The sequence below is a fragment of the Saimiri boliviensis genome, chromosome 12, assembly GCF_048565385.1.
Source record: "Saimiri boliviensis isolate mSaiBol1 chromosome 12, mSaiBol1.pri, whole genome shotgun sequence".
NCBI lineage: Eukaryota > Metazoa > Chordata > Mammalia > Primates > Cebidae > Saimiri > Saimiri boliviensis.
The window spans coordinates 93,868,632-94,156,989 of NC_133460.1; the positions used below are offsets into that span (position 1 = coordinate 93,868,632).

The following is a 288,358-nucleotide window of genomic DNA, read 5'->3' on the forward strand; positions in this document are numbered from 1 at the left end:
ACATACATTGTCTGGTATTTTTGGTCATTTCAGGTTGGACAGCAAGAAGATTCCAGTCATTCTATCTTAACAGGAAATGGAAGTCAGGACCTAGTTTTCAAATTGATTTTTCCCACTTGATACTGGCTTTATAAACTTGGGCATTATCGTTATTTCCCTGTTGCAAATTTATAAACTGAAATTTAGGAGAGTTAAGAAATTTGCCCAATGCATAGAGTTGCAGTGATTGAATGAGATAAGCTTGCAAAACCTACAGCATAGCATATGACAATTACATAACAGATTGTAAGAGATTAAATTCATGTATGATTATTTATTCATTTAACTCAACTATCATAACAACTGTCCCTTTTTAATATATTCAACATTTATCAATTTCCCTGGATAACTCCCTACTTTTATTTTCTTACCCAACACAGTCTGAAGAGTGTTCTCTCAGCACGATCAGAGGGACCTATTCACACTCCCAGCATCAGCTGCAGATCTTCTGCACCTCTCAGAAACCTATGAGCTTCATTCTTTAGATGCTAAATTACTGCTCCTGGGAAGTGACAGGTGGCTGCAACATTTTACGAACATAAACCTCACTCAGTAAAAATAAAAGAAGGCTTAGAGAAGAAGGTTTAAAGAAATCATAAATAAATATACATTTCAAGTAGGCTGTGTTTGGCCTATTGTCCCAGATAAGTGAGTAAATGCAAAAAAAAAAAAAAAAAAAAAAAAAAAAAAAAAAAAAAAAAAAAGTAGCTTCAGTTAATGAAACAGAGTATTAGCAAAATAGAACTGTTCTCATCATTTGTCATATAAAGGAGTGAATCTGCTACTTTTGAACAGTTTCATTTCCCAAAACTGTTGTTTTGTTTATAAAAAATAAAGCTCTTACATGGGTTATGAAATGTTATCTTCTCATCTCTGAAACTTTTCAAACAGCAGCTTGATTGCATTACATAAGAATACTGGGGGCTTACTTCATGAGATGATTTATATAAGATTTCACTGGCATTTTAGATCAGTGCTCTCAGCGAAGCCCCCAAGATGTCTATGTAACAAACTGAATTTGAATTCTGTGTGTTTTAGTGAAGCAGGGTATATAGCAGTAGAAACCCAGAATTTTAAGCTTTGGAAACAAGAATATTGGGCGTCAGGGTTGTTTTTTATTTGTTTTTGAGACAGAGTCTCACTCTACCACCCAGGCTGGAAGTTCAGTGATACAATCTCGGTTTACCGCAACCTCTGCCTCCTGGATTCAGCCCATCCTTGTGCCTCAGCATCCTGAGTAGACGGGATCACAGGCGTGCATGACCACACCTGGCTAATGGAAACAAGAATATTTGTTATAGTAGAAAGCTTATCCAGCTGTCTTCCTCTCTCACCCCATCTCTTCACAGACAAACTTGGAAAAGGAGTTTTCTCCCCTGCTCAGTCTTCATCTCTTCCCCGACCACTCACTACCACCCCTTGCTGACTCGTTCTGTAAGATTGTCAGGGCTCTCCATATCATTAAACAAATGTATATATTTTAGTCATCATCTAACCTGACTTATCAAAAGAATATTCCACTGTGACCAGTTCTACTTAGAACATTTGGTCCCTTGGTTTCTATGACCCACATTGCACTAACTTTCTTTTCTTTTTTCCTCTCTTGTCTTTCTTTATCAAATTTCTTTTTAGATTCATCTTCCTGTAACCTCAATCATTAAATGCTGCTGGGGGTCAGCCTTGGTTCTATTTTCTTGTCACACTTTGCACTCCTCCTGAAGGATCCCTGACACCCTGGGCTTCCCCAGCCTTCCGTGTGCAGGTGACTCACCCTCCTTCCCCATGAGCAGTGGCCTCCCTTAACCAGCTGTACCCATTGGCATCTCCACGTAACATCTCAAGGGAATCCCATACCCATCACATCCAGGTACACACTGAAACAAAAGAGCTCCTAAAAGAATAAAGCAAATCTGATGTGTTATTTCCATTTCTGCAGCCTGAAGCCAACACTTAATGGTTTCTCACTGCTCCTAAGAGAAAAATTAACGTGATTCCCAGAAGCCTGTGTAATTGAGCTACTGCTGTCTCTCCAGCCTCATTGAACACCACACTCCCCTGTCTCTCTTTGCTTCAGATGCAGCAACCACACCTCTGTGTTCTATGCCCCTCACATTTGCCCTCACTACTACCTGCCATGGGTCCTTCTGCCTGACCCACTTTCCTCCTCCCTCCCCGGTCACCTCTGAGTTAGCTGGTGCTCTCGCTCCAAATCATGACTCATGTGCCAACCTTCAGGGACATGTACCACAACTTCAAGAAAAGGTTAATATATCCTGTCTTTTGATCACATGATCCACTATATTCTGAATGTTATCATCTAATTTGTATGTGCAACTATTTGATTAACATGAGTCTCCTCTCAGGGTGAAAGCTCTGTGATGGCAGAGGCAAATCCTGCCACCCTCTCCCGTGTATCCTCAGAATTGACACAGTGAATGATCCGTAAAATGTGTTGGATGTATTGGAGAACCGTAGACCAGGAGCCTTGGGTGCCAGGCCCAGTTCTGCATTTGTTGAACTTCATGACTTTGAGTGTAAAGAACTGCCACTTAAATGCAAGAGATATCTGTCTTTGTTAAGGATATATACTAATATACTGTACCAATCCTACTCTCTGGAAAAACCCAATCCATTTGCTGATAAATCCTTTAAGCATGCTTTCACTTTCAAGAAGCCTAGATAGGGAAAAATTGATGGCACTTTCATGTTTCTTCTAACTCCCAAATCTCCTCAATTAGAGTCTGCAAATGCCACAATATTCAGTTTCCTGTAACTGGGCTTTATGGCTGTTTTGATGGAGCATCTGCCTGAATCTTTCTGGGGATTCAAAAAGTATAGAAAGTACACCATTGGTTCTTATTTGGGGATACTCAGTGCTTACCCCAGATGCTCTATGGATTGGAAAACTTAAAGGAAAGGCTTTAATTTGAACAAAGGTAGGAAAACAGTTGTTGACATTCAACTATAAGAGAGAGAGAGAGAAAATGCATCCCTGGTTAATACCTACGTGAATTTCAAGGCTTCACTGGCAATTATTCTGCCTTCCTCTACTAAATATATTGCTCTTACAGCACTTGTTTTTAGAACCAGTTGGCATATAATTTTTCTATTTTTTGTTATAATTGAGAATTACTGAGAATTACAGAGTCCCAAGTGCATGCTCCATTGCCACATCAGATTTTACTTATAAAACATATAGTCAAAAATAAATTTACTGAGAATTCTGTGACAGTAATTGCACATCATTCAACCTCAAGGGTGGGGACCCCTTCTATGTGTGGGAATTGGTCCAGCTGTGCACACCAGGAGCCAGCCCTGTCCTGGGCTTACAGGTGTCAGTGCAGCTAGGACAAGGTCACAGTTCCCGGACCACCAGGAGATTATGGTCTGCATCCTGCATAAAATCAGCACTTGGCAACCCTAAATAAAAAATGGCATTGGATTGAATTGGAGAGATTGCCAATAAAACAGGAAAAGTTAAGATCTGCTTTTTAGATCCCAGTATTAATTGAAGCCAGACTTCCCTTTGAAATTCAAAAGGAAGAATTTTTGGTTCTTCTTTCACATTAATAGAAATAAGAAGATGAAGTATCAGATGTGCAGGTTTTAACATCAAATGTAATCCTTTTAAGCAGCAGCAGGCCAGACTGTAAGCACACCTCCCATACCCCCAAACTCCTCCTCCTTCACATTGGCTCCCACAGCAGGAAAACTCCATCTTTGCCCCACCTGAAAGCTGCACAACATTTGATGATCAGCATCCTTCATCATTTTCAGGGAATGACAGCAAAACAAAGAAAATGAAGTACTAAAAGCCTCAAACAACACATTCTCATTGATGTGGGACAGTCCCAGACCCCAGAACGACCCTTGATTTTCTTTGTTGTGATAATTCCACCACTTTCCAGAGCTATGACAGGTCTAACAGTAGCCATAAAAGGTGGACATCAGAGAAGCGACTGGACGAGAAACCTTTCTGGGCTATCCCTTAGCCTTGGATCAGAAAAACCTATGGATAAAACTGTGCTTACAATTTATGGGACTTCTCTTTGGGAAGAGGCCATATTCAGCCACACGGGAAATATAATCCACCCAACTCTCACAGTGTGAGGATCACTTCACACAAGAGTTACCAGTCACATTCCTGCAAAGTCAAGGGAGGTTTAGTTTTTATAAGCTGAAGTTCATTTTTAATGCAAAACAATTCAGAATTTCAGGGAAGCCTAGGATAAATTCTCTGCAAACCCAGACTTTCCTATTCTGGGACGAGCCACAGCTCTCTGAAAGAAGCTGAGTAATGAGACTATGTTTGGATTTTTATATTGAATTGGGGATGCCTATGGTTTTTCCTCAGAATAGTTCTGCTCATTCTTATGGATGTGCTTCTTCTTTTTATATGGTCAGCATTCATTTTGTTTTGTGGTCAACATGTTTCTTTCCTGAAATGCAGTCTTTTAGGTTGGCATCTCTAATAATATCATACTAAATATTCAATGTAGCAAATATTCTATTCTAGATGATGGCCAGAGCAAATGGAGGGATAAACAGATACAATTACCACAAGATGTATCATATGCTAAGAGAAAAACAAAATGGGTCCTATCATCAGAAAGTTCCTGTCCACCATGTGCAGAAAGGAGGTTGTTTGCACCCTGGAAACACAGCAGAGATGTTAGCGCAAAATTACAGATGAGGGAAAGTGGGCTCTTAAATGCAGTTCCCTTGTCTATTAGAGTTAGTCTGAAATTTTATTTGTTTCTTATGGGATGTATTCATTTTCTATGGCTGCCATAACAAAGTATCACAGTCTGGGAAATTTAAACAACAGAAATTATTTTTCTCACAGTTCTGGGACTAGAAGTTTGAGATCGAAGTGTCAGTAGGGTTATTTCTTCTGAGGCCTCTCTTCTTGACTTGTAGATGGCGTCTCCCTGTGTCTTCATATGGCCTTCCCTTTGTAACGGTGTCTCCAAATTTCCGTTTCTTATAAACACTAGCCATACTGAATTAAGATCCACCTAATGACCTCATTTTACCTCAATTACCTCTTTAAGAACCTTGTCTCCATACACATTCTGAAGTGCTTAGAGTTAGGACTTCAACATACAAATTTTTGAGGAGACGCAATTCAGTTTGTAGCATGGAAGAATAATAAACATAAGAGAAAAACCACTTTCAGGGAAACTGTTCTGATTTATTGTACATATGCCAAAATTCAACTGTATTTGTAAAGAAAATTTTAAAACAGATAAAAAAACTTGTTTTCTTTCTGTAATTTCTATTTTAGAACATTGCTGCCATACAGTTAGGATTTGAACTAAAATGGGCCTCATTTTCTGCAGCTCACTCTGAGAGAAATGAAGAGTCTATTATGAAAGATGTCAAATAACCTTAATAGTAAGAGAGTTTCTTTATTCAACTCCTGCAATATGATTTTTCTTAGGTTTTTGCTTTGAGGAAATGTTCCCATTAGTCAGTGGAGTCTAAGCAAAGCAAAAAATATTGCCCTTTTCCAAAAACTGATATATGAACTGGTATATTTTCTGCCTTAAAGATATAATAAATTCCTACCAATGCTGCACACAAAGGAGAAAGCTAAGCAGTTGGCAGTTGGCATCAGAATTGGTTACAAATGAGCCCCTCATAACGTGTTTTCCTCTCCTCATGCATGGCTGACATCATCAGCTGCAAGAGAAGCTTGAAAAAGTCTTTGAGGCTCAGGTTGTTAATGAGTTGGCTCCATTGAAGCTGCTCTTGCTTCTTGGAGTGATTGTGAGCCTTTCTGACCCTCTCTCCTGGGTGAAATCTCCACTTTACAAGCTCTTGTAATGCCCTGAACTTCTCCTTTGTAATACACGTAACAGTTAAGAATATGCATTCGTTGCCATGGGTAATTGATTAATTCCAGCCCAATTACTGAACTGTAAGCTCCAGGACTTCAGGGACCATGCATGATGCACTTACCTTTGTGACTCTTGTCAACCAGGCTAGGAGATATATAAACTCTGGAAACCAGTAGTGGCAACCAGGCTCTGGACAGTTATTGCTCTTGCTAAGTAAGAATAGAGTTTCAGATTTCAGCAAAGAGTTTCTTAATAATCCCTGGTTATAGAAACTTTAAAAGGCATTTCTTCTCTTCATGGACCACACCAAACCTAGGCCAATAAATATGTACTACAAAAATATTTATGTATGTAATAATGCACAAAAACTATGTGCTTAAAAATGCACACATATTTTAAAATCCTGAAAATGTCTCACATTTTATTTTCTTGTGTTTTTTTCCCCCTTTGAACAAAATGTTAAACTCCTGATGCAGCTTTAATACTGAAGAAGCATGGCTTTATTTCTTTTTTCTTTTCTTTTTTTTTTTTTTTTTTTTTGAGATGGACTTTCGCTCTTGTTACCCAGGCTGAAGTGCAATGGCACTATCTCGGCTCACTACAACCTCCATCTCCTGGGTTCAAGCAATTCTCCTGCCTCAGCCTCCTGAGTATCTGAGATTACAGGCATGAGCCACCATACCCAGCTAATTTTTTGTATTTTCAGTAGAGACGGGGTTTCACCATGATGACCAGGATGGTCTCGATCTCTTGACCTCATGATCCACCCGCCTCGGCCTCCCAAAGTGCTGGGATTACAGGCGTGAGCCACCGTGCACAGCCACATGGGTTTCTTTCTTATTCATTATCATCATTGTAATGTAGAATAATAATAAGATCCATTAACCCAACACAGTATCAAGCGTTTAAAACATGCACAGGAAATATTTAAGTCATCTTATCTGACTATCCAACTGGTGATAAAAATCCACAACAAGAAAATATGGCTAAAGTTAAAGACTTCACTACCTTCCGGAAACTCCATTCCCTCTCACTTGAATCTCAGATCCACATTTCTGCTAGGCCTCTCCATTTGTTGGCCAGCCAAATTTGGTCCACTGTCTGTTTTTATAAGCAAAGCTTTATTTGAATCAGCCGCACTCAGTCATTTACTTATTGTCCTATGGCTGCTTTCGAGCTACAATGGCAGAAATTAGTAATTGCCACTGAGGCCACATGACCCCAAAAGCCAAAAGTATGTGTCATCTGGTGCTTCACAGAGAAAATTTTGCCAGTATTTGGTCTAGAGGCTCTTCCAACTTTACACTCCCCATATCTGCTCTTTTCCTTCTTATATTCCAAAGCTCAATGAGTGATACATTTATCCAGATGCACAATATTGAAATTTTAGAATCATCCCAGATTCCTTATCTCTAGTTATCTGTTTTTTATTGTGGTAAAAATATAGAGCATGAAATCCACCCTCTTAACAAAAATTTAAGTGTGCCATACAATGTTTGTTAATCATATGCACATTGTTCTACAGCGCATCTCTAGAACTTGTTAACCTTGCATGACTAAAATTCTATTCTCTTCTCTCACTCACTCCGTGTACCCAGCAGATCACCAAGCACAATGAAATCTACCTCCTATTCACTTCTAACTCATATTCTATTTCATGCCACTGCCTTTGCTCAGGTCCTCTTCCATCTCATCCAGATTATCACAGCAGCCTCTTGACTTGTCCACCTGATTGTATTCTCACCCGCCACCAATCGACAATACTTTGGCCAATCTTATTCCCCTGTTATGCTCCCAACATAAATTGGGGATACCTTTATTTTAGCTTTTACTTCATTACACAATTTTCTGTCTACACTCAGAAGACTGTGAATATCTTCAGGGTAAGAACTGTACCTCATTTTTCTCTGAATCCACAGTTATTGTGTCTTGTTCACTGCTGACTTTGAAGGCACATGAGCTCTTCATGGGAAGTTACAGAATATAAGTGTCCAGCTTAAGCAGCCATATGACATATGTCATATGTCTATGTAATCATAGGCACGGAGGTGGTCAGAGCATTGGCATTTTCTTTTTTTGAGACAGCATTTCACTCTTATTGCCCAGGCTGGAGTGCAATGGCGTGATCTCGGCTCACTGCAACCTCCGCCTCCCAGGTTCAAGCAATTCTCTTGCCTCAGCCTCTGAGTAGCTGGGATTACAGGTTCCCATCATAATGCCCAGCTAATTTTTTACATTTTTAGTAGAGACAGGATTTCACTATGTTGGCCAGGCTGGTCTCAAACTCCTATGTTGGCCAGGCTGGTCTCAAACTCCAAACTCAGGCGATCCACCACCTCGGCCTCCCAAAGAGCTGGGATTACAGGCATGAGACACCTTGCTTGGCGCAGTAGTTGCATTTTTTGACTTAATAGTGGTTACTCACTCAATTTGTTTTCACATCAGTAGTTGGAGTTATACTTTGGCAGATGAGCACTGATAAACATGAGAGCTCATAAAGTCAGCTCCCACTGAAGACAGGATCCAAATGACTGCTTTGTAGCCAAGCTTCAAATCGTACCAACAGTAGCTGACTTTGATTCTTGCCTTTCATGTGGTTCCACATTTAGCCTTTCATAAGGTATCCTGCATGAACAGAAAAGTACCAAATACTGATTAGTGAAAAAAAAACCACCTTGCCCTTTGAAAGCTAGAAGTTACCAAAATCAAGGTGAAAATGGAAAGGACTCTTCCTTTTCTAGTTTGAGTCTACCAGTTTCTCCACCTCTCCAAGAATGACAGACACAAAACTGAGGCCTCTTTCCCATCTTTCCATCTAGAATTTTAGAACAGCTTCTCACTGTTTTGACAACATTGCTCTTTCTAGAAAAATCACTACCTCTAAGATTCAGAGCAAATGCTATTTTCCTGCAGTTTTAAAGCTCAGTTTCTCTTAGAAAAGGTTACTTTCTTCTCTCTTGTTTCCTATCAGGATTTCCTGAACTTCGTGATCATCAGAGAATTCTCTTGAGGAGCTAAATTTTGAAAAATACGCAAGGCCTTCAAATGTTCCAGGAAAATTTTTCAATCTAAAATCATTTGCAAAATGTTTTACTTTTATACACAGACAACTTCAATGACCATCTCTCCTGATTGTTCAGAATTACTTGGCAATAATCAGTGCAATTATTTATCAACACAACAGCTTGAGCAAAATTCAGAATTTGTCCTGTCAGCCTAGATTTTTCTCACTTTTGCTCCCATTTACCTACCTTAAATCATAATGAGCATGATTTTCTTTTCTTTTCTTTTCATTTTTTTTTTTTTTTTTTTTTTTTTTTTAGACAGAGCCTCCCTCCATCGCCAGGCACCAGGCTGGAGTGCAGTGGTGCAATCTCAGCTCACTGCAACCTCTATCTCCTGGGTTCAAGCAATTATCCTGCCTCAGCCTCCTGAGTAGCTGGGACTACAGGCTCAGGCCACCATGCCAAGTTAATTTTTGTAATTTTAGTAGAGACGGGGTTTCACCATGTTGGCCAGGATGGTCTCGATCTCCTGACCTTGTGATCCGCCTGCTTTGGCCTCCCAAAGTGCTGGGATTACAGGTGTGAGCCACCGCGCCCGGCGAGCATTACCCTTTTCTAACATTTCCTTGGTCCCAAAGACATTTGTGATATACTTAATACAATACTTACCACAAACCAGATGCCTCTGTTTCCTTTCACTCTCTGTATAGGCAGAATGAAACCACTGTTTATGCAAAAAGGTTTTACCATTACCAGGATATTTTTTAAGATCCTGTATTCTAAAAGCAAAAACATATCAAGTTAGACATTTCAAATGGTACTCCTTTTTTATTCTTTCAAAGACAGATCAAATGGCTTATTACAATTGATATCTAATACACAGTTTTATTATAAATGATAAATCCACCTAGAAAAAAGAATAACTATCATTGAGGTTTCTCAATGAGCTCTCATTACCTCATAGTTTTATGTTTATGTTGGATCTGATATCTTTTTTTATGATAATCTGCTGGATACAGTATATTACACTTACTAAAAGCTGTTTTCAAAAATTTAAGTATATAAGTTATTTAAGGTAAATATAAGTTGAACTCTCTATTTAGACTCAAGTCCTAATTACTGGAAGAGGTGAGAACCTAGACACACACAAAAACACATACACAGACACACACACACATACACACACAGAGATTTCTTTACTAGGTTCATAGAATATTAAAAAAAATTTTCTACATAACTTTTACCTTCATATTATTTTTTTAACATAAATTATTTGTATTTATTAATTTTTTTACTGCATTTTAGGTTTTGGGGTACATGCGAAGAACATGCAAGATTGTTGCATAGGTACACACATGGCAGTGTGGTTTGCTGCCTTCCTTCCTCTCACCTGTATCTGTCATTTCTCCCCATGCTCTCTCTTCCCACCTCCCCACCCCCCCGCCCCTCCCCCATTTCCCCCCAACGGACCCCAGTGTGTAGTGCTCCCCTCCCTGTGTCCATGTGTTCTCATTGTTCAACACCCGCCTATGAGTGAGAACATGTGGTGTTTGATTTTCTGCTCTTGTGTCAGTTTGCCAAGAATGATGGTTTCCAGGTTCATCCATGTCCCTACAAAGGACGCAAACTCATCGTTTCTGATGGCTGCGTAATATTCCATGATGTATTAGCATATCAATATTTTACGATAATTATCTTTTCTCCACAGCCAAATTTCATTCATTCCTTATACATTTTTCTGAGCTTGAGTTGACTGGTTTCCCTTCAATTTATATACAAATATTATTTTAAAGTTACGTTACTTTTTTTAAGTTATCATCACTCATCTCTAAATCAACCCATCTGTTCTTTGCTTTATGATAAATTAAAATTATATTTCTCATCATTTCGCATGACTTTCTGTCAAGTCTCACCAACCTGGGGTGCTCGAATAAAACTACAGGCAAGAAAAGTGAAGAGAAAACATTACTTCCTGTTTATCTGCTTTCCCTGTCAGCATCACTCCCATCGCACTCCAGCAATGACCATTTACCAAAGAGTGGCACTTAGTCCCACTCTCTCATAATTTTGGCCCTCCAAGAACCAACATCACTTTGTTCCTTCAGAGGTACTGGCATTTATTGGGAGATGACCTATCTCAGAGGTCTGGACCCAAATTCTCCAGTGTCCCACCTCTAAGCTCCTGAGATAACAAAAGTAGCCATCCAGTGCCTCCTCTTCAAAGTCTGGAGCTTAGATCTACAAAGCCTCTCCTCTAAGCTACTATGCCGTTAGCTACTATGCCACTAGGCATGGTGGTGAGTGGCATCACCTTCTTAGAGGGAATCTCTCTTCTTCAGAGCACCTTCTCTAAATTTCTCTAAAACTCTAACCCTTTCCCTTGTGCCTCAAGCCTTAATGACTAACTTTGCTCTACCTTATTGTTCTATTTTGATCCTTCAGTTCGCTAATACCTCTGTATCCAATTTTATTATACTAAATTCTTTCTGTTGCCACTTTTGCTTTGATTTCCCTATTCCTAACCAGACCCTGAGCCTGATATTATATTTTTGCCCAACATAGTCCCAAGGAAAAAAACCTCAAAAATGAGATTCATGGATGAGTCTACTTGTATCCTTGCCTTGAACAATCTTCTGAGTTTCTCACCAAAGGGAAATAAAAAACTGATTAATGCTTGGCGTGCTGTATATCATGATTAATTAAATTGTCACCCGTGGGTAATTGTGATAAAGTGTCTAAAGACATTTGTAAAACCAAGTGTGTGCTCTTGATGCAAATGGAGTAGAATGTTTTTCCCTTACTATACTAGAAAGCATATAAAAACAAAGTGATAAACTTAGGACTTTAAACTCCTAGAACAATTGAAAGAAAAAGAGCAAGAGATCTTCTATAGGTTCTAAAGGAATCTGTTGTTTTCCTGAAAGTCACACCCAAAATTTAGTTGTATATGTCCAGGGTGGACATTTGACCCAAGCTAGGCAATGAGCCTCATGCAGGCTGGCACACATGCTTCGTTCATTGCGAAACTGAGGCTCTTTTTAGTTGCAGATGTTTCAAATTCTTTGTATTTAAGCCTAGACTTTCCAAGGACCATTTTGCCACTGGAGGAAATGAGCCTGTTTGAAAATTAAGTCAACACAGAGAAAAAGAGAGCTAAGAGACAGAAGGAGAGTGATTACTAAGGGCATGACTACTAGCTGTGTCTGAACTCCAAATACCAAGTAACTTTTCAGAGATGTAAGGCAATGATTAGTTTTTGGTGTGGATATTTTTGGTCTGTTTTTTGATTTTCGTTGTTGTTGTCATTGTTTTCATCCTACCTCATTTTATTTCCTACTACATAAAACCAAAAACTTATGACTAATCCTCTCTTAAACATATAATATACAGTTTCCTCTTCAGAGTTATCTTCATTCTGCCTCACAACACAGAAGCCAGCTTCCTCTCTACCTTTCTTTCCTCTCAAAGAGTCCCCTTCTCCAAGAAATCTCCTCCCATAGTTTAGCCTTTTCACGACTACCTTTTACTCTGACTGCCCAGAACACTAATGGTCTGGGTCTCAGCCCTTTAGCCTGTGTCACATGTCACTATTGTTAACAGGAAAGGGTCATAACTGCAAGCTGTGCAGGTTCCTGGCATTTTGAGCAAAGAATTGACAAAACACACATTAAAGCAAAGAAAGAATGAAACAAAAAAAGAACAAAAGCAGGGATTTATCGAAAATGAGCATACACTCCACAGTGTGGGAGCAGGCCTGAGCAGCAGCTGAAGGGCCCTAATACAGAATCTTCTTGGGTTCAGATACCCACTAGAAGTTTCCCGTTGGCCGCTTTACGCTCACTTCATGGAACTGAAGCGGCAGCCTGCCATCAGTCCGGTTGGTTGCAGACAGCAACCATTTAGAGACTGAAGTTATAAAGTTGCAAATGAAGACTCAAACTGCACTCAGTATGATTTGTTGCAAACAGCCAATTTCCCATCTGCCAAGCAGAAACGGTCAAAGCGGGAAGCCTCTGGTCCTTTTGTTACTTAGGCATGGAAAGTTAGGGTTTTCCTTTCAATTTCATTCTAGGAAGTTGGTGTGAAACAGCCTTAAGTCCCCTGCCTCCAGACCCTGCTCTCCTGCCTCTTCTTCCCCCTGAGAGATGTGACCCACATAAATCTTTATGAGAGGCAGAGGGACTGAAAGTCTTTCTTCTGTAACTACTTCATGCTGACTTGGTGTGTAGTCCCTACCTGTTGGAGATCACAGAACTCTCACTCACTCTGTTCTATCTCATGGAGGCAGGGTTTTTTTTTTTTGTTTTTTTTTTTTTTGTTTTTGATGGCCAGCGGTAGTGTCTTCAACTGGAACTGACTGAAACCTTTGTTGCATGATCATCTGAAGCTTGATAGTCTCTAGACTATAGAGGAAATAAATTTGGTTGAAAGACTTAATGGGAACTTCAGGGGGTTGATATCCATGCTGTTAGAAATGTTTGTTAAAGAGATTTGTAGGAGAAAAACAAAACCTGGTCTGTTCTAGAATCTGTGTGTTTCCTTAAAGTTTGAGCACAAGTGACTCCATTTTGGTTTGGTTTGGTTAGTTGGGGTCCAGTGCATGAGCTCAGTCCAAAACAACAGCCTCCCAGAGTTTTGTTTAAAAAAATTCTTTCTTTTTGTTCAGGTTCTCACTTAGCTGACAGTGTGACCAAAACTTAGGGCTTTAACGCCACTCTCAGTTACCATCATTTTGGGTTTCCAGTATCATCGCATCGTTTATAGGTTATGGTGTCCTCATGGTTGCATATTTCTTTCAGCTCCTATTATTCCAGTTGAAGAGAGACCCTATGACATTTTAGAGATGGCTGCGTACAAGCATTTAAAACCTTTGAGAGACTATATCACACAGGGAGGCTATTATTATGACTATTGGGAGGACAATACTAGGGGTTTGGAGTAAGCCCCTAACCCAAGGTCCCCATAAACCAAAATGAAGAAGACCCAGGCTCCTTAAACCAGGTAGTGGTGGTCAGGTTTTTCCACATGGAAACCCCTCAGTTTCACGGCCACGGCTAGAAACCTGCAGTTGCTTCCATGTTTAGGCACTGCCCACCAAAGGTCCGGGGTTGGAAAGGAAAAGACAGTCCCTGTATGGAGCGGAAAGGAAAAGGAGAAGAATAAATCCCAAACTTTGGACTTAGCTTTTCCTCCTTGCTGGCTCTCCAAGATTATGAGCTGTTCTTCTGAAACTCACATGCCCCTCAGAGCTGCGTAAACAGTGTTGGAACTCCCAGTAACACAGCCACTGAAATTCTCTTTGTAGCTTCATCTCATGATTTGAAAAAATCAGGGATTATGTCCTCTCAGCCTCTGTCTCAATGCTCCTACACAATGTTCACAGTTATCTCCCTTTTAACTCAGAATTGATATTATAAGGGTAAATACAAATTGAAAAGAAAAAAAAAATAATTCTCCCTGTTGAAATTAAGGAAAAAGACCTCTACTTCCCTTTGTTAGAGTGCTTACTTTAGAAGATTTGTAATTTTAAGGTCTTTTTCTGCCTCTTTGACATGTATACAAATCCTTTTGAAAACTAGATAGGCTACTTGTCAGCTTTATGACCCAAGAATGTCTTTTTCAAAGATGTGGGAAGCATATCTCTGAGAAGTAATCAACAAGAAAGATAGTGTCCTTATCTCCTTATTTCCATGGGAAGGTAGGAATCCAAAGGGCAGGAGCCTAGTTCCAAAACTATCTTTTATCACAAAGATATAAGAAGTTCATTTTTCCTTTAGATAGTCAATAAACTAACACAGTCACCCCAATTACCAAGTGAATTTATGATGAACTATGTGTGACAAATGATACTGTCAAGTCATCTTACTTGAGACAAATTATTATTTATTTTGACACCATGTATCTAATGGGTTGTATCTGCTTGGCTATTTAAAGGAGTGAGATATATTTCTTTTTTTGCAATATCTTAGTGGATTGCCTGGGAAATGCATCATATTTTCATTTAAAGCTTACTCAATAACCTATTAAAAATCAAAATAACTTATTCAAAAATGTCACTGTATTTTATGAAAAAAATCATCAGGCCAAGCATTTCATCATTCAGAAACTTAATATCATCAAAGTGAGTGTATATATCACATGGTATAATTCATCATTTTATTGGCTTTCCAACTTCATTTTTTTCTCCCATATCTTCCCTATCTATATTTCTCTCTTCTACTTCCATAACCATTTCCACTTTATAGAAGGAGCATACTTCAACATTCATGACCATTCATGACAAACCCACAATGTATATCATACTAATAGGGGAAAGATGAAATTGTTCCTCTAAGGACTGGAGCAAAAAAGAACACCCACTTTACCCTCTTCTGTTCAACATAGTACTAGAAGTTTTAGCCAGAGCAATCAGGCAAAAGAAAGAAATACAAAGTATCCAAATTGAAAAGGAAAAAGTCAAATTGTCCCTTTTTATAGATGACATGACCTTATATCTAGAAAAACCAAAAACTCCATCAAAAAATCTCTAGATCTAATAAAAATGTAATAAAATTGTAGGATACAAGATTGACATACAAATATAAATAGCATTTCTATATATTAATGAAAAACTATCAGAGAAAAACATCAAGAAGGCAATACTATTTATTATAGCTAAAAAATAAAGTAAAATAACAAAGAACATATTTAACCTAGGAAGTTAAAGTTCTCAATAAAGAAAACTATAAAACAATGATGAGAGAAATTGAAGAAAACCCAAATGGAAAGACATCCCATGCTCTTGAATCAGAACAATTAATATTGTTGAAATGACCATACTACCCAAAGAAATCTGGAGACTAATGGGACAGAATAGAGAACACGGAAATAAATCCATGTATTTAGAGACAGCTAATTTTCAACAAAAGTACCAAGCATGTACATTGAATAAAGGACATTGTCTTCAATAAATGGTGATAGAAAAACTGGATACCCATACACAGATAAATGAAACTGGACCCCTATCTCTCACCATAATTAGAAATCAACTTAAAATAAATTAAAGATTTACATCTAAGACCAAAAACTATAAAACCACTAGAAGAAAATGTAGGGGAACATTTCAGGATGAAACCACCATTGCAAAGATTTGAAGCAAGGATGATAATAGTTCCTCCTTAAAGCTGATCCCCTCCTTGTTCAGAGGCTGAAAACACCTTTATAAGATTAATAAAAGGCCACAAGATTGGGATTATGGGAGGGGTCTGAATTCTGCTACAATGTAGGCATAGTTTCTATAATCTCTTAATGCTCTGGAAGTATGTGGCCTGTTATCACAAGATTTGTGACTTCCTCAATTGCTTCTAAAAATAACATCACTATTGTAAAACCTAAAATAGTCTTTTGAGATGTTTTTCAGAGTGACCTCACCTGGACTCATAACTAGTTACTCAACCAGTTCTGTGACCTCCACACAACCAGAAGCCATACAACTCAGCACACAAGGACTGTTTTCCATACCCCTATGATCGTATTCCCAACTAATTAGCAGTACCTACTCCCTAGTACCCTGTCCACTAAAGTATCCTTGAAAAACTCTAACCTCAAAGCCTTCAGGGAAATTAATTTGAATAACAATTATGTTTCCTACATAGCTAGCCCAGCATCAGTTAAACTCGATTTACTGCAATACCATGGTCTCAGTGAATTGGTTTTCTTTGTATAGCAGTCCAGAGGAAGCCACTGATGATTACAAAGACACTGGTCTGGGAAAAGTTTTTTTGGATAAGACCCCAAAAGCACAGACAACTAAAACAAAAACAGACAATTGGACTATCTATGTTAAACTTAACAGCTTCGGCACACCAAGGGAAATAATCAACAGAGTGAAAAGAAACCTGTTGAAAGAAAAAATATTTGCCAACTATTCATGCAACAAGGAACTAACAGTCAAAATTTACAAGGAACTCAAACAACTCAATAGCAAAAAATAAAAAAAATAATAATCCCATTAATAACTGGGCAAAGGACATGAATAAACATTTCTCAAAAGGAAACATACAAATGGTCAGATAACAGGTATGTAAAAAAAATGCTCAACATCACTAATTGGGGAAATGCAAATCAAAACTACAATGAGATATCATCTTACACCAGTTAGACGGTTATTATTAAAAAGTCAGGAATGACCAACATAGACAAGGATGCATAGGAAAGGGAACTCATACATTTTCATTGGGAATTTAAATTAATACAGCCACTCTAATGAGCAACAGTTACAAGTATATTTTTAAAGGGGAAAAGAAACGCAATTCCTGAGTTGTTTACCAAGAATTTACATTAAAATAACATAAGCTATTAATTGGCTATACATTGTTTTTTGTATCACAGATTCCAGGAACATGAAGGTAATGAGTGAGACAGCTAGTCAAGAGCAAAATGTCTTTAACAATTATCCCCAGGCATGGATGTGGGGAGCAAGTTTGTGGGACATGACCTATGTCTACATACTACACATAGCTCAGACTGCTCGGAGCTATTTTTCTTTCCTAAATCCAAAGGAAAGGAAATCAATATCAAAAGGGTTCCTGCATCTCTCTGTTTATTACAGCACTGTTCACACTAACAAAGTTACAGAATCAACGTTAATTGTCCATCATGGATAAATGGATAAAGAAAATATGGCATATACACGTAATGGGATACTATTTGGCCATAAAAAAGAATAAAATCTGTCATTTGCAGCAACCTGGTTGGAACTGAAAATCATTATTTAAGTAAAATAAGCCAGGCACAGAAATCCAAATATTGCATTGTTTTCACTTATATTTGGGAGCTAAAAAATGCTGATCTCATGGCGTTAGAGAGTAGAATAATAGCTATGTTTACAAAAATAGTCAAACTCTAAAATATTTGAAGGGATTTATTCTGAGCCAAATATGAGTGACTATGGCCCATGACACAGCCCTCAGGAGGTCCTGAGAACATGTGTCCAAGGTAGTCGGGGTACAGCTTGGTTTTACGTATTTTAGAGACATATGAGACACCAATTAAATACATTTAAAAGATACATTGGTTTGTTTCAGAAAGGCAGGACAACTCAAAGTGGGGGCTTTCAGGTTATAGGTAAATTTAAACATTTTCTGGTTGACAATTGGTTGAGTTTATCTGAAGATCTGGGATCAAAGGAAAGGAATGTTTAGGTTAAGGCAAAGGGTTATGGAGACCAAGTTTTATTGTGCAGAAGAATCTCTCAGAAAGCAGGTTTCAGAGAGAGAGAGAGCAGGTTGTAAAATGTTTTTATCAGACCTGAAAGGTTGCCTAACTCTTAGTCGATTATCTACTGGATCTTCAAAGAAAGGACGAAAAACAAAGGGGAAAGGGGATTTTCTATACAATGTGGATTTTTCCCACAAAGACTTTGCAGGGCAATTTCAAGGTATGGCAAGGAGATACATTTTGGGTTTAAATATTTTTTCCTTCTCTCATAACATTATGCCACAGTCAGATTGAAAAGTAATTCATGATATATAGGGTCAAATAAAATCCATCTGATGAGAATTTATGGTTTGTAGGGCATGACTCCCCACATCCCTTAGGTAAGAATTTGGGCAAGACAAAAATTCAGAGCTTAGTCCTCAGATACCAGAGGCTGTAAAGAGTAGTGAGGGAAGGAGGATAAGTAAAGTTGGTTAATCAGTACTGTAGGATACAGTAAATTTCTCCTCAAAGTTTAGCCTGTTAACTTCCTTTAAAATTCAAGAGGAAGAAAAACTGCTAAGTACAATGAGCTCTGAGTTTCTCTTCAAAGAACCAATGTGTCAGTATGTTCATCTTCGCTGTTCTTTGTTCTCCATTTAAAGTTTAACTTCCTCGTTCTTTATAACTCTTTGCCCCTAGTTTCAGTAAACAACCACCTCCTACCCTCTATCATCTGATCTGTCCTTAGGCATCCTCAGTCACCTGCTCTGTAACCATCCTTCTTGCTGAAACTGCTCACCCCTTCACTCCGGCTCATACCCCTACTCTCTTCAAAAGAGCCAATCGGTATTAGCTTAGACTGTGTGGTCCAACCCTAGCCAACAGGGGAATGACAAAGCAGTAAGGACTAGCTGCATTAGGATAAAAACCCCTGCGCTTCCTTTGTCCAGTGTGCTGTCCATCTGTGAGACGCACCCGTCCATAGAAGGAAATTGCCTTGCTGAAAATTTATGTTTGAGTGCTATTTCTTTTGCAGTACCAAAATTTGTTTCCAACAGTACAAACATACAGTTAGCAAGAAGGAATAAGTTCTAATGTTTGATACAGTCATGAGTAGAATGACTATAGTTAAAGAAAAATGTATTGTGTATTTCAAAATAGGGAGAAGACAGGATTTGAAATATTACTAACACAGAGAAATAATAAATACCCAAGGTAATAGATACCTTAAATACTCTTACTTGATTATTATACATTCTATATATATAACAAAATATCACATATACCCCATAAATATGTATAAATATTAAGTATTAATCATTTTAGCTTAAACTTTTAAAATGGAGTAAAATATGTCCTTTATTTTTTCATGCTTCTTGATTTAATGAACATTTTTGTTGCTTGGTCACACACCAATGAACTTAACAAAATGTTTTTTCTAAATTAATACAGTGCTCTGTGTAAGAGAAATTCTCACGGATGTAATTATCTATACCATTACACAATTATGTATATGTAATATTTTCCTAGCTATTATAGATCAGGAGAACTTTAAAAACCCACATGGCTAAGTACAGAGGAAACCAGTTTGGTGAATAAAAAGGTCTGGGTTTGTATGCGGGCTCTCATGTGTATAAAGTGTCCAGTACCTAATACTGTAGGAGCTTTGTGTTTGCTAATCTGCTAAATCTTTCTTTCATTGCATTTGGCACTTACTGAACTGCCTTGCCACTGCAGAGATATAAAAATTCCTGACAGAAAAATTGTTATACTCCATGAGTCACAGCAAATTTCTCTACTCTAGTTAAAAAAAACAAAATCAGTCTCTTCTTTATGCTGTAACTCTAACTGGACCCTGTATAGTTTCCTATTCTTTTAGCCCCTGTTAGGTCTTTCTTCCTGGAATGGACAATATTTATATGCCTTTTTGGCCAGGCATAGTGGTTCATGCCTGTAATCCCAGCACTTTGGGAGGCTGAGGCATGTGGATCACAAGTTCAGGAGTTTGAGACCAGCCTGGCCAATATGGTGAAATCCTGTCTCTAATAAAAATACAAAAATTAGCTGGGCTTGGCAGCAGATGCCTGTATTCCCAGGTAATCAAGAGGCTGAGGCAGAAGAATCACTTGAAAACGGAAGTCAGAGGCTGCAGTGAGCTGAGATCACGCCACTGCACTCCAGCCTGGGTAACAGAGCAAGACTATGTCTCAAAAAAAAAAGTTGATCTGCCTTTTTTTCAATATAATATATATTTGACCTTCACTAAAAGCTATGATTCATAGATCTAAATGAGAACATAAAATGAAAAATGGTATGAGAATTTTTGAGGGAAAAAAATAGAAGCAGTAACAGAGAGAACAACTTGGTGGAGAAGATAGCTTTTTAAATTAAAAAAAAATCATAAGGATACCCTCAAGTATTACTATCCTATCTCAGCCTCTATAAGAAGATTATGATGCCAGTCTCTGCAGGGGTAGCCATCTCTGATTTTGTTCCAAGACATGGAATATGCCAGATTTAATGTTGTTTTAAAATCAAAATTGTCAGTATATAGTCATTGTCTTTATCTAACGAAAATGGTAAAAGCAACTCTCAGAGGCAAAGCCAACAGCTAAAGTAGTAAAATCATACTGTAAACATGGAACTGATAATATCACCTGTATTGCTTCAGCAGCACACCACAACCAAATGCTAATTTTATTTCACTTCCGTGAAAAGGGCAATGTCAATGATGTATAACCACATACCCTAACTGAGGCTTGGTATTCCAAAAGAAAGTGTGAACTCCAAAAATCAGAGAGAGGTCTCAGTTAATTTAGAAAGTTTATTGTGCCAAGGTCAAGTGTTAGATATAGTGAACTCCAAGTTTCTCTTCAAAGAATTAGTATGTCATTATGTTCAGCTCTCTTATTCTTTAATTCTCCACTTTAATTTCCTTGTAGTTTCAGTAAACAACCTTTTCCACCGGTCCTAATCAATAGTTCACATCTATTCCTCTGGTCCCCTGCTCCATTCTGACTTATCCCAGTCACCTGATCCAATCACCTGCTCCGTTCACCTGCCCTGGTCACCTGCTTTGACCTGAGTCACCCCTAGTCACCTGCTCTGACCTGTCCCAGCGTTCCCACCAAACTACCCACCCCACCACTCTGGCTCATTCCCCTGCTCCCTTTAAAATAGCCAGTCAGAATTAGCTTAGACTGTGCGGTCTAACCCTAGCCAATAGGGGAACGACACAGTAGTAGCGGCTATCTGCATCAGAAATAAGAATCCCTTTCCCTCCCTTGTTCAGGTATGCACTTGCCATTGCTCCATAAGATGCACTCTTCTATAGAAGTAAATTGCCTTGCTGAGGAAATTTATATTCAAGTGCTACTTCATATGCAGCACCAAAAATTTACATATAACATGAGAATGTGCCCATGCCACAGCCCCAGAAAGCTCTAACTTCATGTGCCCAAGGTGATCAGGGCACAGCTTGGTTTTACACACTTTAGGGAGACATAAGACATCAATCAATATGTAAGAAGTACAATAGTTCCATCCAGAAAGGCAGAGATAGCTCAAAGCTAGCATCCCCACATTGGGGCTTTCAGGTTACAGGTAGGTAAGAGACAGATGCTTGCATTCTTTTGAGTTTTTGATAAGTCTTTCTAAAGGAGGAAATCAGAATATGCATCTTTCTCTGTGAGCAAAAGGGATTTGAATAGGAGGCAGACTTGCCCTGAGCCATTCCCAGCTTGAAGAGGCCCAAGATATTTTCTTTTCACAAAAGAAAGAATTTTAAAAAAAGAAACTCTGAAAGCATACAACTATTTTTGAGTAAACATAGTTGAATAAATACAAAGATTTGAACATTCCTTGAAATGTTAAAAACCCAAATTAAATTTTTTTGTAAGTGAGCAATGTGCACATAGTCATTAAATGGGCCTACTTAACTAAATTTTTTATATAGCAATATTGGGATAATAATATTGAAAAAAGTGCAAAATCTTCATGTATTAACAGATAATGTCTAACTTGATATACCAAGATAGTCAAGCATAGAATTATAAGCATGTAATTTAGAGATAGGTACATAAATAACAAAACAGCCTGGGAAATTAAAAAATTCATTTTCTCTGGAAAGCAGAACCTGAAAGTAAGAAGTAGAAGTTTCTTTATTTTTAAAAATTCTAATGAGAAAATGAGAAATATGAAGTTGATGATCATGGAACTCTCTCCCGAAATAAATGAGTCCTAGTGTAGTACTGGATCAAATTATCTCTTCCAGTGTATTGCTCTGCTTGAGGGTTTAAAAGGTCTATAAAATAGTTGAAAATATTATAAGATAGAAAATAGTTAGTTTTGATCATACTTGTCTCCAGGCGGCTTAATTTTTGGGGTTGCCCAGGAAAAGGCATTTCAGGAAGGAAACCCAGTTGAAATCTTTACTGGTGCCAATTCAGACTAAGAGTGAAGATAGTTCAGACAAACACAGTAAAGAATGTTCCTTTAAATAATACTAACAAGGTGTATCTATGGCCCTTTCTATTACATTTCAAATGTTTGCCTTGTACCCCCAGGTCCACCACTCCAGGGAGCAGATGTTGTCTGCTAGATGCTCCAGAGACAACCTTACAAGCTCTATATCCTTTACGCCTGGCCACCAAAGAAATCATTCTCTTTGATGATTGTTGTGATCCTTGATTGAATATTCCTAGAGACGAGGAGCTTACTACTATTCAAGTCTTCCTATCCCATTTGTGGCCACATCTAATGATTAGAAAGTAATTCTTTTTTTTTTTTTTTTTTTTTTTTTGAGACGGAGTTTCGCTCTTGTTACCCAGGCTGGAGTGCAATGGCGCGATCTCGGCTCACCGCAACCTCCGCCTCCTGGGTTCAAGCAATTCTCCTGCCTCAGCCTCCTGAGTAGCTGGGATTACAGGCAAGCGCCACTATGCCCAGCTACTTTTTTGTGTTTTTAGTAGAGACGGGGTTTCACCATGTTGACCAGGATGGTCTCGATCTCTCGACCTCGTGATCCACCCGCTTCGGCCTCCCAAAGTGCTGGGATTACAGGCTTGAGCCACCGCGCCCGGCCCTGAAAGTAATTCTTTATACTAAGTCAAGAGCGGTCTCCATCAGCTTTAACATGGACTTCCAATATATCACAAAAGAAGTACAAAAATAGGATGAAGGAACGTAATGGAGCCCAGAAACTGACACATACATGTTTCCCCCTGATTTATGACGGAGAAGACAGTGCAGTGCCATAGGGAAAAGATAGTCTTGTCAATAAAGGGTGCTAGGTCAACTGGCTATCCATTTGGAAAATAATGAATTTCACCCCTTCTCACAGCTTACACAGACATTAATTTCAATCAGATTGTAATTTTAAATATGAAATATAAAACAATAAAGCTTTTAAAACATAGGATAATAACTTAATTTTTAATTAAGCAAAGATAAAAGGGATATAAGATGCACTAACACAAAAGAAAAAAATTTTTTTAAGTATGTTTTAAAGCCTCAAAATTAAAAAGTATTATTTATTAAAATAAACCATAAATGTAGTGAAAAGGTAAATTACAAAATAGAGTATATTTGGAATACATGTATCTAACGAAGTAATCATACATAGCATATGTGAAAAATTAAAAAAACAAATAGATAAGATTATAACCAAATAGTTTTATAAAAGTAAAAGACTTGTATAGACATTCACAAGATGTCCAAATGGTGAATAAACATCATTATTCATCTGGGAATTGCAAATTAAAATTTCAACCTCAGTAAAATATTACTATATGCTCATTAGAATATCTAAAATTTGTAAAAAACAACTCAGAAAATAAGAGTTGGCAAGGAATTGTAACAATGAAAACTATTATATGCTGTTAATAAGAGCATAAATTATTATAACCATGTTAGAAAACTACTTGCAAATACAAAGCTCAATATATGTGTACAGCAACATCAAGAAATATCATGCTGACATCTGTACCCAATAGAAATGTATACATATGTTCACAAAAGACATAAACAGAAAGTTTTAGAGCATACACGGAGAATATTCAGAGTATTCATAGTTGCCTAAACTAAAGACAATTGAAAAGCGTGTATTAGAACGTTGTACGCCAATGAGAATGAAAGAACCGCACTGCATGTAACTACATGGAATAATCTCATAAGCCCAAAATCAAGTGAAAAAAACAGCCATAACAGCAAACTGACACAAGAGCAGAAAATCAAACACCGCATATTCTCACTCATAGGCGGGTGTTGAACAATGAGAACACGTGGACACAGGGGGGCGAGCACTACACACTGGGGTCTGTTGGGGGGAAATGGGGGAGGGACGGGGGGTGGGGAGGTGGAGAGAGATAGCATGGGGAGAAAGGTCAGAAATCAGTGAAGGGGAGGAAGGCAGCAAATCACACTGCCATGTGTGTACCTATGCAACAATCTTGCATGTTTTTCATATGTACCCCAAAACATAAAATGCAATAAAAAATACTTAAAAAGAATAATAATAATAATAGATGCTGTATGATTTCAATCATATGAAATTCAAGAACAGGCCAAATAGATCTATATAGCTAGAAGTTACAATAGCAGAGTATCCTCTGCACATGCAAATTACTAAAAAGAGGTGTATTAAGGATAGAACTTTATATATATATATATATATATATATATAAAATATCTCATATATATATCATCAATATCATATAAATCCTCAGTATACATCTCATATATATGAGAGATATATTAGGAATATATATATATATATATATATATATATATATATGGGTTTATTAAGTATTAACTTACATGGTCACATACTTACATGATCATAAGGTCCCACAATAGACTATCTGCAAGCTTGAGGAGCAAAGACAGTCAGTCCAAGTCTCAAAACTGAACAACTTGGAGTTTGATGTCTGAGGACAGGAAGCATCCAGCATAAGAGAAAGATACAGGCTGGGAGTCTAGGCCAGTCTTGCCTTTTTACATTTTTGTGCCTTCTTTATATTTATTGGCAGCTGATGAGATGGTGCCCACCAGATTAAGGGTGGGTCTGCCTTCCCCAGCCCACTGACTCAAATGTTAATCTCCTCTGGCAACACCCTCACAGACACACCCAGGATCAATACTTTGCATCCTTGAATCCAGTCAAGTTGACACTCAGCATTATCCATCACAAGTCTACCTCTTGTCAATTTGAACCCATACACATCTCCTAAGATCATATATAATCAAATAAAGACAATAAGGTCAGAATTATTCCTAACATAATGCAAGTATCCTTCCTATAACCAGAAGTGCATCAATCCTCAACCTAAATACTATTACATAAAGTTAGCAATACTTAAATCCTGATATAAAGTCAATAAATCTTATGTTACATGATAAAAGAAAAGGAAATAAAATGAAGGTATTTTCTTAGTACAAGTGTATACATGAATAAACATATTTTTGTCAAAAGAAGGAGGAAATACTCATGAGAGTTACAGTCCTTGTTTCTACAGCTGGTCACGTGGTTGTAGCTGGCATCTTCTACTAACCATTCTGTTTTCCCTTTTCCGTCAGCAAGCACCTCAGCAGGTTGTGATTTTTTTTCCTGGTGGAGTGCCCCAAATCTTCATTCCTGAGGGATCTGGACCATTTATAGTCTAGCCTGAATTGGGCTGTTGTAGTTTCCCATTGACCTTAATCACAGGACTTGGTATTACTAAGAGACACCCAAAACATCCACTGTATTCTATGCACACTCTTCCTTACCACCATTATGGAGTAGTAGACTGATTTCTTCTTGATAGTCCAGTTCAATCACCCCAGCCCACACTGTAACTCTCTTCTTAGCCTGTTAACTTAAAGGTAAGAGGAGCCCAGGCAGCAACCTTAACTTCCAGTTTAATGGAATCATTGTTGTGTCTCCTGTGGCAGCTTTCCACCCTCTAGGCCAGCAGACCGTAATGTCACGGGAACAGGAAGCAAAAATTTTGCTAGTGGATCACTGGGGGTGATGGTGAGTGGCACCACTTCCACTTCCATCCCTTGATTCCTGGACCCGAGAATCCTGGCTATGAGAGAAACAGTACCATATATTGGACTCTGATTCAGAGCATACACAGCCTTCTGAAGAAATTTACCCTAGTCCTTCAAAGTACTGTCACCTAGTTGGCATTGCAATTGTGACTTCAAAAGGGCATTCCACCGTTCTATCAATACAGCTGCTTGGGATGATGGGGAACATGGTAAGACCAGTGAATTCCACTGAGCATGAGCCCACTGCTGCATTTCTTTAGCCATAAAGTGAGTGCCTTGGTCAGAGGCAGTGCTGTGTGGAATACCATGATGGTGGATAAGGCATTCCGTGGGTCCACAGATGGTGGTTTTGGCAGAAACATTGTGTACAGGATAGGTCTGGAGTAAGTATCTGTTCCAGTGAGGACAAACCTCTGCCCATTCCATAATAAAAGAGATCTAATATAATCCACCTGCCACCAGGCAGCTGGCTGATCATCCTGAGGAATGCTGCCATATTGATGGCTCAGTGTTGGTTTCTGCTGCTGGCAAATTGAGCATTCAGCAGTGGCCATAGCCAGGTAGAAGTCCATGAGTGGAAGTCCATGTTGCTGAGCCCATGCATAACCTCCATCCCTGCCACTGTGGCCGCTTTGTTCATGGGCCTATTGAGCAGTGACGGGGTAGCTGAAGAAAGAGGCTGGGTAGTGTCCACAGAACTGGTCAACATATCCATTTGATTATTAAACTCCTCTGCTGAGGTCACCTGTTGGTGAGTACTCACATGGGATACAAATACCCTCAGTTTTTGACGACTCAGAGAGGTCCATCTGTACAGCTTTTCCCCAAATTTCTTTGTCACCACTTTTTCAATCATGCCTTTTTTAAGTCCCTGACTATCCAGGCCAACCATTGGCTAGAGCCCACAAATCAGCATATAATCACACATCTGGTCATTTCTCCTTCCAGACAAAGTGGACAACCAGGTGTGCTGCTCGAAGTTCTGCCCACTGGGAAGATTCCCTTCACCTCTGTCCTTCAGGGATGTCCTAGAAAGGGGCTGAAGTGCCTCAGCACTCTACTTTCTGGTGATGCCTGCGTATTGTGCAGAACCATCTGCGAACCAGGCCCTAGTCTTCACTTCCTCTGTCAACTGATCATTGGAGACTTCCCATGAGGCCATCAGTGCAGGCTGGGGAAGAGAAGGCAGGGCGGCAGGAGTGGAGACCATGGGCATTTGAGCCACTTCTTCGTGTAACTTACTTGTGCCATCAGGACCTGCTCAAGCCTGATCACATATATACCACTTCCGTTAATGATGGAATGCTGCTGAGCATGCTCACTTTATGGCTAATAGGTCAGAAAGTGCCCAGTTTATAATAGGCAATTCAGGTTGCATGGTGACTTGATGACTCATAGTCAAACTTTCAGTTTCCACCAAAGCCCAGTAACAGGCCAAGAGCTGTCTCTCAGAAGGAGAGTAGTTACTTGAAGAAGATGGTTGGGTCTTGCTCCAAAATCCTAAAGGCAAAGAATAAAAATTTGCATATCAAGGGATAGTATTGTGTGTAACTCATTTTTATGCCTTTCACATTGCTTAAAATGGTACATTCTTTGTGGTAGGTGCTCAATCAATGTCTATTGGAAATAAGAACTTATGCTGCTAAGTCATTCCAGTGGGAGGTGAAGAGTGGTACATGCTGCGTTCCATCCAGCTGATGAATTTTCAGGTAGATTTGTGTCCTTCTTCACTGAATCTGCATAATTCTACTTAAATTTCTTTTTAACCCAAAGCTTGAGGCAAAGTATGAATAAAGCATGTGGGCCTTGGGATTAAAGCTGAAGCCTGTTATTTACTGAAAGTGGGGTCACTGGCAAGTTTTGCACATGCTGAGCCTCAATCTTCTCATCTGTAAAGCAAAGAGTCTCCGTATGCGGGCATCCCTTCAGTCAACTTTTATTGAGTCCTATTCTATGTCATAGTTTAGCTCACATGATTCTCACATCACTCCTATCAGTTTGGCGCCTATTACCCCCAGGTAGTGCAGTCAATGAATGACACAACTACTCTGTAACCAACAAAGCACATGAAATAATCTGTACAACAGTCATCATCCAACTGTTTATCACAAATCGTCTTCTCTGACAAGCCATCCCAAGCCCCCTAGGAGAGGTAACAGACCTTCTCACATACTCTATGGTGTGTCCTCTGTTTCTCTCTCTCATAGCATCTATCTCATTGCTACAGGTGTTCATTTTCCATTTCTTTCCACTGAGAACGAGTGGCTCGCAGACAAGATATGACTTATCTTTGAATTGCCAGTACTAATATAAATTCTTAATCAAGTTTTAGTAAGTGAATAAATAGGTAAATGCAAATAAATAGGTAAATGCATATGAATGAATGCGTACTTTTTGTTTCATAGATTTGATTTTCTTTAAAGCAGGGTATCATCAGCATGAAGCCACAGCAGATGTGGCAGACATAGCCAGTTGCCAATATAATATCTATTTTTTCTTTCTTTCCTACTAAGAGGACTCTGTTTTCTTTATAGGCAGAACAAATAAAAGGATCCTATCCTGCAGTAAAACACTGGTTATTCTCTGGCTATAGCTATCCCCAGAGCAGTTTCAAATCTATACTAATAGATTAGTGACAGTTCCCTCCAGTGAACACCACACTGCTGAAAGTCAGACAACAAGCATGGTCTCAAGTGATCAGCCATCCAAGATAAAGGTTATCCATTTTCTGAGCACTCCTGCTCCTAAAATTCTTCTAATCCTCAATTCCTTGCATATAATCACATCATTCCTGTGTTTAGAGAAACTGTGTATAACAGATACCCAAAGGAAAATTACATTCCCCAATATCTTTTGCTGCAAATACATCATGTGACACAGGGTTGACCAATTAAATAAGGAGGTCCACTGTGGATTTCTGTGAAAATTTCACTTTCCTAATCTTGTCATGCTCCCACATCCTTGTTGCCTTCTTTTTTCTTAGAAGTCTCCCCTGAGGCAGAGAAACAATGACCCTGTAAATTGAAATTTGCAGATACATGCCAGGATGAAATAGTATAGAAAGGTCAAAGGAACTTATTTCCTTCTGGAACAACCCTGGATTACATACTCCTAGCTTTTTTTCACTTACTGGGATCTTCAAAGGAACCCTCACAACTGACAACCACCTCTCACCAGTCCTGCTTTGGCAACTGTTCTAAGGGGAGCAGTGTGCCTATTCTGAGCAAGAATCAAGGCAGGGATGGACTAACTAACTCATCTCCATGGTGAGCTCAGAGCCCAGAGTGTGTGCAGGCCATCCTTCCTAGAATCTGGAAGTTGAGTGACAGTTCTCCCTGCATATCACTTGGCAGGAGACAGATATCATCTGTGCATGACATAGTGTCAGGCCATTCATGCATTGATATAAAGAAAGATCTGAGGCTAGGTTAATAAAGAAAGAGATTTAATTCACTCACTGTTCTGCAGGCTGTACTAGAAACATGGGACTAGCATCTGCTTGGCTTCTGAGGGGCTTCAGAAAGCTTCCACTCATGGCAGAAGATGAAGGCAGAGCAGGGGTCTCACATAGTGGGAGCAGGAGCAAGAGAGACAGTTATAGGGAGGTGCCATATAATTTTAAACAACCAGATCTTACATAAATTCACTATCACGAGGATAGCACCAAGCCATGAGAGATCCGCCCACATGACCCAATCACCTTCTAACAGGCCCTGCCTCCGGCATTATGGATTACATTTCAAAATGAAAGCCTCAGGTTTCAAGATCTTAGCAAAATGGTTTGTGACGGAGCATACTGTCCTCAACACACCACACATGCACATAACTCCAGGGCTCGTGAGAGTCCACAGCCCTCCTCAGTATTTCTGAGAATAAATAGGCAGCCATTGTTCTTGTGGCCTCCTCTGCCTTTTGGGCTCCAGATGCCTCATTCAGGGTCTCTATTATTCTCCACATGGACCTAGACTTGAAGCCCAGTTCCTTCACTGATTTCTCATCAACCTCCCACCCGCACTCCAAACTCACATGAAACATGTGTGACTTTATAGAGTGGGTGTCCCATCACACACCACCGAGCCAACAAAGTGGCCAATTTCCCCTCTCCAAATCACTTTTTTGCAAACTCATCATTCAAGACCCAGCCCCAAATCCACTCTCCAGCTCATCTCCCCCATTTCGTCTCTTGTTAGCCTTCTCCCTCCTAGAGCCACTGAGTTCTCTCCATGTCCCTGCAGAGGCACTCGTGCGTTTCTCTGAAGCCCTTGGGTTCCACCCACTGCATCAAACACTTGATTTTCCACATAGGATTTCTCTCCCTAAATGGAATCCTAGTACCTATCATTAGAATAATACCAAGTTCCCAAGTTTTTACACCAGCACTGCTGAGAGAAGGTTAGCAGATATCTCACAATCCCTGTGATAATTCCACATTTCCTTCTTTCTGATTGAAGGAAGGACAGAATTCACCATGGTGGAGGCACAGCACGTCTCCAGTTGTGCTATTGCCTGGTCACACCACAGCAGAGACCTGGTCTTTTCTGTCTCATTAGCCCCAGATGAATCACAACTTCAGTGTCACGTGAATCAGTGGGAGCAACTCTCTTCTATTCAAAGAGCCACCAGCACCATTTGTAGTAAATGGCCACACACTGCTGTAATTGGCTGCTTTTTTCAAACACAGAGAGACAGCAGGGAAGTGTGAAAACAGGTCATGCACAGTGGGAGGAGCATGAAGCAGAGATTTCCTGGAGCAGACACAAATAAGTGGAAAGTGATGTTCAAACCATGGAACATTCAAATATCTAAACCTGAAATTTTGGAGTCAGCCAGGTCTGGGTTCAATTTTCAATTATTCACTTATTAGCTAAATATCCTTAAATAAATGGCTGAATTCTCCCTTCTTATTAATATAATCAAGCTAATGTTTCTCATCCCATGGGTCTGAAAGGGGAAAATACATTAAGTGTTCAATAAATGACAGTTTCACAAAGACAAGTCACACAGAAACTGAGCCAGTGCATAAGCTGAACTTTTTGAACAGCATTGCTCTCACATACAGTTACCCACTTGCAAGCAAAGCAATTTTATTTTATTTTTTATTTTGTTATTATCATTTTGAGACACAGTCTCACTCTGTTGCCCAGGCTGGAGTGCAGTGGCTCAATCTCAGCTCATTGCAACCTACGTCTCCTGGGTTCAAGTGATTCTCCTGCCTCAGACTCCTGAGTAGCTGAAATGACAGGCACGCGCCACCACGCTTGGCTAATTTTTGTTATTTTAGTAGAGACAGGGTTTCATCATGTTGGCCAGGTTAATCTCAAATCCCTGACCTCAGGTAACCTGCCCACCTCGGCCTCCCAAAGCACTGGGATTACATGCATGAGCCACCATGCCCAGCTGCAAAGCAATTTTAAACCCAGCCTCCAAAAACCGATCACTTGACTAAACTGAATTTTTTTTTCTTGAGTTCTTCTTTGAAACACTTTCAAAACAAAATACAGAAAGCACAAATGTTAAATTTATATCTTGTTAGATGTGGCCAATGACATTTCTTTCTCTTCTATTTTGTTTGGAAAGAGCATCCTCTTCCTTCTGGATTCTCTGCCAGTGTCATACAGCTGACAAGCTGGGATTTCAATCCACGTCTGTCTGATTCCAGAGTCCAAGCTCTTCATGGTGACTAAAATTCAGACGTCAGTGGCTCCAGTGATGCAATCGGTTAGCACGTGGTACTTATAAACTTCAGACTTCTCTGGCCTTTTCAAGCCATGATTATTGAATAAAATAGATCCTCAGTAAAGAGAGTAAAATATATCATAGCCTGGGCAATTAATAATAGGCAGAGTAGCTCTTTGTGATTCAAGAATAAATTTAATGTTCAAATAAGGTCCAGTGTGTTTTCCACAGAGTACTGATATCTCCATGAATTTCCATCAGTGTGAGAAACAGAAGTAGAGTTTCTAACTCACAGCTGGGGAGAATAGTTGGTATCTAATAAATACATGCTGATTGATTCTGTGATTGATCAGATCTGTATTTATCACTGTCTTCACTGATGAGGATGCCGATATAAAACAGAGCAGCTGTTCAGTTGGAAATAAAGACCATTCTTCTCTCATATAAAGACTGGAGCTTTTAAATCTGCAATTACAGCACCAGTGGTTCACTAGAATCTCCCCCTCAGCCTCTATAGCACTGTGAGCTGCAGAGTGTCTAAAGTTGGGGGCAACACACTTTATTATGCATCTGCAATCTGGATGGTAGTTAGTTTGCTGTACACACTTGTTGCTGGGAAACAACCACACATTTCTGAATAGCTTTATAACTAGAAGGATTCAGGGAACAAACAAACAAACCAGAACCTTTGCCGTCATTGTTAACCCATGATTACAAGGCAATACGTTGTTCTTTGCTGTGACCCCTTCATGCACCCTTCATCCCCGACCCCACAAGGCCTAATCTTCAGCTTCTTTGGATTTAATAAATCTTCTTATTGGATTCATTTGGGGAGTACAGGTTGCAAGTGAGTGTGATTATCATTTTGCTATTGTTAAAAAACTGCTGCCCTCATGAGATAGTATATGCATTTATTAAAACAAACCATAAAAAGTAGACTGCATACAGATTTCTCTACTCAAAGTGTCAGTCTTAATTGAGAAATAAATTAACTGGCCCATCTGCTTTCCATGATCTATTTCTTTATTTTCTTGTATAACCATGGTATTCGAGAACAGTCAGCATTACTTTTACTAATTACTCACTAACAAAACTCCATAGAAATTGATTGGCCTTGTAATACAATTTTGCCAACACTTAACATACTGTGTCTCTTCCAGTACATTCAAACCTAGTGACTATAAAGAACTATTTCTACTTGTTAACATTTTTCTTCTATCATGTCAGTATTAATAAGATTTTCTCTGTATTAGGGCCCTACAGGCAATGATGGAAGTAAGACATTATATAACAAGGGAAAAAAATCATCTAATTTATGCTCCAAGTGGAAATTCCTAGCTGTGTGTGAGTCAGGGAGGAGGAATTATTTCATGTAGCTTGTACCAAAAGATTAGTTCTTCCTGCTAATATCATGTAGATGTAAAGACTGCTGAGTAACCAACAGACATTGGAATCATTTAAACATAATTATACCAATTTATTTTTCACCAACACATGTTAAAGTAATCCTAAAATGACACAGCACATGTCACCACAGTGAAAAGCCACAAAAATTTCATTTACGTTTTTCAAATATTTAATTTTATGTCTTTCTTGTTCTGGAGGCTTCAGTTTTTTTGTTTTTTTTTTTCTTTTTTAACTTCCTGGCCTGTGAGGCAAAATAAAAAATATGTATAAAAATATTTGAGGGCAGGTAGGGACTATGATTTTTTATTTAAACATCTTTATTGACAAAATTTAACTTGTTACATTTACACAAGTAATTTACCATCACTGTAATACACAGAAAATTGAATGTAAAATAGGCAAAAAGAAAAGAAAATATCTACACTCTCACCAACCAAAAATAATTCCTGTGAATACTCTCTTTTGTATAATTTACTCCTCTCTCTTTCCACTTTCAATGTTTGCCAACATTTGCACACCGTCTTCATTGCTAGGATTTGTTCTTGAGCATTCTGTTCACACAGATGACCCAGGCAAAGGTGGTGCAAGAATTAATAAGGCTTTCCTTCATCATTTACATCTTTTTTTTCTCTCTATATGACAGCACAGGCAGTTCAATAGTATTTCTTTTGTTTTATGTTATTTCACTGTTTGAAAAAAAAAACTTACAAAGGGTTTACTTTCCCTCCCAAGACTCTGAGGAGAGAAAGCCATACTATCAAACATGTAGATACCTTATTCAGCTCATCATTTTTCCTCTTTTTTAAAGCACTCTTACCAATAAATAAAAATCCATAAAATCTACTCTTCCCACAGTGAATGGTCATATTGCATGCAGGAGGTCAAGGAACATTTACATGCTCCAAAACTCCCTATAATGTGACCCATTGAGAACCTCCCCTCCACTTACCTGTAATAACCTGTTGGGTCAATTTTGAGATCCAAGATGGCTGAATAGGAACAGCTCCAGAATGCAGTTCCCAGCAAGAACAGCACAGAGGGTAAGTGTTCACTGTATTTCCAAACAAGTTTTCATTTCCCACAGACCAGGAAATTCCCAGGCCAAAAAGTGCCACAAGTTTTCAGTGTGGCAGTTTCAGCCAGTGCCAGCTCAGCTTCACAGAAATTCACACAAGTCTGGGCAGCTGTTTTGACTGGTGCCTGGAATGCCTGGGAGACAGAGCTGCCCATTGAACTGAAAGGGACGAGGCTGAGACAGGGAGCCAGGCGATCTGGCTCGGCATGTACACCCCCACAAAACAAGAAACCTGAAATGCTTGGGATTGAGGGTTTTGCAGAAAGTGCAGCTGGACACAGGACAGTCCAGCTCAGTAGGGGGAAGGGCATTCCCCACTACTGAGGAAGTCTGCCACTACCAAGGCAGTTCACACAGCATCTGGGCAGAGCCTGCAGCAGCTCAGCAACACCTCTGCTGGCAGACCGTGGCTACACTACTCTGTGCAGGGCAGGGCATCTATGAAAACAGGTAGCAGCATCACAGGAACTCATAAATAAAGCCAACCTTCCTAGGACAGAGCACCTGGGAAAGGAGGCAGTTATGAGTTCAGCTGCAGCAGACTTAAAGGTACCTTCCCAGCAGCTCAGCACAGAAAAACAGAGCTCCTAGCACAGCACCTGAGCTCCTATAAGGGACAGACTGTCTCCTCAAGCAACTCCCCAATCCCCGTATACACAAAAAGACACCTCATTAAGAAGAGCTCAGGCTGACATCTGGCAGGTACCCTTCTGGGACAAGTATAGCAGAGGAAGAAACTGGAAGCAACCCTTGCTGTTCTGCAGCCCCCGTGGGTGATCCCTAGCCAACGGGGTCTGGAGTGGACTTCCAGTGGCCCTGTAGCAGAGGGGCCTGACTGTTAGAAGGAAAACTAAGAAGCAGAAAGAAATAGCCTCAACATCAACAAAAAAGACATCCTCTCAGAGACTCCATCCAAAAGTCACCAGCTACAAAGACAACAGGTAGATAAAGCCACTAACATGGGAAGAAACCAGTGCAAAAGGGATGAAAACATCAAAAACCAGAATGCCTCTCCTCTCTTAAGAGATCACAACTCCGCACCAGCTAGGGATCAAATATGGATGGATAATGAATCTGATGAATTGACAGAAACAGGCTTCAGAAGGTGGGTAATAACAAACTTCTCAGAGCTAAAAGAACATGTGCTAACCCAATCAAAGAAACTAAGAACCTAGAAAAAAGGTTAGATCAGATGCTAACTAGAGTAAACAGACTAGAGAAGAATATAAAAAAACTTGATGGAGCTGAAAAACACAGCATCAGAACTTTGTGAAGCACACACAAGTTTCAATAGCCAAATTGACCAAGCAGAAGAAAAGATATCAGAGATTGAAGATCTTATCAATGAAATAAAATGAGAAGGCAAGAAAGAAGAAAAAAAAAAACAGGGAAAAGAAATAAACAAAGCCTCCAAGAAATATGGGATTATGTGAAAAGACCTAATCTACATTTGATAGATGTACCTGAATGTGAAAGAGAAAATTAATCCAAAGCTGGAAAACATTCTTCAGGATATTATCCAGGAGAACTTCCCCAACCAAGCAAGACAGGCCAACATTCAAGTCCAGGAAATACAGAGAATACCATAAAGATATTCCTCAAGAAGAGCAACCCCAAGGCATATAATCGTCAGATTCACCAGGGTTGAAATGAAGAAAAAAAGGCTAAGGGCAGCAAGAGAGAAACGTCGGGTTATCCACAAAGGGAAGCCCATCAGACTCACAGCGAATCTCTTGGCAGAAACCCTACAAGCCAGAAGAGAGTGAGGGCCAACTTTCAACATCCTTAAAGAAAGGAACTTTCAACCTAGAATTTCATATCCAGCCAAACTAAGCTTCATAAGTGAAGGAGAAAGAAAATCCTTTATGGACAAGCAATTGCTGAGAGATTTCATCACCACGAGGCCTGCCTTACAAGAGCTCCTGAAAGAAGCACTAAACAAGGAAAGGAACAACCAGTACCAAATGCACCAAATGGTAAAGACCATCAATACAATGAAGAAAATTTATCAACTAACAGGCAAAACATCCAGCTAACATCAAAATGGCAGGATCAAATTCACACATAACAATATTAACCTTAAATGTAAATGGACTAAATGTCCCAAGCAAAAGACACAGACTGGCAAATTAGATTAAAAGTCAAAACCCATTGGTGTACTGTATTTAGGAAATCAATCTCACATATAGGCTAAAAATAAATGGATGGAGGAAGACTTATCAAGAAATGGAGAGCAAAAAAAAAGAAGGAGTTGCAATCCTAGTCTCTGATAAAATGGACGTTAAACCAACAAAGATCAAAAGAGATGAAAAAGGGCATTACAAAATGGTAAAGGTATCAATGCATCAAGAAGAACTAATGATCCTAAATATATATGCACCCAATACAGGAGCACCCAGGTACATAAAGCAAGTTCTTAACAACCTACAAAGAGACTTATACTCCCACACAATAATAGTGGGAGACTTTAACACTCCACTGTCAATATTAGACAGATCAATGAGACAGAAAATTAACAAGCATATCCAGGACTTGAACTCAGATCTAGACCAAGCGGACCTAATAGACATCTACAGAAATCTCCACCCCAAATCCCCAGAATAAACATTCTTGTCAGCACCACATGGCACCTACTCTAAAATTAGCCACATTATTGGAAGTAAATCACTCCTCAGCAAATGCAAAAGAATGGAAATCATAACAGATAGTCAGTCTCTCAGACCATAGTGCAATCAAATTAGAATGCAGAATTAAGAAACTAACTCAGAACCACACAACTTCATGGATGTCAACTGGATAAACAATGAAATGAAGGCAGAAATAAAACGTTCTTTGAAACCAATGAGAACCAAGACACAACATACCAGAATCTCTGGGACATATTGAAAGCAGTGTCTAGAGGGAAATTTATAGCAATAAATGTCCACCAGAGAAGTGAGGAAAAATCTAAAATCAACACCCTATTATCAAAATTGAAAGAGCTAGAGGAGCAAGATCAAAAAAATACAAAAGCTAGCAGAAGACAAGAAATAACAAAGATCAGAGCTGAACTGAAGGAGATAGAGATACAAAAAAAATCTTCAAAAAATCAGTGAATCCAGGAGCTGGTTTTTTGAAAAGATCAACAAAATAGACAGACCGATAGCCAGATTAATAAAAAAGAAAAGGGAGAAGAATCAAATTGATGCAATAAAAATCAATAAAGGGGATATCATCACTGACTCCACAGAAATACAAACTGCAATATCAGAAATTTCTACAAACAACTCTATGCACATACACCAGTAAATCTGGAAGAAATGGATAAATTCCTGGACACTTGCACCCTCCCAAGCCTAAACCAGAAAGAAGTTGAAACCTTGAACAGACCAATAACAAGGGTTGAAGTTAAGCAGCAATTAATAGCCTACCAACCAAAAAACATCCAGGTCCAGATGGGTTCACAGCTGAATCCTACCAGATATACAAAGAGGAGCTGGTACCATTCCTTCTAAAACTATTCCAAACAGTACAGAAAGAGAGAATCCTTCCCAAACTATTTTATGAGACCAACGTTATCCTGATACCAAAACCCAGCAGAGACTCAACAAAAAAAGAAAACTTCAGGCCAATATCCATGATGAACACAGATGTAAAAATCTTCAATAAAATACTTGCAAACCGACTGTAACAGCACATCAAAAAGCTTATCCATCACGATCAAGTAGGCTTCATTCCAGGAATGCAAGGCGGGTCAACATATGCAAGTCTATAAATGTAATCCGCCACATAAACAGAAACAAAGACAAAAATCATATGATTATCTCAATAGATGCAGAGAAGGCCTTTGACAAAATTCAGTAGCCTTTTATGCTAAAAACTCTCAATAAACTAGGTATCGAAGGAACATATCAAAAAATAATAAAAGCTATTTATGACAAACCTACAGCCAATATCATACTGAATGGGCAAAAACTGGAAGTATTCCTTTGGAAATCTGGTACTAGACAAGGATGCCTTCTCTCACCACTCCTATTCAATATAGTATTGGAAGTTCTATCAAGAGCAATTAGGCAAGAAAAAAAATAAAGGGTATTCAGTTAGGAAAAGAGGAAGTCAAATTGTCTCTATTTGCAGACGACATGACTGTATATTTAGAAGACCCTATCATCTCAGCCCAAAATCTCCTTAAACTGATAAGCAACTTCAGCAAAGTCTCAGGATACAAAATCAATGTGCAGAAATCACAAGCATTCCTATACACCAATAACAGACTTCAAGTGAGCCAAATCAAGAACAAACTACCAGCCGGGAGCGGTGACTCAAGCCTGTAATCCCAGCACTTTGGGAGGCCAAGGCGGGTGGATCACGAGATCAAGAGATCAAGACCATCCTGGCCAACATGGTGAAACCCTGTCTCTACTAAAAATACAAAAAATTAGCTGGGCATGGTGGCGCGTGCCTGTGATCCCAGCTACTCAGGAGGCTGAGGCAGGAGAATTGCTTGAACCCAGGAGGCGGAGGTTGCGGTGAGCCGAGATCGCGCCATTGCATTCCAGCCTGGGTAACAAGAGCAAAACTCCGTCTCAAAAAAAAAAAAAAAAAAAAAAAAAAAAAAAGAACAAACTACCATTCCCAATGGCTACAAAGAGAATAAAATACCTAGGAATACAACTAATAAAGGATGTAAAGGACCTCTTCAAGGAGAACTACAAATCACTGCTCAAGGATACAAGAGAGGACACAAACAAATGGAGAAACATTACATGCTCATGTTAGGAAGAATCAATATCATGAAACTGGCCATACTGATCAAAGTAATTTATAGATTCAATGCTATCCCTATCAAGCTATCAATGACGTTCTTCACAGAACTAGAAAAAAATCACCTTAAACTTCATATGGAACCAAAAGAGAGCCCGCATAGCCAAGACAATCCTAAGCAAAAAGAACAAAACCGAAGGCATCATGCTACCCAATTTCAAACTATACTACAAGGCTACAGTAATCAAAACAGCATGGTACTGGTGCCAAAACAGAGATATAGATGAATGGAACAGAACAGAGGCCTCAGAGGCAACACCACACATCTACAACTATCTGATCTTTGACAAACGTGGCAAAACAAGCAATGGGGAAAGGATTCCCTGTTTAATAAATGGTGTTGGGAAAACTGGCTAGCCATGTGCAGAAAGCAGAAACTGGACCCCTTCTTGACACCTTATGCTAAAATTCACTCCAGATGGATTAAAGACTTAAACATGAAACCTAACACCATAAAAACCCTAGAAGAAAACCTAGGCAAAACCATTCAGGACATAGGCATAGGCAAGGACTTCATGACTAAAACATCAAAAGCATTGGCAACAAAAGCCAAAATATACAAATGGGACCTAATTAAACTTCAGAGCTTCTGCACAGCAAAAGAAACAATCATTAGAGTGAACCGGCAACCAACAGAATGGGAAAATTTTTTTGCAATCTACCTATCTGACAAAGGGCTGATATCCAGAATCCACAAAGAATTAAAACAGTTTTACAAGAAAAAAACTAACAAACCCATTCAAAACTGGGCAAAGGACATGAACAGACACTTTTCAAAAGAAGACATATATGAGGCCAACAAACATATGAAAAAATGCTCATCATCACTGATTATTAGAGAAATGCAAATCAAAACCACATTGAGATACCACCTCACGCCAGTTAGAATGGCGATCATTAAAAAATCTGGAGACAACAGATGCTGGAGAGGATGTGGAGAAATAGGAACACTTTTACACTGTTGGTGGGAGTGTAAGCTAGTTCAACCATTGTGGAAGACAGTGTGGCACTTCCTCACAGACCTAGAAATAGAAATTCCATTTGACCCAGCAATCCCATTACTGCGTACATTCCCAAAGGATTATAAATAATTCTATTATAAAGACACATGCACACGTATGTTCATAGCAGCACTGTTTACAATAGCAAAGACCTGGAACCAATCCAAATGCCCATTGATGATAGACTGGACAAGGAAAATGTGGCACATATACACTATGGAGTACTACGCATCCATAAAAAACGATGAGTTTGTGTCCTTTGTAGGGACTTGCATGAATCTGGAAACCATCATTCTCAGCAAACTGACACAAGAACAGAAAATCAAACACCACATGTTCTCACTCATAAGCAGTTGTTGAATAATGAGAATACACGGACAAAGGGAAGGGAGCATCACACACGGGGGTCTCTTGGTGGGGGCCAAGGGAGGGACAGCAGGGTGGGTGGAGACATCGGGGAGGGATAATATGGGAGAAATGCCAGACGTAGGTGACGGGGGAATGGAGGCAGCAAACCACATTGCCATGTGTGTACCTATGCAACAATCCTGCATGAGCTGCACTTGTACCCCAGAACCTAAAGTACAATATTAAAAATTAAAAAGAAGCTGTTGGGTCCCAGTAAGTCCTCCAGTCCTCAGCTACAAATACATGACTGGACTTCCACTGCAGATTTAGCCAGACTCCTGGACCATTTCTGACTCCCACAGATGGAATTTAAAAGACTGAAGCTCCACAGCCATTTGCTGAAAATGTTTGCTTTCTTCCCAAACAAAGGAAAAAAAGACATTTCTGACAAAATGATAGCATCAACATTTTCAGTTTCTGGAAAGAAACTTTTCCTTTGCTTCATCAATAGGCAAACACATTTTCCTCATAGATGTCAGTGATGTAATTTTGTGTTTGCCATTATCAGTAACATTGCAAAATCAATATTTATTCCTTCTTTCACTTACTCATCCCTTTGGAGAACTTGCTATAGGTCTGCTCTTTGTTTGTTAAGATATAGAGGAGCATTAAACCTGTCTTTGCCTTTGCAAGTCTCATATTCCATGAAAAAAACAGACATAGAAACCAAAAATGCCAATATAAGGAGACACTTTAAAATCAATGCCTCCGTCAGCTGCAGTCAAGGATGATCGAGGCACGGTAAAAAAGGACTCATTGGCAGCAGTGAGAAGAAACGCGGGACTGCAATTCCGAACACCTGGGGTAGAGAGTCCAGGGGCTAAAACTGGAGGGAAGAGCGAGGATCACATCGCGAAAGCTGAACATCAAAGGTATGGACATTTACCAGCAGTCAGTGGGAAATCTTGGGAGGACATTAACCTCTGTTGCTTGCTTTAGAGTCTCGTAATTAGCAGCCAAATAAAATAGCCATCTTTAGACACAATGTGTAAAGGAAAGTCATACTCTGACAACTGGGTGGGGCAAAGGATGATTTACTAGAGACATAGGGGTTTGATGATCATGTTTTCAGAGCAATTTTGCATTTGTGTCTGACCACAGAACAGAATTTTTTTGTGGGGGGCGGGGTAGGCAGAGTCTCACTCTATCCCCCAGCTTGTAGTGCGGTGGCACGATCTCGGCTCACTACAACCTCTGCCTCCCGGGTTCAAGCAATTCTCCTGCCTCAGTCTCCCAAGAAACTGGGACTACAGGTGTATGCCACCACACCTGGATAATTTTTTATATTTTTAGTACAGACAGGGTTTCACTGTGTTCGCCAGGATGGTCTCGATCTCCTGATCTTGTGATCTGCTCACCTCAGCCTCCCAAAGTTCTGGGATTACAGGCATGAGCCACTGTACCCAGCCAATGGCTAACAAATTTTAACTCTCACCCATCCCTCCTCTTCTGCCCCACATCAGGGCAAACTAATAAGAAAGCCCGGGTACACCCTCTTTGGCAAAAAGAAATGAAAATATCTACACTCTCACCACCACCTAGGTGATTTTAACCATGCAAGCCCCTGCCCGTTCATAGGAATCCTTTCCCTGGCCCTACTTTCTAACCACAGGCCAACTTTCTTACATTGTTGGCAGGAATATAAAAGATAAAATCACTTTGGAAAATAATCTGGCAGTTTATTTAAACGACTTGTGCATGAATATTTATAGCGTCTTTATTCATAACAACCAAAAAACAAATTCCCATCAAGAAGAAAACAGATAAACCAACTGTGGTCTATTTATATAATGGAAAGTAGAGGGGAGACCTCTTTAGTGCTACAGGAGGACAAATCATGGCTCAGTTTTTAAGCACTTATTTTTATCTGTGCTACTCTGATGTTCCTTCTTCTAACAGGATGGGCCAGTTGAGTTTGGAGAGGGTGTGGTGGGAAGGCTGAAGGAGGCTGGTTTAGAACCAGAATCCCTGTGTATCATTCCCAACTCTGCCATTTGTAAACTTCATGACTGGGATATTTATTTACCTATTCTAAGCCACAAATGGCTTAATTTAAAAAGAAATAGGGAGGAGGAGTTATAAGTACTGCCTTACCATGTTATCCTAGGGACTCAAAAAGGAGGTATCACCCGTCTGTGCTCAGCACATAGCCTATTACAGAGTAGATGTTCCTTAAATACTAGCCTGAATCAGAGGACAGAGGAGTGTCCTGTGCATCATGTCTGGCTGATGCCTTTGTATCTAACACCTTTTTAACATTCACAACTCTTCACCTTCTTTATGAGGTTTAAAACCCTGCTTGAATGATTCTGTAGTTTATTAGCGATGTTAGTGGTTCACCATGTCTCTCTTTCCTATAATTAGTAGGATGATCAGGGAAAGTGTACCTATTGTGAAGAAGTTAGGTTTTCATAATGTAATCCACCTAAGGCCAGTGAGTTGAGAGATAGTTGGATATCTCCATTAAGAGAGTGCTGAGGCTGGGACACGACATTTTTTTGGCACTGAAAAGCTAAATGGAAGCCAGAAGGTGTTTCAGGGGAATTCTGTGTTGTGGGCTAGTGACTCTTTAATCAGATAAGCTGAAACCTGCCAACAAGCCTATGAACTCTAAATAAGAATTGCACAAATTTATCTATTCTAGCCTGTCTCACAGAGTGTTCCCTGAAAATCACATCCCCTGAAAAGAATCTCAAAAAAAGGAGTGAGGGCTAGGATCATGTAACTTTGGAAAAGCATGAATATACTACCTACCTTCACCTTAGAAAGCCACAGTACAGTTTAGCTAATAAAAATTCCAAAGACTTCTGCTATGAACCATATTTACTTAAATTTAGGAGAATATGGATTCAACAAACTTATTGAAAGATGAAACTATTTTTAATAAACTTCATTAATGTGTATATCATTTATATAGAGTAGATGGGAAATGAAAAAATCAAATAACATATCTGCGTACTCAAAAAACAATTTGATTTAAATTGGAGAAACCACATGCTGAAGGAAAGGAGAAAGTTACTTGGTTTTCTATCCAATTCCCTGGGAGAATCAAATTCCCTTCTCCCTCTTACTATACGTGAGCTCTGTCACCTATAAAATAGATGTTAAATGGACAGCTGAAAAAAGAATCTTTCCCTACACCTGCCTATTATATGTTTCCCCTGTGGTAATAATTCCTACTTTCTATCTCTACTGACCTTAAGATCCTGTTTCTAAGAGCTACCAGGAAAGGGGCTGAGTAATAAGGGTTTTTGCGAATTGCAATAAATATTTTGAAATTTAAGTCATTTTGTGTAGAAACAAATAATAGTGTTTACTAAACAGATTCCCCCAATGTATGCCCTCTGTCGGTATATTAAATAGATAAAATAGAAATTTGCTATTTCCTTTTCTACACACATATACATATTCGAATCATTTACCTGTGCCTGGTAAATTATTCGTTTAGGTCATCCTGGAAGCTAAATTTCTGCAGAGAAGAGTTGTAGCGGGGAGAACAGTGCCCACTCAGTGGCGACTTTTCACTGGCTAGTGCAGAGGCTGTTTCCTTATCTAGCGGTTCCTGGGGAAAGCTTAGTGCCAAGGGAAGACAAAGAGCCTGAAAGAACAACTTTATGCTAAAAGTGTTTGGTAATTAATTTTGCTCATTATTCACGCATAAAATTCGGATGTTTACTCCATCCCATGAACTGCACCAAATGCTAAGGATGAAGCTGACAGCCAAACAGACAAGATCACTGTTCTCATAAAGCTGCCGTTCCAGTGGGAGAGGCAGAAAATTGACACTGCATGAACTAAATCTAAAGTCCAATGCAGTCACAACTGCCTGTTCCTGTCCCTCCAACTGCCTGTAGGCGAAGAAGGTATCTCTCTGGATTTCTTTTCTAATGACCAGATAACGTTTTATGGTCTCCTCTTTGTTCTTCTCTCATTCTCATCACCCCATTCTTTTATTATTTTTGCACACTAAACTAATGACTCTTACACAGACTTAAAGACAGCAAAACTTAAAATAAAATTCACAACAATTTAGGATATCTACCTAGGATTTCCAAACAATTCTGCTATCGAAAAAATATATATATGTTCTTTTACAATACATAACTGTATAATTAGACACTTTAATTTACCAGCTACTCTTCACAGAGGACTTAATATATTCCAGATACTTTTCTAACTGCTTTTTAAATACATTAACTTATTTTATCAGCACATTGGCCTTAAAGAAGGTACAGTTATCATTCCCATTTTACAGGTAAGCTATCTAAAAGTAGATGAAGCCATAGTAATACTTTGTTCAATACAGCCATTTAATAAGTGATAGAGTCACACTAGGATTCTGGCATTTTTGACCCTGCATTGCCTTCCAACATGGCCATGTTATTAAAAGGAATTTCTATTTATTATTCAAAAAAAGAAAGAAAAACAGTGGAAGGATATAATTTCAGAGTACAGGTAGACCCTAAAATTATTTATATAAAAAATTCACTTGTCCTAATTTTTCTCAATTCACAGTAGCCTGGTAAATGCTTTATCAAAAGCTATTGCTGGGCCACTACCCCATATTCAGGAGCCAGAGCATCAAGACATTTGCAACATGGAGATTTTCAATTCCTATCTCAAGTGACAGCTCCAGACATTGCAGAGCAAGGGCATAACCATGTTAGTCTTTGTTAGAATAACATTCATAATCCATTTCATAAATACTCTTAAACATCTATAAAAATACCTGCATTTAATCCCCATTTATATTTGAATTTTAATAGAACATCGCAGCAGCACAGGGGCTGAAACTACCACCCCTTGAAGCTTCATAGGAAGTCAAAAGTTTGGAAAATAATTGTCATATGAGGAAGGGTTCTTCCCTCAGTCCAATGTCTTCAGGGGGTTGAGAGTCCTCAGAAATGAATACAAAATGTTTCCAGTTTCTGCAATGGCCCCATCACCATTCAGGAAGATTTATAGCTTTGAAATGATTTTAATACTATATTTATTCTATAAAAGCTTAAAAACCACAGCTCCTGGCTCCGTCGCTAAGTTACTAATTGGGACAAGTCATTTGTTCTCTCACTACACTCGGTTTTCCTAGATATCAAATTGGAATAACATGGTTTCTGCCTGACATTGCCTCAAAAGGATAAAAATTAAATGAAGGTATATAATCATAAGCTGTTATTATTTCTCTGTTCCCCATATCCCCTCTGAGAGAGCTTGTGAAATTTAGCCTTCAGTGTTATGAGGGTACTTCTGGGTATAGTATAAGTGGACCATACCATTTGCTCTATTTCTTTTAGATATTTTATTTCAATATTATATATATACCACTTCCCTGTAGATATTTTAGCATTCTGTACTTACTGCTTCCTGAAAATTGTTGTTTCCATTTGTTCCCAAAAACTAATAAAAATTTTAAATTGAGAATAAGTGTAAACTGGAAATATTTCACTCTGTTCATCAACGTGTGGATGGGATTTGCAGTGGGAACAGGCCAACACTCAAACGACAAATGATAACTTCCAAAAAGATCAAAATACCCTAATAAGCATTATCTTAAATCAGAACAGCACTTGTGTAGAAATAAATAGGTAACACTGAGTGGCTGCAAAGGAGATATCTTCTAATATTATTATTATTTTTAATATAACAAAAGACATTTTTGAAATGATGTGCTTTTCTTCTTTTCTACTTTTCTTAGAAAAATAACTACAAAAAAAAAAATCTCTTCTGGAACCCAGCAAACTCTGAGTATTTTGTCATTGTCATTCACTTCTAGCTCCAACTATATGTCTATGAAAAACTGCACTTACATAAAGCATAATTTTTAAATCCTACTTCAAGTGTTTTTGAAAAGCACCATTAAAATTGCATCATTTTCATTATGACGAAAACACTTAAAAACATCTTTGCGAATTATTGTGATATGTAAAATACGTGATTGTTAACTCTAGGTCTTCTACTATGCAATAGACCACCAGAACAAACATATTCCTCCTGGCTAACTGTAGCTTTGTACCAGTTGAGCAGTCTTTTACCATCCCCTCATCTCCATCCTCTGGCATCCACTATTCTATTCTCTACTGCTGTGAGAATGAATAAATAAATGTTAAAGGTCATGGTATGCTAATTTCCCTGATTTGACCATTACACAATTCATACAAATATCCAAACATCACATTGGCACCTCATAAATATGTACAATTATTATGTCAGTCATAAATACTTTTTAAAATTGCATTATTTTCACACCAACTGAAGTTCAAGTAATGTGTATTTCGATTTTTTTTTTTTTTTTTTGAGACGGAGTTTCGCTCTTTGTTACCCAGGCTGGAGTGCAATGGCGTGATCTCGGCTCACCGCAACCTCCGCCTCCTGGGTTCAGGCAATTCTCCTGCCTCAGCCTCCTGAGTAGCTGGGATTACAGGCACGCGCCACCATGCCCCGCTATTTTTTTTGTATTTTTTTTAGTAGAGACGGGGTTTCACCATATTGACCAGGATGGTCTAGATCTCTTGACCTCGTGATCCACCCACCTCGGCCTTCCAAAGTGCTGGGATTACAGGCGTGAGCCACCGCGCCCGGCCCAAAACCCCATCTTTGTGTATTTCGATTTTAAAGCTTACCCTTACAGAGCCTGATTTCATCACCTCTCTCTACACAAAAATAACCAGCAATTATGACAGGCCGTTTTAGCAAATGAAAAAGTGTAATGCTCATTTAAATTTGAATTTCAAATAAATAGCAAATGTTCTTGGTATAACTATGTACTACCTATTGCATGAGACATGGTTATACTAACAGTTTACATGTAGTTTATATCAAATTCAAATTTACCTGCAAGACTGTTTTTTATCTGGCAACCTTACTAATAATGTGTTAAACATCAGGGATCTGTGTTGTGACATTACCACAATTAGATAAAACTAAACCATTAAGGACAGAAACAGGACTGTATTGAAATTCATGGATAATTAGGAGAACATATATAACATGAAAGGAAGATGTTTTCCTCCTGACTTTTGAAAGTTAAATAAAACTATGTTCTTACAGCAAAGGGGGAGAAGTCACATTTTGCATAAGCTTCTCATCTTCCAAAATTGGATTGGAAGAGTCAGCTGTACCACACATCCCACAACTATTTAGACATTAGTGATACATTAGCAATACTATTCATAACCTTGAGCAGAATTAAATACTGTGAAGAAGGATTTGTTTTTTGTTTTTTTGTTTTCTTTATTTCATTTTTTTTTTATTGGTACCATCATTTATTGAATTCGCTTTTGAAAAAACATGTTTGTGGGGTAAAGATCCTTTTCCCTTGTAATGTGGGAACTGAAAACTTGTACTGTTGTCTGATGGTTCAGAAATGCTTCTCTGTGCCAGTTATTGATACTTGTTGTTTGATGACTGAAAGTTGAATTCCTGTGGTCCCAGCTACTCAGGAGGCTCAGGTGGGAGGATGGCTTGAACCTGAGAGGGTGAAGCTACAGTTAGCTGTGGCCTGTCACTGAGTTCCAGCTTGTACAACAGGGCGAGATCAGTTCAGCATGGCTGGGGAGGCCACAAGAAACTTATAATCATCGTGGAAGGAGAAGCAAACATATCCTTCTTCACTAAAAAGAATCAAATACTATTGATTCTTTTTTTTTTTTTTTTTTCGCCAGTGCAAGTTTTATTCCAGGCAACTGCAAATCATCTAAGGGGATGTTCACAAATGACCCCAGAGCCGACTCCCATCCTCCCAGACAGCAGCAGGGCACACATTCAACACTCCTGAGACAAGCATCTGTGTGCTTTTTCTCTACCTTCTCTGGAATAGTCAATCCCAAAATGAATTTGGAAACTATAATCTCAACCACCTCAAGTAAGGATTAGTGTAATAGGAACACACTCAACCACTGGTACAGGTGAACAATCTTAAGTAACAAAACACAAAACAAAGAGGGCTGAACAAATTAAATGGATCTCTTCTTTCACTGTACAATAAATTTCAGTTTTGCTCCAAGGTGATCATATATTTCATTATTATTAAACATGTCAGCAACATTTTACCTGTGAAGAGCACAATTTTTTTTCCCTACTTCTTCCCCATATTACCCCAAGCCCCTTAATCCATACTTTATGAGTCACAGGTCTTAATTGCTGCTCTTCAGTGTTACAAACTCTGAAACCCAAGGTGGCATTTTGCCAAATGGATTTTACATATGGAGCATTGTTGAACATTTGCAAAAAAAAATAATAATAACGCACAATAAGAAAAACATTCTTAGAATTTTTCTCTTATGTGTAACCTTTAGAAGTAGAAATAATAGGCCTTTATCAGGGGAGCAAGATAAGTTCCTGTTCCTATTAACCTCACACTATTTTATTTCCCCTTGTGTGGCATAGCCTACAAGCTACATTATCATTCTCTCTCCTCTCTCTCTCACCCATCCCCCAATTCTGAGAAACGTATTAATTATTGTAATCTAGAGAAATATTATGAGGTGTGAGCTACGTGAGTGTCTTGATGCTCTCTGCTTCCCCCTTTGCCTTGTCCACTGGGGTATTTGTGTGTTAATCAATTTTCTCTGCATTATCAGTGTGTTAAAGCTGCCAGAAGAGGGAAAAAAAAATGATTCCCCTTGAATTTAGGAAGAATTGAGGGTCTGTTTTGAGAAAATAGAATAAAACTGTTGTGGGGAATAGTTGAATATGGTAACTGAGGGGGAGTTGAAAATTATTTATAAAGCTGGGTTTTGCATAAAACATTTTCAGAATGATTTGATAAGGTGATTTTGATAATTATTGTGAAAACTTGTGTGAAGTATGAAGCACAGGACCTGGCACCTGGAAATTGCATAATAAATACTATTGATTATTAAAGGTCAGGTCTGTTCCTCTTGTGTGTAAAGCATTATAAATCCTGCAAGGGAGTTAAGATACAAGTTTTTTATGAGACCTTAATGTCAACAGTAAATTTGCAGGGAAGACCATCTTCTCCAGCCTCATGGGGTCCATAATAATGTCGAAGAATAGAAAATGGTGGCCTAGATGACACTTTGTGCAGAAAAAAGGGAATGTGAATTTGAGGGGAATTTCACCACTTTCTGAATGGTGTATCTTGAAACAGCCTTGCTCAAAGGGTGCTTTATCACGGGTGGGGCCAGTAATCTTGGCCTTTCTGAACGATTTTGGCTTTGGACTTCTATAAACCAAAGGAGATCCACAACCAAGGGGCATGAGGCATCTCTACGTGTGTCAGGCTGATTGACCTGTAGGATCAAGAGCAGTGACAGCCACAACTCAATCCCTTGAGTTTCTGTATCTTCTCTTTCCCTCACCCTTAGGACCACATCCCAGCAATGCCATAGCCAAAGGAAGTTGGCTCTCTGTGCTGAAAAACAAACCATTGTATTTATCCAGATGCATCAACCAGCTTCAGAACTTACCAAAAGTAATATGAGATCATTTTTTGTTTTAGAATCCACCCTCATGCCTTCCATGATCATTTTTGTTCCCCTGGAGCCACTTCCTAGGATTTCTGAATCTGTCCCATCATGTTGTCTGGGATCTAGCACTGGAGAGCACTACTGGGTCTCCTCCCTTCCCATCTCTGCACTTTGCCTTTCCTCTTCCCTAATCACTATCCAGCAATCATATATCCTATTCCTTTTGACCCACAGCCAAGAAAGTGTTACTTCAAATTCTGAAATAGAAGGTGATTTTATGTAACACATGTATACAGTAACAAGAATTAAAGAGACTATTTATTGGATATGACATATCTGTCTTATATAGTCCTAGTGCTTTATAATTCACCAACAACTCCACGAGTTGGTACTGATTTTATACTCATTTCATAGACAATAAAAACTGAGGCTTGCAGGGATGAAACAACTTGCCCAAGGTCAGTAGTTAAGAAGGTAATGGAAGAAGGATTTAGACCTAGCGTGCTTGAGTCCAAAGCATGTCCTGTTAGCTACTAAGCTAGCACATCTTCATCCCAGATGCCCTTTGAATTGCATTGACATTTAAAAAGAAATTAATATGATGCTATGATTTCCTACCCTTGAGATCAATCACTAAGAATATCTAAATAAATTTTGGTTATGATTAGAGGTTAGCAAATCAACAATATTTCTTAAGCCAAATGTAGTCCTAATTTAAGCACACTAACAGTAGGGAGAAGAAAGACCCTAAAAACTGATTCTCCCACATTTAACTATAAACGGGAGTCAGGGAAGTAAATATTAAAAATGTCTTTCAAAGAGGAAGAAAATTTTTGTTTTTGTTACAATTTTTCAGTCTTTAGTCATAAATTCTTTTCCAAGGCTGATGTCCAGAATGGTGTTTTCTTCTAGGTTTTTTACGGTTTGAAGTCTTACATCTCGAGTTAATTTTTGTATATGCTGAAAGAGAGGGGTCCAGTTTTACTCTTCTGTATGTGGCTAGCAAGCTATCCCAGGACCATTTATTGAAATGGAGTCCTTTCCTATTAATTGTTTTTGTTGATTTTGTCAATGATCAGATGATTATAAGAGTCCAGATTTATTTCTGGGTTCTCTATTCCAGCTGTCCCCAAAATTTTTGGCACCAGGGACCATTTTTGTGGAAGACAATTTGTCCACAGATGGGGTGAAGGGAATGGGGGAGTATGGTTTTGGGATCAAACTGTTTTACCTCAGATCATCAGGCATTAGTTAGAATCTCATAAGGAACACATGACCTAGATTCCTCACATGCACAGTTCACAAGAGGGTTCATGCTCCCATGAGAATCTGATGGCCCTTCTGATCTGACAAGAGGTGGAACCCAGACAGTAATGCCCACTTGCCTGCTCACCTCCTCCTGTGAAGTCTGGTTCCTAACAACCCACAGACTGGTATCAGTCTGTGGCCCAGGGGACCCCTGCTGTATTGTATTCCACTGGACTATGTGTCTGTTTTTATACCAGTATCACTCTGTTTTGATTACTGTAATCTTATAGCCTAGTTTGAAGTCAGGTAATGTGATACCTCTGGCTTTGTTCTTTCTGTTTAGGATTGCTCTAGTTATTCAGGCTCTTTTTTGGTTCCATATAAATTTTAGAACAGTATTTTTCCAATTAAACTAGGTTCCATTAATAGGAACCTAGTTTAATCTACAGATCCAGGGCTATTTCTACCAAACTACCAATGTCATATTTCACAGATAACATTGGTGAAATATGACATTGGTAGTTTGGTAGAAATGGTCTTGGATCTGTAGATTAAACTAGGTTCCTATCAAAGGTGGCTTGGATAAAGAAAATTTGGTATATACACATCATGGACTACTTTACAGCCATACAAAAGAATGAAATTATGCCCTCTACAGAAACATAGATGCAGCTGGAGGATATTATTCTAAGTGAATTAATGTAGGATCAGAAAAACAAATATCACATGTTCTCACTTATAAGTAGGAGCTAAACATTGGCTATTCACGGATATAAAGATGGCAATAACAGATGCTGAGAACTACCAAGGGGGAAGGGAGGTAGAAGGGCAGAGGTTGAAAAACTAACTCTTGAGTACTGTACTTACTAGCTAGGTGATGAAATAATTTGTACTCTAAACCTCAGCATCATGAAATATGCTTATGTAGAAAACCCGTAAATGTACCCTGTGAATCTAAAATAAAAATTGAAATTACTTAAGAAAGGAAAGAAAAATAAAAATTTTCTTAGATAAGCAAAGACTGTGGGAATTACTTTCAACAGATGTACTCTTTAAGAATTGTTTATAAATTCTTAAAGAGTAAAAGCAGAAAGAATATGATCAAACAGAGCTCTATATTAGTCCATTTTTATACTGCTATGAGGAAATATCTGAGATTGGGTAATTTATAAAGAAAAAGAGATATCATTGACTCACAGATCCACATGGCTGGGGAAGCTTCATAATCATGATGGAAGAAAAAGGAGAAGCAAAGGCACATCTTACATGGCTGCAGGCATGTGAGCGATTCCAGGGAAACTGCCCTTTACAAAACCATCAGCTCTCATGAGACTTATTCACTATCATCAGAACAACACAGGAAAATCCAACTCCATAATTCAATTACCTCCTGCCAGACCCCTCCCATGGCATGTGGGGATTACAGAAGCTACAATACAAGATGAGACTGGGGATTATGGAGGCTACAATACAAGATGAGATTTGGGTGGGGGCACAGCCAAACCATATCATTCTTTCCCTAGCCCCTCCTAAATCTCATGTCCTCACGTTTCAAAATCAATTGTGCCTTCCCAACACTCCCCCAAAGTCTTAACTCATTTCACCATTAACTCAAAAGTCCACAATCCAAAGTCTTAACTAAACAAACAAACGAAAAACAAGTTTCTTCTGCCTATGAGCCTGTAAAATCTAAAACAACTCAGTTACTTTCTAGATACAATGGGGCTAGAGGCATTAGGTAAATATAGCCATTCCAAATGGGAGAAATTGGCCAAAACAAAGGGGCTACAGGCCCCATGCAAATCCAAAATCCAGTAGGGGAGTAAAATCTTAAAGCTCCAAAATAAGACAATAATGACTTACTGTCTCACATCTAGGTCATGCTGACACAAGAGATGGGTACCCACTGTCTTGGGCAGCTCCACCCCTGTGGCTTTTCAGCGTATAGGCTCCCTCCTGGCTGCTTTCACGGACTAACTTTGAGTGTCTGTGGCTTTTCCAGATGCACAGTGCAAGCCGCCTGTGGATCTACCATTCTGGGGTCTGGAGGATGGTGAACCTCTTCTCACGGCTCCACTAGGCAGTGTCCCAGTGGGGACTCAGTGTGGGGGCTCCCCCTCCACATTTCCCTTCCACACTGCCTAGCAGAGGTTCTCCATGAGGGCTGCATCCTTCCAGTGCACCTCTGCCTGAATTACAGGTATTTCCATAAATCCTTTGAAACCTAGGGAGTGGGTTTCAAACCTCAGTTCTTGGCTTCTATGCACCTGCAGGCCCAACACCATGTGTGCCCTTCAGAGGGCACACACCCTTTGAAGCAATGGCCTGAGCTGTACATTGGCCCCTTTTGGCCATGGCTGGGAGGCAGGGCACCAAGTCCCAAGACTGCACAAAGCATCAAGGCCCTGGGCCTGGCTCAGAAAAGCATTTTGGCCTCCTAGGCCTACAGGCCTGTGATGGGAGAGGCTACAGTGAAGACCTCTGACTTGCCCTGGAGACATTTTTCCTATTGTCTTCCTGATGAACATTTGACTTCTCATTACTTATGCAACTGTCTGCAACTCAATTGAATTTCTCCTCAAAAAAATGAGTTTTTCTTTTCTATAATATCATCAGGCTGTAATTTTTTTGAATTTTTATGGTCTGCTTTCCTTTTAAACATAAGTTCCAAATCCAAACCATATCTTTATGAATGAATAAAAATGAATACTTTTAAGAGCACCTCAGTCACCTCTTTAACACTTTGTTGCTTAGAGATTTCTTCCACCAGATACCCTAAATTATCTCTCTCAAGTTCAAAGTTCCACAGATCTCTAGAGCAGAGGCAAAATACCACCAATCTCTTTGCTAAAGGATAGCAAGAATCACTTTTGCTCCAGTTACCAGTAACTTCTTCATCTCCATCTGAGACCACCTCAAACTGGACTTCATTATTCATGTCACTATCAGAATTTTGGTCAAAGCTATTCAACAAGTCTCTAGGAAGCTCCAAACTTTCCCACATCTTCCTGTCTTCTTCTGAGCTCTCCACACTGCTCCAACCAATGCCTATTACCCAGTTCCAAAGTCACTTCCACATTTTCAGATATCTTAATAGCAGTACCAAACTCTAATGGTACCAATTTACTGTATTAGTCAGCTCTCATGCTGCTAATAAAGACATATCCATGATTGGGTAATTTATAAAGGAAAGAGGTTTAACTGACTCACAATTCAGCATGACTGCGGAGGCCTCAGGAAACTTACAATCATGGCAGAAGGGGAAGCAAACACTTCTTTCTTCACATGTCAGCAAGAAGAAGAAGTGCCTAGTGAAGCCCTTATAAACCAGCAGATCTCATGAGAACTAACTCACTATTATAAGAACAGGATGGGGGAAAACACCTCCATGATTCAATTAGCTCCACCTGGTCCCTCCTATGACACATGGGGATTATGGGAACTACAATTCAAGATGAGATTTGTGTGGGAACATAGCCAAACCAGATAAGCTCCTACAGACAAAATTTGGAATAATTTTTTCAAGATAAATAATGATATTATAGAATTATAATTTAAAGAAGAAAATAAATTTCCATGGGTAACTAAATGATGGAATAAGTAAATAAATACAAGTGAGGTGATACCACCTCCTTAGAGAATTTCAATTAATAAATGTAAAAGGAATGAAAAAAAAAATAGAAAATCAGCATTAGAACACCACAGTAATACTAATTGTGGGTAAGATACACTAGTGAAAGCTAAAGCTTATGAGAAAAATTTTAAGAAGAAATAGTATAACCGCATAGACTAAAAGCATCTCCCCTTGAACTATTGATTAAAACAGAAAAGCAGAATTTGCAGTGGAGAAATGTGGAGATACCATTTAACCAAGTGATCAGGGCCAACATCAGTGAAGTCATACAGATCTCTTCTATATGTCTAAGGTTATATCAAAATAACTTTAAAAAATAAAAATAAAAGGGGGAAAGGAAAAAGCTATAAACAGGCAATTGACAGAAGAACAAGTTTTCCAATTACATAAGAAAATATGCCTAGCACTCCTACTAATCAGAAAAATACAGATTTTAATATTTATAAGGCATCATTTTGGATCCACTAGGCTAGTAAAAAGTTAAGGTGGATTTAACTTTTAAAAATAGCTTTAAGCACAGCAACTTAGTATCAGAATGTTGAAATGAGGCTCCCTAAAATATTCCCTAAATAGAAATGTAAATAGCAATTATTTTAGAGATCAACTTTGCTGTATCTTTTATAGTAAAATATATAAATAATCATTTACCCATCAGTATCCCTCCTTGGCATCTATCTCATAGACATGGAAGTAATCATCTGTGGGAAGGTACTGATCATATATTCAATGATATTCATGGCAGAGTTGTTTCAAGCAGCCAACCCAAAGCACAATAAAAATCCGAACAGGTAACCAAAAATTACAACAAATTCCTAGGGTCTAAACTACGAAAACAAAGAATTAAATTAGTATCAAGGAGCTACAACAGATTTCTAGAATATATTTTTTCATAAAGAAAATGACAATATTTATTTGTTTTCTTCTTTACATGTTTAATTATTTATTCTTATTTCCCTGTCCTTCAGCCCAGAGCCTGATACAGAAGGTCTTTGTTATGGGTAACCTGGAATGCAAGAAAGGGTTGATGCAGGTGAAAGACCATGCAGAAGAGAAGTAGTGATGTATAATAAAAAAAAAAAAAAACTAAATTTTTAAAAACATATCCCAAAAGAAATATAGCATGCCTATAACAATCTCATAAATGAGAAAGGAGATATGTGTATGGATATGTACATAAAGAAGATGCAAAAATGCCAACAAATGGTTAATGGGATCATTTAACAGTGGTAGAATTTCAAGTGAGTTTTTAGACTCTTTCTTATATTTCCATGCATTTGTATTCTATGTCTATATTTCTTATATTTCTATGCATTTCTACTCAAATTATTCTAGTTATCATGAGATAATCATATACTCATAAACAACAAACAGCCTGTTTTTCCTAGTGAGAATAAAAATGCACTAGTGAAGGAGAATGAATTTCAGGTGTTTGATTCTTAGATGGCCAAGTTTGCTTCCATCATCTCAAATCCCAAAACAGATTATGTTTTTCTGATAGGACAGTAATCCACGAGGCTATTATTTACAGCAGAAAAACGCTGAAACCAGAAGTAGGTCCTCTGATCCTATTCGTTTACCTCAAGGAAGTACTTAGGTTTTTGTCCATTGTTCCTCAGAGGGGAGAGATAATCTGAACTCTTACAAATCTTTCAGAAATAAAGTTCTTTAAATTAATGGGAGAGATGAATTGCTGAATAAACATGTAAAAATAAGAAATGAAAACAAGAAATCTTTGACCATTTAATAACACTTTATGAAAATAGATTGTCTTTGTTTTTCACTCATTAATTTATTTACTCACGTAATAAACATATTTTATCAGTGCCTCTATACCAGACACCAAGCTAGTTCTTAAAAAGAAAAACGGAAAGATTGTTTCTTTCATCAGTAATCTGAGTCCTGTGGAAATAACAAGAAAATTCAACATTACAAAATTGTTTGGTATAGAGCAACACATAAGATACAAAGAGTAGTTAACTCATTTGGATGGAGAGAGTAAGAAAGAAAAGGAAAAGAGAATAGTTGTGAAGAAGAATTTCAAAAAGAAGGTGACGTTCGACCCGTCTTAAAGTCTCAGTATAGATGTGCTGGGTAAAGAAGTGAGAAACATTCCAGGCAGAAGGGACAAAACACTCAAGGCCACAGAGTTTGGTAAAACATAATGCTTTGAGAAAGCATAAGAGGCTCAATGTGGTGATGTCAAAATTATACACGAGAGTGACGCTGACAATATGAAGCCAGAAAGTAGCTAGGGTTGGAGCATGATGAGCATTGGATGCCCATCTAGGAGTTTAAACTCTATCCTGTGAGCCTCAAAATCACTCCCAAAGGATTGTTACAAGGAAAGGACATAATTACATGTGAATTTTAGTAAAAGTGTGAAGGATAGATTGGAAACGGACAAGGCTGGAAGCAGGGAAACCAGCTAGCAAGCTGCTAATCCTGACTAGAGAAATAAAAGGTTGAAACATAGGCAGTAGGTGGAGGATAGAGTGTGTGATGACAGAGGGAGCATCACAAGAATCAAAGTTATATGACTTGATAAACAATCAGATGCAGGAGTTGAGAAAAGGAGTAGGACTGGAAAGAAAGCCTCTGGCATAGATGGCTAAGGAGAAAGTGTCATTCTCTGTGACGACAAATACAGAAGAAGCAGCAATTTTGAGAGAGAAGAGAAGGAGCTCCATGGTCCATGTTGAGTCAGGGGAGCCCTTCAGGAGCTTCCCTGGAGGTGAGCAGTGGCAGTGAGAAATGCTACACAGAGTTTCCACTTAGAACCCAAACCAGCCATTGCTCCCTGGAAAGCAACACCTATTCAAAGCAATTCAAATCAGTAATGAGGAATAAAATGAGTCTTCCAGGTAAAGTAATACGAGGAAGGGTCACAGAAAGACAAATTAGGGGGAGAAAAATTGGAGGGGAAGGGGGTAAATGAATGGCAAATGAAGCAATTAAACTTTCACCAGCCTATGTCTGAACTATCAGATGTAAAATTTTCAAAGAACTATTTGTAAGTGCTCTGTTCTTTGGAAGCTGAATGCGTTATTAATCTTTTCTGACTGGAATATGATTTTCTATAAAATTCTTCTTTTCGGACTAACAGGATTTTATAAGAGTATAATGACTCTAGGGTGACTGTTTGCATGCTATCTGGGTCATTTCTTTAGTCTCAATCCTGCCCCTCCATCTCTACCTATTTCCCAGAGCAGAATCCAGCTTTTAGGTCCCCGCAAATGCCCATAAAGGCTTTCTAGGTAAACAATGTTGTTAAGGACTAAATGTTTGTGTCCTTCCAACATTAATACGTTGGAGCCCTAATTCTCAATATGATGGTTATTTGGAGATAGGGCACTTGAGATGTGATTAAAATTAGGTAAAATTATAAACATGGGACCTTCCGGATGGAATTAGTGCCATTATAAGAAGAAACACCAGAGGGTTTTCTCTTTTTCTTGCCCCACACTCTTACAAAGAAAAGGTCATGGCATCTCACAAAGAGACTGCACTTGCCTACAAGCTGAGCAGAGAGGCCCTAGAATAAAACCTTCTTTGCTGGTACCTTGATCTTGGACATACCAGTCTCCAGAATTGTGAGAAATAAATTCCTGCTGTTTATGCTTCCCAGTCTGTGGGACTTTGTTATGGCAGTTTAACAAGATTAAGACAAATGGGCACCACAAACACCAGGAATGCCACACAGAGGATTTATGTCTCAGTCAGAAACATGTCTGTGATCAACATCAACCCAAATATAAAAATTCAGGCGCCTCATATACACCATGGAATACTAGGCAGCCACAAAAAATAATGAGTTCATGTCCTTTGTAGGGACATGGATGAACCTGGAAACCATCATTCTCAGCAAACTGACACAAGAAAAGAAAATCAAACGCCGCATGTTCTCACTCACAGGCGGGTGTTGAACAGTGAGAACACATGGACACAGGGAGGGGAGCATCACACACTGGGGTCTGTCGAGGGGAAATAGGGGAGGGACAGTCAGGGGTGGGGAGTTGGGGAGAGATAACATGGGGAGAAATGCCAGATATAGGTGATGGGGAGGAAGGCAGCAAACTTTTTTTGTGTCGCATTTTAGGTTTTGGGGTACATGTGAAGAACATGTAAGATTGTTCCATAGGTACACACATGGCAGTGTGGTTTGCTGTCTTCCTCCCCATCACCTATATCTTAAGGTATTGGTAGGAAAGCCAGATGACAGGCCAGAGGACAAAGATATTATCAGGAAAAAAAAAATTAAAAAAACAGGCCCTCAGGGAAGACGAGCTGTTCTTAAAGCCAAAGAAAATGATAGGGGAAAAAAAGGCTCTTCTAGTTGTGTTAATCCCTTTACCATTATGTAATGCTCTTCTTTGTCTTTTTTGATCTTTGTTGATTTAAAGACTTTTATCAGAGACTAGCATTGCAACCCATGATTTCTTTTTTCTCTCCATTTGCTTGGTAACTCTTCCTCCATCCCTTTATTTGGACTCTGTGTGTGTCTTTGCACATGAGATGGGTTTCCTGAATACAGCACACTGACGGGTCTTGACTATTTACACAATTTGCTAGTCTGTGTCTTTTTATTGGGGCATTTAGCCCAGTTACATTTAAGGTTAATATTGTCATGTGTGAATTTGATCCTGCCATTTTGATGCTAGCTGGTAATTTTACCCATTAGTTGATGTAGTTTCTTTGTAGTGTCAATGGTCTTTACAGTTCAGTACATTTTTACAGTGGCTGGTACTGGTTGTTCCTTTCTATGTTTAGTGTTTCCTTCAGGAGCTCTTGTAGGGCAGGCCTGGTGGTGACAAAAATATCTCAGCTGTTGCTTGTCCATAAAGGATTTTATTTTTCCTTCTCTTATGAATCTTAGTTTGACTGGATATGAAATAAATACATATTCACCCAATACAGGAGCACCCGGATACATAAAGCAAGTTCTTAACGACCTGCAAAGAAACTTGGACTCCCACATAATAATACTGGGAGACTTTAACACCCCACTGTCAATACTAGACAGATCAATAAGACAGAAATTTAACAAGGATATCCAGGACTTGAACTCAGATCTGGACCAACTGGACCTAATAGACATCTACAAAACTCTCCACCCCAAATTCATAGAATATACATTCTTCTCAGCACCACATCACACTTATTTTAAAATTGACAACATAATTGGAGGTAAAATACCCCTCAGGAAATGCACAAGAATGGAAATTATAACAAACAGTCTCTCAGACCACAGGGCAATCAAATTATAACTCAGGACTTAAAAAATCACTCAAACCCGCACAACTACATGGAAACTAAACAACCTGCTCCCAAATGACTACTGGATAAGTAATGAAATGAAGGCAGAAGTAAAGATGTTCTTTGAAACCAATAAGAACAAAGATGCAATGTACCAGAATCTCTGGGACACATTTAAAGCAGTGTCTAGAGGAAAATTTATAGCACTAAATGCCCACCAGAGAAGCAAGGAAAGATAGAAACTTGACGCCCTAACATCACAATTAAAAGAACTAGAGAAGCAAGATCCAACAAACTCAAAAGCCAGCAGAAGGCAATAAATAACTAAGATCAAAGCAGAACTGAAGGAGACAGAGACACAAAAAAAAACCTTCAAAAAAATTAGTAAATCAAGGAGCAGGTTTTTAAAAAGACTAAAAAATAGATAGACCACTAGCCAGATTAATGAAAAAGAAAAGAGAGAAGATTAAAATAGATGCAATAAAAAGTGATAAAGGGAATAACACCACCAATTCCACAGAAATACAAATTGCCATCAGAGATTACTACAAACAACTCTATGCACATAAACCAGTAAATCTGGAAGAAGTGGATAAATTCCTGGACAATTGCACCCTCCCAAAACTAAACCATGAAGAAGTTGAAACCCTGAATAGACCAATAACAAGGTCTGAAGTTGAGGCAGCAATTAATAGCCTATCAACCAAAAGAAGTCCAGGTCAGACAAGTTCACCACCAAATTCTACCAGATGTACAAAGAGGAGCTGGTACCACTCCTTCTGAAACTATTCCAAACAATCCAAAAAGAGGGAATCCTTCCCAAATCATTTTATGAGACCAACATCATCCTGCTACCAAAATCGAGCAGAATTGCAACTAAAAAAGAAAACTTCAGGCCAATATCCATGATGAACACAGATGCAAAAATATTCAATAAAATACTGGCAAACCAAATGCAACAGCACATCAAAAAGCTTATCCATCGCAATCAAGTAGGTTTCATGCTGGGGATGCGGATGCAAGGCTGGTTCAACATATGCAAGTTTATAAACATAATCTATAACATAAACAGAACCAAAGACAAAAACCACATGATTACCTCAATGCATGAAGAGATGGCCTTCAACAAAATTCAACATCCCTTTATGCTAAAAACTGTCAATAAACTAGGTATAGATGGATTGCATCTCAAAATTATAAGAGCTATTTATGATAAACCCACAGCCAATATCATATTGAAAGGACAAAAACTAGAAGCATTCCTTTTGAAAACTGGCACAAGACAAGGATGCCCTCTCTCACCACTCCTATTCAACATAGTATTAAAAGCTCTGGCTAGGGCCATCAGACAAGAGAAAGAAATAAAGCATATTTGAATAGGAAGAGAGGACTTCAAATTGTCCCTGTTTACAGATGACATGATTGTATATTTAGAAAAACCCATCATCTCAGCCCAAAAGCTCATTAAGCTGATAAGTAACTTCAGCAACGTCTCAGGACACAAAATCAACATGCAAAAATCACAAGCATTCCTATACACCAGTAATAGACAAACAGAGAATAAAATCATGAGTGAATTCCCATTCACAATTGCTACAAAGAGAACAAAAAACCTAGGAATATAACTAACAAGTGGAGAACCTCTTCAAGGAGAACTACAAACCGCTGCTCAAGGAAATGAGAGAGGACACAGACAGGAAAAACATTCCATGCTTATGATTACAAAGAATCAATATAATGAAAATGGCTGTACTGTCTAAAATAATTTATAGATTCAATGCTATCCCCGTCAAGCTACCAATGACTTTCTTCAGAAAATTGAAAAAAAAATACACCTCAAACTTCACATGGAACCAAAAAAGAGCCCACGTAGCCAAGAAAATCCTAAGCAAAAAAAAAAAAGCTGGAGGCATCATGCTACCTGACTTTAAACTATATTACAAGACTACTGTAATCAAAACAGCATGGTACTGGTACCAAAATAGAGATATAGACCAATGGATCAGAACACAGGCCTCAGAAAGAACACCACACAACTACAACCATCTGATCTTTGACAAACCTGACAAAAACAAGCAATGGGGAAAAGATTCCCTATTTAATGAATGGTGTTGGGAAAACTGGCTAGCCATACTTTGATAGCTGAAACTGGATCTCTTCTTTACACCTTATACCAAAATTAACTCTAGATGGATTAAAGATTTAAACATTAGGCCTATTACCATAAAAACTCTAGAAGAAAACCTAGGCAACACCATCCAGGACATAGGTATGGGCAAGGATTTCATGACTAAAACACCAAAAGCAATGGCAACAAAAGCCAAAATAGACAAATGGAATCTAGTTAAACTTAAGAAGCTCTGCACAGAAAAAGAAACTATCAAAAGAGTGAACTGGCAACCAACAGAGTGGGGAAAAAAATTTGCAGTCTACTAATCTGACAAAGGGCTAGAACAAATTTACAAAAAAAAAAAAAACCCCATCAAAAAGTGGGCAAAGGATATGAACAGACACTTTTCAAAAGAAGACATTTATGCAGCCAACAGACATGAAAGAAAGCTCATCACCAATGGTCATTAGAGAAATGCAAATCAAAACCACATTGAGATACCACCTCATGCCAGTTAGAATGGCAATCATGAAAAATCAGAAGACCACAGATGCTGGAGAGGATGCGAAGAAATAGGAACACTTTTACACTGTTGGTGGGAGTATAAATTAACTCAGTCATTGTAGAAGACAGTGTTGCAATTCCTCAAGGATCTAGAAATAGAAATACCATTTGACCCAGCAATCCCATTACTGGGTATATACCCAAAGGATTATAAATCATTCTATTATAAAGACATGTGCACGGGTGTGTTCATCATGGCACTGTTCACAATAGCAAAGACTTGTAACCAACCCAAATATCCATCAATGATGGACTGGATAAAGAAAATGTGACAAATATACACCATGGAATACTATGCAGCCATAAAGAAGGAGGAGTTCATGTCCTTTGCAGGGACATAGATGAAACTGGAAACCATCTTTCTCAGCAAACTGACAAAACAGAAAACCAAACACTGCATGTGTTCACTCATAAGTTTGTGTTGAACAATGAGAACACAGGGAGGGGAACATCACACACCAGGGCCTGGGGCGGGGGTGATAGGGGAGGAATAGCAGGGGGTATGGGGATTCAGGAGGGATAACAGAAATACATACTGTAGATGACAGGGCAGTGGATGCATGCACGGCACATGTATACCTATGTAACAAACCTGCACAATTTGTACATGTACCCCACAACTTAAAGTATAATAAATTGAAAAAAAAAAGAAAATCTAACAGACACAATTTTAAATAAAATTTATATACTTAAATAAAATAAAATAAAGTACAAACGATTTCTTCCCATGGGGGAAAAAAAAAAGAAAAAAAAACTCATCACACAAAATGTTGGGGAGCAGAATAAAGAAACGTTGGATCACCAGTCCTTAGCCATAGCTGGGAGCTATCAACCACCTTTTAGATTTTCAAAAAGACTGTAGGGTATCTATAGCACCTAGGTAGGTATGTCACCACCAAATAGTGTGTGACAAAATTTCAAGCCTAAAAAATGTGGCATATATACACCATGTGCTATGTAGCCATAAAAAAGAATGAGTTCATGTCCTTTGCAGGGACATGGATGAAGCTGGAAACCATCATTCTCAGCAAACTAACACAGGAACAGAAAACCAATCATCACATGTTCTCACTCATAAGTGGAAGCTGAGCAATGAGAACACAGGGACACAGGGAGGGGAGCATCACACACTGGAGCCTGTCAGGGGTTGTGGGAAAGGGGAGGGAGAGCATCAGGACAAATTCCTAATGCATGCAGGGCCTAACACCTAAATGATGGATTGATTGGTATAGTAAATCACCATGGCATATGTTTACCTATGTAACAAACCTGCACATTCTGCACATGTATTTCAGAACTTAAAGTAAAATAAAAAATAAAAATAAAAAATAGAAAAAATTTCAAGCTTAAGGTAGAAGATTTTTCTAACATAAACGAGTCCCATTGTGAGATCTACATTTGTCCTGTTGACTGCCTACCATGTCAAGGTGATGAGCATTGAGCTATGCAATGAGTTGTGAAATGACTGAAAGGGGTAAAATATAAAGATATAGCTCATGGGACCACACAACTTCTTTACTCCAGCCTGGGTAACAAGGGCGAAACTCCATCTTAAAAAAAAAAAGAAAGAAAAAAGAAAAAAAAAAAGATATCTTGATGACAGATACCTATGTAGAATCAGAAGGAAAGACAGGTGTAGGAGTACACAGCAATGAACTGGCCAAAGTAATGTGAAAATAAGATGTTTGAAGCTATTGAGTCTGAATAATCACAAGTGTCAATCAAGAATGCAAGTGTTTATGCCATGCAGTATAAACAAAGGCCCTAAAACAGCATCTTTGACTACAGAAAAGGGTAGTCACATGATGATATGGAAAGAACATGTCAACACCCACCTGCAAGGTCACACACTTCCACATCTCAACAGCATCATCCTCAAACACAAAGGCTGGTACCAAATGTCTAATGCATGTGTGTTACAGTAAGAGTCCTATGACTTGCTCAAGTGTGGAGTAGAGAAAAGTATAAGCAAATGCACTCATCACAGTACAATCAATCAAAGCCAGACTTCAACATAGTTGGCATTAATTAAATCTTAAGTGTGCAATGATGCTAAGTTAAAAAAGGACAATTTTCTCCATCAGTACTGTAGCTTTATACATTTTATCATTTCACAGCAGGAGTCCACTTAGGGTATGTTTCTATAATTAATCCAAATCAAAGATGAATTAATTAACTTTGACAACATAATTCAGAATGGAATCTAATTAATTTAATAAATTTTTATTTCCCTCAATTAATTAATTTAGTGAATGTTGTTTCCTTCTGTAGATGTTAACCAGAGTTTCATCTTTAACATTTTGTAAGCACCAGGCCAGCACAAAACAAGATAGTCTGATCTTGAGTCAAACTTTTCCTAAAAAGACCAATTATCCAGCATCTAGAAAATATTTTTGAAAAGAAAATCTGATAGAGATGCCTGGATCTATTCTATATTTTTTACTAATTAGCATTATAATTGTTTCAAACAATCACTATACCCAAGTACAGCTGATGCCTCTCTTTGCCTATTGCAAGACTCCTGTCACATTGCTGGCTGCATCTCCTTCAAAGAGTAGTCAGTGCATTCTCCATTTCTTATATAGTTAATCTGACCTCCACTCTTTCTGGAGATGTATTTCTTTCTAGATAAGAGAAAAGTAAATCCTAGTTGAGTCAAAATGCATTGAGAGAGAGAGACTCCTGGAAAGATAAAAGTCTTCCAGGTTACCTTTAAGACTTTCATTTATCCTGCCACCTGATATTTTATTTTATTTTATTTTATTTTATTTTATTTTATTTTATTTTTTTGAGACAGAGTCTCACTGTGTCACCCAGTCTGGAGCTCAGTGACATGCTCTCGACTCACTGCAGACTCGGCCTCCCAGGTTCAAGCAATTCTCCTGCCTCAGCCTCCAGAGTAGCTGGGATTACAGGCACCTGCCACCACATGCAACTAATGTTTGAATTTTTAGTAGAGACAAGGTTTCATGATGTTGGTCAGGCTGCTCCCGAACTCCTAACCCCAGGTGATCCACCTGCTTCAGCCTCCCAAAGTGCTGAGATTACAGGCATAAGCCACCGCACCCAGCCCACCTGCTTCAACACTAGTTTCTAGTTTAGAAAGAAATATGTTCAACTAAAAAAAAAAATCTCAGCATAGACCACAAACAATTTACCTAAAATCACAACCTGGAGCAAAAGCCAATGAAATGTACCATCAGAGATCCAAGCTAAATGAAAGAAATAATTTATCACACATCCCACCAATATCCAGGTCTTGGTAACCAAGGTAAATAATTGAATCAAACATCTAGGGCAATGTGAGAAAGGAGAGAGACTTAGGAGTGGGGAGAGGAATCGACAGCAGGAAAGTACCAACTAGGTACTTGCTAGGCACTTGCTAAATAGTTTAAATATATTGTTCCATTTAATACATAAAACGAGCCTATGGCAAGTTCACTAATATTATTCCCTTTTAATATATGAGTAAATTGAGGCTTTGAGGTTAAGTAGATCAATGAGGTGAAAAGCAAGGACTAAACTCAAATGCAATCAGTGTGACTAATCCTCATTTTCAAACCATGCTCACTTGAGGAATTGGGTGTGGTGTGAAGGAGAGACCCAGGTGACTACTAAAACAGTGAGAGCACTGCTCCCTGGCAATGGGCTCAGTGGCCATGTGCCCCGGAGGGAGCAAAGGACAGGAGTGGTGGTGCTGTCCGCTTCCCCACAGCAGGGGCACCAAGCATGCCACTCTGAGTGTTGTCTCAGTATTCAAGGTTTTAGTTTTTCATACAACATGGTCCCTAAAATCAAGCCAACAAACAAACAAATGAAATGATCATTCACTCCAGCTATGCCGGAGTGATCAGAGAAGGCATGTTGGTACCCACTGTGCTATCTTCCTAAAATTGCTTACCCCAGAGCAATTTTAACTCTCCTCTCATGCACCTCTTGGAGAACTTAACATCCTAGTGAGAAGCAGCTCCCTGCCGCTTCCAGTCTCACACACTATCTTCTATATTGGAAGCCACAGGCACATCACAGGTGCTGTCTCAGCTTGTGTTGCCCAGACACAGACCCTGAGAAGAGACTTCTAGTAAACATAGTTTGTTTGGAAGATGGTCCCAGAAAACACAAAGATGGAGAGTAGAGAAAATGAAACAAGGAAGGGAAGGTTGGTAAAGGGTGACTTGTCAAGCAAGCTCCCACTGTAGGAAATTTGTGACTAATGCCACAGAAAAGATCTGGAGCCAAAGTAAAAAATATTCCTCAAGCGTTATGACCCACAAAGATGCAGGGACTTCAGAGCCCACTTGTACATGAACACTTCATTGGTTGTGGCATAGAGGCATTCCTTAATGCCCAGCCTGCATAGACAGCATGAAGCAGAGATGCACCTATCAGTGGCTGGAAGCCCAGAGAGCTTTCACCTCAATGGTAGGATAAGGGGTTTCAGCAAGCCATGGACAGGGACTGCCTCGAGTGACTCTTTTTTTTTTTTTCAATCATATATACTATAGTATTGATGATAACTTTATAATAATGATAATATTGCATTGATAATAACTTCAAGAAATCAAGGTTTTGAGAACTATGATTTAATCAGTTCTGAAAGACAAAAAGTTATTCTTTACATCAAAAGAATTTTTTCTCCAAAACCATTCTCATTGTTTTTATAATACTTTTTTGGTTTTTAATTTTTTTAAATTTTGTGAGTATGTAGTAGGTATATATATATATTTATGGGGTACATGAGATGTTTTGATACAGGCATGCAAAAAATAAGCACATCATGGACAGTAGGATATCCATCCCCTCCAGCATTTACCTTTTTAGTTACAAACAATCCAATTATACTCTTTCAGTTATTTTAAAATGTACAATTGAGTTATTATTGCCTATAATTACCCTATTGTGCTATCAAATAGTAGGTGATATCCCATTAATGATTCCCATATCCACCTCTTTACCAGGCCCCAGCACCCTTTCTAGAATCTGATAACCATGTCATTCTACCCTCTATGTCCATGAGTTCAATTATTCTCATTTTTGGATCCCACAAATAAATGAGAACATGTGACATTTGTTTTTGTGTGCTTGGCTTTGAATGACTCAAAATTCTTCTTCGTATTTGGTTGCAGTCCATATGTCCATTTGCAGAAAGGCAAGTAGATGAATAGATTTCCATATAGGAGAGAGAGAAAAATAGATGTCAAGACAGAGGAGGTGCAACAGGGAACAGGCCGAGAGGCAAGACACAGGTATAGACACACACAGATAGTGCCGTATTTCCTTCCATTTTTCAACTGCATTCCATTCTCTAACTTGGTACAGTAGTGATGGCATGATCTTTAGAAAAACAACTGAGTTGAATACCTTCTTGGGCAAATACTAGTTGACGATAAGTTATCAAACTTCTTCGAGCCTCTCACTATTTATGTAGGCAAGACAATAATAGCCATCTCATAGAGTTATTGTCAGAATAAATATACAGTGCCTACAACATTGGAGCTACCCATTCAATTCATCAAACCCGCATGGGGTGCCCCAAGGCACAGGTTCTCCTCCAGCTCTCCCTGGGTGCATTTTGGTAGTGGTAGTGGTGATGCTGATGACAACAGTGACTTCTCACTAACGTGTACTAGCTATGACATCACTTTCACACCATCTGTCTTCACTTCCAGGTCTTACATGGCCGATCTTTGCTCTGGCTTTTCAGCGATGCTTTTGTTTTATTGCTAGTGTAACAATATTATGATGAGAAACAGAGAATTTGTTGAAAAATAATACCTTCCATCGGCAACTGCCTTCTTGGAGTCTGAATATAAAGAAGTGTACAGTGGGCTGTCTGGAGTAAGATTCACAGATTTGGAACATCAGTCTTGCCAATATCACGACTACTTCTCACTTTCCTAAAACGATAAGATTCCATAGTTTCAGACTGACTGACATTTTATTTGCTTGTAAAATGGATTTCTGATGGGTGCTTTCTTTTCTCTTTTTTACTGCATATTACTTTGTCTTTGGAAGTATAAAGAATGTTTTTATTAATCAGTTTTTTGACATATAGTATATATCAAGTAAAAATTACTCATTTTAAATGTACAGTTTGATGGGTTTGGGCAAATGCACATAGTCATGTAACCTCCACCACAATAAAAACATAGAACATTTTCTTTACCCCTAAAAATTCTCCCCTGTGGTCAGTAACTTTCTCCACACCAGTTCCAATCACAGATCCATGCTCTTCATTTCATAGAAAAATAATCTGCAGTCTTTTGTGTCTGTATTCTCACCCTTGGTATACTTTTGAGATTCTTCCATGTTACTGCATATATTATTGCATTGTATGGATATACCAAAATTTGTTTATCCATGTACCAGTTGATGGAGAGTCTCTCCCAATATTTAGCTATAATTAATAAAGCTGTTAGGAGCAGTTACATACAAATATATATATATATATATATACTTGTATGCACATATCAGTGGTTGGAAGCCCAGAGAGCTTCCACCCTAATGGTAAGACGAGAGGTTTCAGCAAGCCATGGACATGGCCTGCCTCAAGTGCCTTTTTTTCCAATTATATATACATATTATTGATAATAACTGAGAGAGACACTTTCATTTCTATTGGGAAAATACACTGACGTGGATTAGAGACTCATGCAGTAAGTTTATATAAACATTTAGAAAGACTTTCAAACCATTTTCTGGCTGTGCCATTTTGTACTCCTACAAGGTTGATATAGTCACGTTTTTAATTTTTATCCTTTCTAGTGGATGTGTAGTAATATCACATTGTGGCTTTCATTTGCATTTCCCTAATTACTAGCAATGGTGAGAGTCTCTAACGTGCTTATTTGCCATTTTTCTTCCTTCTGTAGAGAAGTGTCTTTTTACATTGTTTGCCCATTTTCATTGGGTTATATGGTTTCTTCCTTTTTGTGTGTAGGGGTACATTTCTTATTATTTAGTTTAAAATGTTCTCTATATATTCAGAACAAGTCCTTTGTCAGATATACATTTAATGGAATTTCATTTTTCTACTTCATTTTTCTAAGTCTGAATCAAAGGGCAAAAGTATTTACTTTTGATACAGTCTAATTTATCATTTTATGACTCATTTTTTCCACCCTATTTAAGAAATCTTCACCTATCCCAAAAATGTTCACCAAGATTTTGTCTTAGGTATTTTAAATATTTTAGAGTTTTGGCCTCTATATTAGCTCTGTGCTCTATTTTCACTTATTTTTGTGTATACCGTGAGCAAAAGAGCTAAGTTTTATATTTTTGCATGTGGCTATCCACTCAAATTTTTTCAGCACAATTTGCCAAAAGTAATTACCTGGACAAGTTTGCTAAAACAAACAAACAAAAGACATATGTAAGGATCTACTTCTGGACTCTCTATTGTTTCATGGATTTATATATTTATGTCTAGGGCAATAACATATTCTTGATGACTGTAGCTTTATAGTGAGGCTATAAATCAAATAGCTAAGTTCCTCCAATTTTCTTTTTTACTTTTCTTTCCATTTTTTATTACTTAGATGCAGTTGCTTTTACTAACATTTTGGTTTAATTTTGTGATTATATCTTTAAAAAGATACTGTAAAACATTCTTTTCACTTAACAGTATATATCCTCCCAAGTTTCTTTTCTCAATTTTTATTTTCAATTAAGTGGGTACATGTATAGGTTTGTTACCTGGGTATATTGTGATATACTGAGTTTTGGGGTATGAATGATCCCATCACCCAGGTACTCAGCATAGTACCCAATAGTTTTTCAACACTTGTCCCCCTTCCTCTCACTCACCTCTAGTAGTACCCAGTTAATATTATAACCATTTTTATGTCTATGAGTAGCAGTTGTTTAGCTCCCACTTACAAGTGAGAACATACGGTATTAGAGTTTCTGATACTGCATTATGTATGACTTACTTCATTTAACACAATTTCCTCCAGGTTCATCCATTTTACCATGAATTCTATAATTTCTTTCTTTCTTTTTTTTTTTGTCAACTTTTAATTTAGGTTCAGCAGGTAGATGCACAGGTTATAAGATTAAATTACATGTCACTAGAGTTTGGTGTACAAATGATCTTATCACCCAAGTACCCTGCGTAGAACCTGATAAGTAGTTTTTTGATCTTCACCCTCTTCCAACCCTCCTCCCTCAAATAAACCTCGGTGTCTGTTGTTCCCATCTTTGTGTTCATGTGTACTTGTTTAGCTTGCACTTGTAATTCAGAACATGCAGTATTTGTTTTTCTGACACTGCATTAATTCACTTGGGCTAATAGCTTCTAGATACATTCATGTTGTTACAGAGGACATGATTTTGTTTTGTTTTTTCAATGCATGCATGTAATTCTGCTGTGTACATGTATCACATTTTGTTTATCCGCTCCACCACTGATGGGCATCTAGACTGATTCCATGTCATCGCTATTATGAATCATGCTGCAATGAACATACCAGGGCATGAGTCTTTTTGGCAGAAGAATTTACATTCCTTTGGGTATATACCAAGTAATGGGATTTCTGGGTCTAATAGTAATTCTGTTTTAAGTTCTTTGAGAAATCTCTAAACTGCTTTCCACAGTGACTGAACTAAGTTACATTCCCACCAGCAGTCTATAAGAATTCCCTTTTCTCTGCAGCTTCACCAGCATTTATGTTAGCTGACTTTTGAATAATGGCCATTCTGACTGTTCTGAGATGGCATCTAATTGTGATTTTGATTAATGTTTCTCCGATGATTATTCATGATGAGTATATTTTCATATGTTTTGGGCCATGTGTATGTCTTCTTTTATAATGTGTAGGTACCTGTCCTCTGTCCATTTTTTAATGGGCTTGTTTGCTTTTTTTTTTTTTTTTTGCTTGTTGATATGTATAAGTTCTCTATAGAATTGGCATATTAGGCCTTTGCTGGGTGCAGAGTCTGCAGATATTTTCTCCCATTCTGTAAGCTGTCTGTTTGCTCTGTTGATTGTTTCTTTTGCTGTGCAGAAGCTCTCTAGTTTTATTAGGTTCCACTTGTCTATTTTTGTTTTTGTTGCAATTGCTTAAAAGTAAGTCCCTAAAGGGACTTCATCATGAAATCTTTGCCAGCACTTATGTCCTGAAGGGTATTTCCTAGGTTTTCTTTAAGAGCTTTTATAGTTTTTGGTCTTACATTTAAGTATTTAATCCACCTTGAGTTGATTTTTGTATATGGTGAATAAGAGGTATCCAATTTCAGTCTTTTGCATACAGCTAGCCAGTTATCCCAGCACCATTTGTTGAATAGGTAGTTCTTTCCTTGTTGCTTGTTATTGTCGACTTTATCAAAGATCAGATGGATGTAGGTATGTGGCTTTATTTCTGGGTTCTAGTTCCTGTTGCATTAGTTTATGTGTTTGTTTTGCACCAGTAACGTTGTTTTGGTTACTGCAGCATTTTAGTCTAGTTTAAAGTCAGGTAATGTGATGGTTCCAACTTTGTTCTTTTTGCTTAGGTTTGCTTTGACTCTTTAGGCTCTTTTTACTTTCATATGAATCTTAGAATAGCTTTTTCTAATTCTGTGAAAAATTACATTGGTAGTTAAATAGGAATACAATGAATCTGTAAATTGCTTTGGCCAGCATGGCCGTTTTCGCCATATTAATTCTTCCAATACACAAGCGTGGAATTTTTTTTTTCATTTGTTTGTGTCATCTATGATTTCTGTCAGCAGTGTTTTACAATTCTCATAGCTATTTTTTCTTCTTCAGTTACTTGCATTCCTAGATATTGTATTCTTTTAGTGCTTATTTTGAATGGAACTGGGTTCTTGATTTTACTCTCAGTGTGGACGTCATTTGTGTATCTAATAGTAATACTATCGATTTTTGTACATTGATTTTGTATCCTGAAACTTTAAAGTTAATTATCAGTTCTTGGATCCTTTCAAATGAGTCTGTGGGTCCCTTTTTAGGTGTAGAATTATATCATCCATAATGAGAGATAACATGACTTCCTCTCTTCCTATTTGGATGTCTTTTATTTCTTTCTTTTTCCTGATTGCTCTGGATAGGACTGTGTTGAATAGGAGTGGTGAAAGTGGGCATCCTTGTTCCGGTTCTCAAGGGAAATGCATCCAGCATTTTCCGGTTCAGTATATTAATGGCTGTGAGCCTGTCATAAATGGCTCTTCTTATTTTGTGGTATGTTCCTTCAATGTCTAGTTTGTTAAGGGTTTTTGACATGAAGTGATGTTGAATTATATCAAAAGCCTTTCCTGAATCTACTGAGAAGATAAAATTGTATTTTTGTTTTGTTTTAATTCTGTTAATTTGATCAATCACATTAAATGGTTTGTGCACATTGAATCAACCGTGCAACCCAGGAATAAAGCCTTTGTTCATGGTGGATTACCATTTGATGTGCTGCTGGATTCCGTTTGCTAGTATTTTGTTGAGAATTTTTGTGTCTACGGTCATCATGGATATTAGACTGAAGTTTTCTTTTCTCATTTTACATTTGCTAGATTTTGGCATCAGACTAATGTTGACTTCAAAGAATATGTTAGGAAGGAGACCTTCCTCCTCTATTGTTTGATATAATTTCAGGAGGATTTGTATTAGCTCATTCTTGAATATTGGTAGAATTTGGCTGTAAATTTATCTGATCCAGGGCTTTTTTTTTTTTTGGTAGGTAAGGTTTTTATTACTGATTTAAAATTTTGTCACTTGGGATTGGTCTTTTTGGGAATCACAATTTCTTCCTGGTTCAGTCTCAGGAGATTGTATATTTCCAGGAATTTATTCATTTCTTCTAAGTTTTCCAGATTTTGTGCATAGAGGTGTTCATAACAGTGTCTGAGAGTTTTTGTATTTCTGTGGGGCAGGTGATATTTTCCCCTTTGTCATTTCTGATTGTGCTTATTTGGATCTTCTCCATTTTTTTTCTCTATTGATCTGGCTAGCAGTCTATCAATCTTGTTTATTCTTTCAAACAACAAACTTTTGGTTTCATTGATCTTTTGTATAGATTTTTTTGCAGCTTACTTTTATTCTGCTCGGCTCTGATTTTGGCTATTTACTATCTTCTGGTAGCTTTGGGGTTGTTTTGTTTTTGTTTTTGTAGTCCCTGTAGGTGTGATGGTAGATTGTTAATTTGAGATATTTCTAACTTCTTTAGTTAGGCATTTAGTGCTATAAACTTTCCTCTTAACACTGCTTTATCTGTGTCCCAGAGATTTTGGTATGTTGTATCTTTGTTTTTGTTAGTTTAATTTTTTTTTTTGCCTTAATTTCATTCTTTACCCAGTAGTTAGTCAGGAGCAGGTTAATTTTCATGTAATTTTCATGTAATTGAATGGTTTTAGGCAAGGTTCTTGGTATTTATTTCACTTTGTATTGCACAGTCAACCAAGAATGTAGTTGGTATAATTTCAATTTCTTTTGAATTTGTTGAGAATTATTTTTATCACGCAGCAGGTGGTCAATCTTAGACTATGTGCTTTGTGCAGATAAGAAGTATGTATATTCCATTGTTGATGGGTAGGGTATTCTGCAGATCTCTTTTTCTGATTTTAAAAATGACTCTGTATGAATTTGTTCATTGTTTTTATTTAAGATATTGTGTTTTCATCATTCAAGGCTCTACTTTGTCTTTTTTTGTCTCTATTCATTATGTTCATGTTTTCCTTTACATTCTTGAGGCAATTTGTCATATTTATAAGTGCTTTAAGTTTGTTGTCAGCTAATTCTATTTTATCTGTCATTTCTGGACATATTTATATTGTTTTATTGTTTTCCTGGTAATGGATTCTCTTTTCTCACTTCTTTGCCTTCATGGTAATGTTTTCTTGAATAGCAGATATTGTTAATTTCATAAAATTGAGTATCAGATTTTTGTATGTGGCTTTTAAATACATTGGAAATTGAGGCTGGGAATGGTGGCTCATGTTGGTCATTCCAGCACTTTGGGAGGCCGAGACAGTAGGACTACTTGAGCCCAAGAGTTTGACATCAGCCTGGGCAATACAGGGAGATTCCTTTTTTCAAAAAACAATAATAAGCCAGGCACACTGGCATGCACCTGTGGTCTCAGCTACCCAGGAGGCTGAGAAGGGAGAATCACTTGAGCCTAGGAGGTTGAGGCTGCAGTAAGCCATGATTGCTCCACTGCACTCCAGTCTGGGCAACAGAGTGAGATCCTGTCTCTACATACATACATACATATATCTATACCTACATATATGTATTATATACACAAATATTTTATATTAATTTATATTATTATATTAATATATTACTCATATTAATTTATATTATTAGATTTTATATATTAGATAATATATGTTCAATTTTGTTGTAGCATGCAACTAAGTTATTTAGAATAATTTTGGCAGTTTTATGGTTTGCTTTTACACTGTCTACTGAAGTCTTAAATTTTTAATCACCATGTTTATATAATACATATCACATTTTGTAATTTCAAATAATAACTCTAGCTTATAGAACTCAAGAAGTGGGAAGAACACCAGGGAGAGAGTTCAGGAACCTGTGTGATACACAGGATAAGAGACAATAGCAACCTATAATGGCAACGTGAGAGATTGCTATTATACTGTGAGAGATTATACACAATCTGAGGGTAGGAGACGTGACTTAAAGTACACTTGCTCCTTCCTGGAGCATAAATATTGCTTGATTGAGTTATTGATTTTATAAATCACAAGCCACCGATCTCATCTATCTCCATTTTTTTTCTTGTATCTTTAAAATTAATAAAGAGAGCTAGAAAACTCCGAGGCTAAAGAATTTCTGTGCTCCAAGGAAGCCTGCTTTCTGCTTCTTAGCTTTGTATGACTTTGTTAGACTTGCTAACCATGTATCTGCTCCACAGATAAAATGTATTCTTTTTTCCTCATAAATACCAATAACCTAAGCTATGTTTTACTTAATGGAAAAAATGTATAAATAAAATTACAGATACTAAGTACTTTTACAATACCTAGTATCTGTAATGTTGAGAAAACTGTCTGACCTTTTCCCAGACTTCAGAGCAGAGCATCTCGTTGCTTTGGCTGGATTTTCTGGCTATGTCTGGTGCCTGTTCACAGAGTAGTTAATGTACAGAGCTTGACACGTGACCAATCTAGATATGCATAACTTTCCTCATTGTTACATTCTGTTTGCATTATGAATTAACTTGCTTCCACAACATAAGGTATAGATATTAATTTGCAATATCCCTGGGAATATTATTTTGTATCCCAGTTTAGTTTCACTACTAGTATTTATGATTGAGTGACTGACTTTTCTTTTCTTGCTCAAAAAAATTTAAATTACAAGGAAGAAGGTAAACCAGTCACTTACAATTCTTGGCACGTATTGTTTTATTCCTATAAACAATTTCCATTCCCATTCATTGATCTCCATGCCTCACAGGAGTTTTAATGTATGTGGATTATTACAGAAGCCACTATGAACAAAAGTGACCAGAACCATTTCCTGAGGTTGGTTATTATACAGATAACCAACCTATGACCATGGAGTGATAGGAAAGGGTGAACATTTTAGGATGCTTTGTATGACTATAAAGCCACAGCAAAGAGTTGGGGAAATGGAGGGGGAATTCTAAACCAAAATGGGTTCACAGCAAAGGCTGAGGACCCATGGCCTGTGTAGGGTTGCCACACAGGCCTCCGCATATTTGCTGTTTAAGAGCTCATTGCTGAGTTTGCAATAGGGGCTGGAATCTACTCCTACTCGCTTCAACAATCCCTGAACTCATAAGACTGAGTCAGGCTGGAGGAAGAGCCTTTTTCTAATTTACATAAAGGCAATTCCTAATTTAATTGTGAATTTGTTAAAGTATAAGAAAGACTTTTTAAGGGAGAGAGGAAAAACAAAACACTTTAACTTTCTTAAGCAGAAAAGAAAATTCACTGAAGAATAACAGAAATATATCATGAAACCAAGGGAAGGATAATGATCAGATCTCAGAAACCTGGTACCTAGCAGGATGCTCTTCTCTGTCTCTCTCACTCTGTTTCTCTCTGTGAGTCAGCCTCCTTCTTTCTCTTACTGTAGAGTAGATTGTTCTATCTGGCCAAGAATGACTGCCGAGAGCCCACAAGGTTTATATCTTTTTTTTTTTTTTTTTTTGAGACGGAGTTTCGCTCTTGTTACCCAGGCTGGAGTGCAATGGCGCGATCTCGGCTCACCGCAACCTCCGCCTCCTGGGTTCAGGCAATTCTCCTGCCTCAGCCTCCTGAGTTACAGGCACGTGCCACCATGCCCAGCTAATTTTTTGTATTTTTAGTAGAGACGGGGTTTCACCATGTTGACCAGGATGGTCTCGATCTCTCGACCTCGTGATCCACCTGCCTCGGCCTCCCAAAGTGCCGGGATTACAAGCTTGAGCCACCGAAGGTTTATATCTTACAGTTTCAGTACCAGAGGAAGACTGGCTAACATTCTTCCTGTTTCCAAGTCCAAATTCCTGGGCAAGAGAATTATTGATCCAGTGTGGTACCCACTCTTGGACCAATCAATTGTGGCTCTGGTTGGAGGCAGGGTTATATATTTGAAAGATCATTATTTAGAAACCATCTATAGGAAGCAGTTAGCTAGGGGTGTAAGGAAAGCCTTCCAGAAGAACAGATTCCTTTTCTTCTAATAGATAAAACAATAAGTGTTCATTAAAACTACATACAAAGGGACAGCTCCAATCAATTATATAATAAAATGTGCCTTCTGAAAAAGCAAAGCCAAAAAGAAGTGTCATCCTATAAACATTTGACTCAAAGTAGCAACTTTATTCCTATGGTCCCATATCTCAAACTTCAATCTGAGCAACTTTTCTTCCACATTTAATCCTATTAAATCCTTACTAATCCCATGAAGTTTACTGAATGTCCTCTTTCTTCCAAAATGCCATCCCCAAATATTATATGCTTCAGTGATTTATTTCTTGCCTCCATTGACAATTTGATTTATATGTGTATCTCTTGGCAAGCTCCTGCATTTATTTGTTAATTATTGTATGCATACAGCTTGTCTCCTCTTCTGGATTTTAAGCTTCTTAAAATTTTTATAACAATTATGGCCCATAGCACTAATAATTAAAGATTGCCTTTCTTCTATTCCATGCACCTTGCAGCATGAGGCTGAATGCAGTCTTAATAATCATGTTTGAGTACAGACCTTGGGAAGACGGGATTTAGCATTATTTATTCAAAGCATACCCAGAGCCCCACAGCAAGCAGATCAAATAAGGGGGAGGGTCACTGATTGTTTCCAGACACATACACTGAATAATACACTAAGAAAAAAATCTCCAGACACCAAATATGTGAAAAAAAAAGACTTCAAATGTTTATAAAATATGCTACAGCACTTGATGCCCCATAAAATGCTATACTGATGATGAACTAGAAATGAGGACATAATTTCACCATTTGGGTTTTCTTTTTTTTTCCTGCCTAAAGAAGTGCCAAAGAGAAAAAGAAGTTTAGAAGATTTACAGAAAGGAACATTCTTTCCATAAGACAATAGAAATTTGTGATTCAATCCAGATTTGCCAATCTGAGACTTGTCAACTAAGGTGTGGAAAACAAAAAGCAGAAGACATGAATGTGCATTAACTAAATGACCGTCATTTTGACTTTGTGAAAAGGAGAAAAAGTATGAGACACATTTAAAAGGTACAATAACTCAAATCTGATTAAATGTTATAGGAAAATGCTCCACTGAGAGCACCTTGTTTAGTAAACTCATTATGAAGACTTTAGCGTATTTACTGTTTGGATGTAAAAAAAAAAAAAAAAAAAAAAAAAAGTTGCCCTCAGTGTGACTAATATAGAAAAAGTTGCCCTCAGTGTGACTAATATAGACCTTAAAAAATAAGATATATTTCCTGTGTAATATTTGCTTAAATTTAAAAAATTTTATTCTCATGCTGTTTTCTCATATTCATGCAGTGTAACACAGTTTAACAGTACATTCTCATGTAGACATTATGTGTGACTTTTCACCCCTTTCACAGGGGAAAAAAAGTGAGACTTAAAAAGATTTCCTGACTTGCCAAAGGCAGAGCAGATAACTCATCTGAATTGTACAGATTCCAAGTCACTGAGGTCTGAATAAATATAATTTACCTTGTTTTTTTTTTCTTTTTTACTTTCTTTTTTCCTGAAGGATATATATACCCACAGGGCAAACATTTTTTTTAATATAAAGAAAAAAAACATTCTCACCTCTGTGTTAATTCCCTAAACTCTTAAAGACAATATTTTTAAAAGATTTGGATGAAGGAGGATGAGAAAGAGGGGAAGTCCATCTCTGCTGATTCTGGCTGAATTCAAGTGCAGTATAAAATTTATTATTTATTTTATTGTTTTTGCTCTTTCAATGTGAAAGAAATTATGTATGTGTGTATGTATGCATGTGTGTGTGTATATATATATATATATATATTTTTTTTTTTTTTTTCATTTCAATAACGTGGTAATATTTTTTTGATGCCTATCTGGCAAAGGCAGATAATTGAAACCAAATTGATCTTTTTAAGTTGCACTCAGGATCATTTCTCCTTCCTATCTTGTTTTACTGTTCCTGCAAAAAGATGTTTTAGAGAAAATTAGATTCACTGTTTGCATAAGCCAATGATTTAGCTGGTGGCTCTGCAGGTCCAATTAACTGTTCTAATAGTATGGATGAAATAAGGTTGTAGTTATGTTTGTAGCCAATTAGATGTGTTTTGATTGAATACTTCATTTTGTAATTTTATTTAAAGTTAAGAAAACATAGCACTAAAAACATATTTCATAGGATGGGAGAGGATACTTGGGGGGGAGAAGAGAAGAAAATATCTAGGTTATAATAAAATAATAAATAATAGAAATAATAATATAATAGATAAATAATATAATAAAATTCATCTCTCATTTACATATAAGCATAAAGAAAAGACTTGCACAAATTTTAAAAGCTGCATAGAATACACTTTGAAGACATCTTTATTATGACTATCAATATTATCACTACTTCATTATTAAAAAAAAACAATATTATTGATGTCAGAAAAAATGGCAAAAGTCAAAGGAATACAGAGCTAAGAATCAATAGATTGCTAGTCTAGCTCTGGGCTTAGTGAGTCACACCTATCCCAACTTATTTTTCTTTACTGCTCTCAAATAGCTTACAATATATTTGGCAAAACAAAATAATTCACATAAAAGAAAAAAAATATTTGCTAGGTACTAACTGGCTGATTGTCATAACAACTCAGAGGTAGGAACTATTATTTCAATTTTACACACAAAAAAACTAAGGCAAAGAGGGATTTGGAAACTTTCCAAGGGGCTCTCTGTCGATTAATTATCAGAGCCAGATTTCAAGCCTAGTCAGCTTCAGATCGTGTGCACTTAACTACTACTGCATGATATGATGTCAGAAACGCAATGAGTTCAAAGGGAAGGGTAGGATAATTACACACCCAGAATAGTTGAGCATTGGATCAACAAGAGAGGATTCCACATTCTAAGACTGTGAGGCAAATCTTGAAGGATGAAGAGTGTTGGATGGACAGTGGAATGGATGATAGCAGTAGAAAGAGGAAATTCACCATGAAGGTGGCAGCAGGTATGGGTGGCAGGAGAGAAACCCCAAGGGAACTGCAGTGACAGATGAGGATGGACAAGTTAATTGTGGAGAACTTTGGCAACCAAGTTAGCAGCCTTCCAAGCTCCCCAAATGGACAGCTCTGTTTACCTGACCCTCTATAGGTTAGTCTCTATCATTGAGCTTGGCTACTTCCATAAAGTGGCGCTTGCAGAGCAAGCAAGGATTCATATTGCAACTGCCTTATCCTGAAAACCCCAATCAGGGCCCGAGCTGGTCCATAGGAAGCCTTTGTACCAATTAAACAGAAGTGCTCTCTTTCAGTGAGCACAGGGCTTAGAGAGCAGAGCATGCCTTTGTGTGATGTAGAGGAGGGCCCAGGCACACGCAGCAGCTCGGTGTGTAGAGCTTGATGATTCAACACAGGCTGCTCTCAGCCCTAAGGGCACTCTCAAGCAGGAGCAAACAAATTGCTCAAAACTATATAAATCAGCCCCAACTTCAACCAATGCTCACGTCCTCTAAAATCATCCTTAAAATTTGCAAAAGTTTATGTAATTACAAATATTGGTTACACTCGAAAGTGGAAATAATCACTCTTAATGCTTATTTGGGAAAAGGAAATTGTAAATATTTGAAAAACAATTACCTATGTAATATGGCAAAATTCAGTGATTCTAGTTATGATAATCAATATTAAAGATTTTGTTTTACTTCAGAAATGTATATGTAAAGATTTTTTTCTCTAATATATTTGTAGTTTATATTGGAATAAAATTAGAAGGTAATTTGGGCACATCACTTGTAGATTATAAAGCAGTGATTCCAATGTTTACATTTTATGTTCCTAATTCCATGGGGAAAATATTCATATTAGGATTTTTTCTTCTTCGAAAAGTGAAATTCTATGTATATCATTATAATATGATTTAAATGGGTAGAAAGAAAATTTTTCAGATGATCAGATGATTGTTGCACAAAAAAATAAATTTAAGAAAATGCATTGAACTCTACACATATTATATTTATGGTATGCAATTTGTACCTTGTAAAGCTGTTTCTTAAAAAAAAATTAAAACTGATGGCTTTTGGTGAATATATTACAAATTCTTTGAATTTACTTATACTTTTCAAGATCCTCCTAGTTTAACAAAAATATGTATAGCCTACATAATTTAAAAAAGTGATTTCAACTCTATTCAATTCAACATATGCTTTTATCTAGCACACATTCTTTGCTTAGCATTGTGACAGAATCTAGAGTTGTACAAAATAAAAACATAACATCTGACCTTTCCTTAAGGAGTTTACAGTGGAGTAAGAGTATCAAAAGTGTAAACAGCAATTTATTCTAGACATAGAATCATTTCATCTGCAAGCAGCAATAGTTTGACCTTTTCGGATGCACTCTATTTACTTTTCTTGCCTGATTGCTCTGGCCAGGACTCCCAATACTACATTTAATAGGAACAGTGAGAGACAGCATCCTTGTCTTGCCCCAGTTTTTATGGGAAATGCTTCCAGTTTTTGACCATTCAGTGTGATGCTGGCTGTGGGTTTGTCATAGACGGCTCGCATTATTTTGAGATATGTTCCTTCAAAACATAATTTTTTAAGTTTTGCTTCTGTTTTTAGACAGGGTCTCATTCTGTCATGCAGGCTGGAGTACAGTGGCATAATCATGGCTCACTGCAGCCTTGACTTCCCAGGCCCAATGAATGATTCTGCCTCAGCCTCCTGAGTAGCTGAAAATACAGGTGCACACTGCTACACCTGGCTAGTTTTTGTATTGTTGTGTACAGATGGATTTTTTTCATGCTGCCCAGCTGGTCTAAAGCTCCTGTGGCTTAAGCAATCTACCCACCTTGGCCTTGCAAAGTGTTGGGATTATAGGTGTGAGCCACCATGCCCAGCAGAGAGTTTTTACCATGAAGCAATGTTGAATTTATTGAAAGCCTTTTCTACATCTATTAAGATATAATCATTTGATTTTTGTCTTTAGTTCTGTTTATGTGTTGAATCACACTTGTTGAATTGTGTATGTTGAACCAACCTTGCATCCCAGGGATAAAGCTAACTTGATCATGGTGTATTAGCTTTTTGATGTGTTGCTGAATTCAGTTTGCAAGTGTTTTGTGAGGATTTTTGCATCAATGTTCATTAAGGATATTGGCTTGATGTTTTTAGTTGCTGTTGTGTCTCTGCCAGGTTTTGGTATCAGAACAATGCTGACCTCCTAGAATGAGTTAAGGAGGAGTCCCTCTTTCTCAATATTTTTGGAATAGTTTCTGTAAGAATGGTACCAACTCTTCTTTGTACATCTGGTAGAATTCTGCTGTGAATCTGCCTGGTCCTGGGCATGCATTTATGTATGTATGTATGTATGTATGTATGTATGTATGTATTTTTGGTTAGTAGGGTATTTATTACTGATTAAATTTTGGAGCTCAATTATTGATCTATTCAGGGAATCAGTTTCTTCCTGGTTCAGTCTTAGGAGGGTGTATGTGTCCAGAAATTTTCCTTCTCTTCTAGGTTTTCTATTTTCTTTTCTACTTCTAGAAAACCCTATAGGATTGGTCTAAAAGCTCCTTCCATTGATTAACAACTTTAATAAAGTTTCAGGATACAAAAATCAATGCATAACTATTACTAGCATTTCTATACACCAACAACAGCTAAGCCAAGAGCCAACCAAGAACACAACTCTATTGCCACAAAAAGAATAAAATACTTAGGAATACAGCTAGCCAGGGAGGTGAAACAGTTCCACAATGAGAATTACAAAACACTGTTCAGCAAAATCAGAGATGAAACAAGCAAATGGAAAAACATTTCATGCTCATGGATAGAAAGAGTCAATATCATTAAAATAGCCATGCTGGCCACACGATTTACAGATTCAATGTTATTCTTATATAATATATAGTCTAATATCCAGAATCTATGAGGAACTTAAGTTTACAAGGAAAAAATCCCATTAAAAAGTGGGCAAAGGACATGAACAGACACTTTTGAGAAGACATACATGTCAGAGGCTGACAAGCATATGAAATAAAGTTCAATATCACTGATTATTAAAGAAACGCAAATCAAAACCATACTGTGAGACCATTCACACCAGTCAGAATTGCTATTATAAAAACGTCAAAAAATAACAGATACTGTTGAGGTTGCAGAAAAGAGGCAACACTTATATACTGTTGGTAGAAGTGTAAATTAGTTCAACTACTGTGGAAAGCATGTGGTCATTCCTCAAAGAGCTAAAAACAGAGCTACAATTTGATCCAACAATCCCATTACCAGATATATACCGGAAGTTATATAAATTATTGTATCATAGAGACACATACTTGTATGTGTTCATTGCATCATTATTCAAAATAACAAAGATGTGGAATCAGCCTAAATGTCCATCAATAGCAGATTGGACAAATATAATGTGGTATACATATACATAATAGAATACTATGTAGTCATAAAAAAGAATGAGGTCACATCCTTTGCAGGAACACAGATGGAGCTGGAGGCCATTATTCTTAGCAAACTAACACAGAAACAGAAAAAAAAATACTGCATGTTCTCATTTATAAGTAGAAACTGAATGATGATAACACATGGACACAAAGAGGGGAACAATAGGCACTGGGGTTTACTTGAGGGTGGAGGTTGGGAGCAGGGAGAAGATCAGGAAAAACAACTATTGGATAGTAGGCTTAGTACCTCAGTGATGAAATAATCTGTACACCATCCACCCCCGACATGATTTTACCTGTATAACAAACCTGCACATGTACCCATGAACCTAAAAGTTTTTATTAAAAACAACTACTTATTTATTGCAGAATAAAATTTTTTCAATCTGGTTGCAATGGACAAGTGTTTACAGCTGGATTTTTTTTAAAAAAAGAAAACCATTAATGATTGGCCAAAAGGAACGCAAAGTAAAGGATTGCATGGCTGGCCTAAGAGTTTTAGCGAGTTACCTAGAAGGTGAAGCATATGTCCACATCCTTAATTGGAATGAAAGAATGAATATTTGTTTTGCTAAGGGTTAATAGCAAAAGTAAGCATTCTCCATATTGAACCATATATTTGTGTCTGCTAGAAAAAAGTACTAATAGAATATCTTTTTAAATTACTATTATGGCCCATATTTCCAAAGAGTTTTAAAATTTTCAAAGGTATCTATAACAACAACTTTTTTCTTGCACCCACACAGTCTGTAGGAATATAGGGCAGTCATTTTTCAGTATAAGACAAAGAGTTTTAGAGAAAGTAGACAACTTGATGAACACACTAAGGGTAAGTGGGCGGAAACAGGAACTGATGTTCCACTTAACCATTAATATTCCTTGATGATTCCATAGAATGGCATCCTATTGATATTAGAAGTCACACACGCTAGCCATTCATTACACAGGCCTATGGAATGTGCAATATGTTCCACACAACACCACTAATATATGGCAGAGTTAGGTATCCAAAAATGAACCATAACAAAGGGCCCAAATCATTCATGATGCTGAACTGCCAGGATGAAATTGCTCCATAACATTACAACTGGTTTTAAAAACTACGCTCACAGCTTATATTGCCTGAAAAATCTGGCTTTTGTCTATGCATAGATTCTACCTCTGAGACAGCAAACCAATCCCCCTTCTTCTCCTCTTCAGCCCTCTCAAATTGAAAACAATAAGGTTAAAGACTTTTATGATGATTCACTTCCACTTAATAAGTAGTAAATACATGTTCTCTTCCTTATTTTCCTAATAAAATTTTCTTTTCTCTAACTCACTTTATTATAAGTACACACTGGGGTCTGTTGGGGGGAATGGGGGAGGGATGAGGGGTGGGGAGTTGGGGAGAGGTAATATGGGGAGAAACACCAGATACAGGTGAAGGGGAGGAAGGCAGCAAATCACACTGCCATGTGTGTACCTATGCAACAATCTTGCATGTTCTTCATATGTACCCCAAAACCCAAAATGCAATTTTAAAAAAAAAGTCAAAAAAAAATATAGTAAGCAACACATTTAACATATAAAATGTCTTTGTTGGCTGTTTATGTTATTGGTAAGTCAACAGTAGGCTCTTGATAGTTAAGTTTTGGGGTGAAGTTATATGAGCATATTTTACCGTGCAAGAGGTTGGCACCCCAAACACCCACATTGTTCAAGAATCAAATGTAAATAACCTTGAAAAGACAGCAAAATTTTGTAGAGTTAGAGGAAAGAGGGAGAGTTGACAGAAGAAAGAAAATTTACCATTCAATAGGAAAATAAGAAACATGTCAGTTTTTACTTTGTTATTGAAAAAGAAAAGAAAACAAAAAAGCACATTTTAAAACATAGTTGTTTCTCCGACCAGAGTGAATGGGGGTTTGGGGTTAGTTGCCTCCACGTACTGATTCCTTTTTGTTTGTTTGTTTGGTTTTGATTTTTGAGAAATAGTCTCGCTCTCTTGCCAGGCTGGAGTACAGTGGCACAATCTTGGCTCACTGAAACCTCTTCCTTCTGGGTTCAAGCAATCCTCCTGCCTCAGCCTCCTGAGTAGCTGGGACTACAGGTGCATGCCACCACACCCAGCTAATTCTTGTACTTTTAGTAGAGACAAGGTTTCTCCATGTTAGTCAGGCTGGTCTTGAACTCCCGACCTTAGATGATCTGCCTGCCTCAACCTCCCAAAGCGCTGGGATTACAGGTGTGAGCACCACACCCGGGCCACATACTGATCTTCTTTCTGAAGGCAGTTACCTCTTTAGGATAATGGGTAATGAAGTTAACTCAAGCATGCCCTGATTATTCTTTGCCCAAAATTACAATCAGGCATATTATTCCACATTTCGTGGGCTGGAGTCAGCAAAAAGGTGTAGAAAAGCCAAGAGCTGCACTCAGGGAGCTCTCTTCACAGGAAAAGAATAATCAGAAACACTTAATTACAAGTGATACAGAAGAATCACCAGTAACGCTAGAGGACAATGGAGGCTCCCAGTCCAAAATCCACGGATATTGTATCTCAGTAGATTCCCAGAAAGGCTCATGATGTGCATTTTAAGCATTCTTGCATGACCAAAACCAGCAGAATCCATTGCAGTACATCTGTCCACCACATTATTAGAAACACTACACCAACTCAGATTCCCTTGTGGGCAGCTAACAAAGTCATGAATGTGGATATATAAAATCTCATTTAAATATTTGTTATCAGTATTATCTTTTACTGGACTGAGATTCTAGTTACATACTAGCCCCAAAAGTAATAATATATTTATGAAGGAAATTTTCTTCTTTTGATTTGATTTGAAGAAAAATCTAAGCAAGATCTTGACTATACCAGGTACTTAATAACTTCTAATGGTTTCGAAGGCTGTTTCTTTAAGTGATTTCCAAAATTGTATTTGTCAGGGAAATTTGCTGTTTCATCGAGATGGTGTATAAGGCTTTACAATCTCAGCTATATTCCAGGTTTCTTAAATAAATATCACTGGAAGAACAAAATAACATTTTGCCTCTCCTTAGGTCTTTCAACTGTGGGTACACAAACTTCGCCCTTCCCTATTCATTTTTAACCAGACATTTAGTCTGAAGAGGTTAGAAGAATATGGGCAAACAAAGAGCCACAAGCTTTGAAGCTGCCCATACCTCTCAAGATGGGAATCTTTATTTGACAGGTTAGCACTGGAAATGTCTGGCTGTTTTCATTCATTGTGGCACCATGCTTAGATTGAACCAGGTAGGGAAGGACATTCATCTTATTCTAAGACTAGCCTTTCATGTTCAGAGGAAATTAGCTCGCCACCAATGAAAGGCCTTGACATCATTAGTCAGTTCAGGTACCACCTGTTACTTTATTAAATGAAAAGTGGCAGATTTTAGAGGTGTTCTTTAATTTTATCAGTTCTAATAAGCTGTTGTTTGAAGAGAAAAGAAAAAAGAAAAAAAAGCCCTGAGGTCCTTTGTTGGAAGAGCTCAGCCAGGATGCATCTCTGCAAAGACAGACTTTCTTAGCTGTATGATCAGATTTGCCCTTGCTCAGCCAGGTTCCTGTCTAATGCAGTCACAATCCTCTGTGCTCATCCTGACTCACTGAAGGGGAAGCTTCTCCTGGGGAAGTCTTGTCTGGACTTTGATGACCTCATTTAATTCCAGAAACAAGGAAGAAACTAACATAGGAGAAAAAGGCATGAGGTGCTGCTGAAAGATTAGTGTTACCTGGGTGTCCTAAACATAGATTTTTTTGTAACAATTTCAGTTTGAAAATGTTACTCATGATAGTAGTAAAGGTCTTATAGTACCCATGGTTTGGGGTATATACTACAGTATGTGCCAAGTTCAGTGTTAAGTGCTGTGTCTTTTTTAATTCTCATCATAGCTGTGTAAGGTGGATATAACCATTCTACCACCATCCTTTTACAGGTGAAGAAACTGATATTTATAGTGATAAAATTATTTGTCCAAAGCCCTATGGCAGTAGTGCTAAGAATTGAGTCTGTCTGAATCCAATGCCCATGTTGTTACTCAGTGAGAGTTTGCATGATTACATAAATCTACCATCATGAGTTTAATGGAGCACAGGGAACTTGTGCCATAATATCTGAACTCTTTGTCAAATGACAATTTCAACATATACCCAAGAGTGCTAAGAGCTTACTCGTCCTTAAATGTCCCCATATACTTGACATGGATTCTTTTGAGTTAGTGCTGAAAGGTAGAGTTGTTATGATCCCATTTATGCTACAAAGAAACAGGTTAAAATGAAAAGAAGGTGAAGTAAAAAGTTAATTAGCAAAGTCAGCTTTGATACCAGCAACTTTCGTTCCAAAATTTTTTTTTTTATTTTTCTGCTGTAGGATGAAGGTGATATGCTGGAGAAACCTGAGAGTGTTGACCTCTTTCTGCCAGAGCCATTTCCTTTTTCTATCCAGATGACAAGAAGGACGTATTAGGAATTTTTAGGAACACACATATCTCTGCGTGTATGCACACGGTTCTGTGAGCATGCCTACACGCATAGATACGAGTGTTTCCCAGGTGAGAGATATAGATGATCCTCATGCTCCCTCCCATGACCCAGGTCATGCATGCTACATAGGTCTAGGGACAGAGAAACTGCAGGCATTTAGAATGTGACTCAGCCATCTTTATTTTCTCTGTGTCATCTACCTCGGCTTCAATGGGACAAAGTGACCTGACATGCAGGGAGACACAAGCAAATGAAGAAGGGGACCTCATTTGATTCAATCAGGCAAGATAATAAAAAGTTGTTTTTGAGGGGTTTTTTCCCATTAAAAAAACTTTAAGAGGTAGGTTTGGTAATTGGCAAGTAAAAAATGCCATATTTTCTCATCCCCAGCTTCGACTAGGGGTGGCGGAATATATGTATAGATATCAGCCAAGTCAATTATAGGTTCCATTCTTATCAAATTCCCTCAAGCAAACTGATTGCCAGACAAGACCAGTGAGCCATATAATTGCATTTGCCTCTTCTGATAGGGCCAGTTTATTCGGAATTTGTGTTAGGCGCGTGATGTTGCCCATTATTGTCAGCTGAAATTTAGGGGTCTAGAGTTCAGAAGAAAAACATGAAACAACTCCTTCTTGAAAGCCAATCTGGAGCTGAGTGGGAAAAAATAACAGAATTACAGCTTGTGTTTGATGTGCCTGAGATCTAAACTACAAAGGAATTCTGGGCAGGGAACAGTATCCAAGAACTGCCTTTGTGCTTCCAACTAGGCTCAAGTCTGAAACTCAGGAGATGGATACTCTGAGGTAGCTGAAGTGGGGAGACCAACCTTAAATGTATGTCACAGCTGGAAAAATGGGAACACGATACACGAAGAGTACCAGGCTCTTTGCTGCTGACAAGTATATTGCAAGGCCAAAATTTATAGGCTCATATATTCGGACATAAAAGGTTTGAATTCTATCTTGGCCACTTAATAGTTGTGCTAGCTTTGGCAAGTTATTTAATTTTCTTAAACTTTATTTCATTATCTGTAAAGTAGGGAGAATGCTTCATGGGTATTAAATAAGTTTATGCAGAAAGAGAGCTTACCATAATGTCTGACACGTAATAAGTCCTCAGTAAATGTTAGCCATTACTAACAGTCAAAAATAGGAAGCAAAATGTCAAGACTGGGTGTGATCAGGTAGGACTTAAGGATGCTTATAAAATTAACAACTTAAGGGACTTCCAGGTCAAGAAGAGCATCTGAGACTTGACTGCAACCCAAACAGGGCCAGTGCAGGGAGGAGAGATGTCCAAGGAGGCTTCAACCAAAGGAAACAGATGAGGAAAGAGGTCTAAGGCAAAGAGTGGAAATAGGGCCTAGAGTAGTTTCAGAGCTGCTCACAATTATGGGGGCCCCTTCAGTCTAGGTCCCCTACACACAGCAGGGGCCCTAAAATTCTTAAATGAGCAGCAGTCAAGGGACACCAAAGGATGCAAAACCGTAGCAGCCACTCTAGTCTCTTCCTCCTTGCTGAAAGATTTTTTTTTTCTCTTATCAAAGTTATCACTATAATGGGAATGTGGTTACAGCAACCCTAGTTGCTTTTTGGTTCTATTGAGATCCAGTCATCTGCATTAGGGAACTCCCCACCAGCAATCCCTACAGAGTGTGTAGTTTAATATGTGATTCATTTATCCCACTCACCCCCTCGGACTAATGTCAGCTTACTGAACAATGAGGAAACAACTAAGTAAAGGTGGGCCATCCATGGACTGGATGCTTCTTGGCATTAAAAAAGTGAATAAAATTAATGACACTCTTTGCACTGGGAATTTCAACCAAGAAACACAAAAGGAAGTTTCAGATAGTACAGTTAAACTTCTGAAAGTCTCCTAGTACCTCTTATGTACAACACTCCTGGGAAGGGCAGAGTTCCAGAAGAAGCAGATCATGGTGAATCAGAGCAGAGCAGCAGACAGACTCCAAGATGCCATGAAAAGGAAGATGGCAAAATCCATCGCGTCACGGAACAATTTAACAGAAGATTTGCTTCCTGATCTTTCCAGGGCCTAATGTTCAGCTCTTTCTTGAAACCTTGCTTTAGCCTTAGCGAACACCTCCCTCCAATGATTTTATTTGAACTTGGGTTTGTTTGTTTAGAATCTTCTTCCTCCTCCTCCTCCTCCACTGTTTCTCATAATTATTATTTCTCTTCTTCTTCCCCTTCCTCCTCCTCCTTCTCTTCCTTCTTCTTCTTCTTCTTGTTGTTATTGTTGTTGTTGTTCTTCTTCTCTTCCCCCTCCTCCTACTTCCTTCTTCTTCTCCTCCTTCTCCTTCCTCTTCCTATTCCTCTTATTCCTCCTCCTCCTCTTCTTTCCTCTTATTCTTGTTGTTGTTCTTCTTCTTTCTTTTCTTCTTCTCCTCCTCCTTCTTCTTCCTTCTTCTTCTCCTCCTCCCCTCCCCCTTCCTCCTCCTTTCCTCCTCCTCCTCCTTCTGCTTCTTCTTCCTTCTTTCTTCCTCTTTCTCTTCATCTTCCTCTTCTTCCTCTTATTCCTTTTCTTCTTCTTTCTCCTCCCCCTTTTTCTCCTCTTCCTCCTTCTTCCTCTTCTCACAATCATATTTCTGATGAAAACAGAATCCATGTGTCAACTCTAAAAGCAAAGGTGCAGAAGAGTCGATTGAATACCAGGTTTATTTTCCTAAAGGATGTCTTCACTCTGGCTAATGCTTTGGAGATAACCTCAAAAAATTATATGCCAAGTATCAATGACTGGAGAGGATAGTCATGGGAAAGTCCATCTTGAATCCAGTCCCACTAAGTGAAGATACCACACTTTCCCTAGGAAGTCACCTTTCTGTTACAATAGAGATGTCCCATGACTCAAGAAAAAACAGAAGTTCTACAAGAACACAGCTGGTAGTTTGAAATCTGACTGTGTAGCTTTGGACCAATTGTTGTTTTGTTTCAGTAATGAAGCTCTTTATATTATTTATTTACTTGTTTGTTTGTTTTTATCATTGTGGTCTCATGGGTTTTTGTTTTGTTCAATAAATAACTTTCCATTTTATTGTTAATGTGGCCAGTGGGCCCCTCTAGCTGAATTCAGTGTGCTTTGGGAATTTCCCCATCATTCCTTCAGCACTTTTCACTTCCTGGCAAACTAGTATGTTTTAGGCTCATTTTGCACCTTCTTTGCCCCAGCCCCAACATAGATATTTACCTTAAGGAAACCTGGTTTCTAGAGTGAAAATCATATTTAGAAACAATGATCTAGATGCTGAATATATTTATTGCTAGTAGCATGTCATTGCTGTTAGCTTACATTTGTTTCTGTATCTACTTGTTAAAAACCATGAGTTCATACTAATATCTATAATTTCAATTCAACACTATTGGATATATTCCAGTCTTCCTCCTTTTCCATACCCTCTCCACTTCTCTATACCATGAAAACTTGCATCAGTAATTCGACTCCTCCAAGTCAATTTCTCCCTCTGTAAAGTGAGGATGATAATAGCTCTGTTGCTCATCTTTTATGTGGGTTAAACACAGTGGTGTTTATAAACTTCTTTGATGTGCTTGCACTGGAACAGGCCTGCTGTGAGCCCAGGTGAGTCCTCATGAATTAGACAACACGGACTCACTCCAGGTGGACAGCCTGGCATCTACAGTGTGGCTGGCTCTTTGCCCCAGTTTGCAAGCTGAATAAAAGTAACCCATAGCAGCCCTGCATCATAGGCAATCAGTAAGTGGTTGTTGTTATAAGAGATAAATGTACATATTTTTCTTGCAAATTGTGTCATAAGCGGGAGAACAGGTAGGGTCAATTAAGAGCGCCATCAAGGTTTCAGTCAGAAAGGAAACGCGATACAGCCCAGAGTACTGTCAACAGCACCAAGGACATCTCCCTGGTCATTATGGCAACTGGTCTTCACTCCCCTTGTACAGAATATTTTTTTTTAAACTGATGTCTGATTGGATCACCTCTTCAACTCTAAATCAGAAGCAGGTTGACATGAAAATAAAGCCCATTCCATCACCCAAATGCTTAGTTACCAGCTTAGAATCAATCATTTGTATAATGCAGAGTTGCATTACTAAAAAGGAAGAAAAAACCCAAAGGAGGAGAGTTCCCTGATGTCTTCTATGTATGTGGAGGGTAGAGTTTGCAGTGGTTTTTGACCATGTGAAGGCCTCACTGCCAAAACATTCCACACACGTTCTTTGGAGACAGGAAAATGAGCTCATCTTCAGGCTTCTCTGGTGATCTTTCCACAGGGCTTGATGGACTTTCAGTCTGTAGGAAGAAGCCTAAGAAATGTAACTCAGTGCTCCGCATTGCATTGAGAGCACTAAGGTGACACAGACCTCCACAGCTGCATTTTTCTATGGAAGATGGTAAGGCTGTTATAATCATAGCTGCATTAGGATGGGGTGGAGGCCTTGTGAGCATTCCCCTTTTTTCTTGAAGGACTCCATTCCATACAGCATCAGAGTGACACAAATTTCCCGGTCATTTCAGCAACTGCTCAGCCACAGTATGTTTCTTTTTTGCCTTTCAGTGGGCAGTAGAAATGAAAGGACTCAGAACCATGTGGTTTCTTACCTTCGGAGCCAGGTGTCAGTAACACCTAAAGAGTCCCTTGAGGGAATGCTGAGAAGTGAAAGATGTCATTCAGGAGGAAGCAGGGGCAACATTGTTCCCAGAAGTACCATTTCCCATCTGAGTGCATTTTCAAGAGTTTCAGAAATCTTCTGGTTCATGGAGGCTTTGATCTAATACCTTATGTTGTGGATGAAGGCCAGATAATAGCCAAGCTTAGTGGGCTCTCTAAGATATATTTCCAGTAATATGTTCCCTGCAAACAAAAACAAAAGTAAAAGAAAAAGCAAAAAAAAAAAAAAAAAAAAAAGTACTTAGGCACAAACCCTTATCAAGAAAAAGAGGAAAGAGCTAAGACTGAAAGAGCCTAGCACAGAGTGTACATCCAGTAGATGCTCAATATTCAGATCCTTCCTCCCTTCTGGTGTAGGACCCATTGACCTACTGAGCATGGAAGTATGGTTAATTCTGTCTGAAGAAGAGCTGGGTCTTAGGATTCCCTGGATCACTGAAAGAAATCTGCTTCCTAGTCGGGGTCAACTATCCACCTCACTCTCTGTCCACCTCAAGCAGCTTGGAAAATTCTCATCCCAAGTGGGAGGGGGGAAATGAGAGAGGAATCCTCAGTCTCTTTAGGACCAGCTATGTGAATTGGTGCCTCTGGCTGACCATCCTTGAGAAGCTGCTCCCAACCATACCTGTGGTCCCATCCCAGGTCCACCACAAGGCAAGACAGGCTTTCAGAAGAGAACAGCAACCTTTGAACCCGCTGCCCCATTGACCAGTTCTATCTCATGAGGCAAACCGCTTTCCATTTCTTTATTAGTAAAATGAGAATTAATATCCATTTCACATGCCTAAGGAGAGGATTAAGTGTGAGTATTCAGGAAGTACACGTAACAGATGTTAACTCTTATTCTTACTACTTTTACTTGAAACTCAACCACTTAAGGTGCATTCCTCCAAGTTAATAATGTCCTCTTCTTTGCACACAAGTGAAGACATATCTTTTTCCTGACATGTTTCATATTAAGGTACCAACCCCTCGGTGTAAATCAGTATCCCCTCTGCTCACTGAGATAAATGCATATCTGATTGCCTCCTTTGGAGTGTCTAATCAGAAACTCAAAAGAATGCAACCATTTGTTTCTTCTCTACCTATGACCTGGAAGCCCCCTCTCTGCTTTGAGTTGTCCTGCCTTTTGCTTCAATTTGTCCCACTTGTCTGGACTGAACCAACATACATTGTATACATATTGATTGATGTCTCATGGCTCTCCGAAATGTATAAAACCAAGCTGTACCCCTACCCCCTTGGGCACATGTCAGGACCTCCTGGGGCTGTATCACAGGTGCACATCCTCAACCTTGGCAAAATAAACTTTCTAAATTAACTGAGACCTGTCTCCGATTTTGGGAGTTCACACATAGGAAGGAAAATAAGCGGATGACAGATGTTACTTCATTAACACAAAAGGGTGGTAAAGAGCAATACTTTCAAAGCCCCCTGTAATTCATGGGACTCGCTACAAAATGAAGAAAACTCAAAATTTAAACTAAACAGGAAAATGAAAATTGGAGGTGAGGTCATCATTCTAGAAGGAAAAAAAATAAGATATGTAAACCAAAAATACAGTTCCAAGGTTCCTCACCATCTGAAGGGACTTCCTCCTCAGCCAGGGTACTCTTAACCTGAGAGACTGGTTCAGGCCATGATGGGAAGTCAGGGGGTCAGACATGCCTCATTATACCTCTTGGGGATTAAGGTCAACACAAACTTTAAGTCTGATGAGAAACATTTTACAGCCTATTCTCTCTGAAGCCTGCTACCTGAAGGGTTCCTCTGCAAATTAGTCTCCGCAATCCTTTTTCTTAATCCAGAAATTCCTTTCTATTGATCCCAGGTATTTAGATAAACTCAACTTACTGTCAACTAGAAAATTTTTCAATCTACCTATAAGCTAGAAGTTTCCTGCTGCTTCGAGTTCTCTCACCTTTCTGGGCCAAACCAATGTATTTCTTAAATGTATTTGATTGAAGTCTCATGTCTCCCTAAAATATATAAAACCAAACTGCACCCCAGCCACCATGGGCACATGTTCTCCAGACCTCCTCAGAGCTGTGTCACTAAATATGAGTGGCTATGGTCACTCATATTTAGCTCAGAATAAATCTCTTCAAATATTTCACAGAGTTTGACTCTTTTCATCGACAGAAAAAGCAGAGCTAAGACCAAAAAAAAAGGCCAGCACTGAGGACATTTTCTGACTTTTAGCTCAGTGCATCAAGGAGTGAGAGAAGGTCCTTTAAAAACCCGTAAATTAAACTAAACTATGGTTAATTGTTTTCTAAAACTAGCACAAAACTCCTAAGTTATGAGATTCAATAGATTTAAGGTGCAGTTTAGCTACAAGTAACAGCAGACAACTGGGTTGGAATATTAGATAAAGGGCTGGCTGGAGACGTCATTTAATTAAGTCTCAGCTCTGTCTTTGTAAAATGGAGATAATAATTGAATCTAATTTATAGCACTACTGTGATGGATAAATGTGATCATGAATTTAAGGTACTTAGCTGAGTGTTTGACACTTAAAACTCAATACGTGTCCATTGTTGTTGTTATCATCATCCTCTCACTTGTTAAGCAGGAAATAGAGGTCTTAGAAATGACATCGCAATGGAAAATGTGGGAGACACCTTCCATGGCAAACCAGTGTCTACCCTGTATTATGTCAAATAGACTCCGCTTTGATGGTTAATTAGGGAAGAAGGAGAATGAAGAGAAGTTGATTAATGGATGCAAAAATACAGTTAGATAGAAATAGTAAGTTCTAGTATTCGACAGTACAGAAGAAAAATATAGTTAATAATAATTTATTGTTATTTCAAAATAGAAGAGAAGAATTATGATATTTCCAACCAAAGAAGAGAGAAATGATTGAGGTGATGGTTATCCTAATTACCCTGCTTTGATCATTACACATTGTATACAGGTATCAAAATATCATACGTGCCCCCAAAATCTATACAACTATGACATATTAATAAATAAATAAGGTAAATATTTAAACTCTGATAAAAATAAAAATCTAATAACTCAAAAATGCCTAAGCCTAATTTAATGCATTAAAAGGCTATAAAAATAAAACAAGAATTTAAAAATTTATAACTTAAAAACAAAGATCACCACCAACTCTGCCACTCCCCTACCACTCAATGGGGAAATGTCACACATAGAAGACCCATTAATAATCTATAAAAACACATAATTTAATTCTCTACCAAGAAGAGACAACTAAATTTAAGATCCCTGAGCCTAAACTCCCTACAGAGGCCTTTAGAAGTGGGGACTCTTGGGTCAGGATTGCCAGCAGGAAAGCAAGTATTCTGTGACCACACAGGACAGGCAGCTGCAGACTTTTATGGACATCATTTGTCCTTAGTAATATAATTTTTTAATGTTGAAAATATATACAAACATGACAAATGGGGGAACACAAAATGACCATTAAGATTATAATATATGTGTGAATAAGCCATCAGAATAGTCTTTGAAAATAAAGGGCCATATAAATGCTAATATTCCCACCTCTTACTGGTAATAATAACATGTTATCTGGCTGAAACAGTTCCTTAAGTACTTCATGTTCTCTGCTGGAATCAAGTCATTAATCCCATTTATATAGTTAATGGGGGAGCCCTGAGTCCAAATTAAGGTCCTAAAGAAAAGTACTGGAATTAATGATAAAGGGGAATCATTTTTTTTTTCTCTACAGCTATAATATTGCTTTGCTAAATAGTACTTTTTGACCCTGAACTTTACCTTGAATACTGAATAGTCCACTCAGGAAATAAATGCTTAATAACCTACATCAGTAGTTTTGGAGTTGGTCAACCCACACATGACATAGTCACTCTGGTCGCCTAGTGACCAGTCACTGGCCTCTTTCCTCAAGCATCCATAGTCCAATTAGCCCATGAAGGCTGAGATGGCTTTTTCAGCCTGCCGGTGAACTAGGACAGCCACCTGCCATGCCATGCCATACTCCCCCAAAGCTCTATGTGGTGATGTATTGTCAGTCTGTGGCCTCTTCTGCATGAGACACAGTAGCAAATAGTAGTCATACGTTTTCTTGAGCTCCAGGGTCAGACAGACATCCCTTCTCTAACAGGATCTGATGTTTCTGGGTCAGTTACCATCTCTCAGGCTGGTTTCCCTTGTTTTTAAAGTGGATGAAGAAGTACAAGATATTCTTGGGATGATGTGCGTAATTATTTATTAGAATTAATAAATAAGTGATCGGAAGGAAAGAAGGAAGATGAGGGAAGGAGGGAGGGAAGGAAGGAAGGAAGGAAGGAAGGAAGGAAGGAAGGAAGGAAGGAAGGAGAATGAGGAAGGAAGGAAAGAAGTAGGGAGGGAGGGAGGGAGGAAAGAAGAAGAGAGGGAGGGAAAGAAGGAGGAAGGGAGGGAAGGCAGGAAGGAAGGCAGGAAGGAAAGGGAGGACTCCCTGAAGAGTCACTGCTTTTTTAAAACACCAATGACGGGACAGGCTGCAGAAACTCTTACCAGAGTCCAAAGTCTCTCATGCTAGAGTCTGTCCTTGTTCTCTGTCACTGAGAGTTTCAGGAGCAAAGCCTGTCAACCAGAAAGGAGCAGCAGCCTCCTTCTTGAAGTCAGACCCGCAGCCCTTTGAGCATCAGGGGCAGCATTAGGTTTTTCATGGGATAATGGGGTATATACTGTGAGTACATTTAAAGATGACAAGGAAAGTGAGATGGTAACTCTGTGTGCGGCAGTTCTTCCAACACAGAACAGGTCTAACCACTTCATTCCTGCTCTACAAGGACAAGCCTATTTAGATTGGGGATTACAGCAAAGGAGCCTAATGCTACTGAAATGACTTGCTAGCCATTCTTCCCACAGGCATCCTCTAGGGGAAGCCCTTGGGCACCAGCAGCCTGGGACCTGTGGAATTTTATTTTCTCAGTGTCAAGAGGCAGCCACATTTAAAGGCAGCTTCTCTCCCTATTTTGTGCCCAGCGTGTAGCGGAAGGGGAGAACCAAATGTTATCCCCAGAGATTCTCAGGCCCCAGGCTCACTGTGCCCATAAATATAAAACAGGTGGCCTGGGTCCCTGCTCTAAGGCCCTGTGCTGAGGTGAAAGTAGACCATCCAGGCACATTATTGTCCAGGACCAGTACAGGCATGCGCAGGGCAAGAGAGGGCTCTCCCCAACCCACAAGGAATGCCAGGTGATGGTTCAGCAATTATCACGTTGCCTCTCTCAAAGCACCAGGGAGAGACCATTTCCTGATGGCCCGTACCTGTTGCACTAAAGTGTTCATTGAATGCAGATGCCAGGGAGAAGCGACTTCCCAAGCCTGTGCAGAGACAAAATGGCAGAGTAGGACCTTCCAGGGACACTCCACTAGAAAAGGGCAGAAAGCCTCAGAAGGGCATGTGCACAACTTCCTAAACACACTGCATGTGCTCACTTTCCAAGGGTAAGGAGGGCACGGTACACGTGGGCAGCCCACACTAAGGCAAGAATCATGGGAAAGCTGGCTGCAAGTGGACCAGCCTATAAAGTCCTAGGATCACAGTTAAACACCACACTTGTTCTTCAAGTCGCCCACATGGATCTCTTCCAAGTCTACTTTCCTTTCTTTCCTGCTCTAAAGCTTTTTAATAAATGTCCACTCCTGCTCTGAAACTTGCTTCGGTTTTTTTTTCTGCCTTATGCCCCTTAATCAAATTCTTTCTTCGGAGGAAGCAAGAATTGAGGTTGCACCTGTAATCCCAGCAATTTGGGAGGCCGAGGTGGGCGGATCACAAGGTCAAGAGATCGAGACCATCCTGGCCACGATGAAACCCCGTCTCTACTAAAAATACGAAAATTAGCCGGGTGTGGTGGCACGTGCCTGTAGTCTCAGTTACTCGGGAGGCTGAGGCGGAAGAATCGCTTGAACCTAGGAGGCGGAGGTTGCAGTGAGCCAAGATTGTGCCACTGCACTCCAGCCTGGTGACAGAGCAAGACTCCGTCTCAAAAAAAAAAAAAAAAAAAAAAAAAAAAAAAAAAAAAAGAATTGAGGTTGCTGCAGACCTGTACAGATTCACCACCAGTAACAGTTATCTCCCACCAGTAACAAGACAATATCTGCAGAATGAAAGAAAGCACTGGTAATAATATACCGAGACCATAGCCATAGAATGTGACTATCCTAAGCAAACACCCGCAGCCGGTCATCCCAAGCAGAAGACAGGCTGCTGAAGCAGGGAGTGATTTCAGAGGGGCTACAAACTGGGGAACCCTCATGAGGAGCAGGTGCTGGCTACCGTCACCATTTAAACTATCTTGACTGTTTTTCAAAAGAAAGAAGAAAAGTAGGCAGGATGAAAGGAAGGAGGAATGAAAGAAGAGAGAGTAGGACAGTAGTAAGAAAAGGAAAGAAATGCTTTTAAAATAAAATATATCAAAACTATTAAAAGTAAAAAATGCAGAAACGTACAAAAATCTACTGAAAATATTACCAGTGTGTGGCAGAGGAGACAGTGTCATCTTTTGCTGAAAATCATTTTTTCCACATTTCCATACATGAAGAATAAATAGATAAATGAAAGGATGGGTAGAAAAACAAAATAATCTGATGAAAGAGAAATCTTACATTATGTACTTTTAATAAAAGGAGTTGACTTTAATTTTGCATAGTATACACAAAAAGGAAGCAAATGGAACGAAGGGGAATGTTAAACTTCACGTGAATGCTTCTTCATTACAAAATACGGAGAGCTCCTATTCCTAAACTCCCCAGGTGTCCACAATACTGCACACCCTAATCCCCTGTCTGACCTGATTCCAGTCCTCTGTTGGCCTAACGTGGTTTAAAGAAAAGCCCGTTTTCAGATCAACAGGGCAGGCAGCTTTGGCAATGAGTCTGGGGAGTATAAAGACAGTACCTCTCCCGCTGAGAACTCTCCTATGATCCTGCTATGGGATTTTCCATTTCCGCCTTCAGTCACTTGCCTGGCAGAAAGTGCCTCTTACGTTACTTGGGGAGGTATCGGGACTTCAGGTATAGCTGTGCATCCGCCTTTCCTGAGGGGAGTACAGTCAGGAAACACAGGACTCAGAGCTGTAAGGGAAGAAGCCAGTCCCCACTCCTGCCATTTCTTTTCTGCAAAAACAGTGAAGATAGCATCTCACACAAGCCTTTCTTAAGCTACTTTTTTTTTTTTTCATTTCTGCTTCAAGACACAGAACAATGATATTTGAGTTTCCTCCAGCCCTATTTTTGAGTGATGGTAAGCAAACATTTTAACTGTAAAATGCTTCTAATAACCCGGTCAGACTAAAAAACAAACTCAAAAAAGCAAACGCTCACAAAAATATTGCAATCTATACTAACTTATAAGCAGAACCAAATAGCTTACATTTTACAGATTCAACTGAGACAGAGTTTAATCTTAAATGTGAGCATACAATTCTATTTTCATTTTAAGGACATTTATGCTAATAAAAGCCTTTCTGACATACAGTCAGATGAATATCTACCCTTCTTCCTTGATTTTGGAAAGCCACTCCCTCAAGAAAGGGTTCCACAGCCCAAGTCAACCTGGGGGATTTCAGCATCATCATACTCTTCCTCACCCAATGAGAAACTCCCTTTGAAGCAGCACCAGCATTCTCTTGCTTTTCATTACCAAGACCTAGAAGATTCCTTGATTGCCAGGAGTACCTCCTTGAGGAGGAAGCAGGTCTTTGAGGCCCAAGCTGGACTTGGCCCTGGGTAAGCACCATCCTTCTGAGAGCCGGGGCTGGGATCACTAAGGGCAACAGAAGAGGTTATCGCCGAAGGCTATGGCTGAACATGATATTATTGTTGATGTGGATACCAAGAAAGGTATCCAAAAACCTCTGATCAACAAGATGGACTTAAAATTAAAAAAGAATTGCCTGCTAATAACAAAGGTTAAGTAGCAGGGTGCACTGTGCAGCTGTTGTCATCTCTAATGAGACAGTTTATCCTCGCAGTTGCAGAGAGGAGTCTTTGGGGTCAGGCAAGACCCGAGGAAAGGAAAAGCAGTGCCCTGAAAGGAGAGATGGAAAAGAGAATCCATATTCCCCATGCACCCACCCTGGTCAACGAGGTCAGATACTGCTTCACAGATGATATTTTTAGTATTAAAATTGCCCCATGAGTTATATATTATTCTCCTTATTTCACAGATGAGAAAACCATAGCTCAGAAAGGTTAAGCCACTTATCCAAGGTCACACAGCCAGATGCAGAATGCAGAGCCAGGTATCCCAGAGTTCTTTCCACTGCACAAGGTACCTCAAGAGATGCCATATCGGCCTCAGCTCTCTCTTACCGGACACAAGTATACTGGTTTTGTGCCTAACAGACCGATGGAAATAAATCAAGGCCAGCCTGCACAGGGGACAGAGTGACTGACTACTTTCAAGGAGAGAAACTCAGTTGCCCTGGGGCCTCAGGGAAGCCTGTCTCAAATTTGGACTGATTCAGATTTGGCTGGAGACGGTCAGAGAACAGGGTGGTCACTTGCAAAGGAACATCTCTGGAGAGCACCTGAGTGTAAGGCCTTTTCCCAAGGAGCCTTAGACGTGACACTCTCCTTCAGCTGGCCTGTTTTAGATGCCCCAATAGCAGGAGAAGATTCCAGGTTGCTTTCAAAGGTCTCTATCCATCATAGACAAATCTGATCAAGCATGCAGGCAGACAGTGCCTCAAGTCAAATCAGAAATATCTCTGGAATGAGAACTGAGGTTGACAGCTCTGACTGTAGGTCACTTAGACAAGTTACGTAGCATCTGTGCCTCAGTGTCCTCAGCTGAAGTGGGTTCTCCTCATTCATATCTCATGAGGATCCAGTGATAAAAATAGAATGGTGATTTAGGCCATTCTTGCATTGCTATAAAGAAATACTTGACACTTAGTAATTTATAAGAAAAGAGGTTTAATTGGCTCATGGTTATGCAGGCTGTACAGGAAGCATAGCACTGGCATCTGCCTCTGTGGAGGCCTCAGGAAGCTTCCAGTCATGGTGGAAGGTGATGGAGGGATAGATGGCTCACGTGACACAAGCAGGAGCAGGGGATAGGAGGTACCACACACTTTTAAATGACCAGATTTCATGTGAACTCAGAGTAAGAGCTCACTTATCACCAAAGGGATGGCCCAAGCCATTCGTGAGGAACCCTTCTCCATAATCCAAACACCCACCACCAGGCCCCACCCCCAACATTGGGGATTACATTTCAACATGAGTTTTGGACAGGGACGAATATCTAACTGCATCAGATGGAAATATGCTTTAAAAAAAACCAAAATAACAAAATAATCTCAACATGCAAGAGATATACAACTGCAAGGAGAAAATGTAGTCATAGACTAAAACTAAAGGTAAAATATAATCAAATAAAATATTTTTTTAAAAAACAAAATAATTAGATGCCTATGAAATTTGATGATTTATATACCACAATATATTCTTTCTGTATATTTTTAAAATGTAAATATTTATGAAAAGGTCAGAGGTCTATGGGTGAGTTTGTAAGTTAACATCTTATTTAGTGAGTATCTACATAAATATCAGGACTCACCCCAGAAAAGCAGAATCAAAATCTCTGTGGGTGAAGCCCAGGAATCTGTACCTTAATGCATTCTTCTAATGAAGCTTATCCAGGTAGTGAACAGAACCAACTCTGAGAAACCCTGCAGCACGATCTTCTAATCACGTTTTTATCCCCGGATAAAGCATGGCACCTCAAGGAATGAATGAGTTAAAGAAGGATGGATCAGACAGCTGGTAGGCAGGTAGTGCTGTTTAGCTGAAGCTATAGAAAAGCTTGTTATGGCAGGATAAGGATGCTGGTGCTGGTACTGTGATACACACAGTTTATAAAAACTTGAGGAGAGGGATGGCAGATAGAAAACTAATCCTGCACGAGTTCACTTTTTCAGCTCTCGGTAAGCCAAAGCTATTTCACCTGAGGATGAAAGGGCCCACACAAAAGACATGTCTTTTGAAAACCTCCTCTTTTCTTTATGCCCTTCTCTATGCCCACATCAACTTCTACTTAATAAAATGACAAAACGTTCCCTCCCATCTCCAGGGATTCCTAATATAGAAAGTAACCAGAATGCTTTCAATAATCAGGTTGGAAATGAATTTTTAGTGCAGAAATTTATTAAAATTGAAAGACATTGTGTAATCTTCTATACCATGAGAATTCATCAAGCTGCCTGCCACAAAGACCACTTTTAGATTGGGTGCAGTGGCTTATGCCTGTAATCCCAACCCTTTGGGAGGCTGAGGCGGAGAATACCTTGAGCCCAGCAGTTTGAGGCTACAGTGTGCTCTGACTGCACCACTGCACAACCTGGGCAACTGAGTGAAACCCTTTCGAGGAGTAAGCTGTAGGCTCACTGTGGTCATTAAAAGCGCTAAAAGCTGGTAGGATAATAAGTCTGCCTACACTTCTCCAAGCGTAAGTATTTTTGTTTTGTTTTGTTCGAGATGGAGTTTTGCTCTTGTTACCCAGGCTGGAGTGCAATGGCGCGATCTCGGCTCACCGCAACCTCCGCCTCCTGGGTTCAGGCAATTCTCCTGCCTCAGCCTCCTGAGTAGCTGGGATTATAGGCACGCACCACCATGCCCAGCTAATTTTTTGTATTTTTAGTAGAGACGGGGTTTCACCATGTTGACCAGGATGGTCTCGATCTCTTGATCTTGTGATCCACCCGCCTCGGCCTCCCAAAGTGCTGGGATTACAGGTGTGAGCCACCGCGCCCGGCCCCCAAGCATAAGTTTTTAGTCCTTTACTTAAAGCTTGCTCCATGCATTGTAGTCAAGCTGACTCTTCATACCTTTAAAAAGTCTCCAAAAGCTGCACCCGACCAAGTCATTCACAGATAAAAACGTGTAACCAGTAGTAAAATGATATAGCTGGTCCAGGCAAGAACTCCAGCATTTCAACGTCCATCCTGTTCTGTGCCTGTATGCTAGAGTTAGGCTTGCTTTTTAAAACCTCAGCAGCTATTCTCATTCCTGCTTTGGAACACAACTGTCCATAAGATGCCACTGGGGGTACAGCCAAAATGACCGACTAGAAACAGTGGCATTTTGGTGGCTCCCATTAAAAAAAAAAAAAAAAAAAAAAAGTAAGCCTGTATGTGAATTCTTCACCAGCAATCAACGTATCCAAGTTCTCTCATCAAAATTGAGTAGAAGGCTGGCATGATCCACAGAGAGAAGGAAGAGCAGTGTGGTACAGCCGCACACCTTAGAGCCACGGAGAAAGGCAACCCCCTCCCGCCAACCGTGGGAGGCAGTAAGTGAGCGGGCTACACCAGGCGGGGAAACTGTGCTTTTCCCACGGAACTGTGCAATTCACAGATCGGAAGATCCCACTTGCTAACCCACACCACTGGGGCCTAGTATCCCAACCCCAGAACATGCAGATTCTTATAGCCTCTCAGCTGGAATCTGCTTAAGCCTGCTGAATGCCCAGGGGAAAGGAAACCAGCACCGCCTGCTGTGTAAGCCATCTGAGCTCCTTGGGGGAGGGGTAGTAGCCTACACTGGGACTCCCAACTGCCTAACACACTTAGCTCCCTTGGTTAGGGAAGGGTAGTACCCAATTCTATATCTCCAGGCTGCACTTTTTTCCCTGCTGGAGCCAGAGAAACTGGATGGCTTGGTCCCAAGACTTCTCCCTACAGTCAACACACTTGCTGTGGCAGTTTGTGGCCAGAGTACCCCTTCAGGCCTAATCCTGATCCATCTGTCCTCAGTGGGCGGAGCTTCCCTGCAGGATCTCCAATAACTCCAGCCAGAGGCTCAGGGACAGAATTTGGATCTCTCTGGACCTGAGCGCCTACATGAAGGGTGGCCGCGGTCTCTGCAGACCAGCAGACCTAGCCTCTCCTTGAAGTAGTTCTGAGGAATACAGGCAGCCCAAATGAGTGGGTTTTCCCCCAGCAAAACACACCCTAGCCACCAAGGGACAAAGTGCTTTGTTAAACTGGTCCTGCTCCCTGTGCCAGCCAACTGGGTGAGACCCTCCGACAGGGGTTGTCAGACACCCTGTACAGGAACGAACCTACTAGCATCAGGCTGGTGCCTCTCAAGGTCAGAGGTCCCAGAAGAAGGAGTAGGCATCCATCTGTGCTGCTCTCCGGCCTCCCTGATTGACATCTCAAGGCATGGGAGCAAAAAGCAGATGAATCTCAAGGCATGGGAGCAAAAACCAGGGCCTAAAGTGAACTCCCAGCAAAATGAAGCAGCCCTACAGAAGAAGGAGCTGACTATTGAAAGAAAAGTAAGCAGAAGGTGACAATAACATCATCAACAACAATAACAACAAAAGGGCTCCCACAAAAACCCCATCCAAAGGTCAGCAGCCTCAAAGACTGAAACTAGACAAACCACAAAGATGAGAAAGAAACAACAAAGAAATGCAGAAACCCAAAATATCATAGTGCTGCTTCTCCTTCAAAGGATTACAATGTCTCTCCATTAAGGGCACAGAACTGCACGAAGGATCAGATGGATGAATTGACAGAAGTAGCCTTCAGAAGATGGGCAACAAAAAACTACAATGAACCAAAGGGACATGTTCTAATCCAATGCAAAGAAGCAAAGAACCTTGATAAGAGGTTAGAGGGATTGCTAACTAGAATAACCAGTTTAGAGAGGAACATAAATGACTTGGTGGAGCTGAAAAACACAGCACGAGAACTTCGTGGAGCATACGCAAGTATTAACACTGAATGGACCAAGTGGAAGAAAGGAAATGAGAGTTTGAAGACCACCTTACTGAAATAAGACATGCAGAGAATAGAGAAAAAAGAATGAAAAGGAATGAACAAAGCCTCCAAGAAATATGGGACTTCACAAAAAGACCAAACCTACAATTGATTGGAGTACCAGAAGGAGACAGGGAGAATGGAAACAAGCTGGAAGACACACTTCAGGATGTTATCCAAGAGAACTTCCCCAATCTAGCAAGACAGGCCAACATGCAAATTCAGGAAATATGGAGAACACCATTAAGATGCTCCACTAGAAGAACAACCCTAAGACATATAATCACCAGATTCTCCAAGGTCAAAATGAAGAAAAAACTGTTAAGGGTAGCCAAAGAGAAAGGACAGGTCACCTTCAAAGGGAAGCCTATTAGACTAATAGCAGACCTCTCAGCAAAAACTAGAAGCTAGAAGAGAGTAGGGGCTAATATTCATCATTCTTAAAGAAAAGAATTTTCACCTCAGAATTTCATATCCAGCCAAGCTAAGCTTCATAAATGAAGGAGAAATAAAATCCTTTCCAGACAAGCAAATGCTGAGGTATTTTGTTACCACCAGGCCTGCCCTGCCACCACTCCTGAAAGAAGACCTAAATATGGAAAGGAAAAGCTGGTGCCACCCATTGCAAAACACACCAAAATATCAAGACCAATGACACTATGAAGAAACCGCATCACTGCAAAAACACACCAAAATATAAAGACCAATGACACTATGAAGAAACTGCATCAGTGCAAAAACACACCAAAATATAAAGACCAATGACACTATGAAGAAACTGCATCAACTACTGTGCAAAATAACCTAACAGCATCATAGTGACAGGATAAAATTCACACATAGCAATACTACCCTTAAATGTAAAGAGGCTAAATACCACAATTAAAAAGACACAGATTGGCAGATTGGATAAGGAGTCAAGACTCATCAGGGTGTTGTATTCAGGAGACCCATCTTACATACAAAGTTACACACAGGCTCAAAATAAAGAGATTGAGACAAATTTATCAAGCAAATGGAAGGCAAAAAATAAAAATAAAAAAGCACAGGGCTTTCAATCCTAGTCTCTAACAAAACAGACTTTAAACAAAGATCAAAAAAAGACAAAGAAGGGCATTGCCTAATGGTTAACAAGAATTGTTGACAAGAATAGCAAACTATTCTAAATATATGTGTACCCAATACAGATGCACTCAGGTTCATATGACAAGTTCTTAGAATCCTCCAAAGAGACTTAGACTCCCAGATAATAATTGTGGGAGACTTTACCACCCCACTGTCAGTATTAGATCAATGATTCTGAAAATTAACAAGAATATTCAGGACTTGAACTCAGTGGACCTAGCAGACATCTAAAGAACTTTCTACCCCAAATCAACAGAACATACATTCTTCTCACTGCCGCATGTATATTCTAAAATCAACCACATAACAGGAGGTTAAAACACTCCTCAGCAAATGCAAAAGAACAGAAATCATAACAGACAGTCTCTCAGGTCACAGTGCAATCAAATTAGAACTCAGGATTAAGAAACTCACTAAAAACCGCACACTTTCATGAAAATTGAACAACCTGCTCCTGAATGACTCCTAGGTAAATAGTGAAATTAAGGCAGAAATCAAGAAGTTCTTTGAAACCAAAGAGACAATGTACCAGAACCTCTGTGACACACTAAAGCAGTGTAAAGACAGAAATTTATAGCACTAAACTCCCTCATCAGAAAGCTAGAAATATCTCAAATCAACACTTTAACATTACAATTAAAAGAGTTAGAGAAGCAAGAGCAAACTAACCCAAAAGCTAACAGAAGACAAGAAATAACTAAGATCAGAGACGAATTGAAGGAGATAAAGACACAAAAAACCCTTCAAAATATCAGTGAATTCAGGAGGTGTTGTTTTGAAAAAGTTAACAAAATAGATAGATCACTAGCTAGACGAAGAAGAAGAGAGAGAAGAATCAAATAGACTCAATAAAAAATGATAAAGGGGATATCACCACTGACCCCACAGATATACAAACTACCATCAGAGAATACTATAAACACCTCTACACAAATAAACTAGAAAATTCAGAAGAAATGTATAAATTACTGAACATATATACCTGACCAATACTAAACAGGGAAGAAGATAAATCCCTAAATACACCAAAACAAGCTCTGAAATTGAAGCAGTAATTAATAGGCTACCAACCAAAAGAAGCCCAGGACCAGATGGATTCACAACTGAATTCTACCAGAAATGCAAAGATAGTAGCATTCCTTCTAAAATTACTCCAAACAATTGAAAAGGAAGAACTCCTAACTAACTAATTTTATGAAGGCAGCATCATCCTGATACCAAAACCAGGAAGAGACACAACAAAAAGGAAAACTTCAGGCCAATATCCCTGATGAACATTGATGAGAAAATCCTCAAAAAACTACTGATAAACTGACTCCAGCAGCACATCAAAAAGCTTATCCACCATGATCAAGTCAGCTTCATCCCTGGAATTCAAGGCTGGTTCAGCATATGCAAATCAACAAACATAATCCATCACATAAACAAAACCAATGACAAAAACCACATAATTTTCTCAACAGATGCAGAAAAGGCGTTTGATAAAATTCAACATCCCTTCATATTTAAAAAAAAAAACTCTCAATAATAGGTATTAATTAAACACATCTTAAAATAATAAGAGCTATTTATGAAAATTCCACAGCCAATATCACACTGAATGGGCAAAAACCGGAAGCATTGCTTTTGGAAACTGGTACAGGACAAGCATGCCCTCTCACACAACTCCAATTCAACACAGTATTGGTAGTTCTGGCCAGGGCAATCAGTCAAGAAAAATAAATAAAGGGCATTCAAATAGGAAAAGAAGAAGCCAAGTTGTCTCTGTTTGCAGATGAAATGCTTTTATATTTAGAAAACCCCATCATCTCAGCCCCAAAACTTCTTGAACTGATAAGCAACTTCAGTACAGTTTCAGGATACAAAATCAATGTGCCAAAATCACAAGCATTCCTTTACACCAATAATAGACTAGCAAAGAGCCAAATCATGAATGAACTCCCATTCACATACTACAAAGAGAATAAAATACCTAGGAATACAGATAACAAGGGAAGTGAAGGATATCTTCAAGTAGAATTACAAACCACTACTCAAGGAAATAATAGAGGACACAAACATATGGAAAAACATTACATCTTCATGGATAGGGAGAATCAATATCATGAAAATGGCCATACTGCCCAAAGTAATTTATAGATTGAATGCTATTCCCATCAAACTACCATTGACATCCTTCACACAGTCAGAGAAAACTACTTTAAATTTCATATGAAATCAAAGAAGACACCATGTAGCCAAGACAATCCTAAGCAAAAATAACAAAGCTGGAGGCATTGTGCTACCTGACTTCAAACTATGCTACAAGGCTATAGTAACCAAAACAGCATGGTACTGGTACTAAAACAGATATATAGATCAATGGAGCAGAACAGAGACCTCAGAAGTGACACCACACATCTACAAACATCTGATCTTCAACAAATTTTATAAAAACAAGCAATAGGGAAAGAATCTCCTATTCATTAAATGGTGCTGGGAAAACTGGGTAGCCATATGCAGAAAACTGAAACTGGACCCCTTCCTTACACCTTATACAAAAATTAACTGAAGATGGATTAAAGACTTAAATGTAAAACCCAAAACCACAAAACCCTAGAAGAAAACCTATGCACTACCATTCAGGACATAGGCATGGGCAAAGACATCATGACAAAAATGCCAAAAGCAATTGGAACAAAAGCCAGAGTTCACAAATTGGATCTAACTAAACTAAAGAGATTCTGAACAGCAGAAGAAACTATCATCAGAGTGAACAGACAACCTACAGAATGGTAGAAAATTTTTCAATCTACCCATCTGACAAAGGTCTACTACTCAGAATTTGCAAGAAGTTAAACATATTTACAAGAAAAATCAAACAACCCCATCAAAAAGTGGGCAAATGATATGAACAGACACTTTTCAAAAGAAGATATTTATGTGGTCAACAAAAATGAGAAAAAGCTTAACATCACTGATCATCAGAGAAATGCAAATCAAAACCATAATGAGATACTATCTCACAGCAGTCAGAATGGCAGTTATTAAAAAGTCAGGAAACAACAGATGCTTGTGAGGCTGTGGAGAAATAGGAATGCTTTTACACACTGGTGGGAATGTAAATTAGTTCAACCATTATGGAAGACAGTATGGCAATTCCTCAAGGACCAGAAATACCATTTGATTCAGTAATCCCATTATAGCATATATACCCAAGGGATTATAAATCATTGTACTATAAAGACACATGCATGCATATGTTTATTGCAGCACCATTTAAATTAGCAAAGGCATGGAACCAACCCAAATGCCCATCAATAATAGACTGGATAAAGAAAATGTGGTACATATACACCATGGAATATTAGGCAGCCATAAAAAGGAATGAAATCATATCCTTTGCAGGGATATGTATGAAGCTAGAAACCATCATCCTCAGCAAACTAACACAGGAACAGAAAACCAAGCATTCCATGTCCTCACTCATTACTGACATTGAGAACACCTGGACTCAGAGAGGTGAACAACACACACCAGGGTCTGTTAGTGGGTAGGATGAGGCAAAGGAACTTAGCAGACAGGTCAATAGGTGCAGCAAACCACCATCCCACATGTATATCTATGTAACAAACCTGCATGTTTTGCACATGTGTCTCATCTTTTTTTTTTTAGAAGAAGAAATAAAGAAAAAAAAAAGAGGCCATCAAAAGCCACATCTCATCTGTGCCTAGCCCCATTCTTCCCATGAATTGACTGGCCTCAAAGTCAGCTGAATTCTCAATATATTCTTCTAGACTTAACTAATCAGGCAACTGTGGGCATGTGAGTATGTTTATGTGAGACTTCCAGGTGTTTCAGGTGGGAAGAGTCAAGCTTAATAAATAAATCAGAGCCCAACAGTTGCCCTGGCCAAAGTATCCCAGTTACTATCTGTAGAACCAAGTAAGAGTTGACCTCTTGATACAGAATCTGTGTCCTAGAGACTCCAGATGCTCCCACCATGGAAGTAACCTAAAGTCCTGGATTATAGCGCTCAGTCCTCTCAGTTATCTGCTCAGTGAACATGGACAAGTAGCTTCTCTGATTTTTACTTTCCTCCTCTGTAAAACAGTAACAATAATAGGGCAAACCTAGCATTTCTGTGACTGATAAGTGAAATGATTTGTGTAAACTTGCCTAATACAGTACCTGGCACAGAGTGAGACCTCAATTAATGCGAATTTAATGTAAGAAAATGCAACTGTCATGCTTTTGTTTATAAATGCAGCACTGTCAAGTGAGTAACTATAATTTATTGAAGAAATGTTTTAAATATATATAAAGGGTTGAGCATGGTGGCACACACCTGTAATCCTAGCACTTTGGGGGGCCAAGGTGGGCAGATCACTTGAGCCCAGGAATTTGAAAGCAGCTTGGTCAACATGAAAAAAAATCTGTCTCTACAAAAAATATAAAAATTAGTCAGGTGTGGTGGCATGAGCCTGTAATCCTAGCTACTTAGGAGGCTAAGGCAGAAGAATCACCTGAAACCCAGAGGCAGAAATTGTAGTGAGCCAAGATTGTGCCACTGCACTCCACTCTGGGTGACAGACTGGTCTCAAAAACAACCTAACAACATATAAACAATACACATTCATGTATTTCCATGTATGCTGAAATTTGGAACATACATGGAAATACATGAAAGAGCCACCAAATAGTTATTGAGCCTGTCCAAAGCTGGGCTCCTCCAGTGAGAGCCCACTAGTGTTCCTTATGGGGTTGCAAGCGGCCTTTGAAAACTCTGGCTCTATGTCCCCTGTCAACTTTTTTCTCCTGTGCCTCAACACAGCGACAGAGGACCTTGTCTCTACTTTGGTTTGGTTGAGCTCACAAACCAAAAAAGATCCATTATTCTACTTTTAAGGCTGCAGAGAATTCTCCCACAGAGTTTCACAGTTTCCAAACTCAAAGAACAGACTCCATGACAGTTCTAAATTCCTTTTCACAAGTCCCTGTGTGAAGAAAAGTGACACCTCTTCCTATTACAGACCAGAAGCTATTTTGTTGAGCCTTGAGTTTTCTTAGCAGATAAGCAAATTAAATCCTAACTATAGCTCTGAGGTTATGGAGAGAGAGGAAGATCAAAATAATGTGATTTGATTTCAATGTCTTTGAAATGCAGTTCAAAGACCACCATATCAGAATCACCTGCAGGATGTTGAGACTCCCTGATCTAACTATCGGAGGTGATTAATAATGAGAATCTCAGGAAATAGAAAGATAATAGAAACTGTGATCCATAAATCCTTTCCAGTCACCCAAAGACATACACAATTATCTTTGAAGAAGATATCTCTGTCAGCTCAATTGTGAGCTGGATAAACCCAGCCCCAAAACTCTTACTGCCTTGCAAATGTGCATCCAGGAGAGAGGCTTCCTTCCAGGACCATCTCTTCCTTTGGACCTTCCTGCTTCCTAGATGGATTCATGTGGTGGAACTTATGTTTCTGACAGATTTCCTTGTCCTTAACTATAAATCAACGCCTCTAGGCCAAATTTACTTTGATGATATTATGTACGGAAAAGAAAGGAAAAAAAATCTCTAGACCCTAAACTTTATTGCACTATCTCTTTTCTAAAATTTGTTCTATTTTAATTTGGCAGGTAGTGTGACTCTCAATAGCTTATCCATTTGTTTAAGACCATTAAAAGAAAAACAATGGTGAATATTAAATCCTGGGCACACACATGACAAAATAATAGATGAATGCTGACATTCATTTGCAATACTACTGTAGCATTCTGTATAATATAAGTTTTTCAACCTTAAGCAAGAGACATTTGGTGACTCTAATAGTGTTCTCCTTATACCTTTTTCTCCCTTTCTGTTTCAAAACTGTTGATTTTTTTAAATACCAGCTTTCTTATAGTTGCATTGCAAAACAACTCTCTAAGTTTCGAAGTCAGGATCCACTTGGGTGACACTTGGTTCATTGTAAGGGCAGTCACAGCTGGTGGTAAGCAGAGCTGTCAAAGACTGGGGGAAGAACAGCACTGGACTGCTGCTCCCTGCTCCCTGCAGAAAGCCTCCAACAGAGATATGCAATAGGTAGTGCTTTGGCTCCAAGTCTCTAAGAATTTATCTTAATGATAATAATCTCTTACATATCACAGCATAAAAATTAAGACATTTCTAGTCACGTACGACCAAATCTCACTCCCATCACTCCATAGCTGTGAGATCTGGGGCACTTACTTGACTTCTATGAGCTTCAGTTTCTTCATCTGTAGAATGTAAGTGGCACCAGTACCCACCTCACAGAGTCCTGGTGAATATAAAACAGCAGAAGGCTTGTGTTTAGCAGAAAGCCTGGCACAGACCATGCGCTCTGTAAATGGTGGTGACTGCCACGCGGATTTCATGTGTGTTCTCATTCTTCTCCTTCTCACTGCTTCTTGACATTGGGTAAACAAAGAAGTGCCTTTGACTCCACAGGTAACCCAGACCAAAGGCAGAGGGAAGCCTGCTGTTTGGCAGTTGGAAATCCACCTGAGACTCTGCCTGTGGTCCATACCTAGCTTCCTGACACTCCAGGGCCTCCTCTTCTCACCCCTCCACCCAGTGGACACCTGCATTGGTTTTTAATTCATCTTTATTTCTATAACTTAGTGATCCCCATGCTAAAAGTCCATTTAGAAAATAATAGTGTAGGCTGGGCGCAGTGGCTCGAGCCTGTAATCCCAGCACTTTGGGAGGCCGAGGCAGGCAGATCAAGGATCGAGACCATCCTGGCCAACATGGTGAAACCCATCTCTACTGAAAATACAAAAATTAGCTGGGTGTGGTGGCGCGCACCTGTAGTCCCAGCTACGCAGGAGGCTGAGGCAGGAGAATTGCTTGAACCCAGGAAGCATAGGTTGCAGTGAGCCGAGATTGTGCCACTGCACTCCAGCCTGGCACCTGGTGACAGAGTGAGACTGTCTCAAAGAAAGAAAGAAAGAAAGAAAATAATAGTGTTTAAAAATTATTTACACACATAATGTATAAAGACTGAAGTATAAAGTTTCATGAAGAAACTTTGAAGTCACCAGCTTAGAAGTAATGATCTGTTTAACAACACTGAAGAAAAATTTAAGTATTTTTCAAAGGGCCAAGGGAGAAAAAAATGATAATATGAGGGAAAGATATAAGGGACTCATTTAGGGCGATGAAAAATGAGGAGGACTTGTGAATTTAAAAGTGACTGCAGCCTTTTGATCAATATTTCTATGAAAATATACACATTTACTAACTTTGTTGGTATGCCTTATGGGATCTATAAAACAATGTCCCTACATAAAACATTCTCTGATTTCATTTGGATAGAGCTGTACTTATTAATTATAATATCAAGTAAATACTATATTTCTAAAATATGGTATCCATAATGATACTTAATTTCAAAAATCATTGGGAAAGCTTCCACATATGAGGAAAGCCATGCTCCTCTGTACACACATGACAGTCTACAAACTTCTCCAATAATAATTCATAACAGCATTATTCATACTAGCCAAAAATTAGAGAAAACTCAAATCAACAGCCCATCAACTGGCAAATGGTAAACAAAATGTGGTATATTTAGCAATAGATGGAAAAAATATACGGATGAATCCTACAACACGAATGAACTTCCAAAACACCATATTAAGTGAAAGAAGTGAGACACAAAAGAGCAAATACTCTATTTCTATATTGTATTTATATGAAATATCCAGAAAAGACAAATCTACAGAGATCTGTAAATTTCTGTGGTTGTCTGGAGGTGGGAATGGCAATGAGTATTAATTGCAACTTAACACAGGAATCTTATTGGGATGTTATAAATGTTCTAACCCTAACTTTGATTGTGGTGATGGCTGCACAGCTATGTAAATTTAATAAAGATCATGGAATTGTATACTTTAAATATGGGATATAAATTATGCCTAAATAAAGTTTATTTTTGGGAAAAAAATAATAATACCCTTTATGAATATGTCCCTATGGCTTGGGACACATTGTGTCTTGAAAGGCAATGTATTAATAAAGCAAAACTTAACAGACTTCAGTCACTGACATCAGAAGCTTCCATAATTATTAGTTTCTGTGCATCTGTGACTTGATTCTGGCATCATCTTCTCCATCTGCTGATCAACATTGCACAGAAAAATTCAACCTCTTGTGTAGCAAAGCTGCCCAGCACCCCCTTTTCTCTTCTTTGCTTCCTCCCTAACAACATTCCAAGTCACATTTTTGTACGCCCGGACAAATAGCCCTAGGGTTTCATGACACCAAAAAGAGATCTGGAAATTTAGTGTATGTACATCTCAAAGAGATCAAAATATAAAGCTGCTCACATATTCATTGCTCTCTTCTCCTGCATCTATTAATTCTCGGCCCCAGTGTGATTTTCAATGTCAGATTTCTTTTAAATCACTCGCGTTCCCACTAGGATTTCCCTATTACAACAGATGCTGCCCTCCATTTCTATTTAATATGTTCCTTTGCATATTGCTATCTGTAAGTGAGGAGCTCATAGGGTCCCCTCTTTTCACTGAATAGTGAAAAGGTTGGAGTCCCATCTACGTTACTCTAAACGTGCCCCAGACACTCTCTGATTCAAAGGGCACTGCCTCCTTTTCTCTAGGAATGTCATTCCAGTCATAATAAATGAAATAAAATTAATATGTCTATGCTCACCTTTTGAGGTCAAAACATTTAAAGGAAGCTGTCATCAGTACTGTCCACGGCCCTCATGGGTAAAGGAGGTACATTCATAGATCAGAGCCAGCTGGAGGCTTGTGAATGCTGAGTAGTGGGATAAGGTCAGGCATTTCTCCACCCTTTCTTTTTGACTCCATCACATCTGTGAGCAACTTCAGGGGGGGACACTGCTGATAGTGGTCACCTCAAACAACTGCTCTTTTCAACCCTGCCTAATGGGACGGTGGTATGTCATTGCATTTGTCATGGTATTGCCTTTTTAGATGAGGTACTAAATCAAATAGGAAGAGCCAAAGCCACCAGTTGCTGCCTCTTTTGATATTAAAACACTGTTAGAGTCCAGTGCTTGACAGGTGCTGGGGTCAGTCTCAGCTCCATCTTCACTCCCATTAACTAGACCCCCCCACTCCCAAACACCTAGATACACACATGCACACACCTGAGTTCCAGAGATCCAGGACAAGGAGCTCTCACTGCAATGAGGACAACAGCCCCACAGCTCTCCACACAACCTCTACGGTAAACTTTGAAAAACAGTTGAGTCACTCCAGCTTCCCTGATGGAGATTGAAGCCAAACCTTCACGCTGTACCCTGCGCACTCCTCGTGATCTGCCTGCTAGCTCCTGGACCAGGGTAACTTCTGAAAGTATTGAGAAAGAGCAGCAAGAGTGAGTGATGTTTTATCTTCCTGCATGGCTATATCCTGAGAGATCTGTCCTGAAAAGTGTTAAGCCGACCTTCAAGCATCAAGTCCCCATTAGCCTCGCCTTCTGCAGCCCCTGTGTGTGCCTTATTCATATCTAGGATAAGCCTCTTTTTCCTAACTTGAATTGTCCCTAACACGTAGAAAATGAGCAACAACTCCAGGACTGAAAACAACTTAATTCACATCTAAAAGAAGCATAATTTCTTCATCCAGAAAATGCATAATTTTCACTCTGATAATTCTAACATTTGATTTTTTTTTTGCAACTTTTTTCCCAATATCTTAATTTTTAAACCAGCCTGGCCCAGAGAAGCACATGACATGAAAGCAAAGCAAGCTCCTTATGGATCTAAGCAATCAACATGGTGTGGAGGGGGCAATGCTGCCCCCATGCTGCCCCCCACTCTGCTCCCCAACCTTCACCCCCTCACCCCTTGATGCTAAATGCAATTCTGCTCCCTGCTCCCAGCTTATTCGTGTCCAGTCCCACAAACTCTCAGATACATAGTTTCTTCTTCTGTAAGTACCTCAGTCTGCTTCAGAGAAATACAGATATCTTTCTATATCTGCTGAGAAAGTGGGTTGGAAAGAGAATTCCTGAAAGAGAACTCAAAGATGGCACAGATCAGACCATCACAAAGTCCTAAGAATCCAGGCTATCAGGTAGGACCAGTGCCCAATGGGAGACTTTGAGCCTTGGGACAATATTGGGTCCTTCTGATGAAACCACAGTAGTGACACCTGGATCAGCAGGGCCCAGGGAGCATTATACGGCATCTAACCAGGTTCATTCATGAGCACACAAGACTCTCCTTGAAGAAACCAAAAATAGTTTAGGGCACCATCAGCATTATTAGGTCTGATGGGAGATGCAGGGACAAGAGATAGTGATATGTGTGATTGTGACTCAACTCAACCTGCAGGTTGGTATAGCTTGGGGAAGCCTGGGCTGCATTTAGGATAAAGCCATTGGACCTAGTTCTACAATTCTTAACCTAACCAGTGCCACAGAGTCTCTTAAGAAGTGTAAAACTGCAAATAACCAATACCAGTAGTCAAAAAAAAATTCTGATTCAATAGGTTCAAATTAGGTAGCTGTATGCTTATCATTTCACAGGTGATTCTTACAGACAGGCCTTAGACCCATTGAAATAAATGTTCTTTTTTTGTATATAAATTTTCATTTGCTATATGCCTATTTGTTTATCTATTTTAAATTGTTTTTAATAATCCAGTATTTACATTCACGGTCCATCACTGTTTACCTCTATTGATTTTATACCATTTTTGGAAAATGTCTTGAAAGGCTAAAAGCCCAGTATGTGAGAGCCTATGACCTTGACTATCCCCATGTAAGGAAAACCTCTGAAGTACAGACACATTATTTCCCACATTAACTGTATCTCATTTCTCAGCACAGGAACAGTATCTCTGTATATGAATTTATTTTTATTCTTCATTATTTCCAAACATTTAGTTTAAATATCCCATTCAGTTACTAATTTTAGATAGAATTCTCAAAAAAAGATAAACAAGAACATATCAGGTAATGAAATCTTACTGTGGCCAAGTTAATTGGTGGCTATCTGTCAATGCTTGGTTCTGATACCCAGACCCATATACTCCTTACCGTCAATCCCATAGAATTCAACAGAATAAGACCTCAATAAAAGGGAGACAAGTTAAGGAAATAGGAGATCTGAACCATGCCTTATTCAGAGAAAAATCAATCCAAAGAGAGTAAAAGGAAAGAAATAAAAGAAATAATGAAGACTAGAGTATAAATGAACATAATGGAAAATATACAAACAAAGGAGAAATCAACAAGCTAAAAATTGGTTCACTGACAAGGTCAACAAAGCTGACAACCTAAGCTAGACTGACCAAGAAAAAAGGAAAGAAGACTCAAATTATAAATTCAGAAATGAAGACATGACATCGCTACTGACCTTATGGAAATACAATGAATCACAAGTACAGCAGTGTATCAAGAAACTAAATAACATATGAAAGGAACAAATTTTTAGGAAGATTTAAATTACTAAATCTTACTCAAGAAGAATTAGAACATCTGTATTGATCTATAATGAGTAAAGAGATGAAATTAGTAATTTAAGAACTCCCCATAAAGTAAAATTCAGAATGGGAGAGCTTCATAAATGAATTCTTATCAAATGTTCAAAGAATTGATGCCAATCTTTTGCAAACTTTTCCACAAAACAGAAGATGAAAAAATACTTCTCAGCTCATTCTATGAGGCCTGTATTATCCTATTATTATTCTGATACCAATGCTAAACAAAGCCATCACAAGAAGAAAAAATACAAACCAATCTGGATTCAAAACCTTTCAAAAAAGTACTAGAAAATTAAATGAAGCAATATTTTAAAAGGATTGCTCATTATGACCACATAGGAATTGTCTCAAGTAATGCATGGTTTGTTTAACATATGAAAGTGAATCAGTATATTACACAACAATAATGGAATAAAGGACAGAAACCACATGATCACATCAATTGATACAAATTTATTTCATAAAATCCAACACCATTGGGGGCGACTTTCAAGATGGCCACTTAAGAACAGCTCAGGACTTCAGCTCCCAGTGAAAGTGCAGAGGGTGAGTGGACGCCGCATTTCCAGACGAACTCTTATTGCCCACAGACCAGGAGATACCCAGGCAGAGGGGTCGCCAGCGTCGCAGTCCCAGCCGGTGCGGCTGTTTTGGCCCCCGCGGGGCTGATTCCGCCCGCGCGGCTGCTGTGACCACTCCCTGTTGCTGCGGTTCTCCGTACAAAAGCCACTGGTCTGGGAGCCCTCTTAGCTGGCGAGCAGAGCCCTGAGACGGCAGACTTGCCCATTCATCTGAAATAGCGAGTCAGGCCAGGAGATTCCTAGGCAAAAAATCCGCCAGGAGCCGGCGCCGCGGTTCGAGCCGACTCCGTGAGTCGCAGCACAGGAGATCCCGGCGCCTTTTCAACAAGCGACCGGAACGCGGGGTCGTTCGACTTAAAAGAAAAGACTCTGAGTCAGGGAGCCAGGTGATCAGGCTCGGTTGGTCCCACCCCTCCACCCCCAACAACAACAACAACAAAAACAGTAATTGGAAACCCTCTGGGTTGAGCCCTTCAAACCAAGCACAGCTGAACCGGGAGGGGTCCGGCTCCGTGGGGGAGGGGCTTCCGCCATTACTGAGACTCTCCACCGCTACGGAGGCAGGCTGCCATTGCCGAGGCAACCCGCCGTTGCCGAGGCAACCTGCCACAACAGAGAGAGTCCGCCATAACAGAGGCGGGGCCACCATTGCCCAGACAGTTCTAACTACGCCCATATAAAAAGGACTGCAGGGAAGAGCTCAGGGCAGCTGGGCGGAGCCCACAGCAGCTCAGCAAAGCCCCTGCGGGCAGGCAGAGGCTAGGCGTGCTGCTAGCTGGGCGGGTCCGACCTGAAAAAAAAAAAAATCAAAAAAGGCAGTAGTGCAACGGAAACCCATAAAGCTCCAACTCCCTGGGACAGAGACAGACAACAGGTGGATAAACCCACAAAAATGGGTAGAAACCAGCGTAAAAAGGATGAAAACTCCCGAAACCAGAACACCTCTCCTCCTAAAAGTGATCACAACTCCTCACCAGCAAGGGAACCAGACCGGATGGAGAAGGAGGGTGATGAAATGACAGAATCAGACTTCAGAAGATGGGTAGTAAGAAACTACAATGAGCTAAAAGAACATGTTCTAACCCATCGCAAAGAAAATAGGAACCTTGAAAAAAGATTGGACGAACTGCTGACGAGAATGGACAGCATAGAGAGGAGAATAAGTGAATTGATGGAGCTGAAAAACGCAACACGAGAACTTCGTGAAGCATGCACAAGCTTCAACAGCCGAATTGACCAAGCAGAAGAAAGGATATCAGAGGTCGAAGACCAATTCAATGAAATAAAAAGAGAAGGCAAGAACAGAGAAAAAAGCGCAAAAAGGAATGAACAAAATCTTCAAGAAATGTGGGACTATGTGAAAAGACCTAATCTACGTCTGATAGGTGTACCTGAATGTGATGAAGAGAATGAATCCAAGCTGGAAAATACTCTTCAGGATATTATCCAGGAAAACTTCCCTAACCTAGCAAGGCAGGCCAATATTCAAATCCAGGAAATACAGAGAACACCACAGAGATATTCCTCAAGAAGAGCAACCCCAAGGCACATAATCGTCAGATTCACCAGGGTTGAAATGAAAGAGAAAATGCTAAGGGCAGCCAGAGAGAAAGGTCGGGTTACCCACAAAGGGAAGCCCATTAGACTCACAGCAGATCTCTCAGCAGAAACCCTACAAGCCAGAAGAGACTAGGGGCCAATATTCAACATCCTTAAAGAAAAGAACTTTCAACCCAGAATCTCCTATCCAGCCAAACTCAGCTTCATAAGTGAAGGAAAAATAAAATCCTTTGTGAACAAGCAAGCACTCAGAGATTTCATCACCACCAAACCTGCTCTACAAGAACTCCTGAAAGAGGCTCTACACATATAAAGGAACAACCAGTACCAGCCACTCCAAAAACACACCAAATGGTAAAAAAGCAGCAACACAATCAAGAATCTGCATCAACTAACCAACAAAACAGCCAGGTAGCATCAAAATGACAGCATCAAATTCACACATAACAATACTATCCCTAAATGTCAATGGACTAAATGCCCCAATCAAAAGACACAGACTGGCAAATTGGATAAAAAGCCAAAACCCATCAGTGTGCTGTATCCAGGAAACCCATCTTACATGCAAGGATACACAAAGGCTCAAAATAAAGGGATGGAGGAAGATCTACCAAGCAAATGGAGAGCAAAAAAAGGCAGGAGTTGCAATTCTCATCTCTGATAAAATAGACTTTAAAGCAACAAAGATCAAAAGAGACAAAGAAGGACATTACATAATGGTAAAAGGATCACTGCAACAAGAAGAGCTAACGATCCTAAATATATATGCACCCAATACAGGAGCACCCAGATACATAAGGCAAGTTCTTAATGACTTACAAAGAGACTTAGACTCCCACACAATAATAGTGGGAGACTTTAACACCCCATTGTCAATATTAGACAGATCAACCAGACAGAAAATCAACAAGGATATCCAGGACCTGAACACAGACCTGGAACAAGCAAACCTAATAGACATTTACAGAACTCTCCACCCCAAATCCACAGAATATACATTCTTCTCAGCACCACATCACACCTACTCTAAAATTGACCACATAATTGGCAATAAATCACTCCTCAGCAAATGCAAAAGAACAGAAATCATAACAAACAGTCTCTCAGACCACAGTGCAATCGAGTTAGAACTCAGAATGCAGAAACTAACTCAGAACCGCACAGCTTCATGGAAACTGAACAACTTGCTCTTGAATGTTGACTGGATAAACAATGAAATGAAGGCAGAAATAAAGATGTTCTTCGAAACCAATGAGAACGAAGACACAACATACCAGAATCTCTGGGACACATTTAAAGCAGTCTCTAGAGGAAAATATATAGCAATGAGTGCCCACATGAGAAGAAAGGAGAGATCTAAAATTGACACCCTATCATCAAAATTGAAAGAGCTAGAGGAGCAAGATCAAAAAAACTCATAACCTAGCAGAAGACAGGAAATAACTAAGATCAGAGCAGAACTGAAGGAAATAGAGACACAAAAAACTCTTCAAAAAATCAATAAATCCAGGAGTTGGTTTTTTGAAAAGATCAACAAAATAGACAGACCACTAGCCAGATTAATAAAAAAGAAAAGAGAGAATAACCAAATTGATGCAATAAAAAACGATAAAGGGGATATCACCACAGATTCCACAGAAATCCAAACCATCATCAGAGATTATTACAAACAACTCTATGCACATAAACTAGTAAACCTGGAAGAAATGGATAAATTCCTGGACACCTGCAACCTCCCAAGCCTAAACCTGGAAGAAGCCGAAACCCTGAATAGACCAATAACATGGTCTGAAGTCGAGGCAGCAATAAAGAGCCTACCACCCAAAAAAAGCCCAGGTCCAGATGGGTTCACAGCTGAATTCTACCAGACATACAAGGAGGAGCTGATACCATTCCTTCTGAAACTATTCCAGGCAATCCAAAAAGAGGGAATCCTTCCCAAATCATTTTACGAGACAAACATCATCCTGATACCAAAACCCGGCAGAGACTCAACAAGAAAAGAAAATTTCAGGCCAATATCCATGATGAACATAGATGCAAAAATCTTCAATAAAATACTGGCAAACCGATTGCAACAGCATATCAAAAAGCTCATCCACCATGATCAAGTAGGATTCATCCCGGGGATGCAAGGCTGGTTCAACATACGCAAGTCCATAAACGTAATTCACCACATAAACAGAACCAAAGACAAAAACCACATGATTATCTCGATTGATGCAGAGAAGGCTTTTGACAAAATTCAACAACCCTTTATGCTAAAAACCCTCAATAAACTAGGTATTGACGGAACGTATCTCAAAACAATAAAAGCTATTTACGACAAACCAACAGCCAATATCATACTGAATGGGCAAAAACTGGAAGCATTCCCTTTGAAATCTGGCACTAGACAAGGATGCCCTCTCTCACCACTCCTATTCAATATAGTACTGGAAGTTCTAGCCAGAGCAATCAGGCAAGAAAAAGAAATAAAGGGTATCCAAATTGGAAAGGAGGAAATCAAATTGTCTCTATTTGCAGATGACATGATTGTATATCTGGAAGACCCCATCATCTCAGCCCAAAATCTCCTGAAACTGATAAACAACTTCAGCAAAGTCTCAGGATACAAAATCAACGTGCAAAAATCACAAGCATTCCTATACACCAGTAATAGACTTCAAGAGAGCCAAATCAAGAACGAACTGCCATTCACAATTGCTACAAAGAGAATAAAGTACCTAGGAATACAACTAACAAGGAACGTAAAGGACCTCTTCAAGGAGAACTACAAGCCATTGCTCAACGAAACAAGAGAGGATACAAACAGATGGAGAAACATTCCATGTTCATGGTTAGGAAGAATCAACATTGTGAAAATGGCCATACTGCCCAAAGTAATTTACAGATTCAACGCTATTCCCATCAAGCTACCAATGACCTTCTTCACAGAACTGGAAAAAAACACCTTAAACTTCATATGGAACCAAAAGAGAGCCCGCATAGCCAAGTCAATTCTAAGCAAAAAGAACAAAGCGGGAGGCATCACACTACCGGACTTCAAACTATACTACAAGGCTACAGTAATCAAAACAGCATGGTACTGGTACCAAAACAGAGATATAGACCAATGGAACAGAACAGAGGCCTCACAGGAAATACAACATACCCACAACCATCTGATCTTCGACAAACCTGACAAAAACAAGCAATGGGGAAAGGACTCCCTGTTTAATAAATGGTGTTGGGAAAACTGGCTAGCCATGTGCAGAAAGCAGAAACAGGACCCCTTCCTGACACCTTACACCAAAATTAACTCCAGATGGATTAAAGACTTAAACATCAGACCTAATACCATAAAAACCTTAGAAGAAAATCTAGGCAAAACCATTCAGGACATAGGTGTAGGCAAGGACTTCATGACCAAAACGCCAAAAGCAATGGCAACAAAAGCCAAAATAGACAAATGGGACCTAATCAAACTCCACAGCTTCTGCACGGCAAAAGAAACAGTCATTAGAGTGAATCGGCAACCAACAGAATGGGAAAAAATTTTTGCAGTCTACCCATCTGACAAGGGGCTGATATCCAGAATTTACAAAGAACTAAAGCAGATCTACAAGAAAAAAAACAAACAAGCCCATTCAAAAATGGGCAAAGGATTTGAACAGATACTTTACAAAAGAAGACATACAGGAGGCCAACAAACATATGAAAAAATGCTCATCATCACTGGTCATCAGAGAAATGCAAATCAAAACCACATTGAGATACCATCTCACACCAGTTAGAATGGCGATCATTAAAAAATCGGGAAACAACAGATGCTGGAGAGGATGTGGAGAAATAGGAACACTTTTACACTGTTGGTCGGAATGTAAATTAATTCAACCATTGTGGAAGACAGTGTGGCGATTCCTCAAGGACCTAAAAATAGAAATCCCATTTGACCCAGCAATCCCATTACTGGGTATATATCCAAAGGATTATAAATCATTCTACTACAAGGACACGTGCACACGAATGTTCATTGCAGCACTGTTTACAATAGCAAAGACCTGGAACCAACCCAAATGCCCAAAGATGATAGACTGGATAGGGAAAATGTGGTACATATACACCATGGAATATTATGCAGCCATCAAAAACGATGAGTTCACGTCCTTTATAGGGACATGGATGAACCTGGAAACCATCATTCTCAGCAAACTGACACAAGAGCAGAAAATCAAACACCGTATATTCTCGCTCATAGGCGGGTGTTGAACAATGAGAACACATGGACACAGGGAGGGGAGCACTACACACTGGGGTCCGTTGGGGGGAAATGGGGGAGGGGCGGGGGGTGGGGAGGTGGGAAGAGATAGCATGGGGAGAAATGACAGATACAGGTGAGGGGACGGAAGGCAGCAAAGCACACTGCCATGTGTGTACCTATGCAACAATCTTGCATGTTCATCACATGTACCCCCAAACCTAAAATGCAATAAAAAAAAAAAAAAAATCCAACACCATTTCATGAGCATTATATTCGGTAACCTAAGAATTAAAGAGAATTTCCTTAATCTGAAATGGGGGCATCTATGTGAACAGTGAACATCATATTTAATGGTGAATGACTTAATGCTTTTCCCCTAAATTAGGAACCATTCAAGAGTAACCCCTTTATCACTTCTATTTAACCTTGTACTAGAGGTTCTACAGAGAAATAAGGCAATTAAAAAAAACAAAAAGCATCCAGATTATAAAGAAAAAAGTAAAACTATATTTGCATATGATAATATAAACACAGAAAATCAATTTAAATACTGTTAGTAGTACTAGTAATAAAATAAGTACTAATAAAATCTAATTAATACTAGTAAAGTAATAGGTCCAGTGAAGTCTGCATAATACAAGGTTAATATAGAAATATCAATTTTATTTGTAGACACTAGCAATGAATGAATATTTTGAAAATAATTTTTTGAAATTTCTGTTTACAATAGTATCAAAAAGAATAAAATTACTTAGGTACAAATTGAACAAAAGCTGTGAAAAACTTATACACTGAACACTATAAAGTATTACTGGAAGAAATTAAAGAGAACTATATAAATGGAAAGACATTCCAATTTTTTGGATTAGAAGACTTAATATTGTTAACATGACAATGCTTCCCAAATTGATCTACAGATTCAAAGCAATCCCTATCAAAACTCCAACTGCCCTTTTTACAGAAATCGACAAGCTTATATAATATTGATAGAGAAATAAAAAGAATACAGTATAGCCAAAACAATCCTGAAAAATAACAGAACTGGCATATCTCAATTTCAAAACCTATAACAAAACTACAATCTGATTAAGACAGTATAATACAGGCATAAAATGGACATCCAGATCCATGGAATAAAATGGAAGGATCCAGAAATAGACTCATACATTTATGTTCAATTAATTTTTATCAAGGATGTACAGACAATTCAATGGAGAATCAATAATCTTTTTAATAAATGATGCTGGTACAACTAACTGGATTTGTCTCATTAAAAAGGATAAAATTGAACCCCCTAGTCACACCATAATCAAAACTTAATTCAATGACTTTTGTTAAAAAGTCAAAAACTTACAGACGTTGACAGGGCTATAGAGAAAAGGGAACACTTCTACATTGTTGGTGGAAATGTATATTAGTTCAGTCACTGCAGAAAGCAATTTGGAGATTTCTCAAAGAACTAAAAGTTAAACTAACATGTGACCCAACAATTCCAATACTAGGTATATATGCAAACAGAAGTAAACTGTTCTACCAAAAAGGCACATGCACCCATATATTCATCATAGCATTATTCACAATGGTGAAGACATGCAATCAACCTAAGCACCCATCAGTGGTGAACTGGATTAATAAAATGTGGTACATATAACCTATGTGAATTCTACACAGCTATAGAAAAGAATGAAATCATGTTCTTCACAGCTACATGGATGCAGCTAGAAACCATTGTCCTAAGCAAACTGACACAGGAACAGAAAACCGAATACATATGGTCTCACTTATAATATTAAGTGGGAGCTAATATTGGGTACATATGTTCATAAAAATGGGAATAGGAGAGACTGGAGAATACAAAAGTTGGGAAAGAAGGAGTGGAGTAAGAATTTTTAAAAATTTCCTATTGGGTAATATGCTCAATACCTCGGTGATGAATTCATTCATATTCCAAACTTTGGCATCATGCAATATATCTTTGTAACAAACCTGCATATGTACCCCCGAGTCTAAAATAAAAGTTGAAAAATAATAAACAAAAACAGATCAGAGGCCTAAATGTAAAAAATAAAACTAGAAAACTCTTAGATGAAAACACAGGAGTAAATCTTCATTGGGCAATGGTTTCTTATATATAATGCCAAAAGCAAAGTAACAAAAGAAAAAAATGTTCTGTTGGAGTATATCAAAATTGAAATGTTTTGCACCAAAAACAATATCATCATAAAAGTGAAAATACTCCCCATAGAAGGGGATAAAATATTTTCACATTATATATCTAACAAGGAAATTGTTTTTAGAATATGTGAAGAATACTTAATCATAAAAAAGTAAATTATGAGTGAATAATTGTAATACATATTGCTCCAAAGAATACATACAAGTGGCTAATAAGCACAAAGAATCTCAACATCATTAGTCGTAAGAGAAATACAAATCAAAACCACAATAAGATGCCAGTTTAGGTCTAGTAGAATATTATAATAAAAAAGAAAGATAATAATAAGTGCTAAAAGGGTATACAGAAGTTAGCATGCCCATCAACTACTGGTGGAAATGCAGAATAGTGCAGCAATTCTGGAAAAAAGTTAGACAGTTTCTCAAAATGTCAAACATAGAGTTACCATATGATTCAGCAACTTCACTCACATATATATGCTCCAAAGAAATGAAAACAAACCCACACAAAAACTTCTATGTGAATGTTCATAGCATATTTATTCCTTATATCCAGAAAATGGAAAAACCCAAATATCCCTCAACTGATGAGTGAATAAATAATATGTGGATTATCCATAAAATAGAGTATTATGTTGCAGTAGAAAGGAATAAAGTACTGATATATGCTACAATACAGACAAACCTTAAAAACACTGTGCCAAGTGAAAGAAGTAAAAGAAGTCAGTCACAGAAAGCATATTCTGTGGTTCTATTTATGTGTAATATGAATAGGCATATTCTAGAAATATAAATTGGATTAGTGGTTGCTTAGGGATTGGAGTGTTTTTCTAGGAGAGAATGGGGATTAATTGCTAATGAAAATGGAATTTTTTATATGAAACGATAATATTCCAAACTTACATTGTATGAATCTTACACAGTCCTGTGAATATACCAAAAAGCAATAAATTGTATACTGAAAGTGGGCAAATTATATAGAATGTGAATTATATTTCAATAAAGGTGTTGAGAAGAAATAGTCGATGTGCCATATTTTAAATTTTTTTTCCATGAAAGGGCATTCATAGCCTTTATTCATTATTATGGTTATGCTATTGCGATTGTGATTTTTTTCACACAATCACAAAGAAAATATAGCCATGACTGTTTCTGTTTCATAATATTCGAAGCTTCATTTAATGTTCTTTTGACGGCTCAAATCTATTTGCCAAAGTTACTGCCACTGAAATAAAAAGAGAGAAAAAGAAAAAAAAATTGCTAAACTAGCTTTTCTGAAAAAAAAAAAAAATTGTCAATTTGTTTTCACTCTTTTAGTCCAGGGGATCTGACTTGGTGAGTTTCCTGAGCTAGAAGTTCTTCTACTTTAACTGGCTTCTGCTGCATGTGCCAGGATTCAGAATTCAAGTCAAATATTTGTGTAGCCTTTCTAAAAGGTACACATTAAAATTCAGTTCCATGAAAGAAGGCATTTACTGTCTTGCATAGTTTTTTTAAAAAATTACCAACACCCTGTTTGATACTATATTTAAGTCAATATGGTGATGTACGTGTTTTGGAATTTTTGGTGAAATATTGCATTTGTTTCCATTCTGGATCAGAAAATGGACAATGCCGTTAGGAAGGAAGAATAACGCATTACAGCTAAAATAAATATTATATCCATGAGCCTGGAAAACAAACGAAACAGACTGAACTACAAATGACAGAATCTGCAGGTTATACAAATTTGTGTATGTGAAGAAAAGGGGAGAAATGACACAGAGTAGATGGGGAAAAATAACTGGGAGGAGCAATGTCCATGAGCAACCAAATTAAGTCACTGCTACTGAGCTCTTGAAGAGATCACAGGTCAAAATCCTGGGCTCATCGACTTACCTTCATGAATTCTATTCTAATTTTGACCTTATATACAGAGGTGTGGGGCAACTGCCAACCTAGGTGAAATGTTGTTCCCACGGCAACTGCCAACCTAGATGAAATCTCATTCCCACATTTAAGTGTCTGTATCAGCATTTGCAAGGCTGGAGTATTTGGCTTTTTCGACCTCGCCTCCCTTCAGTGACAACCCTCTGAGAATTACAGAGGCCAGTGGGTGGTTGAAGAACCATTGTATGTGATACATTTCATCACACTTTAATGAATGGCAGCTTTTGTTCTGAACCCTGCCACCACGACTCCCAGCCCTAGTCTCCCTGTCTCATTTATCAATTCAACCTCGAAAAAGAGCTGTAACCCAGAAATCCACATCCTGGGAAAAATTAAACTGAGCAAAATAGAAAGTTTGCATATGGGCTTAAACTTCATTTCACTAAATCTCTTCATTTCCTCTTTTTTCATCAGGAATATTCTGTTAGCACATACAGAGAATATTGTTCTTATTTCCTGTACATGAAGAGCATTCGTGAGCATCTACAATGATGCCAGGCACTTGGTAGGTAGGTAGGTAGGTAGGTAGGTAGGTAGAGAGAGAGAGAGATGACAGATAAATAGGTAGATAGCTAGATAGATAGATACAAATGAATGAATGAATGAATGAATGAACGAATGAATCAGGAGTAACTGGGGTGTCAGTCCAAAACACTGGGACACTTTGAATTTTTTTCATTAGATGTTGACAATTGTTGTTATATAATCATTATTTTAAAAGTTGCTTCATTTCTAGAGTCAAGTTTGGGGCAAGACCAAATTATACTCATATTAATTCAGATTTTCTAGAAGCAGATACCCAGATAAGGATTCTTATACCAGTGTTTTATTAATGAGCGTTACTAGGAGAAATTGGTAAAGCAGTGGAATTTGCAGGAAAAGGAGGAAGAGAAGTCCACATGTGGGTACAATTCAAGGTGAGGTCCCAGTCTCAGCATGATCCACAGGGGTCTCTGGAGATCAATGCCTCTGTTTTTTTTATCACAGTTTAAGAGGTGTCCCAGCTTGAGGCACAGGTGTTGGGCTTTCATACTGCTGCAATAATTAGTCATTGGTTTGGGCTCATAAGCAGAAGACTGTAAATTACTAAGCACTCCCTGCCCTGATCTAAGAGGCTCTAGTAGCCCAAAGGTAATCCTCTACAGAAAGTTGCAGGTGTGATTTCCTGGGAGAAGCGCACAGAAGTTAGCAGCCACGTGCCCAGAATTAATAAAGATGATTAGAAGGCAACTGTGCAGAGTATCTATAGACTACAATGTTTAAAACAATAAAGAAAAAAATAAAACACATACCTCGGTGTCAATTAGATCTAAGCTAAAAATCTCAGTGCTGTCCTCGTTACCTATATGGCCCCAGGCAAACTACTCATTCTTGAGTTTCAATTTTCTCATATGTAAAATAGAAAGGTTAATAGCATTTAAGTTTGTAAACCAATTAGAAAGTATATGCAAAAGAATTTAAAACTATATCTTAGCTATAATAGCTACTAAATAAATGGCTATTATTACTACTATCATCATCATTATTCTTGCCTGGGCTAGAATAGTTCTTTGAATTAAACAGCAGAGTAAATCTGGATTTCTTGACACTTCTTTAGACCTAAATCTCAATCTCCTCTGGTTTTAAAATATTTAACTCTCTGCTCTATTTCTCAGCTTTAGGAAATGTCCTCCTCTTCCACATCTTCCTCCTATCTCTCTACTCATCGCTTGACCCTCATGTCTGTGTTCTCCCTGACCTTGACTTTGGAAGCAGTCAGTTTAGACAGTATCAGGCCAAGGCATGAGAAGGTGACTCCAAGACTAATGGATTATGTCAGATATCTGCATTCTGAAATTGATGGGAATACCACCAAGCTCCCAGGAAGCCCTGCCAAAAAGCAGTGGTGACAAGGACTTCTGGCAGCCACAGTGCCGCAGTAATAGGGCCTTGATTAAGGACAGCAAGGGACTGACTGCAGAACAGGACTTCTAGGGCTCAGGCATAGAAGAAAAGACTTGGGAAGCTGCAGGAATTTTAAAATGTGATTTCATATCTTTGCTGGGTAAAACTGTTTTTTATGTGAATGATCAAAAATGATATAAAATATAGGGTGAAGTGTTACTCAGATCCCCTTCAGCAGCCAGGCTTTTCTGTTATCTTAAGATGAAGACCTTTCAAAGAACTCCTGCTTCTTATTATCCCCACCTCCTAAGCTGCCAGTCAAGTATTTTTCTCTGGAAAGGCCAGGTTGCCCCATTTGACCACTTTGTTAATTCCCTTTGTGACATTTCATTTGTGCCAGGCAAAACAGACCCCAACTCCACATAACAGCTTCTCAGAACCAAGTATTCCTTTGCCCAGAACTATGACAAAGGCCTGCAATGGGGCACTTTGATGACTCAGCAGAAGAAATATTGCCCTTTGACTCTTTTTCTTGCTGTCAAGGTGTCTAATGAATAAAACTCCTTGAAGATGAAGGAAATACCAATCAAACTATACTGAACCTGAAAGTGTATTTCAGGTTAGAAAGGAAAAATTATTTTGATACTTTTCTTCTCTTATTGTATGTTAATGTTTTGGTCTCCATTTTTACTTATTACAAAATGCAAATTTAATACAGATTAGAACTTTCTCACTAAAATATGGCTCTAGGAAAAATATCAAGTAGAGTATAATTAGTTTTTACATGGTAGCTCATTGCTATTTATTTGCTTACTAATGCTCTTCACTTGGCAGATAAGGTCCCACGAAGCAGTTAAACTGTCTCCTAAAAGCCTTTGACATCCAAAAAGAGATAGTGCTGGAATAAACCAATCTTGGACACCAGGCAGGCATGCCAGCATTCAACTACAATGGTGGCAGAGGGGTGAGTGGAAATGTAGCAAAGTATAAAAGTACTCAACCTACTTGTGTTCTCAGTGGTCGTGTGAATAAGCAGCATGGTAACAGTTACCAGTGTTCAACTCTGCTCCAAACCTAGGGAGAGATGGATGGTAGAGGTCAGAGAAGGTCCGCAACATGACACATTCCAACTTAGCCCTTTGCTTCTTTACCAGCAAAAGCAAATCTGTAAAACGAATAAGGAGATTTATAGATACAATGCAGGAGTTCTGCTGCTTTTGTATAAAATGTCTGAGTACAAAAAGTAAAAAGAGCTGCAATTTCAGATGCCTCTGAGACCCAATGAATCAAAATACCAAGCAATCTTGTTTGAGAAACTATTACGTCCCCTAAACCGTGCTTCTGACTATGGGGATTCTAGATGCTATTTTCAAATAATGCACAATCTAGTTGAGAAGACAAGACTAATCTGTATGAAAATATCAGGGCTTAGAGGTTGTTGTAATAAGCGAGAACAGTCTGAAGCTGTCAAAGAAAAGATGCTGCAGCCAACAGGAGTAGGGGTAACTGACAAAATTCTGCAAAGCAGTCCAATAAATCATGTTCTTTGAAAGGTGCTTATAAAATAGAAAAAAAGGTCTGCATCAGAGGTCCCATGATTCAGATGGAGGAGCATAGTAGACAATTGGTCAACCTGAACTGGATTTGGTGGGATAAAAAAAATGAAGCAGTCAGGGATCTTTTGTTCATGCAGCAGAGTCTAGCCTATTCTGATTACTAAAAACACTGTGTGTGTGGTTGTTTTTCTTAGCACAAATCCCAAACCCAATTTTAATTCTATTTGTTTGAGTCTTGCGTCTAACCTAGAACCATCCTTTGGACTATTCATACCCCAAGAGACCAATATAGGAAAAACCATTTGGTTGTATTACATGTTCCACTGCCTATTAATGGCCTTTTGGTAGATAAATTACCATATAGCCCTGCCATTTTCCTGCCAAATTTATCTTCAGGTCAAATTAATTTTTTAAAAATTATTGCAGAGTTAGAAAGTTAAACTTCAGGAATTATGATTGGATTGTTCTGGTGTAATAACTCATCAGCATTAGTCTCATTTGAGGGCCAATTTTCATTACCAAACATCTTTTTTCTTTTAGTAGGAAATGTTTCTAGCCTAAGACAAAAGGAAAAATCTATCCTAGGCATTTTGCAGTAAAATCAGAGAGGAGATCTTTAAGAGCAGGTGACTTCTCTCACTTGGTATTTTTTTAAAATACTCTGTAGCACAGGCTGGAATGCAGTGGCATGATCATAGCTCACTGCAGCCTCAAACTTCTGGGCTCAATAGATTTTGTTGCCTCAGCCTCCCACGTAGCTGGGATTACAGGCCCACATCACCACCCCCAGCTATTTATTTTTAGTTTTCATTTTTTATAGAAACAGGGTCATATTTTGTCATGCAGGCTAGTCTGGAACTCATTGCTTCAAGTGATCTTCCTGCCTCAGCCTTCCAAAGTCCTGACATTACAGGTGTGTGCCACTGAACCCCAGACTTAAAAGCATATGGTTTTTCTCACTGTGGATGTCAGATTCCTTAGGAAATGTTTACTGTCACCATCGGCATTAAAAAAAAAAAAAAAAAAAAAGCATATGGTTAGCCTTAAAAGCACATGGTTTCTCTTACTTTGGATGTCAGATTCCTTAGGAAATTTTTACTATCACAATTGGACAGAATCTCAAAGAAAAGCTTCTGTCATAACAAATTCTTCATGCTGTCTGCAGCCGCATTTTCTTTATGCTTCAAATATTGGGAAATGGGAACCATACTGGTGCTCTAAAGAACTCCAAAAATTTAAAAAAAAAAAAAAAAGAAAGAAAAAAAAACAACTTACGGAACTTGGAAGATAAAATTTGTAAAACTATATGCCTGGGATTAGTGATACAGACAGTATTTATTATTGAAATCATTCATGTCCACAACAAACATGAAATAATAGTACAGTGAAACCCTATATACATCTTATCTCAATTCGCCACTCTTAACATCATCATCTTTTAATTATTTTGACCATTCCAATTATTTGGAATTTGGCCAGCAAGGACCCTTTCAAGACAACTCTTTATCCATTTAACATGACTCTCATTAATCTTTTAATACTTCCTTGCTTTCTGTCTCAACAAGATGTTTCATGTTCATTTTCTAATCTCTGCCCCAAGCCTGGAATAAGCTATTCCAAAGAGACAAAATGATTTTTAGTGAGGAACAGTCTTTAGAAATAAAGATCTGAGTATCACAGACACTAAGAGTTCAACAGTACTAATTAATGTTTCATAGCAAATGTTTAGGATATATTTTTTAAATTCTAGTTAAAAAGCAAATCTATAAAACTTCTAGTTAAAAAGCAAATCTATAAAACAAATAAGGAGATTTATAGATACAACACAGGAGTTTTGCTGCTTTTGTATAAAATGTCTGAGTACAAAAAGTAAGAAGTAAAAAGTACAGTAATCATATTTAATAAATGAGAAAAGTCCCTTAAAAGAGATAAAATGAGTTAAGAAATAATGACCAATACAAAAGAAGGCAGGAAAAGAGAATCAAATTATCAGTAAGACAAATATAAATAATTAGCAAGGTGGTAGAATAAATCCCAAATATGTTAGGTGTAAATGAACTAAACACCACAATTAAAACATAAAGCTCCAGTTCTATACTACCTACAAGAAACATACCTTAATATAACACACAGGTTAAAAGTAAAATGATGAAATAAATTATACCAAATAAACACTACATGAAATGTTCTGTCTCCAATAATATCAGCAGACTAGAGTGTACGGTAGGAAATATTATAAGAGTGCAAACAGGTATATTTGTTGATGATAGAGAATTTGATAAATATCATCACACATGTATGATAAAAACTTTCAGTACACTAGAAAAATATGGGAACATATTTAATTTGATAAAGGGTATCTACAATAGAACTACAATTAATATCATACTTAAAGGCAAGCTATTGTATAGTTCTCTCCTAATCTCTGGGATAAGACAAAAGGGGCACACTGAAATTACTGTTATTCAACGTTTTGCTGGAACTTCTAGACTGTACATTGAAAAGATAAAGAAATGAAAAGTATAACAATTGGAATAAAAAAGTAACATAGTCTCTATTGTAGATGACATACTATTAGATATAGAAAATCTGAAATTAATAAGTGAATTTAGCAGGGTACTAGATATAAGATCAATCATCCATAATCAATTATCTCTACTCCTGAGGTTCTTTCTTGGATCTCAAATGAATGTTCAGAGTGTTCAACAAGACTTCACTCTGGCTAGGCCCATGGTCTAACATGTATCAGCACTGTGTAGTCTCTGAAAGCACCCTCCAACAATCAAAAAATAAGATTAGAAAGGCAGTATGATTACAATGGCATCAAAGATTTTTATATGTATGGTAATATGATAAATGATGCTAAAGACATAGGAATTTTAATTATGAATTATTGCTTAGAAAAGTCTTAAAACACTTAAAAAATGACATTCTAAGTTCATCTGTTTCAAGAAACAATATAATTTACCATTTTTTTTTCAAATTTCAAATTAATCTGTAAAGGCAACACAGTTACAAGCAAAATCTCAGCAATTTTTTGTTTTTTACATTGGGAAACTGATTCTAAAATATAGTTAGAAATGCAATGGGCTGCCAAAAAAAAGGTGACAAATTGCTAAGTTGCTGAAAATGAGGGATTATAAACAAGGGGACAGGTTCTGGAAGCTTCTGAGGATCTAAGGAGGCTTGGTCAGCATCTTGTAGTAAAGGAAGGTCAATAATTACAGTAGGAGGTTCCAGCATCAAAACAGACCAGAAAGCATGTCCTGGAGAGTGGACCAAGGAGCCTTCTCTCCTGTGGGCATAGCTTAACATAGCCTTGACTCTCAGGAGTAGCCAGGCATGCCGAGTCTGTTTGTTTTCACACAATTGCTAACTCAGCAGTTCCTTCAAATTATATTGCATGAAGCTAAATATACCCTTACATTTCAAATATATTATTCGCACCAAAATTCAAATTACTGCATCATAACAAGGTGTCATGAGCCTAATTCTATCTTAAGGCCTACAAGCTTCAACTAATACAAATGACAGTCTAGTGTGCAAATAAAAACAATCCCTTTAAAAGGAAACATTTGTCTGAACCAGGACTCACAAAAGTGTATTATCCTGGGACTTTAAACAATCATTGAGAAAATGTACATAATTTTATTATTTCACACAATGGCTTGAAGATGCTTAACATATTAACTCTTATTGAAAATGTAATAATTACGATTACAATTATTTTTACGTAATGTTTTGTGTCTTACTTTAGCCCTTTACTGAGCTCCTTCCTCCCACCCCCACCCACACAATAGACACTGCTCAAAACTCAGCTCAACCAGTGCGTCCCATTCTCTACTACCTGATCATTTCCTCCTCTTCATCATCCAAACATTCCCACAAAAGCCCCATTGCACATTTATCTCCTTATCACCAAGTCTGGCTTTTCTCTTGATAAGGAGGGAGAAAATACCATATCCTGAGAAAACACTCCATATTTGCTGTCTTAAATCTGGATCTGATTATCCCACTTGATTACCATGTCATGAGAAAAACACCATCTCCTAAGCAAGCTGTCTTGCTCTTCAACATACAAGGTCTTAATTTTCTTCCTAAATTCTTTTCCCATTTGACTTTTTTTTTTCTCACGATGAATATATCCCTGTTCAGAAGCAATGCTTAGGTCCCAGCCAAACATTTCAAATTAACAGCTCTCTTCATTCGCATTTATCTTACTTTTTACGGCAAAATAAACCCCTGCCTTCCATCAGAGGCAGTTTCCTGTAAGGGAACAACTATCTTATTTTTTAAGAGTCCAATTCCATGAATGCCACATTTACACAACATGGTTCATCTAAATGTATCAGCTCATGATATTTTAAGATCGGCACTGCTTCTCTTAGAGCTTAGAGCCTGCTGAGCCCCACTAGAATAAACCGACGATGACCCCAGGTAAGCTCCACCCTCCATTTTCACTGCAAAACATACATTCCTAAGAGAGGGAACAACACTGCCTGTCATTTCAAAAACATCTTTGAAAACAATGTTAGGGTGAAACAAATGGGGGAAAAGATGAGCAGAACAAAATAACGTATTTGTTACCCACATTTTATTTACAATTTCCTTGCTAACTCTTTTCAGTTGTCTGAAATTTAAGTTTTTTGTTTTGGGGGTAATTTGAGAGACCCGTGAATAATAATGTGCTTGGATTTTACAGCTATCTTGAGCATTCCAACAAAAATATAAAAGGAAGAATCTTGCCCAAGCTAGTAATTATAGATACTCCATTTTACAGGATAACAACAAATAGAGATTCTAAAGAAGGCTCTCATTCTTCTCTGGGATCTTTAGATGGTTCTGTTTCCAGATGACTGCCTGCTAGAAACTACCAAATATCATTGTTTCCTATTACATTAGAAGCCCTAGAGTCTCCAAGCGTCAAGTGGTAAGTTATTATTGTGATAAATGGAAGAAGTTCTGTCTGCCCTTGGATAATGCTCTGTTGTTGAGGCACCCAAAGAATGTGCCAATGCACAAAACCATTGCTGAGTTGTTGTTTGTTTTTCTGTTGCACATCCTTTGCTACACTGATCTTATGACTCCTGCAGATTGGCTCAAGAGATAAAGCTAAGTAACAAACCTCACTCTGCAAACAATTGTCACTCATCTCCAACAATGATGCCTTGCTCCATCACCAGGTCACTCCTCCATTAGACAGGGCTCTTTCCCTGGAGCTGCTTAAGGCCCCACGAAAATAAAATTTTGACAGGTCATGCTGCCAGTAGGGTGGCATGCATGAATCCCACTTGCAAGTAAGTTCACTCAATGCCCCAATCTCTACTCTTTTTCGGCCTTTCCCATTCCCAATCATAAAATGAAATGTGATGATACCTTCCTTGTTGCTGTTTCCTCATTGACTTTATCTTTGTTATCTTAAATCTGAAGCTAGTTAGCTCACTTAATTAGCTTAAGACACTAGTGAGGCTGACGTCTGGAATCTGTCAAAAGTTTGGCCTACTCTGGCCATGGTTCCTAGTTCTAGGTCATACTATTAACCTAGTCACCATCTTACAGTGTGTGCCAGGAGTGAAAGGGAAGCCCAGAAAAGAGTGGATCTTTGTACCATTCCAAGAACACCTGAAATTGTAGTGAGATTCTAGTTCAGACATCTGGAGGCATAACTGTCTTTGTCTTTAATTATGCCTAGTGTTCCATTATTGGAACATTAAGCTTGTGGGAGTTCTTTATATCCTACTGCTCAAGGTCATTGCCAAGGTCTAATTTTTCGCACACAAAATTTTACAACATCTGGCATAAATGGGTTAAGGAGTTTGAAATTCCTTTAAGAAGACAAATTTTCACTCATGAGGAAATTTTAAAAATCATGGGATAGCATAGAATCAATGCTCAATTAGGTCTCACTTTGGGAACTATATTAGTCAGCTTGTGCTGCTATAATGAAATTTAATAGACTGAGTGGCTTAAACAATTATTTCTTCCAGTTCTGGAGGATAGGAAGTCCAAACTCAAGATGCCAGATGACTGAGTTTCTGGTAAGGGCTCTCTTCTTGGCTTGTTGATGGCCTTCTTCTTACTGTGTCTCCACATGGCAAAGAGAGAAGCAGCGAGTTCTGGTTCCACTTATTATAAGGGCATTAATTCCATCACAAGGGCCCGATCCTCATGACCTAATGACCTCCCAAAGGTTTATCTCCAAACACCATTCCATTGAACGTTTGGTTTTCAACATATGAATTTTGGAGAGATACAATTTGGGGTGACTAGAATTTGGAATAGTCATGGAAGACAGCACAGAGGCCAAAGAAACTAGGGAGAATCTTAAGATGTGCACAGAATGTGGATAGTTAAGGGGATTGATGGGGCTTCAAAATGAAGGAAAAGATACCTTCACATTTCAAAAACACATACTGATTCAGATTCTGCTGTTTGTTTCTCATTAGCGATGATGACTTTCAGAAAGTATTTAAGTCAGGGTAAACCCAGGGCGAAAAAAATGAAGAAAATGTTTTTCATGGCAGATAATGCTAAAGATAATTGTCCTTTAAGGGCTAGTTTCTATATAATAATAACTTATCTCTTACTAAATCATTTGATCACAAAAACAAAATTCTTAAACTTCCCAACTTCTCACCCAAATTCAAGACCTGAATTTCTTTTCAAGGCCAGGATATCTTTTCACATGGAATGAGAGTTAATTTGCAAGAGTTCCAAATAAAAAGCAATTGCTTTGTTACTTTTAAACCAAATTAGCTTTGCTTAATAAGCATTAAGCCTATGAATTTTTAGCTTTTAATGACCTTAAGCACCTTATTCTATAACCCCAATGCTTTGGCAAAGATAAAGAAAAATCACAGTTTGTTTTAATACATTCATGACTTGGCAATCCAATAAACTTAGTAATAAGTTGCAAGAATAAGTCATTTTTTTGGACTAAAACCAACAACATAATTAGCCTGGTGTACCCTTGGGCTCTTAATCACAGAGCAGTCACCTTCAAAAGGGATGACAATGTTTAACACTTTAACAACTGAAGCAATTTCTGTTGAGAGAAAGAAGTTTCCCAGTGGAATTTACCTTGACTTTTCTGGCAGGGGGAGGTGAATCAAGAACAAAACACTGTCTTATACAATCCTGAAGGATATTGGCCTTTCTTTTAAATTAAATTATGTTACTATTTTTCTTTACTACCTAAATAATGGTAACAAAGTATGAGGAATTTAATGACCTCCCAATATTCAATCTTCCATCATTTTAACAATTTATCATTATTTGTTTTATTTATGTATATGGGCAATGAGAATTACAGAAACAAACTTAAAATTTATGCTAGAAAGCAAATAGCCTTTATTCATGAGATGAGCTTTAATTTCAAAGCAACACATTGGAAGAGAAGGAAAGATGCTGGGTAAAATGGCCACATCATCATTATCAGAGATAGATCCTCTCCAGTCTGTAAAACTGGGACCAGATTATTATACATTAGACAAGCTTGAAAACTGAGATTCATTCCACAAAGAGAGTGTTTTTGTGTTTACATTTGACCGCTTCCCCATGATCTTAAAAAAGAAAAAAAAAATCCTCTAAAACCCCTGCCACATTTACCATGGGGTGTCAGTTGATTTCCTCTATAAATAATAGCTATATATTCACTAAGTATCTATTGGAGGAGAAACTGTGATAAGCATTTGACCTATTTAAGCTCATCACTACACAATAACCTTGCAAGGGCATACTATTACTGTTCTCATTTTACACATGAGAAAACCAAGGTTTATAGAGGTTGAATTGCCTACTTCTTACAGATGGTGAAATGCAGAGCCAGTATACCAAGCTTCATTATCTTCGATGGGGTTACAAGATCCCATACTATAATATAAAATGCTCCAGTTTGAACCCTGGATCTGAAGAGTAACATTTTTGTACTCCTTACCCTCCTGTGTTCATTGTCTTGTGAACTTCTGACTCAAGTGGCAATACCTTTCTGAATATGTAATAAAACACTGATCCATATTTTTAAGTTCCTTGACATCACATGTCACATCTTATTCGTTTTTGTGTCTCCTGCAGAAAGCCCAGGGGAGAATTTGGCAACCACATTCAGCAGTTCTCTAACTCTGTTTATAGTCTGACCCAACAGAGTTACTGAGGAAATGGAATCCTATGCTCACTTAGTTAAGTAGATGTCTCCTATAGAGACACACCCAAAAGAACTTTGCATGTAAGATGAATCCTTTACCTCTGAGAAGCTTTGGAGACCTAGAGAACTCTACATCAGGAGATGAACCAATTTGGAAGGACTCAGATGCCCAGGATGACATCTCATTTGGCAGAAGAGCCTCATTTAATCTTGGTTTCTAAAACTTTGTCATAGCCCCAGGCAAGCTCACTTTTTACCTGCACCTCTCTCCCCCTTCTTTCCATTATACCCACTCTGACCCAGAGTTTGCTGTCCCCCAAGAATCAGATAAGAATGCCCAGACACACTAAACTCCTCAAGGTTTACCAGTTAAACCATTAAAACTTATTTATAATTTTCCTGTTTCCACAGTGCTATGTAGACATTTTTACTGCTGCACTCGCCACGTGGAAATACTGTCTTTTTCATGTCACCTTCTCTCATTAACCGATGAAGTCCTTAAAGTCAAAAACCAGTATTTATTCAACTCTATAACTCAGCCTAAATGTGTTCTATTCCATAGTACATGATTGACACTCATTAGTCTAACAATATCACATAATTATTCTCAAACATTGAAGATTCTACTAAATGTTTTAAATGCGTCTTTTATTTACTACTCACTACATAATTTTTAGATGCATAATTCCCTTTTTTATATAAGGGAAGCTGAGGTAGAAAAACTTTAAGCACTTTTCCTTACATCACATTGCTGATAAGTGTTCAAGACAATTTAAAAGTATATCTAAATGTAGAACTTTTAAGGATGAAACCAAACTTCCCACCACCAACCCTAAAATCTCTCACAGCTCCCAGTTCATTCAATAAGTGTGTGTAGCCTGACCAGTCAAGCACAAGGACTCAGAAGCAGCAGTTATGGCCAGAGCTATACCACCGGAAATGATGTGCTCCTACTATGAGAATAATTAGCTCAGTCTTTGTAGCTATCTGAGCAGTGGCAATGGAAAGAAACACATAATCTTCCTCTCCTGCTTCCCAACTTTTACAGCCTTTTCTATGCTCTTCTCTCACCATTCTGTGTAGCAACTAGTGAGGCCGAGAATTAAAACCCAGGTGATGAGTTTCCAAGCCTCTCAGGAGCAAACCCTGGAGTCAAAGTGAAAACAATTACCAAAGGTGAGTCTACACTGTATGCAGTAGAAATGCATATTTATACTTCGTTAGCAACTAACTGGGCATTTCATATTCTCCAATTTCCCTACACTAATTTTCTATCTCAGTAAGTGCAGACAATTAGGAAGAAGCACAAGTACAATATCTTTTGCATTATAGGGAAATGCAGCTCCATCATTAGGAAGAGATTTCAGAAAATGCCAATATTAGATGATCTCAAAGCCAAGGTTTCATTTTGTTCTCATTGAACAGTCTGGCAAAAATATATGCATTCCTAGGTCTCCAAGCCCAAGAAGTTAAGGTAAGATGGCGTTTATGGATATCAGGTACCATAAACATTTGTAAAAATGATAAATGAAGAAGCTACAGATTTTGTTAATACCATCCTCAATTCACCCCTTGAGTGAATATTTGGTCTAATTAAGTCTGTAATTTTAATAGTATTAGACAAATCTTGTGTAACGCAGAATGACATGCTGTTTGGGGCTGTTAGAAAAAAAGAGAGAGAGAGGAAAGAAAGAAGCAAACAAGGGAGAGAGGAAGGAAAGAAGAAAGAGAGGGAGGGAATAATAGTACAACAATGTTGATACAACGAAGAAGACTTGGTACTAAGTACTACTTAGATATTGGTACTAAGCAACAGCAGGCAATTTATTTACTAAACGTCATACATTATGTTTTAACAGCATTGGCATGAAACTGAGCACAGCTTAAATCCAGAAAAACTAAATAATAAAGTGCATGGATACAGATCTTTGAAATGCGTTATTTCCTTACTTCTAAGAAATGGCAGCCTATAGTCTTCCATGTTTATGCAGAAAGCCAAAATCAGTTTTTTGGGAGGAGGTGTACGAATAAGTCACTGTATCTTATCATGTTTTATTCTTGTCTGTTCCTTCCCACTTCCCCAAACTAATTTTGTCTGTCTATTTCCTTGTATGTTTAGTCAGAGAAGAGCTAATTTTGAACTTGTGTTAGGTTCTAGTCACTCATGGAGAACTTAAAATCTTTGAGACAGTGTAGACACTACATTGCAGAAATATTCGACCTGGTTGTAGAACTAGGTAAGTTACATATTAAACAACTAAAGTACAGTGCCAACGCATTTGTCAATAAGCACAAAATAAGATCTTTCCTATGACTTAATTACATATTTATAATACGTATTTATGCTATTTTTTGTGGTTTTGTTCTACCATCCTGTTATTCTATGCAGGGTTTACAGAAATCCTTAATGAACATTGCTAAAAATACCATCCCTCACAGACATATGTGGCTTACCTTAATAATGATGGTTTCATCACTTCTCTTATTTTATTTGTACAGGTGATTATTAAAATTAAGCTCTTGATTAAAATTACTTAGGGTAATTTATCTGAGGCAGCATTCTCACTTAACAAATGAAGAGATTCATAAATACTGATGAGGTTGGTTTTCACCATGCTTAGTAATTCTTTTGGAATAGAAGTGTTACATTAATACAAAATCACAATAATTAACCAGAATGCAAGCTATGGGTATCAACAGACATTCATAGAGTCATCAGCAAATGTAACAAAGAAATTGTCACTGTTATTCATATTTCATAAACATGGTATTGCAAAAGTATGAGCCATAAAGATTATTTAAACAGAGGACTTATATCTTTTTCTTATTTAGCATCTAAAATGTTCATTAGCAGCAATATTGCATAATATAACAACATTTTCCATGCAAGAAAAGTAGTAGAGATAATGAAACTATAGTTCCAAGAGTAAATATAATCAAGATTTGCTAAAAATTCCCTGAGTTCTTCTTTGTCTTTCATCAAATAGATGCAACCTAGTGTTATTTTGCTCTGTTCTCATACTGCTGTATATATTAACCTCACTGCTTCAAAGAGGGAGGACTGTGAGCTTCTCTGCACGGCTAGTTTGGATACTGACAACACTAGAAAATCATACCCAGCTGAGAAAGAACTAGAGCTGTTGCCTCGTTCTATTGCCTCAAGGACCCTGGAGAACTCATTACATTGTTGGGCCATTGAAACTTGATATGGTGACCCAGCCGAACAAAGAAAAATGGCTCTATTCCAAATCAAGAGTCCCACAGACCCTTCAACAGCATTTTTAAAGGCATTCATTATTTTAGAGAAATACATTCTTTATTAAATCCAAGAAATGAGAAGGAGCTTGGTTTCCTGCCAATTCTAAAAGAGGAGGAAAATGTTTCAGATGGTCTAGCCCCTCACGTCTTACTGAGCTCAGTCTCTCTCCTACACAAGAGCTGTCCTGTTCATTCTTTTTATGATATGTACAGGCAACACTCAATTTTATATTTATATTAGTGTGGAAGTTTATTCTTTACTGTGAAGGCATTAAGAAAAACTGCTATTGAAGCTCTTCATCATATATAATGAAAAAATAAATGAATTGCCACTCTATTAGAGCTATTTTAATGCTCTCTAAGCATCTTATTTGCACATTTGATTGTAAGCCTTCAATAAGTGCTTTCCAGAAAGATATTTTTCTTAGCAGGATAAAAAAGAGACAGGAGGGTATTTATAATTATGGAAACATGCAGAATGTATTTAAAATACCCAAAGTAGGCAAGATTTCATAATGGCATGTATAAGGAATATATTGGACTAATTATTTCTTTCTTATTAATAATTTCTATTTCTATAAGGGAGATAAATGGAGAAATTTATCTGGAGATTATACCTTTAAATAGCTACATAAAAAGCAGTTATAAAAATGGCTTTTGAAGTCTGGATGCAATTGAAGCAGACTTGGCCAGGCGATTTCCATCACAATAGGATTTTTGAAGAGAGTACAGAGTGAAAAAAAAGGCCCATTACAGAGAGGTCACCTGATCCAGCCCTAGAGATAATGTGAAATTGTTCCATCCAGTAATGTCTGCAAGGTTTTATCCAGAATCATCTGAAATGGATACCCAGAAAAAGGCACAGTTCTAATAGCCCCTTTATTTTTAGCTTGAAAGCCTGTTTCCTAATGGCAGTAATGACTAGTTTGCCTGCCCGTCTTTATCTTTCATTAAAGATGTAAAAGAAAGCAGTATTTTGGAGTAACCCACCATAGGGGAGAGTTGCTCACAGGTCCCAAGTGATAGCAAGGTGGTAGCTGGGGTTACATCAAGTGCTTTTTACGCCCCAACTCATCTGGCATCCAGTAGAATAAGATTTGTTTCACAGGAAGTCTGAGACAATGAAGAGGAGCCTGAAGAACATGGAATGAGGTAAATGGGCTGTTTCAAGAGTGATGAAGGTATCTCAGAATTGCAGAGACAGGTTCTTCTCCTAAGTCTCTTCTGTAGCAGAGACAACTACTCCTTGAGCAAGAAAAAGATGTCTGTGTGTTATGATCTGCACCACAGTTTCCAAATGTCACATTAATCCCTCTGTGATTCCATATCACAAATCGTATTCTAGTTGTTCCATTACTGCATGGATAATTAAGTTATGGAAAAAAATAAAATGGTACTGTGTAAAAATATCACTGCCCGATACAGTTCCAACAGGATGGCATTGTTGCCAGCCATTGCCAAGGGATTTTCCTTGACATTTTACGTTATTCAACATGGTGCTGCCATCTCCTGGGAAGGTTTTCTAGTTCCCTTAATTCCATAGACTTCTGTTCATTCCATACCTCTGATTTCTCAAAACTCCAGAAACCAACATCCTCTGTATAAGATAACACACTCTTCCTTCCTCGCCATTTCAGCAGACACACATAAGAACAAATTTGGGTGGAGAAAGAACAGAACAGAGAAATGAAGAGTCTTTGTCATAGGCAGGTTAGAGGGCCCCTATCAGGGGCAGCAATCACTACTTAAAATCAATGTATCCTGACATTCTGAGTGCAAATTGTTTGGGTAAAACAAAAAGGCATCATTGAATCAGTGCTCTGGTTTAATGGAAAGAGTGCCCAGAAATGCAGGAATATGTGGATGGCACATGCGATGGCCCCCATTTGGACTTTTAAAATTAACTGAGGAGATTCTTAAGGCCAGAAAGTGAAGGCTGAGGGCTAACAAGCAAGTGGCTATCACCTTCATTATGTTTTCAATATTAATGTGACTTTATTTGTCTCCAAAGCCTCTTACAGATGACAACATACTAATTATGATCTTTCAAACTACATTATAAACTCGTTGAATTTAATGGTCAAATTTAAGGGTTGCATGTCACTTTTATATTCCCAAACCTACATCAGTATTTATCCCAAAGAAGAAATACACTAAATGCTAGTTGAGTGACTTAATTTTGTCTGAATATTGGCTTTGTACACCTACCCACAGTGAAATTCAACCACAGGAACTAAATAGAGTGACAATCTCTGCTTGTAACTGTGTCTTTACACCTTTCCGCTAACAATTGTTGGGGCAAAAAAAACCTCTAAGTTCACTTACAGTCACCAAACTCAGACAAGAAAGCAGTCAAGTTAGAAAAGGGGGAAGAAATCATTGACATCAAGGGGGATACATTGAAAAGAAGTAAATATTAGGCTGAAAGCAACAAAAATAGTCCTAGAAACAAAGCCAAACATTTTCCCAAGAAGTTATTCAAGCACTGTTTTAACCGTTTTTCATATATTACCTCATTTAAATCCCAAAATCGCTGTGAACAAAATTATTATTTTTTCCTATTTTCCAGAAACAACACAGAACCAGATTTACCTGGTGTCTTCTTCAAGGTTTCATATCTCCCTGGTGGCAGAGGTGAGATTTGAACACAGGCTCCTGTGTGCAAGGTTTATACTTTCAAACTCTGCACTATGCTGCTTTTCAAGAGTGTTAGATCCCTATAGGAGGTGAAGCAGATTAGCATCTTTATTTCATTTACTAAAAAGAGTTTTCAACTATTTATCAATAAAAATCAGAGGGAAAATCAACGGCTTTAATTTCACTGAAACCTGGAATGCACACATACACATGCATGTGCATGCACACATATAGTGTATCTCTGGGAGTTTAATGTCTGTTCTAAGTCTAGCATTTTCTTCTTCAAAATTCAAGCACTTCGGGGCTTACGTACTATCACCAGATTTCTCTGTAATTATTCAAAGATTAGAAGTTCTTGGACACCAAGAAGATAACTAGCAAAGTGCTATTTCAAGTTCCTCATCACAATATTGAATAAAATCCCACATAATCGGAACCTTAGTCAAGTGGAGCAAGTGTTAGCATGGGACGATATAATCAAATTCCACCCTTATCTCCACGCCTGCAAGCCCAAGCCTTTCTACACTAGAAAGGATTTACCAGTCTCCTGAGGGACAAAGAAAAGTAAACCTCAGAAAAGAGAGTGCTCACAATGACAGGAATACCAACACCCTATGGTGACTGTAGCAATACACAGAATTTACTGCATCCAAGGCATGTGCTTCACGACATTAGCAAGTAATACCAAATGAAAGGTGTTTATTGGATTGGCCTCTAAAACAGACAAATGCCCAATCACATAGCTGAGGAAAAAATTAGCTTGCTACTAAACATTAAATGGATCAATAATCTATTAACTCTAACCTTGTTAGCAGTGAGCTTGCAGTACACTACGTGATCTGCCTTTTTAAACAAGCTTCCTTCAACATCTGTCTTGGACTGAAATAATATTCTTTTCCCAAATTCAGCAATAATATACTTAAAACTCCATATTAACTCAAAATGACTTTGTCCCTTTCTTCAAAGGCTATTCACCTTTAAGGCCTTTTGAGATCATTACATATGTACCAATTTATTCAGCTGATAATAGTATGAGTTTTTATATTATGGGCAGCAACCACAGCAGAGGCTCAGATAATATTTAGTAAGTCTATACAGTCAAGATAAAATGTTATGAAGCCCTTGATGACAAATCATCATCTCAAAGTCATTGTCTTATCAGCAGAAATATTCTCATTCACACTCACCTCCCATGAGTGAGGGCAGAGTCAGCAAACACCCACAGAGAAATAGTTCTGATGAGAAGGCAGTGAGAATGAGAATAAGTTGATGAAGAAGGTTTAATTTTAGTGTGAAATCTTTATATTCATACAAGTTTAAAAAAAAAAAAAAGCTTATCTTGTAAAACAACGCTGTGTTGGGGTGGAAATAAGGGTACTGAAAGTAATCTTGATGCGACAGGCCCTATTTGTGAATGAGAAAAAAGCTGTAAAAGCAAGTTTAATATTCCATCGATAAGGTAGCCACCAGGAACATTGCTCAGAGTGAGTGTGTTTTAGCCAGACTTCCAGAAGCAAACATTAGTTTCTCTCCAAAGCAAACCAGTGTTCCTGCAATGACTCAAACCTACCACCAGAAGGCTCAGGAAAAGGAGGTTCCATGACTTCAGTCTTAAGGCAAGAGAGTGAACAAAAGTTCTGACGTTCTATTCCCAGAAAGCTAATGTTAAGACAAGCAAGTGCATGGGGAGAAATGCCAGATATAGGTGATGGGGAGGAAGGCAGCACATCACACTATCATGTGTGTACCTGTGCAACAATCTTGCATGTTCTTCACATGTACCCCAAAACCTAAAATGCAATTTAAAAAATAAATAAAATTTTAAAAAATTTTAAAAAAAGGCAAGTGCTAGACTAAAAGCCAGAAAAAGTGAGGCACAGCAGTAAGTTTAAGGCCAGAGCTAAGGAAGTACTCTATAGAATTTAGAGTGATCAAATCTTGAAATGACTGTCTAACCAGGTTTCATAAACCCTTGGAACTAGGTAGCAAATATGACCGGAAAGAAAGTGCAGGCCATCCTTAACGTCAGATAAGTGTTTCTGGGGGCTTTGTAAAATGCAAATGAGAAAAGAGGGACAAGATCATTACTGGGAATTGAAAGACGACTGAGACTGTAGAAATCCATGAGGTTTTATTCAGCACACAGTACTTCACAACTTTTTTCTCAAGTTCTGTGCCAAGTATGAAAGAATCAAAACTGAAAGTCACAATCTCCAGTCTCAAGAGTTTATAAAAGTCAGGAAATGATTGGTCTGATTTCTAGATGAATGTGGCCAATTGTGACAAAGTGGTGGGAAAACTATCCCGGGTATTTAAACCGTTGATATCCAGGCAGGATCTTTCTATATGACTGTCTTAAAAGGTATGGTAATTAAAAGAGAAGTGACTGTTAGACCTTTCCCCTGTGAAACCTACTGGGAAGCTTAGTCATCCTAAAGTTTGCTTTGTATCATGTGTTTTTTAGAAATTCCAAATTAAATCTATTCCACTGACACATTCTTGCCCTGTTCTTCCTGGTTATTCAAATTTCTATACCATACCTGTTTCTGTTTAGAAATCAGGCAGAATTTCAGTTATTACAAATGTGATATAAATTTATTTACTTTATGTCAGATACAGTATAACATATAATGGTGAAAAGCAAAAACAAAATCCATTTTATAATGAGACAGACAATGTAATTAATTTCAGTTATTTACTCAGTACATAATTTTCTTTTTCCAGATTCACAGAAAGACAAATACTGTATGATCCCAATTGTGTGTGGAATCTAAAAAATTCTAACTTATAGAAACATAAAATGATTAGTAGGTGACTACCAGGGGCTGGCCCAACATGTAGGGGCAGGGAATGGAAAAATACTGGACAAAGGATACAAACTTTCAGGTATAAGACAAATAAATTCTACAGATCTATTGTACAACATGGTGATTATAGTTAATACTGTATTATTTACTTTAAAAGCATGGTGATAGATGTGTCAACTAATTTGATTGTGGTAATATGTATATGTACATCACATCATCACATTTTATACCTACAATCTATATAAATTTTATTTGTCAATTATACCTAAAGCTGGAGAAAACAAAGATTTGAAACAAAACATATTAGAACGTATTTATCAATGTAAGTGACATTCTATGCAGTTGGATGGAAGCATAGATGTATCTAATATGTTTCAGCTTATGGTAATTCCTAAATTTTACTTCAATAAAGAAATACCATAAATTTTTTTAATTACCATAGTCTAAGAATTTTTTACATCAAGTGATTATAGTTACAATCATTTTCTGGGAATTATTTTAAAGTGACACCTGATTTATAGTTACTAACTCATTTCCAAAGTCCCATTTTCCTAAGAAACACCAAGACTGCATCCTCATCATGACAGACATGTCATTTCTACCCCAGAAAAAACAAGTTTATGTTCTCTGCTCATTTATGTTCTATGTTTATTTTACTAACTGAATTATAAATTAAGATATCCCCTTTTCTTATCTGCTATGATCTAATGTTGATCAGTGGTAACCAATTTTAGAAGCCAGTTGGATAAAAGCGGAGAGGAGTAATTATTTAAAATAAAAATCTTCCCAGAGTAACTGGTACTGAAATGGATGACATGTCAGAAGATAAGTGATATCAATAAACTCATTTTCATTAAGGAAGAGGGAAAAGAGATTTCCTAAGGGAAATCATGATTACTCATTATCAGCCATGGTAGAGTTCCACAGTGATTCACAGCTTGAAAAGTCTGAACTTTTATCATTCTTGCTTACTGAAGTCATAAGCTGGGGCCATCCGTTCATTCATCATGGGGAGTAGCTCAGCCTAACAGACTGAGTAGCATCAGGCCAACTGAACTTTGGGCAAGATACTCAGCACACTAGATTTATGCACAAAAGTCACAGAATTTTTACACAAACCCAAACCACAGAGCAACAGCTGTACTGGTAGAAAACAAGATATTGGGTTCAAGGCTAATCCTTATCATGCAGCTGAAGTTGAGAAAATAAAGCAACACCAAAACTCACACCTTAGAATCTGCACCTGGTAAACCTGAGGTATTATCTGGCTATCAGCAATATCATAACGGGGTAATAGTAGAGGCTGAAGATTAAGTATAAAGATTTTGACTTCACACTGTCTAATTTGGATTGTGACTGTGCTACTCAATGGCTGTCTGTCCATGGAAAATTATTTCACCTCTTCAGGCCTTAGTTTCTTTATGTCTAAACAGGAATTTCTGTACTAAAAACTTCGTAGGCTTGTAGAAAGAATATTATAATTTATTTAAAGCCTTTAACATAGTGACCATCATATAGAAGTGGTTAATAAATGCTAATCATGATTTATTTTTATTTTACTATTATATAATGACAGCCATTTAAATATATTAAATCCACCAAATATTTCCTCTTTTTTTCTTGAAACACTTCATCCAATGTCTTGCAACCAAATATGGAAAAACTGTGAATTTGGAAAATTATAAAGACAATTTTATTATAAGACTGGTTCTACCAGTTACTGACCATCTTTCCTGGGAAAAACCACTTAATTCTCTTAACTCAGTTTCTCAACATACAAAATGAGGGAAAATAATAGTACCTTGTGTACATCATAGAAGTTATGAGTATTAAATTCTAAAAACTAATAACTTAAGTATCATTTTATATTTCAAACAACTGACCTGGCAATATAGTTTGTGACACTCGTCTCAAGGAAATAATTCAAAAAAAAAGAAAGAAACACCTTTATATCAAGTAATAGGGAATCAATGAACTGTCTTTTATTTTGCACTTAATATTAAGTAATTTACAAAAGGCATATACCATTGAATGTTGGTTACCAATAAAGATATCAAGTAGATATATATTTCCATATGAGAAATATGGATTATATGCTTTTCCATGAGAAAATGCCTAGGAAAAAGTAATTAGTGGAAAAAAGACAGAGGACTTCATTGTATTACAAGTATAATCAAATAAAAATTACAGTACATCCGAACAAAAGTAGTAGAGAAATGCAAAAAACAAATTAAGTCAGTTGTGTTAAGATCATGAGAATATTTATGAATAAATCATAATAAATAAAAACTAAATGTTCAAAATGTATTTTGAAAATGGTAAACTGTTATGTGCTGGTAAGGTATTAATGGAAATTGGTCTACGCTGAATTCCAATAAATAGAAAAACATCAATATGCAGTCACCCCTTTTATGATAACCCCCTGTATTTGTATCCATATCAGATCTACTTATTCTGTTATTTACTTGACAACAGTAATTCTTCTGAGCCTTGTAATCAAGAAAAAAAAGCAAATTCCTCAAACTAGAAATATGTTTAAATCTGAACTATCAACAGGCCTGCTCAGCCAGGAATAAAAATAGGTCAAAGCCGTGGCTTGAGTAGTCTCATCCCCAGGATCACTGCTAGTCTGGTGGAGGAATCCATGTGCATATCACATGATCCTGGCTGAGACAGACCTTTCTCGTAAATTAAGTTCATCATGAAGCTCAGATGACAGATGTCTAGTCCTAGTTTATTGTCTGCCAAGATTTTTGAGCCTTTGTTTTTCTTAAAGTTTGATTTGAACTGCCTGGAAATTCAAGTTGCCTTGCTTGCCTGAGCATTGAACCTGATACGGTTTGGCTCTGTGTCCACCCAAAACTCACCTCGAATTGTAATTCTTATAACCCTTGCGTGTGAAGGGAGGGACCACGTGAGAGGTGACAGGATCACGGAAGCGGTTTCTCCATGCTGTTCTCACAGTAATGAGTTCTCATGAGATCTGATGGTTTTATAAGGCAGTTTTCCCTGCTCTTCCTCACTCACTGTCTCCGTCTGCCTTGTGAAGAAGGTGCCTGCTTCTCCTTCTGCCATGATTGTAAGTTTCCTGAAGCCTCCCCAGCCATGTGGAACAGTGAGTCAATTAAACCTCTTTCCTTTATAAATTCTTGGGTATTTCTTTATAGCAGTATGTGAATGGACTAACGCAGAACCACTACTGACTGCCTTGACCTCTTACACCTCGATGCTTTCCAACAACTTCCTGGCTCCCCAGACTCCAAGTACACTTAAGATATACAAGTCAAAACTATCTGGGAGCTCTATAGCTAATGATGATTTGGAATACTAGCCTAACCTTTATTCTCTCCTGGGTCTGTCTTCCCACTGCTTCTGCAAGAAAATCTAAAATAAAAAAAAAAAATTAAAAAAAATAAAAAAATAAAAAACCCAAAAAACAAAAACCCACAAAGATCTGAATTATGGAATGTGCATTAAATTAGAAAAAAAAACTGCTCTAATACCTGAAAGACACAACTGAGCCCCTGTAGCCATTCAAAGGCTTCAACTAAGAGTTTGAAAACTTATGTGCCTACAAAACATGTAGAAAAGAAGGTGAACTCCTGGTAATAGGATCTGGAATAACTCCTGCCTGGTTGTGTTGTCTTTTAAAATACCACATCACATTTCTAGGGCTATATAACAAATCATCATATATATCTTACAACTTCTGTGAGTCAGGAGTCTGAGCTTGGCTTATCTGGGTCCTTCACTCAGCATGTCACAAGGCATCAGCCAAGCTGAATCTTCTCGTACATGACTCACTGGGAAGAATGTAGTCATTCACATTGTCAGCAGAATTGATTTCCTTGCACAAGTGTGACTGAGGGCCTAGCTTCTTGCTGGCTGTTGGCTGGAAGCTGGCCTCAGATCCTAGAGTCTGCCCGTTCCCTGCCACACAGGCCACTGAAACATGCTCACTTACTTCATCAACCTCATGAGGAGAGTTTCTCACCTCTGGAAGGGCCCAGTCCTTCTTGTAAGAGCTTTCTCCTGGTTATGCCAGTCCCACCCAGGATATACTGGGATAAAGTACATTGTTTAAATAAAAGTCAACAGACTTGGAACCTAAATCACATCCAAAAAAATTCTCATTTTTCTTGACATATTCTATTGGTTAGAAGCAAGTCACAATTCCCACCCATATTCAAAAGGAGATGATTATATTGGGCCTGAACACCGGGGGGTGGGAAGGAGGGGGGTCACCCTAGGATCTATGTGTGGCCTGGAATCCATGTGTTACAAACATTGTGCGGCTATTAAAAGCAAAAATGGCCACTCACACGTGCCTATGACCCTCCAGCCAGCTTCCTATCTCAGCATGCATAATGACAGGGGAACTCACGCAGCAATGCAGTATGCCTGGTGGAAAGAGAAGTCCATCCCCTCTGGTTTCCATCTCTCTAATCCACCACAACTGAGCCCACAGGTCTCCCACCTATAGGTTCAGTTCTGATCTAACAATATGCTAAACTAGGCTTCTAGCAGAAACAAACAAACAAAAACAAGTATTTACTTTCATTCCTTTCCCTTGTTCTCCTTCCCAAATCTAGTGAACCTTAACTAAGACCAGTCCATCCTTATTGGGATTTCTAGAAAGGCAAGATTCAGTGCTGACCATTAAGCTCCTTCATGCTGTAGCCACACTCCTGGTTACTCTGACATTATTGTGTGGCTTCTAGCTGCTCCCCTCCTGTGTTCCAAGCCTATTCTCTGTGCTCAGGCACCAATCTCTTGAGCAATATTTTCTATCACTAACTACTCAGTACCACCAGTTTATTGAATATGACACTGCATTATTTCTTTGAGAAATGAGAGCCAGGCACTGTCCTCAAAATTTATGCACAGATTTTTCCTTGCAGTCTTATATAGCATGGAATGACTCAGAACAAATGTATCAGTTCTCTAAATGAAATTTCTGAACTAACGAGTTCCATGGGATAATTATTTAAAAATGTGTCTGTAGCCTAGATACAGATGAGCAAAAGCTCTTAGAATCTTATTGAAATAATGATGAGTCTGCCAGGATGCAATTTTGCTGTTTTTAAGTACATTAGACAGAGCTGAGCTGATTTTTAAATTTATTTCTGTCAAAAAAATCAATCAAGAAATAGGTTTTATGAACCTATTTGTTAAATGCCCAGCACAGTATTAAAAGTTGGAGGTAATTGAAAAGTAGACCACAGTGTATGATGTCAAAGACTTCTGGATCCAGGTGTAGACAGGTACACACACACACACACACACACACACACACACGCACACACACACACAAGCACAGAACACTGGTAAAACAAGAGTATAAAACAAAAGATGAAAAAATATTTTTTGTGTATTATTCATGGGGTACAAATACAATTTTGCTACATTAATATATTACATTGTGGTCAAGTCAGGGCCTTCATTATATGCATCACTGGAGCAATATACATTTTACCCACCAAGCAACCTCCCACCATCCAACCCCTGAAAGACCCCACTTCTCTAAGTCTCCCTTGTCTATCATTCCATACTCTGCTTCCATGTCCACACATTATTATTTAGTGCCCACTTCGGAATGAGAACACTTGGTAACTGTCTTTCTCTGAGTTGTTTCACCTAAAATAATGGAATCCTGTTCCATCCACGTTGCTGAAAAAGACATGATTTCATTATTTTTTGTGGCTAAATAGTATTCCATTGTATTTATATACCACATTTTCCTTATCCAGTCCTCCCTTGGTGGATGCTAATGTTGATTCCATATCTTTGTTATTGTGAATAGTGGCACATTAAACATATGAGTATAAGTATCTATTTGATAAAATGATTTCTTTTCCTTTTGGTAGATACTTATTAGTGGGATTGATGTATCATATTTTGGCTCTATTTTTAGTTCTTTGAGAAATCTGCATACTGTTTTCCATAGAGGTTGTAATAATTTATATTCTCACCAAATGTATATGAATTCCCTTCTCTCCTCATCTTCTCCAACATCTGTTATTTTTTGTCTATTTAATGACAGCCATTCTGATCACTGTAAGATGTTATCTTATTATGGGTTGAATTTGCATTTCTCTGATGATTACTGATGTTGAACATTTTTTCATATGCTTATTGGCCATTTGTTCATCTTCTTTTGAAAAATGTCTATCATGTCCTTAGCCCACTTTTTCATGGGTTTTTTGCTGAGTTCATTGTAAATTTGGGATATTAGTCCCCTGTCAGATATATAGTTCGCATATACTTTTTCCCATTTTACAAGTTGTCTGTTTTCTCTGTTGATTATTTCTTTTACTCTGCAGAAACTTTTCAGTTTAAGTCTTTTGTGTCACCTCTGCTTTTGAAGTCTTAGTCATGAATGCTTTGCCTAATGTCTAGAGGAGTTTTTCCTAGGATTTCTTCTAGTAATTTTTTTTTCAGACAGAGTCTGACACTGTAACCAGGCAGGAGTGCAGTGGCGCCATCTTGGCTCACTGCAACCTCCACGTCCACCTCCCAGGTTCAAATGATTCTCCTGCCTCAGCCTCCCAAGTAGCTGGGATTACAGATGTGTACCACCATGCCAGGCTAATTTTTGTATTTTTAGTGAGAATAGGGTTTCACCATGTTTTCCAGACTGGTCTGAAACTCTTGAGCTCAGGTGATTCACCTGCGTTGGTCTTCTAAAGTGCTAAGATTACATCTTCTAGTATTTTTATAGTTTCAGGTCTTACATTCAAGTCTTTAATTCATCTTGAGCTAACTTTTGTATACAGTAAAAGACAAGGGTCTAATTTCATTCTTATACACATGATAATCCACTTTTCCCAGGACCATTTATTTAAAAGGGTGTTCTTTCCCCAGTGTATGTCTGTGTAGATTTTTGTCAAAGATTAGTTGCCTCTAAGTATGTGGCTTCATTTTTGGATCCTCTATCCTATTCCCTTAGTCTATGTGTCACTTTCATACCAATACCATGGCGTTTTAGTTACTATAACCTTGTAGTACAATTTGAAGTCAGGCAATATGATGCCTCCAGCTTTGTTCAATGAATGACGAAAAATAAATAATAATATTTGCCACCCATTCAAGCCCTACAGGATAAAAACCTTACAAAGAGTGATTTTTGCAACCTCACAACAACTCTGGAAGTTGTCACTTAATTTTCCACTTAAGAGATTGAGGTCCAGAGGTCTCATCCAAAGCCCAGCAAAATGAGTAGAACCAAAATTCTAATGCCAAAGCTGATGCTCTTTCCACGAAAAAAAATTTTTTAAATCAGAATACTAGGTTTCTTTCAGATTCTTATTCAGATGAAACCTGGCCTTTAATTTTTTTTTTTTTTTTTTTGGATATCAGATGCAGAACTGAACTAAAACAACAGTCATTATATGACTCAAATGCTAAAACGTATACCTATTACAAAAACTCATCAAGGAAACATTTCTAGCAGGCCAACTAGGATGACACTTTTTCCCCCACCACAAATATTTCTCAGTCACTAAGACTTTAACGTTAATGGACTTGTGCCAAACTCATAACTTGACTTCAGTTCTGTAAAGAAAAAGTAAATGAATAGATAATACTAATACATGCGTATCATTGATTAAAGTTTATGTTGTATCTTCACATGCATCGTTTCATTTTAGGCATCGTAAGAATTTGGGAGTAAGTGGGAGCAGTTATTTTTAAAATTTATTTACCATTGAAAGAAACAAAATCCAAATTTACTGCAAGTCGCACAGCTAACCAGGGACCAAGCTCTGTGCTCATTTCATTACTTGACTCTGGTCCACTCCAATGCCATTGCAGCTTGATGACACCCAGAACTGGCTACATAATTTGTAGGACTCAGTGAAAAAAATTCAGATCTCCTTGTCCAAAATGTATGAAAAATTTCAAGACAGAAACCACAGAGTATGAAACCAAGTGCAGGGCCTCCTGAACAGTTGCCTAGGTCATGGACTCATGAAGTTGCCTCTGATGATACCACTGCAAATTAAACTGTAACTAAATAATTCAAGAAGCTGCTAATTGAACAAGGTAAAGAGTATGGATGTATTCAAAGTTATCACTTTTCCAGAACACCCTGCAAATGTGTCTGTGACAGATGCAATCCAAGTTGTATGAACATAATCACCCTCCTCTACATAAATTATTCAGATTAGGAACTGTATGGCCATTGGCTTTTGGTCAAATCAGATGAGCCCATTTCTTCCCAAGTTATTTATCGAACACGTTAATATGATTTTTTTCCCAAATGTAATGCACTGATATAACTAAAAATGACAAGGTGAAGGAAGGCATCAGAAATGTTCATTCAAGAGCAGGGAAAGTAAGCTTGCAGACTCCAGCAAACCCACCTATTTGGCCTGTGTTTCCAGTATGTCATTTCAGAATAAACAATTTCAAGAAGGTGGCTACACAGATGCTTTTACAATAGAGTAAAGAGCTAAAATAAGCACCTGATGGTGCTATCAATTAACAACAGATGTTTGCAGGTGAGCTGGGATCTGTGGTTTGAATTTCCAAAATGAAATGATCTTCTGCAATGGATAAGAGCCCGCTTTTGTCAGACATCTCTACAGAATCCCTACACACTGTGGAAATAATTAGGTGTGAGAGCCACCTGCATTCTCACAAGGAGAGGGAGGAACCTGCACAGTTGCCTTCTTGTCCTGTTATCCATACTTGCATCTCTCCAGAAGATCTCTGAAAATAGGAATTCTTGTCCAGACACTCTGGAAAGATTTTTCTGAACCAGAAAATGTACACTAGGGAGTGAAAGAGAAAAGGCAAGTTCCTAAATGATTAAGTTATCTCTTTTATTTTTCACTAAAAATAAACTACATGTATTAGCCAGGCTTGGTGGTACCTGCCTGTAATCCCAGCTACTCAGGAGGCTGAGGCAGGAGAATCACCTGAACCCAGGAGGCAGAGGTTGCTGTGAGCCAAGATCGCACCATTGCACTCCAGGCTGGGCAACAAGAGCAAAACTCCCTCTCAAAAGACAAATAATAAAATAAAATAAACAAACTGCATGTGATCTGGTAAAAAGGAAAAAAAAAAAAACATTTAAATCAACCAAATATGAATAAAGGAAAAATTACAAAAATGTTCATTTTATTTATTAATACAAGTGTCTATGAATTACAATTTCTTTTTGAACACTGTACTCCTTACCCACCTCCAAAGCCACTTTCACATTCTGAGTTGGTAGGGAGCACCTCAGAGCCAGTACTAATTTTGTCTTAGCTCAGGCTGCTATAATAAAATACCATAAACTAGATGTCTTAACAACAAAAATTTATTTCTCAAAGCTGTGGAGGTTGGGAAATCCAAGATCAAGGTACTAACAGATTCTGCATCTGGTAAAGGCCTGCTTCCTGGCTTATAAACAGCAGTCTTCTTTCTGTTCCTTACACAGAGAAGAGAGGAAGCCAGCTCTCTCAGGAGCTCTTAAGAATACTAATCCCATTCATGAGGCCTCTACCCTCATGACCTTATTTTATTCTAATTACTTCCACAAAGACCCTATCTCCTAATACCATCCATCACCTTAAAGAGTAGGGTTTTGATATGTAAATTTTGGAGGGATACAAGCATTTAATCCACAGCAGCTTCTTTAATCTGCAGTATGCCCAGCATCTTTGTCTTTTATGATGTTGATGTCTTAGAATGAATATATTTCTCTTTCTGTGCTTTTTGAATGTTTTATCATGATTAAAGTTATTTATTCATAGTTAAGAATATTGAACAAGTGATATTTTGTCCTCCTTAGGATATCACATTTTATTTCCCCCTTGTAACTAATAAATAGTCTCTCAGGTGACACTTTAAGAACACACAGATATCTTGTCCATTATCAAAATTTTCCCCCAGATTTAGCAGCTATTAGTGATTCTTGCCTGTCATAATATTTAGTATGTTGATTGTAAAATGAGCAATCCCCTAACTCTAACCTGAACTCAACAATTATTGGTCAAGTCTCAGCGTCTACTGTTAAGAGTTGATTTGTTTTTCAATTCACCAATCTATCTATCACACAGTGTGGGATTATCATTTTCTATTTTTAATAGCTCATAATTTATAACTATACTTAATTACTTTGATGCTCACATATCCCAGATTTGGCCAGTGGAAGCCTATTTATTCAAACACTGACTCCCATGCCACTGAAGTTTTTTCTTTTTCTAAGTTTTTTCTTTCTTATTTTCTCCATTTTTTTTCCTTTTCTTAAAAAAAAAAAAGGCATTGATTTCAGTTCTTTTCTTTATTAATTTATCCTTGTACTTTGTCACGTTTAATTTGGTCTTCATCCTCCAGCTTTTTCCTTAAGGTTTAAGCTTAGATAATTGCTTATAGACATTTTTGTTTAACATAAACATTCAAGACTACACCATCCATCACAGTGATGTAGTTTAGCCAAATCCCACAAATTTTGAAGTGTTGTGTTCATTTATATTCACTTATATTTTCCTTGTTGATTTCCTCCTGAATTCATTAATTATTTGGAATTGTGTCATGTTTAATTACAAATTTCAAGGGTATCGATGATATCTTTCTGTTACTGGTTTCCATTTTAATTCTGTGGTCACAGAATATGCTCCTTATATACTACAATCTTCATAATTTACTGAGAAGTATTTGTGACCCAGTCTGTTGCCCACCTTAAGTGTTCCATTTGCTTTCGAAAGGGTTATTTTCTGCTCCAATTGAGTGTTGTGCTCTGCAAGGGTCAATTAGCTCAAGTTGGTTGACCATGCTCTTCAAACCTTCTATATTATTACTGTTTCTCCTTGACAATTATTAACTGTTAAACCAAATATTAATGTTTTGAAATCTCAATTATAATTATGGGTTTTAGCACTTTTTCAATAATGGTAAATTTTGCTTTATGTATTTTGAAACACTGTTATTGTACATGCACACTTTGGATTGTTGTCTTGTAGATAATTAACTCCTTTATCATTACAAAATTTTCCTCTTTATCCCTAGAAATAACCCTTGCTCTGAAGACTATTTTTACCAATATTACAAAGCCACTCCAGCTCTTGTGTGATTATTCTTTGTGCTAAATATGTCAACCTAAAGAAGCTGAGGTACAAAGTACAATGTTAAAGAGTTTACGTATTAGTCCATTTTCACACTGCTATAAAGAATACTAGCTGAGACTGGGTAATTATAAAGGAAAGAGGTTTAATGGACTCAACAGTTCCACAGACTTAACAGGAAGCATGGCTAGGAGGCCTCAGGAAACTTACAATCTCGGTGGAAGGCAAAGGTTTCTTTACTATGGCAGCAGAGGGGAAGGTGAGCCTGTGAAGGAGGAACTGTCAAACATTTATAAAACCATCAAATCTCCTGAGAACTCACTCACTGTCACAAAAACAACATGGGGAAAACCACCTCCATAATCCAATCACCTCCCTCCTGGTCCCTCCCTCAACACATGGAGATCATGGGGATTAAAATTCAGGATGAGACTTGATTGGGGACACAGCCAAACTGTATCAGTTTACCTGAGCCAAAGTGTGGACAGCTGCCCAGGAAAGGAAGTACTTGTAAGTTGCCTTGAGAAGTATTCTATTCTGCCTTTGTTACTGATAGGTTTTGTTTGTTTGTTTTTTGTTTTACTTTAAATTCAAGGATACATGCGCAGAATGTGCAGGTTTGTTACATAGGTATACATGTGCCGTGGTGGTTTGCTGCGCCTATTAACCTGTTATCTAGGTTTTAAGCCCCACATGCATTAGCTATTTGTCCTAATGCTTTCCCTCCCCTTGTCCCCAAACCCTGACAGGCCCAGAAGTGTGTACCAATAAGTTTTTAAAGACAAAAGGGAACAAAGAGTGGGTTGATACAAAGTTATTTAACAAGAATCCTCACTGCTTTACAGAAATAACATTCATTAGTTATTAGTTACATATTATTGAACTATAGGTGTCCAGTGTATGGCATTGTTAGGTTAATTTTAGGGCTATTTGGCATCAGTCAGACTAGAGCATTATAGCAAGTGGCTTCAAGAGGTAATTACTTACTTAGCTCAAGCTGGGAACGAGACTAAACTCCTGTCACATTTCAGTGCCTTTTTGGGCCTGATAATTTAAAGAGGCTCACATCTCTCAGATAAAAAATTTATTTTCTTTCTCAAATATCTTTTAGTCCTTTTCTTTTAGCCTATCTGGGTCTTTTTATTTAGAATGTGTTTCCAGTAAGCTGAATATAACTGGATCTTCTTTTTAAATCTAGTATTACAATCTTTGCTTTTTAATTGTGCATTTAGATTATTTATCAACATTATAATGTTTAAATCTACAATTTTATTTTTTGATTGTCTATGTAAACCATCTGTTCTTTATCCCCTTTTTTCTTCCTTCTTTTGGGATAATAGAATATTTTAATATTTCATTTTAGCTCCACTTTTGACTCATACATTCTTATTATATTTTGTCACACTGGTTGCTCTATGGTTAAACTATGCATCTTTAATCACAGTCTACCTTCAAATAATATTATATCCTTTCATGTATAAAATAAGGCTATTAAAATAGTATGCTTCAGTTCTCCTTTCAATCCTTTGTGCATTATTGTCATACATTTTACTTCTACATATAGGATAAGCCCACAACACATTAATTTTTCTTTGAATGATTTATTATCTTTCATAGAAATTCATAATTATACAAAGTCTTTATATTTACCTTTTCCAGCAATCTTCATCCCCTTGTAGTACCACCTGGTATCACAAAGTCTTGTGAATTTTCTTTAACATTTTGGTGGCAATAAATTCTCTGTTTATCTAATAAATATTTTTCTTCATTCTATTTTATAATATTACATAGGATATAGAATTCTGAATTCCTAGGGATTTGAGGTTTTATTTCTTTTACCACTTTAAAGATGTCAGGTCATTCCAGTGTCTTTCTTTCTTGCTTAGTTTCAGACAAGAAGTCAGGGATGATTCTTTGTGTATCTGAAAGTAATGTGTTATGTTTCTTTGAATGCTTCTGAGCTTTTCTTTATCACTGGTTTTTAGCATTCTTCATCTCCTGTGCGTTGGTGTGATTTTCTTTAAGCTCAACTTGCTTGGTACTCCTCAATATGTTGAATATTTAGGTTTATAATTTTCATAAAATCTGAGAGGGATGGTATAGTAAAAAAAAAAAAAAAAATACATGTATTTGGGCTTTGTCCATCTTTCCTAGTGACTAGAATTCTGTGAGTGATAGAATTGTCTTTATTATGTTAAAGAAGTTAGTCATGGTAGGGATCTGGGTGTCCTACAGGGTTCTTGGATGGGGACTAGTCCCAACCAGGGGGCTGGAGATGGAGTTTATCCACCAGCGGTCATTGATTTAATCAATCCTGCCTATGTAATGAAACCTCAACAAAAGTTCTAAAAACGGTGCAGCTTGGGGAGCTTCCTGGTTGGAGAGCTTATTAATTTACCTGAAGGATGACACATCCTGACTCCACAGTACAGAAGCTCCTGCCCTTGCAACTCTTCTAGACCTTGCCCTATGTACTCGTTCATCTGGCTATTAATATTCTTTATAATTAAATGCTTTATAATAAAGTGCTTTCTTGAATTCTGAGTCAGTCTAGCAGATATTTGAATTGAAGGAGTGGGTGTGGGAACCCCAAAATTTGTAGCCAAGCCAATCAGTCAGAAGTCTGTAATAGGGGCAGTCTTTTAAGATTGAGCCTTTACCCTATGGGGTCTGCACTAACTCTGGTCAAAATTAAACACTCAATTAGACACCAAGTTGGTGTCATAAAATTGCCAGGACTCAGGGGGGAAAAATCACCTTCATTTCTTTAATTTTTAAAAATTTTACTTTTCTATCTTTCTCTGCCTCTTAAACTACAAATTTACATGTTAGAACCCATGCTCTTGATTGTCACTAAATTTCTGTATTTTTGTCTTTTTTCATCCTTTTCCTTAGTTTGCTTAATTTCTATCTTTACCCTCTTAATTTCAGTAAACTTTTTTCTACCTTTTATAATCTGCTTTTAAGCCCAGTTAGTAAAATTTTTACTAAAGATACTGTATTTCATGTCTGTAGAATTTCTGTTATTCTTTTTACATCTTTTCAAATTTTCCTCATTATGTTCATGTTTTCTTTAAAATCATCAAGCATATTGACAGCAGTTGTTTAAAGTCTTTGTCGACTCCTTCATTATTGTCATTTCTGGGTCTTTTTCTATTGACTCATTTTTCTCCTGGTTATAGTTAGTACTTCCCTACTAACTATAACCCTGTATAGTCATTTGTGATTAAATGATGGCTTTTGTCAATTTTTTTGTTGTTGAGTGCCAACATTTATTGTTTTTCATTGGAATGTTATTTTTTTCTTTTCTATGAAGCAGATAAGTTACTTATGAAACATCTTATTTTGAAGGTTTGTTTTTAAGCTCCTTAGGGTTGGATTTAGAAAAGTCTTTATTTTAAGGCTACTTTATCCCTCCAACTAACTTACAGCCCTTTTGGGATCTCCACTACATGAATTAGTCATTGAGGGAGAATTCCCCACTCTGACTGGTTAGAACTCAAATGTCTCCCAGCCATGGGTTAATAGATTTGAATGATCAGAACTTTGAGGGTTGAAAGGGCTCCATGGAGCTCAAATGAGACCTCTGAGAAGGTGCTGCTGCTCTAGTACTCATGTTTAGGAGCTTGGAAAAGAATCCGCAGGGGGGGACTTTTTTGAACATTTTCAATGTTTTTTTTTTTTTTTTTTTTTTTTTTTTTTTTTTTTTTTTGAGAGGGAGTTTCGCTCTTGTTACCCAGGCTGGAGTGCAATGGCGCGATCTCAGCTCACTGCAACCTCCGCCTCCTGGGTTCAGGCAATTCTCCTGCCTCAGCCTCCTGAGTAGCTGGGATTACAGGCACGCACCACCACGCCCAGCTACTTTTTTTTGGTATTTTTAGTAGTGACGGGGTTTCACCATGTTGACCAGGATGGTCTCGATCTCTTGACCTCGTGATCCACCCGCCTCGGCCTCCCAAAGTGCTGGGATTACAGGCTTGAGCCACCGTGCCTGGCCTCTAACATTTTCAATGGGTTTATACATTTTCGTTAAGTTGTTTTCCAAGACAGTAAATATGGGCTGTTTCCTATAAGAGAATACAATGAAGCTCATTCCGGAAGTGGTGATAAAAACCTGTGTGAAGGATGTTCATAAGGTAACACAGCAATAGCAAGAGATATAAAAGAAAGTGCTTTCCTTCCCCATTTACCCTAATTTCCAGATTCCCACTGGACTTAACAGTTTTGCAGAGTTCCAGACCAAAGCAGAGTAGAGAACAGTGGATCTGGAGCCAAAATAGCAACTTAACATGGAGGATGGTCACCTGAGGTTTCGTACCATGCCCCTCTCCTATAAGCAGTGTGTGAAAGTGCTTATTTTTAGCATTTTTACCAACCTCACCAAAACCCTCAGAATTATCAAACTTAAAACTCATGCCACTATATGTATAAAATGATATATCATGATTGTTTTGCTTTGCTTTCCCAGGTAAAATTTTTGAGGCTGAGTGCCTTTTCATTATTTATTAGTCATTTTGCTTCCTTTCTGCCAATGGAATGTTCATATGTTTTATACATTTTCATTGAGTTGTTTATCTTTTTTTTGTTGATTTGCAGGGGATTTTAATCCTCCATTTTATACCTTGCAAATATTCTCCCTGTCTTAAGCTTGCCTTTTGACTTTGTTTCTACATTTTTTTCATAAACAGAAGGTTCTTCTTTTAATTTAGTGAAGTCAAATTTCTGAATCTTTTCCTCTATGCTCTACACTTTTTATGTCATTAAAATAAATTATTCCCAGTTCTGATAATAATAGCCTCCTATATTTTCTTCCTGAAGTTTAAGTTTTTGCTTATCACATTTAGCTCTTTAGTCAGAATTTATTTAACTTTGTACTCACTTTTTGCCTCTTTTTATATGCCCTGCACACAAGTACATTCCAACACTTCATCCCCTTGCATAAATCCTGACTTTTTTATAGTTCAGCTTAGTTACCAATGCCTTTATGAAGTCTTCCCTCAATGCTCCAGCCCTCAATGACTTTCCCTCCTCAGTCTCCTGAGACATTTATCACTGAACTTTATATTAATGTATGCCTATGCATGATAGTGAATTAAATATCTGCAGCATCCAGGCAGGTAACCTTAATAAGTAGAGAGTATGAGAATCAAGACTATATAAAGTGTAGGGAGTGGACTAGCACATGCCTCATTTCAGAGACAGTGGCTACTCAGCTCTAGCCAACTATTTCTCATGTGGTAGAAAAATGCCAGTTCTACTATTATAATTTTTAAGACAATCTAGGAATCTAAAACTTTTATGTGAAATATTCTGATACTTAAATACTACCAATTCATTTAAAAAATACTTTTAAATCATTATGTTGGGGGAGGGGAGAGGATTTCCTGATAAGATTCAGTCATCCCACTTCCAGTCTCTAACCTCTGGTTTATTTCTAATATGTTAATTGATCTCATTATTTGCCTCTTGAATTAAATTATAAACCCCTTGATTACAGGCACACTCACTTTGTAGACTCCATAGAACCACAGGGATGAGCCAGTGATAAATGCTTCATAAACCTGTGACTGACTGTTGATTGACAGGAGACATCTTATTTGTATGCTGAGCCGCAGTCCTCTCCACAATCATGTGTTGAGGAGAGGGCTAGCTTACACAATGAGGTACCATGACTAAGATGGCTGCTCATCTCATGAATGTTTGTCATTCTTGTGAGACCCACATTCATGGAAAACACATCTCCAAAAGCTGTGGTCATCCCAGCCTAGGAATGGAATGTTAGGACACATTCTGGACACTTTGCCAGGACACATGCAAACCTAAGAACTTTTAGATATCAGTGGGTTGTACAAAAACCAGATGCCCACTTCTCACAGAGGCATAGAGGAGTAGAAAGAACCAGGGAAGGCCTCCAATGCTTTCATCCTTTAGGAAAATAAAATCCTGACTCTGAGGATAGTCATGGCATAGCCATTGTTGTCTGTTTGTTGTCCTGGGTTGATACCCTCAGAGTCAGCAACCCCACACTATCAAGCTCACAGGCAGCCTAAGGAATGATCCAGAGACCCCTCTCTTAGTGAAAGCAGGTTTGGACCAGGAACCAGACACTCAAATTCAAAGGCTGGGTTCATCTCTGAGGAGCCCTGGCTGAGATGTATGGCCTCACTGACCCTCTGTCTTTCCATTTCTAGGGAAAGACCAGACAGATTGCCTCTCCTCTGTGAGAGAAGCAGTAGTGTTGGGGTGGTAAAAAGGCACAGACTCTCAGACCAGCCACGAATATGAACCTAGCTGAGAGACTTAGAAAAACTTACTTAACTAACTTCCCTGTAGCTGAGTTTCTAGAGAAACAAAATGAGGTCAAATAGTAAACTTAGACCACTAGGTTATTCAGAAGATCAAATGACATTTTAACTATAAAGCTCACTGCAAATCGTTGGTTTGAGATCATAGGTATGAGGGAAGTTGGCAGACTGTATGGTGGCATTATTACAGGCTCTTTTGCTCTGCTCCCTAGAGCTGTCCCCAAGCCACACAAAGTGATAGTTTTATTATTGTTGTTGTTTATCCTTCTCCAAGATTTCAAGTTCATGTGAAGGAGAATTTCTCAATAGGATGTATTTCTGTTGAAAGTTAGTGTGTACCCACCACTAAGGCCATAAATCTTTCATCCTTGGTTCCATACATTTACCTGGAAATAGGCCTGGGCAAAATCAAATCTATGAGAGCAAAACTCCTTCAGGATCTTGCACACATAAAGTCCTAAAAGCTATGAAGATTGCATTTCTGAGTGTGTATCTCTTTATTATAGGATGTCTGAATGTACTTTTCTGTGCCACTCTGTATCTCCGTAAATGTAAGTCTGTGTGTGTCAACTTCTGTGCATCTGTGTATCTTGGAATATTTCTATGCATGGGAGTACTTGCGTGTGTGTCTTTTTGTGTATAAATGTGTATCTCTCCATGAAACTATATCTCTGTCACTGTGTGCCTATGTGCATGTAACTGTCTCTGTGTTGTGAATGTGTGTCTGTGTATAGTGTGGAATTTTTTTTCTTTTCTTTTTTTTTTTTTTTTTTTTTGAGATGGAGTCTCACTCTGTCACCCAGGCTGGAGTGCAGTGATACAATTTCAGTTCATTGCAACCTCCACCTCCCAGGTTCAAGAGATTCTCCTGCTTCAGCCTACTGAGTAACTGGGACTACAGGCATGCACCACCACACTTGGCTAATTTTTGTACTTTTTTTTTTTTTAGTAAAGACAGGGTTTCACCATATTGGCCAGGCTGGTCTCGAACTCCTGACCTCATGATCCACCGACTTCAGCTGGAATTACAGGTGTAAGCCACCACATCTAGCCTCTATGTGCATTTTCCTAAGAAGTTCTAGGATTGCATTTAGGCACAGAAATATGCCTAAATATGTGCCTGTGTCTGTTTCTGTGTCAGGAGTCATAGTCTATAATTGTGTTTGTGTATGTCTAACAGGGTTGTATGTGTCTGTTTTCTTCCACCTATGTTGTATCTGTCAGTGAAACTCCCCTTTTGTATCCCATGCCATGTACATGTGTGTTTGTGTGACAAAGGACAGAACTGAGCAACTTCAATTTGGCTCATCAGTGATCTTAAGTTACTCTATGTTGTTGTCAAACCAACCCTTAGAAAATACAGGCCATTAGTTCTCCAACCTGTCTGCTGAGGCTCCAAGGAGCTTCTAAAGAAACCCTGATGCCCAAACTCCACTTGCAGATATTTAAACTATCATTTATTGCTTTGTAGTAGAATCTGGACATAAAAGCTTTGTAAAGCACCCCAGGTGATTCTAATGTGTAACCATGGTTGAGAACAACTGTACCAACGTCTCTGCCATTCTCCCTGGAAAATTGAAAACTATTTTCCTTGCTTTTCACAGCAATACTATCAGTGGGCAGGGTGAGAGAGTTTTGAATAAATTACCCTGTGTGCAAAGGACAGAGCCCATGCCTACTTTCTTGCTGAGGAGAGAGGAACCCCACCTGACTATACCTTGTGAATCCACACTCTCCAAATTAACCTGTGGGATGACTAAGGAAAAATTCTCCTCTGAGCCCAATCCTTCTTTCATATCATCAGACATTCACTTTATACATCTATATCTGTCTAATTAAAAAGATGTACTGCTACCTTAATTTCCATATAAACTCATCACATTTATTGCAAGTGTTTGGCAAACCAAAGGAGGATTTATTGGTATAATAAACAAAGTGTTTCATAGAAATTTAAATGCATTTTTGAGCATACTTGTCCAATAAAGACAAAGAAGAGAGGTCCAGATGGAACAAAACTTCTCATCTTTGGAAACAGACATCTAAAGATGGAAATGAGGGAGAATCTAAGAAGACAGAGAAAAGCAATGAAACCTCAAATGCTTAGACCCTGAAAAGCAGGGCCACCCTAGCCCATAAAATGCTTTTGTGGCCAGGATTCAGCCCCCTACTACATTTAGAGAAGGGTGCCTGGGTTAACATCCAGTGGAAGCCCCATTGGAAAGGTTTCACCAAGGAAAAGTCTGTTCACTGACTTGCAATTCCTGCTTCTAGAGAAGTATCTGAGAATCCAGTGTCTTCTACTCATGAAGAGTCATTCAGACTGGTAGACAGACCCTTAATTAGGCAAGAAAAAAGGTAGATTCCAACAGTCCTTGGGAAGCACTATTGCATCTAGTCATCTACCTAAAAATCAGCAAGTTCCCACTGAATATTTGTTGAATGAACAAATTTCTTTTTCTGAGGAGGCTATTGAGAGGGCTCTCTCAGCCAACTGAAAGAAACACAGAGGCACTGAGTATGCTTTTGGGAGTCACCAACTTTCTCAACAGAGGAGAGCTCTCCTATGCATCAAAGTACCCATGGAAAAGGACCAAGGTAAGAGAAATGTGGAGAAACTCTACTACACATTAAGTATCCTGAGCCCACGATTTAAGGAAAGATTCAGGAAGAAGATATGAGATTGGATTACCTGGGGAAGTTGAAGACAGGAAAGATGGAAGCATTACCAAATTTTAGAGCAGAAATTGACTCTGGAGACTGTCCAGTCTAGCCCTTTCGTTTCGTAGTTGAAAAACTGCATCCAGCCCCTCATCTAGTGAATGATAGATTGCATTTGAGAACCTGGCTTATTTCCTCCTCATCTGCTGCTCTTTTCATGTTCTTCTCTGCTTTACCTCCCTCTAGAAAGACGAGCAAAAAAGTTTGAAGATGAAAAAACAAACATGCTGACCTTATTCACCAGCATATGGACCATTATAGCTCTGGGGTTTCTGCCACCCCAATTCACCCACACTTTTTAATAGAATGATCAAAATCTCTTTTCTTTGGGCATTAAGGACTCCTCTCTTTCCTCCCAGCCCCACTATTTAGAACACGGTGTACATGGCTACAAGCATTATACAAACTTTATCATCAGCAAGTAGAGTTTGAGACCACTCCATTACTCTTTATCCTCTGACTCAGGGTGATGGGCTCCCAGGGAGGTGGGGGTTGTGCTGGTACCTGTTTATGCTGAGGAAATCAAATCTCTGTGTGACAGTTTATAGGATGTCCCCCAAAACTTCCCAGGAATCATTCAAAAGCTTATGCAATCAGCGTTTTTTACATCAGTCAAAGTTGTTCAAGCAAACTGCCAAGCTGGTCCTATCAAGCTGATCCAACGGTCTTTTCCCTGTCCCAGAATCCCAGTTATCTCCGGCACACCATACCCCACCCCTGCCTCTACACACACCTGTGGCTGTCCCCCTTGAAAGCAACAGGCTGCCACCTACTGGTGAGAAATTAGCTTTTAGTAACCACAGTATCGGCTTTTAAGACCCCGGAAAGAAAACGTCAAGTTAAAACTTTGTAGTTCTTGAAAGGTGCTAATCAGAAAGTGACCATTGGAAAAACATTGCCAAGATTTAATTTCCTAGGGTGAGAAAAAGAAAAATATATAAGAAAATAAATGAAAACATTGGAGCAACACCTAAAAGGGAAAGAATTTTTCCTTGGTGAGTCCGCCACTCTGATTTTAGCATTTGCAAGTATAGCAGGTTTCGACATATTTCCTTTTTCCCAAGTAGAATACAAATCTCAGGATTGAGAGATTTTATTGCACCCATACCTCTTAAATTCCCCATTCCCCAACACAATACCAACAAGCAGCTCCTCAGTCTGTTGAAACAGGTCTAGTGATGTTGGACTTGTAGTCTGCTAAGAAGCTCAGCCCATGCTTACCCATGCCTATATTAAGTTCCTCCCTAGTCAACAGAAAAATCAGTGGATATCTCAATTAATAAACAAGATAAAGAAACACTGTTGTTCTCACTAGCAATCAGAAGAGTGCAAATTAAAACATCAAGGTACTGTTTTTCACCGAGAAGAGTAGTAGCAATATTTCTCATTGATAATACCCCTTTGTGTGAATAAAAATGCAATAAAATTAGCACGTTCATACATTGCTGGCAGCCGTGTAAATTGTTACTGCTTTTCAAGAAGGCACCGTGATATCCATAGTTCACACTTTTTGAACCAGTGAACATATTTCTTGTAATTTTTATTTTTAAAAATACAATGGGAAAATGATTATATACACAGGCATGTTCATTGCAGGTTTGTTTCAAAATGACCTACTGTTTTAATAGAATTGCTCTATCTATCATTATACACTGACACAATTGAGTAGTATCCAGAACCTGTAAATGATAGTCAGAGGTAGGTAACATTATGTATTTTGCATACAGTGTAATGTTAAATCAAAAGAGAAGGATGCTTTATCAGCCACGGTCTACCCTCTAGGCACTAAAAACCCACTGGCATTAGTTTCTTCCCAAAAATACAGATTGAAGCAGTCACCAGCACCTAGAAAACCAAGGTGAGTGTCAATCCAGCCAAGAATGTCACAGAGTAGTTCAGGTAAGACAGTGTGGCTGCTGTTGACACAGCATAGACACCTCAGTATTCATGGCCACCAGCCTCTGGATTTACACCTAGAGTCACTGACTACTGTCTCCAGAACCTGGATGCCGCTGTCCCTAAAACATTGCTGTCTCCTGTGCAGCCCCTGCACCTTCAGGTCACCAGATAATTCAAGTCTAAGGTGGTGTGTCTGTTCCTGAGCTTTAAAAGCTGCAGAGACAGTGAGGACTTGGCAGGTGCCACAATATGAGGAAGATCCCCTGAAAATTTGTACCAAAAAGTATTTAAATGCTAAACAGTAAAAAAAAAAAAAAAAAAAAAAAAAAAGATAGATTTCTACCAGAAACACACAAAACAAAAAAGATTATGATTAGAATTATGGTTATGATTATGACTGTAACCAGCAAAAATTATTTACATTTGGGAAAAATTTAAAGTCACTGGATTTACACATAGAAGTTTAGGTGATTTTCCCCTTCTTTCATAATGTTTTATCTCTGAATCAAATGTCCTTTTAAAATACATGCATTTGTTTCCAAGGACTGTTGTAACAAATTATTACAATCTGTGTGGCTTAAAATAAGAGAAATTTATTCTGTCCCAGTTCTGGAGGCCAGAAATCCAAAATCATGGCCCAGGCCATGTTCCCTCTGACTGTTCTAAGAAGGAGTCCATCCTGTATCTTCCCAGCTTCTAGTGGATGCCGGCCATCTTTGTGTTGCTTGGTTTATAGCTACACCACCTGACATCTTGATTACATTTGCAAAGACCCTGTTTCCAAAGAAAATCACATTCACAGGTTTCAGGCAGACATGAATTTTAGGAAGATACTCTTCAAAAGTACAGTATTTTAGAGCTTTCTTCAAAGAGCAAATATGTGTTATCAGGGACTGGCCTATATTTCTTTGGAATCCAAATATGGCTTTTGATTTATCACCTAACATAAGGTTCATTACATATTGGCATTTATTAAACACTTGGTGAGTGACAGATAAAAGGAAAATACCAGGTATGGAAGGAAAATGCAGTAATTAAAAATAGATAAATGAATAAGTCATTCTACATGAAGCTAATTTTAAAATCTACAACCTCAGAGACAATTTCTGTAACCTCCTCATAATCAATTTTTATATCATCATCATGTACTAAAGAATCTGACAAAATCACATCTGTCTATCCTCCTCATAGATGTTGCAAAAAGACTGCTTCCTAAATAGAACCATAACAAAAATACAACTACTACTAATAAGCCCTGAACATTACCTGAAAACCCTTTAACTCAAGGTCAAAGTAATGTTGAGCAAAGTGATAAAATACAGAAAGAATGTCATTGATTTCACTCATAGATGCTCTTTATGTTTTGAAAGTACAGGTAGGTGTATAAATATAGGCACAAAGTAGGCTAGCAAAGCAAGTAGTTTAGGAGTGTTGCGTAGGTTGGGAAGATAAGTAACTATGTAGGTGAATATATATATGTATATATATATATATATATATATATATATATATATATGCACACACATACACACATAGGTTAGATAAGTAGGATGATTAGGTAGGTAGATAAAATTTAATTGTGGACCTATTTTCATTTTCCAAAACTCTAAGAAAGCAATATCCTGAGAAAAATACAGAAACAGAAGGGGCTGCAGTGGGACAGAATGAGGTTTGGGGATCTGAGTTTAGGTTAAATTATTAGAAGGCAAAAGGGAAAACACCAGTAGCTGTACACTAATCGTCCATAAAATGAAAGCATTTAAAATAGCATGCCCCTACCACAGGGCACATTCCAGTTCTACATTCTCAGAATCCTTAATTACCCTTCAGTGGGTGGTACCTTTGATCCCTTATAAATTCCCTTCGACCCAAGGGAACCTGAGATCCAGCTCTTGGGAGCCCTCTTGTCAGTGGAGCAGCCCCGCTGTTTGGGAACAGAGCTCAGAAGCAAAGAGAATAAAGGGCAGACATCAATCAATTCAGATGACAAATTCCTCAAAGGGTCTGAGTAACCTCATTTTTTGCCTAGTGAAATCCTATTAAGAAGCTTTCAGGAAGCTCACAGTGTAACTCAACAGTAATGACCTTTGTACAGTGACTAACAGTCCTAATATATTAATTGTATGTAAATAGTATATGACTTAATTTTTAATAAGCACAAGCCCACCTCAGGTGCCAGTGAGGAACATGGGGATATATTCATGGAAATTCCCGTTCTGCTTGACCAAAGCAAAAGAAAAAAGTAATTCAAAGCAGGTCAAAATATTACTTTTGCAGTCATTAAAAAGTTATCAGCATGCTCAGATGCTGTTCAAAGCATTCCAAGATATGCCGTGGCTTCCTTGGGCAACCCACAGTTCAAGATCAGACAACAGAGAAAGAAAATAAGATGAAGACATATGTCAGAAATGAAATATGTATCAATAAGATACATATTTTAACTTTGGAAAAGCATATTAAGAAGGGCTTAAACAATAAAGTTATGTGTTGTTTACTTAACAAGGAATTAGGAAAAAGGAACTCAGTGCAACAGCTCAATAATATCTTCAAAAATCCAAGTTCTTTGTGTCTATTTGTTCTGCCATCCTCAGAGTGGATGACTCTCCACAAGAACGACAGCCTTGTGCTGTCAAAGGCTTTTCATTCTCACGTCTATGCCTTCATCATCACAAGACGGCAGCCACTGCTCCAAGCACATTCAAGGCTTCCTAATAAGAAGTACAAATAAAACCATCTATAAAGCTGAGCAAATGTCTCTAGTCTTATGGTCCAGTAAAGGAATTATTCTTTTAGGAGTGTTGAGTAGGTTGGGAAGATAAGTCATTACGTAGGTGAATATGGACATACATATAGGTTACATAAGTAGAATAATTAGGTAGATAGATAAAATTTAAGTGTGGACTTCTTTGCATTTTCCAAATCTCTCAGGAATTATCCTTAACTGGACCATAAGACTAGAGACATTTGCTTAGGTTCACAGATGATTTTATTTAGATCAACTGTAAGCCATTAGGGAGCTTTTCCAAACCTTTTTCAGAAAATTTTTGTCTCCATTCTCCCTCTCTCGACCGCCCCAGCAGATCTTTGATCTCTTTGGCAACTGGGCATGAGGCCACCCTTACCTACGAGGGAGACTAGGAAAATTAATCCATGGCAAAGGGCACAGTGCCAATTGTTACTGTCACTCCACTCCTCACCCTCAAACACAAACCAGGGTGTGCCAGCAAGGAAAAGGGGAACAGACACAAAGACATGCCTGGCTGGCACCTGTGACAGATAATGTCTCCATAGAACATTCACCTTGGATTCTGTGCCCTAATCCCAGCCATACAAAAAGTATTTCTCACAGAGACACAGAAGTGAAATGTTTAAGATTGGGTTGTGGCCCTCCGTAATGTTTTCCTCAAAAAGTGAGAAATGTTGCCCCAAATGATGTATTAATTTGAAACCCACAACATGAAAATAATCCAGCCCTTTTCAAACGGGTTCCACAGAAGGTTTGTCTAGCAAATGCTAGGGGGGGGCAAGGGGAGTTCACATTTTTACATAAATTTGGGGACTCTCATTGAGCATTAGAATACTAAAAGCTATGATAGGTGATGCAAATAAGTAAGCATTGTTTAACCCGATGTTGTCCAAACCACCACCACAATAAAAATGTATCTATTGTTTTATGTAAAACCTACTAACGTCCCACAGAACATAGTTTGGTAAAGACTAGCAAGTCACTTTTCTTATCTCCAATACCCTGAGAGATAGACATGATTCTGAGTCTTAACTTATTTCCTAAGGAGAGATCTAGTGATACCACTGATAGCTCAGCTCACTGCAACAGTGCTACTCACCCAAGTACTTTTCTTTTCTTTTATCTTTCCCTGAGACTAACCATGGTATGACTCAGGCTGGAGAGAGTGAGCCATCTAAAACCTACCCAGCTGAAAGCATAAAGAATTTAACTATTCAGAGTCCAGGTTGAAACTACAGCCGTAGCATTTTGGTTTGTAACACAGCAAAACTACTATGACTTGGTGAGATTTAGAGAGATTACAAAAAGTGTGACAGCCGATTCAGACTGTGATTAATTATTTCAGTGAAAGCTTTCATTTCAATGATTTTAAACAGGACATTGCACAAATTCTAGCCGTGAAAATGGTTTTCAAGAAAAGAAGGATCACGGAGTTAGAAGAGATGAGAATGTGTTTTCCGACCTGCCTGTCTCTTCTCCCTCCCTCTTCAATTTCACCATCCAGCATCCTAGTAAAGTTGGTGCAGGAAACTACAGCCGGGGAGAAACAGTGTCAGAGGGCTTAGGTGTACTGATCCCAACCTCGATGGCCTGAAATTTGAATAGGCAGAAACTGTGATCTTTACTAAGTACGCTAACCACTTTTCAAAGCCAGTTTTCCACTGCTTTTATTTGTTGGCATGGTAAGAGAGACCAAAATCATAGTAGATCCACTAGTAGGCATTGGGCTCAGAAATGATACTATAGAACTTTTCCAAGTTTCCTAAGAGTTTCTCAACAGGATCCCCACAAGAAAGTAATGACTCTGTGGAAGGCACACTTTAATGTTCTCTGAACAAAAACAATTCCATGCCTCTTGAGGTAATAGAATATTTCACCAAGGCTGCTAAGGCTTTCCAACAAATAATAAACTCTGACCCCTGTCAGTCAAAAATGCCTCTATCTCTGGGTCTAGCCACATGTTTCTGTGGATCTGAACAGCAAGGCGAGCTAGAGGGTCATAACTTACAAATACCATTCTCAGCTGTGTGCACTTTCTAGAATGACTACATTCTGTATCCAAGCATTAGAACAGCTAAAATGGGAGTTCAAATATCTTCCAAACTGTCATCTGAGATTTAATACTTCTCCTGCTGTATCACAGAACACTGAGTGAGCAGAAAATTTCCTGGTGTGCTTTTTATTTCTCCTCATCCATCCTGCAACTCCTCTTTTCATCTTCTCAACATCTTTCTTTGCTATCAACACTTCTATTGATTAACCCATGTAACGAAGGAGTCCCAGGTTCACCTTTAACTTATTTTCTGTCCCTACAAAAGACTCTCTGCAAGACCAGCAGCCTTGTTCTGACTATCACAGCAGCACCCATAGCACTTACATGGTCTTCATTCAGCATCTATGGTTAAATAAGCTAGTAAAAGACAATGTCAGGTTATTTTCAAACATTGCTGAATTAATAACGACAAGGTCCCATTTCAGAAGCTCGGGAGATAACTGACTTGCTCGATATATTAATTTGTGCAATGGCTACAGAACTTGAAATGAAATCAGGATTTTAACCCCCTCACCATTTGGCTACAGAGCGCATACTCTCCTCCAATCCACCCTGCTTTGGCTCTTTGATTATTATTTGCTTCACCCGTCCCCACCTCCTGCCATACTTCTGCAAATTCATGTTACCTGAGCTATTTGTGCTCTGTATATACCTCCCTTCCTTAGTGGTTTTCTAACTCTTTCAGATTCTCCTCACACAAACCATCAGGCTCTTGCAGCAAAGGCAAAAAGCACAAGATAGAAATAAACCCTTGGTGGCAGAGTCACATCTTCTGGTCTTGGTGTCATTCTCAGAATGGTTTCTGGCACATAGGTTGTGTTCATTAAGAACTGGTGAATCTGCTTATAGTTAATATAATAGCTACTTCTGGACACAGCCATTAGCAGATGTCATCATAACCACATTTCATGATAGCTCATCCAGATCCCTGTAAGGACAGGAAGTGTAGGACATCTCCCAAGGACAGAGAAGAAACCTGAATTCTGAGATCACATCTCAAGGTTTGTTGACAGAGCCAACTTGAACACAGGATTTCCAACTCGAACACAGGATTTCCTGTAACAACCTCCCAGCTTCCATCTCAAGCTTCTACATGATGAGCTGTTGCTGATTTTTAAAAGTCATACATATTTATCGGCTATAGTGGCCCACGCCTGTAATCCCAGCACTTTGGAAAGCTCAGGAAGGTGGGTCACCTGAGGTCAGGAGTTTAACACCAGCCTGGCCAACATGGTGAAATGCTGTCTTTAGTAAAAATACAAAAATTAGCCAGGTGCGGTGGTGGGCACCCATAATCTCAGCTATTCAGGAGGCTGAGGCAGGAGAATTGCTGGAACCCAGGAGGTGGAGGTTGCAGTGAGCCAAGATTGCACCATTGTACTCCAGCCTGGGTGACAAGAGCAAAAATCCACCACCAAAAAAAAAAAAATGATCATACGTTTTTATCTGCTGTGTGGCAAAGCCCTGGGGAATGTGAGCCCAAACTTGCTTTGCATTCTTATCAGTTTTGTACATTCATTCTGTAACATTTATCACAATGTAATGGTCTTTGGTTACTAAGACACTCATATTAGACCAAGAAACCCTAGGGAACAACTTCCCTAGTGTTGCTATCTATGTCTCCCTAATACCCAGCACAGAGTCTGGGTACACGACAGGAGTTTGACAAAATATTGTTGGCATTTTATTTCTGTTACACCATGCCAACAAGATACAACCAAAATAAAACATTCCTAAATGTGTTCCTCTTTTCCAGATCTATTTGCTTATTGAAAGGATAACTGCAAATGAATCTCACAAACATAACGTACAAAGAGGTCAAGAGCCAAAACAGTGCATATTTACATGAAATCCAAAACAGGTGAAATTAACCAGTGGTGTCAGAACTGCTATTATGATTTGTCTTAACACAATCTACGTATGCCTGAGCACCAAAAGGGTTCAGAAAAAGCAAGCCACTATTTTTAAATGTTCACAAAATTTCCTTATAAGCTGACAATGAGCACAACTAAAAATGACACCTCTCTGGCAATGTTTCTGCCAATTACATGATAACCTAAAACACCATGAAAGGTATCCTTCCTAGGTATTAATGTTCTCATTACCTGGGAGTAAGACATTATAAAAATGGTTCTTAGCTATGGCAGACAAGAACTTTTTTATATTAGGATGTTAAAGTTTCCAGGATCAGCTAAAATTATAACAGTTCTTTTTGGTTTACGAGATGCATTTTCTCAAAATCCTAAAACCTCCCTTGAAAAGGCCAAAGATTGCTGCCTTGCATGTACTGTTTGTCTAGCTGAAGCCCACTGGCACCACTCCCGCTGTTTCAGCCTCTCTCTTCTCTCTCCATAAACTCTGAAGAGGACTAAGTCTTTATTTGTGCTCTTCACTGGTGGAACCAAGAAATGGGGGAAAACAGGAGGTTATTGTCGCTGGGATATTTCTTCTTCCTTGAACCAATCACATCAGAGATCAATAACTCATCCACAGGCTGGAAAGTGCCAAGTCTGACCACACTCTCCAGTGCTGTGAAAAGATGCTGGCGTTCTCTCCCCATAACGCATTTGGTCAGTGCCCAGAAACAGAAACTACTCCAAGGATATTAATTGTCCATTTAAGTCCTCCCTTGTCAGGGAAGAAGAAATAAGGGGGCAGGCCCACCCCTGTCTAATTACCCTACACATGCAAAGCCTTGTTGGTCTAACATGAGTCCACCGGAAAGTCTAGCAAGTAAAAGTAAAGTTCCTGGGAAGAATGTCAGCCTGCCAAAATTTAACTCTTACAACTCCATTTTCCTTTGTTACACCCAGCAATGCTTGGTCTTCAACAACATACGACCATGTGAGCAGGGAGACAATTCACATTGCTCACTTTGAAATTTTTTTAGAAGCAGGATTTGGAAAGGACAGGGATTAGGTGGGATGGAGGTAGATTTTTCAGAAGGAAATATTGCTTCAGTGGGAAAATGGGCAAAGGCTCAGGTGTGCCACGCTCCAGTCCAGAAGCCCCATCATCGATCCACCTTCCCCTTAGGATCACCCAGTGGGCTTTAACCCTTTGCTCCTTTCAATCACTTGCCACCAACTCCATCACCTCTCTTCTATTCCTGCTGCTTTTGTGGCCGGAACAGTGGACCAAGGCTTAGATGCGCACAGAGTCACCTGTCGGAGCCAATGTGACGCTAACCAGCCTCAGCTCCTCCAGCTGCAAGCAGGTAGCTTGCCTGGGTCTCCTTCTTGAGCTCCAGGCACTCCCGGGGATCTGGTTCATGCCTTCGCCTTGGCCGGGTTGGTATAGGGAGTGTACAGAAAGAGGCCAAAAAGTGGAAGGAACCTGGCCTTGAGGTTCCGAGTGACAAAGCTCCCGGGGTCTGGGCTTTGGTTCAGAGGAGCAGCAGGAGCCGCCGTTGCAGACGCCTGAACACGGAGGACCCAGAGCGCTGCGAGCCACTGGTGCCAACTTTTCCCTTTCCAGGAGCTAGAGCGGCGGAGATGGGGTCCCGGACCTGAGGTGGCAGCCGGGGGCTCTGCGCGGACAGCTCTGGAGGCCGAAGCTCGGGACCCCAACTCCAGCCAAGGCTGCAGGGCTGGGGCGGCCGTGGGTGCGGGACCGGCGCGGCCGCCGGCAAAGCCCCGCCTGGGACCCAGAGCTGCAAGGAGCCCAGGCTCCGCTATCCCCACTGATGTCAGGAGCCAGGCAGAGAACATAGATGGTAGACATTACAAGAAGTCTGAAGACTCTAAATATGAACACTGTATCTCGAATTCTTTTTTTTTTTTTTTTTTTTTTTTTTTTTTTTTTTTTTTGAGACAGTCTTGCTCTGTTGCCAGGCTGGAGTGCAATGGTGCAATCTCAGCTCACTGCAACCTCCACCTCCTGGGTTCAAGCAATTCTTCGGCCTCAGCCTCCCGAGTAGCTGGGACTACAGGTGCGTGCCACCTCAACCAGCTAATTTTTGTATTTTTAGTACAGACTGGGTTTTATCATGGCGAGGATGGTCTCGATCTTTTGACCTCGTGATCCTCCTGCCCCGGCCTCCCAAACTGCTGGAATTACAGGCGTGAGCCACCGCGCCCAGCCCCCGGTATCTTGAACAGCTCATCACGTCTACCCCAGCAGCTTCTACGGTACTCTCTCAGCTTCTCAGGTACTCCCTTCCTAACTCTTCTCTACAAAATTCACATGCAAAGTAGAGTTTTGATACCCACAGGCACCAGCCACAATGGGTAGGGAAGAAGGAAAAAAAGAAATTATTTTTTGAAACAGAGTTTCTCTTTTGTCACCCAGACTGTAGTGCAATGGCACAATCTCAGCTCACTGCAACATCTACCACCCAGGTTCAAGAGATTCTCCTGCCTTAGCCTCCCAAGTAGCTGGGATTATAGGCATGCACCACCACAACCAGCTAATTTTTGTATTTTTAGTAGAGATGGGATTTTGCCATGTTGGCCAGACTGGTCTACAACTCCTGATCTCAGGTGATCTGCCCACCTCAGCCTCCCAAAGTGCTGGGATTATAGGCATGAGCCACTGTGCCTGGCCTCATTCTCATACATACTAAATTTTTATATTCCAAAGCTATCAATTTATCTTTAGTAATGTTTCCTTATTGACGGGTAGTAACACAAATAATTTATAAACAGTTATGACCGTTTTGGAAGTACATGCTCAGAATTCTTTCTATTCCATGAGATATATGATCCAAACAGTATAGAAATCTTTGCCCTATAAGCAGGAAAATATTTTTTAAAGCATAAAAACATCACACAACTTAAAACCCTTTTATAGCTCCCATTGTACTCAAAATAAAATTAGGAATGGACCATGAGGCCTGAATGAGCTGGCCTCTGCCTCTATCTTGTTAGGCCTCAGCCACTGCGGTCTCACAAATGATTCATCGTGTAATTTTATTCTGCCAGCTCGTGGCCTTTGTCCGTACTGTCCTACCTGTTTGGACATCCCTTCTCTTCACATGGCTGGTTTCTTCTCATCTCTTTAAGTCTCAGCTTATTCACCTTCTCCCAGTGGCTCTGGATGAAGGATTTAAGAACTCTCTTCTGCAAAATAGAAGAAAGGTCATCTACTCAATTCAAAAAATGCCATAAAAGTTAATTCAATTTTGTAAGTTTGTTGCCAATATCAATGATACTGCCTTGCATTTATGATACACCTATCTCATCAGATTGCTAAATGATTTCTAGATTTTTGCATTGATAAATGTTACAGCAGTGCCAAAAGACGAATAGAGGACAATATGTTTTACTCTTACAGAGTGTAATGAAACCTACCCATGTTCGCACATTTAGAGACAAAAGCTTCGAGTGGAAATCTATTTTTTAACCACAGTTGGTCCAGTTGCTTCCCTGCTCTGTGTTTGTGTATGTTTATGTATTAAAATGACATATTTCAGCTGTTGTGTACTATTTGCATAATTGAGAATTATGAAGAATAATTTGTATAATTAAACTGAAATGGTGAAGTCTGAAATAATATCATTACCAATATTATTGCTGCTATTGCCAGACTAGAAAAACTGGATAGGTTAACCATATTTATGTAACTTTTATAGTCATATTTTTAAAGACATTGGAGAGCTGTGAAAGCAAATAGGACTAAAGGAATTAAAATCCAAGAGAAGAGTCCTTGCCATATGAGCTGAAATAGTCCATGGGTGAAAGTACAGAGCACAAACTATGCTTTATTTCTTAAAAAAATATATACAACAGTAAGGGCTAGCTAACGTGCAGAACAACTGTAATTCTCAAACATAGATACCATATTGCCAAACACCATAGCCACTCTGAAAAATGATTTGGTAGTTTCTTACAAACATGAACATATAAAATTGCAGGTACAAAGCTAAAAATACTGCCAGATCCATCCAGCAATTCCACTCTTAGGTAATTCCCCTAGATGAATGAATACTTATGCTCACACAAAAACCCGTACATAAATCCTTACAGAAATCTGTTCATAATTACCTCAAACTGGATGCAACACAAAACTTCTCCAATGGGTGAAAGGAATAACACGTTCTGGTACAGCTATTCAAAGGAACGCTTCTCAGCAAGAAAAAGGCGGGTACTACTGTTACAGGCAACAATTTGGATGGACCACGAAGGCATTATGCTGAGTAAAGAAAGTCAATCCCAAATGATTATGTATGACATGATTCCATTGATGTCTCAAAAAGATTAAACTATAGTAATAGAGAATCAAGTCATGGTTGCCAGAGGTTAGGGATAGGGAGAAGTCATGGCTCCAAAGAGCGAGCACAAGGGAGTTGTTTGGATGATGAAACTATTATGTCTCTTCATAGGGATTTTATGTGTTAAAACACATAGAGCTGTGCACCAAAATGAAAGCGAATTGTATCAAATGTTAAATTTTTAAAAACAATTTAGAAGTATGGAACTCGAACTCTTGAGTCCAAATTCTTTTTTTTTTTTTTTTTTTTGGAGGGCAATGGTACGGTCTCGGCTCACCACAACCTCCGCCTCCTGGGTTTAGGCAATTCTCCTGCCTCAGCCTCCTGAGTAGCTGGGATTACAGGCACGTGCCACCATGCCCAGCTAATTTTTGTATTTTTAGTAGTGACGGGGTTTCACCATGTTGACCAGGATGGTCTCGATCTCTTGACCTCGTGATCCACCCGCCTCAGCCTCCCAAAGAGCTGGGATTACAGGCTTGAGCCACCGCGCCTGGCCCTGAGTCCAAATTCTTAAGAGAATCTTGGCAGTACCTCTTTCCTTGATATTTTCTTGGCCGTCACAAGAATCCTGTGAGTAGCATACTATCTCTGCTTTGCAGATGTGGAAACTGAGGCTTATGAAAATTAAATAACCTCCCAAATGTACATAGCCAGCAAGGAACAAGCTACAAATAATACCTGACACACCTGCGGACACATATCCATTTATTTAGTTTTCTCTCTTCTGAGTATGATAGCCCTCTCCTCTAAACTGTGGAATGTCTACTAGCTGGAACTTTTAATATGAGCACAACTGAGAATTACACTCTCACCACAAAGGCAACTAGATGTACTGCCAAGTGTTGAGTTCAAATAGTTATTCACTTTCATGAAGATAGCTTTTTTTAAATATAGCCGTGACATACCAAGGACTTCTCATTTTAAATATTAGAATAATTCTAATATTCAAAATACGAAAATATCAAAATCACATTTATTTTGATTTTTCTAAGTATTTGCCATCACAATGTGCTTTTTAAACTTATTATAGATAAACTTGTTGTTAGGTTATAAAGTCTTTTGTTTGCTTTCTCCAGCATCACACTATACCTCCACAATTTACACATATACATTATGCTTTAAATGTCCCCTTTCTGGCTATAGCAACTTGAATCTTTCTTGTTATTGATGTTCCTTATATAATTATACTTTTATTCTTGTAATATGTCAGTTTTTTTGAAAGGTTTTATTAAAGTAATTTTACTTTCAATGAGAATATGGCTGTGCTTTCACTTTATATATTTGCATAAAGGTTCAACACATTTTCAAATTATCAAGGACTACAATCTCTAATTGTGAATTCGATGCTGATTTATTATTTGCTCATTTATTTGGTATCCTTTTTCATATCATTACCTCTAAAAGTATGTACATTTCGTTAATTATTTCTGCTTACTGTTTTAATGGGTTGTAGAACAAAGCAGTAATTTTGAAAATTATAGCCATCTAACACCTACATTTAACAAAGGCGCCACATTCTAAGAGACATTGTTAACTTGACGGTAATTAAAAACTGCCACACAAATACTTCATGGAAAGATGTATTATGCTTTCAATAAATTTCTAAAATAAGATAAACAAATCCTTTAAAATTTCCTTCTTGCATCAAAGTTTTGTAAACCACTATTAGAAACAAATGATAATTAATTTGTCTTTATAGTAAGATTATTGAAAAAAATTTAAATTTTGGTATATATTAGGGAAATAAATATATTTAAAACATATTTTGTGCCATGAATACATTATGTATTTATTTTATTTTATTTTATTTTTTTTGAGACGGAGTCTCGCACTGTCGCCCAGGCTGGAGTGCAGCGGCATGATCTCGGCTCATTGCAATCTCCACCTCTCAGGTTCAAGCAATTCTCCTGCCTCAGCCTCCCAGGTAGCTGGGATTTCAGGTGCACACCACCACACCCAGCTAATTTTTTGTATTTTTAGTAGAGACAGCGTTTCACTGTGTTGGCCAGACTGGTCATGAACTCCTGACCTCATGATCCACCCGCCTCAGCCTCCCAATCTGCTGGGATTACAGGCGTGAGCCATGAGCCTGGCTATTTTCTTTTATTTTTTTTTTAAGACAGGTTCTCACTCTGTCACCCAGGCTGGAAAGCAGTGATGTGATCATGGTTTGCTACAGCCTCTACTGGAACCACAGATACTCACCACCACACATAGCTAGGTTTTTTTTGTTGTTGTTTTTCATTTGTTTGTTTGTTTGTTAAAGTGATTGAAAGACAGTTGGAGTCTCCCTGTGTTGCCCAAGCTGGTCTTGAACTCCAGGGTTCAAGTGACCCTCCAGCATGGGCTTCCCAAAGTGCTGGGATTACAGGCATGAATCACCATGCCCAACCCATATTGTTAGCAGCTCTGATCTACGGTACTTTAATTCCCATTTTATGGATTTTATGGATGAGATAACTGAGGCTTTGAGTGATTAAGTAACTGTCCTAAGCCTGGAGGTAAATTCCAGGCAGAGGGCACAGCATACAGTGTGTGGAGGCTAAAGCCAAAGAAACACAGAGTTTCAAGAGCTAAAGAGAAGCATCACGGCTAGAGGTGGAGAGCTGTGGAGAGTGGTCAGAGATGAAGCCCAGAAGGCAGGCAGGACAGCACAGGTAAAGAGAGGCAGAGATTTGCAGCAAACGCTAAGGATTTGGGACTTCATCATGTATTCGTCACACTCACTGCAGTGAGTATAAGGAATGGATTGGAGGGACGCTTGCAGTAGTCCTTGGGAGATTACGGTCCTTGGGATATTATGGTCCCTGGAAGATGTACAGATCCAAGGCCAAGTGCGGTGGTTCATGCCTATAATCCCAGCACTTTGGGAGGCTGAGGTGGGTCACCTGAGGTCAGGAGTCCAAGACCATCCTGGCCAACATGATGAAACTCCCTCTCTACTAAAAATATAAAAATTAGCTGAGCGTGGTGGTGGGTGCCTATAATCCCAGCTACTAGGGAGGCTGAGGCAGGAGAATTGCTTGAACCCAGGAGGCAGAGGTTGCAGTGAGCCAAGATCATGCCACTACACTCCAGCCTGGGCAACAGAGTGAGACTCCATCTCAAAAAAAAAAAAAAAAAAAAAAGTGAGATATACATATCCAGAGTGTGATGGAAATACATTGGCCAAAGATCTCACTTTAAAAGCAAAAGTAAGGGCCATTAAATTTTTACTGCAGTATTTCCCATGCTATATCTTGGAAATTTTATATCAGAAGCCTCCACAAATCTATCCTGTAAATCAATGTTCTCAGATCTTATGTGTATCAAAATCACGTGGGTGCTGTAGAGACAATTTGTCTCAACTCAAGTTCTATTTATGCCATATTTATATTATTTTTCATCAATTATTTATATCAAAGTATTTATGTCAAAGTAATACATGTTCATGATTAAACACGAATTCAAGAAAAGTTGGTAATAAAAAGCAACAGCTTTCCATTCCATGACTCCTCACTAAAATTGCACTCCTGGAAATAATCAGTTTTAGTCATTTTTCTGTTTCTATTTTTCTGATGGTTAGTGTTATAACTCTTCAATATCAAACTCACCACTATAGCACATTTCTGTATCCTGAAAATCAATGTTCGCAGATCTTATGTGTGTCAGAATCACCTGGGTGTACTAACTGAAAATACTAGTTTAAACTTACTTAACTCTTTGTTACTGTGCATTCTCCTCTGTAAAATGGGGATAATAGTACCTACTTCTAAGGGTTTTGTGAAGGTTTGGTAAGTTACTATGTATAAAGTCCTAAAAATAATTTCTGACACACAGGAAGAAATTTTGACTATCATTACTCTCTGGAGAATTTTGTAAACTGCAGATCCATGAAGCCCAAACCAATGTTGTAGGATTTGGTTCACATTTTGTCTAAACTCAAATTCTAATTTGTGCCAAATTTATATGATTTTTCATTAATTATTTATATCAAAGTATTTATGTCAAAGTAATACATGTTCATGATTAAACACAAATTCAAGATAGATATGTAATAAAAAGCAACAGCTCTCCATCCCACGACTCCTCACTAAAATTCCAATCCTGATATTCAACTGTGAGGGGCAACCAGAAGCCTGCTTTTCAGGACACCTCTCTTTGCTGAGAGCTTTCCTTTTGCTTAATAAATTCTACTCCACTCACTTGATGGCGTCTGCATGCCTAATCTCTCCTGGTCATGAGACAAGAACCTGGACGTCGCTGAGCTAAAGGAGCAAAATTCCTGCATCAAAAGCCTCATACCCTTGTGGAGTTACTAAGAAGAGGCTTGGGGATGACTTTGAGTGTTAACGGGCAGGGATTTTTGTTCAGCATGTGAAATATTCAGATGAGATGCATAAGAGCATGAATGAATAACCAGGAAGAAGGCTGCCAATAAGGCATTCCTGCCTATCAAGTGTGTAAACGTTATGGAACTACTTTTAATTTGGTTGCAAGGGAAACATTTTGGTGGACACGGAATTTATTCTATAACAGTCCTGCTGTGGAGGATTGGCTAGCAAAGAAAGCTTCAGAAAGAGTTGTTTATAAAACTGCTATTGTAGGTTGGGCGCGGTGGCTCACATCTATAATCCCAGCACTTTGGGAGGCTGAGGCGGGTGGATCACGAGGTTAAGAGATTGAAACCATCCTGGTCAACAAGGTGAAACCCCATCTCTAAAAATACAAAATAAGAATTAGCTGGGCACGGTGGTGTGCACCTGTAGTCCCAGCTACTCAGGAGGCTGAGGCGGGAGAATTGCTTGAACCCAGGAGGCAGAGGTTGTGGTGAGCTGAGATCGCGCCATTGCACTCCAGCCTGGTTAACAAGAGCGAAACTCCATCTCAAAAAAAAAACAAAAAACTGCTATTGTAATATGGTATCACTTTCCCTCTAGGTTTATAAAGTCTGTAGAGGAAAAGCTGCCCATTTTATGTCTAGGAGGAAGCAAGTAATAAGAAATAATGATGCAGTCATCCACCTGGGTGGTGTTTTTAGCTTTACAAAATGTTTTTGTATTTTCTCTCCTATTTGAATCCCCTGATAACTCTGCGGAATGGTGAAGCAGATGTTTACACCTGTTTTGTAGACAAGGAACTGAGACCAGAGTTTAAATGATGTGTTCAAAGTTATATGTGAACAGCTAAACTGGGGGTCAACCCACTTCTCTTCCTTTTTTTTCTCTAGACAGGGTCTTTCAGTGGTGCAGTCTCAGCTCATTGCAACTTCCGCCTCCCAGGTTCAAGTGATTCCCCTGCCTCAGCCTCCTGAGTAGCTGGGACTACAGGTGCATGCCACCAAGGCCAGCCATTTTTTTATTTTTAGTAGAGACAGGATTTTGCCATATTGGCCAGGCTGGTCTCGAACTCCTGACCTCAGGTGATCCACCTGCTTCGGCCTCCCAAAGTACTAAAATCACAGATGTGAGCCACTGTACCTGGCCTTTTTTAAAAAACAAAAAACAAAATAGGATCTTGCTTTGTCACCAAGACTGGAGTATAATGGTGCCATCTTGGCTCACTGCAATCTTCACCTTCTGGGTTCAAGCAATTCTTATGCCTCAGTCTCCCAAGTAGCTGGGATTACAAGCATGCAATACCAGGACCAACTAATTTTTGTATTTTTAGTAGAGACAGGATTTTACCATGTTGCCTAGGCTTGTATGAAACTCCTGACCTCAGGTGATCTGCCTGCCTTGGCCTCCCAAAGTGCTGGAATTACAGGCATGAGCCACCGCACCAGCCCTTGACCCACTTCTACTTAACTCTAAGCTTTATAGTATTGGGCTAGAAATAAAGACCTAGCAGGAACTAGAAAAAAAATATTTTACTGTCAAACATAATTAAACAAAGCAGTATTTCTCTCTTCTTTCCAGTTAGCCAATCACATACCTTTCTTCCAATCTACTTAATTACATTCTTTTTCCTCTACAAACTCTTTTACAATTCATTTTACCCTGCTCTAGGCTTCCCTACTTTATAGGCTTAGAGAATTTAGGTGAAGAATCTGGTTCTCCTTTATCTGCCTAGACATTGTCCTGTATCCATTATCTAGAGTTGTGTATAATAATAATAGCCATTGCAAAATATAGTAAATACTTTTTTTTTTAACTCAGGGTTTCACTTTGTCACACGGGCTGGAGTTCAGTGGCACAATCACAACTCACTGCAGCCTTGACCTCCCAGATGCAAATGATCAGATCCTCCCACCTCGGCCCCACAAGTAGCTGGGACCATAGGTGTGCACCATCACACCCAGATAAGTAAACACCTTTAAGATAGAAACTAGGAAGCATGTGGCTCAGTAACTAAGAGCACTGGCTTTCAAATTGTCAAACCTACAATCAAATGCCCTTTAGCCACTTGCACATGGACAATCTTCCTAAGCTTTGGTACCTTTATGATAAAATGAATAAATAATATTTACCTAGAGTAGATGTCTGACATTGTGTCTGCCCCTTCTACCACACAGTACAAATTCTAGTGGGGCTACCAATTGTGAGATTTGTTTCCTTAGACCTCAGTATGACCCAGAACTGGCCAATAAGAACACTCTTACAATTGATTAAGGACAGACATGTGACCTAAGCCAAGTCGGTCAGTGTTTTTCTTGGGATTCCACAGGGAGATCAAGCGGGCTGGATTGCCGCTTATGACTGCAGGCATCAACCAGTTCTGCCACAAGAGGGAAGCATGTTTATGGAGGGCCTGAAGCCAAATTAAAGGCGGATGGAAAAGGAAACGTGAACAAGGGTGGGAGCTATTTATACCTGAATCACATAGACTGACCAACTCTTCCCAGTACTTCGAGGGGCTGTTGCTGCTACTGTGGCTGCTCTTACTGTTATTGCTTAAGCTAGCTTGAATTGGGCTTCTCTTCTTTGTAATTGGAAGAGTCATGACTGATGTACTACCTCGTAGAGTTGTGATAAGAATTAAATGAGGTAATATATATACAAGGTGCTTAAGACTGTGCCTGGCACATACTAAACCTTCAGTGAATGTTAACTGTGATAGTAATGACCATGATGCAAATGAAACAAATGATGCCTTCTATTATTTTTCATCCTCCAAAGCCTCCATTATGGCATTGTACATTCAAGTAGATACTGACTAAATGCTGCTTGATAACTTGCTGCCTCTCTCCCTAAGATGGCAAGAAGGTTAATGAGTTAAGATCAGAAGAGGGATTTGAATGCTTCAATTTAAATATATCTTTCTGTTGTCACTTCTCACTACCTCAAAATTCACCACTGCTATTTTCATTCTCTCCTGTCATTGTAAACTCATGAGAACCTGAAACTAGGCTTCGACTGGTGAGAAGAAATAATGTAGTGCCTGTTTGGTCAGTGTATCTTTAGAGGAATAGGTAATTTGTTTTTTAATCAAGAGGGTGCAGTGGCTGGATGCTGCCTAGAGAAGCTGATGCTCATGCAAATTTAAAGCCCCAATGCATGCTGTTCCCTTAAGAGCTTCCTACATGGACCTACTTGAGAATCAGAACTCTGGCACAGTTCAGGGCTCTTTGTATATGGGGTGGAAGCTGTGAAATAAATCTAAAGGCAATAGCATATCTCATTCCTATTCCCCTGGTTAGGAATGAAGCACAGAGGAGAGAAACTTTGGAATAAACAAAAAATATAGAAGAAACATGTGATTAAAATCATAGGAGAAGTAATTCTTGATCACAATTACTAATTATCATTTGAATCATCTGCATTCATGTTATCCCTCATAATATGGTACTAACTCTTGAGCCCTCAAGTGTGGGAGTGCGTTTGAAGCAGGCATGTTGATTTACATTACATTTTCAGGAGCTAAGCATAGTCAATATGGTTTTAGCTAAAGACTGTAAGCAAGAAAGAAGCCCTATCCAAACATGTTCCCAGGAAACTGTCAAAATCATTCTTTTATAATAAAGTTTGAATGTCGGACATTGTCACAACTTGTTACTTTGTTTGCTTTCCTGTGTCCTTTCTTTTAGGAATAGCCTCTCCCAGAATCTTTGTGACCTGGGCCAGGGTTGGGGACTGTCAGTCAAGGGACACTGCCTGTCTACAGGAAGTCTGGGAAGGTGATACAACAAGGACCAACCAGAGACTATTTTAAAAGACTAGCTTTGGATGCTGGGTGAGGAAATGTGTCTTTCCTTAAGAGATCACAAGTTGTAATGACTGTGTAAGCCAAGATCTTACTCTTTTATATAAAGAAGAGGGAGCCTGTCAGAGAACGGAGACATCCAGAGGGGAGACACGCACACAGAGAGAGAAAGAGAGAAGAGGAGAATATACTGGTGAGTATAAACTGAGCCTCTACATCCATCTGTCCTGGAATTTGGGGTTCAATCCAATAAATTTTTTATGTTCCTATAAAATAGAATTTTAGTTGGGTTTCTGATACTTGCAAACACAGGTCTTGTGGCCAATATATGTATTGTATTAGCCTTTCTTGGTGTTTTACATTTCAATCCTTTATTTTTATAAAGTATGAACCCAAGTATCACTCCTAGTGTCATTTAATCTACGATGGCTCACACTCAGGTGGAAAGATAGCCAGCTGAAAATGTGCGTGTGTGTGTGTGTGTGTGTATTTGTGTGTGTTGTAAACAGCATTTAACCTTTTTAATCAGAAAGCCCCTCTGCGACCTAATCCAAATGGCTGAACTGCTCTGAATCACTAATCTTTAGCATTGCCAAAATACAAGTATAACTATTTCTACATACAGGTTTGTAAAGGTCAATCTCACAAGTTTAGATTAAGCTTAGGCTTGTAGGAAGATCCATTTCTCCTCACCCTTGCCAATACTGGTTACTGTCAAACTATTCAATATTTACCAATATGACATCTGCCAGTTGGTTAAACGCTACTACCTCTGGAAAGACAAGAGTTTTCTGGTCCTTTCATTCTGAATCTGTGCAAGCAGGTAAAGATTGAGAGAGGGGAGGGAGAGAAACACCTGAATGAAAGAATTGGAAGGATTATCTCCTCCTCGGAGCTTAGATCCTCAGGGGGCAAGAAGGACAAATGTCAAGCAAACCCTCATTAAATACCCTCATGGTATCTATTTACTTCTATTTGGTGAATGTGATTACTTTGACCTGTTCCAGGATGGGAGATGCCAGCCTCCTGTGCCTGACAGCCTTTTCTGAAGATCTAGGGCAGGCGTCCCCAAACTACGGCCGGCCTGTGGGCCGCATGCGGCCCCCTGAGGCCATTTATCCAGCCCCCGCTGCACTTCAGGAAGGAGCACCTCTTTCATTGGTGGTCAGTGAGAGGAGCACAGTACGTGGCGGCCCTCCAACGGTCTGAGGGACAGTGAACTGGCCCCCTGTGTAAAAAGTTTGGGGATGCCTGATCTAGGGTGTACCCACACTGTAGTGCAGATGGCAGGTAACAAAAAAGAAGCCGAAGACAACTTCTGTACTCAGAGCCTTGTGGCTCTTTAAAGTCAGTCCTTGGGCTGGATTCAGAACAGACATGTTTTTTTTGGCCCACATCATATTTTTAAAAATTATTTGCCAACAATTAAACATCAGAAAATTTCAGATTAAAAAATCAGATTTCCAGCCTCTATTTAAAAATGTTAATATCCAACCTCATTAGACTCTACTTCCCGCAGCAATGAGCTGAAGTTGAGTAGCTACTGCCCCTGTGGATGGGTATGCACTCTTCACTGTAGGTTTCGCCTCTAGTATACTCAACTTGCCTTATAATTCCTTTATTATTTACCTGTTGAGTTTGCAGCAAGTGGTTCAAATTATTAGGTCAAAATGACAGCAGGAAGACAGTGTTAACCAGATATGAACTCCAACGGACTCTCCCTTTTTTTTTTTCTTTTTTCTCTTTTTGAGATGGAGTCTTGCTCTGTCACCCAGGCTAGAGGGCAGTGGCACGATCTTGGGTCACTGCAACCTCCACCTCCCAGGTTCAAGCGATTCTCCTGCCTCAGCCTCCCCAAGTAGCTGGGATTACAGGCGGGCACCACCAGTCCCAGCTATTTTTTGTATTTTTAGTAGAGTGACAGGGTTTAGTGGCCAGGCTGGTCTCAAACTCCCGACCTCAGGTGATCCACCTGCCTCAGCCTCCCAAAGCGCAGGGATTACAGGCCTGAGCCACCGTGCCTGGCCTCCAGTTGACTTTCAGAACTGCCAGTCAGAGTTATGCTAATAGCCCTTTTAAAAAGTCTTGCAACATAATGGGGAATGCAATTTCAGATGAGAATTGGGTGGAGGAACAGAGCTAAACTCTATCAGATGGCAATTTTCAAAAAAATGACCTAAAGATTCAAAAGAAAGTGTGACATATATATATATATACACACACAGGATACTACTCAGTCATAAAAAGGAATGAACTAATGGCATTCATCACAGCAACCTGGATGAGATTGGAGAGTATTATTCTAAGTAAAGTAACTCCGAAATAAAAAACCAAATATCCCATGACCTCACTCATAAGTGGAAGCTAAGCTATGAGGATACAAAGGCTTAAGAATGACAGGAGGGACTTTCAGGACTCAAGGGGAAAGAGAGAGTAAAAGGTGAGGGCTGAAAAACTACAAATTAAGTACAATGTATATTGCTCAGTCGGTGGGTGCACGAAATCTCACAAATCACCACTAAAGAACTTAATCATGTAACCAAACACCACATGTTCCCCAATAACCTATGGAAATAAAAGATAAGTAAATAAAATTTTAAAAATAATTAAAAAGGAAAAAAAAAAAAGTCTTGCTTCTCTCTCCCCACCTTGTTTTGTTTGCTGTTAAGTGCTTGAGTTTGGGGTTTAGATACAAATAAAATAAGGGTATGGCTAGGAAGGCAAATGAAGAAAATTATGCTGAAAATATCATACACAATTGGTTTATTATTCATTGAGTTGCCTGTGCCTTTGCTTAATCTTGAATCCCCTTGTCTCACGTTAGCGAAACAGAGAGTTTCCGAAAGCTAAAGACTGAAAAGCCTGAAAAGTTTTTGTCAAGACAGGTGCTAGACAATAGTGAAAATTAATTTTTGTAAGGACAACTAAAAATTTAAATCAAGAGGTTTCATCCTCCCTGTGAAAATAAGCAAAGAGATACCCCTCCCTCCTTTTGCTTGGAAAATTTACCTTAGAAAATAGTGAGTACATTCTCCTCTCTTTGAAATGCATATATATCCTGTTGAAAACCAGATAGGCCGTTTGTCAGCTTTATGAGTCAGGAATGTCTTTCTCTAGGATCTGTGAAACGTCTCTTAGTTCTGCGAGAGGATAGGAAGGAGCCTAACTAAGGCACCCGGGTCTCTGGTTGCAAAACTACCTCCTGTCTGAAAGATGAAAGAAGTTTGTTTCTCCTTTGGATAAAGCCAATTAGCTAACACAGGTGGGCAATCCAATTGCCAGCTGAATCCAAGATGAAATGAGCAACAGCTGGTGCTGACAAAGCCTTAGGCTTGACCAGTTACTGTTTATATTGAGAACATGTGTACAGGGGGCTGTCTGTATCACTTGACTATCTAAAGGGCTCTTTCAAACCTCTTAGCAATTGCCTGTGACGCGCATCACATAATTTTTTTTCTCTACTTCCTCTGTGGAGAAGGTTTCTAGTTTGCGAAACGTTTTTGTTTTTATTTCCCCAACGTTTTCTGTGAGCAACCAGTTCTGGCCATTGAGAAAAGATGCACGAGAAGTGAAAAAAGTCCCATTCTCAGTCACGTTTTTTTTCCTCCGTTGATATAAATAAAGAAGTGTTATAAACCACAGGGAACATATGTATGAGCTTCCCAGCATTTTATCTCCTTGTCGTCTCTCTTGTCCACATGTTGAAAAGGGGCTACCTGTCAGAAGTCCTTAACATTCCTTAGGAGGTGGCAGCATGCTTCAAGATAAATGAGCCAGAGAGAATAGAGGTCACAAACCACAAAGGCTTAAGATGCACATAAACCCTTGTGCTTCCTAGCTCACTCTTGAGAAATGAAGGACCCTGCAGAAAGCTCTCTGGATGCTTGCTATGTGGGAATGGGAGCAGGCTTGCCAGCCTCTTCCTATATGAGCTTCACATGGCTTCTGTTCTGAAAACGTTTTCCAAGCTGCACCCTGATCACCTTTAATTCTTCGGAAGAAGAGGAATTGTCTTTCCTGTTCCAAGGACCGGTTACTCAACTCTTTCTTGGATTCAGTCATTTCCTATTCAATTAACTAAGTATATATTGTGTGAAAGTAAAATAGCCTAATGTCCAACTCTGTGTGGCTGCTAGAATTTAAGCTCAGATCTCGTAGCTCCAAGATGGGAATTCTGTGTTCTTGTGTGCAGATAACATGTAAATGATATAATAATCTAGAAAATATTTGCAGTACATACTTTTTTGAAAAATTAAATGTATATGTGAGTAATTTTTATATTTTTAATATTTTTTGTTCTCTTCAATGTTATGATTTTTAATAGAAGATACATCTGAATCATTTAGAAACTTTCTAATCTTTCCTTCTTTATTCTCCAATGGCCAATTAACAGATTTCTCGAAGATCAGAAGTCTCCATTTTACCTAAAGTTTTCTAGAAATATCAAGTGATTTACAATAAGCCAAGAAGACAGCTATGCTGACTTTTCTTTGCTACCTTGCACAGAATGACCTGAGTCTCCCAACAAGTGAGTTTCACAGTGTGCAGCAATTCCGTAAATGAGACCCGTAACACTGGCTCTTCTGAGTTTTAGAAAATCATTTCACTCTGGGAATTAAAACCACAGATCCCAGCTCACTGGCAAACATCTGCTGTTCATTGATAGCACCATCTGGTATTTTAGCTTCCCGTTCTGTTGTAGCAGCTTCATGTAGCTGCCTGCTTCAAATTAATTATTCTGTAACGACTTGTTTTTCTGGAAGCTCTGGCCAAATAAGGTAGCTTTGCTGAAAGCTACTAATTTGATGCTTTACCAGTGCTTCAGTGGGCATTCCTGTGCCTTCACCTGGTCATAGTCTGAAGTGTTTCAGTCCATTATATGTGGGAGAGGAAACAGGGGAGGGAATGCATATTAATGCCCTGAGCAAGTAGCTTGGAGGAAAATGTGTTTATCTGCATTTCACAAACTCATGAGCATTCATGGCCTCATCTGAATAATTTATTTAGAGGGATGATTATGATAATACAGCCTGAGCTGCATCAGTCTTAGGAGCTTAAGGAGTACTTGAGAGAGTGGTGATGTCTTTTAACATAGCCATATCCTTCACCCCATTCAATTAGTAGCTTCTTCAGTTATCGATCTCACCATTCAATTTGCGGAAGTGCCACGAAGTTCCAGTACTGTGGGAGCAGCAGAGTCCATTTAGTGCAATGAAAGGGGCACGGGATGGGGTCACTAAGCCAAGCGATGCTTAGTAAGTCACTTCCTCACTCTGGACCTCAGTTTTCTCATTGGCAAGATAAATTACCTGACCCATCACACTCTAGGTTGTTTTACTGCTCAAAGGAGATAAAGAGGTCAAGACACCGTGTAATCAGTAACGAGTAATATGAACATATTATGAATTTTATCCACTTACCTTTTCTTTAAAGACCAGAGTTTGATGAAGTCAGGAAGACTTATTTTTGCAACTCTGGAGCAAAATGTTTAACCTGTAAGGATGTGTTTTGGAGCATTTGTTTTAGGGCATGTTGTCTCAATGCAGCTCACCTGCTATACATATTTACCCACTGAACGCGCTCTTCAGTATGTACTTTTTTTCCCCAGCATTTGACTGCACAATAGCATAATAAGTCTTCACCTTGGCCACACATTGTAATCACCTGGAGCTCTTTAAATATACCAGTGCCCAGGTGTCAAAAGTGCAGGATTTCTGACAGCATGGGCCAGACATCCATAATTTTTTTAAGTGCCTCAGTTGATTCCAATACACAGTGAAGAATCAAAACTACTTATATAGAGGAAGGAGCACCAGCTTTGGAATCAGACACCACTGGCTCTGCCATTGCACTGACTGAGTGACCTTGGACTGAAGTCTCTGAAGCTCAGTTTATAATATGAAAATGGAAGAAGGGAGAAATGACAACTTTCAGAATTGTCGTGAAGTTATAAGATCACTTATGTAAATTGCCCATCCTAGTAGAAGCTCAGAAGATGATAACTGTTACTGTTTATTTACTGACTTTTAGTGCGGACTCTTCCTGAGTGTGATTGTATATGTGTGTGTGGGAGGGGGGAGGTGTAAATAAGCGTGTGACCACATCTGGGTTATAAACACTTTGGGGATGAATTGTGAATTACCTTTTCTCTAAATCCCCTACAGTTCCCAACAAAGTGCTAAGAATATAGTAAATGGGTACATAATAGTTATAGCAACTATTTTTGATCAATATATTGACAGAAAGGAAATGCAAATTTATCTTTAGTTCTACTAAATATGTTTAAAAACATCAAAACTGCACTCTAGTAGATTCACTACAGCTTTTGATAAGATCCTAAGAGCATTTGAATATCTGAGTCCAAGCCACAGAAAACCTTTTTCATAATCAAATTGTGAGCCCATCAGCTTCGATATTACACTTAGAGGGAGTCATCTTTGCCCCAAGGCATTTCATTTGATACCAGAGTGAAGGGAAGGAAGCTGTGCATAAATCATGAAGGCAGAGCTGGTTTTCATTTCTGAAAGAACGAATGCAGGTGTCATGCTCCAGAAACTGGAGCTACTGGAATGAAGAGGAGAAAGTATTAGCTCAGGTGCTTGAGTGCATGAAACTGGGAACTGCTGGGCTCGTGATGAAGGAACAGACAGGGACACTGGAAACAGTGTGAGGAATCAGAGGCTCTCTTTACTGTGTCAGAGCCGCAAGGAGCTACCTTTCTGACGCAAGCCCAGATTGGTCTTAGAAGTAAAACAGAGCAACCTGTGGGGTCAACTGAAGCCAGGAAAGAGAGACAAAGCAGAGGGGCTGCATTCACTCCCTGCTGGCCATGCTGCATCATTCCATGAGTATCCTTGTTGCTCTCCACCCTATGTTTGACAGCAAGCATGAGCTAGAGCAGACTAGCAGCCTGCAGACCCATTCCGGGCAGCCCACATAGCTAGTCCACATGGAATTTGCACCGTGCACTGTGCCACTAAAGCGTGTTGCTCTAGATCTTAACAAACTTTACCAACTTTGCTCTCTTTCATGCCCCTGCCCCTGCCCCTGTATAATTCTGTGTTTGCAAACTCTGAGTTAAAACCTGTTGATAGTCACGAAGGGCAGCTGTTGTCTCTGTCAAGCGTTTGAGCTGCTCTTCATTGTACTGTATATTCCAAGTTTCATTCCAGTGTTCTTTAAGAGTCTTCCTCACACATAAAGATAACAGTAATTCAGACCAATGAGAGAACAAAGATTCAATTCTTTCCCTAAGTTATCATAAGTTGCAGAGTACCCAGTAGCATTGGGACATATACCATAATGTGTGAATAGGAGTGAAGATCCAGGGAGTTGTAGAGAAGCGTACTCTTGCAGGAAGTCAAGCTAAAGTGGTCTAGAACTCAGACAAGCACGACAAGGGTTTAAGGCAGCTGAAATTGGAGGGCAAGGAAGACTAAGACCAAGAAGTCATGGCTTACCGTAAGGCAAACCTTGGTCATCTGAGCATGAGGGTGTGGACCAGGATTGGAAACAAGTCCTGCCTCAAGCAGAAGTCTCTTATGTACTGTTCTCTCTGTGGGTGCAGGGGTGATCCCAGGCATGACATTGCAGGAGTGGTATGTTTCATGGGTTTTATCTGGGAAAGAAGAACGGTCACTAGCTCCAATTTTAAATATCTCTCTAGTTTAAGGAAATTGCCGTTATTCCATTCTCAGATCTCAGAAAAATCACTTTTGTGGAGTAATTAGTCAAATAACTAGGTCTTTTCTCGGGAAAAATATAAAGAGCCAGTTTGAAAGAAATGATTCTCCGAGCTGATGTTTTTCTATTTATTGGATTTCCATTAATACCTTATTACCCTGTAGCTACTTTCATAATGCATTTTTACAATTTGATTTTTACTCATGGCATTTATGCTATAAAATTCATTACTAACACCAGTTTTAATTCTTTTTGTATTCCTTTCTCATGTTTTCTAAATGTACTGTAAATTACATTATTACATTTGTAATATAATACAGTTCTGACTTTTTGCCACATGTCATAAGGCTTTTCTCCTAGAAAAATATAATTTTTTATATTCATGAAGACAACATTTTCTGTGACACAGTTTATATTATATTAACACTAATAGAACATTAGCATAATAATCCTGTATATTAGCATAATACTCATTTATACTAATATAACATTCAGTTGTATTTACTGAAGATAAATTACCTAAAATAGATTATGTTCATGCAAATTTCAGTTCTTTCCAATTGTTTGGCATTTTTAAGAGGCTTCCTATTTCTTTGTAATTCTTTCCTTAGAATAAATCCCATGAATTGGATTACTGAAACAGTCATTCTGAATACAAAACAGGACTTTATTTAGCAAGGAATTTCCCCATACGTTTTAAATTTTAATACTAAACTTCCCAGTAAAGTGAGCAAAACACAAATTATTTTATACATTTTACAAGCAGAAAAGCAGCCTAAGAGAGGTCGGCTTGCCCAAATCAAATAACCTATAACAAGACCCCAAAGAAAAGTCTTCTAGCAATTGGCTTTTCCTTCTAAACGAGAGAAGTTAAGGGAAATTTTGGTGGCTAAGTTTTATTTATTTTTTATTTGTTTTTATTTATTTATTTATTTTTTTGAAATGGAGTCTTGCTCTGTTGCCAGGCTGGAGTGCAGTGGCACAATCTCAGCTCACTGAAACCTCCGCTTCCTGGGTTCAAGCGATTCCTCCACCTCAGCTTCCCAAGTAGCTGGGACCACAGGCGCGTGCCACCACGCCTGGCTCATTTTTGTATTTTTAGTAGAGACGGGGTCTCACCATGTTGGCCAGGATGGTCTCGATCTTTCGACCTCGTGATCAGCCCACCTTGGCCTCCCAAAGTGCTGGGATTACAGGCGTGAGCCACCGTGCCTGGCCATGGTTAATTTTTTTAATTGTCATTATAATCCCTAAATTTAAAATTTTGGCACATTTGGTATGAAGAGAGGAGAGAGGAAAAATTTTGTTTAGTGAATTTCAATAATACTACAATCCATAACAAAATGATAAAATGTATGATAATAGCCAATTGCAATAACTGAGAGCCTTGATATTCCAAGCACTGTGCTAAGTGATTTCCATTAGCTATTATGTGCTGTGGCCACACAGCTGACCGTGTGCACATCTTCCCAGCTCAAAATGGCCCAGGTGGGAGCATTTACACCACGGAAATCAGCAGATACTGACCTCCCCTTCACCCCAAGAGCTGATTGTTAAACATTCACACGACAAAATGCATATTTCATTTAATGAGTATAAATAAGCCTACAGCTCTTTTATCATAATAATCCTAATCCACAGGTAAAAAGACTGAGTCTCAAAAAAGTTAAATAATATCCAATATAAAGTAGGAGATTTGGAATCCAAACTAGGTAGTCCGATACCAAAAATTAACATTTAACCACCAAACACTGCGATTTCCTACTGATCCAAAACAATGAGGCTGGCTAGAGAATACTTGGGTATTACTGAGGACAGATTCTGGGTTGTAGATTTTCATTTTGCTTTTTATTTCCCACTGATACGATTTGGCTGTGTCCACACCCAATTCTCATCTTGAATTGCAACGCCCACAATTCCCACGTGTCCTGGGAGGAACGTGGTAGGAGGTGACTGAATTATGGGGATGGGTCTTTCCTGTGCTGTTCCCTTAATAGGGAATGAGTCTCACCAGACCTGAGGGTTTTAGAAACGGCGTTTCCCTACACGAGCTCTTTTTCATCTGCTGCCGTGGATGTAAGACGTGAGTTACTCCTCCTTGTCTTCAACCTTGATTGTGAGGCCTCCCCAGCCACGTGGAACCGTAAGTCCAATTAAACCTCTTTTTTAAATTGCTCAGTTTTGGGTATATCTTTATCCATAGCATGAAAATGGACTAATACATCCCCAACTTCAAAAAGATAAGTTCACCTTTGAAAGCATCTTGCTGCCGCGCACCAATCCCACCGTGATTGCTGTTGGTAAAACAAAATTTCCAGCCGGGTGCAGTGGCTCACGCCTGTAATCCCAGCACTTTGAGAGGCCAAGGCGGGCGGATCACGAGGTCAAGAGATTGAAATCATTCTGGCCAACATGGTGAAAATGCGTCTCTACCAAAAATGACAAAAATTAACCACGTGGTGGGGCGCACCTGTAGTCCCAGCTATTCGGGAGTGGGTGCGGAGGCTGCTTTGAGGCGAGATCCTGCCACCACTCCAGCCTGGTGACAGAGCAAGACACCGTGTCAAAAAAATAAATAAAATCCCCTTTTTGTGAACTAATCCTGTGTTCCAAGGGCATGAGTATCTCACCCGATGTGGCTAAATCAGTCAACATTCCATATAGTCCACGCAGTCCAATAAGCTCAGCTGTTTTCCATGATAAATGAGCTAAAAGCCTCAAGCTTGTGCCTCAAGCAAACGATGGAGAATGCTCAGCCTGTTTCAGCTACGAAATGTCCTGTAACTCCACTGTTACGTCTGGTATTGAACAGCCACAATTATTTTTTCTTCCTCACTTAAAAATAGTGGACTTGTTAAGGGGTTCATTAATATGTGCCATTTATTCCAGTATCAGGTATTCAAGGGATTTTCTGTGCATAACTATTTTACTCTGCTCTTACTCTAGATGACTTACATAATTGGTTTATGTTACTCTACTTTTACTACTTTTAAGCTCTACTGTCCACTTTCACAGATATAGAGAAAGATCAGAATGCAAGCCAACAGTGCATATAGCAACTAATAAAATGGAGCTATTTCAGTTGATTACTCATAGTGCAAAAACAAGTATATTTGGTATGTTAACTACAGGCATCATGAGAAAAGTGCCCAGTATGGATGGGCACGGTGGCTCATGCCTGTAATCCCAGTACTTTGGGAGGCTGAAATGGGTGGATCACAAGGTCAGGAGTTCAAGACCAGCCTGGCCAAGATGGTGAAACCCCATCTCTACTAAAAATACAAAAATTAGCTGGGCATGGTGGTGGGCACCTGTAATCCCAGCAACTCCAGAGGCTGAGGCAGAGAATTGCTTGAACCTAGGAGGTGAAGGTTGCAGTGATCCGAGATCAAACCACTGCACTCTAGCTTGGGCAACAGAGTGAGACTCCATCTCCAATAAAATAAGTACCCAGTATTTATGGGGGCTTAGGAACTGTCAATTATGAGATGAGGGGGTGGTCTTGTTGCTGCTTGAAAGACTAAGGCATTGTAAACAAGTTTATTAACTACATTATTAAATGAGAATTCCATTTGAAATAATTCCCAGAAAACCCATAATCAAAATTATTTTACATTTTGAAAATATTTTACAGTTTTCAAAAGGTTATGAATACATAATAATCCTGGCAATACAATTCTCAGAGAGGTGATGTAGCTATTAATATTTAAAGTCATACAGCTCTTCCGTGATAGAAAAGCTGAGGCTTTCTGACCTGAAGTATATTTTATTTTCTAATCTACCAGTACCACATTGTGTCTCTGGATACAGGCGTACTATTTAAGGTACGTAAAATAGACATTGAAACTCCAGTGATCTTTAGAAAGCAGACATGCTTGTCGTTGATGCTTTTCTTATTAACTCTCCATTCAACATTGACTTCAGAAAGTAGTCAGAGGACAGCTTTTCAGTGAAATAACCCAGATGCACAATTTAGGTTAGGACCTGGAGATCATTTATGCAATTCTTACCTAATATCTCTTACATTATATCTGAAAAATTATCACCAGTCTCTTACTAAATATTTCTGGAGATGGATTGTTTTGCTATATATTTGGAAAATTGTGAGTCTAGGAATTTTTTTCTTAATGTGAGTTAAAAGTTGATCCTCCTCTACCTTGATTTAGAACTTCCATGTACTGTACACAAAAGTCTACCTATGAGATATCAGAAAGAATGATAAATTAGGTGATTTCAATAGTCCAATTCAAAAATTTTACTTGAAAAATCTTCAGATATTAAAATTCCATCATTTAATTCCTGCTACACACTTTAAAAAATACATACCAAATACTTTTTTCCTAAATAGTCCAAAGCATGACTGTATCAGATGGATGCAGGTTTCTCACTAAACTGGAAAGTTTTAGTTTGTCACTTCATTAGTCAATAATGTAAAGAACCTTAAAATTCTTCAAGATATGCTAAACCACAACTTTATTCAGCATGTCTACTCTTAGTGGGAACATCATAGTGAAAGGTGGTTTAAATTCTATGTTCACCTTGTTTAATGGCCATGGTGATTTATTTAATGAAGAGAGAATGGAACATTGGCCAAACAAGTGGAATAAGTGTGATGAGAGATAATACGAACTATGATCTACAGGAAACAAAATTAGGCAGAATCAGTCAGTAAAGGAATCCTTGTACTTTAAACAGGGACATGTTTCCAGGTTAGAAGAAACAAAATTGTGAATTTAACAAATGCGGCGAAAATCTGCACAGATGATAGAGATACTGTAGTAAAACAGACAACATAGGAAAATGATGCAAAATTCCTGAATTTGGTGCCCCAAATAGTGGTACAAACCAAATATATGTGGGTTCTTACTCTTAATCAGCTGAACTGCTTTTTCCCAATGACCCGTAGGGCCCCTGCCTCTGAAAACAATTGGATAATGATAAAAGCCATGTGTATGTATAGCAAATAGGGGCCAGTAGAGCCTCAAGTTTGATAGAGCAAAATCCCAGTTTGCTCACTTGGAGAAATGTGTGGGGAAAGTTTAGGAAAGGTTTCTCAGGAAGAAAAATAACAAGGAGGTAGGTTTTGGTTTGTGATGAGTTACACAGAGCCATGTGTTAAGGGAACTCCCTGGGTACTGAAGACCTATTGAATTTCTTGCAAATTTTGCTTATGGTCAATACAGATTTAAAAAAAAAAAAAAACAAATGTATTGTGATCTACATTGCCTTTATGTTGTCTGATAACATTGTGGCAGGGAGAAAATCCCAGATGGAGCAACTGTTTAAATTTGAAAGCCTGTAGAGGGGATGGCTAAGAAGGGCAATTTCTTTTATTACAACTCAAGTCTAAGAACATTTGGGTTTGCAAGATGTAGTATTTGATAGCACACCAGGGTGATTACAGTCAGCAATAATTTGCTGCACATTTTAAGATAACAAATATAATTGGGATATTCATAACAGAAAGAAATAAATGTTTGAGGTTATAGATACCCCATTTACTATGAGGTGATTATTATGTATTGTATGCCTGTATCAAAATATCTCACATACCCCATAAACATGTACACACCTAAGTACCCATAAAAATTAAGAATAAATAAATAATAAAGAGCATTTGGGTTTGGAATTGCTTACTGAAAAGAAGTGCCTGAATATTTACTGCAGCATGACTATGTTAGGGTAAACCAATAGGGATATTGGAGCAGTATAGAAAAGGGAAAATAAAACAAAAAATAAAAATTACTTATTAACTCCTCTCTCCAAAGACAAAAACTGATAAGATTTTGCTGTAAACCCTTCCAGTTCTTTCATATCTGTATTGTTTATTCATCCACATTTTATAAAATTAGGGGTATATTGGATCTACTGTTTGTGACCTTTCTCACTTAATACGTCATGAACATTTTTTCATGTCATTCAATATTCTTTCAAAATTTGATTTTCCATGGCTGCATTATTTCTGCATTGTGTTTAGTCAATGTCCTGAATTTTATGTGGTTTTCTGTGACTCATGTTACCCTTGTTCATAAATAATGTGTGCATCTGTGACTATTTTTTAGAATAAATCTCTTTATGAAGAAATACTGGATAAAAGAAGATGAACTTTTTAGCTTTCAATACTTACTATCAAATGGATATTTCTATTACCTATTGCCAAACTTGGTATTAGCAATTTTAAGAACAGAAATTTGATGTGTCAAAAACAGCATTTGATACAGTTTTTCCCTACCAATTACTAGTGATAATGACTATTTGGATACTTTCTAAGCTGCTCCTTCATACTCCACAGAACAACTGTAATTTGTCACTGGACTGGAGCCCCCGGCTGTCACTGACTTTCACATTCCTCTAGTCAGTGGAGGTGCTGGTGGCTAAAACAACCACAGTGCTGAGAGCGGCTTGCTATGTAATCGGGACAAATGAATTCTTCCCTATACCCTATATTTTTCATCTCAATAAGAATAACATACATTCTACAGTCCTTATAATCTTACATTTTCGGAAAAGGTAATGCTAGTCTAATCTAAATATGATGCTCTGCATTTACAAAATTTTAAAATTTTCTTCAATGTTAATTTTAGATTTAGGGGGTACATATGCAGGTTTGTTAGAGGGGTATATTGTGTAACACTAAGGTTTAGGATATAAACAATTCCATAACCCAGATACTGCCCACAGTAGCCAATAGTTAGTTTCTCAACACTTACCCTCCTCCCTCCCTCCCCACCTCCCAATGGTCCTCAGTTTCTATTGTTGCCATATTTATGCCCATGAGAACCTGAAATGCGGCTTCCATTTACTAGTGAAAATACGTGGTATTTGGTTTTCTGCTCCTGATTTAATCTTAGGATAATGGTCTCCAGATGTATCTATTGCTGCAGAGGACATGATTTTATTTATTTTTATGGCTGTATAGTATTCCAGCTTTCGTGTGTGTGACATTTTTCTTTATCCAGTCCGGTGTCGACGGACACCTAGATTGATTCTGTATGTTTACTACTGTGAATACTGCTATGATAAACATGCAAGTGCATGTATCTTTTTGGTATACCAATTGACTTTATTTTGAATATAGACCCAGTAATAAAACCGCTGAGTGAAAAGGTAGCTCTGTTTAACATTCTTTGAGAAATCTCTGAACTGCTTTCCACAGTGCCTGAATTTACATTCCTACCAACAGTATATAAGTGTTCCTTTTTCCCCCCAGCCTTACCAGAATCTGTGTTTTTTAAAACTTTTTAATAATAGCCATTCTGACTAATGTGAGATGGTGTCTCATTGTGGTTTCAATTTGCTTTTCTCTGATGATTAATGATGTGGAGAGTACTTTTATCACATTTGTTGGCTGCATATATGTCTTTTGAGAAGTGTCTGGTCATGCCTTTTGCCCGTTTTATAATAGGGTTGTTTGTTTTTGCTTGTTCAATTGTTTAAGTTCCTTGGAAATTCTGGATGTTGGACCTTTGCTGAATGAATTGTTTGTGACTCTACCAAATGAGTATATGATTCAGATCCTCTTAGGCCTCAGCTATCTGAATATCCTTCTTGTGATCTGGGCATATTTCTTTGTCCTTTCATAGACCTGAAATCTTTCAAAATAGAAAGTAGTTTAGACTTCTAGTGTAAATAAATGCTGAAACATTACTGAGTGCTTCCTGAGTGCCTTAGTGCCAAGCATTGCACTAAGAATCTTCTTTTTTTTTCTTTTTTTTTTCTTTTGAGACAGAGTTTTCCTCTTGTTGCTCAGGCTGGAGTACAATAATGTGATCTTGGCTCACTGCAACCTCTGCCTCCTGGGTTCAAGCTATTCTCCTGCCTCAGCCTCCTGAGTAGCTGAGATTGTAGGCATCTGCCCCAAGGCCCAGCTAATTTTTGTGTTTTTAGTAGAGACAGGGTTTCACCATGTTGGTCAGGCTAGTCTCAAACTTCTGACCTCAGGTGGTCTGCCTTCCTTGGCCTCCCAAAGTGCTAAGATTACAGGTATGAGCCACCATGCCCAGCCTGCACTAAGGATTTTGTATGCATTATCTTCACATAACACACAAAAAGGTCCCATGATCTCTGTAGATCATCATTTTTTAGATGAAGAAAGTGAGGCTAAAAGAATTTTTTTTAATAATCTACCCAAATTCATGTAATTAGTAAATAACACAGTTGGACCTCCAACTCAGTTGTATGACACCAACCAATACTTGTTCTGAGCATTTTGGTAGTAAAGCCTGATTTAAAAGCAGTGCACCGTAACAGCTCAAATGCTGTGTGTATATAACGTGTTTAAGTTCTTTCTGGCACCCAGGATCTCGCTAGGTCATCTTTTCCTACTGTCGCATTAATGTAAAATCATGAGATGTGTATAAAATTTGGTACTAGACTCAACTAAATACAGGTAATAGACCTGATTAATTTCTGAAAAGCAAAGAAGGAAATTTCCTGTGAAATGCACTATAATGTCAAATATGATAGACTTGGCATCACTTGCATTGAAAGTTTGAAACTGTGGAGTGCCTTAAAGATAATTTTCAAACTTCTCCCTTACGAATGTGCAAACCGAGATGGCAATGAAGAATTTAATAGAGACAAAACCTAGGATTCAAATCTAGGTGTCTTGATTCCCAGTCTAGTACTTTTCCTGTGAAAACATTCTGCAACTTGTGACAAATGATAAATATTCTTGGATTTAGGAGATAAATAAAAAAAGAGCAAGGAGATGTATCATGAAGACATTTCACTTAGAGATTATAACAGCATAAAATTGAAAACAACCTAAATTTCAATCAATAGGATATTTGATAAACAAGAGTACATAAAAAGCATGAATCCTACCCAGCCATTCAAAATGATGATGTAGAGCTCTGTGTATTGTCCTAGATAGATGAACATGATGTATTATTTTTTAGAAGGAAGAAAGCATGTTACAAAACAGTGTGTATAACATGGCTTGCTGTATATGAAATTTCACATTTATATTCATAGATAATGCAGTTTTGTCTAGATGATGAGATTAAGATTTTTTTTCTGTTCCCTTGACTTAATGTTTTTAAAATTGTTTTTAATAAGAATGTTGCAAAAAAAATGCTTTGAAACAAGAAAGCAGTTGGATTCTCTGTGCCTTTTGCTTTTTGTTTTTGTTTGTTTGTTTGTTTTGGAGACAGAGCTTTGCTTTTGCCCCAGCTGGAGTGCTATGGCAGGATCTTGGCTCACTGCATCCTCAATCTCCCAACTTGAAGCGATTCTCCTGCCTTATCCTCCCAAGTAGCTGGGATTACAGGTGCCCACCACCACGCCCGGCTAATTTTTTTTTTTTTAATTTTTAGTACAGACAGGGTTTCACCACATTGTTCCGGCTGGTCTCAAAGTTCTTTCTTTGAGACCTCAGGTGATCTGCCCACCTTGGCATCCCAAAGTGCTGGGACTACAGGCATGAGCCACATGCACCTGGCCTCTCTGTGCCTTTTAAACTAAACCAGTGTGCCTCAAACTTTAATCCACTGGAGAATCTTGTTAAAATGTGTGCTTTGATTCACTAAGTCTGGGGTGGAGCTGGAGAGCCTACAGTTTCAACAAAATCCGAGGTGATGCCATTGCTGCTGAATGGAGAACAGTGCATTGCAAGGATCTGGTTTTGTTAATTACTCCACCAGGCCTTTTTCTCACTCACGCCATGTGCAGTTTCTGGCAGTCTTGGCCCGAAATTATTTTCCCTTGCTTATTAGTGCTATAGTGATTTCTAGGTGAATAGGACCCTAGAGTTTTCTTATTTTTCTTGCAGTTAATAAACATAAACACTGGGGGACACTATTTTAAATTTCCAAACACCCGTTATACAACTGGAAGTATTACTCAGCAATTGCCTCTCCCCCCAGATAGTTTTTATCTTGATACTCTTGACTGAGGATATAATAACAGCATTGATTGTTTAAATGGATGAGCAATCAGGGAGCAATTAAGATTTTAAAAAACAACAGTAATTGATAGGCTGCTCAGCAAGATAAATGATATTGTAATATGGATGTTAATTTTCGACACATTTCTTTAATGTATTTTCAGGAAGAAAATCAAAATAAAGCATTTTAAGAATGACTGGGCATGGGAATACCCTAACTTTTTTTATGAAAGCAAAATATTAAAACATTGAACTGGGGGAAAAGTTGTGTGAAATAAAACACCTTAGAAATTATAATGTAATTATCAAGAATAGAATAAAATATGGTAACTACTACTATAAATATTCAGCACTTAGTACTTACTATGTGATCTTGGCTTACTGCGCTAGTCAAGTTGATTTACATGAATTATCTTGTTTGATGTCTTATTTCATGCTTATAGAAGTTCAATAACTCGTCCAAAGAAACACATCTAGTAGGTAGTTGTATTTTGGTTTACATTCGCTAACTTAAAACTCAAGATCATAACCACAATACTGTACCTTGAGAGTCATCCAACAAAAAGAGTTACTGCCTAATGTGTAACAGACTTTGTTCTAGATAATAAGGACAATTTAATGAATGAACAATACAAAACTTTCCCTTGCTGGGTACGTGGCTCATGCCTGTAATCCCAGAACTTTAGGAGGCCGAGGTGGGTGGATCACAAGGTCAAGAGATCCAGACCATCCTGGCCAACATGGTGAAACCCTGACTCTACTAAAAGAACAAAATTAGCCAGGCGTGGTGGCATGCATCTGTAATCCCAGCTACTGAGGAGGCTGAGGCAAGAAAATCACTTGAACCCGGGAGGCAGAGGTTGCAGTGAGCTGAGATCATGCCACTGCACTCCAGCCTGGAGACAGAGTGAGACTCCATCTCAAAAAAAAAAAAAAAAAAAAAAAACCCTTCCCTTCAAAGAGTTTACCTTCTAGGGAAGATAAAGAGATATTGCATTTATATTGGACCTTACTCCCTTAGTTGTAGAGTACTGAGTGAGAAATAGAGAGGGACTTCCCTCTTTGGGCCTCAGTTTCTTGAACTATAGAATAAATATTTTGTACTCTAAGTTCACTTTAGTATCCCAAACCTGTATGTCTGTGAAAGTTCAAACCACTTTATGTATCTCTGTAGTTCCTGCCTCCAATTCAAACTACTAATAAGCCACTTCATGGAGGCCTCCTGATTTCATGTCTTTAATTGTAATTTATTTTTCACTAATTATTGTTACTTATATCATTATCAAAGCTGCATTTGTGAAATTATGACAGTAAGAGAAATCTGACATAGTGGATTCCATCTTGCTTCTGACCCCTATGCTGTCCTTGGTCATTCCTGGACATAGACCAAGCTAACTCTGGGAAGAATTTAGTTTATACTTTAAATCAAAGATGTTAATAGCCCTTCCCAAAACAAAACCACCTTCATAAAACTAATGAAAGGCCACAAGGTTAGGATTATGAGAGGGTGGTTAATTACGATAAAACAAACATAATTTCTATAATCCCTTACTACTCAGGAGTCTTAGGCCAGATGTCATAAGATAGGCCTACTTTCTATAATCTCTTACTACTGAGGGATCATGTGGTAGAGGTCACAAGATCTGTGACTGTATTAATCTGTTCCCACACTGCTGCAAAGTAATACCTGAGACTGGGTAATTTATAAAGAAAAGAGGTTTAATTGGCTCATGGTTCCTCAGACTGTACAGGAAGCATAGCAGCTTCTGCTTCTTGGGAGGCCTCAGGAAGCTTACAGTCATGGCAGAATGCAAAGGAGGCGCAGGTACTTCACATGACCAGAGCAAGAGGAAGGGGTTGCGGGGAGAGATACTGTGCACTTTTAAATGACTAGATCTTGTCAGAACTTGTCACTACCATGACAATAGTACCAAGGGGGATGGTGCTAAACCATTCATGAGAGACCACCCCCATGATCCACTCACCTCTCATCAGATCCCTACCATCAGCATTGAGATTACATTTCAACATGAGACTTGGGCAGGGACACAAATACAAACCTTATCAGTGACTTTTCCAATTGCTCCTATAGATAGCATCACCCTTGTAGAACCTAAGATTGTTTTTTGAAATAGCCTTAAGCCTGAACCCACCCAGACTTGTGACTCATAACTCCTGTAGCCCCACCCAGAGGCAGACTCAGGGCACAGGAATTGTTTTCCACACACTTCTGATTTTATCCACAACCAATCAGCACCATGCATTCTTTAGCCCCCTTTCCACCAAATTGTCGATAAAAACTCTAACCTCCTGGGCTCCAGGGAGACTGATTAGAGTGATAACTCCAGTTCTCCTGCACAGGCCAGCTTCGTGTCAATTGAACTGTTTCTCTACTGCAGTGCCATCATTGCAGTGGATTGATTTTATGTGTGTAGTGAGCAGAAAGCCTATTGGGCTGTTAAATGATCATCATTACCAAGGGCCACAAATGCAAGCTCAGGCTGCTATGGAATGACTTGGAGGCTTTCTGCAGCAGTGTTTCTGACAACATCACTTTCCCCAAGCCTTCTTCTACCTGAGCTGGACTGCTGGCGTTCTGCTAGTTCTGCTATCTTGTTTGCAGGTTCTCTTATGCTGTCACAGTTGAGACCAATGAGATCAGTTGAAACAATGAGTCAGGACTCAATGTATGAGAGTCAAATGTCATCATCAGAAATTATTGAGAGCTTTTCAGTAATTGCCATGAAATAAAGCAATTTACCGATCTGGGTCAAAAGGCTTTGATAAATTCTCAATGTCCTCTTCTCCAAGAGTTTCACACCTAAAGATTTCCTTCTCCTTATGGAAAAAATGGCAATACTAGAACTGGCATAAAAGAAATGTGGAGGCCAGGTATGGTCATGGCTCATGCCTGTAATTCTAGGACTTTGGGAGGCCAAAGCAGGTGAATCACCTGAGGTCAGGAGTTTGAGAACAGCCTGGCCAACAGGGTAAAATACCATCTCTGCTAAAAATACAAATATTAGCCTGGCATGGTGGTGGGCACCTATAATCCTAGCTACTCCAGAGGCTGAGGCAGGAGAATTGCTTGAACTGGTGGGATGAAGGTTGCAGTGAGCTGAGATGGTGCCACTTCACCCTAGCCTGGGCAAAAGAGCAAAACTCCATCTCAAGATAAAAAAGAAAAAAAGAAATGTGGGAGTATATTTTCTCTGTAACATTTTGGGGAAAAGGTGTCAGCAGGCAATTCAAGTCTCCCTTAATTTGCCAGTGTTCCTTTCAGTCATAAATTTATTATCCCAATACTAATGTATCTGGTTGCATATTCCATACTGGGCCCTAAGAATATGGCAATGTGACTAATGGGCCATGCCTTCAAAGAACTGGCATGGTTTTTAAACATGAAGAATTCTAGAACTGGAGTGACTATTGTTGATTGAATCATTCCCCCAGTTCATATGACAAAGCCTAAATCCTCAGTAAGACTATTAGGATATAGGGCCTTTATAGAGGTAATTAGGGTAAAATGAGCTAATAAGGATAAGGCTGTATTCCAACAAAACTGTGTCCTTTTAAGAAGAGGAAGGGACACCAGAGCTTTCTCTCTCTGCACACATGCACACTGAGAAAAGGTCATCTGAGAGCGTAGCAAGAAGGCAGCTGTCTGCAAGCCAGGAATAGAGCCCTCACCAGAAAGATTTAAACAAACCTTGCTAGACCTTGGACTTGCAGCCTCCAGAATTGGCAGAAAATACATTTCTGTTGTTTAGTCACTAAGCCTGCAGTATTTTGTTATGGTGGCCTGAAATGACTAACACAATGGTATTGAACATTTTAGATAATTTTTGGCATGAAAAAATAATGACAGGAAATCGGGAGCTTTGGGAACTTATGTGTAGGAAAGAACGGAGATGTCATCATGAACTATGTGTATTTGTAACCAACAAATTTTGAAGTATATAAGGTAACTGGCTTTGCAGAAAACAGGGATAAAGACTTTTATAGGTGGGGTGATAATGGGAGCAGGGGGCTTTTGATTTGGAAGAACTTACCAGACCCTTAAATTTCAGAATATATAATAGGTAGAAAAGAGAATGTTACATGTGTTGTCACCTATGTGTAATAAAAATAATTTGAGTTATTTGCTATGGAATTACTTTCCTATTCAAATAGAGACAGTCTATATCAATGTCAAATTTTATTTAATTTTACACATACTGTCATTCCTTTTGAACAGTCTCCCTCAGTTTCATGTATGTAACTATCAGAGGCAAAAGAAGCTCTTGTCTTGCCAAGGAGGACTCCAAGAAATTAGAAATTGGTACCAAACCCTTCACACTTCCTTGGCAATAAAATAAGATCTAAGGTAATTAAAAGTCTCAGTTCACTCAGAATAAGCCCTGCTTATGCCTGAGGTCTGGCATCCCCATCCAACTGGCACCCCACTTTTCTTTCCAGAAAGAACTCCCATTTGAATAACAAATTATGCAACCACCTGAATTTAACCAGTAGAACTTATTTACACCCATTCAGTTCCAAAGAAAGTACTCCAACCTGCCTGTTGTACGATAAAGAATTTAGTTTGCCTTTGCCCCAGGTTTCTGGTATGGAGCTTCTAAAATCCTTGGAATATCCAAAGTGATAAGAGTGTCATTGTTGCTCTTGAATCCTTTGGATCATATCTGACTTTATGCTAGTGAAATTAAATAACTCAGGATAGAGACTTGTCACCAAAACAATTAATCATATGATTTTAGGGTTGGAGCCTTGAGCCAAATCAGCCTCCAGGGAGTCCTGGGTGCTGGAGATAAAGTTCAATCACATAGTCAATGTTCAATCAATCATGCCTATATAAGGAAACCCTAATAAAAACTCTGGACACAGAAACTCAGTGGAGCTTTCTGACTGCCAAACACACTGATGTGCTGAGGATGACAGGCCCTGATTCCATGGGGAAAGAGCATGGAAGTGCTACATTTGAGACACTCTCAGGCCTCACCCTATGTATGTCTTTATTTGACTAGTTCTGATTTTTATCCTTTAAAATAAAACTATAATTGTAAGTATAGCACTTTTTTGAGTTCTGTGTACTCTAGCAAATTATCAAAATCTGAGGGAGTTGTGGGAACTCCTGAATTTATAGCCAGTAGGTGAGAAGTATGGTTGGCCTAAGATTCTCTGAAGCATAGCTTTTAATGTGAGAACAGGCTTGTGGAGGACTGAGTCTTTAACCTGTGGAGTCTGTAATAACTCAAGGGATTAGCACCAGAATTGTGTTGCATTCCACCAGTTCTTATGAGGATATCATGACAGGAAGAGCTTTGATCGCCAAAGAAAATAACACTTTTATTTCTGCTCACTCTAGCCAGAATAAACATTTTTATATATTCTAAAGTTTATTAATATAGTTTTTGCCTTTTTCTTTGCTTTAAAATGAGGGCTACAAGGATTGGCACAAACAAAATGAACAACGTTCAGTTGCATGTTTAAATAGATTTCTGTTTCTGGCACAGAAAGAATATATATTTAACAAGCCATGGATAAAAGTCATGTGGCCACAAACAGGAAAATGGTTGAAAACAACAGACTGGGCCACTGCTCTTCATTGGTGTCCGTCTCTCCCTAGAGTGGAAACCTTAACTTTCCCCCACCACAGCTAGATACTAATTCCACAAGAGAGCAGTGACGACAAAACATGGCTTCTTTTTTTTGTTTTGAGACGGAGTCTTGCTCTGTCACCCAGGCCGTCATGCAATGGTGTGATCTTGGCTCACTGCAACCTTCACCTCCTGGGGTTCTAGTGATTCTTCCACCTCAGCCTCCCAAGTTGCTGGGATTACAGATGTCTGCCACCATGTCCAGGTAATTTTTTGTATTTTTAGTAGAGACAAGGTTTCACCATGTTGCTCAAGCTGGTCTCAGACTCCTGACCTCAGGTGATCCACCTGCCTCAGCCTCCCAAAGTGCTGGGTTACAAGTGTGAGACACCACACTCAGCCAAAACATTACTTCTTAAGAAGAGAGAGATTTGGGAGACTGAGGCAGGAGGAATACTTGAGCCCAGGAGGTCAAGGTTGCAGTGAGCTATGATCATGCCACCCCACTCCAGCCTGGGCAACAGAGTGAGACTCTGTTTTAAAAAAAAAAAAAAAAAAAAAGGATGCACTTTAAGATTTTGTAGAGTTAGGTGAACTCCTGGCTATAGAAATAATTAGGTATAATTAGGTATATGTTCACGGCCTTGTTACTTAATTGTCTGAGCCTCAATTTTCTCATCTGTGTAATGGGTAATGCCTTTTTACTAGGTGATCGTGGGGATTAAATAAGAATGAATAAAAGGCAACAAAATGTGCCGGAAACTTAACAAGTAGTTAATAAATAGTAAATTTAGAGCGACTCTTCAGCTTGAAGCTGCAGCTTTTTGTCATCTCTCATTCTCTTTTGTTTTCATCTTGTTTTTGCCCAAAACAGTTTCCATAGAAAGGTTTAAAATTTATCTATTGTTTATAACCTCAAAGCATTTATAGAACCTTGAAAACAGTAGCCATTTGCATTGGACTCCAAGACAGCCTCACTACTTTGTTGTTCATCTGGTGTTTTTTCTTTCTTGACAACTCATTAGAGTTGGGTTGGTTGGACAGTATTTTTAGTGTGTGTGTGTGTGTCTCCAAGCAATTGGTATTAAAACACTTTTTTTTTTTTTTTTTTTTGCAGACAAGCAGAACACTGTTTCTACATTTTACCAGTTTATTATTTTGCGTGTTCTTTGGTTTCTCATTCTAAAAAATGCTGTAGGCCATCTCTTTTGTTTGGATTTTATGCAGGTAAATATCTGTGATTCTCTGTATAATCACAGCAGCACCAAACCGAGTTTTGAATGCTTTTTTCCTGACTTCAGAGCACTATGTGCTGAATTCTGAAATCAGAAGCTCCTTCTCCTCGGGTGTAAATGGAGGTAGCCACAAGTGCATTGTTAGAACACAGCCTTCTCTGCAGGCATGGCTAGAGCTGGAAAATATCAATAGATGGACAGGGAGAGATTGAGAATCGAGAAAAATAAAAACAAGAGACTAAATCAAGGGAAGAGAATTACTCTGCAAGACATGAGCAGACCATGTGGAAAATTATAAATGGTCAACAGATAGTGGATGGTCATTGAATAGATAATATGGATGGTCAGTGGATAAATAATAGGTCCTTCAAGAATCCCATCTGCTTTGGAGCAGAATTCTGGCCAGTGAGATGCTTCTACAATCCATAGGAGAGGATGATGGGGGAAGTTGACTAATACAGTCATGCCGAGGCACCAGAGAATTGCAGTCATATACCCTGCCACTGAAGTCTGGGAGACTTACGCAGACAGGGGTTCTGTTGCCTTTTTTTTCTGTGTGATCTTTCTTAACCCCAGTGAGTCTGGGTCTTCAGCTGTAAAACTAAGGTCATTACAGTTCTGGGCTCATTTGAGGAGGAGAGGAGATATTGATTATATAGAAATTTTTTTGGAATATCATAATTGCTTAGTACATGTAGCTAACGGGATAAATATTTTTGATGGGTTACTCTGTTCCCAGATATTATGCCAGCATTTTCCATGCAATTCCTTATTTAACCTTCCTAATATCATAGTACATGTTATTACTCCCATTGCACAGATAAGGGAAGTGAAGATTCAGAGAAGTTAGATGATGAATAGCAAAAAGCAGAAGAAAATAGCAGAACTTGGATTAAATCCTATGTCCATCTCTTTCCTAAAAATGGAACCCTCCACCGTATGTCATACTAGACCCAAGCTTAAATAAACAAATCTGCTTCATATTTAACATCAATTCTGTTTGTATTCTCAATGAAAGCATCAATGTAGGTTGGATATTTGAATTAGGAAAAAAGAACAAGCATCACTAATCATCAGAGAAATGCAAATTAAAACTATAATGAGATAAGTTCAAATGGCTTATATTCAAAAGACAGGCAACAAAAATGCTGGTGAGAATGTGGAGAAAGGGGAACCCTCATACAGTGTTAGTGGAGATGTAAATTAGAACAGCCACTATGAAACAGTATGGAGATGCCTCAGAAAACTATAAATAGAACTACTATATGATCCAGCAATCAAACTGCTAGGTATATATCCAAAAGAAAGAAAATCAGTGTATCAAAGAGCTATCTGCACCCCTGGTTTTTTGCAGCATTATTACAGTAGCCAGTAGATGGAATCAACCTAAATATCTAGCAATAGATGAATGGATAAAGAAAATGTGATACATATATATAATTAAATATAATTCAGCTGTAAAAAAGAATTAAATCTTATCATTTACAACGACATGGATGGAACTGGAAGACATTATGTTAACTATAATAAGCCAGGCACAGAAAGACAAATACCATACATTCTCACTTATATGTGGGAGCCAAATGTGTTAAACCCATAGAAGTAGAGAGTTGAATTGTGACTAATAGGAGGTGGGAGGGGAAGTCAAGGAAAGGCTGGTTAACGAATCCAAAAATGGATTCTTAATATCTGACTCTCTCTATAACCACAGCAGCACCAAACCGAGTTTCTGAATGCTTTGTTTCCTGACTTCAGAAAACTTACAGTGAGATAGGAGGAATAAGTTCTGGTGCTCTGTAGCACTGTAAGTTGACTATAGTTATTAATCATTTATTGTTTATTTTTAAAAGTCTAGAAAAGATTTTTAATGTTTCTAACACAAATAATATCTGTGATATGAATATGCTAATTACCCTTATTTGATCATGTATTGTATATATGTATCAAAATATCACTTTGTACCCTATACATATGTACAATTACTTCATGTCAATTAAAACTTTTAAAAATGCCAGTCATGAATGCACAAATAGAGAATTCCAGTGCCAACAGCAATGAAATATGCCTACCATAGCCTAGCTAGTATATTAATTGCAACTAAGAACTCGAAAAATACAAAAAGCAACTACCTAAGAACTCTGAGAAAGCAACCAGCAAACAGATTGGAGAAAGCAGACAAAACTTGGAGAATGGCCTGCATGGGATGAGTTTCTTGCTCTATTCTTTTATTTCTCTCCGCTGGGTTGACTTGACTCAAGGACAATCCCAGTGCGTAACCGTGTAGTGAGCAGGCACGAAAAAATACCTGAGTAAGACCCTGGCTTTCTGGCCAGAAGACAACACAAAGGAGTCCTTGTGAGTCTGAAGGTATAAGGGAATTTTTTTTATTTTGTTTGTTTTTCTCTTTCTTACTCCCAACCCTGATTCAAAGGCAGCCCTAACCATAGTGGTAGAGGTGGCAACAAAACAGTCACCTAAAACCAAGATAAAACCTGTCTCTCAGGTCCAGAGGAATTTGAGAGAGGCCCCTGTGGTCCAACAAGTGCAAAGAAATTGCATTATTTTTCTTTCGCCACTTTGTCCAGTAGTGAAAGAAATGATACCAGCCATGTGGAATCATACAGAAATAAATGTGGATAAAACTCCAGAAGGAATCCAGTCTTTTTTGACTGATGAGTGGGAAATAGAACGAGAGTAGGAGAGTATGAGGGGGATTCCAGAGGAGAGACCTTGGGAAGTGCCCCTCCCGTCATTCTGTTATGAGCTAGCATAAGTCCCAGGCTCATCACCAAGTTGCATATGATGGGACAGAGCACAAGCAGGATGGCCAAGGCTTTGACAACTGAACCAGTATTGGAATCCTCACATGAAGAAAAGCTAAACCAAATTCATGAATTGAACATTGCTGGGTTGAGTTCTCTTTTTTTTTTTCTCTTTAAGCAACATTCTCCAGAGTACTTTAACAGAACCAAGAGTCTTACAATCTAATATTCAAAACATTCAGAACATAATTCAAAGTTAGTTAAAATGAAAAGAACCTCAAAAAGTACCCAAGTCTCAAGAGAGAAGACAATTACAGATGCCAACACAAGATATTACAGATGTTGAAATTATCAAAGGTTTTAAAGCAGCTATTATAATCAGCTCTAGGAAAGCAGAAACAGGACCCCTTCCTGACACCTTACACCAAAATTAACTCCAGATGGATTAAAGACTTAAACATCAGACCTAATACCATAAAAACCTTAGAAGAAAATCTAGGCAAAACCATTCAGGACATAGGTGTAGGCAAGGACTTCATGACCAAAACGCCAAAAGCAATGGCAACAAAAGCCAAAATAGACAAATGGGACCTAATCAAACTCCACAGCTTCTGCACGGCAAAAGAAACAGTCAGTAGAGTGAATCGGCAACCAACAGAATGGGAAAAAATTTTTGCAGTCTACCCATCTGACAAGGGACTGATATCCAGAATTTACAAAGAACTAAAGCAGATCTACAAGAAAAAAAACAAACAAGCCCATTCAAAAATGGGCAAAGGATATGAACAGATACTTTACAAAAGAAGACATACAGGAGGCCAACAAACATATGAAAAAATGCTCATCATCACTGGTCATCAGAGAAATGCAAATCAAAACCACATTGAGATACCATCTCACACCAGTTAGAATGGCGATCATTAAAAAATCGGGAAACAACAGATGCTGGAGAGGATGTGGAGAAATAGGAACACTTTTACACTGTTGGTGGGAATGTAAATTAATTCAACCAATGTGGAAGACAGTGTGGCGATTCCTCAAGGACCTAAAAATAGAAATCCCATTTGACCCAGCAATCCCATTACTGGGTATATATCCAAAGGATTATAAATCATTCTACTACAAGGACACGTGCACACGAATGTTCATTGCAGCACTGTTTACAATAGCAAAGACCTGGAACCAACCCAAATGCCCAACGATGATAGACTGGATAGGGAAAATGTGGTACATATACACCATGGAATATTATGCAGCCATCAAAAACGATGAGTTCACGTCCTTTATAGGGACATGGATGAACCTGGAAACCATCATTCTCAGCAAACTGACACAAGAGCAGAAAATCAAACACCGTATATTCTCGCTCATAGGCGGGTGTTGAACAATGAGAACACATGGACACAGGGAGGGGAGCACTACACACTGGGGTCTGTTGGGGGGAAATGGGGGAGGGGCGGGGGGTGGGGAGGTGGGAAGAGACAGCATGGGGAGAAATGACAGATACAGGTGAGGGGACGGAAGGCAGCAAAGCACACTGCCATGTGTGTACCTATGCAACAATCTTGCATGTTCATCACATGTACCCCAAAACCTAAAATGCAATAAAAAAAAAAAAGAAAAAAAAGAAATGGCCAAAAAAAAAAAAAAAAAAAAAATGCTTAAAATTGATGAAAGCATATATACCTTCCCTGCAGATAAATAGAAACTATAAAGAATCAAATTTGAATTTCAAACCTGAAAACTATAATATCTGACATAAAAAATTCACTGGGTGGGCTCAATTGAATAATGTAGATGACAGAGAAATTAGTTATTAAACTTTTAAGATAAAAAAATAGAAATTACCCAATCTTAAAAACAGAGGGGATAAAAAGATTTTTAAAAATTAGCAGAGCCTTAAGAAACTGTGGTACAATATCAAAAAGACCTAATGGTCTTGTCATTTGAGTCCCACAGAGAAAGAAGATAAACATTATTAAAGAAAAAAGTCAGAGAAATAACAGGCAAAAACTAAAATTTATGAGTGTAAGGCGTTAAGACCTTTTTGCAACCCTCAATGTAACAGAGACAAAAGAGAATATATTTTTCATTGACTGATATAAACTGACAATTTTCTTGATAAATTCAAAACTGCGATGTCTTTTTCCTGGACTTACTTAACCCTAGACCATCTTTTAAGTACTGAGAATGATTAATCTCTTGAATAGATATTTCTGGACTTTTAGGACATCTTTTCAAAAACTGAACATTGCTTAATGGGCTATCTTCCTTGCTCTCATATCATATTTCCCATTGTCGTTCCTATTCCTCATCTTTACCTACTGCCTTCAATTAATAAAAAGCTTGGCTAAATGCTAGAAATCTAAAGTGGCCATATTTTTGGACAGTCACTCACTGTAGCAGAAATAAAGCTTTCCCTTTTCTCATGTATTTATGGAAATCTTACTGAGCTTCCCAAACACCGGTCTATGAGAAGGAACTAAAAATACGTATTAGATTTTCTCCTGGTTCTCGTTACAATCAAAACTTCAGAGAATTTTCTACATGAAACTGTATCTAATATCCCAGGCCCTTGTCATCTCTTACCTGGATGACTGTCACAGTGTCCTGCTCTCCCCAATGTCCAAACGTGTTGTTGTTTTTTTTTTAATCCATCCAACACAGCTACCAGAGTGATACATTAAAATGAAAACATGACTGAGTCACTCAGTGATTAAAAGTCTTTCCATATGGTTTCATGAAACAAGTTCTTTGTCTGATGCAATATTTTGCAAAATACTCGCATCCAGAATGTGGCTCACCCTCTCATCATCTTTTTGTGACCAAAAGTTTTTTATCTTGATAAAATCTAATTTATTATTTGTTTTTTTCCTTTTTGAATGCCTTTTGTGTTCTGAAAAATCTTTTCCTATCCTAAAGTCATAGAAAATATTCGACTAGTATTCCAGAAGTCTTAGGATTTTAGCACTAGCTTTTAAGTCGATGATTCATCTCAAATTAAATTTTGTGTATTGAGTGAGACTTCCATTATCACACACTATGAAAGCATGCATCTTTAAAATGTGAAAAATATAGGGTGTTGGTTTCCATAATTACTGTAACACTTCTGCATCTTTTCTATCTGCTGAGAAAAATCATTCTGGAAAGCTACTATTGATGGCATACAATCAATTGTACAAATGATATGCTTAGAATATTAAAATAGCTCTAATAGAATGATAGTGGATTTCCTTTTCAAAACATATGATGGGAAACTACAATAGCAGCTTAATGCATATACAATAAAGTTTCCACTAATGTTCCTCTAAAATTTGGCATTACCTATAAATCTCATAGCAAGGTTGGAAAGGACTGAAATTGTATTGCAAAGACCCTATGACAGTACTGTCAGTAAGGCATCCCTTGAAATATCACCAGCTCCTGTTAAATATTTTCTTCTCTCTTGTCTTGGTAGTAAGCCCCAAATCTATTATCTCTGCTGCATGTAGCATAACTTGCTTTTATAAATTCATGAGGAGGATTAAGATTTTGAGAAACTTATTCTTCATGAGATGCCCATAGAGATCTCCATCCTCCACTTTATGTACTCCAATGCACTGATCTATTCCTTCTTTCAACTCCTAGAAACCCTGCAGAGAGCTCTGGGCTTTAATAAATATACCTGGTCTCATTTTGTTCTCTTCACAGAGGGTTTAATTCCTTGAAAGTCGGAATCATATCTCCTGCTTCTCTGACAATCACCAATGAGCTTAGCCTAGCGTTAGGCATGAAATGAATACCCACTAAGTATTCATATGTTAATCGTAATAACAATTTTAGGTAACAGCTATTAATTTCTGACATATGCCGGGCTTAATTCATCCTTAACAATTGAATTGTATTATTATTTTATTCCTACAGATGAGGAAACTTTTTTAATAAGTGTAAGTGGCTTGCCAAAAGTCACATAGCTAGTGACCATAATGAAACAACTATACTATATTTTAAGGCATTAGACAGAGGCTACCACCAACAGCCAGTAAACGCCATTTGTACATTTGTAACTCAGAATTCCTCTTCATAGTTATCCTTAGAAATGTAATTACTGTGTTAGGCTAGTATATTGAAATGTTTCAAATAACAGGACAAATCAGACACGTTATAATTCACTATTCTCTCGAATTACCACAAAATAAAGACTTCAGTCTAAACAAACAACTAGTGAGAGTTAGTGATGAAAGAACCTAGAGGTAATAAGTTCATTGTTCTTTTCAGCTCCATGACCCATTAGCTTTATCCTAAGTTCTAGTTTTTAAGGATATTTATAAATTAGTACAGTACTTTTTCTTAGGAATTTATTTAACATTGTCAAAATGGAAGACTAAGTTTTTCTGGTGCCAGCCTCAGTTCATTCTAGCAAAGCTTAGCCATCTCTAAGAAAAGTGGGATCTTAAAATATCATAATCTGATATAGTGAGATGAACCATGTTGTGTAAATGTGACATTCATGTAGTTGGGTTCTTAAAAAGTGAAATTAATTGTTCCCTTATAGAAAACTGCCTTGGATGAAAGGCAGTGGTTTTCTTTTGTTGGAAGCAGCAAGAGAAATTAAAAGAGAGAGCTGTAATGAAAATGGTTTAATTAGAGCTAAACACTGTTTGTTTGTCTGTTTGTTTGTTTTTTCTTGAGATGGAGCCTTGTACTTTTGGCCAGGCTGGAGTGCAGTGGCGCGATCTCGGCTCACTGTAACCTCCACCTCCTGGCTCAAGCAGTTCTCCTGCCTCAGTCTCTCGAGTAGCTGGGATTACAGGCACTCGCCATGACACCCAGCTAATTTTTTGTATTGTTAGTAGAGACAGGGGTTTCACCATGTTGGCCAGAATGGTCTCAATCTCTTGATATCGTGATTCACCTGCCTTGGCCTCTCAAAGTGCTGGGACTACAGGCATGAGCCTCAGCACCCGGCCCTAAACATTGTTTTTAATACTTTTAATATGGATTTATTCACTGTGAGCCTAATTTTTTTTTAAGTCAAATGGGAAAGACCAGGAATAAAAAAAAGAAGGCTTGATATGTTAGTTAAAGAGCAAAGAAGACTTGTGTTTTGTCAAGATAAAGTATTTTGTCCACCTCTATCAAAAGAAAAACCAGACTTGAGGGTTGGTGGTATGGAGATAATTGTGTCATGTGGATATTTGCTGGAATGTTTAAGTGATGAAGAGAGGAAATGGCCAGAGAGTAGAGAAAGGCACACACACTGGTTGGACTGAATTCTGAGCAGCATACATTGTGTGGGTGTTGGTGGGTGGAAGAAGCTCAGTGAAGGGCAGTCACAGAGCAAAAACTGGCACTTCTTAGGCACTCATCCAAGGTTTCTAGTGACCCTCAGGGAAAACTTTCTACAAGTGAGCTCATGTGTCAGGGGGCTAAGGGGAGAAAGTACTGGTACTGGATGTCACTGTCTCCATTGCAGAGGTCGAAAGAATAAAGAGGTGGGGCAAGGGGAAGGGGAGAATCCAATATACTGGTTGACAATATCCAAAAAGTGATACGTTGATATTCTACTAGGAGGAAGGATAAAGCATTTCTTAACCCAATAATTCATTGAGAATTTCTTACCTCCCTTATTTCTGCCTCCTCGGAGTATGGTGCCAACAAAATACCTTTTTCAGAACAAGGAAAAGACTTGCCTTGGACAAAATGTTTACTTGTGGGGCTAGGTTGGAGAGACAGTAGCTATCAGGGAAGCTCTTCTCATGACAATAAAGGAAGTGTATAGGAGGAGGCACAGTTGTGCAAGCACAACTGAAGCTACTGATTGAGACACTCCTGCTAACTTCCAACTGACCAAAGCAAGGACGTGGCTAAGGCCAATATGGCGGAGTGGAAAACGCATTCCACCTATAAAACAGTATGTATATAATTACACTGCTGAGCCCAATAACATTTTTTTTTGCACAGGAATGGCTGTTTGCCTTTATTGTTTTGCAGATAAAAATATACGGATGTAAGAACTAGCTAAAAGGTGATACTAATAGTAATAACATGATTGATAATAGTTAACATTAACAGTCCCCACCAGATCCCTCAAAAACAATAGAAATAAAAGGGCATATATTTCATTTTGTAGCTTACAGAGCATAGTTATTCTGTGCTTTTAAGTGAAACACTAGCATAAAAAAACAAAACAAAACAAAACTCGTGCCCAGGAGGTAGAGGCTGGAGTGAGACTTGATTGTGCCACTGCATTCCAGTCGGGGCAATATAGTGAGACCCTGTCTTAAAAACAACGACAAATAAAAACTAGCCTGGCGACAGAGTGAGACTTCATCTCAAAAATACAAAACAAAAAACAACAACAACAAAAGAAAAACCAAAAAAGGCAAGCAAAGAAACAAAAAGTATGCACAATACTTTGGTGCTGGAGGTAGTAGAATTCCAGCATCATCTTTAGTTATAAAATAATCCCAAACAGCTTGTTGAAATTCAATCTGTAATATATGTAGTTTTTCCTTGACCCTGATGACTCAGGATCTGTTTGAGTCATTGGAAACCTCATCATTATTTTTCCCCTTCCTTCTTATAATCAAATCATTTTTATTGTTATTCGAAAGTTTATGGCACTGGGATGGATCAACTTTGGAATATGGATAAGAAAAAACTCTGGCTCACAGCCATATAAAACATTCTGAAAACTGTGATGAATGTTTGGACAGGCTTTGGGGATGATCTGTGTCTTTAGAAGACAACTGGGTCCTGGCCTGGACCTTTGCTCCCATCTTCTGTTTATATCACCTATGAGTAATCTCTTGTTTACACCATAGGAGCTGCTTCTTGACTTCAAATCTTTGGGTGAAATATGTAAAGGGGAACCAGGGAGGTATGGTAACTGGATTCATTTCAGAGTTTCTCTGAAGTGAGGAAAACTTTGATGTAGGCAAAACCACTCAGGACATAGGCATAGGCAAGGACTTCATGACCAAAACGCCCAATAACATTTAGAACTGTAATATCTTTGGCAATAAAAGCACAAAACTGTGGATAGGAACATGTGTAGAATAGGGAAATGTTCATTAGATGGTGACACAAATTCACAGAAATAAATGACAAGCAGAAAGGTAAAATTGATGGTACAATGTCTATAAACATATATTTGTTCTATTTTCTTCTCTCATTTCCATTAAAAAAATAAGGTAATTATAACATCTGTTCTCAAGTTTTTATTATAACATATATAGGCATAATATGTAAATAATAACACAAAAAGAAAAGATAGAATGGAGCTATATAGGAACATAGTCTCGTATTTCTTGGGAATTAAGTCAATATAAACTTTACTTAGGTTTAAAAGCAGTGATGATGTACCAATAAATGTTATAATATGATCAAACTTTGAAAACTATGGTAAGTGAAAGAAGATAATCACAAAATGTCACATATCGTATCAATTCATGAATAAGAAATACCCAAAATTGACTAAATTTGTAAAGCCAGAAGGTAGATTAATGGTTGCCTAGAGCTGGCTTGGAGTAGAGGGCCACTTGGAGACAGGAGGAGAATAGGGGTTGTTTCTGATAGCTACAGGGCTCTTTTTGGGAAGAGAAAAATATTCAAAAATTAAGTTGTGATGAATATATCAAAATAAATGTGTATTGAAATGAGCAAATTGTATTATATGAAAGTTATATCTCAATAAAACTATTGTTTTATTCTATGGAGATATGGCTGATTCCATGGCTGGAGCAGGGAGGGTAATTTAAGCATGGAACATTTTGTTAGACCAGAAATCAAGTGAGTGCTAAAATATTAACAGTTTTCTGTCAAAGAAATGCAGAATTTGCTTGATGATGTGCCCCTGCCCAAATTTGAAATAATTTAAGCAACACAAATAAAATCATAATGTATAAGAACAACTAGACTTAAATAATCCATGAGTTCAAAGTAATATTAAACATGAATACTATGTAAATATATATAATTCATAGAAAAGATAAAGGAAACCTTTTTTTTTTTACAAAGGAATGTCTAATAGCAAAAGTAGAAGGAATAATGGAATTAGAAAATCGCATTTTATAACTTCCATTAGAATAATGATCCAAGCAAGAATAATTACTAAATATTAAAATTACTGGATGAAAAGGCATTGGACAATGAATTCACATTATCTCAAAGTATCACACAATAGATTGCCAACAAATTACAGAGCAAAAAGTATACAATGGAGCAATCTGACAGTTACCATTTTCACCAAATGGTCAAGGTTCCATGGAGAATATCCTGATGTCCTGTGTCTTCTAATATGGGCAGTATGAGACACAAATTATCATTGTGGGATTCTTGCCAGAAATGTGTGGTCTGAATTTAACCAAGATCTAACAGTAAGAAAAATCCAAAAGGTGGAAGGTTTTGCAGGACATCTAGCCAAGAATTGTCAAAAGATGCAATATCATGAAGAAGAAAACAAAATGAAAGTTCTAAGTTGTAGGAGACTAAAAATACACACAGCAAATGTTACGTTTTTATCTTAAAAATGATTCTTATTTTGTAAATGTGTAAAACTGTAAGTGACTTTTTGGTGACAATGTTAAAAAATTTGTGTATCATCAAACGACATGTTTGATGATATTCCTGCATGAATGTTGATTTTCCTAAGTGTGATAATGGCATTAAGTCTGTTTAGGGAGAAAAATATTCTTATTCTTGAATTATGCATAGTAAAATATTTAGTGAAGAAATGATTTGATGTCCTCATGCGGCTGTTGGAAGATTTAGAAAAAGGGAAGTATTATAAGCTTATATATATATCCACATGTGTGTATGTTCTTGTATGCACACACATGAATACACACACACACACACACACACACACACACACACACACACACAGAGAGAGAGAGAGCCATTGTGGCAAGATGTTAAGAGTAATAAAACTATATGTAGGGTGTACAAGCATCCTTCTTTTATTTAAATTCCTGTGGGTTTGAAATTTACAATTCTAACTTACTGTCTATATAACTAATATGGGCATTAGTTCTGCACAAAAATCTGCTTTTTTGAGCCTCATGTATTTTGTAAAATTCTGTTCAGCCCTAGTAAAATGTCCATACCATAATGCTTGAAGCGCAAAACTATGCAGTTCCCCTCCCAGGAAAAAAAAAAAACAATCTTGAAAGAAGTTGCCTTTAAATTTTGTCCAATTGTGGAAATAGGACATTTCAGAGAGATCTGAAATTCATAGATAGAGAAAAACTATGTCACTAAAGAAAGAAAACCTATGTCTGCTTTGTTTGTACTGTAAAAACTCTAGTATGGAAAACAGAATGGATTTTCTTATGATCTCAGTATGCTAATATTCTCAGATCTATTTCTTCAGTGCAAGAAAGATTTTCTGTAATAAAAATTGGTCCCAGCATTGGATTATTATAGATGAGATTGCCCAAGTGCAATACTAATCATAATCTCTGGAATTTAACTTTTCAGTTCTGTAGGATTTGCAAAGAAAAAAATTAAATTTTTCCCTAAGATGAATGTATTAATATTTAATAAAAAAACAAAGCCAGATTACAGTGTTAGTGAAAAACAAGGAATTTACATAAAGCCCTTCTGTATTTGAACAAACACATTAAATTGAGTAGCATAAATTCCCAGACATGAAAAGGTTGTGAATAAAAGAAAAATTTTTAGGTTGATAAAATATTTGATAACTGGACTAAGAAATGTCCAGTGAATTTGTGTTGGCAAAAGTGACCAAACCTCTTTTTCCAGAATGACAATTCTTGGAGCTCTTGGTAGACTTGTGAGCATGTGTTCTATTAATGATCCAGGAAACTGGGGACAATATACAGTAATTCATCTCTCAAAAGATCAGTAATGGCCATGGAAGAATGTAGGCCAATTTTGGTGGTGGTTTTTTTTTCCCATCTCAGACCATATGAGGAATGACCTCTCCTAACATTTGATTAGCTTTGCTGGAGCCATTGCAGAGTTGGGCAAAAGATCCAAATTAGTAGACAGAGAGGGTGGCCCTTGGAAAATTGGGAAAATCGTGTTTATGTTAATCTGGATAGGCAAGACCATGCTGAAAGAACAAATAAAACCTCACATCTCTGTGGTGGTTTAAGATAATAAACCTTATTTTGGGTTCACAAAATGTCCAATTCAGGTTGGCCCCCACTTCACTATGTTGCAGCTCCTTCCTCTGAACCATGGGTCCTTGAAGGCAGCATGATAAAGGGAAGAGAGAGAGAGAGAGCTAGAAGGCGTCAAGAGTGGTTTGTGACAATCAGGTTTTGAAGTAGCTTTACTCCGTCCCACTCATCTTTTCTTGGCCAGAACTCAGCCATTTGGCCACAACCCAACTACAGGAGAGTCTGGGCAATGCAGTCTTCCTCCTTATGGAAGAGGAAATAATATGGGGTTTGCCTAGCTCTGCTCCATTCACACAATTCTATCTCCTGGATAGCTGTTCTTACAGTAAGAGACCCTGGGGAACCCTGGTGGTCAGTTTTCCACAAATGTGGGAAGAGTCTGACTAGGAATGAAGCCATCACAGAAGGAAACAAAGCAGAGACAGGAAGCTTTTGTTCTTCACATTGTATATAGTCTGTGAATCTTATCGTGATTATGAGCTCATAAATAACTCCTCTTTTCTGTGCTGTAATTCAGTTTGACTTGCATTTATGAGTCTTATAACCAATAGTCATAACTAACTAGAGTCTTTAAAAACTAACCCCATGCTTGCTGAAGATAGCTTCATTAATTAATAATTCAACTAATTATTAATTGGCAAATACTATGGATATCTACTGTTCTGTGCTTGGTAAACTTTTACTCTTCTGTCAGATTTTGTTTGAGTGTTACCTCCACTATGAAGTCTTTCCATTACATTCTGGGCCTGATTTTGTCAATTCTTCGGTTCTGATAAACATTATAGTGTAGTGGATAAATACATAACCACTTGAATTTGTATGCCTAAGATTAAATCCAGATGCTATTTATAGCTGTGTGACCGTAGGCATGTAATTTAACCCCTCTATGTCTCAGTTTTATTAGCCACAGAAATAATACAATGTGAGTATTAAATAAGCTAATACACATAAGGCACTTAGAATACTGCCTGGCAGTAGGTTTTATTCAATACATATTAGCAATTATTATTACTAATAGACTGTAAACACTTCATGGTCAAGGATAGTGACAATTTACTGATTTATTTAATACTTAGATTACCACGTGGCCCAACATGACTCTCAGTCTATATGATTTGAAAGACTAGCCATAACAATAGAAATAATAATGATGTAAACTAATTGCAAAAAAAATGACTTAAACACTCTACCATTCCTTTATCCCTTGCAATGTGGATTCATCATCTCCCTCCAAGAAATTGTGTCTCTTTTCTCTTTTCTTAAATCTGGGATGGCCTTGTGACTGTTTTAGCTAATAGAATAAGGCATAAATAGCATTATGCTGGTTTTAAGTCCACATGCAAAGAAGCCTTGCCTCTTGCATTCTCTTTCTTACTCTCCTGCATTTGCCATGATAAAGAGGCTATACGCTCATGCTGGAAGATGAGATACCACCTGGAGAAGAGCCAAGCCAGCCTGGAAGGGAAGCCACAGTTAGATACAGACATGTGAGTGTTCCTGGCCCAAGACCTGAAGAACTGCCTCACCTGGCTGACCCCAGCCTAAACTGCCTTCCCTTAGAATCACAAACCAAATATGTGACTGCCATTGTAAGGCACTTAACTTTGAAATAGTTTTGCATAGCAAGAACTAACTGATACAGATAGGAGTGATGGCATCTATGGAGTGCATACATTCTGCTAAAAATTTATTCTAAGTTCTTTCCTTGTTTTAATCTATTCGATAAATCAATAGAATACATAGAATTTTAAGCTGATTAACACAACAGCTGTAACAGAAATTCCAAATTCTCAGTATTTGAACATAAATGCATTTATTTCTTATTTCTGGGAAGTACTAAGTGGTTGAGAAGTTTTCTTGGGCAGCTTTTCTCTAACCGATAACTCAAGGATTGGGGGTCTTTTCACTGACATCTTCAACAGGTAGTTTTCAAGGTCACTGTGAAAAAGAAAGAAGCAGGATATCATACAAGGGAAATTTTGCTGGGCCAGGTCATAAAAGAGTTTTTACATGTATTCCATTGGCCAAGCCTAGTCATGTGGCTTCAATTAGCTCCAAGGGAACGGGGAAATATCCTCCTGTGTTACAAGGGAAAATGAAACATCTTTGCCTACCCTCAAAACACTTAGAATCCATTTGAAAGTGTCGAAATAGATGAAGTCTGTTGTAATTTAACAAAGCTTTATGAAGGGAATAAAGATTCAGTTGAGCCTTGAAGATAAAGCATGGGGAAGAAAGATAAAATCAGTGCACTGGCTTGCATAAGCAAAGGTGTGGAAGAAAGCTGAGTCCTCCAGCTGTGCCCCAGCCCCCTCATTCAGAGACCCCATATCTAACCATCTGGATCTGATTTTCATTATATGTATCCAGGCTTCCTATCTTAATTGTTCTTTTAGCTAAAAGGCCAGCTTTATTTCTTCTTCCTCGGAATGTAAATATATTTATTCCCTGTGTTGACTTGAGATTTCCCCTCCTGCTGTGGAAATTTCTCAAGTGGGTAAAACCCAGTTGAGACCTGATTTTAGTGTCCACTGGACTAGCATTGTGCCCTCAAGGATTCTGTCCTGACCCATCATCATAATTCTCCTTGTCATTGTATAGGGCCCAGCACAGCAGGTGGAAGAGACTGAGAAGGCAGGTTGCAGGGAGGTATAGGCTACAGAGGATATTTTGAATGTGAACCTCACAAACTGTAGTAATTTTGATTGTATCACAAATATTTGTATTACATGGTATTCTTTGTTAGTGTGTTTCCAAAATTGTGTTAGCTAGAGAATTAGAGCTACTTAGAAGTTGCCGGGTGCAGTGGATCATGCCTGTAATCCCAGCACTTTGGGAGGCTGAGGTAGGCGGATCACTTGAGGTTAGGAGTTTGAGAACAGCCTGGCCAACAGGATGAAACCTCATCTCTACTAAACATACAAAAATTAGTTGGACTTCGTGGCACACACTTGTAATCCCAGCTAACTCAGGAGGCTGAGGCAGGAGAATTGCTTGAATCCAAGAGGTGGAGGTTGCAGCAAGCCAGGATTGTACCACTGCACTCCAGCCTGCTGGGTGACAGAGTGAGACACTCAGGGGAAAAGAAAAAAAGAAAAAAGCAAGTCTGGGAGTGGTGGCTCACGCCTGTAATCCCAGCACTTTGGGAGACTGAAGTGGGCAGATCACCTGAGGTCAGGAGTTCGAGACCAGCCTGACCAACATGGAGAAACCCCATCTCTACTAAAAATACAAAATTAGCCAGGCATGGTGGCACATGCCTATAATCCCAGCTACTAGGAAGGCTGAGGCAGAAGAATTGCTTGAACCTGGGAGACAGAGGTTGCACTGAGCCAAGATCATGCCATTGTACTCCAGGCTGGGCAACAAGAGCGAAACTCCATTTAAAAAAAAAAAGAAGAAAGAAATACTTAGAAGTGCCTCAGAGTATGATCACTGGTTGTCTAGTCTTAGTCACAAACTACTGCAAATTAAGCAGCTTCAAGCAATACTCATTTATACCTCCTAGTGTCTGAGTCAGGTGTCTGAGCATAGCTGGGTACTCTGGTCAGGGTCTTATAATTGGGTGGTGATTATGAGCAACATTGCAGAGGGTCTCAGGAGACACACTGCTTTGTGTGTCTACATGTATCTCTATGTGTTTGGAATCCAAACGCTACTTCAACATTTGTCAGTATAAAAATCAATTTTTGTTATAATAATTTCTAAATAGAAATAGAGACATATATTAAAATATTTTTTACCTAAATTCATAGAAGATTTTACTTTTCAGAGACCCTAGATAGCATCCACTGTGAGTTTCTAATTTTAGAGATCAAAAACTCACTCAGTTTCAGTGCTCTTTATGGCCTATTGTTATAGATTAGTTCATTATTATTCCTCATTTTACTCAATGTTTGAGTTCGAAGGACAACTAACAATGATCTAGCCCAGATATGTTAAACAATATTTCTACTGCAGGCATCGCTAATTGATCAAAGTGCTCCTTCTCACCGAGCACAAAGCATCCTTCTTCATGCCCACCAGTTATCACCAGTAAAACAAGTTGGTACAAAGGAATCTGTTTGCTTTTTTTTTTTAAAAGAAAAAAAAGAAAGAAAAATAAAAGATAAAGAATGAAGGAGAGGAAGAAAGAGGAAGAGGGAGAGAGAATGGAAGTCTTGCTTTATTGCCCAGGCTAAAATGCAGTCTAAAAATGGGTATTGAAAGCTTCTTTTACACCAATAATTGTGCTTAATAGTTGAGACAGGAAAAAAATGAGGGAAGAAAATAACAAACAAGTAGCCAACGAATATTTTATTTAAACCTGTAAGTAGGTGTGATGTGGTGCTGATAAGAGTGTGTATTTTGTGTATTTAAAGTGGAGAGTTCTATAAATGTTTATTAAGTTTTCTTGTTCCAGATCTGAGTTCAGGTCCTGGATATCCTTGTTAATTTTCTGTCTTGTTGATCTGCCTAATATTGATGTTGAAGTCTCCCACTACTATTGTGTGGGAGTCTAAGTCTCTTTATAAGTCTTATGTGTCTGGGTGTTCCTGTATTGGGTGCGTATATATTTAGGATTGTTAGCTCTTCTTGTTACATTGAATGATTTATATTTCTTTGGGTATATACCCAATAATGAGATTGCTGGGTCCAATGATAATATTGTTTGGCTGTGTCCCTACCCAGATCTCATGTTGAATTCCCATGCGTTGTGGGTGGGACCCAGTAGGAGGTAATTGAATCGTGGGGACAGGTCTTTCCTGTGCTGTTCTTGTGGTAGTGAATAAGTCTCATGAGATCTGATGGTTTTAAAAATGTGAGTCTCCCTGCACAAGCTCTCTTCTCTTGTCTGCCACCAAATGAGAAGTGCCTTTCACCTACCATGATTGTGAGGCATCCCCAGCCACATGGAACTCTAAGTCCATTAAATCTCTTTCTTTCGTAAAAGATTTTTTGCCCAGTCTCCAGTATATCTTTATCAGCAGTGTGAAAACAGACTAATACAAATGGTAATTCAGTTTTTACTTCTTTGAGGAATCGCCACACTGCCTTTCACAATGGCTGACATAAGTTACATTCCCACCAGCAGTGTCTAAGTGTTCCTTTTTCTCCACAACCTCACCAGTATCTGTAGTTTTTTTTTTGTTTGTTTGTTTTTTTACCTTTTAGTCATAGCCATTCTGCCTGGTGTGAGATGGCATCTCATTGTGGTTTTGATTTGAATTTCTCTAATGATTAGTGAGGATGAGCATTATTTTCATATTCTTTTTTGGTACATGTATGTCTTGTTTTGAAAAGTGTTCATGTCCTTTACCTGCTTTGTAATTAGGTTTTTTGGTTTTTGTTCTTGTAAATTTGTTTAAGTTCTTTGTTGATTCTAGATATTAGAACTTCTTCAGAAGCACAGTTTGCTAATATTTTCTCTCATTCTGCAGGTTGTCTGTTTATTGACAGTTACTTTTGTTGTGCAGTCGCTCTTTAGCTGAATTAAATCCCGTTTATCAATTTTTGCTTTTGTTGCAACTGCTTTTGACATCTTTGCCATAAAATCTTTGCCAGTTCCTGTGTCTAGAATGGCATTTCCTAGATTATCTTCCAGAATTTTAATAGTTTTAGGTTTTACATTTATATCTTTAATCCATTATGAGTTGATTTCCGTATATGGTGTAAGGAAGAGGTCCAGTTTCAACCATCTATAAATAACTAGCCAGCTATCCCAGCACCATTTACTGAAAGGAGAGTCTCTTCCTTATTACTTGTTTTTGTCAGCTTTGTCAAAGAAACAGATGGTTGTAGGTATGTAGCTTTACTTCTCAGATCTCTATTCTGTTCCATTGGTCTATGTATCTATTTTTGTACCATTACAATGCTATTTTGGTTATTTTAGCCTTGTAGTATAGTTTGAAGTCAGGTAATGTGATGCCTTCAGGTTCTCTTTGCTTAGAATTGCCTTGACTATTTGAGCTCTTTTTTGATTCCATATGAATTTTAAAATATATATATATTTTTTAGTTCTGTGATGAATCATTGGTAGTTTGATAGCATTGAATCTGTAAATTTCTTTGGGTAGTATGGCCATTTTAATGATACTGAATTATTTCTATTTATAAGCATGTAATTTTTTTATTTCTTGTGTCAACTCTGATTTCTTTGAGCTGTGTTTTTTAATCTTATTGTAGATATCTTTCACATCTGTGGTTAGATATATTCCTAGATATTTTATTCTTTTTGTGGCAATAATAAATGGGATTGTATTTTGGATTTGGCTCTCAGCTTGGATGTCATTGGTGTACAGGAATTCAACAATTTTGTACTTTTCCTTTGTATTCTAAAACTTGGCTGAAGTTGTTTACCAGCTCAAGCAGCTTTTGGACAGAGGCTATGGAGCTTTCTAAATATAGAATTATGCCATCTGTAAGCAGGGATAGTTTTACTTCCTTTTTCTATTTGGATGCCTTTTATTTCTTTCTATTGCCTGACTGATTTGGCCAAGACTTCCAATACTTTGTTGAATGGGAGTGATGAGGGAAGACATCCTTGTCTTATGCTGGTTTTCAAGGGGAGGGCTTCCAGCTTTGCCTATTTGGTATGATGTTAGCTCTGGGTTTGCCATAGATGTTTCTTGTTATTTTGAAGTATGTTTCTTCAGTGCCTAAGTTTCTGAGGGTTTTATGATAGAATGTTGAATTTCATCAAAAGCCTTTCCTGCATCTATTGAGACAATCATGTGGTTTTTCTCCTGAGTTCTATTTATGTAACAAATCATGTTTATTTATTTGTATATGTTGAACCAACCTTGCCTTCCAAGGATAAAGCCTACTCGATCATGATGAATTTGATTTTTAAAGTGCTGCTCTATTCAGTTTGCTAGTATTTTGTTGAGGATTTTTGCATCTATGTTCATCAAAGATATCAATATATAGTTTTCTCTTTGTTTAGTTGTGTCTGTGCCAGGTTTTGGTATCAGAATGATGCTGGCCTCATAGAATGAGTTGAGGAGTCCCTCCTCCTCAATTTTTTGGGGATAGTTTTAGCAGGAATGGGACCAGCTATTCTTTGTATATCTGTTAGAATTCAGCTGTGGATCCTTCTGGTCTTAGGTTTGTTATTTTCGTGGGTTTTTTGGTTAGCAGGTCATTTATTACTGATCCAATTTTGGAACTTGTTTTTGGTCTATTCGGGGATTCAATTTCTTCCTGATTCAGTCTTGGGAGCATGTATGTGTCCAAGAGTTTATCTGTTTCTTCATTTTCTAATGGCATAATCGTGTTTATAGTAGTCTCTGATGGTTATAGGTATTTCTGTAAAGTCAGTGGTAATGTCCCCTTTGTCATTTTTAATTGTGTGTATTTGAAAGGTCTCTCTTTTCTTCTTTATTAGTCTAGCTAGCAGTCTGTCTATATTATTAATTTTTTCAAAGAACCAATTCCTGGATTCATTAATCTTTTCTATGGTTTTTAATATCTCAGTCTCTTTCAGTTCAGCTCTGATTTTGATTATTTCTTATCTTCTGGGAGCTCTTGGCTTAGTTTCTCTTGCTTCTCTAGTTCTTCTAGTTGTAATGTTAGTTGTTAATTTGAGATCTTTTTAACTTTTAGATGTGGGGGTTTACAGCTGTAAATTTTCTTCTTAATACTGCCTTAGCTATTTCTCAGAGATTCTGGTGTGTTGTATCTTTGTTCTTATTAGTTTCAAATAACTCAACTTCTGCCTTAATTTTATTAATTACCCAAAAATCATTCAAGTGCAGGTCATTTAATTTCCATGTAATTATATAGTTATGAGTGATTTCCTTCTATTCTATTTTTATTGCATTGTGGTCCGAGCATGCGGTTGGTAAGATTTTTAATTTTCTGAGGATTGTTTTGTGTCCAATTGTGTGATGATTTTGGAATGTATATTCTGTTTTGGGCTGGAGAGTTCTGCAGATGTCTATCAGATCCATTTCGTCCAGTGTTGAGCTCAGGTCCTAAATATCTTCATTAATTTTCTGTCTTGATGTTCCGTCTAATACGGAGAGTTGGCTGTTGAAGTCTGCCACTATTATTTTGTGGAAGTTTCTTCATAGATCTCTAAGAACTTGATTTATGAATCTGGGTACTCCTGCATTGGGTACATATTTAGTATAGTTATGTCTTCTTATTGAATCAAACTCTTTACCATTATGTAATGCCTGTCTTCATTTTTTAAATATATATGTTGGTTTAAAGTCTGTTTTGTCCGACATTAGGATTGCAACCCCTACTTTTTTCTGTTTTCCATTTGATCCACAGATTTTTCTTCATCCCTTTAAGCCCATAGATGTTATTGCATGTGAGATGGGTCTTCTGAAGACAATATACCATTGGGTCTTGCTTTTTTATCCAGTCTGCCACTCTGTGCATTTTGCCTGTTTACATTCAAGGTTAGTATCGATATATGTGAATTTGGTCCTGTCATCATATTGTTAGCTGGTTATTATGCAGATTTGTGTGGTTGCTTAATAGTGTCATTAGCCTGTGTACTTGAGTTCTGAGTTCGAGTTTTCATAGTGACTGGTAACAGTCTTTCCTTATTTAGTGCCTTTTTTTTTTTTTTTTTTTTTTTTTGGTACTCTTGTAAGGCAGGTCTGGTGGTAATGAATTCCCTCAGTATTTGCTTTTCTGAAAAGGTTGGTATCTTGAATTCTGGACTATTTTAAAGTGTCTTTTTAGTTAAGTTTATCATAAGAGGAAAAGACAAAGCTTCAGAATTTTTCTTTATCATTCTTGTTAAGTGATTGGGTATTATTTTTGTACATGACTTAAACTCTGAATCAACTTGAACAATGCCTAGGAAAGCATCTGGAATTTTGGCAGAGAAAGGCCTCTTTGTTCTCTTCTTAGGGGCCCTAATGTGTCTGTCTTCAGAGTCAATGCAGTTAACTGTGAACATTCATTTCATAAACATCCAACTATGACCATGTTCCAAGCACCATGTTTGGTGCCAGGCATAAGGTGAACAAAAGTGACTCCTTTTTGGGTAAGTAAAATGAAACCTCAGGAAGAATGCATTCTTTCTTACAGAGAAGAAGGGAGTAAGAAATGTATGTATAACTGTACTGTAATGTTAGTACAACAATAAAAATCTGTACAGAGATTCAGGAAAGTACAGAGAAGGGAGAAACTGATTCTGCCTGTGAGAATCAGAAAAGGGTTGTGAGAGGAGGTCATTTGTATTGATTCTTTAAGAAGCGGAAAGAGCATTTCAGTTCGGGGGATGACCAAGTAGGAAAGAACTGCTTTTTGTTAGACTTATGTATTATCCAGATGTGGTTTGCAGAGAATAAGAAGTATTTTTTATTTCTTTTAGCAAGTAGAGAGAAATTAATCTGTCAGCAAGGAGTTCCACTCCTATTTTTTGTGGAAACAACACACTTCTCCATCAAGCCAAAGGTGGCCATATCCATTGCCCTACTTGTATCTGTCACTATCTAGTAAGCCTTCCGGGCTTTCCCTCCATGAGACTTTCCATGAGCCCAGGAAAGAAAGAAAGTTCTTTCTCCCCTCACTGCAGAGCTTTCAAAATTACTACATATATGGTTTAGAAGCATGGTATCTCCAACATATCTTCACAGCCATCGTATCAGCTAACACAACATAGTGCTCTTAAAAAACGTTCTTTGGATGGCAGTGAGGTGCTGACCCTGTACTAAGCTATTTGTTATTTGCTTTATATGAACTCTTATTTATTCCTCATACAACCCTGCAAGAATTATCATTGACCTTGTTTTACACATCAGGGAACTAAGACTCAGGAGACTGTTGGCCTAGAGCACAATTTGCCCTGCAACACACAGCTGAGTGAATGAGAAAGCTAAGATTAAAACTCAGATTCTTAACTTTAAAGCTTGATGACTTAACGATACCACACTGGATGAATGAATCCATCTGTCATCTTTCAACTCTGGAAACTTGGCTTAGAGGACTGGCAACGTTCTCATTTGGGCACTGACTGGGTGAAAATTTAAAGCAGCCATATGAAAGGACTAAATATAGATTATAGTTACTGACTTAGACAACTTTGGCTTTTCTGTAGTTTCTAGACTATGGTGAGAGTAGTAGAGGTGGCCAGGGTAGCATGTTAGTATCTCCTGGGGTGTAGGTATGTGGCATTGAAAAACTTGTACCAAGTGGAGGTGATAGGCCCCTGCCCTCTGCCATAGATGATGCTACTAATCTCAAGTTAGGCTCTTAGATACATATGGAAATGGTGAGACGCAGAACAATGGCCCCTAAAGATATCCACACACTAATGCTCAGGACCTGTGACTATATTATCTAACATGCCAAAAAAGAATTTGCAGAATGATTAAAGTTTAAGGTTGACATGGAGAGAGTATCCTAGATTATTCAGGTGGGCCCAATCTAATCATACAAGTCATCAAAAGAGGAGAACCTTTCCCAGCTGCAGTCAGATTTTAAAATGGAAAGCAGAAAAGTGAGTCTGAAGATAGCAACATGAATAGGATTTCACATCTCTTTGCTGGGTCTGAGATGTAAAGGATTATGTACAAGGAACAGAGGGAAGCCTCTAGGAGCTAATGTCAGTGTCCAACTACAGCCAGCAAGGAAATAGAGATCTCTGGCCTACAACTGCATAGAACTGAATCTTGCCAACACCTGATTGAGCAGGGAAATGGATTTTCCCTGGAGCTTATAGAATGGAAATCAGCCCTACAAACATCTTGATCTTAGCAAGGTGAGAGCTCTGTCAGACTTTTGGTTTCAAGAACTTCCAGATGATAAATTTGTGTTGTTTTAAACCACTATTTGTGTAAACTTATTACTGTAGCATAAAAAAATACAGAAAGAATTTATAAAATCAGTCATTCAGTCTATACCAGGAGTGTCCAAGCTTTTGGCTTCCCTGAGTCACATTGGAAGAAGAATTATTGTCCTGGTCACACATAAAATACACTAACAGAATAATGATAGCTGATGAGCTTTTAAAAAATCACCAAAAAAGTCTCATCATGTTTTAAGAAAGTTTGCAAATTTGTGTTGGGTCACATTCAAAGCAGTCCTCAGCTGCATGAAGCCCATGGCCATGGGTTGGACAAGCTTGGTCTATACATTTATTTTATTGATAAAAAGTACTGTGGCCAAAGAAGTTAAATTGTTTGTTCAAGGTCTCAGTCTCATCCTGAGTAGTGGTAGTACCTAAGTAGAGACTATAATGAGGATAAACACGAAATGATTTCCAAAAATTATGTATTAACACAATTTCTTAGAAAATCATAAGTAGAGAAGTATATTTGAGGTTCATAATGAAGAGATGCAACTGGCTACCTCAGCGGTTCTTTTTAAAATGGCCCACATATTCCTATCACTTGAAACATTTTAATAAAAGCCAAGGTTCAGGACTAAAGTATAAAAATTTTTATGTTATGGATTTGGCATAGAATCATGACATCAGTGTTGTACTTTAAAGGTTCCCAGGGTGATTTAATGTGTAAGCAGAATGGAAAATCACTGTTCTAACAAGTGTTCAGCTTGCTAAACCTCCCTATGATATCTATGATATGTGTATCTATAATCACTTACACTGGTCCTAGGATGACACTAAAAGAGCCATTGTGTTATGCCTTATAGCTGTCATTTGATAATGATAGGTATGTCTGCACTACCTCATCAACAAGCCCTATTTCTTTGATTGCCCCTTATTCAACAGTTTCTATAATAATAGTTATATATTGCTGTATAAAAATCACTTCAAAATTTGCCATTCTAAAACAACATTTATTATTTCAAAGTTTCTGTGAGTCAAGTATCTGGGTGCAGCTTAGCTGAGTGCTTCTAGTTCACGGTCTCTAACAAGCAATCAAGGAATTGGCCAGGGCTGCCAGTCATCTCGAGGCTCAACTTGTGAGGATCCTCTTCCAAGTTCATTCTAATGCCTGTTGGCAGCCTCAGGTTCATGCTGGTTGTTGGCCAGAGATGTAAGATTCTCTCCACATGAGTGTTTCCAGAAGGGTACTGACAATATGGCAGCTTGCTTCCCAGGGAAAGAGCTTTAAGAGACAGAGAATGAGAGAGTGAGACAGTAGCGGGAAATAGGGAGTGGAAGGGAGGTGTCCATCAAAACAGAAGTCACAGTCTTTTTGGAACTGAATTTAAAAAATATTACCCTGTCACTTTTGCCATATTTTATTAGTTAGAATTGAGTCGATAAGTCTACTTTACACTCAAGGGTAGATAATTATACACAGGTATGAATGCTAGGAGGTGAACTCTGAGGGCTATTACAGTCCACTCTGGTTCCCACTGACTCACATCTTGCCCACATGTAAAATATACTCATTCCCTCTCAAGGTTCTCAAAACTTACCCCTGAACAAAACCCAGAATTTCACAATCGAAAGAATGTCAGATGTAGATGAGGCTCCTCAGGTGAAGCTAAGAACTGCAACTCCTGAGGAACAGTTCCTGCAGACTTGTGAAAATGAAGAGGTTATGTGTCTCCCAAACCGTCAACAATGATGGGACAGTCAAAGCATTTCTGCTGTAGAAATCCTGCACAAAAAGAAGGAAAATGAAAGTTAAAAAAAAAAAAAAAGTCACTCATCCATAGCAATTATAAAATTCAACCAGATCTTGAAACTTCCTTAATTGGGTTTCAGGGTTGAGAATAATTCTCCATGACTTTGGCTTTACTCTCTGTGCCCCTGATTTCAACCTTTGAGTTATTTTGCCTTTCATTTCACCTGAATAGTTTTCTCAGTTTATTTCCTGCCTTGTAGAGTTTTGGTGATCTAATGCCCTCTTTGCATTTTGAACTCTTGTTTTTCCCTTCCAGTCCAAATGGGCATTCTTCCTACTGAAAAAAGTCTCTCAAAAACTTTGTGTGACTCCTGTGAATCGCATTAGGTAAAAGCCACACCCACAAATGTCTTTGAGGAAAATTTTTAGGTTTCTTAGGATTCCTATGATCTTATTGAGAGGCTCTGTGAGGTACATTCTTGATCTCTTCTAATGGGTCTTTTAAAGGCTGAATGGTACTCTGAAGCACCACCTTTGATCTTTCTGAGATGTATTACATAAGGTTCCTGGCTTCCTCTCTAAAACATATTTTTCTGGAAGTACCCCGAATTGATTTTTGCTTCAAAGCTATTTCTTAATCTTAGCATCATTTTCTAGCTAGAAGGGCTGAGAATTTTCACAAACATGAAATTCTGGCTCCCTTTTGCTTGACAATACTTTCCTCAATTTTTTTTCCTCTCTCCTTTCATATTTTATTATAAGCAAAAGTATAAAGCAGGCAATACATTCAATGCTTTGGAAATCTCCTTAGCAAGATAACTCACTTAATTAGGCTCATTTTCTAATTTCCATATTACTGCAGCAGACAGTGTTGCTAAGTTTTCTGCCATTACATAATAAGGGTCACCCGCCTTTCCTCTAGTATCCAATAACATGATTTCATAACCCTTTGAGGCAGAAATTCTGATTTCTGTTAACAGTTTGTTCAGGCAACTTAAGCTCTCTTTAACATACTCCTCCAAATCCATCCAGCCTCCTCCACTGCCCAGTTGCAATGCTGAACTTGTGCTTGTTGTTATTTGTAATGACAGCACCCCATTTCCAGGTACAAAAATCTGTTTTAATTACTTATGACTGTATAAAATTATCCTCAAGCACAGTGACTTAAAACAACAATTACTGTCTTACAGTCTCTAAGATTCAGGAATATATAAATGCTTAAAGCAACCTTTAAAGTATAGATTTTTAAAACTTCTCATGATGGTGGTCTTTAGATAGAGGAACTGGGTGACTAGGGGAAAGAGTGGAGGGAAAAATAGTTTTTTCCAAATATTCTTTTAAATTTTGTGTCATATATGTGTATTATCTATTAAAATACAACAAAAATTAAGATCGAATATAAAATAATAAAGATCATCTCAATTTATATAGTGACAGTGAGAAAAAGAATCTTTCACAGTAAAAGTGATCAAAGGGAAAATGTAAAAAGAGATGGTTCTAAAAATATGGAAGCTATGGGGCAAGTTGCCTTTCTAATGAGATAAAACAAGTGAGTCTCACCTTCTAAAGTGAAAAGATTCTAAAACATCCAGACAGTGGCCAAGCAAGATGGAATATATTTTGTGGAAAATGTTCTATTTGGTTCTGGAAGAACTGGAGAGCGTAACTCATGGAAGCTTGCAGAGAGGTAGTGCAGTGGGCTTTTGTGTCATGTGTCCCTGGATACAAATTCCATTTCTACCATTTTGATGCATTAGCTTGAAAAATCATTCGAATTCTTTATAAATGTCTTGAACTCTAAGTTAAGATAATCATAATGTTGCCATTGTGAGAGTTGGGGAAAAACCTGCAATGCTCCAACAAAGCCTGACACAGAATGAACTATCAATTGAAGACAGTGCCCGTGATTATTAATAATTATGATATGACAATACTCTTTCTATATAACAGAATCAATTGCCATTACCTATGCTAGCTTATAGGGACTATCAGGACCTTTTAGAAATACCAGATTTGCCAAAACCTAGTTTAAAATAACAACAAATTAGAAACCCTCAAAAGTTCATTTCTATAGCACCCCGTAACATAATGTTATATTAAGATACAGTTGTGTTTGTTTTCACACAAAAACTTGTATACAAATATTTATCATAGCATTACTCATGATAGCCAAAAGGTGGAAACTTGAATGTCCACAAGAAAAACTAAATGTGATATATTTCTACAATAAAATAGTATTTGATCATCAAAAAGAATAAAGTATTGATACATGCTACAACATAAATGATACCTGAAAACATACTAAGCTTTTTAAAAAGTCACAAATGTGTACATATTACATGATTCAATTCATATAAGAGTCCAGAACAAGTTTGTGGTATTAGAGGCAAAAATACCAATTTTTGGATTCTCTTGAATGGCATACCATACACCCTCCTAGTTGAACCTCCTTCTCTGCCTACCTTATGTTTGCCCTCAAGTTGCTGAGCACTGCTCAGGAAAATTACCCAACCAGGCAGCTTAGAAACTTTGTAAATGTGTGATCATTGAGCCTTTAACATGCCATCAAAAATCCAACCACTTAAATCTAGTTTTCTATTTAGAACTCCCACCCATCACATTTGTACACCTATACGTTTTATTCCCCTTTCCATCTCTCCTCCCATTTCATCCCGTTTTATTCTATCCCCCATCCCACCCATTACATGGAGGAGCTGTTCCCATTATTAAATACATACCCTCTACCCGTACTCTGAATCCCATAACTACTTGCCTTATTAAAGCCTTAACCTACTAGTAATCTCCTCACCTATACCTTTAATTTCTCTAACTCACATTTCCTGTGAGCTTTCGAACATGCTAAAATCACTTCCATCATTCAAAAAAAAATTGAAATAACTTAGTTGAATCACATATTCTCCTCTGGCTACTGCTCTGTCTTTTCTTCAAACTAATTGTCTCAAATGAGGACTCAATCCGGACCTCTTTACCATCTTAGGTAATGGTATTGCCATTCAGTTGAGCAAATTAAAAACCTCACCATCTCCACTTCTTATTCACTCCAGCATGTCTTCAACATGCTCCGCTTTATCAAAACTGCTCTAAGATCAACAATGACCTTCCTTGCATTTTGAGGGCTCTTCTAAGACCTCATTTCACTTGGCCTCTCAGTAACATCTGATACTGTTGAAAACACCCTCCTTCCTGAAATTCTCATCCCCCTTGACTTCTCTTTTCCCATTCCCTCATGGATTTTCTTCTACCTTGCTGGCCATTCCTTCTAAATCTTCTTTTTTAGCTCTTACTATTCTAATCTGGCTTTAAAGATTTAAAAACTATGAAGGCTTAAATGTAGGCCCTGTTTTGGTTTATATTTTCCCATAGATAGTTTTATCTTCATGATGGGACTCCTAGGTATATTCCCAGCTAAAAAAAAAATCCTCTTCCAAGTTCCAGATACACAGGATCCCCACATATTTCTTCTTAAATGTTTAAAATGTATATTAAATCCAATAAATTTGAGTAAACTTATGGTCATTTATCCCCAAACAGGTTTTCTCAGTCTGTCCAGGCTGCTATAGCAAATACCATAAACTGGATACCTTATAAACAACAGAATTTTATCTCTTACAGTTCTAGAGGCTGGGAAGTCTAAGACCGAGGTGCTGGCAGGTTTGGTGTCTGGTGAGAGCCCACTTGCTGGCTCACAGTAGGTGCTTTTTTGCTTTTTCCCCACGTGGTGGAAGGGGAAAGGCAGCACTCTGGGTCTCATTTAAAAGGGCACTAATTCCATTCACGTGGTCTCCTCTCTCATAATAAAATCATCTCCCAGAGGACCTATCTCCTAGTATGATCACATTGGTGATTACGTTTTCAACATATGAATTTTGGAGAAACACAAACATTCAGTCCATGGCACAGGCCCTCTCCCATATCTTGAGGAATGGCACTGCACTCTAGAAACCCAGATATCAGTATTGGTCTTTATCTCTCCTTTACCACCTATATCTACTCCAGCACCGAAGAGACATTTTACCACTTAAATATCACTTGTTTATGATTTTCAGACACATTACTCAGTACAGCTTTTAGTCATCATATTTCCTATTTCATATTTAGTGGCACTACAGCATCAATCTCCTGGGCCCAGGCGATCCTCCCACCTCAGCCCCACAAGTAGGTGGGACCACAGGCACATGCCACCAAACCCGGCTAATTTTGTTTATATTTTGTAGAGACAAGGTCTCACTGTGTTCCCCAGGCTGGTCTCAAACTCATAGGCTCAGGAAGTCCTCCTGCCTTGGCCTCCCAAAGTACTGGGGTTACAGGCATGAACCGCTGCCTATGGCTAGTATCTGCTATTTATACAATCTTAGGGACTCTCTTAGAATTCAGGAAAGTAACATGCCCCGTATATCCATATTTAAACAATATGGATTAATGACCTAAATGTAGACGCTACAACTGTAAAATTAGAAGAAAACATAGGAGCAAATCATAACTTGGATTTGGCAAAGAATTCTTAGATATGAAATAGAAGCCATAAGCAACAAAAGAAAAATGAATGAGACTTCATCAAAATTAAAAACTTTGGTGTTGCAAAGGACACCATCAGTAAAATAAAAAGGCAATCCATCAAATGGAAGAAAACATTTGCAAATTACATATCTAAATCCGAATATCCATTTCTCCAGATGGCTAATAAGCACATGAATAAAAAGATGTTCAACACTATTAGTCATCAGGGAAAGGCACATCAACACTATGAGATATAACTTCATACCCACTAGGATGGCTAGGATCAAAAAGACAGATAGGAAGTGTTGGTGTGGATGTGGAAAAATTGAAACCCCACGCATTGCTGTTGGGAATGTAAAATGGGTGCAGCCACCATGAAAAACCGTCTGGCCATTTTTCAAACAATTAAACCTAGAGTTACCATCTGATCAAGTATTTTCTACTCTTAGGTGTTTTTATTTCTCTTCCACCCAAGAGAAATAAAAAGTGTTTGTTTGTGTTCACACAAAAACTTGTAAACATATTTATTGTAGCATTACTCATGATAGCCAAAAGATGGAAACAACCTGAATGTCCGCAAACAAAAACTAAATGTGATGTATTTCTACAATAAAATTTTATTCTGTCATCAAAAAGAATAAAGTACTGATACATGCTACAACTTAAATGAGATTTGAAAACATTATACGAAGTTAAAAAAAAGTCACAAATGTGTACATACTATATGACTCGATTCATATGAGGCTTCAAAACAAGTCAATTTATAGAGATAAAGAGTGAATTCATTGTTGCTTGAGGCTATGGGTGAGGAATGAGATGGGGGAGTGGGAGAATAGCTAAAAGATGTGATTGAAGTAATCAAAATGTTCTAAAATTGACTGTGGGGATAGTTCCACATATCTGTGCATATACTAGAAACTACTGAATTGTACACTTTAAATAGATGAATGTTATACGAATCCTGTATCAGTAAAGCTGTTTTCTGTTTAAAGAAAAGGCCTGGTTTGAAACAATAGATGGTGAGAGGGGTGGCTCTGCATTAGCACCAGAGGCGGGGGCACCTTTTTGCTCTGTGCCCACCAAGGGTGTCCCAGCACCTAGAAGGGAGCATGCACAGCAGTTAGGTGTATACGTTCTGGCATCAGATTGCTCGCCTTTGAGCACTGATGCATTTTCTGTCATTTCCTAGCTGTATCATCCTAGCCCCATCATCTAAGTCTCAATTTCTTCATCTTACTAACAATAGCACATACAGCAGAGGATGCTGTGTGGAGTGGGGCTTGATCAAGTTGGAAGATATGTGCCTGACAGAGCATAAGCACCCTACAAGTATGGCCTGGGGGTAGGTGTAACTTAGTTGACATTCCGTTACCATCTCAAAGTGTTTCGTCAGGGAGAACCATTGTCTTAGTCCGTAGCTGCTCAAGCCCTCTCGCTGGAATTACTTAGGCTTTTTACCCCCAGGATCTGTCCACTCCTCACTCAGTCTTGAACTACACAGTACTTTGTTTCAACAGTTTTAGCCCAGGAGGTCACAGAGTATGGAATGGATCTCACAACCATAGATTTGGCATCAGGTATGCCCACACTGAAGTCTGGAATCTAGACTCTAGACACCCAAGTGTCTTTCTCAACTCCAGCTTTCTGGTAGATTACTTAGTCTTTATCACTGGACAGTAGCTTTTTTGCTTGCTTGCCCTGAACCAAGGTTACCTATTGATACTACAGCCAGATCCTAAAGTGACCTTCTTGGATGTGCACTCAGAATTATACTCTGTCTTTGACATCCCTGTCTCTTGCAGAAATGAATATTGTTCTAGTACTTACCAGCACTGGCATCTTATTGTAAGTGGACTGATTTCATTGAGCCATAGACCTCTACCCACCTAAATTAGGGTGCTCTGTTTCCTAGGTTTCTGCTGCCATATTCAAATGTCTGACCATCTACTCCGTTTAAAGGAAATTCTCTTTAAAATTTGACCGAAGTGGTCAATTCTTCAGACCCAATAAATTAGAATGCCAGCAGTCCACTGAATTGGACACAGTAGAGTGGAATATTAGCTGTGTAAAGGACAGCCTTCAGCCTGGTCAGTTTCTTTGTATGGAGTCAAGCCTCTTCCCTTCTGCCATGAATCAGCACCTGAGCCTCCAGCATGCATTTAGCTAAGCCCTAGGTAGAAAGTGAATTAAAGATGTTAAATATTGCCTTGGTTGTAAATAGGTCTTTTGATGGTTGGACGACTGGGGAGATTGGCAACTATGAAATTCAACACGTGGGGCTTCACGACTTCTCATCATAAAAGTCAAGCCCAGATGTTTTTGTTGGTTTGCTTTCCTCCATTTTGTCCATGCCTTAGAATCATTAGCCGTGAAAATCTAAAATGTCACAATTTTACTCTGGAATTTGAAAGCTGCCAGTACTCCAACTGAAATATACCTAGATTTACATATTTTCTATTTATTTATTGATGGAGGTGGAGTCTCGCTCTGTTGCCTAGACTAGAGTGCAGTGGCACGATCTTGGCTCACTGCAACTTCCACCTCCCTGGTTCAAGCAATTCTCCTGCCTCAGCCTCCCAAGTAGCTGGGACTACAGACACATGTCACCATACTCGGCTACTTTTTTTGTATTTTTTGTAGAGATGGGGATTCGCCATGTTGCCCAGGCTGGTTTAGAACTCCTGAGCTCAGGCAATCCACCTGCCTCGGCCTCCCAACGTGCTAGGATTACAGGCATGAGTCACCATGCCCGGCCTACATATTTTCTTTTTATTTTCCTCCTGTTTTCATAGAAAGTGAATAGAATTAGAAGACAAAGTAGTCATCCAAGCAAACTCAAAGGCATTAAGACATATTACAAAGTCTTTTGAGGCAATCATTCTGTTGTCCATTGTCTCTCGGGGAAATAAGTGTTCTAGTTTTTTCTGTACAACTGGGCATGTAGTTTAGCAACAACATTTACAAGCCTCCCCCTCCTCGCTCTCTCTTTTCTCTCTCCCTCCCCATCCGCCACTTTTCTTACCTATACAAGATGAATGGGAGCTGGATTTTTTAAAAATTTCTATGGGCTGTTGCGTAAAATCAGGAAGCCATGGTGACAGTTTAAAAGGTCAAAATGCTTTCTAAAGAATGACTGGAGGAAGAAATCATGGAATGTTCTAACTTGGGAGTCATTGATACTGATTCACAGGTCACTGAAATCCTTTTCTAACAAACTACAGAAAGCAGGATGCAGTTTGTTTTTCCCAAGATTGGCAGATTAGAGGCATTCAGCATGCCTCAGCCCTTGCAAATAGACTTGATCTTTATATGCTATCTTGCTGTGAGCTTTAATTCAAGAAGCAAAGGGTAATCTACCAGAATCTGAAAGAACCCAGATCCCAGTGAGAAAAACACCAGCAAACTGCCCTTGTGGCAGTGTCCAGCTGATAAAAAGAAAGAAAAAAAAAGAAAAAATTCTACATGCATGAAAATAATTACAAAAATTAGAAGTGCTAGCATCTCCAGATGTGAAGGAACCAGAGCAAGAATTCTAGCACCATGAAAAATCTGAATGTAATGATACCATCAAAGGATTACAACAGCTTTCCGGCAATGGTCCATAACCAAAATGGAAACACGGCAATTGCAGATAAAGAAAGTAAAGCATAGATTGCAAGGAAGCTCACTGGTATCCAAGGCAGGGTTGAAAATCAGTACACCTTTCTCCTGCCAGCATTGCAGGCCTGAACTCTCATGTGAAGGGTGCAATCCTTAAACTGGAGTTGGGTAGTGGTAGGCTGGCACTCCCTTCTGACCTCTGGTGCAATAACCTCAGAATCAGACATGGCCCAGAACTTAAAGGATTTAGAGGAATGGCTGCATACCGAGTCCTGAGGCATGGTCATGGCACTGAAGCTTCTGCTGGGAACTAGCACTGTGGCCTTTGGTGTCCACAACTCCATGTTCACCATGGAAGGCAAACACAGCCATCTTCTTTAATCATATTGGTGGCATGCAGCAGGACACTATCCTGGCCAAAAGCTTCATTTCAGGATCCCCTAGTCTCAGTACCCCATTAACTGTGACATTTTGGCCAGATCTTGAAAAATTTCCTCCTCTGCAGGCTCAAAAGACCTGCAGATGGTGAACCCTGTGAGTGGTGTCTCAACCCAATGTTCAGGAGCTTCCTAGCATATATAAACACCTAGGGCTAGACAACAAAGAATGAGTGTTGCCATCCATTGTCAAAAAAGTGCTCAAAAGTGTGGTGGCCAGGTTCAATGCCTCACAGCCGATTACACTGTGAGCCCAGTTATCCATGTTGATTCAATAGGAGCTGACAGAGAGAGCCAAGGACTTCAGTCTCATCTGGGATGATTTAGCCATCTCCAAGCTGAGCTTTAGCTGAGAGTACATAGCTACTGTAGAGGCCAAACAAGTGGTCTAGCAGGAGGCCCAGAATGCCCAGTTCTTAGTTAAAAAAAAAAAAAAAAAAAAGCAAAGCTACACCGCCAGCAGAAGATTGCCCAGGCCAAGTGTGAAGCTGAGGCTGTCAAGATGCTTAGGGAAGCACTGGGCAAGAAGCCTGGCTACATCAAATTCACAAGATTCAGCCAACCCAGAACATCTCCAAGACAATCTCATCACAGAATTATATCTGTCTCACTGATGACAATTTTGTGCTAAACCTATAGGATGATACTTTCACCTGGGGAAATAATGGCAGCCTCATTAAGGGTAAGAAATGAGCCTGGTAACAAAGAATTTCAACCTCAAAGAGAAAGTGCATCTGCTTTCCAGTTTTTTTGTTTTGTTTTGTTTTGTTTTTGAGACAGAGTTTTGCTCTTGTTACCCAAGCTGGAGTGCAATGGCGCATTCTCCGCTCACCACAACCTCTGCCTCCTGGGTTCAGGCAATTCTCCTGCCTCAGCCTCCTGAGTAGCTGGGATTACAGGCACGCACCACCATGCCCAGCTAACTTTTTGTATTTTTAGTAGAGATGGAGTTTCACCATGTTGACCAGGATGGTCTCGATCTCTTGACCTCGTGATCCACCCGCCTCGGCCTCCCAAAGTGCTGGGATTACAGGCGTGAGCCACCATGCCCGGCCCTGCTTTCCAGTTTTTTGAGAAGCCAGTTAGGGGCCCAGCACAGCCTCACCCTGTCCCAGTAACATGTAAAAGTTACCTGTACCTGCAGCTATCCTTCAAACTCCTCCTGGATAAAGAAAGACAAAGATCAGCCCTTTTTCTGTGGAATTACTTTTCTCCTCCCTGTGGTGCCCAGGGGTGTTGGGACAGTGTATAATTCTTCAGTGATTTCCTACAGTGTTGTTTCCTTCCTCAAGACTGAGAAGAGATAAACCCTAACCCAAGAATTCTCAATAAACTTTTATTACTTAAAAAGAAAAGAAAAGAAAATCAACACAAACTTCTAAAACTATCCAGAAAATAAAGAAAGAGATAAATATCTTAAAAGAAAATCAGAGTTTCTGGAATTGAAAAGCTCACTTAAAGAATTTCAAAATAAATTATTGGCTTTCTCAATGGACTGGACCAAGCAGAAAAAAGAATTTCAGAATTTGAAGACTGGTCTTTTTAACCTAATCTAACAAAAATAAAGAAAAACTGATCTTTAAAAATGAGCAAAGTCTTTGAGAAATATGGGATTATGTAAATCAACCAAATCTATGAATTATTAGCATTCCTGAGAAACAGAGTAAAAGTAAACAACCTAGAAAATATACTTGAGAAATTAAGAAAACTTCCCTAATTGAGAACTGTTGGCAAGATGGCCAAATACAAACAGCTCCAGTCTGCATCTCCCTATGAAACCAATGCAGAAAGCAAGTGATTTCTGCATTTCCAACTGAGGTACCCTGTTCATCTTATTGGGACTGGCTAGGCAGTGGGTATAGCCCACAGAGGGTGAGCAAAAGCAGGGTGGGGCATTGCCTTACTGGGGAAGTGCAAAGAGTAGGGTGGAGGCCTCCCTTTCCCAGACAAGGGAAGCCATGAAGGACTGTGTTATCCAACCCAGACATGACACTTTTCCCATGGTTTTTGCAATCTGCAGACCAGGAGATTCCCTTGCCTGACTATATTGCCAGGGCCCTGGGGTTCAAGCACAAAACTGTGTGGCTGTTAGTACAGAAACCAAGCTAGCTGCAGGAGTTTTTTGTTTTTGCTTCTGTTTGTACCTCAGTGGTGCCTGGAACCCCAGTGAGACAGAACCATTCACTCTCCTGGAAAGGGAGTGGGTTCCACTCCCACAGAGCCCAGAAAGCTAAGAACTACTGGCTTGAAATTCTCACTGCCAGCACAGCAATCTGAAGTTGACTTGCGATGCTCAAGCTTAGTGAGGGGAGGTGCATCAACCATTACTGAGGCTTGAGTAGGTCGTTTTCCCCTGACAAAAGGCCTGGAAGTTCAGACTGGGCAGAACTCAACACAGCACAGCAAAGCAGCTGTGGCCAGACTGCTTCTCTAGATTCCTATTCACTGAGCAGGGCATCTCTGAAAGAAAGGCTGTAGCCCCAGTCAGAGGTTTATAGATAAAATTCCGATCTCAATGGGACAGAGCACCTGGGGGAAGGGGCAGCTATCAGACACCTTCAGTAGACTTAAACCTTCCTGCCTGCTGGCTCTGAAGAGAGCAATGGATCCTGACAAGGAGGGTTCTATCAGGACAGTGCTCTAGCTCTGCTAAAGGACAGACTGCTTCCTCAAGTGGGTTCCTGATCCCCATGCCTTTTGACTGGGAGAGACCTCCCAACAGGGGTTGACAGAAACCTCACCCAGGAGAGCTCTGGCTGGCATCAGGCCAGCGCTCTGCTGGGACAAAGCTTCCAGAGGAAGGAGCAGGCAGCAATCTTTGCTGTTCTGCAGCTTCAACTGGTAATACCTAGGCAAATAGGGTCTGGAGTAGATCTCCAGAGAACTGCAGCAACCTGCAAAAGAGGGGCCTGTTAGAAGCAAAACTAACAAACAGAAAGCAATAACATCAACAAAAAGGACCCACATACAGAAACCCCATCCAAAGGTCATCAAACTCAAAGATCAAAGGTAGATAAATCCACAAATATGAGAAAAAAAACAACAATGCAAAACAGCTGAAAATTCCAAAAACCAGAATGACTCTTCTCCTCCAAATGACCACAGCTCCTCTCCAGCAAGGGCACAAAACTGGACAGAGAATGAGTTTGATGAATTGGCAAAAGTAGGCTTCAGAAGGTGGGTATAACAAACTCCTCTGGCTAAAGGAGCATGCCCTAACCCAATGCAAGGAAGTTAAAAATCTTAACAAAAGGTTATATGAACTGCTAACTGGAATAACCAGTTTAAAGAAGAACATAAATGACCCAGTGGAGCTGAAAACACAGCCCAAGTATCAATAGCCTAATAGATCAAGCAGAAAAAAAGAGTATCAATGATTGAAGATCAACTTACTGAAATGAGGCATGAAGACAAGTTTAAAAAGACTGAAAACAAACAAACAGCACCTCCAAGAAATAAGGGACTAAGTGAAAAGACCAAACCTACAATTGATTTGGATCCCTGAAAGTGACAGGGAGAATGGAACCAAATTGGAAACCACACTTCAGTATATATACAGGAGAACTTCCCCAACCTAGCAAGACAGTCCAACATTCAAACTCAAGAAATACAGAGACTACCACTAAGATGCTTTTTGAGAAGAGTAACTCTAAGACACATAATCATCAGATTCTTCAAGGTTGAAATGAAGGAAAAAAAGTTTGGGGCAGCCAGAGAGAAAGGTCAGGTTACTTACAAAGGGAAGCCCATCAGACTCACAGCAGATCTCTCTGCAGAAACTCTGCAAACCAGAAGAGAGTGAGGGCCAATATTCAACATTCTTAAAAGAAAGAATTTTTCAACCCAGAATTTTATACCCAGCCAAACTAAGCTTCATAAGCGAGGAGAAATAAAATCCTTTACAGACAAGAAAATGCTGAGGGATTTTGTCACCACCAGGCCTGCCTTACAAGAGCTACTAAAGGAAGGACTAAACATGGAAAGGAAAAACTGGTACCAGCCACTGCAAAAACATACAAAGACCATCAACACTATGAAGAAACTGCATTAACTAATGGGCAAAATAACCAGCTAGCATCATAGTGATAGGATAAAATTCACACATAAGAATATTAACCTTAAATGCAAACAGGCTAAATGCCCTAATTGAAAGACTGGCAAATTGGATGAAGAGTCAAGACTCATCAGTGTGCTGTATTCAGGAGACCCATCTCATATGCAAAGACACACATAGGCTCAAAATAAAGGGATGGAGGAATATTTACCAAGCAAATGGAAAGAAAAAAAGGCAAGGGCTGCAATACTAGTCTCTGATAAAACCAACTTTAAACCAACCAAGATCAAAAAAGACAAAGAAGGGCATTACATACTGGTAAAGGGATCAATGCAAGAAGAAGAGCTAACTATCCTAATATATGTGGACCAATACAGGAGCACCCAGATTCATAACACAAGTACTTAGAAACCTATAAAGAGTCTTAGACTCTCACACAATAAGAGTAGCAGACATTAATATCCCACTGTCTATATTAGACAGATCAATGGGAAAAAATTAACAAGGATATTTAGGACTTGAAGTCAGCTCTGGACCAAGTAGACCTAATAGACATCTACAGAACTCTCCACCCCAAACAATAGAATATACATTCTTCTCAGCACCACATCACACTTATTCTAAAATTGACCACATAATTGGAAGTAAAACACTCCTTAGCAAATACAAAAGAATGGAAATCATAACAGCCTCTTAGACCACAGTGCAATCAAAATAGAACTTGGGATTAAGAAACTTACTCAAAACTGCCCAACTACAAAGAAACTGCACAACCTGCTCCTGAATGACTACTGGGTAAATAAGGAAATTAAGGCAGAAATGAAGTTCTTTGAAATCAATGAGGACAAAGAGACAACCTACCAGAATTTCTGGGACACAGCTAAAGCTGTTTTAAGAGAGAAATGTAGAGTAGTAAATACCCACATGAAAAAGCAGAAAAGATCTAAAATCAACACCCTAACATCACAATTAAAAGAACTAGAGAAGCAAGAGTAAAGAAATTCAAAAGCTAGCAGAAAATAAATAACTAAAATCAAGGTTCTTATCTTCCTTGCATTGAGTTAGAACATGCTCCTTTGACTCAGAGAAATTTATTATTATCCACCTTTTGAAGCCTGTTTCTGTCAATTTGTTAAACTAATTCTCCATCCAGTTGTGTTCCCTTGCTGGTGAGGAGTTGTGATCCCTTGGAGAAGAAAGAGGCATTCTGGATTTTGGAGATTTCAGCCTTTTTGTGCTAGTTTTTTCACATCTTCATGGATTTAGCTACCTTTGGTCTTTGAAGTTGGTAAACTTTGGATGGGGTCTCTGAGTGGACATCCTTTCTGTTGATGTTGAAACTATTTCTTTGTGTTTGTTAGTTTTCCTTCTAACAGTCAGGCCCCTCTGCTGCGGTCTGCTGGAGGTGCACTCCAGACTCTGCTTGCCTGGGAATCACCAGAACAGCAAAGATTGCTGCCTGTTCCTTCCTCTGGTAGCTTCATCCCAAAAGGGTGACTGACAGATGCCAGCCAGAGCTTTTCTACATGAGGTATCTGTTAGCCCCTGCTTGGAGGTATACATGGGGGTAAGGGAGCTACTTGAGGAGAATATGTATTCTGTCTGTCCCTTATCAGAGCATCAAACTTAGTATTCTGGCCAGGGCAATCAGGCAAGAAAAAGAAATAAAGGATATTAAATTAGGAAAAGAGGAAGTCAAATTGTTTCTATTTGCAGACAACATGATTGTATATTTAAAAGACCCTATCCTCTCAGTCCAAAATCTCCTTAAGCTGATAAGCAACTTCAGCAAAGTCTCAGGATACAAAATCAATGTGCAAAAATCACAAGTATTCCTATACACCAATAACAGACAGAGCCAAATAGAGAGTGAACTCCTATTCACAATTACTACGAAGGAAATAAAATACCTAGGAATACAACTAACAAGGGATGTGAAAACCCTCTTCAAGGAGAACTGCAAACCACTGTTCAAGGAAATAAGAGTGGACACATAAACAGATGGAGAAATATCCCATGCTCATGGTTAGAAAGAATCAATATCGTGAAAATGGCTATACTGCTCAAAGTAATTTATAGATTCAGTGCTATTCCCATAAAGCTACCATTAACTTTCTTCACAGAACTAGAAAAAAAAGACTACTTTAAATTTCATATGGAACCAAAAAAGAGCCAGTGTAGCCATGACAATCCTAAGCAAAAAGAACAAAGCTGAAGGCATCGCACTACCTGACTTCAAACTATACTACAAGGCTACAATAACCAAAACAGCATGATACTGGTACCAAAACAGATATATAGACCAATGGACCAGAACAGAGGCCTCAGAATTAACACCACATATCTACAACCATCTGATCTTTGACAAACCTGGCAAAAATAAGAATTTTGGGGAGAAAACAGGGAAAGGATATCCTATTTTAATAAATGATGCTGGGAAAACTGGCTAGCCATATGCCAAAAACAAACTGGACCCCTTCCTTACACCTTATACAAAAATTAACTCAAGATGGATTAAAAATTTAGATGTAAAACCTAAAATTATCAAAACCCTAGCAGAAAACCTAGGCAATACCATTCGGGACACAGTCATGGGCAAAGACTTCATTAATAAAATATCAAAAGCAATTGCAACAGAAGCTAAAATTGCCAAATGGGATCTAATTAAACTAAAGAGTTTCTGCTTAACAAAAGAAACTATCACCAGAGTGAACAGGCAACCTACAGAATAGGAGAAAATTTCTGCAGTCTATCCATCTGACAAAGGTCTAATATCCAGAATCGACAAGGAACTTAAACAAACTTACAAGACAAAAACAACCTTATCGAAAAGTAGGTGAAGGATATGGACAGACACTTCTCAAAAGAAGACATTTATGCAGCCAACAATCATATGAAAAAAGTCATCATCACTGGTCATTACAGAAATGCAAATCAAAACCACAAGAGATACTATCTCATGCCTATTAGAATGGAGATAATTTAAAAGTGTGGAAACAGATACTGGTGAGGATGCGGAGAAGTAGGAATGCTCTTACACTGTTGGTGGGAGTGTAAATTAGTTCAGTCATTGTGGAAGACAGTGTAGTGATTCCTCAAGAATCTAGAACCAGAAATACCATTTGACCCACCAGTCCCATTACTGGGTATATACCAAAAGGATTATGAATCATCCTACTATAAAGACACATGTGCCCATATGTTTATTGCAACACTATTCACAATTTCAAAGACTTGGAACCAACCCAGATGCCCATCAATGATAGACTGGGTAAATAAAATATGGCACATATACACCATGGAATACTATGAAGCCTTAAAAAAGGATGAGTTCATGTCCTTTGCAGGGACATGGATGAAGCTGAAAACCATCATTCTCAGCAAACTAACACAAGAACAGAAAAGCAAACACCGCCTGTTCTCACTCATAAGTTGGAGTTGAACAATGAGAACACATGAAAACAGGGATGGGAACATCACACTCTGGGGCCTGTCGGGGGATGGAGCAAAAGAGGAGATAGCATGCTAAGACAAATACCTAATGCATGTGGGACTTAAAACCTAGATGACAGGTTGATAGCTGCAGCATACCACCATGGCACATGTATACCTATGTAACAAACCTGCACGTTCAGCTCCTGTATCCCAGAACTTAAAAGAAAAAAAGCTTTCCTAATCTTGCTAGAGAGGTAGATAGCCAGATACAAGAAAACCAGAGAACATACTTTACAAAAAAAAATCACCAAAACATATGGTCACTAAATTGTCCAAGATCAATGGCAAAGAACATGAAACAAGGAAACAAAAGAATAATACTTGCTCCCACAAAAACACACTTAAGTACATAACACACAGACCCCATTAAGCAAAACACAATAGAAACTACAAAGCAAACAGCTAACAACTTTACAACAGGATCAAAACCTAGCAATATTAACCTTGAGTGTAAATGGTCTAAATGCTCCACTTGAAAGGCATAGAGTGGAAAATTGAATAAGAAAACAAGACCCATTGGTCTGCTATATTCAAGAGAACCAACCCACACATAATAACACCCATAGGCTCAAAGTAAAGAGTTGGAGAAAGATCTACCATGTAAATAGAAAGAAAAAAAAAAAGCAGTGGTCACTATTCTCATATCAGATAAAAAAGACTTTAAACCAAAAATAGAAAGAAAAAAAAAAGACAAAGAAGAGCATTATGTAATAATAGTCATCAAGAAGACTTAGCTCCCCTAAATATATACACACCCAATATTGGAGCACCCATATTCATAAAACAAGCACTTCTAAGTTTATGAAAAGACACAGACAGCCACACAATACTACTATGGAACTTCATCACCCCACAGACAGCATTAGACAGATCACTGAGGGAGAAAACTAACAAAAAATATTCTGAGTTTAAATTTGACACTTAGAAATTGGACCTAATAAATATCTACAGAATATTCTACTCATCAACCACAGCATAAACATTGTTCTCAACTACATAGGGAGAATACTCCAAGACCGACCACATGCTCAGCCATATCACAAGTCTCAATATATTCTAAAAAATTAAAATCATACCAACCATACTCTTTGGTCACAGTGAAATAAAAACAGAAGTCAATACCAAGATGATCTCCCACAACCACACAATTACATAGAAATCAAACAACTTGCCCCTGAGTGACTTCAAATAAACAACAAAATCAAGGCAGAAACTTCAAAAGAATTATTTGAAATACATGAAAACAGAGACACAAAATGCTAAAATTTCTGGGATCCAACAAAAGCAGTGTCAAGAGGAAAGTTTATAGTGCTAAAATGCCTACTTCACAAACTTAGATCTCAAATTTATTATCTAACATCACACCTAAAGGGGTTAGAAAAACAAGAAGAAACTAACCCCAAAGCTAGAAGAAACAAAGAACTAAAATCAGAGAAGAACTGAACAAAATTGAGACACAAAAATCCATTCAAAGAATCAATGAAACTCAGAGTTGGTTATTTGAAAGGACAAGCAAGATCAATAGATTGCTAGCTAAGTTAACAAAGAAAAAAAGAGAAGATTCAAATAAACACAGTGAGAAACAATAAAGGTGATATTACAGCTGATCCCACAGAAATACAAAAGATTCTCAGAGAATGTTATGAACACCTCTATGCACACAAACTTACGTGGTTCCATTTATGCAAAGATCAAGAAAAGATAAAAATGCAAAAAATTCTCATTGAATATTTTGAACACCTCTAAGCACACAATTTGGAAAATCTACAGAAAATTGATAAATTCCAGGAAAAGCACAGTCCCCCGAGTGTGAATCAGGAAGACACTGAAACAGACCAATAGCAAAATCGAATCAGTAAGAAAAAATCTACCAACCAAAAAACGCCCAGGATCAGATGAATTCACAGCTGAATTCTAGCAGACCTACAGAAAAGAGCTGGTACCAATTCTGTGAAACTATTCAAAAACTTAGGAGGAGGGACTCCTCCCTAAGTCATTCTATAAATCCAGCATCACTCTGATACCAAAACCTGGCAAAGACACAATAAAAAAAGAAAACTACAGGCCAATATCCCTGATGAACATAGATGCAAAATCCTCAACAAAATACTAGCAAATAGAATTCAATAACACATGATCAAGTAGGCTGCATTCCTGGGTTGCAAGGATGGTTCAACATATGTAAATCAATAAATGTGGTTCACCACATGAATAGAATTAAAAACAAAAACCATATGATAATCTCAATAGATGTAGAAAAAACTTTTGATAAAATCCAACGTTCATTCATGAAAAAAAACCCTCAAGAGACAAGCCATCAAAGAAACATACCTCAAAATAGTAAGAGTCATCTATGACAGACCCATGGCCCACATCATACTGAATGGGCGAAAATGAAGCATTCCCCTGGAGAACTGTAATGAGACAAGAATGCCTACTCTCACTATTCCTATTCAGCATAGTACTAGAAATGCCAGCCAGAGCAATCAGATAAGACAAATAAATAAAGGGCATCCAAATAGAAAAAGAAGAAATCAAACTGTCTTCTTCACAGATGATATGAATCTATACCTTTAGAATTCAGAAAATATGAATAAGCCAGCTACAGATAAGAGTTAGAATTTTAAAAGTAATTTATAAGACCACGCTTATCTTATGGAGAAATTCCTGGTCATAGCCAAAAAAAAGGAGTACATATGCCCACCAAAAGACATAGATAAAAATATGAAAGCAGCTTTATATGTCATATCCAAAAGTGAAAACTACTCAATATATATCAACAGGAGAGGTACATATTGCATGGGTCCATTTATTCAAAGATCAAGAAAAGGTGAAAAAAATTACTACTGAGGTCAAAATAGTGGTTATTTCACTGGAGGTTACTGACTGAAAAGAAGCACAGGGAGCCTCTGAGGTGCCAGAAATGTTCTGCATAAGTGAAAATCATTCAATTGTTTACATATACAAAAAAATCATCAAGCTATACCCTGAAAATCAGTGCACTTTTTGAACTTTATGTCTAAATAGAAAAAGAGAAAAACACAATAATGTTTGATCTTAAGAAACATACAATGAGTCTTGTGATAATGGTTGGTATATTTACAGTAAGAATATTCATAAACATGTTTGTTTTATGAAAATCTCTTCATAAAACTTCTGCCCAGTTTCACTATGATCCATACTTCTTGTTCCTCTGAACATATATTTATTTTTATTTAGTAACTAAAACTTTTATTTCCTTCTTCACTTTGGCTGCCAGGCAGCCCTAAGTCCAATATGTAGTCAATCCAAGTGTCTGTGTAGTATTTTTCATGTATATTTTAAGCTAATAGCATCCTACCACAGGCATTAGCTTATTTCTTTCCAGCCATATATATTCCCTCCATAAATTTCCTCACTTACTATTTTTGACAAGCAAAACTGTAGATACCAAGACTTGTTGTAGACTTGACTTCAGATGATGCAATTAATAACCTCTTAAATATTTTAAAAAGCTATAATTATTTATTGACTTCTTCCATGGAGTCTATTGAATTTGTTTCTGTAAATAACATAAAAAGTCCTCTGCCTAGTTTAAAAAAAAAACATTGAATTCTTCTTTGTTTCATGTTGGTGCTTCTCATTTCTGATTCTAACTCTCCTTGATGTTTGGAGATTCCTAATTGTTGTCTGATCTCTTCCAGAACAGTTCTCTTTTGCACATTTGTTTTTTGGGGCTTTTTTGGTATGTATGTGTGTATGCATGTGTGTGTAAGGTTGAATGTATACAGTGGCAGGGTGGGGAGCATCTAGATCTGACTTCACCTGCTTTCTACTTTTCAGAAATTCTTTCATTTTTAATCCAATACTGGAAGTTATTTTATCAGACAGCATCATTGTTGAAATTTTTTGAAAATATTCTTTCATTTTTTTATTTCATGGAATTTAGGATGAGAAGGAAAGTGGCTTATGGGCTCAGCCTGCCATCTTCAGATCACTTGAGAGTATAAAAGAGCTCAGCAACAGGGGAGAAATAGGAGCCGAGAAATGGAAATAAGCAAAGCAGAGTCACTAGAATTCAGTGGCCAAGTTCTGAGGTTATGAACTGCAGAATCAGAAAGCAAAGAGGCCTCTAGCTGCCATTTTGCACTCCTGTATATGTGCACCTAATCTCAGCTGTTCGGCTCCAGACTCTTGAGTGCCAGCCCTAAAGCTCCTCTCAGTCTCTCTTCATCCCAATACAGTGAAAGAAATTACTATGTGCTGGGAGAAACTTGCCAAACTAGAATCACAAGTGTGCATCAGTGAAAAAATAATTGCTAGCAGAAAGAAGATGGTTCATAGAACACCTATAGCAAATAATTAAAAGTTTGGTTCTCCTTAAAGAAGTTAGAGGTCAACAATATTTCTGATAATGAAGAGGTGAATATGTGTACAAACCAAAGAATGGTGATCCAGGTCAGGCATCTCTAGCAGTGACCACTACTATTACAGGGCATGCTGAGAGGAAGCAGCTCAAAGAAATGCTGCCCAGCATCTTAAACCAGCTTGGTACATACAATCTGACTATTTAAGGGAGACTGATCAAGTTATTCTGCCCAAACAATCTAAGATGGAAGAGCATCATTTGCTAATGGGGATGATGATGAGGATGAAGTCCCAGATCTTGGAGAGGATTTTGATGAGGCATCCAAGAGTAAAACAAAATGAGTCAACTTTTGAAGAAGATAAAACTTTAAGAAGTTACTGGAACCTGCCATTTTATGACTGCTTTTTAAATTTTTCATTAAAGTATCTGATAGAATCTGAATTTTTAATATTTTTAAGCCTAAGACCCTTGGACATTGCAGCTCTTTTCAGGTTTTGTTTATGTATTATTCATTTTTGTAGCTAATTAAACTGAAGAGATAGTAATAAAAATGTGAACCAAAGGTTTAAAAAGTTCTCTGGTGGGGCATGATGACTCATGCCTATAATCCTAGCATTTTGGAAGGCCAAGGTAGGAGGATCACTTGAGCCCAGGAATTCAGGACCAGCCTGGGCAACATAGCAAGATCCTGACTCTTAAAAGAAAAAAATTAAAAAGAAGCTAGACACAGTGGCAGGTGCCTTTAGTTCTAGCTACTTAGGAGACTGAGATGGGAGGATCATTTGAGCCCAGGGGGTGAAGATGGCACTGAGCCATGATCACACCACTGTACTCCAGCCTGGGTGATAGAGCAAGACCCTGTCTCAAAAACAAATAAATAAATAATGAAATAAAAAGTTATCTGCCTAGTTAAAAAAAAAATTGAGATGTAAGGTCCTGGGTAGCGGTGAAGTTGCAAAGCAATGCAAGGTCCTTGTCTGGAAACAGATTTGATCACCTGCACCTGCCTCCTATCGGTCATTGTACTGCAGGTTTTGGAGGGGCCAGCCATTTGTAAACAACCAGAGATGTGGCAGGCAAGAGCCACCTCATCCTGTCACCCCCGTGACACTCCAGAAAACTTTCTGTCATCTACCACCTTCCTCCCGCTGATTGGGAGTCTCTGATTAGATATGTTCCCTATTGTTGATGTCAACTATAAACCTCTATGAGAGCAAACAGCCAGCCATATGGTGACTAAGTTCCACTTGGGGAAAACTGGTGATTTTTTACTTTTTCAGGCTGAGGATGAAAAGCTTTGGGTAAGTTATTTCTGGCAATTGCCTGGGGGTAGCATCTAAGAAGGATTTGTCAGTGTTTTTGATAAAAACATTTTTGAAGAGAAGGACTAGGAATTTGAGAGCTTCAGTTCAAGTCGAAACACAAATTGTGTGCTAAACTTTAATATTTATTTCTTAGTGAACTAGGGATTTAACAAAATATTCTATGTACTTATAATGGCAAAATATTCTATGTACTTATAATGGCAAAATATTCTATGTACTTATAATGGCAAAATATTCTATTACTTTTAATGACAAAAACTACAAATTTGTACCAGCTTACTATATCCTAGTTTATAATGCCTGGCATATATTGAATACTTAATAGCTGTTAGCTATAACTATTTCTTTTATTATGTGCTTGGTTATCGATTTTGAATATTACAGTTGATCTCTGCCATACCTCTAAATGCCTGAAATGTTCTGGAGTACTGATTTAAAAAGAAATTCTTTCTATATTACAGAGCCTTTTTAAAGACTCTGTAGTGAGGTAGCAGTGATTTTATAAAATACAAAATAGCTGCAGCTACCCTGAAATTTTTAGGCTAGAAATAAAATTATTTCTTTCAAATGCTTCTCAGCTCCAAATTCCGTAAGGAAGATTTAAAAGGGAGAGATTCTGAAGCCATATACGGACTCATCCATAGACATAATATCATTTCCCTACCAAGCCCTTTGCAACTTCTGAGGTGTCCATGCTTGTGAGAAAGCAATTCCTTTCTGGTAAATGGAAGTTAATGAGTTTGAAAACATCTCCCAGCAGGAGAGCAGGCAGGGACCATCCCCTGACAGCTTCTAGAGAAATTTGAATTTTGTCAATTTGCTGACACAATAAAGATTGATGATGTTTTGTTTATATTTTTAAAGGGCTTGCCGCAAAAAAAAACTTTTGTTTTTTTTATTCTTCACACCCCTCCATTTCTATTCACTTGATGTTAACAAAGATCAAGGTCCTAAGTTAAAAAAAAAAAAAAAAAAAAAAAACTCTTTAAGTCAAAACAAGTTATTCAAGTACCTAAAATCATATATATTACCTGATTGCTTTGGTGATTCCCAAGGCACAATTAAAGCCTATTCTGGCAAATTGCAAAGAAAAGCTTCCTTGTTTTTTTTTAAGTGTCTTTAAAATTGTATTTTCACTGTCAGTATTATAGTTATTCCTTCTTAGAAATGTGTAAGAGATTTTTTAAAGGCAAGGGCAGAAAGAAATGCAGAGGCCATGTAATTAACCCTAGTGGTTGATGCAGAATTTTTTTCTTTATTTCTTCAAGCTTCGTACTGATCTTCTCTGCTTACCTAGGCCTGATAATTTGCAAATGTCTGCATCAAGCCCTCCAAGACAGAAACAGCAGAGTCCAGGATCCTGGTGGGGATGTGAAGGATACTTCCCCTAAGATAAGGGAAAGCCTGTAAAGACATTTCTTTAAATCCACACCAAGCCAAAGACCAAGAATACTGGTTTCTTAACTTTTCTGAGACTCCAGTACAGGACCTCAATCTCATTAATTACTCTATTCATTCTCGATGCAAACAGAAAAACAGATCACATGATTAAGTCAGATGCTGACCATCTCCGGCTGATGCAAGAGCACAGGTTATAAGGAACTGGGGAATCCAGGAATCCTATGTAATTATTATATGTGATCTCTCCTGGGGATGCTTTCTAGGAAGGCATTTTTTGTCCCAGCTGGCTTCCAGGCTTCAAGCTGCAGCAGCAAAGTTCCCAGAAGAGAATTACACAAGTTCCTAAAAAGTAAGCCCTAATCTGTCCTTTCTGGACAGCTGAGAACATCAGCAATGTGCTTTTGCTCTTGCATTTTGACTAACCCTTCTAAGTCTTCTCTATAGGTCCCAATTAAAGAACCATTGTTCTAAAACAGATGAGAACAATAAAAGTTACAATTAATTATAATCGCATATATATCTATTTTATAAATAGATATTTAAATTACATAGTTCAAATTTCAAAAGGTGCAAAATATAAACAGTTTGGTATAAATTTTCCTCCTGATGCCAGTAACCCAGCTATGAGCTCTCCTCTCCAGAAGCAAACAACTTCCTTATTTTCTTATGCTTCTTCCAAAACCATATCAAATTTATCCAAAATCAAATAAAATCATGAATATCTATTTCTTTTTTCATTTTTGATACATAATAGTTGTACGTATGTATATGGAACATGTGATATTTTGATACATTCATATAATATGTAATGATCAAATCAGGTTAATTGGGATATCCTCAAACATTTATCTTTTCTTTATGCTGGAAACATTCTAATTCTCCTCTAGCTATTTTGAAAGATGCAATAGGTTATCGTTACCTATAGTCACCCTATTGAACTATTGAGCACTAGGTCTTATTCCTTTCATCTAACTGTATTTCTGTACCCATTAGTCAACATCTTTTCATTCCCTTTTTAAATCACTTTTCCCAGCCTCTAGTAACCACTAATTTACTCTCTATCAACATGAGATCCACATGTTTAGCTCCCACATATGAATGAGAACATGTGATATTTACCTTTTTGTGCCTGGCTTATTTCACTTAACATCATAATCTCCAGTTCCATTTATGTAGCTGCAAATGACAGGATTTCATTTTTTATGGCTGAATAATATTCCATTGTGTATATATACCACAATTTCTTTATCCATCCGTTGATGGACACATAGTTTGGTTCCATATGTTGGCTATTGTGGATGGTGCTGCAATAAATATGGGGGTGCAGATAGCTCTTCAACATATTGATTTTCTTTCTTTTGGATATATACCCAGGGGTGGATTGCTGGATCATATGATAGTTCTATTTTTAGTTTTTCGAAGATCCTCTAAACTGTTCTCCATAGTGTCAGTACTAATTTATATTCCCACCAACAATTTAAAAGTTCTCCCCTTTCTCTACTTCCTCACCAACATTGTTTTTTTTGTCTTTTTTTGATGAAAGCCATTTTAATCGGGGTAAGATGATACCTCATTGTGGTTTTCATTTGTATTTCCCTGATGATTAGTGATATTGAGCATTTTTTTCATACCAGCTGGCCATTTGTGTAAGACCTTCTTTTTAAAGACTTTCTTTAAAAAAGGTCTTTTGCTCATTTTAACAGGATTAAGTTTATATTTTTAATTTTTGTGCATACATACTTGGTGTACATACTTATGGGGTACAAGAGATATTTTGGTATAGGTATGCAATGTGTAATGTTCACATCATGGAGAATGAAGTATCCATCCTCTCAAGCATTTATCATTTGTATTACAAATAATCCAACTACATTCTTTTCATTTCTTTAAATGTACAATTAAATTACTATTGACTATAGTCATCCTTTTGTGCTCTCAAACAGTAGGTCTTATTTATTGTTTCTATTTATTTGTACCCATTAACCAGCCCCACTACCTCCTTGCAAACCCCCCACTACACTTTCCAACCTCTGATAACAAACCTTTCACTCTCTAGTTCTATGAGTTCAATCGTTTTGATTTTTGGATCCCACAAGTGAGAACATGTGATGTTTGTCTTTCTGTGCCTAGCTTATTTCACTTAACATAATAATCTCTAGTTCCTGCCATGTCATTGCAATTTTTTTTATCCATTCATCTGTTGATGGACACTTCAGTTGTTTCTAAATATTGGCTATTGTGAACTGTGCTGCAACAAACATAGGAGTGCAGATATGTCTTCGATATACTGATTTCCTTTGGGTATATATGCAGCAGTGGGACTGCTGGATCATACAGTAGCTCAATGTTTAGTTTTTTGAGAAATTGTTCTCTGTGGTGGTTGCACTAATTTACATTCCCAACAACAGTGTATGAGGGTTCCTTTTTCTCCACATCTTCATCAGCTTTTGTTACTGCCTTTTTGATATAAACCATTTTAATTGGGGTAAGATGCTATCTCTAGTTTCGATTTGCATTGAATCAATGATGTTGAGCACCTTTTCATAATGCCCGTTTGCCATTTGTATGTCTTCTTTTGAGAAATGCCTATTCAAATATTTTGCCTATATTTTGATTGAATTATTAGATTTTCCTTTTTTGAATTTTATTTTTTATTATACTTGAAATTCTGGGGTACAGGTGCAGATCATGCAGGATTGCTACATAGGTTTATGTATGCCATGGTGGTCTGCTGCATCCATTCCCCCAACACCTACATGAAGTATCTCTCCTAATGTTATCCCTCCCCAATACCCCGTGCCTCTGCTAGAATAAGGTTACTCTTACATAAGAGAGTAAGAAGATAGTTAGAATTATTAGATTTCCTAATACAGTTATTTGAGCTCCTTATATATTCCGGGTATGAATTCCTTATCAGATGGGTAGTTAGCAAATAGTTTCTCCTATTCTGTGGATTGTCTTTTCACTTTGTTGTTTGTTTCCTTTGCTGTACAGGAGCTTTCAAACTTGATGTCATCCCACTTGTTCATTTTTGCCTTGTGCTTGTGGGGTATTCAAGAAATTTTTGCCCAGAATAACGTCCTGGAGATTTTCTCCAATGTTTTCTTGTGCTAGTTCCATAGTTTGAGTTCTAATATTTAAGTCTTTAATCCATTTTGATTTGATTTTGGTATATGCAATTTTGTACATGGTTATTTGATTTTTGTATGAGGGTTTTTTTGTATATGGGGAGAGACATACCTGTCTCATTCTTCTGCATATGGATATCTAGTTTTTTCAGCACGATTTATTGAAGAGACTGCATTTTCCCCAATGTATATCCTTGGCATCTTTGTTGAAAATGAGTTCATTGTGGTTGTATGGGTTTGCTTCTGGGTTCTTTGTTCTGTTCCATCGGCCTATACGTCTGTTATTAGGCCAGTACCATGCTGTTTTGGTTACACAGCTCTATAGTGTAACAAAGTCAAGTAGTGTGATTCCTCCAGTTTTGTTCTTTATGCTCAGGACAGCTTTGGCTATTCGGGGTCTTTTGTGTTTCCACACAAATTTTAGGATTTTTTTTCTATTTATCTAAAGAATGTCATTGGAATTTTAATAGAGATTGCATTGAACCTGTAAACCACTCTGAGCAGTATTGGCATTTTAATAATATTAAATCTTCTAATCCACTTTGGGTAGTATTGACATTTTAATAATATTGAATCTTCTAATCCATTAGCATGTAATATCTTTACACTTTCATGTATCCTTTCAATTTCTTGTATGGTATTTTAAAGTATTTCTTGTAGAGATCTTTTACTACTTTGGTTGAATTTATTCTGAGGTATTTTATATTTGTGTAGCTACTGTAAATGGTGCTGCTTTCTTGATTTCTTTTTCAGATTCTCCACTATTGGTATATATAAATGCTACTAACTTTGTGTGTTTATTTGGTATCCTGCAACTTTGGAAGAAATCCGGTTATTCTGTTCACAGAGGATATAATCTTATATTTAGAAGAATCTAAAGACTCAACCAAAATCTTTTAGAATATATATATATTTCTTTTTACTCATTTTTTAAACAAATAAGCCTTGATTTGTATCTTGCATTATGCAGTTTTGCTTCAAAAGAGCTTTGTTAAAATTCTGTGAGATTTTTCATGTTTGGCTAATATGAAATATGAAAGATGGCATTCAGTATAGTTTTAAATTGCATTTTTCTCATATGTGAGACTGAACATCTTTTCATGTATATAAAATCTATCTCTATTTCATGTTCTGCAACTGTTTTCCAATCTTTTCCCAAATTTTTACTAGACTCTTGGTATTTTTTCTTACTAATTTGTAGGGTTCTTTATATACTAGGAAAATTAACCCTTGCTGATACAGATATTTAGAAGGGCTATTCCACATCAGTATTTCATAAGGGATTTGGGGGCATGTATAGGCACATTATTTAAATACATACCTACATATTCTTCCATTTCTTCTAGTAATTTCATGGCTTTAATTTTTAAATATTTAAATATTTGAATCATTTAGCATATATTCTGTTATGAGACATAAATCCAAGTTTATTTTCCTCCAGATAAAAACCCAGTAGTTTGAACCTAAATTCACTTTTTAAAAAACCCTTTAACACTCAATTATTTTTTTGACAAAACGTTATGAGTGTTTCCGGTTCTTATAAATCTTTCTTCTCAGAATCATAGCATACTTTCATGATTTATCATTCACCCTAAATTTTAAGACAGTCTATTCCAAGTGAGTAGAATTTCTAGAGAGGTGAATTTTGGGTCTTTATGGAGCTTTTTTTTCCTGAAGATTTGCATAAAATATCCTGAATTTGTCAGTTTTATTTTATTCATCATTTGATTTCAATAGCCACAGAAACTTATGTTGAATTTTTATATGTAATTGCATCCCTACTGGAATATGGCTTTTTGCTGCATTTTAAAAATATTTGTAAATATATTTGTGTGGGGTGTGTGTGTGTGTGTGTGTGTGTGTGTGTGTGTGTGATGCTCTGCCTACCTGACACTGCCTGACACTACAAGGCATGTAAGGGCATTTGAGACATAACTTCAGCCTCTTCAAAACACCTGCAAACCAGAATAAAGATAAAACAGGTAGACCAATTCTAAAATTAAAAGTAGAAAAATGGTATTTGCATCAGAAACATACAAAGCATAGAAGTTTAAAGGAAGGAAAATTCACATATTTTGAAGGGAGTTAAACCGGAAAGGACTCAAGAAGGTTATATTTGAGATGGTTTCTAAGAGGCTGAGACTGGAATTGGAAAAAACCTTCCAGGAAAAGGGAATCCTATGTGAAAATGCTCTACAAAGGTGGGAGGAGTGTTCTCCGGCAGAGAAGAGTACAATCTGATTGGAGGGTGAACATCGTGTAGGAGAGGGAGAGGAGAGAGCGACATGGAAGGGGAAATGGGGGCTGATCACTGAGGGCCTGGGCTGAAGAGTTTGCAGGTTGTATGGGAAGTGTAACACTGGTGATGACAGGTGGGTAGGGGCGACATGGTCCAGGCTCTGTCTTGTGAAAATCAAACATGAGAAAAACATACAAAAGTATTGTCAGAAATTGGAGTCCATGTGTGAAGTTTTCAGAAAGTTGGCATTACCTGCGTGTGAGGATAAATGAAGGTATGGCCCCTGTCCTCTAATACAGCTCTGCCTTTTTATGGGGGAGGTAGGATAGGACTTGTTAATAAAAATGAGGCTAAGGTCCCTCCATGGAATATGAGATTGAAAACAAATAAACAATAAACTATTAGTGTCATGATACTGAAAACAAATAAACAATTAACAGCTGTCAATAGCTTTGTTTTTTTCTACTTGATGTTATTAACTCGTAAGACAAGGCAAGCACACCTTGACAAAGGCCATGGTTGCCTGCCATCCCATTAGGCACACTGGGAGGAGAAGCTGCTTGAGGTGACAACCAGAAATAGGACTGTCTCCCTGAACCTGTCTTGTGAACAGCAGAGATAGTAATGTTGACGAGGGCTCCACCAGATGTGGAGATGGGAGAATATGATATTTAACTCAGATCCCTGCCTGGACTATCTTTTTTCAAATGTTCCTTAAAGACATTTAGTTACTAATACATTAAAATAAGCATCTTATAATTTATTTTTATAAAAAGCTTGTTAATAAATAAGCTAAACCACAGCCTAATCATTTTTTCTGAAGCTGGCATAATCAAGTGATGGGGCCAACAAGACAAGGTGGAGGGCTGAGTGGGAATGATGTTAATACTCTGCCCCATGCTCATATGCCTTCCCTACTTCCTCCTGCAGGTTCCCATATATAAATGTGCCTCCTTTCCCCATGACAGCTGCAGAGAACATTGATCATAGCCCCTTTGGATGCTCTAACCTTCAAAGGTCAAAGAGCACATTTTAATTTAGCACATAAGCATCTGTACTCATTTCTTTTCAATTACTATAGATGAATTGGCTTTCCTGGAAAAGTTAAGAGATGCATTAGTAGAGCCCTTGAATAACAGGTATCATCTAGACCAGGCGTCCCCAAACTTTTTACACAGGGGGCCAGTTCACTCTCCCTCAGACCGTTGGAGGGCCGCCACATACTGTGCTCCTCTCACTGACCACCAATGAAAGAGGTGCCCCTTCCTGAAGTGCGGCAGGGGGCCAGATAAATGGCCTCAGGGGGCCGCATGCAGCCCGCAGGCCATAGTTTGGGGATGCCTGATCTAGACTACCTTAAGAAAAATGCAGATAGGGCTTCTAACCTAAGCAGTGCAGGAGCAAACCCCATTTCTCTTTCCACCGTGTTGCCTATTAGAACATCAGCCTGGAGATAGTAAAATACAAATAAAGATGTTTAAAAAGTGAAGGCTATGACTTCTAGAATAAGAAAGCCTCATAGAAAAAGCATTTGATTAAAATATATCTGACTTTGAAGCTTTCTATAGGATTTCAACTTATAAAACTAAGAAGAGGGAAGCATTAATATGTGTTTAAAAAATGTGTTTCACATTTTTAACCGCTCCTGGTACACATATCCTATAATTTCATAGCCATTTTGGTATAATGCCAACACCAGTGATTTTTGGTGCATAGAATTTAAAAAGAATAAGGAATAGTTTCAGGCAGAAAGATGAGTCTACCTAGAGAATAACAGGAAGGTCTGAGTGATGCCATGCAAATTTCTATGTAAATTAGAGGCATGATATTTGTAGAATGTGGCATGGTAATCAAGCTATAGATGAAAAAGACAATATCAGAATCAAGGCACAGAAGCACAAAAACTGACCAGTCTTAACCTCTTTAAGACGTTTCAAATCCAGGGTAAATTGTGTTTGCATTGCCTTTCAAAGGTTCTGATTACTTTGTACAGTCCACTGAGGTTACTGTTGGAACTATTTGGGGGGGGGGGGGTAACATATAAAGATGGTGGGATGAGTTAATTGAATTTTTAATGTCCTTCATGATGTTTTTTGACATTTGGTATAATTAAAGTACCCAACTTAATAAATACACTTTGTTGCTGTCTTAGTCCACTTTTTGCTGCTATAACAAAATACCAACAACTAGATAACTTATAGTGAACAGAAATGTATTGGCTCAAAGTTGAACTGGGAAGTCCAAGGTTGAAAATCTAGCATCTGGTGAGAGCTTCGTTGCTGTATCATCATATGGTGAAAGGTGGAAGAACAAGAGAAGGAGGGATGCTGGGCAAAAAGGAGGAGAGAGAGTGTGTGAAATTGCAAAGCCAATTAATGTGATAACAGCAATAATTCATTCATGAGGGCAGAGCCTTCATTGCCTAATCACCTCTCATGAAGCCCCATCTCCCACCACCATTACATTGAGAATTAAGGTTCCAATACGTATATTTTGGAGAACACATTCAAACCATAGCATTCTGCCACTGTACTCCAAAACTCAGATCTTTCTCATATTCGAAATACATTTATTCCAAACCAACTGCTCCAATGACTTAACTCATGCCAGTACCGATTCAAAATCCAACATTCAGGGTCTCATCTAAATCAGATATGGATGAGACTCAATGTTTTGCTTATCCTGAGGCAAATTCCCTCCAGTAATAATCCCATGAAAGCAAACAAGTTATCTACTTCTAAAATACAGTGGTAGGAAGGCATAGGATAGACCTTTCCATTCCAAAAGAGAGCAATAGGAAAGAAGAAAGGAGTAACAAGTCCCAAACACAAGGTAAAAAACATCTACTATCAAGACTAGAGAATAACTTTCTGGACTCCATGTCCCACCCCGTGAGCACACTGAAATGGGGACTGGGTCCCCAAGGCCTTGAGCAGCCCTGACATTATGGCTTTGCTGGGTTCCATTCATGCAGCCGATCTCACAGATTCTAGCCATGCTTGCCACTCTTCTAGGCTGGACTTGTGCACTGGTGGCTTTCTAGTTCTGCATTCTTGGGGGCAGTCTCACTCTCATGGTTCCAGTAGGCATTATCCTAGTAGGGACTCTCCACAGTGGCTTTGCTCTTGTGATGAATATTTGTCTGAGACCCAAGGCTCTCCATGACAGCCTTTGAAATCTAAGTGAAGGAAGCCATAACTCTGGAACTCTTGCATTCTTCACATCTGAAGAATTAGCCCTGTGTGGACTGTGCAATCTCCTGAATGGTAGCCCAAATTGCACTTGGACCCACTTAACTCATGGCTGGGGTGGTTAAGAAGTGCTGAGCCAGAAAATGGGACACAGGGCTGTAAATGCTGAAGTCCTATGGGTGCCTGTCTGAAAACCTTCCCTAAGGGTTCTAGCTTGCCTTTATGATCTCTGAAATGCTTTCAGTGTCATTCTCGCACTGTCTTGATGAATAACATCTGGCTCTCTTCTATCTATATTAATTTATTTAGCAAACAGTGGCCTGCTCTCCTAAATATGACTTTTCATTCTTTACATGTTCCAGTGTGAATTTTTTGAATCTTTCCAATTCCATTTTAATTATGAATTCCATCTTCAAATAATTTATCATCTCTCATTTTACTATACACAGTTAAAAGAAGCCACACGGCACCCTAAATGCTTTGCTGCTTAGAAACTTCTACCAGATATTCTGGTTCATTGCTTTTAAGTTCTGCCTTTTCTAAAACCCTCAGGTACAGATGTAATTCAGCCAAGTTCTTTGCCACTTTGTAACAAGGATGGCTCTTTATCCAGATTCCAATACTTTGTTCCTCATTTTCATCTAACACCTCATCAGAATGGTTTTGATTGTGTTTCTACCAGCACTCTATTCACCATCACTTAAAAAATCTCTAACAAGATTCAGACTTTCCCTACAGCTCTGAGCCCTCAAAAGAGCCTTCTGAGAAATGCTACACTCATAGCAATACAGAGTTTTGCTAGCATTGACTTCAAAACTGTTCCAGCCTCTACCCCTTACCCAGTTCCAAAGCTGCTTCTACATTTTCAGGTAGTGGTTATAGCAACAGCCCCACTTCTTACTATGATTTTTTTTCCTAGTCCATTTTGTGTGGCTATAATAGAAAATTACTGGGCAACTTATAATGAACAGAAATTTGTTGGCTTACAGTCCTGGAGGCTATGAAGTATGAAACCAAAGCAAGATTGAGGTGCCAGCATCTGGCAAGGAACCTCTTGCTGCTTCATGGTGAAAGGCAAAGGGGCAAGAGAGTACAAGAGAAGGAAAAAAGGGATCCAAACTGAACCTTTTGTAACAAACTCATTTTTATGGTAATGGAATTAATCCATTCATGAGGGTGGAGATTTCAGGACATAATCACCTCTCAGTAGGCCCCACTTCCCAACACTGTTGCATTTGGGATTAAGTGTACAACACATGCTTTGGGGGGGACACATTCAAACCATAGTAGGTGTTCAATCTTATAAATGACACAAATCAGCCCTCTCCCAATAAAATCAAAGGTGGTTTTCTGTAGGATGGTTGGCTTACAGATCCCATAGAGTACACTGCCAACAGTCAAATATTTGTACTTTTATAGAACTGTTGCTGTATATGTCTGCCCTGATTTCTATTTTTTCAGCTCCTTCTCAGTTCCTCATCACAGAAACAACATTCTTACAGCTTGCTGTCAACATCATGTATTTTAGTTCATTAGCCATCTAAAAAGAGTGGGTTTTTTTTTTCTTCCATTTGGCAAATATATCAGTACTTCTAATATAATAAGTTCAACGTTTCTCATGTGGCTCAGCCTTTATGGTTTCTATGAGACAAGAGATTTTTAAAGACTACTACTTTCTGAGACTTGGTAGGATATCAGCAATGGATGGAGACAAGTTATCTTTGTGTGGGCTCTATGCACAGAGGAAAGGGGTATGAGGCAATCACAGAATAATGGAAATGGAGAAGGTTAAATTAGAAAGCAAATGCAGGAGTCCTCTGACCAGAGGGTTACAAGAAGATATCAGGAGTGTCTGGCTGTGAGACAGACTGATTGGGAAAGGCTGGAAATGGCTGCAGATCCCATTGCATGTTTATAAGAAGAATTTCTTCTGCCATTGATTTGGTTTACCTGTGAACCAAAAGCATTTCTTTGCTTACACAATGACAAGAGGCAGGGATAAGGAAGAGAATGAGAACATAGATATCTATGTATTTGTGACCACCGTTTATAGAGCACCCAGTATGAGCCAGGCATGAACTTTATATAATGTTATATTCACCAAGACTCTGTGAGGTGGGTATCAGTGTCACTTAAATTCTGCAGATGAAGAAACTGAAGCTTAGAGAAGTTAAGCAAATGCCCCAAATTTCACATTTATGGAGTGGTTACATTCATATGCTGTGTATGTAAGAGGTTATTATTATTAAACTCAATTCCTAGAGAGTTAGACAAAAGCCTTGCCTCTTGTATACCTAAGGTGGAGACTTTCTGCAAGGAGCAGGAAGTAGGCATTCCAACACTGAGCTTTGCCCAGCCCTTGAGAGCCCCTGCTTGCCACCAGCTGTCAGTACCCATTATTATAAACCAAGCATCATCCAAGCGGACCATGGCTTTAAAGATGTGTGCTGAAAAGGAATAGGAGAAGAGCTAGTGATACAAAAAAAGTCAGCAGTTTCAAAGCACCAAGGAAAAGGTTGATGAGGAAAACTCTGTTAAAGTCATCAACTTTCTATTGCTTAAGGTCAAAAACTTACAGTGTGCTGCAGTACAATTTATTATATTACAAATGAGTGCCAGCAGTCATCTATTCCCTTTCTCTCATCATGGTTCTGCCTGGGGTATATATATATTTGATCATTGTTCTCCTAATGGATTGAACCAATAAACAAGCATGTGAAAGCTATAGTACCGGGCCAGGCGCGGTGGCTCAAGCCTGTAATCTCAGCATTTTGGGAGGCCAAGAAGGGTGGATCACGAGGTCAAGAGATCGAGACCATCCTGGTCAACATGGTGAAACCCCGTCTCTATTAAAAATACAAAAAATTAGCTGGGCATGGTGGCACGTGCCTGTAATCCCAGCTACTCAGGAGGCTGAGGCAGGAGAATTGCTTGAACCCAGGAGGCGGAGGTTGCGGGTTGCGGTGAGCCGAGATCGCGCCATTGCACTCCAGCCTGGGTAACGAGCGAAACTCCGTCTCAAAAAAAAAAAAAGAAAAAGAAAAAGAAAGCTATAGTACCTACACATCTGATGTAAAAAGGAGATACAAAGTTTATCAACTGCACATTTGTTATTTCCTTTCCCAGAGTATCATAAAGGAAGTCAATTTGGCAAGCATAACATTGATTTATGGTTGAATATGAGGAAATCTATTTGGAAACTAAGGGCAACCCAATTAATTCCTCTAGGAAGAAGAAAGTCACAAAGAAGAGGGTAGCAGACAAAAGCCACTCTTCTGTAGGGCTGTAGGGACTTCGGAATCTTTTTTTTTTTTTTTTTTTTTTTTTTGAGATAGGGTGTTTCTCTGTTCCCCACACTGGAGTGCAATCATGGCTCACTGGCAGCCTCACATTCCAGACTCAAGCAATCCTCTTGCCTTAGCCTCCCTTGTAGCTGGGACCACAGGTGTGTACTACCACACCAGGCTAATTTTTTTGTTGTTGTTTTTAGAAAGATAAGGTCTCATCATGTTGCCCAGGCTGGTCTTGAACTCCTGAGCCCAAGTGATCCTCCCACCTCAACCTCCCAAACTGCTGGGGATTACAGGCATGAGCCACTGCAGCCAGCCCTGACTTCAGTATCTTTTTGATACCAAAATTCTATTCCAGAAAATTATACTTCAGGGAGAATTAGATTCTGTCATTTTCATAATACATCAAGGTCAGAAATGAACTTACCTTAATCACTTTATGGGAATACAGGGTAGATCTTTGATGACTGGGACTTTAACTGTCATCAAATATTGAACCTACAGAGCTCAAGTAGGGGTGCCTCATTAAGATGGGATCTAGAGTGATGAGATTAATTTTAAATCATCAGTGGAGCCAGAATGCACAAAGTAAGTCTTTAATAATTATTTGAATGCATGAAAGAATGGAGAGAAAAACAAACCACGAAATTGGTGGTCCCAATGGTCAGGATTCTTACTCCCAGCCTATGATTCTAGAATAGAGCAATCATTTTACAAAGACGTTGATATATGAACTCATTCTATTTTGGAGATCATATTCTGGTTTACTACCTATCCTAACTGACGTAATTTAGTTGTGAAAGAATGTCAGGGATCATTCACTTTAGTTCCCATATTTTATAGAAGAAAAAATTGAGGCTCAGAAAGTAAGGTTATAACCATAATTAAAGGCAGAGATAGAGTTAAAGTTCCTAAGATTCTCTTCAGCACATAGTCTGATTTTCCATTAGCATAAACCCAGAAATCGGGATCAAGAACATTTTACTTTACTGACTTTTTTCAAATATATTTGTCCCAGTACCTGTCTTTTTTGCCGCTCAAGTTTCTCACTGTGTAGGTGTGTGCGTGTGTGTGTGCACGCATGCATGTCTGTGTATGTGTTTGCATGCATGCATGTCTGTGTGTTTGCGTGTACACAGGTTCTTCTTGTGGAAGGAAGTAGACCATAGCAGTAAAAAATAGAGTACTTAGGGTCGGTACAGTGGCTCATGCTTGTAATCCCACCATTTTGAGAGGCTGAGGCAGGAGGATTGCATAAGACAAGGTGATCGATGCTAGCCTGGGAAACATAGCAAAATCTCATCTCTTAAAAAAAAAAAAAAAAAAATTAAAAGAAAATTTTAAAATAGAGGATTTAGTAGGACAAACATGTCTTCAAATCCCAGTTCGGCATGTAGTGGCATGGCTTTGAAAAGGGTGACTTACATGGCCCAATTTCCTCACCCAAAATTAAAGTTGTTTTATAAAATAAAAGATAAAAATATTTTTAAAGCATTAGCTTTGTTTCTGGCACATAGAAAAGAACTGAAAAAAAGGTGTTACTCTTGATGCTCATGATGATCTTTACCTCCTGAGTGTGAAACTTCTGATACAGAATAATCCGGAAGCTTTTGATAGAAAACATGTTAAACCTCCTTTACCAGCTTATTTACATCAGTTTCAGTCAAGACCAGTGGAATCTCTTTCATGAGTTCCACAGAAACTTCTTTCATTTTCTTTAAATAATCTATCTGAAACCAAGGGGTGCTAGCTCCTTCATGTGTTTCTGTTCCTCATTCTAACTATGTATTTGTTTATATATGAAGCCAGAGTGGCTGGCAGTCATTTAAGCTGCATTAGGCTCCTTTGTTGTAACCTCCTCCTCTAATTAAGGCCTGTAATTGCAGAGCAAGGACAAATTGGTTCAGCCTCTGCTGGGAGTACAGCCACAAGACAGACTCAGCATCCTCCTATCTTTATAGTATTTAAACAGGTTCACAGCACATGCCCCACAAAAAACAAAAGCAGATGCCACCGCTGCTCACATGGCCTCAGGACTGGCTTCTAGAAGGAAGCTGTTGCTCTGTTCAGGTTCACAACAAGGACAGATTTCCATAGAAAAGCAGTGATTGTTCAGGGCATTCTCTCTCTTTACCTGTCTTCTTTCCTTTCTTTGCTTCATAATAATAATAATTTTCCTAATAAACCTAAAAGTACTTACTACTACTGTATACATTTTAAAAGCTTAGTCTTTATTTTAAAGAGGACACAACTTGGTTTGAAAGACATTGAGGGATTTATCCAATAATGGTTCAGTAATGGTGAGCTGAGTTGCAAAACATGTCTGCCTGACTCTGGAGCCTGAGGTTCTGAGCTACCTCATGTTACTATCTCCCATTCTGAAGGAGGTTGACAGGTTAATTGCCTTATACAGTTTGAAAGGGACACAGCATTGGACATTCTCCCTCTTTCCCATTTCACCGGCAAACACAAAACCTCACTGCTTGGACTGACTGGAATGGGAATGCCAAAGAGGAGGCTTATTAACAACCCAGGGTTATTTTGAGTTTTCAGTAATGCAGGGGTCATCCAAACCCAAACCATCATATGCTATAATAGCCATCTCTTTCCAAGGTATTATTCAGTATTCAAAGTAGGATTCAGGGGCGAAGAGTGTTTGACAGAAAATCAGCATGACATCTGCACAGGAGAAAAGAAGGATCTTCACTTGCTCTAATTCTAATACATCTTCTTGGGAACCTAATTTAGACTCAAGGCTTCCCTATTAACTATATAAATGGGATTAATGACATGACTCCAGTAGAGAATGAAAGTACTTAAGAAAATGCTTTGGCCAGATGATAAATTAGCAGTAGTAATAAGGGGTGCAATTACTTGGTATTTATACAGCCCTTTATTTGCAGAGATTATTTGATGACTTTCTTGCACACATAGTATAACCCTAATGGTCATTTAGTGCTCTCCTATTTGTCATGCTTGTATGTATTTGCAACATTTACACATTTGTGATACAAAGTAAAATTAACACTCCTGTAAGCCTGAAGCTGCCTGCCCTGCCTGGTTTGGTGCATCATTTATTCATAAAACATATGCTGCCCCTGCTGAAAATCCTAAATCCAAGTCTTTTTGACCACCAAAAGCTTCTGCAGGCTGTTTGGGATTATAAGCCATACGACCGGTAGTCTGCTGTTAGGGAAGAGTTTGATGATGCTCTGGGGTTGTTTGGCTCACTTAGGAACCTTTTACTTGGGGCGGTTTCTGTTTCTAGCTGCAAATTCTCTTCTAGGTTTTATTTCCATGGTCATTCAATGCCTCTAAGTTGGTTTAGTCTAAAGATGCCTGAGCTTTATTTAGCCAAACCTTGACTGTAGGTTTATCTAAGATAATGCAGAATAAATTCAGATTTGCTGTAAATAATATTGTTCCACCACTCTGTATTGTAAATCCATTGCTGACACCACTATTTCTGTTTTGTGAGTTGCATGGTGATGACACTAATCAAAAGAGAATTTATTGAGTATTTAGATGGGAAACACTTAGCTAAGTACTTCACTTGCATATTCACATTACTCCTCACAAGAACCCTAGGAAGTAGATATTATTATTATTATTATTATTATTATTCCCGTTTTACAGAGGCAGGAGCTGGGGTCCGCCTCACTCAGCTGACCAGTGCTGCACCTGACATTCACACCCAAGCCAGCCGACTGTACACCATGCACTTGTAGCCACTGTGGAGCTTTTATTTGTGTCAGATTTCTTGATATTTGTGAGCTGAGGGAACTCTGTGCAGGTTTTTGAAAATAATTGTCCACAGTTTAGTTTCATATATGCTCTGCTTAGGAAACCTCTGTGATCTCATACGGCCTTGACCCTGAAAGCTAAAAGTTAGGGAATTACTCTCAGCCCTCATCTGTTGGGGTACCCCACATTGGGCACCACTGACAGAGTCACCACCTATGGGGGTCTGTCCTGTAGACCCTGACTCAGTAACAGATGAATAAAGTACACTGACATACTGATATTGTGCTTTGCTAGTTCCACTGAGTGTGACCAGGTGGCTTACAGGCACTCTGGAAAGTGCTGTAAACAGTGGCAACTGCTGGTTCCCACCAGCCAGTGAGACTTGCATTTATTTAGTAAAGTTTAATTGACAAAGGCTTGAGTCAATACCACAAGAGGTTAAAGATTAAAGGACAGGGTCCCATGCCCAAAGCAAACACCATTAGTGGGTAATATCCCTGTCAACCTCCCACTGAGAGGACCATCCAACTCAGTTTGGTTTTAAGACCACATGAGTAAACAAGCTAGCTAGGTAAACTACTCATGTTCCTTTGTATTTATGCCCTAATCTCTCTGACTCTTGCAAAGAGACTCTGGCTTTCTTCAGCCAAGAACTATGGAAAAAACCCTTAGGCCTTCCAAAAGGGTTTGAGACTATATTCTATAACTTTCTCTAATATTTTTCTGTTAATATTTTTGCTACCACCCGGAGCAAATTCCCACACTCGTGCTTCTCTTTGTTTCCTTTTTTCTTTATTCATATTTTTTCTTCTAGAATGGACTGAGTCTCATTTAATTCTAATTTAATAGAACTAAATTTTCTTTATTTTATCATCTAGCTGCTTCTACCCTGCATCCTAACAGCAGCATAGGGCTTTGGGGATTCCTATTGGGCTACATCGTGGTGATAAGGAAGTGGCATCTGGTAAGGAACCCCAGTGTCCTTTCTAAGAAATTAACAAAGTTTGCTTCTACTTACTGTGCACTCTCACCTCTGGCCTCCCCAGCATCCCCAGATTACTCCTCTCATGTAAGAAAGTGACCTAAGATACTGACTTATACTGGGTGTTGGTCACATAATGTGATTCCTCTGTCAAGTGACACTAAAATAGATAATTGTGTGCGAGGATTTAAGGCAAAGGAATGTTTCTTAGGTCACAGAATTTTAAGTCAAAGCAATAACAGTTAACAGGTGTCACATTCTTCCTCAGTTCCAGATGCTACACTAAATTCTTCCCATCCTATCCCATTCAAACCTCACGCAACCTTACATGACAGATCATTGATCCCATTTTACTAATAGGAAATGGTAAGTGATTGGTCTCATGTGTCATAACAGGTAAATAAAGTGATTTATTAACAGAGAAATGGTAAGTGATTGGTCTCATGTGTCATAGCAGGTGAATAAAGGAAGTGAGTTCAAACTCTGGTCTGTTTCTTCCTAAAGCTCTACCTAAATTTTGTGGTCCACCTGATGGAAGGCTTTGCTGTAGGTGGGAGAGCCTTCTCTATGACAGGCAGCCAGAGGTCCTGACCACTCTGCCTTCACACAAACTGACCCTGATAAGGAATTAGCTGGGATCCCCGTTCACTCCCAGGGTGATGATGTTTCCTTTCCATCTGTGGTAAGAAATTTCCAGGTCACCATGGGTGACAATTAGGGTGATTCCTGAATTCTGGCTATGGCTGAAGGATAAACCCAGCAAAGCCTCAGATCCAGCTCTCCTTTGGATGAAATTAACCTCCTTTTGTCTTCCATGCTCAGTAGGAGAGGAGCAAGTATCCAAATGAGGAAGGAAGGAAGACCCACTTGTTGAGCACCCACATCATATACATTATATTCCAGGTTCTTTTATGTTTATCTCATTCAACACATTTTTATTTGATAGAGCTCTGTAGAGTAAGTGTTATTTGGGGAAAGTATATGGTTGGAAAAATAAACCACAGAGAACTCATTTGGCTTGGCTTTTTGACATTTGCATCATCTTCACCAGATAGGGCATTAGATCAAAGCCTATGTGATGAATAGTTTTATGTGTCAACTTGGCTGACTTATAGAACCCAGTTATTTAATCAAACACTACTAAATGTTGTTCTGGTATTTTTTAGATGTAATTAACACCTACAATTTCTTTTGAGTAAAGACATTACCCTCAGTAATGTGGGTGGGCCTCATCCAATCAGTTGAAGGCCTTAAAAGGAAAAGCCAAGGTTTTCCAGAGAAGTGATTCTGCCTCAAGACTGCAACATCAACCCCTGCCTGAGGTTTAAGCCGGCCAGCCTGCCCTACAAATTTCAGATTTGCCAGTCTCCATAATCACAGGAGCCAATTTCTTAAAAATATTTTTCCTTCCTCCCTTCCTTCCCTCCCTCCCTCCCTCTCTCCCTCCTTCATGTCTTCCTTCCTTCCTTCCTTCCATCTATAATGTCATCTGTTGCAGCCTGAAACTTTAAAAACTCTGGAAAGCACATGAATGGGAGCTGCAAACGCTAGGAAATGTACTGTTGCCTCTGTTTTCTCTTGGATGATAATCTTTCATTCTTAGAATTCCCCAAAACTCTCTTTAGATGTCACTGGGAGATCTAAAGCATTCCCCAAAACTCTCTTTAGATGCCTGACTCAGGAGATGAGAGACCACATGGCTCTGAGCTCTTTCATTTCCACCCCTATTGAAAGTTTAGAAAAGAACACTGCGGTTGAGCAGTTGTCACAATGATCTGCATTTTGTGTCACTCAAATAATATGGGCCCTTGAAGAGGAGAACTGATGGCCCACATGAATGTCTCCACTCCACTTCTAATAAAGATGTGCTGATCATCATCACTTTGCTGTCCTCCATGCCAAACATCAATTGAAGAGGTCTGTGACATTTTTCAAGGACTTAGACTGCTACCATTTGTAGCATTGAAACACATTTAATTGGCTTCTCTCTGGCAGTTTTAAAGTCCATCAGGTCCTGGGGAGAGATCATCCAGAAGGCCTGAAGATGAGCTGATTTGCCTCTGTTCAAAGACAAACTAGTGGAAATATTCAGCAGATGATTGTTAGCGGGATAAAGCTCATAAATCTGTCAGCAAAATTTACTGTCCATGTACATGAAATTAAACAAGGCCTTTTTCCCCCCTTAACCTCCAATGTCATTTTGAATTACGTACTCTATATTATAGTAAATCAGCTGCTTGTTGGCTGGTAGCCAAGCTTTTGGAAGACAGAGGAAGGTTTTATTTTTATGTCAACCTTCTTCTGATTCAGATATTAGGGTGAGATATAGTAACGCATCCGATTTTTAAAGATAATCTGTAATAGAGCAGTCAAACTACTTTCAATTATGCCCAATGAGATATAATCGGTTATACTGACAACCCTTGGATTGCCTTGATTTTTTTATCCAAGCTGAAAATCTTGGTAACATTTCTCATAGCACTACTCTATTAATTACAAAAAAAGTCTTCAAGAAAATATTATCTTAGTCACAAGTTCTTTACATGTATCTGTTTTAATTTTCTGCAAGACATGACCTTGGTTGGAAATAATTTAGCACCCATTGAATGCTGACTCTTCAGAGCCTCCATGTAGTCTTATTCTGATCGTGCACTTCAACTAGAAGTCCCAGCCACAGGGGTGAGTAGGAGCTGGAATCAAGCCACATTCCATTAGCCAAGCTGTCTATCGTGGAAAAAGTGCATCTTTTTCCAATCTAAATGAGGTACCATGTGGCAGGACTTCTGCTTTGTGTAAGCACTGGGTCTGGGGCTTTACATGTACTGTTACATTTAATCTGTACAAATCTTGTAAAACAGTTATTTAATCAAACACTACTAGGTGTTGTTCTGACTGTTACTTGTTAGATGTGATTAACATCTACAATCAGTTTAAGTAAAGATTACCCTTAATAGTGTGGGTGAGCCTCATCCAATCAGTTGAAGGCCTTAAAAGGAAAAGTCAAGGTTTTCCACAGAAGTGACTCTGCACAATCTATACAAATCTGCTTTGCAAGATGGAGTGATGAGTATGGGAGAGGGAAGACAAGGACTGACCCTGTGCTGCAGAGCTGAAACTGGTGGTGTCGGTATGAACTCATGACATTAATAGAGACAGGGGCAAACATAGATAAAAATAAATATAAGTGTTATGTTTATTTGTATATGTGTGTGTGCGTGCGCACGCGTGCTCATGTGCATGAACTCTAACTCTGCTTGAAATAAAACCACCTCACACTTAAATCTTAGCATCTAGTTTATGTGACTTTGATCAAATCACCAATTCTGACCCTCTGCTTCCTCATGCAAGGAAAAAAAAAGAAAGGAAAATGGAGATGCCTGAAATATGCTATGTTGTCCCAATTACCTAGTGTACAGCTAATATAATAACATTATTGTTAATTTGCTATTACCATGTAATGTTGATCTAAAATGGTTAAATTCTTTGGGGGGACACCTGGGTAGATCTCTTTTAGCTTATGACACCTTCTGACCCTTGCCTTCCTTATTTTCTCCCAGGGTGCTGAACTTAATTTATATAAAGCCACCAAAGTCCAGTCACGGTATCTTCAGGACTTTCCCAAAGGTTAGGGCCTGCGCTGTGAGGGGCTATCCTCCTCAGGAAGTCAGGCTGAGCACAAGAGATTGTGACGACATTGGATGAGAGCCTGGATGAACAGGCCAATCACAGAAAACTCAAAAAGCCTGACCCTGCAGGGAAGAGAATCTGGCTGAGCTTCTGAATGAGAGGGTCTGTTTCCCTCCATCAATATCTCATTTATGATTATTGAATAACGTTCCTATCATTTGTGACCTGAATTTCATGAAATATGTTGAAATGACTTATTTCTAAGGCCTTTCATTGTGAAGGAAGGTACCAATTTCAGCTGAATAGGGGAGAGGAGAATAGTGACAAAACTTAAAGAAGCTCTTTCCTGCTCGGTTCAACCAAAACCTGATGCCACACATCAGAGAAAGACATCTTAAACCCCAGAGGAAAAATATATTTTTTCCAGGTGAAACTTATACAAAAAAAAAAAAATAGACAGCTCTCAAATTTGTTGTTCTTTGTTGAAACCTACATCTTTCCACCTTTGCAAGGCTTAATGTAAATGACCATTTAAAAAGAAAGGCCGAGTATGAAGTGGAGCAAGATGACCATACAGAATCTTCCAGCAATCACCCCCTTCCAGGAACACCAAATTGAACAATTGTCCATTTAAGAAAGCACATTTATACAAACTAAAAATTAGGCGAGTGATCATAGCACCTGGCTTTTAACATAATGCCAAAGAAAGCAGCACTGAAGAGGGCAGAAAAGCAGACTTGCATTGTCTACGCCACCCCTGCCCCAACCTCAGATGGCACAGAGAGAGAATCTATGTGCTTAGAGGAGAGAGAGTAAATGGGTGTGGGGCTTGACATTGGAATTCAGTGGGCCCTGTCACAGTAAAACGCAACACAGGGAAGAATTCTGACCTCACAGAAGGAGCTTACAAAGGTAGCATATAGACCAACACTGGGCTAGAGGGAATCCTCTGCCCCAGCAGAAGGAATCCAAGTCCAAGCTCGCTGACTAAAGTGCCCTGTGGTCCAGAATACACTTGAGTGGCAGGCAGGTTACAAGGACTGCAGTCTTCGGACAAGTACTGGTGCTACACTCGTCTCAGAGGAAGTGAAGTTATATGCATATGACCCAGTGTGACACCAGCTGTGGTGGCCAAGGGAGTGCTTGTATCATCTCTCCCACAACCCCAGGCGGCCAGGTATAAAGAGAGAATCCTTCTGTTTGGAAAAAAGAAACGGAAAGGCTTTTCCGAATAACCCAGGGAATTCTCCCTTATCTTCCCCAAATCCACCAAGGCTGTGTATCTAGAAATCTGTAAGAGTTGCTGCATCCCTGGGCTTAGGGCACACCCTAATATTGAAATGTTTGCAGTGACCACAGGCTTAGGTCATGACACTTAATCTCCTTTGAATTCTTGGAAAGTCCTCTGAAAAAAAAGGCAGACACAAATAAATACAAACTGTGAAACTGAAACACCTAACTCTTCAATTCTCAGACATTGACAAATACCCACAAGCATAAAAAAATCCAGAAAAACATGACTTCATAAAATGGACTATTTAAATAAGGCACCATGACCAATCCAGACGTGACAGAGATATGTGACTTTCCAGACAGAAACTTCAAAATAACTTGTCTTGAGGAAGCTCAATGTACTTTAAGATAACACAAAGAAGAAATTCAGAATCATATCCCAGAAATTAACAAAAATATTAATAAAATCAAACAAAAATTCTGGAGCTGAGAAATTCAGTTGACAAACTGCAAAATAAATTAGCATCCCTCAACAGCAGAATTGATCAAGCAAAAGAAAGAATTAGCAAACTCAAAGATTGTCTGAAAACACACAGTCAGGGGAGAAAAAACAAAAAGAATAAAGCATGTCTACAAGATCCAGAAAATAGCCTCAAAAGGGCAAATCTAAGAGTCGTTGGCCTTAAAGAGAATGTAGAACAAGTGATCAGAATAGATGTTTATTTAAAGAAATAACAGAGGACTTTAGAATACCAAGAAGTTTCATTGTGAAGTTTCAACCCAAGTAAGACTACCTGAATGCAAATAATAAAAAAAATCTCAAATGTCAAGAACAAAGAAAGGATTCTAAAAGCATAAAGGAAAAAGAAGTAAATAACATATAAAGGAGCTCTGATACATCTGGCAGCAGACTTCTCAGCAAAACCTCACAGGTCAGGAGAGAGTGAAATGAGAATTCAAAGCATTGAATGAAAAACTTTCAACCCAGATTATTATGTCCAGCAAAATTATTCTTCAAACATAAGAGAGAAATATTTTCCCAGACAAACAAAAGCTAAAGGACTTTATCAACACCAAACTGACAAGAAATGCTAAAAGAGTTCTTTAATCTGAAAGAAAAGCATATTAATGATCAACAAGAAATTATCTGAAGGTACTAAATTCACTGGTAAAAGTAAGTAAACAGACAAATATGGAATACTCTAACATTGTAATTATAGTATATAAGCTATGCATATCTTTATTAGGAAGACTAGAAGATAAGCCTATCAAAAATAATTATAACAACTTCTAAAAGATAAACATGAAAAGATATATAAACAATGGAATTTAAATAACATACTCCTAATCAACCACTGAATCAACAAAAAAGAATAAAAATTTTCAATATCTTGAAACAAATGTAAATGGAAACAAAGCATGTCAAAACCCATGGGAAACAGCAAAAAGTACAAAGACGGAAGTTTATGGCAATTGATGCCTGCATCAAAATGATATAAAAACTTCAAGTAAACAACCTAATGATACATCTTAAAGAACTAAAAAAGCAAAACCAAACCAAACCCAAAATTAGTAGGAGAAAACATATAATAAAGAACAGAAATAAAATTGAAACTAAATTCAAAAGATTAATGAAATAAAAAGTTGTTTTCTTGAAAAGATAGACAAATTCAGCAAACCTTTAGTCAGACTAGGAAAAAGAGAAAAGAGACGCAAATAATAGAATCAGAGGCAATAAAAGGAGACATTACACTGATATCACAGAAATTAAAAGGATTGTTAGAGACCATAATGAGCAACTATCTGCTAATAAATTGGAAAGTCTGTGAAAAAAAGGATAAATTCCCAGACGCATGTCAGCTACTAAGATTGAACCATGAACAAACCAAAAACCTGAATAGACCAATAACAAATAACAAGACAGAGGCATTAATGAAAAGTCTCTTATCAAAGAAAAGCCCAAGACCTACTGACTTCACTGCTGAATTCTACCAAACATTTAAAGGAGAATTAATATCAATTCTACTCAAACTATTCCAAAAACTCAAGGAGGAGGGTACACTTACAAACTAATTCTCTAAAGCCATTATTACTCTAATACCAAAACCAGACAAAGACACACACACACAAAAGATAAAAATACAGGCCAATATCCCCTATGCAAAAAAAAAACTCAACAAAATACTAGCAAACCAAATTCAACAACATATTAAAAATATGATTCATCCTGATCAAGTGGGATTCATTCCAAGGATGCAGGGATGGTTCAACATATGCAAATGAGTAACTGTGATACATTATGTCAACAAAATGAAGGACAAAAACTATATGGTCATATCAATTAAGGCTGTAAAAGCATTCCAGGAAAATTAATGTTTCTTCATCATAAAAACCCTCAACAAACTAGGTATAGAGAGAACATACCTCGACATGATAAAGGCCATCATATATGAAAAAGCTACATCTAGTGTCACACTGAACAAGGCCAAACTGAAACTTTTCCTGTAGGATCTGGAACATGACAAGGATGCCCACTTCTATCACTTTTATTCAACATAGTATTAGAAGGAGAGAGAGAGGGGAAAAAAAGCAAAGCCTTCCAAATTGAAAAGAATGAAGTCAAATGATACTTGTTTGCAGATGATATGACTTTATGTTTAGGAAAACCTAAATACTCCACCAAGAAACTATTAAACTTCAATGATAAATTCAGTAAAGTTGCAGGATACAAAATCAACATACAAAAATCAACATTTCTCTGTGCCAATGGCAGACAACATAAAAAAGAAACCAAGAATTTACAATAGCTACAAAATAAAATACCTACAAATAAACTTCACCAAAGTGTGAAAGTTCTCTATGACGAAAACAATTAAACGGTGATAAAATAAATAGGAAAGGACACCAAAAATGGAAAGATATTTCATGCTCATGGACTGGAATAATCAATTTTGTTAAAATGCCAATACTATATCAAGCAATCTACAGATTCAATGCAATTCCTATCAAAATACCAATGACATTCTTTGCAAATAGGAAAAACAATTCTAAAATTTATATGGAACCACAAAAGACCCCAAATAGCCAAAGAAATCTTGAGGGAATAAAACAAAGCTGGAGGCATTACATTACCTGACTTCAAATTACACCATAAAGCTATAGTAACCAAAACATCATGGTACTGTCATAGAAACAAACACATAAACCGATGGAACAAAATAGAGAACCCAGAAATTAATCATGCATTTACAGTCAATTCATGTTCAACATATGTGTCAAGAACATATATGGGGGAAAGAACAGTCTCTTCAATAAATCATATGGGAAACCAATATCAATATGCACAAGAATAAAACTAGACCCCTACTCTCACCATATAAAAAAAATTAAAGTATGTTAAAGACTTAAATCTAAGACCTCAAACCATGGAATTACTGAAAGAAAACATTGGGGAACCACTACAGACTGATAATCTGGGCAAAGATTTCTTGAGTAAAACTCCAAAAGCATAAGCAACCAAAGCAATAGTGGACAAATGGAATCACATCAACTTAAAAATCTTCTGCACAACAAAGGAAACAATCAACAAAGTGAAGTGACAGCTCACAACATGGGAGAAAATATTTGCAAACTATCTGTCTGACAAGGGATTAATAATCAGAATATATAAGGAGCTCAAACGAGTTAAGGAAAAAAATCCCCCCAAAAATGGGCAAAAGATCTGATTACACATTTCTCCACAGAAGACATGCAAATGGCAAATGGGTATACAAAA

The 288,358-nt window shown here is 38.4% G+C and overlaps 1 long non-coding RNA gene and 1 pseudogene across 1 annotated transcript; one reads left to right on the plus strand and one right to left on the minus strand.

Annotated features, from left to right (window-relative positions):
- Positions 1-92,751: 92,751 nt before the first annotated feature.
- On the minus strand, positions 92,752-220,033 carry LOC141580729 (uncharacterized). Its single transcript, XR_012513020.1, has 4 exons — positions 219,947-220,033; positions 180,810-180,919; positions 131,689-131,757; positions 92,752-93,115 (listed from the first exon to the last, which is right to left on the minus strand). It is a non-coding gene; the product is annotated as an uncharacterized LOC141580729 (long non-coding RNA).
- Positions 220,034-248,314: 28,281 nt separating this feature from the next.
- LOC101038281 (prohibitin-2 pseudogene) lies at positions 248,315-249,219 on the plus strand (annotated as a pseudogene).
- The last annotated feature ends 39,139 nt before the right edge of the window (positions 249,220-288,358 follow it).